Raw genomic sequence first — 243,793 nt, forward strand, 5'->3', positions numbered from 1 at the left:
TATATATATATATATATATATATATATATATTTTTTTTTTTTTTTTTTAAGTCTTTCCAGAAAAAATGTGTAGTGAGCAGGTACTCTCAAGGCATTGGGGATATGAAGATGGATAGGATACAGACCCTGTTCTCAGAACTGTCTGGCACAATAGAACCTTAACACGAAGAATGCAATGAGATCAGGTCAAGATAGGGGAGCAGTGGCATTTTAGGATCACCTAAACCAGGCCTAATCTCTGTTGGACTTTTGCCACCAACCACCTAGAACTCAGGATAAACCATGTAGCTGGGACCTAGGCCTGTACCCCGAGCAGCCCAGGAGCAGCAACGGTGGACAACTTATTTTGTAGAGTGAGTGTTCAGATGGGTACCTGGAACCATTACCCTTTCCAGTGAGGGAGGGCTTGCCAGATTCACAGGTGCAGTGGATGGCCAGCCCCATACCTTCTAGCCTAGCCTCTCATCTTTTGCCTGGTCCTCTGCCTCAGAAGAGAACCTTGTGCAGCATTAAGGAAGGTAACACCTGCCAACCCCTCGGGATTAGTGGGGCGATGGACATCCTAGCCCAGTAGCCTTCCTATACAGAGGACAAGGTGGATTGTCCCACATGGCTCTGAGAAAGCTTGTGCCTCAGAGAGCAAGTAGCTGACCTGCCTTCCTGTTCTAGACTATAAAAGGAACCCAGTAGGAGGAGGAGGAAGGTTGAGAATCCCCCTCCTAGTAGAGTCCACAGCCCCTGCTGGCTCTCCCAGGAGGACAAGCTCACCCCTAAATCCAATCTTCTCCCTACAGAGCTGCTGTTGTTGCTGCTTCTCAAAGCTCAGGAGGAAGAAGCCTTTTCTTTCCTCTTCTCCCCCTCCCACATTCGTCCCTCCTCCCTCCAGGGCCCAGAAGAGTAGGCTCTGGTTCCCAGCAGCCTGAACCTTCCCTCCAGATGAGAGGCTTCACAGCTAAACACTGAGCTTACCAAAAGCCTACACACCCTGCTTCCAGGGTTGGCCTGTCAGGAGTCAGCCAGAGTCCCTCGGAGTTTCTCCTGATCATTCACTACCTGCAGCCAGGCTGACCATGCTTCTGCCCACGTTTTTTAATCCATCAAGGAATAATCGAAATGACTCATTAACACCTCCTGAGGATTCACAGAGCACCTTTAGTTCTGATTCTCCATTCTTCCTCCCATGGTTGCCTGGGTTGGGAATTATCTCCAACTTTGCTCAGAGAGGTTAAGTAACTTGCCCAAGGTCACACAGTGGCAAAACAACAACAACAACAACAACAAACTTGTGTCTCCTGCCCAGCAGTTTGGCAGGTGCTCCCATAATCTTTATGGAAGGGCGAAATGTGCCATTTCCTCACTTCACTGGCCTGGGGGTGTGGGGATTGTGTTAGGGAGAGGAAAGCGGTTTCCCTTCCTTAAGGAACCTTTGACCTCCTTAGTTCACTCTCACTTCCGAAGAAGTTAACAAATTTAACTCTAATCGCTCCGATTAGACCCTATGCTCAGTGTATCCATTATCAGAGCAAGGCTACCGCTCCCAAGAGCCACGACGAGTCAGTCTAGTATTTTCCTTCTCAAGAGGGCAAAGACCAAAACCCAAACCCAAACCCAAATAAATCGCTTCCCTTTGCCCCGAACCATGCAGCCCCCACGCAAGCCGCCACGAGTCCCCGAGCCCTTGCGCGGCCGCAGGCGCCCCCGACACACGCCACGCCACGCCACACTGCGTTAGGGAGGCGTCGGGGAGGGGGCGCGGAGCGCGCGGGCCGGGCGCGGCGGGGAGCCGGGAGGGGGGGAGCCGGGAGGGGGGGCGCCGGGCGCGCTGCCAGGCCGCGCCGCACCGCGGGGGCCGGCCGCCCCTCACCACGTGGTGGTGGCGGCGGCCGCGGGGTCCCGGGCGCCTTCCCAGCTGGAGAAACCCGGAGCAGCCGGGGAGGAGGAGGAGGCAGCGGCGGCGGCGGAGGAGGAGCGGGGCGGGCGGGAGGGAGGGGGGCTGGGGGGAGGGGTGGGGGGTGGGGAGAGACCCGGCGGCGGCGACAGGGCGAGAGCGGAGCGCGGTGCCAGGGGGGTGGGGGCACCGGTGCCCGTCTGGGGAGGGAGCAGGCGGAGGGGGTAAGCTGCGATTACAAGCAGGAACCGGCAGCAGCTGTGAGTCCCCCGCGGGGCTGGGGCGGGGGGAGGGCAGCGTCGCCCCGGCCGGCCCCGGGGTCGCAGGGTGGGCCGCAGGAAGGGGGCGGGCGCTCGGCCGCGAGTTGGCCCCGGCGGGCCCAGGAGGGGAAGGGTCCGGCGCCGGCCGCCCGCGTCCCCCTCGCCGCCCCCCCTCTCCCCCTCCGCCGCCGCCGCTCCTCAGGCCGCACCGCCTCGGGAGCCCCCTTCCCCGGCCCGGGGACGGCCGCCGGGGGGCCGGGGCTCGGCCGGCAGTGGGGGAGGGGGCTGCGTGGTCTCGGCCCCCGAGAGGGGAGGGGCGACAATTTCTGTCGGCCGAGCTAAAGGGGTTTAAAGGGCGGCCCTTAAAGGGGCCGCAGGAGGGGCCCGGGGCCGAGCGGGCACTCCCTCCCCAGCCGCCCTCCGCGGCTCCCCGCCGGCGCCGCCGGGCCGGGGGGCAATGCGGAGGAGGGCAGCGCCTGTGGGGCGGCCCAGGGCACGGAGCCCTCGCCGGTGGGGCTGGGCCCGAGGTGGCGGGCTGGGGGGCTAGGGGGTGTGGTGAGCGCTGGCGGGCGGAGTTGGGGGAGGGGATTTGCCCGGGCAGCAAGGGGTTAAAGGTGGGGCCAGCCCTACAAACACGCGCACACACTCCTTACTCAGACCCGGTCACACGCGTTTGCCTGGTACTTAGTGGGGGGTGGGGGGTGGGGGCCCAGGCCTGAGCCCTCCTCACTCCAGGCTCCTGCCGCCGGGCCGTGGGAGGTCGCGGGCCCCACTGTCTCAACTCGCACCCCACGCCGAGCCGAGCCCCCTTTCCTACGCGCACACACGCTCCGGCGCGCGCGCACACACACACCTCGGACATTCCCATAGTGCCTCACGTGACACACGGCCCCGAACGTGCCCACCCTTCACACACGCTCACGCACGCGTGCACACACACACACACACACACACACACACACACACACACACACACACACGGCCTCCGGGCCACTTCCCAACTCCACTCCCGACCCCCAGCCGCAGCCCTGCGAAGGCTCTCATTGACTGTGACACACCTACACTCATTCACAGACACACACACTCCCCCCCACACATGCCAACCACAGACACACATTCATAAACAGGGCCGGGAGAAGTACACACGCACCCCCTCGCCTACTCTCTCTGAGCCCTGAGTCATTCCTGCCCCCTCTCAGGGCTCCCCGGTCCCCTATGTTGGAACACATTGGCGGGCTAGGGAATTCTTGGGCAGCCCCTTCGCAGGGCTCCCCTCTCCTCTCCACGGTGTTGTTCCCTCTGACACTCTGGGAGGACTTCCTGTGGGTCCCAGGTCAGAGGCGAGGAAGGCCTGGAGGGTTGCCACTGCTCTGGTGTGAGTGGGGGAGGCACTTCCTTTTCCTGAACTCGGATCCTGCAGGAAGAAGCTGGGAAGTTGGGTGGGGTCCCCACAGAGGCCGGCCCTGGCTGTGGTGGGGTTGACCTTCCCAGAAGCACTGGGGCTTAGGGAGGAGGGGGGGGTGTGCCAGAGGCTGGGAATGAACTTGGCCTGGAGGTACTTGGGGGAGGTGCTTGGGGAATTGAGGCCTGGGGGGGTGAAGGGGAGCTGAGGAGTACATCAGGGCAGTCCCTGGCAGGGTCCTGACCAGAAGGCAGTCGTTTCCTGTCCACAGGTCTCCCTGAGTTCTGGGAGGAACTCTTCCCTGCTGCTGGCAGCCTAGCTTACTTGTCCCTCTTGGCCTTCCTCTAACCCCCAAGTCTTTGGCTGGTTGTAGCCCCTTCCCCTAAAGGCAGCAGAAAAGACAGGGCTTAGTAGTTTGGGGAGGAGATGGGATGGGAGCTCCCCAGCTGCCTCTCTCAGCGGGCCACAGCATTCCCGGCCACAGCGTTCCTCGGCCCAGGTCGTGGGGGTATCAGGGACAATCTCCAGGCTGCCCTCTCCACCGTTGCTCCTGCTCTCCCAGGAGGCCCAGTGGGGGCCGAGGCGTAGGCCCTTGCCATGGAGTCCATGTTTGAAGATGACATCAGCATCCTGACCCAGGAGACACTGGGGCCCAGTGAGGTGTGGCTGGATGCCCCAGGAGACCCCTCGCTGGGGGGGGACATGTGCTCCGCCTCCCACTTTGCCCTCATCACAGCCTATGGGGACATCAAGGAGCGACTGGGAGGCCTGGAAAGGGAGAATGCCACCCTCCGACGCCGTCTCAAAGTCTACGAGATCAAGGTCAGAACTTGGAGAAGATGGGGGGGGGGGCTGGCTGTGTGTGTGTTGGGATGGGGGCCGCCAAGGGCCAGGAATCCCAAAGAGAGTCCAGGATCCACACTCTCAGGAACTTGAGGGTCTCCCATGAGGGATGGGAAGGGTCAGGAAAGCATCCTGATGGCCGGAGGGGTGGGACCTTGGATCTCAAGATGTGGTCGGTGGGAGATGCCTCCAGGCTGTGTGGAACCCGCGTGAGCAGGGGATGGAGAGACCAGGACTTCAAGGCAGGTTGTGGGGTGGGGGCCCGCCGTAGGCTGAAGCCCGGCCAGGGAGCTGGGTGCCAGCTCTCCTGAGGGCCTGCCTGCCCACAGTACCCGCTGATCAACGACTTTGGAGAGGAGCACGGCTTCTCCCTGTATGAAATCAAGGATGGCTCCCTGCTGGAGATGGAGAAGGTCAGCCTGCAGCAACGGCTCAACCAGTTCCAGCATGAGGTAAGCCCAGGCTGGGCTCCCTGAGCTCCTTGCTTCACGGTGTTTCTAACACCTCCCCCACACCCCAGCCCCTGTCTCCTTGATCAGAGGTGGCCGCAGTCTCCCCTAGAATGGGCTGGGCGTCTCCCACCCCTCCACTGGGTGCTGGCCGTGTGGGCGGGAGGCTCGGGGAGCTCTTGGGCTCCCACATCAAGGATGGCCTGACGGTGGCATGCCCTCCCCTCCTTCCGGGCCCCATCCAGTTGCAGAAGAATAAGGAACAGGAGGAACAGCTTGGGGAGATGATCCAGGCTTATGAGAAACTTTGCGTGGAGAAGAGCGACCTGGAGACCGAGCTGGGGGAGATGGTGAGGCCCAGGGAGCTGGGGGTGCTTGAGGGTGTGACCTTTGTCGTGTGACGGTGTACAGCCCTACGTGTGTGTGTCTGTGGGTTCCTGTGTGTCTCTGAGTGCCCATCCCCCTGGTGAGTGGGGCTGAGCGTGTCACACAAATTGCGAGTGACTCCCAGCACACCCTGGCCACGCAGCCTAGCAGACTGGGCCTTCGCGTATGTTTGGGTCTTGTGCTGGGCCAACTCTGTGCCTGGGGCACTGTGCCTGGAAGGCTGTGTGAGTGAGGGCAGAGGTCATCGGGTTTCCGTGACTGCTGGGATGGGTCTCCGCGTCTGTGCGATTCTGAGTAGGGGGATGGCCACGTGTGTGAGCAGGTGGGCAGGCGTCAGAGTCAGAGCGCACGGTCTCTGCCAACTCCTGCCTGTGACCTGGATCCAGTCGCTTAGCCTCTGTCCCTCCTCTGAAAAGGGCACATGGTAACAGCATTGCTGAGTTGTTCCAGGGCATCTGTGTAAAAATGCTCTGCCTTAAGAATCATAAACACTCAACATGGCCTTTAGTGTGTGCCAAACACTGATGTGATCACTTTAGATGCATTTACTCATTTTAATGCTTATAACAAAATTACGAGGTAAGTGTGGTTATCCCCGTGTTATAGATGAGACAGATAAAGTCCAGAATGGTTGTCACATCTGGAAATAGAAGTCGTTACGCTTCTGAGGGGGTGGCTCTGTTTGGACCGAGGGGTTCTGTGGTCTTCTGAGTGTCTTGTGTGTTCATGACGGGGAAGAGGCATTAACTCTGACCTTGCAAAGGGGCAACAGCCAGAAACATCTGCATTGCAGTTGTTGGGAGACAAGACCTCACACTCGTGGCCACTTAGAGTGCAGTGGGGATGTGTGACTTGGGGCCTCAGCTCAGTTTAGGAGGGATGGCTTCCCAGAAGTGGGGGAATCCTGGGTTTGTGAAGCCCTCAGGGGTTCCCTGGTCCTGCACAGACCCCACCCCTTTGTCTCTCCCTGCAGCGGGCCCTGGTGGAGACCCACCTGCGGCAGATCTGTGGCCTTGAACAGCAGCTACGACAGCAGCAAAGTCTCCGGGACGCCGCCTTCCCCAGCCCCAGCCCCCCGCCCACCCCTGGCCCACCGTGTGCTGATCTGGACCTGCACTACTTGGCATTGAGAGGAGGATCTGGCTTGAGTCATGGTGAGATCTCTACGACCCCCGATGTTCTTGCCCTAGAGTCCCCAAGCCTACCCCCCCGTTTCAGCATCATTGGACACCTCTCCCTTCTGGGATTGATAGTTGACACCCCACTATAATGTCTTAAATTTCTCCCGTAATTACCGTATCCCTCTTTCCCACCTGTTTCCTTACCCAGTGTCTCCCATCAACACCCCCTCCCTTACCACCGGCTTTCCCTGGCTACCCCCGTGCAGTTCTCGTGTGTGTCAGCAGAGGGCACCTGTACTCAGAATCCCCATCCTGTCCTAGGTGTTGATTAGCAGAGGCCAGAGGATGCTTGGAGATTTGAATGTGGCCAGGGAAGCCCTATATGAGGCCACAGTATTATTTTGTCCCTGGCCTCCAGGAAGATTAGAAGAAGCAGCTCAGGCCCTCCTTCTTTATGGCCCTCAGCAGAGGCATCTTGGGGTACCTGGCCTCTGGCTGGCCCCTTTGGATCTCTCATGCTGCCACGCTCACCTGTTTCAATCTCTTCTGCTCTGGGAGTCAGTGGAGGGTCTCAGCAGCCAGACCTAGCCTGACTTTATCCTCCCTCCTGGTAGCAGGCTGGCCAGGCCCCACAGCCAGTGTGAGTGACCTGGAGCGACAGCGGCTGGAAGAGGCCCTGGAGGCTGCCCAGGGCGAGGCCCGGGGGGCTCAGCTTCGGGAGGAACAGCTCCAGGCTGAGTGCGAGCGGCTGCAGGGGGAGCTGAAGCAGTTGCAAGAGAGCCGGGCCCAGGTAAAAGGCAGGGACACTGGCACCCAGGACCCTGCCCAGAGCTCCATAGAGGCCTGGGGGCTGCAGCAAATAGCCTTTAGAGGCCCAGGACTTCCTCACTTGGTATAGACTGGCCCTGGGAATGGTAAACGGCAGTGTGGGGGGGGGGCTGGGCAAGGTTATGTTGGCATCTGGCATCTGACCTCAGTCTTCCTTCCTAGGATCTCGCCTCCAATCAGTCAGAGCGGGACATGGCATGGGTGAAAAGAGTCGGGGATGATCAGTAAGTCCCATCTGAAATCCTCTCTCTCTTAATAATCTCTGTGCCCTGGGGGCGGCATTTCCCAGGTCCCCCTTTTGGTTCACTTCTCCTGTTCTGTGTTGCTCAGAGGCCCTGTTTTCTAGCATCAGGGCAGTGGGGTTTGGCTGTCTTGTGTGGCTTTGCATCCTTTACAGGAAGGAGGTGGAGTTCTGGGATGTTGCCTTTGCTTTCTTCTGGCACCCAAACTTACGTCTCCGTGAGGTATCAGGGGCTGAGAGATTTCTTCAGCAGCTTTACTGCTGTGTTCTGTGTCCCCTGGTGAGTTTTTAGGCCTCTCTGGGGCCCCATTTTCTCTCCCAGTAACAAGGCTAGTTCGTTGGGTTAACTGTTCCCTCCCTGGTGAGGAGGAAGAAGGTGGTCTCTTTCAGGATCTGTGGTGCCTTGTTTCCTGTTTCAGGAGAGAGCTGAGGCTGAGAAGAGGGGCTTACTGTGTTCTGTAGCTGCAGGGAGGGGAATGAGAGCCTGTTCTGCTGGGGTGTCCCTTGGAAATCCAGCTGGGAGGGAAGGGCAGCAGGGAGTAGGGATGGAGCTCCGTCAGTGGGGAGTCGAATGGTGGGGGCCTCTAGGGCAGCACTGGGTAGCAAGGGAGAGGGCGATGGCAGCCTGATAGCAGTGAACCTGATGCTTTTCACATCCGCACCCTGAACTCATCCTCTCCCGCTTTCTGAGAAGTAGAGCACAAACCTTCTTCCGCCTAAGCCTTCTCCCCTGAAACCAGTCCTGTGGCACAGGCTCCATACTTTCATTGGAGGGGAGGGCCAGGGCCCAGAGAGGGATGGGAATGAAGTCTCCATCCCACAGTATCCCCAGCTACAGGACCCCAGGGGTCCTCCTTCCAGCAGGCTTCCTTCTCACCTTCCTCCCAGCTTCTGGCCACCTGGGGGTACCCCTCACTCTTCTCTGCACCCTGGGGTAAGGGCCTGGGTGGAGCTGTGATAGTAGTGGGGTGTGAGAACCTAATTTGTGGGACTGGTAGGTGGGATCCCTCAGCTAGGCTGCTAGGCGGTGTTGGGGTGCCTGTGCAGTGGGTGCACCCTAGCTTGTGGCTGAGGCTCAGCCCATCCTAGCCCATGTGCCCAAACTCAGAACACACACACACACACACACACACACACACACACACACATTCTAGAAGCCTAGTTTGCTTCAAAAGTTATAGCACGGAGCCTTTTATGGCTCAGTGAGTCCAACCCCCTCTTAGCAGACCAGCAGTGAAGGCTCCTCTAGCTGGTGGAATCCAGAGAGAGGACTTTTTTGGCAGGGCTGGAATCTGAACAGCCAGGCTCTGAATCCTCCCAGGGATGCTGAGTGGCTTTGCTTTACTGACTTCAGCTTTGTGACCCCAGGTTTCCCTTGTAGACTCAGAGGTCAGTCATTACTGAGAGATGTGAGAGGAAGGTGATAAGGGTGGGAGGCCAAAGAAGGAATGGTGGATTCCAAGGGCTGTAAGTGAGCGAGAGAAAGAACTCCTCCCATAAGGTGCTGGTAGAGATCAGAGCGTCCATGCTGCCTGCCCCTGTGGCCAGCACAGCCCCTTCCCTTCCCTTCCCACCCCATCCCTTTGGCTTGAGGAAGCTGCGCTTTGGCTTTGCCCAGGGGCTGGCTGGAGCCACTCTTACCAGAGGTGACCTCCGGCTCCTCCCCTCCATCCCGACAGTTGGGACTCTGCATTGGTGCCTTCTGGACCTCTCACCCCAGAGCCAGCCAGGCTCTGCTTGCCAAGCTTCACACTTTTTTGCAAGCAGAGCGTTTCTGGACAGCCCCAGCTTGGCAAGAGTTAATTCTCAGAGGAAGTCCTCACTCCCCCGGCAGTTTTATTTTCTTATAAACTCAGCTCCTTTTGGTAATTGCTTCCCGAGTGCTCCCTCCCCTGTCCTCCCACCTGAAGCCTCAGTCACCTGCTCTCAGCTCACTTTCCCCCAGCAGCCCCTCCTCTTCCTTCCACTTCGTCCAGACCGTCCAGGCTAGTGGGAGCTGTCCCTGTGGACTTTCCTAGGAGAGGACTGCAGGGCTAGGTTATGCACAGGGGGGCGAGGGAAATCCCTGGATCCAGGCTGCCCATCGGTGGGAGCCTTGTGTGTTCCTGCAACATGCTTACCTGTCTCAGTTTGGATACCTCTAGGGCAGCCAGTTTTACTCTGGGAGTCCTGTTAAAATATCCTCCCTTATACTGCCACTGCGACTAATTCCCTCTACTCTCCCTGCAGTGGTCCTACCTATGCTGAAGGGACAGGCTTGTGAGGCAATCTGGGCCCCAAGGATTCCCAGTCCTTCCCATCCCAGTCCCCAGTCCCCAGTCCGCCAGCTCTGGTCATTAGTGTACCTCTGAAAGTGGCTGTCCAGACCAGACCAAGCCACTCTGCCACCCTCCGGGTCTGACCTCTGGTCACGGTTGCCCTGCTATTTGGTCAGCCCAGCACCTAGTGGCTGGTGCCCAAGGGACAGAGTGTCCCAGAAGAAGAGCTGTTGGAGGTCAGTCAGGGACCAAAGGCAATGACGAGGGAGGGTGAGAGTGAAGACCAGCCTACTCCTTAGGATGCACAGGGAGGTAAAGACCCTAGGAGGAGGGGGGGTCTCAGTCAAGGTGGGTGCGCAGAACCCACAGCTGCCTCCCCTCTGAGCCCAGCTCAGAGTCATAGGTCCTGGTGTGGCCCTTCTGAGGGCGTGGCTAGTGCTGAGGGCGGAGGGGAAATTGTGGAGTTGGGGTTTGTTGAGGGGGCTGGGGGCTCAAGTAGGCAGGCCCGTGAAGACAGTGAGGGCCCAGTGATGGAGGGGGACTCCCAGAGAGAAGATGGGGGCTCACTGTGAGCAATGAGGGAGAGAACCATAGGGCTTGCTTTCCCCCCCGATGTGGGGGGCTCAGTGCTGCAGCCCTGGCTCTTTTCCGCCACCCCCCCCCACAGCCCTCTCTCCGCCCACAAGCCTCTGCGTGGGCTGCGGTTAGTGGTGGGGGAGAAGTGTGAACTCGGAGAGAGAGGATGGAAACTCTGCACAGAGGTCAAGGGCAGTGTGGGGTGGGTCAGGACGGAAGTCGGAGACCCCCGTCCCCATGTACCCTGAACTTAGTTTCATGCCCCAGAACCAGCAGGCCCAGGGCCTCCCCCTTCACGCTTCTCACCCTCCCTACTTCCTTTCTTTCAAATCTCCTTCAGCCAGGGCAAGGGTGCTCACAGGAATTAACCCCTGAGCACTTGCAGCCCTGGGACTCCCCAAGGGTGGGGAGCAGCTCTCATTGTGGTCTGAGGGATTGGTGGGCTTTGAATCTGCCTCTGACTCTTTCCTTCCCAGGAAGGCAGAGAGCAGCTCTTCCCCACAGTCTCCTGGATGGGAAGTGATGTACACTCCCTTCATTCTTAAGCCAGAGTCATTGAGTTGATTGGTATCTCCAAAAAAGAATCAAAATGAATTTCTGTCTTCATCTACCTGTGTCCTGGGCACTCCTGATTCTTCGTCCATGTCCATGTCCATGCAGGACCTTAGGTGAGGCAGTTTACCTACAAACTCATCCTCTCCCAGAGGATGTGGCGGGGGCATTGTCCCCTTCTACTGCTGGGCAAACTGAGGTTCAAGGAAGTTAAGTGTGAAAATACAAAGTGGGTCCTGAGCAGATGGGCCGATAGTACCTCTGTGGTATCTTTCTGGTTCAGGTTCTTCCTCAGGTAGGAGGCTCTCGGACGAGGGATGATCAGATGATTTTTTTGACCAAACCTGATCAGTTCTGAAAGTGAAATTTTCAACATGTAAACATTTCAAAACCTTGGTAATTACACTGGGGCAAGTGGTGTGAACCAGGATGGTCCTGAGTCCTGGGCAAATTGGGATGCATGTGCCCCACCCCTCCCCACACCGGCCCTCTGGTTCCCAGCCCAGTGCGAGTTGCTGGGCTGAGTGGTAGCTGGGGAGGCTTTCCAGACGCAGCGAACATCGAGCTGTGCTGGGAAGGTGGCAGGGCTGCCACGAAGAGCCAGGGGCTCTGTGGACCTCGAGTCATAGCTGGTTGAGGAGAGTGGAGGGGCTCAAGGCGCCTAAAAGGAAGTGGTAGAGCACTGGGTTGTTGCAGAGCGACTTCCTCCTCCCCGTGGCCCGCAACCTCAAGTCCGCTCCACGGCCGGGTGCCTGTGGTTCCCTCCCCGAGGGTCGGGCGGGAAGACTGATGCTGGGTGTGCCCGTGGGTGGTGGAAAGTTTGGTCCCTAAAGTCCCCCATGAGGCTGAGCTGGCTGGGAACAGCTGGCAGGGGTGGGGGGCAGCTCTGGACAAAGCTGGAAGGGCTGGGAATGCTGGATGTCTGTTGGCCTCCCGAGCCTGAGTCAGCTGCTTATTCTAACCCCAGGACCAGCTCTGGTCTGATCTTGACCCCAGTCCTACCTCGACACTGATCCCAGCCCTGCCTTTAACCCTGCCCCTCGTCCTGACCCCAGCTGTGTCCACAGTCCTGATCTGATGGAAAATGGAACTGTCAGCCCCAGCCCTCATCTGAGCCTGACCCCAGCCTTGCTTGTGGCTTCGTGTCCATCCCTAGTTCCAATCCCATGGCCCCGCACTGGCCCTCATGGTGGCCCACCCAGCACAGGCACTCAGCGAACTTCCCTGGAAGGCACCACCAAGTCCATGTGCCTCACAGTTGGTTTGGGGTAGAAAGAGCCTCTCAGCAGAGAAGGATGTTCTGGTTCCTGACTGTCCTCATCTCAATTGCTTTATCAATCACCGTAAAGATCATTATTTCTAGATGAAATTTTGAGATCCCTGAATTATTTGTGGAAAGAATGAATGAAAGGATAAATCAATGAAGGATGGAAAGATCTGCAGCGGAGGGAGTCCTCATTCCTGCCAGCTCTGTCATTTGCACTCTGGCTCCTTTGAGGTGCCAGCTCAGCAGGCTGAGGTGCCAAGAGCAGGTTTGAATCCCTGTTTTGTGCCACCACGGTTCTGTGACCTTGAGCCAGCTTCTTAATAGCCCTGATCTTCCCATAACGTCTATCACCTTCCTCTTCTCTCTGGGGGCAGGGGTGGTGATGCTCAGGCTATTGTGGAACTCCCCAGCTGCTGCCTCCTCATCTTTCCCTTCTGCCACCTTCCTGTCCCCCACCCCTTCCTGATCCTCTTGGAAGGCAGTACGTTGCTTAGCGGTCAGTGGCCTGGGGGCCATAGCTCTGTTTCAGTACCTCCACTGCTCCTCAGCTTGATGACTCTGAAAGCTTCACTTTTGTCATCTGTAACATGAGAGAGGAGTGGCAACACTGTGGGGTTGTTGGCAAGATTCAGGAATGTTGTTTAGCATGATGCCAGGCCCGTGTCAAGCACTCATAAAGATCATCTATTATTCTTTTCTCCCTAGGTCCCTCCCAGGTTCTGAGAGATGTAGATAGAACTTTCCCCCATACTTTAAGCGATAAAAAGGTGCTCCAGAGCAGCCATCGGCTGCCATTCACCTGACCCATGCTTCCCAAACAGTCGTGATGGTGGGAACTAGCATTCAGGTGTGGGCCGGGAAGCCAGGAAATGGAATGTGTATTCAGGTGCATGTGCGCAAGCCTTGGTTGTGTTGTGAAGTTGAGATCTTTTTCCACTGAATTGGCAGTGTTTTCTAATGTGAGTCATTCAGGTCATTAGCGAATTTAGCAGCCTGGGCCTGTGTATCTTGAGGTGGGAAGAGATGCTTGAAGATAGGGGAGGTCCTGAAGCTCCTAAGGGCCAGGGGATGTCAGGAGGTCAGGCCCCACCACCTTGCTCAGGGGAGTCTTAGACATCTTTGTGAGGCTGCCCATGAGGCTGCCCGGTGCTCCACGAGGAAGATCCTCACCTGCCCTCACCAGCCCCCTCTCCCAGTACCTGGGCAGAGCTTGGGGAGGGGCTGGGCATTCTGGGCTCTGGGCTTCTTCCCTCTACTTCCTGCTGGCCTGTCTGTTTTTCTGTGAGGAGGGTGTCAGGAGCAGGGCAGTAGGAACTGGGGTAGCTCCTGACAAGGGGAGGAAGGCAAGTGGAGAGATAGGAGCCCGGGAACTGAGTGTGGCAGGTGAGATCTCCAAAGCAGGGTGTGAAGGCAACGACCTGTATCTGTCACCGAGATACAGCAGTATAGGCGGATGGGGAGAGAAACTAGCGGCTGCTAGTCAGAGGGGAGATGCTCCCATCAGTGCCCTGCTCAGAGCCTCCTCCTGCTCCCACCACCGAGGGGTCAGCATGGTGCTCCAAAGCCCCCAGTCTGATGGGGAGACAGAGCTCCTTGCCCAGTCTGCAGAGGGGAGCCTGTCTTTGGGGAGTCCCCAGTTTAACGTGGGACATGCAGGCTGGACCTTCTGGTCTGATGGGGGAGATGCCATTTCTTCCCAAAGACCCATGAGATTAAGGTCAGGGAACACAGGACACATCACATGAGGGCTGAGACGTGATGGGATTGAGCCTCCAGCACCTTGGCCAGGGTTCCCCAAAGGACTTCCTCCTCTCTGCTCCCTTTCATCCCTGTGCATCCCCACATGGGTAGGTGAGCCCTCTCCCTAGGAAGTGGGCTTGTCCCCCAGAATCCCAGCCTCTTTGCAATAATTTGGCTTTGGCCCAAATGGGTTAAAAATAGTTTTGTTGTGGGAGGGGCTTTTGCCTCCCCCATCACCCAGCTTGCCCTGGGGACTAGCAAGAGAGAACCAGCCAGTGAGCAGAGAGCGCAGAGTGAAGGAGCTCAGTCATTATCTACCCTCTGCACCTCAGCTTTTCCTGCCCTCTGAAGCCCTAACCTCAAGACTTCCCCTTCTCTCCTCCAGGGTCACACACACACACACACACACCGTTCCTCACACTCAACTGGCCTCACTCCAGCCTTCACTCCCTCCCTTGCACATGCATCCTCTCTCCCATGACCATTACATCAGAATAGGGAAAGGCTCCTCAGGGTTTGGAGATACCTCCCCCAGCACCATTCATGCCCAGCTCCCTACAGCTCCTGGAGTAAGAGGGCATCCCCTGGGAGAAGATCCGCTGGAGTGGCTGAGCCTCTCCCTGCCACTTCCCTCCAGCCCTACCTTCCACAAAGTTCAGGAGTCCCTTCTGGACTTGGTGAGGGAGCGGGGAGATCTGAGGAAACCAAGCCCCCGCCTCGCAGGCTGTGTGTCCAAGCCCCAAACAGAGATGAAAGCAGTGACCCAAGGCGACCACAGAGAGGCATGTGAGGTCAGGAAGGGCTCCCTGGTGGTGCACAGCCCAGGCTGGGAGAGGGGAGGGTCAGTGCTGAGAGAGAGAACCTTCTGTAGTCCTGGGTCAGAGTGACCCAAAGAGAAAGGAAGAGAAAAGGAAATGGGTGAAGTCTTTGCTAAGTTCAGAGCCTGTTCCAGGTCCACACAGGTGGGTGCCCAGGAGGCAGTGGGAGGAAGAAAGGGAAGAAGAAAGGCAAACTGATAGGGAGGCTTAACTCATTCTTTATTTCCCAACCATCTTCTGGGTGCCAGGCCTGGGCAAGGTACTGGGAATATAAATACAGTGATATAATGCTCCCTTTTGAAGAACTGCCAATGCAGTTCCAGAACAGGGCAATTTCTGATAAGTGCTTATTGTGAGCACCGCACCTCTGGAGGTGTGCGGTATGTAGCTGCTGCTCACAAAGACCTCCATGTAAAGGACTCCCTGGAGATCCCGGGAGGTGCACCACTCTAGGGGCAGCTCTGACGTGGATGCGAGGCAGTGGACTGAGAACTTGGTGGACTTGGGTTTAAGCTTATCACTTGGCTCCTCTGCTGAGCCAGAAGGCCATGTCTTTACTTACGAAAGGGGGTCTTCTTAGGCGGTACAACACTGGGGTCCCTGGCCTTTCAATGGTGAGGACTCCTCATGGACCCCTGCCCCCAACACACAGTTTGTACTCACACTTTTAGTATTCGCTCTCTGAGAAAATTCACAGTCAACTAAAAGCCACTCTAAATACAGTGCCGTTTTTTGGTGAATCTGTCACCACAGCTTCTGCATAGATTAGAAAAACATTCGCACACACCTGTATCAGATGTGCTCAGGCTACAGGCAGTGCTTGAACACACGGATTCAGGGACCCCTTGGAATCACTGAGCTCCCCAGCCTGTGATCTGGGAGCTCCAGCCCTAGCCTAAGGTAAGGTTCACTGGGAAGAGAGGGAGGCTCCCTGGAAGAGGCAGTGTTTGAGCTAGACGGTAAAGCCCAAGAGGATTTCTCCCTTGGGGTAGGAGGGCCCCCAGGAGAGCCAGAGGTTGGGGCACAGCCAGTTCTCCCTCCACAGCAGTGACAGTAAAGCCACCTCCCTTCCCTTCCTCAACTCCCTGCCCTCTGACCTCAGGGTCAGGGCAGGCTGGAGTCAAGCCTTGCGTGGGGATGTCTTTTAGGGTGAATTTGGCGCTGGCTTACACGGAGCTGACCGAGGAGCTGGGCCGGCTTCGGGAGCTGAGTTCCTTGCAGGGGAGGATCTTGAGGACTCTGCTGCAGGAGCAGGCCCGGAGTGGCGGTGAGATGGGGCTGAGGTGGGGCTGAGGTGGGGCGGGGCAGGGGAGGCCCGGAGCTGGGTCCGAAGGGGGCAGCGGGGCGCTGGCGGGCCGCGGCTCCCCGCCTCTGACGCCCTCTCTCCCCGCCACCGTCCGTCCACCCACCCGCCCCGTCCCGCTTCTCTTCCAGGCCAGAGGCACTCGCCGCTGTCGCAGCGCCACTCCCCGGGCCCCCAGTGCCCCTCGCCCTCCCCGCCCGCGCGCGCCGCGCCCCCCTGCCCCCCGTGCCAGTCCCCCGCCCCCCAGCGCCGCTCCCCCGGGCCGCCGTGCCCCTCACCCCAGCAGCGCCGCTCGCCCGCCTCGCCCTCCTGCCCGTCGCCCGTCCCGCAGCGCCGCTCGCCGGTGCCGCCGCCCTGCCAGCCCCCCAGCCCGCAGCGCCGCTCCCCGGGGCCCCCCGCCTGCCCGGCCCCGCAGCCGCGGCCCCCGCCGCCCCCGCCGCCGGGCGACCGGACGCCGGCCGAGCGCGCCTACGCCAAGCCGCCCAGCCACCACGTGAAGGCGGGCTTCCAGGGCCGGCGCAGCTACTCGGAGCTGGCGGAGGGCGCGGCCTACGCGGGCGCCCCCCCGCCCTGGCTGCAGGCCGAGGCCGCCACGCTGCCCAAGCCGCGGGCCTACGGCGAGCTCTACGGGCCCGGCCGGCCGCTCAGCCCGCGGCGCGCCTTCGAGGGCATCCGGCTGCGCTTCGAGAAGCAGCCGTCGGAGGAGGAGGAGTGGGCCGTGCCCGCCAGCCCGCCCAGCCCCGAGGCGGGCGCCATCCGCTGCGCCTCCTTCTGCGCGGGCTTCCCCATCCCCGAGGCGCCGGCCGCCGCCTACGCCCACGCCGAGCACGCGCAGTCCTGGCCGTCCATCAACGTGAGTGGGGCGCCCGCGAGGGGCTCCCTCCCCGGGGCCCGCACTGGTCTCTGCCCGCGCGGCGCTCGCATGGGTGGGGCCTGGGCCTCAGAGCGGTGGGCCTGGATTCCATTCCCGGCCTCACCCCTTAGAAGCCGCGAGACCGCGCACAAGTTACTGACCCTCTCTGATCCTCGGTTTTCTTATCTGCCAAATGAGGGCAGTGATTATATGCCCTAAATCCGTTAGAGGGTTCCTGAGGGCCTTCTGCTGGTACACTAGGGATGGAGGACGTGATGACTGCCACAGGTCTTGGGCCCACGCGAGGACAGGCCTGCTCATCCAGTTCCCTCCATCTGGCCTCAGAGCCGCTGCTCTTTCCCGGCTGTCCTAGAAGACAGTCTGTCTCAGGGCTCTATCATTTCACTGAAATAATGAGTTTCCTGAATGTCAGAGCCAACCCTTGCCACCTGGAAGGCCCAAAATATATTCTAAAGCCAGATAGAAAATTATTTTTGGGTTATGCATTGTTTGGGATTATCCATTGCTTTGAGTTATCTGGGAGCCGTGTCTTAGTCATTCTGGGGGCATGTCTGGGTCTTGGCTTCCCTCATTATTGCAGATGCCCTGGCAGGCTGAGCATACACACCTCCTGGGGTCCTGTGCCCTGGGTTGGGGGAGTGGATGCTGAACTGGTGGAAGGTGGCAGGGAGGGGGGTGGAGGAGGGATGGTGCCCAACAAAGGGTAAGCAGACCTTTTCTGCATGTGACAGCCCTGCCTTCCCTGGGTCTCAGGAAAGGGCAGGCTGGGCTGTGGGGACCATGAGGGAGGATTGGGGACCATAAGTGACTCCCCTTTCTCTCCACAGCTGCTGATGGAGACAGTGGGCTCTGATATCCGCAGCTGCCCCCTCTGCCAGCTAGGTTTCCCCGTCGGGTACCCAGATGATGCCCTCATCAAACACATTGACTCCCACCTGGAGAACAGCAAGATCTAGGGTGCCTCGCCCACCCACTGGCTGTTTCTTCATCTTCTCTCATCACCCCCAAACACTCACTTTGAATGCTGCATGAATCTCGTGGGGGGCCCCTGCCCCTTGCGACCCCCAGATACCTCCACTAGCTACTGAGTCCATGTGTGTGCCGTCTTCCCTGGTCTAGGCACCACTCAGCCCTGGCTCTTCCTGGAAGGCCAGCCGAGGCTCTCCCCAGCTCCCTACCTTCTGCTGGGGAGGTAGGGATCTGGGCTGGGATGGGGAGGGGCCTACCCCACCCAGCCTCTCCCTCTGCCTTTCTGTTCTCAAGACAGGGTTGGATCCAAGAAGATGTCTAGTGCTTGGGCCCAGGGGAGGGGGAGGGTGTCAGAGGACTCTGGGCGCTCCCCCAGCCTCTCCCCAGATGTCCATCTTCCTCAGGCTGTGCTCTGTCCAGGGAGTGCCTCCCTGTGGGGGCCCGGAGCCTGCCTTGTACACTGATACCGGTTCCTCCATCCCATGGCCAGCTTGGGGCTCTTGGCACAGGGCCCCTTTCGGGGAAGGAGGCATCTTGTTTCTGGCCATTGCCTGCAGGCCTGTCCTGTTCTCCTCATGCTCTGCTCCTCTGGGGAATAGGGAGGGTGGGAGTGGAGAGGGAGGACCCTGCAGGACTGGGAGGATTCAGCCTGCAGAGGCTGCCCTGAGGGCAGGGGGCACGGGGGACACCCTGCACCATGACCCCCAGGCCAGGGCAGTATCTGTGCCAGCCTCCCAGGTCCCCACATCCCCCTAGCACCAGGACACAGATTGTTAAGACAGATGCCCCCCTCCACCCTTACCCTAGTCGGGTCCCTGATACCACAGGTGACACCACGGGTGCCCTGGAGCCCGTGTGTGACTCGGCCTCTGTTATTTGGGTGGGTGTCATCAGCCCTGCCTCCCAGGCCAGAACCTGCTGATGGACCCAGGGTGCTGTTGGAGATCAACTTCAAAAGAGCTAACCCCTTTTCCATCCCCTAGTGACCCACATTCCCTCTGTGAAATCTACCTCAGAGTTGTACCCTCAGAAGGATGGGTAAGCAGGAGGCCAGGGGGTCCCCAGGGCTGAGGTGGGGAGCTTCCTGCGGCAAGAGCCTGCTGCCCCACGATGAATCCAACCTCCCCCCCACCACTACCACCACTGCGAGCATCTCCCAGGTCTCAGCCCCGGGCCGGTGGCAGTGGGCGCTACTGTCAGTGCATGTCCCATTCTGATCCAACACTTCCAGGCCCCCCTCCCCCACCTCCTCACACCCCTCCCTTCCTCCTCAGCGCAGGGGAGTGAAGAGGTGTGTCAGGCAGGAAGGGGCCAAGGGACTCCAGAGACACATGGCATTGTACCTTGAGTGTCCCCCTAGGGTGGGGGAAGGGGCCTGGAGAGGGAGGTGGGGGCCCCTGAGCTCTCTGAACAAGTTGAAATCCAAATAAAACTTACCTGTTCCATCTGCTCTTGGTCTGTGCCCTCCATGGCTGAGGTGGGGGGTGGGGGTGGGGAGAGAAAACCCTTAGTAGCAGGAGGTTTTGCAAACTCTCAAGGAACCACAACCATAGCAAAGTGGGCACTGAACAAGGAGGAGATGCATGGGCCATCCATCCATATTTTAGGGTGATTGTGGAGACATGGGTATGCAAGTGGCCACAAATGACTTGTGACATGGAGTTTATTTAAAACAGGTATAGAGGGATCCCTGGGTGGCTCATCGGTTTGGCGCCTGCCTTTGGCCCGGGGAGTGACCCTGGAGTCTGGGGATTGAATCCCACATCGGGCCCCCTGCATGGAGCCTGCTTCTCCCTCTGCCTGTGTCTCTGCCTCTCTCTGTGTCTCTCATGAATAACTAAATAAAAATATTTAAAAATAAATAAATAAATAAAAAATAAAATAAAACAGGTATAGAGCAGTAGATGGTGTCTTTGTGACAGAGCACCAACCAGCCCTGAGCAAGTGTCAGGGACTCTTGAATTTTCCCTCCCAGCAGGTCTGGTAGATAGGTAGAGGTTCTGAAGCCTTGGGGATTCAGTAGCAGCTAGGTCTTCATCCAGTGATTTCTGCATGGCAGGAACCAGGCTGGGCCTCAGAGAGGAAGAATCCGGGTTCCACGTCCTTATGGCTCTGAGAGCAGTGGTGCGGCTGGGCTCCAGGCTCAGCAGCTGCCTTGAAAGCCCCACAACCTGGGAAGTCAAAGCCAGGTTATAAGCCTGTGACTTCTGCCCCAGTCAGGGCTGTGCCCTCTGTCTGCAGAAAAGGCCTGAGCTCTGTTCACCAACTCTGGGTGCCTCTCATTTCCATGTGACCCCTTCAGGCCAAGGATTCACTTAAAACGGGGCAATTGCTCATCGAAGGCCAAGGTTCAGCTCCAGATCCAGGGCAAACATTCCTCCCCATTCAGTGCCAAGTCCAAACCCCAACAGGGAGATGTTCCAGCTTCCCCTGCTCCTTTTTTTTTTTTTTTTTTTGCAGTTAACAACTACAATTGGCTTCTAAAAGTTTTTCCAACCTTGATTCCATCTGCAGCCAAATCCTGAGTGCCAAGGAAGGTGAGAAAAGCCATCCCTATGGGACATGGCTTCATAAACCATGCGAAAGAACGTTCTGGAACGTTCTGGAACATGGCACTCAGTGCATCTTGGCGCTCTTCCATCTCAGTCAACTCATGGGGAAGAAGGCAGCACCCAGGTTTCTGTGTTTGGGTCATCTTTGGATCTCGGGACGCATTTGCTAGCATTCACGTGAATTAGGGGTGGTACAGGGACATGAAGCAAAGAGAAATCCCAGTCATTAAGAAAAGGGCACGGGATGACCTAGGAATGAACTACAAGCAGGGACATGACCTGGGTAGCCACTTCTGGTCCTCTGCATGTCTGAAGGTAGGGAGAATCCAGGTATCCCATAGCCTGGACACTTTCCGGTCACCAGGGTGAGAGGTGTGTGGGGACATAGGGTGCATATCGTGGTAGTTTGTCTCCTTGATTTCTGGGGACTTGGGAAGAGGCTTGGGTGCAGGGTGGGAAGTTGCTGGGGGCTGGGAGGGAAGTGGGGGTAAGGGAGAGAATTTGTGCATGCCCAGCCCATGTCCTCCAGAACCGCAGCCTCTCATTTAATGCCCCCATACACACAAAGGAGAGGACAAGAGAGATGGGTAAGCTGGAGGAGGGCTGGGGAGCACTGGCAACACTCCTGTCCTCCGGCCAAGGAAGATGGTGATCAGACAAGGTGGTGGCTACTCGGGCTACAACTTATCTGTGGGAGTAATGGGAGTGTGGGGCACTAGGGCCTGAGAGAGTGTGGGGAGCAAAGGGATCCAGATCACTAGGCTTCTGGAAAGATGAGGCTGGGACAACTTGCACAGGAGCAAAGTGGAGGGAAGACCTCTGTGGAGGCTGGAGAAGACGCCCAAGGGACCCACTGGCTCCTGCCAGCACAGGCCCAGGGGCAGATGAGGTAGGTGTCAGGAGATTCACAGGAACCAAGCCGTCATGGTTCCATCTCCAAGTGTCCAGTGAAGGGTCAACACCAGTCACATTCTCTCCAGCTCTGGCTCCTCTGCCATCAGTCTCTCCCTCACCCACGAGCTGCCTCAGCCCTGGGGACCCTGCATTCCTGCCCCTCTCCTGCCAGCATCTCCAGCCAGGTCTTCCAGGCCATGGAGACCTCTGCCCCTCTCCTGGGTCCCTGTGTAGACCATCATGTCCGCTGAGGAGCAAAACAGCTCCTTTCAGAAGTTGGGGGGGGGGTGCTCACGCATGTGAGCGCACGCGCCCGTGTGTGTATGTGTGTGTGTGTATGTGTCAGGGGAGAAGCTGATCGCTAACAAAGAGGAGGGGTGTGTGGGTGAGTCAGCCGTGTTAATGAGAAACAACTCACCCTGCTGATGAGGACTAATGAAGAAAAACAGAGGGGGTGACATCTTTATATAGGGTAGGGGGGAGCAGGACAACTCCCTCAGGCCCACCTCTCCCTCAGCAAGGACAAGAACAGAGCAACTTTGGCTTCCCCAGGAAGAATTGAGGTCAGACGCAAATATGAAGCGTTGAGAACCAGGAGGGTCCTAATGGGGAAGAGGGGGCACAAGGTGTCTGGGGGCAGAAGCCAGCTCCTGTCGGGGAACCGTGATAGATCCTCTGGTGCCCTGCTCCTGTTCCTGCCCTTCCTCCGATCTCTCTGTATTGATTCCAGAGAAATTCTAGGCTCTCGAGACTGTGCCCCTGGATTGCCCAAGTGCCTTTAAGGTCTAACCACACCTTCAGGGCTGGGAGGGTGCTGGTGAGGATGCACCAGTGTGCCAGTGTGTGCGCTGCGCTGCTGCAGCGTAGACTGTCTGTGGCAGCCCCAGAGATGCCTTTGGTTGGGGGCATTGACTGTCTATAGAGATGGTAATGACCCAGGGAGGCCTGGCCAAGTCCAGGGCTGGAAGGGGCTGGCACAGGGAGGTGGGGGTGACTCTGGTATCTGCTGGCTGCCCTGTCCTTGTGGCAGAGGCAGAAACCCCTGAGAACCCACAGCTCCACCCACCCTCTGTGCCAGTTCAGCCAAGGGCAAGGGCACCAGGCGTGCCTTGCAGATGTTCCAGTTGGCTGTGTGAGTGTGGGTATGGGGGGAGGGAGGGGAGAGGCTGGGAGTGGGGACAGGATGGGTGTTGGCCAACACCTCCTAATTTGCATTACCACTGACACCCTTCTTGACCAAGAAAATGGAGCCAGAAATAACAAGGGGGAAGGTGTTTCCCTGGGGGGCTCTTGGAGGTTCTTTCCTTGCCTCCAACACTCCCACAATGCGAGGAGGGACGCAGGAGTTCAGGTCTCTGCCAGCCGCACAGCTGGCCCCTCAACAGGGGCAATGCACCCAAGGTCGCTCTTCCTTCCTCAGATTGGAGTCGACACCCCTTCCCGACGGCCCACATCCTTTGGCTCAGACACCTCAGATGCCGGGTGCTACTTCAATCATTCTTCGGAGCTGAGTCCCCTCACCCTTCCATCCTCTGGGAAACCCTCTCCCTGGGGGCCCTCTCACAGCTCTCATGACCCCAGCTCTGGCCAACATTGTTCTCTGCAGGCTGTGTCCTGCTGCTCTGTCAGACTGGCCATTTCCCAACCTGGGAGCTGCTCAAGGGAATGTTCTGCGTGAGAAATAGTCCAAACCATAGCAGGGGAGGTTGCGAGTGGATTCTAGAAGTGGCATGAGGTGGACCAGGGTCCAGTGTGAGACTCTGGCCCTTGGTCGATGGGAGGGTCAGGTTGAGGGAGGGGACCTCCAGCTCTCTGAAAGGCCTGTGGTCCGCCTTCACTTGGAGGTGGTTCCCATGCCAGACCTCTCCTTTGTGAGCTCCTTGGAGAAGAGGACCAGGACTGTGCCATTTAGGCCTATTTCTTCCAGGCCCCGGTGACTACCACACAGACTCCTGCAAATGCATGTGGTGCTCATCTAAGTGCATGGAATTCACTTCGGTCTCAGATGAGATAAGGAATGCCATGCAGCCATAGCCTGCTGGCAGGAGATGGGCTGAGTTAGGAGAGGCGGCTCCCTCTGGGCCAGAGGGGTCCTGGGACCTGGAGGAGCCAAGTGGTGAGGGTGGAGCAGAGCAGAAGGGCCTGGCAGGGAAACCAGGTCGCGAGAGACAGCCCAGAGAGCTGTGAACACAATGTGGGAAGGAGTGAACAGTGAACTGAGAACTCCCCCCCACTTCCCCCCTCCAGAGATGCTATTTTGGAGGGAGAGAATATATGCAGTGCAGGGGGCAGGGTAGGGGGGGAACGCCAGCTCCCACAGGGGTCAGCCGGACTGCCTGCTGCCTCCACTACTGCCAGCCATCCCCACAGGCCCTGGAGCCTCTACCTCGCTCCAAGCACTTCCCTCCCTGTTGGAAAAAATCTTCTTGCTCTCTTGAGCACAAGGGGAGAAAGAAAGAGCTAGGAGATTTGCAGCTGGCCTCTTAGCACCCCTTTGAGTCCTCTGAGGCCTCAGAGGGAGAAGCTTCTATTTCCTTTGCTTCCTTGGAAAGAAGATGTGGAGGGTACAGTGGGACATGCGGTGAGGCAGGTGCCAAGTACAGCTCAGAGGGCCCCAGCGCTTCTTGCACTGGCGCCCCCCCCGCCCCTCCCCCCCCCCCCCCCGCGCCCCATACTTACGATCCTCTCCTCCTGCCTTAACACCAAACTTAGGGAGTAAATCTGGTGTTCACAGAGGCCAGGGTGGAAGGTGTTTCCAGGACTAGCCAGGTTTGCCTGCGGGAGATCTGACCCCTCCAGGTGGAGAAGCCAACCTTGGCCCCACAAGCCAAGAAGGCTGGACAGAGGTTGGTGTTAAGTAGAGCCCTCGCTTGACATGAAGGGAAATTCCTGTGCCCCACTTCAACCCCTCTGAGGGTCCTTGACTCATTTTGGGATGAAGGCTCCAATGCCCTGTGGGTTTCTGTGGTGGCTGGGGGCAGGGGGCCAATGGAGTGTATAGAGAAGGTAAGCACCAGGGATGAGCTACACTTTTGTTTTCGTTTTTGGAGTCTTGATCCTTTTTTTTTTTTTTAATTTTTATTTTTTTTTTATTTATTTATGATAGTCACACAGAGAGAGAAAGAGAGAGAGGGAGAGACACAGGCAGAGGGAGAGGGAGAGGCAGGCTCCATGCACCGGGAGCCCGATGTGGGACTCGATCCTGGGTCTCCAGGATCGCGCCCTGGGCCAAAGGCAGGCACCTAAACCGCTGCGCCACCCAGGGACCCCTGGAGTCTTGATCCTTTTCTGGCTGACAGTCCAGCTTCACCTGAAAGAGCAGGGCTGGCTGGGACGGAAAGAAGTCCCCATTTCCTGCCAGTACAGTGCAGGGCACATAGAGGGCATGTGAGGGTAGACTTTAGGAAGAACTTCCAGTGAAGACACTGGGGCACAGTTCCCAGGTGAACAGAGGGACCTGGTTCCTTGGATGCTTTCCATGGTAGATGCCTCCCTCCCTTGGAAGGCTTGGGGGTTTGGGCCACATGGGGCAGTACAGGTGGTCTCCAATTGCTGCTGCAGGAGGTGGGGGGTCTGAAGACTCCAGGGAGGAGGGGGAGGGAGAAGGGTAGGCTCAGGGGCAGGAGACATATGTCCCCAAGCCTTGCAATGGGTATGGGAATTGAGTTAGAAAGCCACAGGTGAGAACAGGGTCTCTCCTCTCAGCCCTCCTCCCACTGTCTTGTCTTGCTTTCCTTCTTCCGACCTCAGACCTGGGAGGGATGGGAGGAGGGGGAGCAGCTGTGGTGACCCGGACCCACCCAAGGGGGGTGGGAACCCACCCACATTCCCTGGAGCAGAGGGGCTGAGTGGAGATGCTCCGCAGAGGGCCTGAGGGATGCAGGGAGCCCGTGTCATTCCAGCCAGAGCCCCTGCTCCAGGACACCTAGCCCTGTCTTTCAGCCCAAAGAGAGGTAGGTTGGATGGGGCTGATTGTGCCTGCCCCCACCCCATCTCGCCCCACCCCCTTCCAGGGACCCTTAGCCTTGGGGATGCTGCAGGCCCTGACCCCTCCTGCTCCCCAAACGGCAGAAGCAAACTGTGACTGGGAGGTGACAGAAAAGATCAGGGGACGGTGTGAGGGGGATAGTTCACCCAGAAACACAGGTGAGGGGCAGGGAAGGGGACAGTTCCCTCCTGGGCTCAGAGAGTTCCTCGCCTGCCTTGCATCGCACTCTCTCCAGGACTGGTAGCGACAGAGGACCCAGGGGGACCTGGCAGAGGGGCTCTCAGCCACCACTCACCATGAATCGTCAGAACTCTGAGATTTATGCATCTCTGGTCTCAGGCACTGTCCTAGTCCCCCACAGCAGGCACATGTGGGTCTCTTCCCCACCGTCCAGCAGACTCATTCTGTCACACTCAGTCCCAGACGCACAAGGCACATGACAGGCCTAGTTACACACACACACCGCACACCCTTCCTCACTTACCAGGCTCCCAGTGGTACCCACCTGCAGAGACACCCTCCTCCCGACACACACGGCATACACATACAGAATCTCACAGAACTGGGAACACAGTGACACACGAGTATGTCCCAGGTGCCACGGGGATAGAGTCACGCTCTGCATCCCATTCACATATGACCCCACGTGGACCTTGGGAACGGTGTGTACCTACACAGGCACGAAGTCCAACATGCACACACAGGCGTATGCTCCTGGTTTGGAAGTCAACCCCATTATCCGGTGGTGTGCCAGTAAATGTCTAACAACCGGCCCTCCAGTTTGAGCTGCCATCACGGTGGTACTGAGCCCTGGAAAGAGGGGAGTATGATCTGCTCTTTCAAACCGGTGTGAGATGGCTCTGGCCCACCACTCCATGATCCTTTGTAGAAATCACATGATAAAGTTTAAACGCAAATGGACACCCCCAGGAGGGCTGCACCTGAGCAGCTGTGACTCATTTGAGCAGCTTCTTTCCCCATGGGGTGCCTCCTTTCCCTACCTTCTCTCACTACCCCACCTCGCCTCCCGTCCAGATCCACTTCCTCCCCTCTCACTTCTCCTCCTTCCCCGTCACTCAGAGCTTAGAGCTGGTTTTGGTACACAGACCCATCTTTTTTTCACCCTTGCAGCTCTACTGTGGCAGTGGCCACCAGGTGTGGAGGGTGACAGGCCCATAGCTAATCTAGGCAGGCTTCCAGGAGGAAGAGGACAAAGAGAGGAAGCCCGTGTATTTCCAGAAAAAAACATACACCTCTGCCGCCTCCTTGTGCCTTGCCTGGCCCTGCTTAGCTCATTCTTTCTCCCTGGTCACCAGGACAGAGTCTGATCCACACTGTGGACTGCAGGCAAGAGAAGCTACGGCTTGCAGGGCGGTGAGGGGAGACAGTTAGAGCACGTTCTGAGAGTGAGGACCTCCGGTTCTAACCATGCTCTGGGAACGTTGCATCACTTCTCAGAGCTTCTGCTTCTCAATCTAAAGAAAAAAGAAAAAAAAAAAAAGAAGGGTCTGGACCAGGTGGTTTTAATTTCTTTCTTGGCTCTGACATTTTGGCATTCTCTATTTCTGAGAGTCTTCGAAAATCTATTCTGTGGGAAGTATCCCTTGTTGCTAAAGCTGATCTTTCCCCAGCACTTGAGGGAGGCGAACAGATGTTGCTCAGGACTGGGGGGCAGTGGGTACCACAGCTGCAGGAGCTGGAGGCTGGGCCTGGGTGTCTGTAGGTTTGGTTTGGGGGCCTGGCAGGCCATGTACGTTTGGGGTACCTTCTAGCAGCCTCCGCTCTGTTCGCTATGGCTCCTTAATAATTCCTGCCACACACATATAAGAGGAAACAGGGGGAGGAAGGGGGGAGGGAGGGAAGAAAGGAAAAGGATAAGGGAAGGAAAGAAAGGGAGAACACCCTGAAGTGAAAGGAAATGAAAAGGGAAGAGAAGTGTTCATCCTAGATGCAGGGAGCAGTCAACCGAACCAGTCAAGTTCCAGTCAAGGTGCCAGGCGGGCATGGGGGGGAATGAGAGAGCGAGATGTTCCTGGTGGCTACAAAGCCTTCCTCAAGCATCTGTGGGGTGGGGGCAGGGCCCTCAGGAGGTGGGGGTCCAGGAGTCACCCCCTTCCCTCTTCCCGGGGCCTCCCGCTGCTGCATTGCTGCTCCTCTGAAAACAACTCAAACCACAAAATTGGCTTGTGGTTGGGTGAGTATCAGTCACTGCTATTCAGCTTGGCCTCTTAGGATGACTAAAGGGGTTGGGAGCCCCTCATAGTAGCCCCAAAAATTTTCAGAGAAGTCGGAGGCAGAGATGGAAAAGTGGTTTGTTTCGGATGGGATCTGAGATCCCACATGGTGTGGGCTGCAGGCACTGTGTCTCAGCCTGTCCCTGGGCCCCGGGCTTTGGGGGATCACCAAGGTGAGGGGTAATGCCCTTCCTGGATTGCCTTGTCCAACCCCTTAGGGCGGGTGGCAAGGATGAGGACTCCCAGGTGCCCCAGAGGGTTTCCTCTCAATCTGCTCTTCCAGCTCCAATTCTCAAGGGAGCCAGGAAGGAGCCCAGGGGCTGCTGTGGGTGGGACTGGGCACCACGGGTCCCCTGGGCAGGGCCTGTCAGCTGGGCAGCCCAGCTGGTGCCTGGATAAGAGCATCCCGTCTTTTTTTCTTTTCGATAATAAAACATTCCTGGCCCCCTCTCCTCCTTCCTCCTTCCTGTGCATCCACAAGGGAGGAGGTCACATCCCTTCATCTCAATATTATATAAAGTGGGCTAAAAGCATCCTTTAGAAAGTTTAGCTATTTTTATTGATCTGTAACATCTCAAAGGAAGAAGAGCACTTGCCATGCAAGTACATGTCATGACAAGTCTCCAGTCCCCTCCCTCCAGCCTCACTCATCGAGAAGGCTGAGACTGAGCACCCTCCCTGCCCGGTCTCCCCCTCCCCACATTTGATTCCCTGATTCCTGGGCTTAGAAAAGGAGCTGGCTCTGGGAGGAAAGAGGGTGGGTCCTACTCCTGCTTGGCTTACCTTTTGGGTGACTTTATCATTAAGCCTCCTTTCCCCTTCTTGAGATTCTTTAAGTGCTGACCTTTGGCGCCTCTGTGCTGCTAGTGAAGAAAGAGAAAGGGCATCCGCACCCTTGACCCTCTGCCCGCACCCCCATCACCTGGGTTTTCGCAGCACCCCCCTCCCACCCCCCACCCCACATGCCCAGCCTCGTCCTTATTCTGCCCCTCACTCTCCTTCTGACTGGCCATTGTCTCAGTTTCTCTCTCTCCTGCTCTCATTCTGTCTCTCCATCTTTCTTTCTGTTTCGGTGCCCGCATTACCCCCTCCTGCCCCGGGCTGGGGGTGGGCACACGTGAGTTCTAGATTGCTGACTCAGGCCATCTAACCACACTGTCCCCGGGATTCGCTTTCCCCAAACTCCCCTGCCTTCCCCTAGGGTCTGGGAACAGGTGTCAGGACTGGCATCTGTTTAAGCCTTTGTGCAGGTGGGAAGGTGGAGGCTCTCCAGAAGCTGCCCACCTGTCCGTGAAGCGAACTGCCCCAGTGGCTGAAGGCTGAGGGCTGGGGGTGCCCCCCCCACACCATGGGTAGCGGAAGAGTCAGGTTTCTGAGATGGGAAGTGCCTACCTCTTCACTGACTCCTGAATCCCCCAACCTTCTGGGTGGCCCAAGGCAGGGGGCTTCTTCTCTCTTAAGGAGGGGAAGTGAATTGTTTACTGAGCCAGGCTGCAAGGTGGGGAGGTGGGTACCCACCAGACTTGTGATCCTGGGAGGGATGCAGAGCACATGTGGACAAGGACCATAGAAAGAACACACATGTGGAAAAAATATGTGCCACTCATACACACACCAGAAGTGTGACACATCCCCTCCTCCACCCCATCCTCACCGTTGGGGGCTTGGGGGGCCAACCCCCAATACCAACCATACATGTGTGTTAAGTGTGTGAATACACACACACACACATACACCAAGCTCTGCACTCTGGTGCACACACATCCTGAGCTAGAAGAGCAGGACTGGGGAGTTGGGCTGAATGGGGGAGGGGGAGGGCAGGGAAGCAGGGGAGCCCCACCCCTGCCCCCTGCCCACTGTCCTCCACCCCGCCTCCCCATCTCCCCCCCGGATCCGGGTGAGTTCTCTGCCCCCTTGACTTTTCCCAGCTTCGAGGAAATACCTCCCTTTAGGGGAAAGCGAGATCGTGAGGGGAAGCAGGGGAAGCACTGACTCGGGCAGAGGCATGAGCCTGATTTTCCAGTCTGGGGCGGGGCGGAGGGAGATGGCACTGGGGACGCCCAGGCGCTGGGGCCTGACTCAGAGCCAGAACCACAGAGCTCCTCCGCTATATTGTCATCGGGGAACAAGAAGCCACCACGTTTATAAGAAACTGCGATTCATCTCTGCCCCCTTCCACCCCTCTGCAAAGGGACCAAGGTTAGACTCCAAGAAGAACTTATAGCCCCGGCAAAGAAGGGACTCTGCCTCAGATGACCTTTTTGGAAATTGTCCCTGGATTTGTCGGAGAAGGATGGCAGGTTCAGGGGGCTTTAGATCTTTTTTTTTTAATTTTAAGATTTATTTATTGATTCATGAGAGACACCCAGAGAGAGAGGCAGAGACACAAGCAGAGAGAGAGGCAGGCTCCCTGCAGGGACCCCGATGCGGTACTTGATCCCAGGTCCCCTGGATCACACCCTGAGCCAAAGGCAGATGCTCAACCACTGAGCCACTCAGGTGCCCCAAGGGGCTTTAGATCTTGAGAAGATCTGGGGTCAGAGGATGGGAGCCTCAATTCCCCCATATAGGTTGTCAAAGAAAGCCCTCTCCTCACGTTCAGCCTAGAACAGGAGTTGTTAAGTCCCACACCGGCTGTCTTCAGAGCTATGGCTGAGGCTGTGGCAGGGGCATGGAGAGCTCTCTAGAACCATCGACAGTTGACGTTTGGTTTGGCATTCGAGGGTGGGGCAGCTGGCAGCTCCAGCTGGCTCTGCTGCCCCCTTCTTGGCCACTGGGTCACAGGTGCCAGGGTGAGAGCAGGAGGGAGAGTGAGTGCAGGTTCGGTTAGCAGAAGGGCAGAGCTGAAGGTGTGACGAACCTGGCGTGGAGAGAAAGCCAAAAAGTGGGAGACCGCATGGCCTGGTGGGGAGCATGGCCTGTGGCGTCCTCCTCCCATTCCTAAGAGCTGCCCAGGTCCCCTCCCGACTCTGGCAGAAATGTCGAACAGCTTGGATGTCTGGCAGCAAGCCCAGTGGCCAGGGGTAGGGAGTCCAGGGAAGTGAGGAGTGCTCCGGCCCCCCACCCCTGCACCTGCCCACCAGGACTTCTGGATTCTTCCCATCTGGACCTGTTTTCCTCCACTGCTACCATGCTCAGTCTGGCCTTGGCTGGGCCTCTGAGCCAGTCCCTGCCCCTTCCAGTTCCTAAGCCCTACCTCCCACCTCTCTTGACCATAAGTGGGATGGGATGTGCTGAGTAATGGGGTTCAATTCTGCAGGGTCATCAGACAGAAAAAGATACAAGCAATGACTTCCCGAAGTATAAGGGAGCACTCAGCAGGTACCCGGGGAGGCCTGAGGGTCTTGCCCTCCTCCAGAGGAAGGTGAGGGACTCGGTCACAATCAGGTTGGGTAGGATACCCTAGGAGCAGAGAAGGAGGGGGGAATCAAAACAACTGAGAGCCTGGGAAAACCTAGGCATCAGTTTCCTCATCTGTAAAATGGGAAGAACAACAGGATCCTCCTTGCAGCTGCCGTTACAGGAGAGGCACGGTGCAAGCATAGGGCTTAGCCTTGGGTCACTAGCTCTGTGACCTTAACCAGTGACTTAAATTCTACCTCAGTTTCCTTGTCTGCAGACTGGGGACAATGATCCCTTCCCAGGTGACCTCATAGCATTGTGACTTCTAGTGAAGTCAGGGGTATGAATTGCTCGGGGTGATCTCTTTTTCATCCTTCCCACCCCAAACAGCAGTGTGGGGAGCAGGATAATCAGGGAGCACTCCAGTTTTTCCAACTTCCAAACTCACTGGAAATCCAGGGATGAGACAGTATACAAGCTGGACTCAGCACTACATCTAGGATAGTGGGAGCCTGGGAACCCTGGTGCATAACCCACCCATTCCTGGGGCCCTGAGACTTGGGTAGTGGTGGCCTCAGGTTGGCGTGTGTGTGTGTGTGTGTGTGTGTGTGTGTGTGTGTGTGAGAGAGAGAGAGAGAGAGAGAGAGAGAGAGAGAGAGAGGTGTGAAGATTGTGGGCTCAGCATCTCCATTTGTAGCCACTCTCCTGTTGCTAAGGACTTGCCCGACCATAGCCATCCCTCCCCAACCCACCCAACACGTCAGGTTCTGGTCCAGTAATTGGAATGAAGTGGAAGCAGGCACGGTGGGGGGCAGGGGGGCGGGTAGTGATGGGCAGCCACACCAGCTTCATGCCCCCTGTGGCTGGAGACATGGGTCCAGGGGCTGTCTCAGGGCCCTGCACAGAGTGCCAGCTGCCCGTGGCTCCGGTGGAAGGAAGCTGGCAGGACTCCCTGTGACACTTCCTGGGTAACTGAGTGGGGGGTGGGCAGCAGGCGACAGGCTCCTGGGGAAATCTCAGACTCTCGTGTCACAGCAGATCTGTGTCTGGGACGGTAAGTGGGGTTAAACTCAAGGTCAGACCCAGCCAAATCCACTTTCATGTCAACATGGCCTTGGGTGTCCTCCATGGCCACGAGAGAAACCCAGGTGTCCACTTAGCTGAAGATGGCCTTGCTAACGCCTGGTGGGTCCCTCTGCTTGGACACTGGTTGCCTGACTTCCGCCTGGGATTCACAAGGAACAGAGCACCGCCTGTAGAGCTGCCTTGCCATTCCCATGACACAGGTGCTACCATCTTCACGGGCTCCGGGGACCTCAGAAAACGAAATAGGACTGAGCTGTTGGATGAGGGGCTATGGGAAGACAACGGAAAGAATTTCCCAACCTCAGGTAGATGAAGTGAGAGGTGGCTCCACGCTGCTCCCAGGGAGAGAACACTGCCAGGTGCGTCTGAGTTCTGTGCCACCCAGGCAGTCACTCCTCTTCTCTGAAGTGTGTGGCTCCTGGGTCTCCTACCTTGCTCCTCCTTGCCCTGTCTTTGTCTTAGACTTTCCCCGGGTCCCTGTTGTGTTTCATGGCAGGAGTTGAGAAGGAGAAAAAGGAGGGAAAAAGAGAAATGGAAGCTCTGCGAACAGGCTGGCGGGCCAAGTGGACCGCACGCAGGATGCAGAGGCGTCAAGGTGATGAGGAGGAGGATGCAGTGGCAGGTGAGCTTGTTCAGCGGGTCAGGGAAACGTAGGGTAAGTCTGCAGTTGGCTGCCTTGGCAGCAGGAGGGCTTGAGGCAAGAAGGTCCGAAGGACTTCCAGAGGGGGCCACAGTCTCAGTTTCTGGAATAGAATTTGTGCCTCTATCATGGGCGGGGTAAAGGTCCACAGAGCAGGAAGGCCAGACCGTGGACTGCAGGTAGGATTCCCCAGCGTCCCCGCGAGACAGGGCTGGAGACAGAGGCTGCCTGCCTTGTCCACACTCCTCGCTCACCCGCCCCTACAAATGCTATCCAGCTCCCCCACCCCATTTTGGCCCAAGCCCCCCGGGGAAGCTACATGGCGTTCTCACCACGGACCCAGTGCCGGCTGCGCTTCTTCCCTCTGACCTATTTTTTAATCATCTGATGGGATTTCACCTCCCCCCCAACCCAAAGCCCTGGCCCCCTGGGCCCGTCAGCTCCTCGGCGGCATGTCAAAACTGCCCCTGTCACTTTGCGTTGGTTTCTCAGTCCAGCCGGCCCCTCCCCCAGGACCTGAGAGCCAGGGCTAATTACCCAGCTGCTGAGCCCCAGCCCCCTTCCCCTCCGTCCCCAGCCCCAACAGAGGGGCCCAGGATCACCCAGAGTGGGGAGGGGGAGCTGGGCCTCCTCACCCTCCTGCTGCCTGGCAGGAAGTCCTTCCTGCTGTCTAACCTCCATCCACCCCCCCCACCCCCCCCACCCCCGCTCTGACCTGCCCCTAGCCCAATCACAGACACAGAGGATGTCGGTACTGGATGGGACTTTGGGATCCCCCTTCAGGGACAGAAAGAGGACAAGCAGCTTCCGGTGTCGGGTTTAGGGGAGTCTTTTGTCCCCTCGCCCCCACTCTCTGCACAGAGAGGGTCACCAGGGACTAATGGTGGAGCCAGGATCAGAATCCAGAGCTCCCCCGCTGTTCTGGGTCCTTCCCCACTGACGTCTGTTTCAGTTTCTATGCAACTCTGCTCCCAGCCCTGGTGTGTTCCCTGCCATGTCCCTCTTTCCCTTGTCCATTCTCTTGGCCTGTGGAGCTTCATCTGGCATTCCAGGGCTCTCCTGGCTTGCTTTAGGCACCGTTTAGGAATGGGATTTGTCCCTTCATCCCTTCTGCCCACCACGCCCACGTCCCCCTCTTCTCTACCTCTTTAATCCATCCCTGGTCCAGCCCATAAGCCTGTCCCATCTCGTCTCCACCCAACGATGTTAACGTGGGGGACAAGCCAAAGGGCCTCAGGCCAGAGACAACATGCCCGGTGCAGACTCACAGACAGAGGCCTAGGCCCAGACAGATAGACAGACAGACAGCATGTCCACCAAGCTGGAGATAGATCTCAAGGTGCTGATAAAGAGAGCTGAGGAGATGTAGAGACAAGCAGACTCAGAGGCCCAGAGAGAGGAGATGCAGTAGGTACGGAGCCTGCCCTCGGCCAAGCACACAGAGCTTTTACAGATCCCAGAGACAGCTGGATGTACAGAAGATACGCCACGCACGGGCAGAGACACAGAGACCCCGAGAGGCCAAGAATCAGACAAACATAGCAGAGCAACAGAGACTCAGAAGCTCTAGAGACTAATAGACTCTCAGGACAAACAGGGATGCATGTGGCTCCCAGGAAGCCAGAAGAGGGCCTTGGAGAGAGGGCGGCTGAGCAGTGGCCAGAGGCCCTGGGGTTGGCCTTCTAAGAGAGGCCCCCTGGCCTGGCAGGCCTGACTCTGACCAGGAGCTGCACTGTCTCCAAGAGCACAGGAGCCTGGCTGTGGAGGGGTTAACTCGATTAGCCCCCCACTCACCCTTCTTTTCATCCCTCATCTCCCTACACTGCCCCCCCACCCCAAGCTCCCTTTACCCAAAGCCCAGGGTGTTCCCCCCCCCTCCTGGTAACCGGACCCTGCTTCCTGCCTGAGATTAAGGGCCTGTCTGCTGAGATTCCCCCGAAGGGGGGGGAGGGAACACAGCCTCTTCCCAGGGCCTCCCTAAAGCTGGGGTTCGCCCATCTATAACCTGGGGCATGCCCCCATGATTACAGACATGCTCAAGTACCCAGTATCTTAGTGTCCCTTCAGGAGGACACAGGAGACCTGGTCTGGGAGCACAGCTGGGGTGGGGTGCTGTGTGGATGCATGCGGGGCGTGTGGGGTGTGGGTCTTGTGTGAAGAGCTGGGGCGGGGGTGAGAACAGTCAGAGACCAAGAGAAGAGATGGTCCCTGATAGGTGCCCACAGAGGGTGAAGGAAGGACTGAAATGCAGGAAGACCCAGGCATGGCCTGGAGCCAAAGGGTAAGGGCTGTCCAGCCTTGAGGGGTGTGGGGCGGGAAGGGTGAGCCAGCCTGGGGGTGAGAACCCAGAGCCTTTGACCTTGAGATGAGCCCACGCTGACCACCGGGTGCTGGGTGCTGGGGACACAGAACTCCTGCAGCTGTCATGGGGGGAGGGGATCCTACAGGTGCATGTCACCCTCCCTTCTGCCCTCCCTGGCTGTTAATCCGATGGTTCCGGCCATGCTCTCTGAAGGACTGGCAATCTGGGCCCCAAGGGAGAGGGCATTTAGGGCGGGTGAGGGGTGAGCAGAGGCAGGGAGGCTGGATGTAGGACAAGAGAAGGGGTGCGCCTGTGGGCACTGGCTCACAGGTTTGTCTAGCGTAGCTGTGTGTGTGCACACACGTGGGTCATGTATATGCACAGGCTGGTGGGCTGCCAGGGGCAGTTGGGCTGAAGGGCTCCAGAACTCTGGCTCTGGCATCATGTTGCTAGGAGCTCTTTGGGGGCAGGGGCTGAGCCTAATTGATCTCTGTGATCCCAGAGTTCCGGGCCCCCCCCCCCCCCCAGAGACATGAGTCTCTGGGAATGGGGGATGGGCATTTCGGGGAGGAGGGGGGAGGCCTGTACTTTTTGAGGTGGAGTCTTACACAGAAGTTCTCATGAGGCCCAGGGCCCTTCGTGGAAGGCTGGAGGCTGGCTTGAAGAACCCTTTGTGAGGGCCCCGTGGGCCTTGGAGGGAGGAGAGTAGGACATAGACAGCTTGGAAGAGAGAGAAGAGGCAGTTTAGCCCAGCCTATGCCTCTGATTCAGGCCTGTCTTGGGGCCAAACCCCTCACCTTTACGACCTCACAGCTCCCTGAGATCCAGTTCACCCAGTTTGTCCTTGCGGCAGGTCTATTGGCTTTTCTTGCTGGCAAGGAAACCAGAGAGGTTAAGCTGCTGGAATAGGCCACACAGCCGGTGAAGGTTGGAATTGGGGTTCCAAGCCCGCCCTCCTTTCCCTGTGCCCTACCCTCAACACTCACAGGCAGCCTTGCCTCAGTAGGCCTCCCTCTCACTCAGGCTCCCTCTCTTCTATCTTGCACCCCCTCCTGCCCCACCTGAGACTTCCTCACTAAGGCCCTCGCCCCCCCGCCCCCCTCCACCTCTAAATGCCTCCTTCAGTAGGGCCCAGGCCTCACACTGGCTCTCTTTCCCTTCTTGCCTCATCCCCAACGTGCTGTCCCTCTCTCTTGCCCAGCTACCCTCTCAGGCTGGGCCCACCAGGGTGGAGGGGAAACAGCCTGGGTCCTGGGGCCTCTGAGTCTCCACAGCCCCCAGCTTTGGTTCCCCCGGCCCCCAGCTGGCTGCTCAGCACTGTGCAGTGTGAGTGAGCCCATTCAGGAGCCTTCTGGATCCTGAGGGAGTTCAACACTCCATATATAAAAATTTATTTGAGAGAGAGAGAGGTAGCAAGAGAGAGCACGGCAGGGGAAGCAGGGGCAGAGGGAGAAGCTGACTCTCCGCTGAGCAGGGAGACTGATCCCAGGACCTTAGGATCACGACCTGAGCTGAAGACAGATGTTTAATCCACTGAGCCACCCAGGTGCCCCGACACTTCATACATTTTAAGAAGACCCAGACCCGGGTAGCTGTTTGATTCTGGGGGAAGGAAGGAATTATCTGGTCCTGAAGCTTCGATAAGAAAATCTTCCCCATGCGGGTGGCAGCCGTCCTCAAGCCTTGAAACCTGTCCATCCACTGCACTGAGGCACACAGCAAGCAAGGTCAGGGACACTGAAGGTCCCTCTATGGCCCAGGGCTCGGGGGTGGAGGAGTGAAATGGGAGGGGAGCCAAGAGTGGGATGTGTGTACTCCCTGGAGCCCATGTCACCTGGAGTCTTTCTTGAACACACAGATTCTAGGGACCAGCCATAGACCTAGGAATCCAAATCCCTCAAGGCAGGTTGCAGGAATCCACATTGCAAGAGCCTTCTGGCACAGTCTGTGACCTACAGCTGTGGCAGGTGCTGTGTGACATCAAGGGGGCCTCACTCATTTTGAGTCTTTTTTTTTAAGATTCTATTATTTTTTATTTATTTATTTATTTATTTATTTATTTATTTATTATTTATTATTTATTTTTATAGGCATTTTTTAAAGATTTTTTTTATTTATTCATGATAGTTACAGAGTGAGAGAGAGAGAGAGAGAGAGAGAGAGAGAGAGAGAGGCAGAGACACAGGCAGAGGGAGAAGCAGGCTCCATGCAGGAAGCCCGACATGGGACTCGATCCCGGGTCTCCAGGATCGCACCCCGGGCCAAAGGCAGGCGCCAAACCTCTGTGCCACCCAGGGATCCCTTATTTATTTATTTTAAAGATTTTTATTTATTTATTCATAAGAGACACAGAGAGAGGCAGAGACATAGGCAGAAGGAGAAGCAGGCTCCATTCAGGGAGTCTGATGCGGGACTTGATCCCAGAACTCCAGGATCACGTCCCAAGCCAAAGGCAGACACTCAACCGCTGAGCCACCCAGGCAACCCCCCTCTTTTTTTTTTAAGATTTTATTTATTTATTCATGAGAGACACACAGAGAGAGGCAGAGACATAGGCAGAGGGAAAAGCAGGCTCCCTGTGGGGAGACCAATGCAGGACTCATCCCCAAGACCCCAGGATCATGCCCTGAGCCAAAGGCAGACGCTGAACCACTGAGCCACTCAGGTGCCTCTCATTTTGAGTCTTAAATCAGCTTGAAAAGGAACCTTGAAAACATACATAGGACAACAGGGTGAAGAAAACTAGCGTCCAAGCTGGTGGTTAGGGACAATTTTCTTTTCTGTTTTCCAAACCATTTGCAACGGGATAGCATGACTTTTCATTAATTATTATTACTCTGACTCAAAATGGAAGGCAGACATTCTTGTGGGAAGAACACTTAGATCAAGAGTCAAGAGGCCAGGGTTCCAGCCCTGCTGGGCTTGGCCATGAATGGTGGCCATGAATTGGTTGGTCGTTCAGTTTCCCATATTCACTATCCAGCTTGTGTCATAACGTGTGATATTTATTGGAGACCATGACTCTCAAATCCTGGACACACACCTTGTGTTGCTTATCCTGGTGGACCAGCCTTCTGGAAGCTCACCAGGTGGATGGGATGGGAGAGGGGCCGGGAGGGACAGTGATGGGGAAGTGAAGGGATCCCAGGGGGCCTGGCCTCCTGCTCCTCCTTTCCCACCTCTCCAGCCCTGGGGCCTGGGAAGAGGATGAGGTGGCAACAGGAGGAGGAGGTGTCACTGCCAGGGTTCTTCTTCTCACCCAAGCTGGCAGAGGGGCGGGACTGGCAGTGGTGACTAGGGCCACTCAGCCCCCGCTTTTCACAAGCACTTTCTTTTTTGGGTGGAAGAAATTGGAGTAAGGGGGTGAGGAATCTGGGATTGACGATCCCGTAACAGCCCATCAGGTTAAAGAGAGACTGCCCCTAACCACTGTCTTCCTCCAGGGACGTGTTCCCAGGCCCATCTGATCCTGAGATTCGTAATCCCCCCTGCCCTAGATACCTGCGTGGGAGCTTGGGGCATCCTGTTCCGGGGCAGGGGGATAGATAGATCTCTTGATCTGAGGATTAATGTGGAAAAGAGGAGGGGGAGAGAGGGAGGAACAAGACTCTTTTTGGCCTTCCATAGCCAAGTACTTAGCAAAAATGTCCCCCCAAAGAGATGTCAGCATTCAAGTCTCCTGGGGAAATTAGTCATTCAGGGAAGTCATACTGAAATCTCTCATGTTTCTCAAAAAGTAGCCAACGGTCCCAAGGTCGCCATCTCTTTCAGGCAATGCTGCCTCACTTGGAACAGCAGGCAGAAACTTCCTGCCTCCCTAAGGCATGGGGGAAATGGTGGGTAAAGGGGTAGGAGGTGCCAGTCCCTGGTGTTCGCGCTGTCGTGTACCTCGTGTACCTCGTCTCCATCCTTAGAGGATGGGCTGCTTCTCTCTTCCCCCACCCTCCCTGGGTCATGCCCGCCTCCTGGGATCTCCAGCTTTGCCTTCACCTGCCAGCCTGCCTCTTGGTTCAGCTCTAGTTGGGAGCAGAGAGTCCCCGTGGACCCCTACGGGTGAAGCCCTGTTGGGCTGGGACAGAGATGTAGAGATGGGGCAGCCCCCAGGGGAGAAGCCAGGAGGTCTGGGAGGGAGTGGGGAAAGGAGAGGTTAACCTTTAACATGATGAAAATGTGAAAGTATTTTTCAAAACACTCTTAAAAATGTAAATCTTTATCTATATGTAAAAAATTCCATGACACCTTGTTGAGTGAAAAAAAAATACACATTACAAAGCAGCACATGTGGTATTTATATAAAATTGTGTGTGTGTATGTGTGTGTGCACGTACACAAAAGACAGAAGGGCTGTGTGCAGGGAGTGATGTCTGGAGGGGTGTTCACCAAAATCGTAATTCTGTTTGCCTCTTGCGGGGGGGATTCGGGGTGGTTTATACAGTCCTATTTTTACTTTTACTGCTTAAATTTGCTATGAGTATGTTTTATCTTATATGCAGGAAAACTCTCAAAGATGCTATTTTCAACTGGAGGGGGGATTGTTTTCTTCATAAAAAGACTCTGTGTTAGTCAACAGAAAAGGAAGAGCAAGAAAAGCTCTGGTCTGGTGGTCCTATCACTCAGGACAAGTGGGTGTCCTTCCTGTGAGCCAGCTCTGAAACTGATCCAAGTAGCTTTCCAGATGGCTCGAGGCGCTGCCCAGGCCCAGCCTCTCAGGTAAGGCTCACAGCCCCTCGGAAAAGTAGATCAGTGTGTTTCCCCCATTCTACAGATGAGGTAGGTGAGGCTGCCTTTCAGGCAGGGGAAGTGACTTGCCCAGGTCACACATACCTGAGTGACAGGCAGAGCCAGGGCCAAGGCTCTGAGCAGGGGCAGGTCACTGCACTCTTGGTGCTTTTGCTGCCCTCCCAGGCCCAGGGCCCTGCAAACCTGCGGTTGCAGCCATGCAGTCGCCTTCAAGGATCTGTGCCTGCTGCGGGCCAGCTTCCAGGGCCGCCTGGGGGCTGGAGGAACAAGCTGCATAGGACAGAGCCCACCTGGGTCTCTGGGCTGGAGGAAGAACACGATCACTGCGGGGGGAGCCACTTAGCACAGGGCCTGGGGGCACGGAGCGCTTCAGGAGATCCGTTGAACGTTCGGGGCCTAAGCGGCTGGGACTTGAGCGCAGACCCTGCTGGTTGCTCTGAGCTGCCTGCCAGCGCTGCCAGACGCCCTGTGAGTCCCATCCGGGCCATCGCCATCACCGAAGGCTTCCTGTAGGAGGGGACCTTTGAGCTGAGCCTTGAAGGATGGGTGGAATGTCCACGAGGGTCCAGAGGAGAGGAACGGGCTGGCGTATCAGGTGGACGGGTGGACTCTTCCAGAAGGCGGTCTTTAAGGGCGAGCTGCGCGGACTCGCCACACCGTGGGGGCCTCCAGGCCTCCGCTACTGCATAGAATTTGCCGACTATTAGCCACGAGGGGGCGGGGTGAGGCGGGGCTGCGCCGAGGTGGTGGGGTGGGGGGAGCCCAGGGAGCTTCATAAAGCCACAGCAAAGGCGCCGCGACGCTAGTGACAGCGGCCCGCTGGAGAGGGAGCCCGGGAGCTGCCGCGCGCCCGCCAGACGCGGGCGCAGGACCCAGGCGTCCGAGGCCGGGCTCCGCTGGGGGCCTCTGCCCCGCCCCCGCCCCCGCGCCCGGGCCCCGCCCCCCGCGCCCCCGCGCCCGCCCCCGCGCGGAGAGCGGCCGGTCCCCGACGGCTGCGGGAAGGTGCCAGCCCGCCCCGGATGGGCATCGTGGCGCGGGGCTGCGGAGACATGCTGACGGGCACCGAGCCGATGCCGGCGAGCGACGAGGGCCGGGCGCCCGGCGCCGACCCGCAGAACCGCTACTTCTACCCGGAGCCCGGCGCCCAGGACGCGGCCGACCGTCGCGGGGGCGCCAGCCTGGGGGCGCCCTACGCCGGGGGCGCCCTGGTGCCCGCCCCGCCGGGCCGCTTCCTCGGAGCCTACGCCTACCCGCCCCGGCCCCAGGCGGCCGGCTTCCCCGGGGTGGGCGAGCCCTTCCCGCCGGCGGCGAGCGCCGAGGGCTACCAGCCCGGGGACGGCTACGCGGCCCCCGACCCGCGCTCCGGGCTCTACCCGGGGCCGCGCGAGGACTACGCGCTGCCGGCGGGGCTGGAGGTGTCGGGGAAGCTGAGAGTCGCGCTCAACAACCACCTGTTGTGGTCCAAGTTCAATCAGCACCAGACGGAGATGATCATCACCAAGCAGGGGCGGTGAGTGAGACGCGCGGCCGCCGGCGCCGGCGCCTGGGAGCCTCGGACCCGCGCGCCCGCCGGACGGGGGCGGGGGTCGTCCCTCTCCCTCTCCCTCTCCCTCTCCCTCTCCCTCTCCCTCTCTCCCTCCTCCCTCTCCCTCTCCCTCTCCCTCCTCCCTCTCTCCCTCCTCCCTCTCCCTCTCCCTCTCCCTCTCCCTCTCTCCCTCTCCCTCTCCCTCTCTCCCTCTCCTCTCCCCTCTCCTCTCCCTCTCTCCTGTCTAGACTTTGCTAGTGTCTCCTTGCGGCTCACAGTGGGGCTTAGGCTTTGGGGGAAGCGGGGAGGGAGTTGTAGCGCGGACACGAAAGTTCTGGGGGCTGTTTTCTCCCAGAAAGTTACACCAACAGGCAGAACTCAGGAGGGAGATGGAGAGAGTGGGTGCAATGCGAAGTTACCTGCTTGAGGGAGAAGGTACCTCTGGTTTCACCCAGAATTGGGGTGTGCCCTTGCCCCACTTTCTACCTCGATGGGGGGGTCCCCGTGAGCAGAGGGGGGCTGCGTTTTGGATTTGATGGGGCAGGACCCCTCTTTGCCCCTATGTGTGGGGAGATGGAGGAGAGGGCAGGGTCCTGTGCTGTGGCCAGTAACCCAGCGCCATCCCCCCACCTCTCATACCCCCACCCCCACCTTTCTTACCCCCCCACCTCTCTTATCCCCACTCTACCCCCACCTCTCTTACTCCCACCCTCCCACAGCACACCTCTCCCAGGCTTTTTGCTGCTGTTGGGCACAGGTCAGTTTTGGGAGGTGGGTAAGCACTAGGATTTGGTGACATGGAGGAGCAGTTGCCAAGTTTCCTTTCCGGTAGTACTTTGAGAGCTCATATGTCTGGTGTGAGTGTGTTTGGGGGGGATGGTAAAGTGTGTGGGGGGCACAGATCCCTTCTAGGCACAGGCCCCAACGGAGAGCACACATACCCAAGGGCCTGAGCAGGTGAAGCTAACCCACCCGCCCCAGCTGGCAGCCAGTCTCACTCTGCTCCCTCCCAGGTCTGTCCCCTAAAAGTCTTGCCTCACCCCTGGCCAGATACTTTCCAGGGTAGGATCCAGCATTGGGAACCCATGGGTCCATGGCTCAGGGTCCCCTGAGCCCAGTGCAAGAGGGGTAGGGTTTGGGGCCAAGGGTACTGCTTCCGGGGAAAGAAAGAGAAACTTGCCACCGGTGCGGTATTTGTTTAGTAAGCAATGCCGAGTGGGCCCTGCCTGGGTCTGGCATGTGAAAGCCTGCACCCATCCCTCCCAGTAAGGGCCTGCTCAGGCAGAGGACCAGGGAGGACCTCTGCGTGGAGGACCTGTGTCATCAGTGCGGCCAGGAGGAGTTGAAGGGCAGATACCCAGTGTGGGGCTTAGGAAAAGGGTGGGGAAGCCATGCAGGCCCAGGGGATTGGCATTCCATCTAGGCATTGCTGGGACGTTCTTCCTTTCCAGGGATTTCTGTGGGGTGGCCTGGGATGGAGGGATGGGTCCACCAACCACAAATAGCTCCAAGGCGCTGAGCTGTTCCTCTTTCTCTGGGATGAACCCAGGAAAGTTGGCCTTTTCTTTTCTGGTGTGGCCTTTATGCCCTCAGCCTTCTGATAATTCCTCTCTGCGTCCCCCCAGCCCTAGCCCCCTCTGAGTGCTCCCAGGCACAGCCCAGGCTTCTTAGTCCTCTCAAGTCTGAATTGGAGGGGACCCAAGAGATCCTCTCCAGTCCCCTTCCTTCACAGACAGGGAAATGGGCTCAGAGACAGGAAGAGACTCTTCCGAGGTTACACAGCACACCTGTCGCTGGCAGAACGGACACCCGAACCCAGCCTCTTGAGGCCAGGAGTAAAAACAGCCGCCTCTGCTGTCCAACGGCTTTGATGCATTCAGAGTGCTTTCATTTCCATTCTTTCACCGTGTGCTCCGTACCTAGAGAGGTCTCCCCATTCACAGCTAGGGACACTGAGACATGGGGACAGCTGGTGGCTTGTCCTCAGTCACACAGCAGACCTGAACTCAGGCCTCTACTCTTGGGTACTCAGGAAGCCCTCCCACCCTGGAGCCTGGCCGAGGTCTCCCTACAACCTGCTGCCAGGGCCCTGCCCTTCAAGTCTTGAGGGGTGGGCTGGGCAGACCACTGGCCAGAACTTCAGGGATCCGGTGGGTGTGGGGCCGGCTGTGGGCTGCCCGCAGCCTGGTTAGGGGATGTCTCACGGGGATGTGTCTCTGCAAGGTCACCGCCACTACCCCTGTGGCTTCCTTCTTTCCTTTATGTTCTTGCTGAATAATTCTCTCTTGACAAGTTTTGTTGTCTCCCTTTTAGATCCATACACCTATTTTCTTTTATTATGAAAAATTCCAATATGTACAAAAGTACAGAGAAAAACCTCACAGGCCCCCATGTACCCATCACCCAGCTTCAACAGTTGTTACCACTGGGCCAATCTTGTTTCTTCATCCTTGCTTCTGCCTCCCACCGCCTAGTCTGCAATTGCATTGTGATGGTGTTAAGTATTTAGTAAGTAGATCCTAGGCATTATATTCCTTCATTCTTTTTTTTTTTAGATTTTATTCATTTATTCATGAGAGACACAGAGAGAGAGGCAGAGACACAGGCGGAGGGAGAAGCAGGCTCCATGCAGGGAGCCTGATGAGGGACTTGATCCCAGGACCCCAGGACCACACCCTGGGCAGAAGGCAGGTGCTAAACCGCTGAGCCACCCAGGGATCCCCTATTCCTTCATTCTTAAAATTTCTCTATGTAGATCTAAACATAGTTTTTTACAATTCTATTAATTTTATTTATTTATTTATTTATTTATTTATTTATTTATTTATTTATTGGGGGGTGAGGGAGAGAGAGAATCCTAAGCAGGCTTCACACCCAGCATGGGGCCCGACATGGAGCTCCATCTTATGACCCTGAGATCAAGACCTGAACCGAAATCAAGAGTTGGACACCCAACTGAGTCACCCAGGTCCCCTAAAAATGGCTTTTTAAAAGTAAACACAATATTGTTAGCAATACTGCGAAGAATTTCATAAATATCAAATTTCCCTGATCATTTCATAATTGTGTGTGTGTGTGTATGTGTGTTTCACAATCCTTATGCTTTCCATCTATCTGAGGGATGGCTTCCGAAACCATGGGGTCCCCGTTGGAAGAGGGCAGTGGCCCCTCACCATTTTCTTTGGTCCCTCCCCTCAAATCAGACCTCAGAGGCCCTGTGGTGGGGTGGAGGGGACAGAGAACACAGAGGCCCCAGTTCAGCCCCACCAGCCCACATCACCCAGGTACCTAAACCTGGGCTCCAGAGATCTGGGAACTCGGCGGCCATTTCCTTCTGCTACTGGCTTCTGAAGATCAAGGACTCAGAGAACAGCACCCTTTCTCTCCCATTTGGAGGGCTGACTGTCCCTCTGTGGGTTCCAGTGACCTGCCAGTCACTACCACATCACCCACGGCCTTCTTCCTTTCTGAAAAATCCTCCTAGCCCAGGCCCACCCACAGCCCCACGGCCTTTTTGCCTTGGGCTGACTCACTCCCTCCCAAATCCTTCCTCTCCCACCCACCCAAGACCCCTCCTTCAGTATGGACAAGTGACATAGTCTGTCCTCCATGGGCAGCAACGGGATTGGGCATTGGGGGTTGGCACTTCCCAGCACCAGAGCCTGACCCAGTCTCTGAGGTGGGGAGGAGAAAGTGAGACTCAGTGTTGGACTGGCCAGTTGGAAATGTTGGAGTTCCACTCTGCGTGTTTGTGGAGATTTAGGGTGTCTACCCCAGACTTGTGCTGTGTTTTGGTGTGGTGCTGGGTGTGTGTGTGTGTGCTGTGAATGTGTCAGCGTGCATCGAAGAGTTGATGGTAGACGTTCTCAGTAGAGGAAGAGAGAGGCAGGCGTCTGTGTGTGTGGGTGTGTGGGTGTGCATTCGTTGCTGGCAATCCCCACTTTTCTGGGTGTGATTAGTTGATTGTTATAATTAAGATAACTTTGGGTAGCTCTGTTGTTAAGAATCTCAATTTGCATTTATGTGTGCGTGTGTGAATTTAGCGGTCGAGAAAACTATACAGTGCCACCCTGTCCTCCATCATTGATCACTGGCCTCATAGCCATGGTGGCCTCCCCTTGCCTACATTCCTGACCTTGAGAACTTTTTAGATCTTTAAAACAATTTGTTTGTCTGTTTGTTTATTGAAGCTTTAAGCCTGCTTTAATTTGGACTAACTGGCTTCATTTCTCTTGGGGCAGATGAATACAGCTTTACTTTCTGTTGGCTGTTTGCTAGTGGCTGTCCGATTTCTACTAAGTTGGGTCTGAGGTTGATGGAAGGAGGAGATCCTTTGATGCCTGAGCAGTTTACAGTTCGATAGGTCCAAGGCACTGCCGGAGTATCCTTCTGAAAGATGCTGCTAATTTACACCCCCAGGAAGAGTGTGTGAGAGCACCCATTTCCCCACAGACTCATTGGCATTAGATAATCAGTTTTAAAACATCTTGCCAACATGACTTAGAAAAAACTGCCTCCTTGTGATTTGTACGTGATGATGGTGAATTGGAGAGTATCAGAGGTGTTCAGGATAGGGCGGGGGTGTAGTATGATGACCCTGCGAGTCATTTCAAGATGGGACTATCTCATTTCAAGATGGGATAGTCCTGAGCAGCAGTGGAGGAATTTAGAGTCCTGGGCTCTGTCCTCTCAGGGCAGAATGATAAGTGGTCTTTCTGGAGAGCTTAGTTTGGCACCAGACCCTGTTCCTTCCCAGCAAAGTGTCATGTAAAGCAGGGGCTATTTTGGGATTCCAGCTGGCAGTGATTCTAGACTTTTAGGGTGAAACGAGACCTTCCTTCTCCTCTTTCTTTCCTCCATCCTCTTCCTTCACAGTGAAGTGTCTCCTTCACTTCCCTTCACCAGAGATAAGCAGGGTAGAGAGATGAACACCACAGCATGGTTGCCGATGTCAGGAGACACACACTCTGTTTCCCACCAAGGAGCGTCACCTCGGCTCTCCGATCTTTGGTTTCTTTGAGTATAAAATTGGAAATAACATTTTACATCTCAGGTGAACTGGCTGCTGCTAAGGAGAGGCACAATGAATATATCCTTTTCTTCCTTTTTTTTTAATTTTTTTATTTATTTATGATAGTCACACACAGAGAGAGAGAGAGAGAGGCAGAGACACAGGCAGAGGGAGAAGCAGGCTCCATGCACCGGGAGCCCGACGTGGGATTCGATCCCGGGTCTCCAGGATCACGCCCTGGACCAAAGGCAGGCGCCAAACCTCTGCGCCACCCAGGGATCCCTCCTTTTCTTCCTTTATTCATACAAGTTTGGATAGGAACTGGTTATAATACAAAAAACCCGAGCAACCTGACCACTGTCATAGAATGAGTTGGTAGTAGAGATGTGTTGAAAATACTGTCCCAGCAGCCTTAATTGCTCCAGGTCCCATCCCTGACCTTTGATTTCTCAAGCCAACTGGCCCACTGAGCCCCTGAAACCCAGAGCCTGGAGCTAGAGCCTGGACTTTTGCTCGGGGTCCTTCCGCCAGGTGAGAGGGCCTTGATAGCTCTGGGCCTGCAAGAGGGTTGGGTGGAGGAGGGACCGGATGAGCTGAGTTTCACATCTTTCAAACTGCTTCACAGTTCTCAGAGGAAAAATGGATGAGTTCTTGTCTCCATTTTTGGGTGAAGAAGCAGGTTTGGTTTGGGAATTAACTTACTCCAGGGGATGGGGCTAGTAAGTCTCTCTCTCTTTTTTTTTTCTCAGCATAGGAGAGTCTGGAGAAGACAGGACTGTGGGGAGACCTTCCCAAGGTTATTAATGGTGTTGCTCGGGGAGCTTCTGAGGACTAGGGTGCACCCCAAAGTATTCCTAGGCCTCTGGAACTCTCCCTCCTCCAGTGGACTGGTGTCTTTCTTCCCATGACTTCTCGTAGGAGGAGGGGAGAGGTGTGTGGGAATGAAAAGTAGTTCTGATGAGGATTTGTTTCTGCCATCCTGAAAATTCTGTTCTTCCTCTTTGGGTTTGAAAAGAAAAGCTATCCCATTAGAATTAGCGATAGTATTGGTGTTGGTACTGGTGGTGGAAAGGATAATTGTAGTGATGGTGATAATGGAAGTGATGGTTTGGTGACGGGGGCAGTGATGGTAGAGGTGGTGGTTGTAGTGATGGTGATGGAGGGTGTTGATGGTGGTGATAGGTGTAGTGATAGTGGTGATGGGGGTGGTGGTGGAGGTGATGGTTGTAGTGATAGTGGTGATGGAGGGTATCCATGGAGGTGGTGGTTGTAGTGATGGTGCAGGTGGGGGTGGTGATGGTGGTTGTAGTAACAGTGGTGATGGGGGTGGTGATGGTGGTTGTAGTGACAGTGGTGATGAGGGGTGTTGGTGGAGGTGGTGGTTGTAGTGATGGTGAAGGTGGGGATGGTGATGTTGGTTGTAGTGATAGTGGTGATGGGGGGTGTTGGTGAAGGTGGGATTGTAGTGATGGTGCAGGTGGGGGTGAAGATGGTGGAAGTGACAGAGATGGTTGTGGTATGGAAGTGCTTCCTTCTCAGAATCTATTACACTGGCACAATGGAGGTTAGGGCAGCATCCCAACCTCAACTTCCTCCACTTTTCCTGGGAAGCAGGACTTTGAGTGTGAGGATTGTGCTTAACAGAACTCTTTCAGGTGGATGGGAAGTTCCATCTAGGATTTTGGGTACTTCTCTGAAGGCTCAGGCCTGGGGCAGGCCATACTACAGACACCAGGCCCGGGAGGATGGGGCAGGGAAAGCGTGGGTGCCACAGGGCTGGAAGTGTTAGCACGGTGATGGCCAGCCGCTGTGGAAAGATGGGTCGGGGACCAAGACCACACCAGAGCTTGGAGGACTGAGGCATGAGGGCCTACAGGGAAGTGCCTGAGGGGGCTGGCTTGTGGCTTTGCTCCTCACCAGGAAGCAGACTAAGGTTAGCAACAGTGGCATGCAGCTAATATCTAGCAACTGACCCTGTGAGAGAAAAACATTGAGGGTTGCCTAGGTGGCTCAGTCAGTTAGGCATCTGCCTTTGGCTTGGGTCATGATCCTAGGGTCCTAGGATCGAGCCCCCCCCCCCCCCCCGCATTGGGCTCCCAACAGGGAGTCTGCTTCTCTTTCTGTCTGTGTCTCTGCCTCTTTCTCTGTGTCTCTTTTGAATAAATAAAATCTTTTTTTTAAGATTTTATTTATTTATTCATGAGAGACACACACAGGGAGAGAAGCAGAGACACAGGCAGAGGGAGAAGCAGGCTCCATGCAGGGAGCCCGACATCAGACTCGATCCCCGGACCCCAGGGTCATGCCCTGGGCCGAAGGCGGTGCTAAACTGCTGAGCCACCCTGGCTGCCCGAATAAATAAAATCTTAAAAAGAAAAGAAAAGAAAAAGAACTGCCAATTTCCTTGGTGAGGTAAAACTATCCCTCATGTTAGCTCACCCCACCAAAAAAAAAAAGGAAAGAAAAGAAAAAAGAGAAACATTTAAAAGAGAAACACCCTGATTCACAGCATTTGCTGATTTCCGTGGTGTAAATACTCCCGTGATGGCTGATTTCGAGCTTCGCACGTGGTATCACCGAATGCAGAGTCGGGAAGAGCCAGGCAGTGGCTGTCTGGTATTTCTGTCATACAGGAACAAGAGGTGTAAGTCACCTCTAGAGCAGAGATGAGGGACGCCTGGGTGGCTCAGTGGTTGAGAGTCTACCTTTGGGTCAGGGTGTGATCCCAGGGTTCTGAGATCGAGTCCCACATTGGGCTCTCCACAGGGAGCCTGCTTCTCCCTCTGCCTGTGTCTCTGCCTTTCTGTATCTCTCATGAATGGATAAATAAAATCTTAAAAAAAAAAGAGCAGAGATGATAGTGAACTGTAGCAAATGAACTGAGAAGTGATGATTTTTGATGATTTAGTACCTTGGCTTATAATGTAATATACTTAATTGTAAGTTTATATAATTAAATTTTTATTTTTTTAAACGATTTTATTTATTTATTCATGAGAGACACGCACACATACACACACACACAGTGGGGCAGAGACACAGGCAGAGGGAGAAGCAGGCTCCATGCAGGGAGCCTGGACGTGAGACTCGATCCTGGGTCTCCAGGATCAGACCCTGGGCTGAAGGCAGCCCAAACCGCTGCGCCACCGGGGCTGCCCTAATTTAATTTTTAAAATATGGTGGTGTTTAAGAACTGGTTGGCACACTCCATGATCATTTCCAGTAGGTTCTTTCACCAGATGGAAGTGCCTCTAGGACACCACCAAAAGCCTTTGCGCAGGGTCAGCTGGCTGTGAGGTCAGGGGGCTGACAGATGCTGGGGGGGTCTCTCTCTTTTCAGGAGGATGTTCCCGTTCTTGTCATTTACTGTGGCGGGGCTGGAGCCCACCAGCCATTACCGGATGTTCGTGGATGTGGTCTTGGTGGACCAGCACCACTGGCGGTATCAGAGCGGCAAGTGGGTGCAGTGTGGAAAGGCTGAGGGCAGCATGCCAGGTAGGAGTGCCCTGGGGAGCGGTGGGCACTCTTTCTCTCCGAGACTGGGCGCCCCCTGGTGGATCCAGGAGGAACCCCCAAGCCCCTGCCCCACCAGACCTAAGATTTAATTCCTGGTCTCACCCTTATCCCCTCCCGCTTCTCACTCCCATTCTGTTTGTCCTGTCTACTCTAGTCTGCTTTAACCTGTCTTCTACTCAGTTCTCTGCCCTATCCAGTCCTCCCCCTGCCACCCTAGAGTGGGCGAAGAAGCCGCCCATCACCAGGGGCCTGGTCCCCAGGGGCTGCGTGCCAAAGAGGTTCACTGTCCACAGGAAACCGCCTGTACGTCCACCCAGATTCCCCGAACACTGGAGCGCACTGGATGCGCCAGGAAGTCTCGTTCGGGAAACTGAAGCTCACCAACAACAAAGGGGCCTCTAATAATGTGACCCAGGTGGGACTCCTTGCACCCTCCACCTCCCCTGACTGATTCTGTTCTGTAAAAGTCACTTTTCTTCTTCTCTGACCTTGGTTCTTTTTCCACCCACCTTGGAGGGGGGGGGCGTGTTGTGGAGATGAGGTGGGAGGGAGTGGACTCTCACGGGGTTGCATTCAGGATGGCATGGGCCAAGCCAGCCCTGGGGGTTTCTTCACTGAGCCCCAGGCCACTGTCACTGGTGCAGTGCACCATGCTGGGCATAGAGTTGGTGCCAGTGGGCCCTCCCTGCCCAGAGAATGGATACCAAGTCTTTCCTAGTTGAGCAATACTGTTAACAGAGCCCCACCCCTGAAAAGCCCTGCTTGTGCTAATACCTTGGTCACAGTAGACATCCCGGGGTGGGAAACAGGCAAAGAGGGCAGAACTGGTGCCCTGGAGAGGCTGGGGACCAGAGCTGGAGGGCCTGGGGGAAGTTACCCCGTAGCAGGGCAGGGGAATGGATGCGATGACCTCAGGGTCCCCTCTAGCCTGGCCAGAGGGCTACAAGCATGCGGCTCTCTCTTAGATGATCGTCCTCCAGTCTCTCCATAAGTACCAGCCTCGGCTGCACATCGTTGAGGTGAACGACGGGGAGCCGGAGGCGGCCTGCAACGCTTCCAACACACACATCTTCACCTTCCAAGAGACCCAGTTCATTGCCGTGACCGCCTACCAGAATGCGGAGGTAAGGGCAGCTGGCGGGCCTGAGCTGCGAGGGGCAGGAACGGGACAGTGGGGCCCGCAGTCTTCCCTGGTGGGGAATTTGGAAGTTGCCTAGCCCCAGACTCAGGACTCAGGTGCCTCTGTTTCCCCTCTCTCTAGATCACTCAGCTGAAAATTGATAATAACCCTTTTGCCAAAGGATTCCGGGAGAACTTTGAGTCGTAAGTGCCACTCGTTCTAGCTCACCAAGGGCCTATGGAGGTTTGACTCCAAACACGGGAGCATGTCTCGTCTTTGCCCCTAGGGGGTGGGAGGAGGTGGGATGGATGCTGGAGGGCCGGCGGGCCAGGCACAGAGGGTCCAGGGAGGGACATGCAATAATAGGCAGGCTCACAGGTGACTGGTTCTCTTCGTGACCACTGTTTGTTTTGCCTTCTTTTTCTTCTTCTTTTTATTTTTTAGCATGTATGCATCTGTTGACACCAGCGTGCCCTCCCCGCCTGGACCCAACTGTCAATTGCTTGCGGGAGACCACTACTCTCCTCTCCTACCCAACCAGTATCCTGTTCCTAGCCGCTTCTACCCAGACCTTCCAGGGCAGGCCAAGGACGTGGCTTCCCAGCCCTATTGGTTAGGGGGCCCCCGGGACCACAGCTACGAGGCTGAGTTTCGGGCAGTGAGCATGAAGCCTGCCTTCCTGCCCTCCGCCCCTGGACCCACCATGTCCTACTACCGAGGCCAGGACGTCCTGGCGCCTGGAGCTGGCTGGCCAATGGCCCCCCAGTACCCTCCCAAGATGGGCCCAAGCGGCTGGTTCCGCACCATGCGGACTCTCCCCATGGAACCTGGTCCTGGAGCTTCAGAGGGACGGGGGCCAGAGGACCAGGGCTCCCCTTCGGTGTGGACTGAGATCACCCCCATCCGGCCAGAGTCCAGTGACTCGGGACTGGGTGAAGGAGACTCTAAGAGGAGGCGCGTCTCCCCCTATCCTTCCAGTGGCGACAGCTCCTCCCCTGCTGGGGCCCCTTCTCCTTTTGATAAGGAAACTGAAGGCCAGTTTTATAGCTATTTTCCCAATTGAGCCGATGACATGACAGAAACCGTGTCATCGGGCTGGAGGACACCAGCTAATGCAGACAGCTGACTCCGGGCTGGGAGGCCCCAGCTCCCTTCGTCCCTTCTCCTTTTGTAGTTGGTTGAGGAAGAGGGGGGCTGAGAAGGCTTCTGGGGTTCCCTCGCTGCTTCGGGCCCACTGCGAAACCTGAGAGGCGTGTCCCCTGCCCCTTCCTCTGCCCTAACTACAGTCATTTACCTGGTGCTGCTTCTGGCTGTGGGTTCCCAGCTGGAGAACAGAAAACAGAACAAGAAGGTCTTGGACACAAAGGAGCTTCCCCTCGTCCGTGGGGTGGGGTGGGGGCCAGGTGGGGCAGGCTGGGAACTGGAGACTTGGCTGTCTTCCTTTGTAGAATGAACTTTGGGCAATTCTGTTTGTGTGTGTGTGAAAATAAAAATACCGTGGATTTTACACCAGCCAGCCAGCCAGCCAGCCAGGGTCGGCAACAGGACTCCGAGGACTTTGGGGCAGCTGGCCTGGGCCCCACCTGCTCAGAGACAGGGAGTCTCGAGGAAGGGGTTAGGAAGGGGGGGATGGTGCACACCTCAAGAAGCAATGTCTTGTGGGGGGTTGGTTGTGTGTATGTGTGCGCGCTTTTTTTCCTTTTCCTTTTTTATTTTTTTTGGAACAGGGAGGCTATTTATTGTACAGAGAGTGGTGTCTGGATATATTTCTTTTGTCTTCATCACTTTCTGAAAATAAACATGAAACTGTAGAATGTGTCTGCTTCAGTGCCCTGGAAGGGGACATGGATGGGGGACTCCACTGGGAAGTGCAAAGTGCACCATGGCTCTCCAGCAGCAGCTGAAGGCCCCAAGAACCTGAGCCTCCTAGGAATCCAGATTGGCCTCGTTTAGGGGATAAATGGAGTGAAAGGCCACGTCAATTCTACTTTGTAAGACATCTTGGGACAGAGAATGGCCCCTTCGTCTGTGTGGCACCCTGACCTGTGGAGGAGGGTAGGAGGGCAAGACCAAGGAACCGGGCTGGGAGGAGGTTGCGGGCTCTGCGGGGAAGAACAGCTTTGACTTCGCTTTGCATTTCTAGCTACTGTGGCTCTTTATATTCATCTCAGGATTGTTCAAAGGTTAAAGGAGTAAATGTAAATTGGATAATATGAAATGATGGTTGGTTTCATAGGTCAAGAACAGCCAAACGGGGCACCTGAGTGGCTCAGTGGTTGAACATCTGCCCTTGGCTCAGGGCATGATCCCCCCGGGGTCCTGGGATGAGTCCCACATCAGGCTCCCGGTAGAGAACATCTCCCTCTGCCTATGTCTCTGCCTCTCTCTGTATGTCTCTCATAAATAAATGAATAAAATCTCTTTTTTTTAAAAAAACTAGTGAACATTGGCAATTTCATAAGATTCAAACTAGCACCTGTAAAGAGTTTAGAACAGGGCCAGAAAAACAGTAAGCACTGTCTGTAAATGACTATTGTCATAATTCTCTAGTTCTGTTTTTCTCTTTCTCTTTATACACATACTGAATTGTGTTTGTAAAATGACACTGGCTTCTTTTAAAGAGTGTAAGCAATGCAGAAAAGTAAAAAGACAGCAATAAATTCTCCCAAATCTTACCACCCATCAAAAATTATCATTAAATGTTGAATGGGTTAGATAGACAGAAATATATTTTTTATAACATTGGAATTATATGGGAAATGCTTTTTTTTTTAAATTATTTGTAAGTCATCTCTACACCCAACATGGGGCCCAAACTTATAACCCTGAAATCAAGAGTTGCATGCTCCACTGAATGAGCTGGCCAGGCTCCCCTGAAAATACTTTTTCTTAATGAAAACTAGTCTATTGAATTTTAGTTTACAGAATTTAATAATACAAAAATAACTTCATCAAGCAAACTGTCAAAAACTGAAAAACTCTCAAGCAAGCCAAGGGATCGCAGAACTCGAGGTAAAGTTTTGTTTTTGTTTTTTGTTTTTCACAATTAAAAGCTAGTTTCTGAAAGAGCTCCCTAAGGGTAAGAAAGGAGTTTATGGGAAAGGTTCAGAAGTTGGGATTACTCTGTTTGGGATTACACCCTAGTGTGGGGCATACCCAATTCCTTTTTTTTTTTAATATTTTATTTACTTATTCATAAGAGAGAGAGAGAGAGGCAGAGACACAGGCGGATGGAGAAGCAGGCTCCATGCAGGGAGCCCGATGTGGGACTTGATCCCAGGACTCCAGGATCACGCCCTGGGCCAAAGGCAGATGCTAAACCGCTGAGCCACCCGGGCTGCCCAAAAGTGAGTTTTTTTTTTTAATATTTTTATTTATTTATTCATGAGAGAAAGAGAGGCAGAGACACAGGCAGAGGGAGAAGCCCCTGCTGGGAGCCCAATGCAGGACTGGATTCCAGGACCCCAGGAGCCAAAGGCAGACACTCACCCACTAAGCCACCCAGGTGCCCAGCATACCCCATTCTAATGCAGGGGGTGTCATCATGGGCCATGAGGTGTTCCCTTCTGTTGTAGGTTGCAAAACTTCATGTCTCACACTTCACATCCCCTTCTCTCCTGGTCTCTATCTATAGGCCATTTTTCATCACTTTCTGGTCAGAACAAGGAAAACATAAGAAGACATATTTGGTTCCATCCTCCTTAGATATAGGAGCTCATACTTTTGTAAATGACATTAGGAGTTCTGTCATACCATGCTCTGCATGCAGATTGCTCCTCCGCTGGCCCGGCTCTTTAGCTGTCACTCTCTGGAGTGCTTAAGTATTGGTATTAAATCAGACCTAGGGGCAGCCCGGGCGGCTCAGCGGTTTAGCGCCGCCTTCAGCCCAGGATCTGATCCTGGAGACCTCAGATTGAGTCCCACGTCGGGCTCCCTGCCTGAAGCCTGCTTCTCCCTCTGCCTGTGTCTCTGCCTCTCTCTCTGTATCTCTCGTGGATAAATAAATAAAATCTTTTCTAATAAAAAAATAAATTATACCTATCTCCCTTTTTGGCCACTGTTTTTATTTTTATTTTTTTAGGGCTTTTTTTTTTTTTCCCCATAATCTCTACACCTAACACCCAACGTGGGGCTCAAACTCATGAACCTGAGATCAAGAGCTGCATGCTTTTCCGAATGAACCAGCAAGGCACCCATCCTCCACTGTTTTTAAATGGTTTTTGTTCACTTCACTAGATATAAGTGAAGGGAGTTGTATTTTATACACTTTACTTTTCCCAGAAGTGTGGGGGCATATGTTTTGATGCTTTGTTATTTGACTCATAAAGATTCACTACTATTTTCTGTTCACTATTAAATGTACCACTTACTGAAAAGGTACTGAAAATACCAAAATATATCTTTTTTTGAAAATATTTTATTTATTTATTCATTATATATATGTAAGCTCTTTATATATATAAATTCTTTACCCCAGTGTGGGACTCAAACTCACAACCCTAAGGTCAACAGTTGCATACTCAATTGACTGAGCCTGCCAGGCACCCCTTCAGTTCTTTTTTAATCCCCACAGATTATACTCCTGTATCACTTGGTTGAGATAGTAGTTGCTTGGGTTTAACTTTATGTCACCATTCTATTTGTTCACTATTCCTTTTTGCATTTCTGCCTCTTTTTTCCTGGAATCACTTTCCTACTTTTTAAACTAAATCCTTTATAACTTCCTATTGGGCGGTTTCTTTGTAAATTCCGCATAAACGTGTTTGTTACAAAGATTATTATTTCCCCATCTTTATTGGGTGGTATTTTGCTGAGTAAACAATTTTAAATGGATAATAATTTTTTCTTATTTTACAGAAGCTATTCCACTGTCTTCTGTTGTGAAATCTGCTGCTACCCTAATTATCATTCTTTTGTAGATTATCTTTTTCTTTCTGCTTTCCAGATCTTCTAGTTATATATGATGTGCAACAGATTTGCTATGATGTGACAAGGTATGCCTTTATTTTTCTTGATCATATTTGGGATACGTTTTACTTCCTGAATCCGTATATTCATGGTTTTCACTAATTCTTAAATTTCCCAATCATTATCTCTTTAAACCTTACTTCTTTGTATTCCCTCCAATTTCACCCTTTGGAACTCCATTCAGATGGATGCTAGACATTCTCATTCTATTATTATTCATGACTCACAACTCTCTATTATGTTTTTCCTCCTCATCTTCCTATGCTGCATGTATAAATTCTCAAGATCTCTTTTAGTTCAATTCTACTTTCAACAATATCTAATGTGCTAATTAGCCCACTCATTGAAATTTATTTTCACAGTTTATAAGGTACTTTTCATAGTTCTTTTGTACATCTCCGTTAAGTTTTTTTAATGTTATGCTTTGCATTTTTTAATTCTTAATTTTTTATTATTTTTAAGTAATCTCTACACCTAACATGGGGTTCAAACTCATAACCCCAAGGTCAAGAGTTGTAAGCTCTTCTGACTGAGCCAGCCAGGCACCCCATGCTTTGCATTTCTATGAGTTCTATTTTCTCCCCAAATTGTATAGTCCTGATGATTTCCTGTTGCATGTTTTCCCTTATACCTGCATTCTTTATTTCTGTAAACATTCTACACACAACCATTCTGTCTTTGTATTTGACAATTCCAGATAGTACTTAGAGGGTGTTTATGGAGGGTTTGGCAGGAGTGTTCTCTAAATAAATTGATTCTTCTGATTATCACTCATAATGGATTTGCCTTTTTGTACACTTGGTGGTCTTTGTAAGGTCACGTTTGATTTTTAAGCCATAGGTTTTGGAAGACTAACTTGGGGAAGCTTTCTTACACAGATGCTGTCTCTAATTCAACAGATGGAGAACATCAAATTATGGCTGGACTTTGCCCTCCAGCAATGTAGTCAAACTTCTTGGCTCAGGGCTCCAAAAGAGTGAGACAGGAGCTTCCATGCCTCCAGAGGGCAGGTCTGGAACTGAAACAGCATCACTCCCATGACATTCTATTAGTCAAGGCCAGCACACATACAAGGAGAGGGGAAATAATTTTCATGCTGTATGATAGCAGTGGAATGTACTGCCTAGCCATTATCCTAGGATTTTTCCTTCACCATCAGTCTGAGGATTTCCTTTCATGTCTCTCTCTCTTTTTAAAAAATTATTCATGAGAGACACAGAGAGAGGCAGAGACATAGGCAGAGGGAGAAGCAGGCTCCCCATGTGGATCTCGATGTGGGACTCCATCCCAGGATTCTGGGATCACGCCCTGAGCCAAAGGCAGATGCTCAACCACTGAGCCATCCAAGTGTCTCTCTTGTGTTGGATCTCCTATATCTTGGACCACATGTCCTTTTGTTTGTTTATTTGCTCTTTTATTTTTCTGAGGAGCTTTTTGGTACACAGGAGATAAAACTTCTGAGTTTTTAACATGTCCAAAAATGCCTGTATTTCACTTGCACATCTGAGTGATAGCTTATTGGGTATAAAAGCTTTGGTTGGAAATAATTTCTTCTTGGAATTTTCAAGGCATTTCTCCTTTGTCCATTTCTCCATTTTAATTTTCACTATTGCCCTTAAAAAGTCTGGTGTCATTTTGATTAGTGATTCTTTGTGTTATGTTTTTGGATCTTCTCCTTAATTCCAGTGCTTTGGATATTCCAGATTATATGATTTATTTTTTTTAATTTTTTTAAAAGATTTTATTTTTATTTATTTATTCATGATAGACATAGAGAAAGAAAGAGGCAGAGACACAGGCAGAGGGAGAAGCAGGCTCCATGCCGGGAGCCCAATGTGGGACTCAATCCCGGGACCCCAGGATCGCGCCCTGGGCCAAAGGCAGGCACTAAACCGGTGAGCCATCCAGGGATCCCCATGGTTATATGATTTAGTCTAAAGTATTTTCCCCCCATGCATTATTCTGGGGCACTGAATAAGATCTATCAATTCAGAGACTTTGTTCTTCATTCATAGAAAGTTTCCCTTTTATCCATTCCTTTTTCCTTGATTCCTTTTTTTTTTTTTTAAGCAATCTATGCCCAATGTGGGGCTTGAACTCATGACACGGGGATCAAGAGTAGCATGCTCTATCAACTGAGCTAGTCAGATGCCCTTTTCCTCGACTCTCTTTAATCACATGGTAGATATCTTTACCTGATTCTTTAATTTTATTTCCTAACTTTAATTTTTCTCTTTTATTATTTTTTAGAGAGTTTCTACTCTTTGTCTTCTGATTCTGTTATTGACTTTTAAATTCTCTTATCTTTTTTTTTTAAGATTTTATTTATTTATCCATGGGAGACAAAGAGAGAGGCAGAGACATAGGAAGAGGGAGAAGTAGGCTCCCTAAAGGAACCCAATGTGGGGCTCAATCCCAGCACCCCAGGATCACGACCTGAGTCAAAGGCAGATGCTCAACCACCGAGCCACCCAGGTGCTCCTCTTATCATGTTTCTAATTCTGAAAATTCTTTCTTCTTCTCCAAATATTTTTATACTTGTTTTATGGATGAAAGATCTTCTCATATCTCTAAATATATTAACTGGAGAGGGAGTTTTTTTGTTTGTTTGTTTGTTTGTTTGTTTGTTTTTTGCTTCCAGTATCTCTGTTTTTCCAATTCTATTTATCTGCTTGTTTAGACTCTTTCATATTGGAGGTTTTGCTCAAATATTTGATGATCCTTGACTGTTCATGTTTCAAAACAAAACAATAATAATAACAGTAACAATAATAACAATTTTTAAAAAGAACAAGGCACTAGAGCTTGCACAAAAGCTATTTTGTGTGTATGGGGGGAGGGACTAATCAACCCTTGAGCTTCACTGCAGGTGACACAAAAGGATGATCGGATGGGGGAACTGTTAATGATGTGCTGCAAACAGCTTGCAAAAAAGCTAAATGTGCACCTATTTCCCAATTCTGCATTCAGTGACATCACGTTGGGAGGTTGAAATTGTCCAAGGACATTTCAAGGGACATCAGCAAATGCTATAAGTGAGGGCACACTTCCTCCCAGATTGCTGGTTGTTAAATATTTATTGCCACACCACCAGGAACTGATTTATTAGGTTGGGGCCTTCACAATGAAACTGAGAGGACTACAGAGAGGTCTTTTCTTCTAAGATATTATTTAGTTCTCCTTTCAAATTTTTCCCTGGCTGACAGCACTCTAAGAATGAGATATGAAAAGAGAAATTAGAGGTCCAATTTTTTCTTTTACAAATATTTTGCTCAACTTTGACTCACCTTTCTCAGCCACTGTCTTTGGCATGCCCAAGTCCCATGTATGCTCTCATTTTCTTTAGACAATACCTGTTCTTCTATGACATATATGCCTGCTCAGGGTAGGAAGCAGTCATGGACACCTCAATACCCATAATTTTAGACTTTTAGCCAACCTACCAATTTTCAGCACCATGCCTCAACTCCACTTGCCACTGTGCCTGATACTCCCAAGTCCTGAGCCTCTTATGAAATATTTAGTGGTAAATCAGCTCACCTATTGCTAATCCTATTTGTAGGCATTTCAGAGTGTAGCTACATTTTAGGTTGTTGTTCATCTTGCTTAATCAGATGCTAATCCTCCATCTGCTACCTATATTCCTAAAATTCATTGAAATTTGTTGTCTGCTTCTCTTTCCTCTGGTATCCTCTTTGTTTCTGTGGTTCCATACGTTAAGAACATTCCTATATTATTGTGTTTGTAACCAATATACAAAATTTATTTATTTATTTATTTTCAAAATTTAAACTAAATACTCTTCATTGATCTTGAATGAAAACTTGTAAATCTTTCAGCCTTCATAAGTTGGCCTCCCTCCTCCCCTATTTTTGGAAAATTTTATTTAATTTTGTCTCTGATTACCTCTTATCCAGTTAGTATTTATTTTTCAGGGACATGTGTAATTCTTTGGCTTGCTCTCAACCATTTGTTCTCTTCCTATTCCTTTATTTTCATCTTTTAAAACTTATATTCTGTGCTCTAGGAAAGAATTTCAAATTTATCTTAGTAATTGAATATTAACTTGGGGATGATTGAAGACTAATTTCTGGGATCCCTGGGTGGCACAGCAGTTTAGCGCCTGCCTTTGGCCCAGGGCACGATCCTGGAGACCCTGGATCGAATCCCACATCGGGCTCCCGGTGCATGGAGCCTGCTTCTCCCTTTGCCTGTGTCTCTGCCTCTCTCTCTCTCTCTCTCTCTCTCTCTGACTATCATAAATAAAGAAAAATTTAAAAAAAAGAAAAGAATTGGTATTAAAAAAAAAGAAGACTAATTTCTAAGGAGACAATGATCCAGAAGTTTAAATGCCTGTATTTATGATTTACACAAATGCCTTGTGAGTGTCTATGGTTATAGCTATTTCTTAGTTTATTGTTTTATAAGAGCTAATAATAGAGTTATAAATAGCTGGGTTTAAAAGTAACTGTTGGAATTAAGAGGTGAAACCAGATTAAGCACTAGTTTAGTCTTTTCTCAGACTCAGCCAAACCCAGTTTATATGAATTACTTATATTTAAGTTACCAATGGTTTCTTCAAGTAGGAAAATGGGATACAGGAATTATTGCAGGAAATATTTAAGAAAACACAACTGCCTATGCTCATATCATTATAAGACAAGTATCCTTTTTTTAAAAAAAGAAAGTTTTATTTATTTAAGTTATCTCTACACCCAATGTGGGACTTGAAGTCTACGCTGAGATCAAGAGTCACATACTCTTCTGACTGAGCCAGCCAGGTACTCCTTATGACAAGTATACTTATCTGATGAAAGAGAAATTGTGGCATAGATACGTGGCTGAATCATATCCAAACACACCAAATCAGAATGGTCTTTCACTACAGTTACTTAGTTTTCCTTCAATTCAGTTGTGCTCTTTAGAGCCTTCACTGAGAGTTTAAATTCTGTGACTGAATTTTAGTTTTCTTTTCAATTTTGTGTTATGTCATCTCTCTCTCCTTTATCCCGGCGTATATTTTTGTATCTCAATTCCATCCTAAAGAATTCTTTTATTTCTTTGAAAATGCTGAATAGTTCCCTTGGAATGTTCTTTTGGATCTTGAAATGGCAAGGTAATTGAGTGAAGCAACTTACTAATTGGTATTATTAACCAAATCAGGGACGCCTGGGTGGCTCAGAGGTTGAGGTCTGCCTTCAGCTCAGAATGTGATCCCGGGGTTCCCACAACAGGCTCCTCACAGGGAGCCTGCTTCTCCCTCTGCCTGTGTGTCTCTCCCTCTCTCTCTGTGCCCCTCGTGAATAAGTAAAAATAAAATCTTTAAAAAAATAAAATAAACTCTTTAAAAAAAACTATAAGTCAGTCAAATGGGTAGTTGAACTTTGGGGGCAGAATAATAGATATTGTATCTTTAGATTATACTCCTCCTTTATGAAAACTCTACCCGCACTCCCTTCTTTCCAGTGATCAGCCCCTGAAGACCATGTTTATATGGTGTGACCCTGCTCTACCTCAGACCTCATCACAGATATTTGGAAGAAGGTTGACACATGAAGGAATTGAGGGTAAGGGTCATTAGTTTGGGATATCACTTCAGTTTGGGTTGTATAAATTCTGGTGCAATAGGGAAGCTCAGTATATGAAGATATACTGAGAATGCAGAGAATGCAGTTTGAGGGGACAGGAGCAGGTGATGTGTGAAGAGATAAAGTAATAAAATATGAGAGAGGAAGTGAGTGATTGTTAGAGTGAGAGTAAGGAAGAACTTCCTGGTTCCAGTTCCTCTGAAGGTCCTACGTTTAGGACCTCCTAAACCTCCTCTCTTCCTCTGAGCCATACCCACGTGTTAACTATTTCCTTTTAGTTCGGAGTGGGAGTCTGGGACTACTAAGGGAACTCTGATTAAGACATCCATTCCAAGTCATAACAAGCAAATCACATCATTGTGAGTAAGAGGATGAAGAAAATGCTGCACATTCAGTTCCTATAGTGGGAGGTTATATATCCAGCTCATCCCGATGATTAGGAAACAAGGTGAAAAGGTGTGGGAGTGGGTTAGGGTGGGGGGACAGAGACCATATCCTCATTTTGCCCCTGTGGAAATCATTTTTTGATCAGTGAGAAGGTTGATCCTGTCATTCCTAGGTTTTAGTGAAGTATTAAAGTGCAAGTTCTGTATGAGTAGCAAAAGCTTGTAAAGCTTAGCTATGGCCAATTCTTGTTCATGGAGTTAAAGATGAGAGAAAGCAAAACTTCTAGCTTGGTGGTGAGGACCACAACCATAGTCTGAAGTGGAGGGTACTATTAGAGCCTGCTGCCTACCTGTTCCTCATGTTCAATCCCAGCCAGAGAAACCTAGGGTTGCAGGTCATTGAAAAAGCAGTGGGTGTACATTTGGATGGATGCTGTGGCTTTGAGGAACAATAGATTGACTACCTTGTAAAAACAGAGAAGACTGAGTGAGATTCCCTTGGATGGAAATCAAGCCTTGGCTGACAGCAGGTTGGTAGGGACCAGAGGGCACTTGAACATCACCAGGGCCAGGAAAGTTTCTTGGATGCTGTACTATAGCATCTTTGACAGCTTTGTCCTTTTGAAATTTGAAATTATGAAAAATTTCAAACATACAAAAAACTCTCAAATTTAATAATTATTAACATTTTCCCATGTTGCTTCATCTATTTTTTCAGATGCATTTTAAAATTTATTATGAACCTCATGATAGTTCACCTCCAAAAATTGTGGTTTGCATCTCTTAAAAATAAGGATATTTGGGGGACACCTGTCTGGCTCAGTCGGTAGAGCATGCAACTCAGTCTCAGGGTTTTAAGTTTGAGCCCCATATTGGGTGTATAGATTACTTAATAACAAAATCTTTTTGATATTTATTAATTAATATTTTATTTATTTATTCATGAAAAACACACACAGAGAGAGAGAGAGAGGCAGAGACACAGGCAGAGGGAGAAGCAGGCTCCATGCAGGAAGCCCAATGTGGGACTCGATCCCTGGACCTCAGGATCACTACCTGAGCCAAAGCCAGCCTCTCAACCACTGAGCCACCCAGACATCCCCAAATTTTGTTACATATTCAGGAGAGACACACAGAGAGATGCAGAAACATAGGCAGAGGGAGAAACATGCTTCTTGTGGGGAGCCTGATGTGGGACTCAATTCCAGGACCCTGGGATCGCTACCTGAGCCAAAGCCAACCTCTCAACATTGAGCCACCCAGGCATCCCTTAAAAATAAAATATTTAATGGGATGCCTGGGTGGCTCAGCAGTTGAGCATTCTGCCTTTGGTTCAGGGCTTGATCTTGGGGTCCCAGGATTGAGTCCCATATCAGGCTCCTCGCAGAGAGCTTGCTTCTCCCTCTGCTATGTTTCTACCTCTCTCTGCATCTCTCATGAATAAAATAATATAAATATATAAATAAAATCTTTTTAAAAATAAAATAAAATCTTTAAAAAACATAATATTTTCTTACACAGCCACAAGGTCATTATTACACCTTACAAAATCAACGATAATTCCTAATATGCCCCCATATTAAGTCCCTACTCACATTTACCTAACTAGTCCATTAGTTCCTCACTTGCAATGCCATCATTATCATATGTCAAATTCCAAAGTATATGTGGGTATCTTTCTAGATATTTTTCCTTTTATTCATCTATTTGTCTATTGCTATGCCAATAACACATTTTTTAAATAAAATATTTTACTTTGAAATAATTGTAGATTTACATGCCGTTGTAAGAAATCATAGGGAGATTTCATATACCCTTTACCCAGTTTTTTCCAATGGCAAAACTGGCAAGACTATAATACAGAATTACAACTTGAATATCAGCATTAGTACAGTCAAAAGACAGAACGTTTCCAAGACCACAAGGATCCCTCATGATCCCCTTTTATATATAATTCTCACTTTTCTCCAGACCCAACTGACTCCTTAAACCCAGAGGGTTAGTCACTGATTAGTTTGCTGTCAATTTTTCCTTGGTATGTTTGAGGGGCTCTCTTATTAGGTGTTTATATGTTTATTATTGTTATTGAAAATTTTATCAGTATATAATGTTCTTCTTTGTCACTTATAACATTTAAAAACAATTTAAAATCTCCTGACAATGATATAGACACATCAGCTCTCTTTTGGTTACTATTTGCATGGAATATTTGTTAGATATAAGGATATTATTATGCCCTTATATCTAACACGAATCTCTTGGAGACAGCATATATATATGGATATTTTTTTCAAACCCTATTGTAAACTCTGTCTTCTAATTGATGAATTTGGGCAATTTAAATTTAATGTAATTATTGATATATTATTGCTTAAAATTAATTGAAAAGTGTTTCCTCCTTTTCTGTTTTCTGGGAGAGATTGTATGAAATTGATTTTTTAAAAAGATTTTATTTATTTATTCATGAGAGACACAGAGAGAGAGAGAGAGGCTGGGACATAGCAGAGAGAGAACCAGGACCCCCTCAGGGAGCTCTATGTGGACACAATCACCAGACCCCAGGACCATGCCCTGAGCCGAAGGCAGATGCCCAACCACTGAACCATCCAGGCGTCCCCGAAATTGATATTAATTCTTCTTTGAATTTTGGTAGAATTCTCCAGTGAAATGATCTGGGCCTGAAGATTTCTTTTTTAGAAGTTTTAATATTATGAATTTAACTTAATAGTATTAAGTCAAATTAGATTTCCTCTTTTATATTGGGTGAGTTGTAGATTTTTTTGAGAAATCAGCCCGGTTTATCTATATTATCAAACTTATGCGTGTAGAGTTATTCATAGTATTTTTTATTATCCTTTCAATGTCTGCAATGTCTATAGTTATATACTCTGTTTTGTTCCTGATATTAGTAATTTGAGTTTTCTTTTTTTCTTGCTGGAGTTTTTAAAATTTTATTTATCTTTTTAAAGAGTCAGTTCTTTGTTTCTTTTTCGTAAATTTTTATTTATTTACTTTAGTCACACACACACACAGAGAGAGAGAAGAGGCAGAGACAGAGGCAGAGGAAGAAGCAGGCTCCATGCACCGGGAGCCCAACGTGGGATTCGATCCCGGGTCTCCAGGATCGCATCCTGAGCCAAAGGCAGGCGCTAAACCGCTGCGCCACCCAGGGATCCCCAGTTCTTCGTTTCATTGATTTTTCTCTATTGTTTTTCTGTGTTAAATTTCATATATGTCTCCTCTTTATTACTTCCTTCCTTTTGCTTTCTTCAGATTTATTTTGCTCTTCTTTTTTTAAATTCTTGAGGTATGGATTTTGAGACTTTTCTTCTTAAAAAAAAAAAGATTTTATTTATTTATTAGAGAAAGAGAGAGACAGCAAGTAAGAGAGCACAAGCAGGGAGAGCTCCAGAGCCAGAGGGAGAAGTAGGCTCCCCGCTGAGCAGGGAGCCCAATGCAGGGCTTGATCTTAGGACCCTGGAATCATGACCTGGGTTGAAGGCAGACACTAAACCAACTGAGCCACCCAGGCACCCCTCCTCTTTTCTAATGTATACTATGTGTTATAAATTTCTCTCCCTCTCTCTTTTTTTAAAAGATTTTATTTATTTATTTATTTTATTTATTTATTTATTTATGTGAGAGAGAGAGAGAGAGAGAGACGTGGCAGAGGGAGAAGCAGGCTCCCTGTGGGGAGCCATATGTGGGACTTGATTCTAGGACTCTAGGATCATGGCCTGGGCCAAAGGCAGACACATAACCACTAAGGCACCCAGGCGGCCCTAAATTTCTCTTTCAGCACTACTTCATTCCATATGTTTTATGTTTTTTTTCCATTTTCATTTAGTTCAATTAAAATTTAAAATTTCCTTTGAGACTTCTTTGACCCATGGATTATTTAGACATTTGTTGTTTACTTTTCAAGTGTTTGGAGATCTTCCTATTATCTTTCTGTGATTGATTTCTAGTTTGATTCTAGTTTGATTCTCCAGGTGGCTGAAGAACACATTTTATATTATTTCAATTCTTTTTAAATTGTTGCGTTTGTTTTATAGTCCAAGATATGATCTATCTTAGTACACATTTTGTGGACACTTGAATGTATATTCTGCTGTTGTCTAGTGGCGTGTTCTATAAATATCAATTATATTCTGATAGTTGATGGTATTAAGTTCTGTATACTTGCTGATTTTCTGCCTACTTATCCTATCAATGGTTGAACACACTGAAGTCTCCAGCATAATCATGAATTTGTCTATTTTTTCCTTTCAGTTATATCAGTTTTTGATTCACATATTTTGTAATTCTGTTGTTTGGTGCATACACAATTAGTATTGTTACATCTTCTTGGTTGATTGCTCCTTTCATCATCTTTGTTCCAGTCACTTTCATTGCTTTGAAGTCTACTTTATGATATTAATATAGCCACTTCTGGGATCTCTGGGTGGCGCAGCGGTTTAGCGCCTGCCTTTGGCCCAGGGCGTGATCCTGGAGAACCTGGATCGAGTCCCACGTCGGGCTCCCGGTGCATGGAGCCTGCTTCTCCCTCTGCCTATGTCTCTGCCTCTCTCTCTCTCTGTGTGTGTGTGACTATCATAAATAAAATAAATAAAAAAATTAATATAGCCACTTCTGATTTCTTTTCATCTCCTCATGACTTATATTTTTCCATCCTTTTATTTTCAACCTGACAATAATATTATATTTGAAGTGAATTTCTTGTAGACAGTGTATAGTTATGTCATAGTTTTTCATCCACTGTGCCAATCTCTGTCTTTTAATAGGTTTATTTATTTATTCCACTTGTATTTAATGTAATTACTGATATATTGCGGATTAAATCTGCCATTTTATTTTTTGATGTAAGATTGTTCAATTTTTCATTTTGGTTTTGTTTTTTCTGCTTTCCTGTAGGTTACTTGAATATATTTTTAGAATTACCATTTGATTTATCTATCTATATGTCTAAAAAATCAATTAATTTTAAATTAAAAATTTAAATGTTATTTATTTGACACAGAGAGAGAGAGCACAATCGGGGAAAGTGGCAGGCAGAGGGAGAGAGAGAAGCAGGCTCCTCAATGAGCAAGGAGCCCAAAGTGGGGCTTGATCACAGAACCCTGGGATCATGACCTGAGCCAAAATCAAGAGCTGACCACTTAACCAACTGAGTCACCCAGGCACCCTGCATTCATTGAGTTTTTAAAATTTCTGCTACTACATTTCCATCTGGTTCTTTTTAATGTCCTCCATTTCTTGGTAAAATTTTCTATTTCTTGGGGTGCCTGGGTGTCTCAGTTGGTTAAGTGTCTGACTCTTGATTTCAGCTCAGGTCATAATCTCAGGGTCATGCAATTGATCCCCACATTGGGCTCAGTGCTGAAGATGGAGCCTGCTTAAAATTCTCTCCCTCAAAAAAAAAATTCTCTCCCTCTGCTCCTCTCTCACTTTCTCTTTCTCTTTCTCAAAAATAAAAAACTAAAAATAAACATTTCTATTTCTTTAATGAAGGTTTCTGTATTTTAATTCATTTCATTTGAACTATTTTTATCATGGTTGCTTAATTTTTTAAAATATTTTAAATATTTAAAATATTTTTAAAAATATTTTTTAAATATTTTATTTATTTATGAGAGAGAGAGAGAGAGGCAGAAACATAGGCAGAGGGAGAGGGAGAAGCAGGCTCCATGCAAGGAGCCCAGCGCAGGACTTGATCCTGGGACTCCAGGATCACGCACTGAGCCAAAGGCAGATGCTCAACCGCTAAACCACCCAGGCATCCCTATCATGGTTACTTTAAAATCTTTGTCAGATGACGTTAACATGTCTGTCATCTGTGTTGGCATCTGTTGACTTTCTCTTCTACTCAGTTTGACAGCTTCCTTGTTCTTGATATGACAAGTGACTTTCTACTGAAATTTCTACATTTGGGTATTATGTTATGATACCCTGGATCTTATTTAAACTTTCTGTTTTATGTGGCTTCTTCTGACACTGCTCAGGTAAGGAAAGAGGTGGTATCCCTTTCTTACTTCTAGGTGAAGGTGAATGTCCAGATTCTGTACATCATTTCCTCTGACATTGTGTATCTTGGGGGTGGGGATTGCCTTCAGCGGGGATGAAATTTCCTTTTTTTTGGGGGGGGGATGAAATTTCTGACTCTAGATTTAGCCTTGCCTTGACACCAATCCAATGGGTTGGAGAAAGGGAAAGTCAATCACCTCTTTACAGCCTGGCAAGGTTAGAAGTCTAGACTCCCCACTTGGTCTTTGCTACATGCATGGGAATTAGACCATAGTTTTTACTGTACCACTTAGCTCTAGTAACATGGATATTGCCCAAAATTATCTGTATTGCTAAGTTGATATCCTTTAGCTCAAGAGAGCAAGCTTTCATAGGGCTTGTTGTTTGTTTGTTTGTGTCTGTTGGTGTTTCCGGGTTGCTGGCTTCTTTAGGGATATATGGAGCAAAAAGAAAACCCAGAGATCTCACCACCGTATCATTTTTCAGGTCACTATCTCCGTACGCCAGTCTGCCTTCTTTCCATCTTTCAGAGCCTTATAATGTTTGTTTTATATATAATGGGTTTTTATATATATATATGAGATCCAAGGTTTTGTTTTGTTTTGGTTTGGGTTTTTTTTTTCTGTATTTATTAGGAGACTAAAGAAAAATATGTCGGGGTGCCTGGGTGGCTCAGTTGGTTAAGTGTCTGCTTTTGGCTGCTCTGCAGGGAGCCTGCTTCTCTCTCTCCCTCTGCCTGCCACTAACCCTGCTTGTATACACACACTCTCTCTGTGTCAAATAAATAAAATCTTTAAAAGAAAATAAAAGAAAAATATGCCTCCTCCATCTACCTGGAAACTGAACCATCCCCAATAACATACTTTTAATTATTGATTATGTTGGGACCCCTGCGTGGCTCAGCGGTTGAGCATCTGCCTTCTGCCTAGGGCGTGATCCTGGGGTCCCGGGATCAAGTCCCGCATTGGGCCGCATGGAGCCTCCCTCTCCCTCTGCCTGTGTCTCTGCCTCTCTCTCTGTGTCTCTTATGAATAAATGAATAAAATCTTAAAAAATAATATTATATTTTGACGTTTGGTAGCAATTCCTCTCATTTCTTTTTTCTTTTTTTTCTAATTGTCTTGGTTGTATGCATGCACTTATCTTATAGATTAACTTTAGACTCAGTACTTCACATTCCCTTTTAAAAATCCCATTTTTAAAAGAGATTTTGATTGAGATTATGTCAAATTTATAGATTATTGGAGGGAGGAATGTACTGCATTGGAATATCGAATCATTCCATCTAAGGTCTCTACTTTTATTCATACTGTATTTTATGCCCCTCATTGAAGATTCATAGTTTTCTTGTACAATTCCTTTTTTTTTTTTTAAGATTTTATTTATTTGTTTGAGGGCAGCCCGGATGGCTCAGCGGTTTAGTGCCGCCTTCAGCCCAGAGCATGATCCTGGAGACCCGGGATCGAGTCCCACGTTGGGCTCCCTGTGTGGAGCCTGCTTCTCCCTCTGCCTGTGTCTCTGCCTCTCTCTCTCTCTCTCTCTCTCTCTCTCTCTCTCATGAGTAAATAAATAAAATCTTTACAAAAAATATTTTATTTATTTGTTCGAGAGAGAGTATGAGTGGGGGAAAGGAGCAGAGGGAGAAGCAAGCTCCCCACTGAGCAGGAAGCCTGATGTAGGGTTCAATCTCAGGACCCCAAGATCATGACCTGAGGTGAAGGCGGATGCTTAACCGACTGAGCCACCCAGATGTAGCTGTACCATTTTTTTAAAGATTTTATTTATTTATTCATGAGAAACAGAGAGAGAGAGAGGCAGAGGGAGAGGTAGGCTCCCCACTGGGAGCCCAAAATGGCACTTGATCCTGGAACTCCAGGATCATGACTTGAGCCAAAGGCAGATGCTCAACCACTGCGCCACCTAGGCGCCCCCGCTGTGCCATTCTTATTAGATTTGTTCTTACAGGAATCCCTGGGTGGCGCAGCGGTTTGGCGCCTGCCTTTGGCCCAGGGCGCGATCCTGGAGACCCGGGATCGAATCCCATGTCGGGCTCCCGGTGCATGAAGCCTGCTTCTCTCTCTGCCTGTGTCTCTGCCTCTCTCTCTCTCTCTGTGTGTGACTATCATAAAAAAAAAAAAAAGATTTGTTCTTACATAGTTACAGGGTTTTTGAAAATTATAAATGGCAATATTAACTAGCACTTTGTAATTGGTATTAATGTATATAGAGTCATCAGTTTCTATATATTTATATTTCGATATATTTATATTTCGATATTATAACTCGCCACTGTACTCAATCTTTTCTTTCACTTTCCTCAGTGGCTGTTTTTTTTCCTCTACGAAACGTCCCCTTCCCCCACATTTCTTCAGGTAACAGTCCTTCAGGTAACTCCCACCTCATTTTTTCAGGTAACTTCTGAAGAGCATGTGTAATTTGTTACAAGTCACAGCATCTCATGCTCCTGGATGAAAGGTGGGCATACAACCCAAGACAAACCAATCAAGACCCTTTCTGGAATTTTTATGGCTATGGTTGACAGGGAAGAGGTTTGTTTCTTCTCTGGTCAGAGTTATCAGATACAATTGTGGATGCCAGCAGTATCCAATGTTCTCTAATTGCATAGAGAAAACCATTCTAATTTGGAAGACAATGAAACTGATACAGAGTGTGAAACCAAGACAATGAGAGAAAGAGAGAGAGAGCAGTATTTATCCTCGTTTCCAGTATACCCCTGCCATTCCTATTCCATGAGTCAATAAGCCACCTCTTCTTTAAATTACTTTGACTGTGGTTGCTTTATTTGCAACTAAAAGAATCTTGACCATACACCACTGATACCAGAAGGGGTGTTGTAAGCAACAGGATTTTTTTTTTAAGATTTTATTTATTTATTTATTCATGAAAGACACAGAGAGAGAGAGGCAGAGACACAGGCAGAGGGAGAAGCAGGCTCCATGCAGGGAGACCGATGTGGGACTCGATTCCGGGACTCCAGGATCACACCCCGGCCAAAGGCAGGCCCTAAACTGCTGAGCCACCCAGGGACTCCCAGCAACAGGATTTAAAAGGTGGACCTGGATAAGTGGTGTGGAAAGTAATGAGAAATCATTTCTTAACCAATCTGGGAAGATTATTATCCTCATGGAAATGGACCATCTAGCTTATTTCGTTTTTAAGATTTTTTTTTTTTTTTTTTTTTTTTTTTTTTACTTTTAAGTAATCTCTACACCCAGTATGGGGCTCTAACTCACAACTCTGAGATCAAGAGTTTCACGCTGTACTGACTGAGCCAGCCAGGCAACCCTGGATCACGTAGTTTAATCTCTTCCTGTACTTTAGGGCTCAGACTATGTGCCAAATGGTATTGAAATCCCTGGGTATTTGATAGAAAAATATGATATTTAAGGTGATATACTATTGGGGGTCTTCAGCATGGTGCTACAAAATAATAAAAATCTATCTTTTAAACTAGACCACCAGAGGAGGTTGGAAAATTAGCTTTGTTAAGAAAGATCTATTCTTGGGACGCCCGTGTGGCTCAGCGGTTGAGCGTCTGCCTGTGACTCAGGGCGTGATCCCAGTCTGGAGATCCATACCCACATTGGGTTCCCTGTGAGGAGCCTGCTTCTCTCTCTGCCATGTGTGTGTGTGTCTGATAAATAAATAAATAAAATCTTTAAAAAAGATGCCTCTCTCTCTGTGTCTCTCATGAATAAATAATAAAATCTTTAAAAAAAAGAAAGAAAGTTCTAGTCTCTTTGTGACCAATGATCTAAGACCACTTAGAAACAATTCTGTGCTACATGTAATTGCAAAAGCTAAATTTTATTTTCTATGCTGAAGTTAGGAGGAGCCAGAGAAAACAATCCATAGTAATCATAATCTGTTTATTATCCCCTCTCTTTTCCATCTTTCTCTTATCCTACCTCAGTGTTGGGTAACTTGCCTCATAGTCTCTATAGCCCTCTTGGCTGACAGCAGCTTCTGTGGCTACAAGCTTTCTTATTCAATATCATGAAGAAAGAGCAAGATAATGTCCTAGCATTTTCAGCAAAAGTCCTGTGATTCACTCTGATTGGACTGCTATAGATCAAGTGTCCACTCCTGAACAATCATTGGCTGGGTAGATGGGAAGAGACCGACTGGCGTACCCCTAGATTTGGAGGTAGAAAGCAATCCCAGATTAAAATCCCAAGATTCTCTTGGCAAAGAATGGAGGTGGGGGGAATGGCTCCCAAAGTAAATTCAAGGTCTCAGTCCAGAATGGATGCTGGACAGTGTACCCCAGAAGTCCATATACCAAGAGAGAATCTTAACTTAAGGCCTAGATGGATACTCAGAGCCTGTTGCTAAGAGACAAACCACAAGAGGCCGGCTCAGAATCAAGTTTCATGACTGGGCAAGATTTCTGGCATTGGTTACTTGCACATGGCATCCCTAGGAATTGAAATGGCAGACAGCCAACTAGGATTTAAGGGAGTTGTATCACTAGAGAAATCCCAAGCCTGGCAAACAGGGGCCTCTGATTGCTCAGTCCTGAGATCATTCCAACTCTAACTATGCCAGAGGAAGTGGGGCACTTGAGCAGGACACCTCCCAAGAGGGGAATTCTCTTTAAACTCCTCTCAGGTCTGGCCATGGAGGACAACAGATGAGATAAATCCAGGCAGCAACCAAAATCAGGGGCAATCAGACTTGCTAAGAGACACCTTATTTCACTGCTAAGGAAGTGAGTTCTTGTAGGTCCTGTCCTTCTGCTTGTTGTATTTTCTAGACTACAGATCTCTATTATTTTCCCTTCTTCATTCTCTTTAAAAAATATATGTTTAGGGCACCTGGGTAACTCAGTGGTTGAGGGTCTGCCTTCCGCTCAGGTCATGATCCTGCGGTCCTGGGATTGAGTCCGGCATCAGGTTCCCCACAGGGAGCCTGCTTCTCTCTCTGCCTATGTCTCTGCCTCTCTGTGTCTCTCATGAATAAATAAATAAAAGCTTATTTAAAAATTTTAAAAACACATATTTTTTATGTTTTATGCATCCCTAAAATATATATGTTCACTTTTTTCCAAAAATTTTAAGTGCTCATTTTTATAACACCAAATTTAAAAGAGAGAGATTATTAAGCGAGGTCTTTATCTGTTTTCCAGACCTTCTTCCATTGGTCCCCTCCTGTCCACTGAAGGGTTACACCATTAAGAGTTAGGTATGTGTCCTTCAGAGGTTCTCCTACATACATGCAAATACCAACACACATCTAAACTGTGCAAGAGAGTAAAATTGAAAAATTAAAGTTTCTCTCTATCAATTCCAAGGCCCGTTTCCTAGAAGTAATCATTTTCAAGCATTTCTCTTTTTAGCCTTCTGAAAGTACTTCCATAATGCCAGAATATATGTTAATATCTCTGGGCTTAATTCACCAAATTTAAACAGTATCTCCTGACCCCCCTGCAGTGAAAGGTGATGTATTTAGCTTTCTTCCACTGCTTCTCTTCTTTTCCTAATCCCTGCCAGTCACATACTTATTTACTTCTTCTATCACTTGCTTTTAGGGATTTAAACAATATATTTAAACCTCTATGTCCTAACTTCTCTTTGGATTGTTACCGGTATAAAAATGACTTTATTTTATTCTCATACTTGATTGATATTTTGACTGGGTGTAATTTCTCTCTAATATCAGTTAGGGTTAAGTTTAGCTATCTATGGGACGCCTGGGTTGCTCAGTGGTTGAGCGTCTGCTTTTGGCTCTGATTGTGATCCCGGGATCCTGGGATTCAGTCCTATATCGGGGTCCCCTCAGGAGGCCTGCTTCTCCTTCTGCCTGTATCTCTGCCTCTCTCTCTCTTTGTCTCTCATGAATAAATAAATAAAATCTTTTTAAAAAAAATTTAGCTATAAATAAGAGACCCAAAATAGCAGTGGCTCAGACAAGTTGAAGTTTATTTTATTCTCATGTAAAAGACTTCTGGGGACTAGGCTCCTCACAGTTTTCTACTCTGACACATGTAAGATGTGGTTCTTGTCCTCATGGTCCAAGACGATGGCCTTATATTGGCTTTCCAGGAGGCAGGATGGATGAAATAAGGTGCAAAGAAGGAAAGGGACAGCTGGAACTTAGGTCACATGGACACACTTAGCTTCAAGGGAGGCTGGAAATGAAACCTTGATTATGGATGGCCATGTGCCCAGCTAAAAACCCAAGGTTGTATTACTAAGGAAGAATTACTTGCATGCTGCAGCAACTGTCCATTTGCTGGCCATCCTCTGGGGGAACAGATGCTAAGGATAACAAGTAGTCTTGCCATTTTCTTTGCCATCGGCAGGTTTTGCTCCACCCTTTTCTTGTATCAGGGTTGCCAATGAGATGTCTGATGACAATCTGATTTTCGTTCCTTTGAAGGTTAATTTGTTCTTTCTCCTGGATGCTTTCTTTAAAAAAAAAAAAGATTTTATTTATTTATTCATGAGAGACACAGAGAGAGAAAGAGATAGAGAGAGGCAGAGACACAGGCAGAGGGAGAAGAAGGCTCCATGCAGGGAGCCCGATGTGGGACCCGATCCCGGGAATCCAGGATCATGCCCTGGGCCAAAGGCAGGTGCTAAACCACTGAGCCACCCAGGTGTCCCTCTCCTGGATGCTTTCAAATGAAAGAGAATTGCACATGCAGAGGACAAATCGGGTGCTCACAATTTGCTACTAACCTGCACTTGTTCTTCTCTCAGATGACTTCCTTCCTGTGCCCTCTGCGTTCACCCCTCAGCTCCTGTGGGTATTCCCCAGCTCTGCAGCTTTCCGCACTCTCCCTGAGTGAAAGCATCCTCCTGTGGCTCTAGCGGCCACCCAATGGGATGAATCCCAACGATCTCCATAGCTTAATCTTTTTCTTCCACCTCTAGATTCAAAACAATCCACTCATCCACTGACATGACTGACCTACAGCCAACCTCCTCCCCCCCCACCCCACCGCTGCCACCACCAAATGTGCCATCTGAACTCACCACTTCCTCTCCCTGCACAGAATGTCCTTCTTTCAAGGAACCGCCAAACACTGTACCCTTTTGCCCACGATAGAATCCTGCCGTTTCTGTGTGGTCTAGGACTCTGTATGTTCCTCCTTCTGGAGCTTTGTTCTTCCTTTTTTCCCTTGGCTTTTTTTTTTTTAATTTGAGAGGAAAGAGAGAGAGTGGAGTGGGGGAAGAGAGGGAGAGGGACAAGCAGACTTCCTGCTGAACCCAAAGCCCAATGCGGGGCTAGATCTCATGACCTGAGTTGAAACCAAGAGTTGGATGCTTAACCCACTGAGCCACAGGGCGACGCATTCCCTTGGCTCATTCTCATTCATCTTACATAAGTAGGTCGGGGATACGGGATACATTTGGGGGAAGTGTTTCCCTGGGTTCTTTTTGCCTTAGTCTCAGTGGGGTGCCTCTTTCTTGGGTTCCCAGGGTATCTGGAGAGTCCCCGTATGCCATCGTCATCATGATACTTTCTAATTCTCCAAACCCTCATCTGGATTGGGAGCTATCCGACGGTAGAAAAAGGATCTTGTCTCTGAATCCCCAACATCTAGTAGAACACTCGGCACACAGAAGTGGTAGCTTCTACATTTTGCAATCTGGCTCATTTCCCACATACCTCCTACTAACAGCACCCCCTTTTCTTTGGGGGGGAACTCCTTCATCCACTTCACATGTTCCTGAGGAGCTGGACTGCTGCCTCTGCTCCTGCCCACTCTATGGTGGTAGACGTGTGGTCCAGGCTGGATTAATCACAGTCTCCCACATCCCGGCCACACATATCAAGGACCCGAGCAGGACCAATCGGACTCCTCCTTGGGGTCAGACAGGGGAAGGAGGTCCTCTTCATGCTGAGATCACTGGTTGAGGTTTTACAGGCATGGGGCCATGGGTGGCATCTTCCTTCCACGGGAGAGGAGTCTGCAGAACAGAGCCAGGCGGAGATGAGTGGAAGAAAGTCATGGGCAGGGATGGAGGCCTGGTGGTGGCCTTGAGTCTCAGCTTCCAGTGAGGTCAGTTCCTGTGCTCCCTCCCTCCCTCTTTCTCTCACAGTACCTTCCCCAGTTATGCAAACCGACAAATTCCTTCTCAGTTTAAATTGCTTTGAGTGGGTTTCTAACACTTGAAAGTGAAAGAGTTCTGACTAATAAGGAACTCCCTAACAGTTTAATGAAAACTTTAATAGATGAAGTGAGCCGTCCCCAGTGCTTCTCTCCCTGACCCTCGCTCCCCCTGAGTATGGCCAGATCCCTCCTCATCTATGCTAGTTGGAGAGGGTGACACCACTTATGGCACCAAGTCGGAAGTCCTCAGCCTGGCAAGTGAGAACTTTGCGAGCTGACCCCCAACAGCCAGCCGATGTCCTCTCCTCTCCCCAGACAGCCTCTGTTCCCGCCAGATAAATGCTTGCCACCATGTGCACTTGCCCTGTTCTTTCAGACTGCCACATGTATGCATGAGCTTCAACCAAGAGTACTTTTCTGCCCCTCCATGAATCCCAATCCACCATCCAAGACCAATCCCAAGGGGTATCGTCTTCACAGCCTCCCTGTCCCAGCCTCAGCAGAGTCCAATCTCCTTTGCTGTAGCAGTCACCCCCTTGTACCCACCACACTGACTGCAATTATGGTTTCTTCATCTGTCCCTCCCTCGTGAGACAGAGTTCCTTTAAGGGCAGAGAGCTGCTCTTTGCCCACCTCTGTGTCCCTGTTTCCCAACACCCACAGTGGACTGTCCGCTAACATGTGGTGAGTGAGTGGAGGTCTTAGGAAGAAGCTTCATTTCCTTATCTGTATTTCGTAGGAAAGGGGTTCGTTCTTCTGACCACACACACCCATGTTTCAGGTTTCAGAAGAGAGGCAAGTCCTACGGTCACGCACCAGGACTTGCTCCATGCCACGAGGATAGAGAGCGGGAAGGCAGTGTGATGCCACCTGACTGGCCTGCATCTACACTGGCTTCTGCTTCAGTTAGTGATGGCACCATACTGTCTTAGAGAGCCCTGATGTTCCCTGAGATTCTGAGTTTTAAGCAACCCTGACTCCTTCCTCCCTTTCCACTTCCCAGCAGCATTAGAAAAAACCAATAAGGTCAAAAAAGAGGGGTTCCTGTAAATCCCTCAACCCATTCACATGGTAGGACAGACTCATCCCAGGGGGGCATGAGGTAGGCTTTGAGGGTCAGAGGAGAAGACTTGGGAGAGTCTTCCTGTCACATGCACACCCGTCCTTTGAGTGTGCCTCTGTGTTGCTGTATGAGGCTTCCCACACCAGTGAGAGGCAGCGTGGTGACGGTCTAGAATCGAGTGGCTGTGTGACCTTAGGTAACTCACTTAACTTCTCTGGGCCACAACTTCCTCATCTGTAAAGTAAGATTGATAACAGTACTTACCTCACAGGGTAGCTGTGAAGAATAAATAAGCTGATATTTGTGAAGTGCATAACAAGTCCTATGTAAATGCTTGTTTAAACTATATTAGGATTTCATGCATTGAAATCCAATTTTGGGATCCCAGAAGACTTTTTGCCCTTAATAAAGAGACCCCCTCCATAGGCCTGTGGGTGGAGTGGAGGTGGTGGTGGAAATGGTCATAGAACAAACTCTGGGGGATGGAAAAGAGAGAGTGAAATTTCCCAAGTGTCCACAAGAGGGCACCCAATTGCGCAAAGAAACCCTTCGTAATGGAGCGCCCAGGAGCCTATTGCCTTCATTTACTTCTACTTCAGTATCTGTTCCAAATCAGGTCAGTCAGACCCAGACCCTAAATGTGTGATAAAGGCTGACAGTGATGCCTAGTCATGATAAATGACTCCTATGGAAACATCTCAATTCAGGCTCTATTTACCCCCAAACACACCACTCTTGGTCCTCAGAGATCCAGATGTCCCAACCCTTAGCGCTGTCCTTGAACCTGCTATCCTGAGGACTGTCTGGATATTTAGGAAAAGGAGTGTCAGGTGCTTCCATGGCCAGATATGCTGGTCCTCTCACCTCGGCCCTCACCCCTGGGAGTCAGACCGACCCACTAGCCTCACCCATTGGATCCTCAAATGGTCCTTACACACCATCATGGAGTCTGCTCCTACCCATCCCCTAGCTACCTGAGCCTGGGAGCTACCAGAGCCTGGGATGGGTCACTTGGATCCAGTTCTGGTTCTCATCTATGGTTTTTCAGAGAGAGAGAGCTGTAAGGGGGGAATGGGGGAGGTGGTGGGCCCAAGAGGCCTCCATCTGCCCACTGACAGGAGGATGGCTGAGGTAGAGGAGAACAAGCCCAGTGCCCGATTCTGTAGAGAACTCCTGAATGACAGGAGACATCACTGCCCTTGGGTCACAAGAGGTAGGGAAGGTGGAGGATTAGGGAAGGGAGGTCGCACAAACTCTTTCTCCTCCTCTCCCTCCCCACAGTCCAGGCCCAAGGCCACCTTCCCTGCAGCCAGGAACTCCAGGAGGAAGCCCTCCAGCCCAGAGACGACAGGGTCCCTCCTGACCTCTGCCCACCGTGACTCCCCCACACCAAGGGAGTCGGGGGCAGAGGAAAAAGCGCCGGACTCTAGAAGAGATGGGCTTCCACCCCTGGCACCGTCATCTAGGGCTGTGGCCGCCCTGAGCCCGGCTCCTCATCTGTAAGGGGGAGGCGTATGTGCGAATAAGGATGCCACCAGCTCAGGCAGAGCAGCGGCAGACTGGTTCCTTCAGGGGATGGAGTCGCCCTTGGAAGGTTGGGAGGATCAGGGATCCTGCCAGCCACAGGTGCAAGACAAACGCAGTTCCTAAAACCTGCCTGACAGTTTAGTTGGGGCGGGAACAGAGGAGACAGGTCCCTCATCTCCGCGGTGCGCTCACCAGCAGCGTCCTGTCGGGGAGCTGTCTGCCCCCCCCCCCCAGTTAGGGAGGCTCGGGCCGCGGACCTCGTGGCCCAGCCGCCTCCCACGCCCCGGGACACCCGGCCACCAGGGGCCAGAGAGCCCCCAGGCCCGCCGCCCGGCCTGACCGCGGAAACGCGCGCGCGCTCCCGGGCAGCACCTCGGGCGCGCGCTCTGGGGCCCGCAGCCCCTGGCCTGGGCGCGCGCGGGGCCGGGGCGCGTGCGGACGGCGGGCGCGGCGGGAGCCCGGGGCGGAGGCGCGCAGCCCAGCCCGCCAGCCGCTGCAGCCCGCCCGGCGGCCGCGGGGCGGAGCCCGAGGACCGGAGACGCCCGAGCGCCCGGGCCTCCCTGGGCCGCGCGGACGGAGCGGGCGCGCCGCGGCCTCGGGCGCCTCTGCCCCGGACGGCGCGGACGCGGGGGTTGTCCCGGTCGCCCCGGATCCGGGCTGCGGGGCTGCGGGGCTGCGGGGCTGCGGCGCTCGGGCCGCGCGGGGGGAGGCGGGGCGGCCGTGCTCGGACCCGGGGCCCGCGGCGGGGAAGCCCGGCTCGGACGCCGCGGGAGGGAGGCCGCGGGGAGCCCCGGCTCCGGGCGGGACGGAGGGGGCCCGAGTCTCCGCGCCCGCGAAGGCGGGTCCGCTCCCAACACCGGCACACGGGGCCGCGCCCCCAGCCTGCACCCCTGCACACAGAGCAGGCCCGCCGCACCCCTACCACTGACAGCCACTAAGGGGAGGGGGGAGGCTACGCGACCAGACGGACGAAAAAGGCACCTCGGGTCCCACAAATTAAACGACGGAGGGTCCAGAGGTGGTGGGATTGGGGGCGCGGGCACTTTGGAAGAAAAGGGGTGTGTGTGTGTGTGTGTGTGTGTGTGTGTGTGTGTGTGTGTGTGGCGGCGTGGGGGGTGTGGGAGGTGTGGGAGGCACGAGCCTCTGCGAACAGCATTTTATGCAGGGTCTGTGGACCCCTTCCAGGCTGAAATTCTCTTTGCATGTTTCTAATTAAGTCGCTGTTGGTTTTTCTCTTGCAGAGAAGAGCGATGCAAATCGATTGCAGAAAATTTGAAAATCTGCAACAGAATTCAGAAAATTCTGAACTGCTCCTAATCTTATCACCCAGAGACGGCCATTTGTAACCAAACTGTATTTAAATCCCTATCCTGCTTTGAGCTGTAACGTGCTATCAGGATCATTTCCCCATCTCATCAAATACTTTGTGAAAGCATGCTTTTTGAAGTTGTATCATATTTAAGTGGACCACTTGTTTAGCCGATTCTTTATTTGCTGGAAGGTTAGGCTGTCAATCTCTAAATAGTCTCCCTAGAGCTGCAGCCAACATCCTCTCACAGGAATCTGTGCCAACGTGTAAGCTTAGTCTGTTAGCATAAGAACTAAGAGGAGGATCATTGAGTGAATATACAAATTCTCTTCCTCAAATTTATCTGAATTCTAAAAGAAGTACCAGCTCCTTGTGAAATAGAAAAACAATTCTAAGGGTTCAAAAGAGAGCACGGACACCCTACCGCCCACTCTTTGTCTAACTGCCTGGGGGGTGATGCTCACTGTAGGTTTGTAGTGAAGGTTCAAGATTTTCCCATATGCACCGAGAGAGAGACATACCCTATGGTGTGTATGTGTATATGATAGGGCAACACAGATCACACAGCCAAAAGTCAGATTTACTTGAAATTAAATACATCATTGTAAGAAAAATACTTTTTTTTTTAAGATTCTATTTATTTATACATAAGAGACACACAGAGAGAGAGAGGCAGAGACACAGGCGGAGGGAGAGGCAGGCTCCATGCAGGGAGCCCCATGTGGGACTCCATCCTGGGACTCCAGGATCATGCCCTGAGTCAAAGGCAGATGCTCAACTGCTGAGCCACTCAGATGTCCCCCCCAAAATAGTATTCCCTGGAGACAGAAACAACTAATCCAATAACATTAGGAAGGAACATAATTGTTATGGTAATGATGAATACCTGAGAACTTAATTAGGTGCAAGCTGAGTTGAGACTTGCAGTCATTTGCCCTTTCACCCGCCTAGCTGGGAGGGGGGAACCCCACCCTGGGGGCTCACTGGAGGATGTCAATTCTGCCTTCAGAACTAGGGAGCAGGAGGGAGCCCACCTCATCAGACCCACCACTGTCAACAGGCAGTGTGAAAAACTCACATCTCTGCAAGCACTGTCATAAGCATCATCTAAAAGTCCCTTAAGTAGGAGGTGGAAAGACATTCCAGAAAAGGAAGGAACACACTGAGGAGGAGCTGAAGTACCTCATATGCCTTTTTGTTTCTAATCCTTGTAACAGTCTGTTTGGTGAACATCATTTCCCCATTTTACGAAGAAAAAGTACTAAATCAAGGCCAATGTCCTCCCTACACCCAGGACCTCTTCATCTTTTTGTATCTTTATCTATATCTATATTGGCACCTCACCAGAACACAAGCCCTGGGTGGTAGGGCCCTGCCATCCCTGAGACCACAGATGATGTCCCAGCTGTGATTCCAAGTGATGGAATCTAACTGAAGCTCTCTTATCAGGCCCAGGCAGGGGCACCTGGAACATGCTGAGCAAGGGGATACATATAGGCTTCTAAGAAGTCTGGCCTGAAGGGCACGTTAGGGTGTGGCCAGGGCCCGGGTGAGAGAGCTTCACAAGACACTGCCCTCAGTACTGACATAGGGAGTGAGGCTCAGGGCGCCCTCCTAGGCTCAGCTCTCCACCAGTCTGGAGCCAGGTCCTGGGAAAGGAGCGTGCTGGAGGGTGCTGTCCTATATGCAGTGAAGGTTGGCAGAGGACAGGCATTCCTTACACAGACGGGGACACAGACACCCCCTACCCCAGCACATTAGAAGCCCAGATGTGCCCGCTGAAAACGGCCCTCTGCCTTGATACTCAAAGCACAGAGTGCTGGGCAGCCCTGGCCAACCTGCTGGTCATCTGCTTCCATCCTGGGGCCATGGCGCATTTTCTGAGGGTAGTTCAGGGTTTGGTAGCCTGGGGACCCCCTTCATTGGTGACCCACTGCTCCAGCCTTCCCCAGGACCCTGCTACATGATCCCTCAAACTACTGTGTCATCTTAAATGATCTGTAACCTTTCTTTCCCCACATACACTAAACCCTGTGACCACAAGGCTCAGGTTGCTGGTCCAGTTGCTGGAATTTTCTCAGCTCTGAGGTTAACATAAAGATAGATGTCTTTCTGCCTGAGGAAAGTAGAGGAAGACTTTGGGCTTTCATGCTGCTATGGGAGTGTGGGAGGGGAGGCACTTATTCCCCAGCCACCTGGAAGAGAGCAGTTTAGTCCAGCAGGGCTGTGTGGGTCAGGGGCAGCCATATCTAGACAGGGAAAACAACTCTCGGCTTGGAAGGCCAGGCTCCCAAGTGGGCCAAGAACCTGCAAGTCTTTGCTCCAGGTCCCACAAAAAGGCCAGTCCTTCCCCCGAACCTTGGGGCCCCTGTCCTCTAGAATCATGAGCCATAAATGGCACTGGCATCATAGCTTACATCCAACCTACACCAACCCACTCTGGGGTCTCCCCTCTGGCACCCCAGCTTCAGGAGTCCAAGGGCCTCTCTGCTAGAGCCTCACAGAGTGGATAGGGCTTTTACCACTATGCCCACCAAAGCAGACATGGGGACAGTGGGAGTCAGAAACAGACTCTCAGTCCTGACTCTGCTTTCTTTCCTAATGTTACTGGATTAGCTGTTTCTGTCTATAGGGAATATGTATTTTTCTTACAATGATGTATTTAATTTCAAGTAAATCTGACTTTTGGCTGTGTGATCTGTGTTGCCCTATCATATACACATACACACCATAGGGTATGTCTCTCTCTCGGTGCATATGGGAAAATCTTGAACCTTCACTACAAACCTACAGTGAGCATCACCCCCCAGGCAGTTAGACAAAGAGTGGGCGGTAGGGTGTCCGTGCTCTCTTTTGAACCCTTAGAATTGTTTTTCTATTTCACAAGGAGCTGGTACTTCTTTTAGAATTCAGATAAATTTGAGGAAGAGAATTTGTATATTCACTCAATGATCCTCCTCTTAGTTCTTATGCTAACAGACTAAGCTTACACGTTGGCACAGATTCCTGTGAGAGGATGTTGGCTGCAGCTCTAGGGAGACTATTTAGAGATTGACAGCCTAACCTTCCAGCAAATAAAGAATCGGCTAAACAAGTGGTCCACTTAAATATGATACAACTTCAAAAAGCATGCTTTCACAAAGTATTTGATGAGATGGGGAAATGATCCTGATAGCACGTTACAGCTCAAAGCAGGATAGGGATTTAAATACAGTTTGGTTACAAATGGCCGTCTCTGGGTGATAAGATTAGGAGCAGTTCAGAATTTTCTGAATTCTGTTGCAGATTTTCAAATTTTCTGCAATCGATTTGCATCGCTCTTCTCTGCAAGAGAAAAACCAACAGCGACTTAATTAGAAACATGCAAAGAGAATTTCAGCCTGGAAGGGGTCCACAGACCCTGCATAAAATGCTGTTCGCAGAGGCTCGTGCCTCCCACACCTCCCACACCCCCCACGCCGCCACACACACACACACACACACACACACACACACACACACACACACACCCCTTTTCTTCCAAAGTGCCCGCGCCCCCAATCCCACCACCTCTGGACCCTCCGTCGTTTAATTTGTGGGACCCGAGGTGCCTTTTTCGTCCGTCTGGTCGCGTAGCCTCCCCCCTCCCCTTAGTGGCTGTCAGTGGTAGGGGTGCGGCGGGCCTGCTCTGTGTGCAGGGGTGCAGGCTGGGGGCGCGGCCCCGTGTGCCGGTGTTGGGAGCGGACCCGCCTTCGCGGGCGCGGAGACTCGGGCCCCCTCCGTCCCGCCCGGAGCCGGGGCTCCCCGCGGCCTCCCTCCCGCGGCGTCCGAGCCGGGCTTCCCCGCCGCGGGCCCCGGGTCCGAGCACGGCCGCCCCGCCTCCCCCCGCGCGGCCCGAGCGCCGCAGCCCCGCAGCCCCGCAGCCCCGCAGCCCGGATCCGGGGCGACCGGGACAACCCCCGCGTCCGCGCCGTCCGGGGCAGAGGCGCCCGAGGCCGCGGCGCGCCCGCTCCGTCCGCGCGGCCCAGGGAGGCCCGGGCGCTCGGGCGTCTCCGGTCCTCGGGCTCCGCCCCGCGGCCGCCGGGCGGGCTGCAGCGGCTGGCGGGCTGGGCTGCGCGCCTCCGCCCCGGGCTCCCGCCGCGCCCGCCGTCCGCACGCGCCCCGGCCCCGCGCGCGCCCAGGCCAGGGGCTGCGGGCCCCAGAGCGCGCGCCCGAGGTGCTGCCCGGGAGCGCGCGCGCGTTTCCGCGGTCAGGCCGGGCGGCGGGCCTGGGGGCTCTCTGGCCCCTGGTGGCCGGGTGTCCCGGGGCGTGGGAGGCGGCTGGGCCACGAGGTCCGCGGCCCGAGTCTCCCTAAATGGGGAGCGGATAAGACTTAGAATATTAGATGTAAAATTTTGCTTTCTTAGTGGAACGCACTGTATTCAAGCCGGGGGTTGGTATTCCTGCCTGATTACCAGAGTGAATGGGAACCTGACCAGGAGGCATGGTGGGCGCAGAAGGGATGACTGTCCAGGCTAATAGGATCTCTAGTCTAGTGTCTCTTTCTTTCTTTCTCTTCTCTTCTCTTCTCTTCTCTTCTCTTCTCTTCTCTTCTCTTCTCTTCTCTTCTCTTCTCTTCTCTTCTTTCTTTCTTTCTTTCTTTCTTTTTCTTCTTTCTTTCTTCTTTCTCTTTCTTTCTCTTTTCATTTCTCTTTCTTTCTTTCTTTCTTTCTTTCTTTCTTTCTTTCTTTCTTTCTTTCTTTCTTTCCTTCTTCTTTCTAGATTTTGTTTATTCATGAGAGTCACAGAGAGGCAGAAACACAGAGAGAGAAGCGGGCTCCGTGCAGGAGTCCCAGGCATGAGTCCATCCTAGGACCCCCCGGGATCAAGGCCTGAGCCAAAGGCAGAGGCTCAACCACTGAGTCACCCAGGCATCTCATAGTCTAGTGTCTTCTGAAGCACACTTACTGCTTGTCTGGCAGTCCAGCGTTTATATTCTGCTCCGTATCACCACCGCCTTAGACATCTCTGTCAGCTCCTGGGAGGGCAGTGGGAGGAGAGGTCAGGATTCAAGGCTGAGCCAGACAGGACGGAGAAACAGATTGTCCTAGGAGTACCTTTTGCCTGGGCGTTGTGGAGGAAACTGATCGCACAGGTTATGGCAAATCTGTGCCCTGGATTTGCATTGGCATGGCAGATTAAGCACACCTCTGCTCCTTCTTTCACACCAGTCCCACAGAAGGACAGGAAAGATTGGGTCCTGGGAAAGTATGTGCAAACTGGAAATGCTGAAGAATGTCTATACTATGCAAATCAGTCAAGATCAACTTTCCTAAGGAAGAAAATGACAACACACGTTTATGTAGGAGGCTGCTCCAGAGCATGAGTCAGGGTAGCTGGTAGGTGCTGCATCTGGAGCAGTGAGCAGCACCGCGCTCCCCCTTAGTCACTGCTGCTGAGCAGCAGGCGTGAGTGACACTTTGCAGAAATGTTGAAACAGAGTGTGGGCCCCATGATTGAAAAGGCAGGATCTAGATGTTCTCGCACACAGAAGGCAAACTCCCAGCGCGTCCCTCCTGGCAGCACGTTGTGCTGCCAATGGGAGGTCCAACATCTTAAGAGTTAATTGAGCAAACGTGAGACATATAAAGAAGTATACTTAGTACTTCCAGAAGGGTGAGTGGCAGTGAGACACATGAGCAATCCCCAGTGAACCATAACTCCCGATGTCTGTGTCCTTGGTAGTGACCTCTCTCTCACATTGGCCCTGGGCTAGCCCATGACCTGCTTGAGTTGGTACACGATGGCAGAAGTGTGCCAGTTCCGGGTTTATATCTTATGTTCCATGTTTGTGCTCTTGGCAGCCCTGAGTCACCATTTAAGAAGTCCAGATACCCCACTGGCAAGATGAAGTAGAGACGGAACAGAAAGGCCCTTAGGGCTACATGGAGACAGAGGCGCCTGGCTGTCCCCGCTGACCCCGCCTCAGCTGACCTGCCAGCTGAATGCAGCTATATGGGCCACCAGCAAGACCCAGAGAACTGCCCACTGAGTCTGCCAAGAGTACAGAACCACGAGCAAATAGTTGTCTGAAGCAATTTGATTTCGGGTAGCTTGTTAAACAGCGAGTAGCTGAAACAGGATGCAAGGTACATTACACACACACACACACACACACACACACACACACACACACACAGAAGTCCTGGAAATTAAACAGTTGATTGTTGAGGGGGTGAACGATGTTTCAATTTTTTTTTTCTTAACAGTCTCCTGTGTTTATTCTTCTAGAATACCAATAACATTTAGAATCCCACTGACAAGTTGCAAAGAAGATGCCATTAAAATTTTTTATTACAAAGGTAATATATAGGGACGCTTGGGTGGCTCGGTGGTTGAACGTCTGCCTTTGGCTCAGGGCGTGATCTCAGGGTCCTGGGGATTGAGTCTCAAATCGGACTCCCTGCAGGGCGTCTGCTTCTCCCTCTGCCTGTGTCTCTGCCTCTCTCTCTTTATGTCTCTCATGAATAAATAAATGAAATCTTAAAAAAGTAATATATATATTCATAATAACAAATCAAACAATGCAAGAACCATAAAGATGATTGTAGTAATTTCTCTCTTCCTGCCCTATTCCATCCCCCTGACACAACCATTATGTAGAGTTTAGTGTGTGTCCCTACCTACCATTCTTTATGCTTCTAAAAACATGAAAATATATACATGCAGTCATGATTTTTTCTTTTCACTTTAAAATAATGAATATTGGATCATATAGTTGACATTACTATGAAATTTGCTTTTCTTATTCAAGAGTAAATCATAGAAATATTTCCTGGTCAATAAATATAAATCTTCTTCATCATTTAATTTTTAAAATATAGCTTTCCTTTCTAACTTTTATCATAGAGTAGTTTAAAGAGCTCAATTATTCTGGAAGGCTCGTTGTGAAAAGCTTTGGCCTCTCAGACCCCCATTATTTGTTCTCTGAGGCAACCTCCCTCAATTCTTTAGTTCAAAATAACATGTTGTTATAGCTACTTATTCGTTTTTCAATTTGGAGACATTATCTATTTACTTCCTAATATGGAAGATTAGGATTTACCTTCCTCATCTCCAATCCTTATATCATGAACACGCGTACTTCCCCACACATTCTCAATATAATTGTATCCTAAATACAGCTGGAAATGTAATACATAAGATCAATATCCCGTGTTTACGTTATTGGGACCATGTAAAACCCTACTCATAACTGAAACTCATAGAATTCCTTTCCTGAACAATTATTTACGAGTAATCTCTATGCCTAATGTGGAGCTTGACCTCACAACCCCTAGATCCAGAATTACGAGCTCCACCAACTGAACCAGCCAGGTGCCCCTGAACAACTTTTTTTCCCTTTGAAGTTAGTAATTGTTTTTGCTTACCTGTTCTTCTATATCATTACTCCAATCCCAAACTCTTTGCCAATTATCTAAATCACGTCTCAATACTCTTGACACATCAGGTATTTTCATTCATTTCATCTTATGGAAGAATCTTTCCCAAACCGAATCTTCCCTCCTGCTCTGATCTGAGCTGACTGCTTTCCATGCTGCAGCCCATTGTCACCCTGGGGAGTCCTTTTGCTTCTCTCTTGAGTTAGATTCCTGATTCCCATGTCCTGTGTCTTTTCTTTTGTGGCTTCTGCTCTCATTTCAGTACAGTATACACTGCAGTAGCTTCCTGGGAAGGCCTACGTGGCAGGTAAGTATTTTCAGAATTTGCACATCTTGAACTTTTTCGTTCACTTCACACGAAATGATGAGTTTTCCTGGGTACAAAATTCTAAGGAATAACTTTCCCTCAGAAAAGTTATGGTTCATGGCCTTCTAACTTCCAGTGTTACTCTTGAGGGGTCTAAAGCCTTTCTGATTTTTTTGATCTTTCACATGTGGGCTCTTTTATTCTCTCTCTCAGGAAGCTTGTAGGGTCTTTTCAGGATCACTAGCACTTGTGTTTTGTGATGATGTGCTTTGATATGAATCTATTTTATCTTTGCTGAAGAAATCTCTTCTGAAAGCTTTTGACCTGCTCCAACTTGAAATGGTCAAAATCCACATTTGGTGATGGGCTAAAGCTTGAGAAAGCCTTGCCCCGAGGCTTGCAGAGACCCTTTTGTCTGCATATGTTTGAGAATGGTGCTAAAAACGTATTGGAATAGCTGAGTTCATGAGCGGGTTTATGTACAGTGGATTCATGTAGAGGTCAGGCTGGACCTTTTGTGGAGAACACTTGTGCGTCTTTCCTCATGAGCTAGTCGGACTCTCTCTAAGAAGGATCCTTTGACCTCTTGTTCATGGGACTTAAGCCTCATGGCCAGAGTCTGTACACTAAGTGGAAAATGGAGTTTGGGAAGGCTGTCTCAAAATTTCACACATAAACATCACTTTTTCCTCCTGATTCTTTTGTTTTGTTTTGAGCAAGAGAGAGAGAGGGAGGTTGAGAGAGAGGGAGTGAGAGCATAGACGGTAAGAGAGGCAGAGGAAGAGGCAGAAGCAGACTCCCCACTGAGCAGGGAGCCCAACGTGGGGTTCAATCCCAGAACCCTGGGATCATGACCTGAGCCGAAGGCAGACACTTAACCGACTGAGTCACCCAGGTGCCTCTCTTCCTGGTTCTTGAACTGTGGTCCTGCCCTCAGCTACATCTGGTATCTTGCAGTTCAGAGACCATTTATTCTAATCTCTCCACAGAATAAGCCCCCAGTTTCTTTGGGGAACTGGAAGGGAAGTTTGCTCAGCTGTTTTGAGTGTGAAGAGAATCTGAGGATGTACCTGTTTTTTAAACAGGCTCTTAAATCATCCTCTCATTCCCTTTTTTCCAACCTTACCTTCTCCTTCATTTCCAGAAGTACCTGGTACCTTCCATGCCAGCCTTTGGGGAACCATGTAAAAATCAGGGTCACCCTAGGCTTTTTCCACTGCCAGGTCTACGGGCAGCTTTCTCAGATCAGTTACCACTCACTGTTAGTTTTCAGCTTCCAAAGTGTCAGGGCTCAAAGACAAACAAATGGCCAACAGACACATGAAAAAAATGCTCAACATCACTTGGCATCAGGGAAATACGAATCAAAACCACAATGAGATACCGCCTCACACTAGTCCAATGGCTAAAATTAACAAGTCAGGAAACGACAGATGTTGACAAAGATGCAGAGAAAGGGGAATCCTCTTACACTGTTGGTGGGAATGAAAGCTGGTGCAGCCACCCTGGAAAACAGTATAGAAGTTCCTCAAAAAGTTGAAAATGGCGATGGCACTACTGGGTTTTTACCCCAAAGATACAAACTTAGTTATCCGAAGGAGCACCTGAACCCCAAAGTTTATAGCAGCAATATCCACAATAGCCAAACCATGGAAAGAGTCCAGGTGTCCATTTACAGTTGAATGGATAAAGAAGATGTGGTATATATATATATATATATATATATATATATATATATATACAGATACTCAGCCATAAAAAAAAAATCTGCCATTTGCAATGATGTGGATGAAACTAAAGGGTATTATGCTAAGCGAAATGAGTCAATCAAAGAAAGACTATTATATGATTTCACTCATATGTGGAATTTAAGAAACAAAACAATGGGGTGCCTGGGTGACATATATAATGGACTACCACTCAGTCATCCAAAAAAAAAAAAAAAAAGAAAGAAAGAAAGAAAGAAATCCTGGCATTTGCAATGACACGAATGGAACTAGAGGATATTATGCTAAGTAAAATAAGTCAATCAGAGAAAGAATTATCACATGATCTCACTCACATGTGGAAATTAAGAAACAAAACAGAGGGCCCCGGATCCTGAGCCGGTTCCGAGCGGAGTAGATCCGAGGTCGGACCCGGAGCGGAGCCGGCTGAGCGGGCGCCGAGTCCCCGCCATGGCCAGGAACACGCTGTCCTCGCGCTTCCGTCGGGTGGACATCGACGACTTTGACGAGAACAAATTCGTGGACGAACAGGAGGAGGCGGCGGCGGCGGCGGCCGAGCCAGGCCCGGACCCTAGCGAGGTGGATGGCCTGCGGCAAGGGGACATGCTTCGGGCATTCCATGCAGCCTTGCGGAACTCTCCCGTCCACACCAAGAATCAAGCTGTGAAGGAACGAGCCCAGGGCGTGGTGCTGAAGGTGCTTACCAACTTCAGGAGCAGTGAGATTGAGCAGGCTGTGCAGTCGCTGGACAGAAACGACATTGACTTGCTAATGAAGTACATTTATAAAGGGTTTGAGAAGCCCACAGAAAACAGCAGCGCTGTGCTACTCCAGTGGCACGAAAAGGCATTAGCAGTAGGAGGACTAGGCTCCATTATAAGAGTTCTTACAGCAAGAAAGACTGTTTAAAAAAAAAAAAAAAAGGACTCATGTTCCCTTGAGAAGAATTTTGGGTGCACAGGCTGACGAAGAAGGGATTGACAATGGACCATCTTCCTAGGAACTCCCAACTAAACTATTTCAGGGCATGCATCCGCTGAAGTGTATTTTATTTTCCAGGTGGAGGGAGAAATTGTTTCCTAAATCCTTTGCAGGATCTGATAGTCTATGCCTTTGTCCATGAGTAACACAGAACTGACATTGTAACTGTCTACTGGAGTGGCTGGCCAGCGTTGGTCGGGTGTACCTGTGTGCTCTGCCTATTTCAAATGGGGGAGGGATGATTGGGCACATACAGATCCAAGGGTTGTGGTAAAAGGGAGAGCTTGTTTTTTTTTTTTTTTTTTTTGAAGTAGTAAAACGGAGGGTTTGTACAGACATCCCATTTTCCCAGAGAAGACGGGCTCTCTTGGGTTCATTGTAAAGTGCCTGCTGCATCAATAAAGCTCTTGGCTTATTAGTATGTAAAAAAAGAAAAAAGAAAAAAGAAAGAAACAAAACAGAGGATCATAGGGGAAGATTAGAAAAAATAAAACAAGATGAAATCAGAAAGGAGACAAACCATAAGAGCCTCATAATCAAAGGAAACAAACTGAGGGTTGCTGGAGGGAGGGATGGGGTAACTGGGTGATGGACATTAAGGAAGGCATGTGATGTGATACGCACTGGGTATTATATAAGACTGATAGGGACGCCTGGGTGGCTCAGCGGTTGAGCGTCTGCCTTCAGTGCAGGGTGTGATCCTGCAGTCCTGGGATCAAGTCTCACATCGGGCTCCCTGCATGGAGCCTGCTTCTCCCTCTCTCCATGTATGAGAGCCTATGTCTCTGCCTCTGTGTGTGTGTGTGTGTGTGTCTCTCATGAATAAATAAATAAAATATTTAAAAAAAGACTGATAAATCACTGACCTCTACCTCTGAAACCAATAATACATTATATGTTAATGAATTGAATAAAAACATCACAAAATGTCATGGATCCTGTCTCCTATCTCAATCACTATGCTCATCTTTTAACGTCTGTAAATGTCTTTTAAAAACAACTCTTGGGATCCCTGGGTGGCGCAGCGGTTTAGTGCCTGCCTTTGGCCCAGGGCGTGATCCTGGAGACCCAGGATCGAATCCCACGTCGGGCTCCCGGTGCATGGAGCCTGCTTCTCCCTCTGCCTGTGTCTCTGCCTCTCTCTCTCTCTGTGTGACTATCATAAATAAATAAAAATTTAAAAAAAAACTTTAAAAAAATAAAATAAAAACAACTCTTTAGGAGCACTTGGGGGGCTCAGTCGGTTAAGCGGTTAAGGGTCTGCCTTCAGCTTAGGTCATGATCCCAGAACCCTGGGATCCAGGACTTCCTGCTCAGCAGGGAGTCTTCTTCTTCTTCTCCCTCTGGCTCTCCCCTGGGCTTGTGTACTCTCTCTCTCAATCACTCTCTATCTGAAATAAATAAAATATTTAAAAAAAAACACAAAAATCTCAACCCCTTGGATGTGATAAACAGGCAGAAACTTGGCTCAACCTAAAGAAGTGTGGTGGAAATGGTAAAAAGGGGGATTCCTAGGTGGCGCAGCGGTTTGGCGCCTGCCTTTGGCCCAGGGCACGATCCTGGAGACCCGGGATTGAATCCCACATCGGGCTCCCGGTGCGTGGAGCCTGCTTCTCTCTCTGCCTCTCTCTCTTTCTCTCTCTGTGACTATCATAAATAAATAGAAATTTAAAAAAAAAAGGAAATGGTAAAAAGCCCAGTGGCAGTAAGATATTTTTCCCTTATTTTTATTCCTCTAAAGAGAATTTACCATAAAGATTAGCTCAAAACAGACCTCAGACCTAATGTAAAATTATAAAATGTCTAGAAGAGAAGAGACAATATTTTTTATTTTAGGTTAGGCAGGTATCCACTAAACACACCATGAGCATGATCCATCAGAGAAAAAAATTGATAAAGCTAGATTTCATCAAAATTTAAAACTTTAACTATTCAGATGACACTATTAAGAGAATAAAAGGACAAGCTGTAGGCTGGGAGACAATAGTTACAAAACATATATCCGATAAAAGATTTGGACCTAGAATATATTGGCAAGTCTTTTTAAAACCCTATAATAAGGGACACCTGGGTGGCTCAGTGATTGAGCATCTGCCTTCAGCTCAGGATGTGATCCTAGAATCCCAGTTCGAGTTCCACATTGGGCTCTCTGCATGGAGCCCGCTTCTCCTCCCTCTGCCTATGTCTCTGGCTCTCTCTCTCTCTGTCTTTCATGAATAAATAAATACAAAATCTAAAAAAAAAAAAAGAAAAGAAAGTTACAGCCTTTTTAAAAAAATTAAAAAAATTGGGCAGTCCTGGTGGCTCAGCGGTTTAGCGCTGCCTTCAGCCCAGGCATGATCCTGGAGACCCGGGATCGAGTCCCACATCAGGCTCCCTGCATGGAGCCTGCTTCTCCCTCCTCCTGTGTCTCTGCCTCTCTCTCTGTCTCTCATGAACAAATAAATAAAATCTTTTTAAAAATTAAAAAATAAAACCCAATAATAAGAAAACGAATGGCCCAATAACAAATGGGCAAAAGATTCGAACAGGTGCTTTCGTAAAGGAGGTATATTCCTGATAAACAAGCACATAAAAAAACTAAGATATTACTCTTTAGTGAAAAGCAAATTAAAGCCATGATGAGATACCACTACACATCTACTGAAATAGCTAAAAACAAAAACCAAATTCTTGACAATAACAACTGCTGATGAAGATGTGAAACAGTTAGAGATCTCACACATTCTTAGTGGGAATGCAAAATGGTGCAGCCACTCTGGGAAACGGTTTGGCAATTTCCAATAAAGTTAAACATACGCTTAATTTTTGTAAAGTTAAGCATATACCTAATGTAAGGTTCAGCAATTTCACTTTTCTTTTTTTTTTTTCACTTTTCAATACACACACACACGTTTCTTTTTTAAAAAACAGAGGTGTGGGGAGCAGCAGAGGGAGAGGGGAAAAAGAGAACCCCAAGCAGGCTCCATGCCCAGAGCGGAGCAGACATGGGGCTCAATCTCATGACCCCAAGATGACGATCCCAGCCGAAATTAAGAGTCAGATGCTTGGGACGCCTGGGTGGCTCAGTGGTTGAGCATCTGCCTTTGGCTCAGGGCATGATCCTGAGATCTTGGATTAAGTCCCACATTAGGCTGCTCCTGGGGAGCTTGCTTCTCTGTCTGCCTGTGTCTCTGCCTCTCTCCCTCTGTCTCTCATGAATAAATAAAATCTTTTTTAAAAAAGAGTTAGATGCTCAACTGACTGAGCCACCCAGGTGTCCCTCCACTCTTCAATATTTACCTAAGTGAAGAGAAAACTCAGGTTCATACAAAAATCTGTACAAGGATGTCTATCATGGGATGCCTGGGTGGCTCAGTGCTTTAGCGCCTGCCTTTGGCTCGGGGTGTGATCCCGGGATCTGGGATTGAGTCCCACATCGGGCTCCCTGCGAGGAGCCTGCTTCTCCCTCTGCTGTGTTTCTGCCTCTCTCTCTCTCTCTCTCTCTCTCTCTCTCTCTGTGTGTGTGTGTGTCTCTCATGAATAAATAAATAATCTTTATTTATATATATATAAAGGATATCTTATATATAAATGATATTATATATATATGATATCTATCGTGGCTTCATTCATAATTGCCAAGAACTGGAAATAACCTCAATGTCCTTAAACTGGTAAATAGATAAATTATGATACATCTATGCAAAGAAAAACTCAGTAACAAAAAGAAGTGAACTATGGATGTGTACAACCACATGAATCTCAAATGCATTATGGTTAAGTGAAAGAAGCCAGGCTCCAGAGGCTATGTGTTGCATTATTCCAAGTATATGCTATTCAGGAATAGGCAAAACTATAAGGTCATAAAATAGATTGGTAGTTGTTGTGGGTTGGGGGTGGGAGAAGGAGTTGACAACACAAGGACACAGAGAATTCTGGGGGGTGATTGTGGTGGTGGTTTCACAGTTGTATGCATTTGTCAAAAATAATAGAACTGTATTCTAAAAAGGGTTAATTTTACTGTATGATAATTATACTTCAATTAAATGCATTTCATTTCATTTTAGTGGTGCTTTGACAGGGAAAGAAGCATGTACCCACGCTCAATCTGTAGTCTTTACCTGAAAACCATTCCATGTGCATTTTTAAAGTATGGGGAGTCTGCTTCTCCCTCTCCTCACCTCCTGCTGGTGCTCTCTCTAGCTCTCTCTTGCTCTTTCTCAAATAAATAAATAAAATCTTTTTTTAAAAAGTAGCTTCAGGGATCCCTCGGTGGCTCAGCGGTTTAGCGCCTGCCTTCAGCCCAGGGCGCGATCCTGGAGTCCCGGGATGGAGTCCCGCGTCGGGCTCCGGCATGGAGCCTGCTTCTCCCTCCTCCTGTGTCTCTGCCTCTCTCTCTCTCTCTCTCTCTCTCTCTCTCTCTCTCTCATAAATAAATGAATGAATAAATAAATAAATAAATAAATAAATAAATAAATAAATCTTTAAAAAAAATAATAAAAAAATAAAAAGTAGCTTCAGGGGATCCCTGGGTGGCTCAGCAGATTAGTGCCTGCCTTTGGCCCAGGGCGTGATCCTGAAGTCCTGGGATTGAGTCCCGTATCAGGCTTCCTGCGTGGAGCCTGCTTCTCCTTCTGCCTGTGTCTCTGCCTCTCTTTCTCTCTGTCTCTCATGAATAAATAAATAAAATCTTAAAAAAATTAAAAATAAAAAAATAGAAAGTAGCTTCATAATTTATATTGTTAGTTTTACTACACTTTTATATTGAAAGCCATTATATGGAATAATACAATATATCATAGATATTTAGAAATACTGCTTTGCCACTCTCTTGTTTTATGAAACTATTTTTATGTATTTTTTTATAAATTTATTTTTTATTGGTGTTCAATTTGCCAACATATAGACTAACACCCAGTGCTCATCCCGTCAAGTGCCCCCCTCAGTGCCCATCACCCAGTCACCCCCACCCCCCGCTCACCTCCCCTTCCACCACCCCTAGTTCGTTTCCCAGAGTTAGGAGTCTCTCATGTTCTGTCTCCCTTTCTGATATTTCCCACTCATTTTTTCTCCTTTCCCCTTTATTCCCTTTCACTATTATTTATATTTCCCAAATGAATGAGAACATATAATGTTTGTCCTTCTCCAATTGACTTACTTCACTCAGCATAATACCCTCCAGTTCCAACCGCGTAGAAGCAAATGGTGGGTATTTGTCATTTCTAATGGCTGAGGAATATTCCATTGTATACATAAACCACCTCTTCTTTATCCATTCATCTTTCAATGGACACCAAGGCTCCTTCCACAGTTTGGCTATTGTGGACATTGCTGCTATAAACATCGGGGTGCAGGTGTCCCGGCATTTCACTGCATCTGTATCTTTGGGGTAAATCCCCAGCAGCAGTGCCATTGCTGGGTCATAGGGCAGGTCCATTTTTAACTCCGAGGAACCTCCACACAGTTTTCCAGAGTGGCTGCACCAGTTCACATTCCCACCAACAGTGCAAGAAGGTTATGAAACAAATTGATTCAAATTGCTCCTTTGGTATCATTATTCTTGTTTTCACTACTAGGACTGCTTGAGCAATTTCATTGGAGCTACTTCAAAATAAGCCATTTTGCATCATGCAGGATGCTGCCCCTGGAAATTTTATTCCAAGATGCCCACCAATTATTTGTGATCTTCACCTGTTCCATAAATTTTTAATTTTTTGAAAAGATTTATTCATGAAAGACACACAGAGAGAGAGGCAGAGACACAGGCAGAGGGAGAAGAAGGCTCTACGAGGGGAACCTGATGTGGGACTCGATCCTGGGACTTTGGGATCATGCCCTCAGCCAAAGGCAGACGCTCAACCACTGAGCCACCCAGGCATCCCCATGAATTTTTAATTTTTATGATGAAAATATAAAACAGACAATGTAGAGGGGACAATGAAACCCCATATTCTTGTCCCTCAAAGTTAGCAATTATCAAGCTTTTGGCACACTTGCCTAACCTATTCTTTCTGTTATTATTGTTTTAAACTCCAGAACTCCTATCTCTTCAACCCTACATTTCTAACATATGGATTTTTTTAAACCAAAGGGTCATTATGATGCATAATAATAATAATAATAATAATTCTCTGGTGTCATCTAACACTTAGTCCATTTCTTTCCAGATTTTCCAAGTGTTCCAAGAATGTCTTTTTACAGTTGGCTTATTTGAATTTAGATCTGGTCAAGTCCACACACATTTTTTTTCTTTTCCAAGAGAGAGAGTGAGCAAGAGAGAGAGAAAGGACAAAATGGGAGGCTGCGGCAGGAATAGCAGAGGAAGAAGGAGAAGCAGACTCCCTGCTGAGCAGGGATTGATTCCAGAACCCTGGGACCAGACCTGAGCCGAAGACAGAAGCTTAACCAATCAGCCACGTAAGCACCCCAAGTCCACATGCTTTTATTTTATTTTTTAAGAATTTATTTGGAGGTAATGGATATTCTTTTTTTTAAGTTTGCTTATTTATATGTTTACTTATTTAAGCATCTCTACCCAACATGGGGTTCAAACTCACAACCCCGAGATCAAGAGTCTTATGCCCTTCTAGTGAGCCAGCCAGGTGCCACATGTCCACAAACTTTTAATCTTCCTTCCTCTCAACCTTCATTTTATTATCTTGTTGAAGAAACTAGGCCAGTTATCCTGTACAATGTCCCGTATTCCAGATTTGTCTGTTTTGTACCTTTGTCCTCTGTATTTCCTGTTAGCATGAAGTTAGGTCTAAAGCCTTGATTAGATTCAAGTTTAACTCTTTTATTGGAAAAAGAAGACACATGTCAGGTTGTCCCATTCTTAGTGATGCCAATATTGATCTGTAATCAGCTGGTAATCACTCGAAGCCTTTGTTATAAAGTTGCCTGTCAACTTTTCATTTATGCCATGATTTAAAAAAAATAACTCAATCCTCTTAATGCATAGAAAAATGTGGAAATGCCAAAAGGAGAAAATAATCATTCATGTTCCTGTCGCCAAAGACCACGATAAATGCTGCCTTTTAGATCATTTCTTTCCATTTAGTGCATTCATTTTTCCTTGCTGTGGTCATACTGATGTAAAATTTTCTATTCCACAGGAGCACTTTCAGGTGTTACTAAAGCTTTATGGATGTTGCTTTTTTTAAAAAAAAATTATTTATTCATGAGAGACACAGAAAGAAAGGCAGAGATGGAGGCAGAGGGAGAAGCAGGCCCCCAGGACTCAGGGATCACAACCTGAGCCAAAGGCAGATGTTCCACCACTGAGTCACCCAGGTGCCCCTGAATGTTGCTTTAATTGCAGCAATGTACTGATTGTCAGCGCAGCTAAAACCTCTGGGTGTGAGTAGGGTAAGGCTGGCAGGCAACAAGGAAGAGGTTTGATTTTTCCAAGGTTGGAGGTTGGGGGCTGGGGGAGTGAGGGGCGACAATGGAGAGTTTTCCTCTTGTCCTGAGCAGCACTCACTCCTGCCAAGTCCCTGAAGCTTTGAAGTGTCACTGCCTGCTTTCACTCACTTGTGGAGAGAAGTACCCTTTGACTCTGGCACCCTAATCTTGAAACTTCCCATACATAAGCACACACGAAAGACGGATATTTATGACAGCATTGGTTTTAATAGCAACAACTCTAATGTCCTCCCCCACCAAACAAATGAATGAATAAATAACAATAGAAATTCTAAAGTTACTTTAAAAATATGTGTAATAGAGTGGTTTTCAGGTACAGATCACAAATTGAATATATACACATACTTTTTTCCTCTCAAATTTACTTCAATAATATTAATTGAAGTATCATGATCATAAAGTATTATTCCACATGTAGGAGCAGACTGTGGGAAGATCTGAGGTTGGAGACCAGCAGGAAAGAGGGGGACTAGAAGCAGAGAGGTCCATTGGGAGGCTGGTCCAATTGGTGAATGTGGAGTCTAGAGGCCGAGAGAGAAGCAAAGTGTGGATAGGGTTCGTTGGTGAACATGGACACCAGTGTCACCACCCCGGCTCATTCCTTCAGATGCCATAGTACCATATGGGTGGTTTATCAACCACAGAAATTTAATTCTCACAGTTCTGGATTCTGGGAAGTCCAAGATCAAGGTAGCAGCAGATCTGGTGTCCAGTGACAGTCCACTTCCTGGTTCATAGATGACCATCTTCTTGCCGTGTCCTCACCAATGTGAGGGGAAGGGGCAAACCAACTCTCTGGGATTTCTTTATAAGGGCACTAATCCCATTTATGAGGACCTCACCCTCATGACCTAATTACCTCTCAAAGGTCCCATTTCCTTTTTCTTTTTTTTTTTAAGATTTTATTTATTTATTCATGAGGGACACACACACACACACACACACAGGCAGAGGCAGAGGCAGAGGCAGAGGGAGAAGCAGGCTCCATGCAGGAAGCCCAATGTGGGACTTGATCCAGAGACTCTGGGATCACACCCTGAGCCATAGGCAGACGCTCAACCACTGAGCCACCCAGGCGTCCCTCCTTTTTCTTTTTAAAGTAATCTCTACACCCAACATGGAACTCAAACTCAGTACCCCAAGTCCAGAGTTGCATGCTCTACTACTGAGCCTGCAAGGCATCCCCCCACTTCCTAATCCCATCACATTGAGGATTGAGTATTTGTTTGTTTGTTTGTTTGTTTGTTTGACAGAGAGGAGAGAGAGCACAAGCAGGGATGATCTGCTGGCAGAGGGAGACAGAGAAGCAGGCTCCCTGCTCTGTGGGGCACGATCCCAGGACCCTGAGGTAGAGACACAGGCAGAGGGAGAAGCAGGCTCTCTGCATGGGCCCAATGTGGGATTCGATCCCAGGACCCCAGGGTCACAACCTGAGCCAAAGACAGATGCTTAACTGAGCCACCCAGGCGCCCTGAGGGGATTGGGTTTCAACATATGAATTTTGATGAGAGGGGACATGAACATTCAATTTATAGCAATAGCTAAGTGAGTGCTAGCTTTTGCCGGAAGTAGTGCAGTTTGCTCTTTGCTGGTGTCCCCTTCATTCCATCTTCTCACAAAACCCAGTGTTCAAAATGCAATTCTGATAATGGTTGGGTTGGAATTGTGGTTTATTTTCAATGGTACTAGGTTCAGATTGCCAGCTGCCTGATTTTATTTCATTTGGGGTACACTATTATTTTATACTAGTATATTGTTTGATTTGTTTTTATGATGAGTATGTATTATTTCATTTGTTTATTTGTGTGAGGCAAACAACAGTGGGGGACCACTGTTGTTTGCCTCACATGCCATGTCCTTATCATATATGTATTTGTTTTTGAACATACACGTGTATTTATATACACACATAAAAAGGCAGGGCCACCAGCACCAAACAACTCATGGGGAACCCAGGAGTAAGAGAGAATGTGGGGGCAGGATGTTTATTATGTCTCAGGTCATTTATACCTTCCTTTTGGTTTGAATATTTTTCCTAGGAGTATATATTACTTTCAGAATAAAAATAAACTAAGATGAAATATTCTTACCCTTAAACCAGTGGTTGCAAACCCCGGCTATACATGAGAATCACCTGAAGAACATTTTCAAAATAGCAAGACCCAGGGGCACCTGGCTGGCTGTCAGCAGAGCATGTGACTCTTGATCTCCCTGTGGTGAGCTCAAGCCCCACCTTCAGTGATGAGCTTACTTAAAAATTTGAAAGAAAAAAAAAAAAGGCCCTGGCCCCACCCAGGGCCTTTTGTAAAAATTCTCAGAGCAATGGAATATGCGGCCAGGCTTGAAACCACTACATTAGATCTAATAATTCCAGTTTTAATAATTTAGCTTAAAAGAGCAGATTAGGACAAAGATTCAGGGACTTTCATTACTATATTATTATGATATATTTTAAAGATTAGAAATCTAAGCCTCTTATTCTCCAATGGAATATTCCATATACTTTTTAAAAATCATGGTCTTGAAGACTATGACATGGGAACATAATCTTGATGTAGGATGCAAAGCTATGTATGGCATGGTCATGTAACATATATAGAAGAAAATGTTAATTATTGAAAGTCCCTGGGGGCACCTGGCTGGCTCAGTTGGTGGAGCCTGTCACTCTTGATCTCGGGGTTGTGGGTTTGAGCCCCTCTTGGGTATAGAGATAACTTAAAAATACAATCTTTTAAAAGGAAAAGAAAAAAAGAAAAAGATAGTCCCTGGGATATGAGATAGTGAGCTCTTTGTATTTTTTCTTTCTCCTTTCTTGTTATTTTCTAATTGTCCAACAATGAACATGCATTTTTTTATTTTTAAAGATTGTATGTATTTATTTATTCATGAGAGACACAGAGAGAGGCAGAGACACAGGCAGAGGGAGAAGCAGGCTCCCTGCGTGGAGCCCAGTGTGGGACCCAATCCAGGACCCCAGGATCAGCCCTGAGCTAAAGGCAGGCACTCAACTGCTGAGCCACCCGGGGGCCCCCGAACATGCATTATTTTTAACAGAGGTGAGGAGGGGTAAAACAAAAGACTTGTGCTATGTCATCATTGTGGGTTTTTTTTTAAGATTTTATTTATTTACTTATTTAGAGAGAGAGGGCGCAGGGAGAGGGGCAGAGAGAGAATCTCAAGCAGACTCCCTGCAGAGGACTGAGCCCAACACAGGGATCCATCATGAGCTGAGCTGAAATAGTCAGATGCTCAACCCACCGAGCCACCCAGTCACTGCCAGGTTGTCCTTTTAAAGAAATAGAAGGAGAGCGTGCAGCTAGTGGGCAACAGAACAATATTGGAATTGCAGTAATATGAGGAAATAGTCTTATCACGTTAGAAGTTTTGGACCAAGTATAAACGGTGGGTGTGTTCACCGAAAAAATTGACTGCTTCCGCATGTCACCTCTCCATAACACCTGTTTTATTACAATATAAAAATCAGGTCATGGGCAGCCCGCGTGGCTCAGCGGTTTAGCGCCGCCTTCAGCCCAGGGCGTGATCCCGGAGACACTGGATCGAGTCCCACGTCGGGCTCCCTGCATGGAGCCTGCTTCTCCCTCTGCCTGTGTCTCTGCCTCTCGCTCTCTCTCTCTCTCTCTCTCTCTCTCTCTGTGTGTGTGTGTGTCTCTATGAATAAATAAAATCTTTTTCAAAAAATCAGGCCATGTGCATTTTCTATTGAACTTTTTTGTTAAATAAACATTTGTAATAGAAAAAAGAGAGAGAAAGAAAGAAAAGAAAGAAAAAAGAAAAGAAAAGAAAAAAAGAAAAGAAATACAAAGAGAAATTGACAACCTAGAAAGAGAATTTGGTCACCGCCTCCTCTCCAGACACGGGGCCCTAAATCTTTCTGCCTTCAGACAATCTGCTTCCACGCCTCTTTTTTCTCACCGTCTGTGGCTCTTCGGAGCCATGCTACCCCCTCAGCCAGGACCCCTCTTGTCAGGTAGTCATGCCCTGACACATCCCAAATCCATCGAGATCAAAGGGGCGAGGGTGTAGAGGGTGCTGTGCTGGAAGAGGCTGTCCAGGATAGGGGTGCCCCGCTCTGTGTGCAGGGGTGCAGGCTGGGGGCGCGGCCCCGTGTGCCGGTGTTGGGAGCGGACCCGCCTTCGCGGGCGCGGAGACTCGGGCCCCCTCCGTCCCGCCCGGAGCCGGGGCTCCCCGCGGCCTCCCTCCCGCGTCCGAGCCGGGCTTCCCCGCCGCGGGCCCCGGGTCCGAGCACGGCCGCCCCGCCTCCCCCCGCGCGGCCCGAGCGCCGCAGCCCCGCAGCCCCGCAGCCCGGATCCGGGGCGACCGGGACAACCCCCGCGTCCGCGCCGTCCGGGGCAGAGGCGCCCGAGGCCGCGGCGCGCCCGCTCCGTCCGCGCGGCCCAGGGAGGCCCGGGCGCTCGGGCGTCTCCGGTCCTCGGGCTCCGCCCCGCGGCCGCCGGGCGGGCTGCAGCGGCTGGCGGGCTGGGCTGCAGCGGCTGGCGGGCTGGGCTGCGCGCCTCCGCCCCGGGCTCCCGCCGCGCCCGCCGTCCGCACGCGCCCCGGCCCCGCGCGCGCCCAGGCCAGGGGCTGCAGGCCCCAGAGCGCGCGCCCGAGGTGCTGCCCGGGAGCGCGCGCGCGTTTCCGCGGTCAGGCCGGGCGGCGGGCCTGGGGGCTCTCTGGCCCCTGGTGGCCGGGTGTCCCGGGGCGTGGGGGGGGCAGACAGCTCCCCGACAGGACGCTGCTGGTGAGCGCACCGCGGAGATGAGGGTGCTACCCCCTCTCCCTTGACCGACCGGTGTGTGAACCTCCTCACCGTTTGGGGGTGTATCCTTCTCTTGGCAAAAGTGTTGGGAACCAGGGCAGCGACTGGCGTCTGCACACCCACACTCCGTCCGAACTCTGCTTTCCTCTCTCAGGGAGGACTTGCCGCTGCAATGGGGGGGCTCCGGGTGTGGGGGCAGCAGAGCCAGCGGTGACACTGGCCATCATTGCCTGTGCTCCACTGCTTAGAGAATGCGGAGTCCCGCGCTCTCCTTTGACAAAGGAGAGAAATCCAAGAAGGAGCTGGACTATTAGGATTGTGGCCACAATGTGAAGGGGAAACTACAGAGCCAGGCCCTGAACTCAGTAGATCCACTGGCTCTTAGTCCAGTGCTCCTCCCAGCCCATGCTGCCTGGCAGGTGGCAGAAGGGAAGTGTGGTGGCCCCTGGTGGCGCAGCTAGGAGGAGAGAGGCTACCCTGTGCCTGAATGCTTTGCTAAATGACAGAGAAGGGAGAGAGGGCCAGCATGACCTGTCTTCCCCACCTCCCACCTTCACTGGTTCTCTCCAGGGGTCCAGGTGAGATGACTTCCCACACCAGCCAAGACTTCTTGGCCACACTGGCAGTGGCCTAGCTTCCTTCTTGTCTTCAAACTCATCCCTAATCTCATCCCTCCCAGGAGGCCACAAGGGGACCCTCCCTGCTGCCGCATACCCTTCAGGAGCACAATGCAAGGAATCTTCTCAGGCCTGCAAACATTTGGAGGGCCGTATATCATTTGGTTAAATACTTAAAGATTACAAGCCAAGCTAATGGCTTAAAATATGTTTTATTTTCCAGGCTTCACAAAATATAACTTCATTATGATCTGAAAAGGCTGGTTGGAATGTACAATTCTCACACTCCCCTGAGCTCCTCACCAGTGTAGGGAGACCCAGCCGTAGGCCAATGGCAGACCCCCCCATGTCTGTCATGCATCGGAAGGGGGTAAACACAGTGGCAGGCACAGTCAATCCTTGACAGAGTGTACCTGGGAAAGATACCTGCACTGTGATCTAGAAGTTGATCAGGAATTCCAGGGTCCCAGGGACCCAGAATGTTATCTATGAGGGCTTGGTCGGTAGAACATTCTCTCAGCCCCATAGATCCTAGCCCCCTGAGGCACTGTCATGATTCCTGATCCTATGTGTGATAGCTCTTGGGGCTGCAGAAGCAGGAGTGTTAGTGGAAGCCCAGGGGAAAGTTCTCGGATGAAGGCAATGTGTGTGTATGAGGGGTCCTGGACTAGCTGTCCTCGCAGGCAGTGACCTGCAGGGAGGAGGCAAAGGGGGCCTGACCGCTCTCCCCCAGCCCACCTGGGCAGTTTCTAGCAGAGGTTGGGCACACCCGGGTCTCCCAGAGAAGGGGTTTCCTGACTCAATGTTCTCTGCGAAGTGTAGGTGGGCAGTGGTTGAGCGCCCTGGCAATCTGCAGGACTGTGGGCCGGACAGTGTCTGCACTGTCATTCATCACTGGTGAGTTGCGCCCCGACCACTGCCAGATTCTCGGGGACCTATACTCTGAGCAGACAGAGGGTGCAGCCGTCTGCCAGGTGGGCTCGGGATGTGCTTGAATTGATCCTTTCAAGAGACCCAGGCGCCCTCTTGAGGACGCTTGGAGAATTTCACCACCTTGGTCCTTTGAAGCCAGCTCTCCTCCCCGATTTCCTCTCTTGCTCCTGCCCGACCTTCCAATTTCTTCTTCCACCCATACCTTTCTCACCCAACCCACCCATCATTTTGAGAGGCCCCTCATATTAGGAACCAGGAGGACCTAGAATCCTCAGGGTCCTGGCATCATGGGGCCAAGTGACTAGGTTTTGGACTTACCTGAGGTTGCTGAAGATGCTTCCAGCACCCTAGTGTGCAGGGAAGGAATCCTTTCTGCAAACTGAGGATTTTGTACCATGGCGTCAGTCAGGATCTGGGGGCACCCACCACTGCTCCCACTGCTCCCACTCTGCTGCAGAGTGAGGGGAGCCCCTACACCATCCACCTCGGTACATGCCATCAGGTGAAGCAGGGAGGCAGGTGTGGGCCTGTTGGCCTCCTTCTGCTGTGAACATCCACTCCAGCCTCAGGGGGATCAGGTCCTCACTCTGATCTCAAGGAGGGGACGTGAAGTGCCCATGAGAACTGCAGAACCCAGCGTATGACAAATCCATTCAACCACCTGCACCAAACTCTAGCACAGGGTACAAAAGCATAAGGCCATATCCCTAGAATGTCCCTAGGATGACCCCAAACCTTCTCTAAAGTGCCTGAGAGAACTCAATACTGCCGGAAGAATTTAGTGTTTGTTCTAGCAAACACCTGCTGATAGGCCCCTGACTTACCTTTCTTAGAGCATTTGCCTAAAAGGGCTTATAATTATGACTCCTTCCTCTGTCCCTTTGAGGTTTGCTTGTATCGCCTACAACTCAGGAGTGTCTTTCTCAAGGACCTAAAAGCCATTCCTTTGAAATGTGGCCATCAAGAAGAATATGGCCTGTCTCCCAGTCTCTGTGGGAGGAGAGAATCTGGACTTTGATCGTTGCCAGCTAGTAGGCACCCCTTGCCTAATTGCATTTACACTGGCCAATCCTTTGTCATATTTTACTTCTCTGACTACTGGAGCCGCTGCTCACCCCTCCCTCCTCTCTTCTCCTTCATCCCTCATCCCTCCTCCCTTGAAATGCCCAGTCACCTCTGCACAGATTGAAGGAAGCTCAGCTCTTCCCCCCACTGTCAGCAGTTACTGAATAAAATCTGTTTTCACCCCTTTAATGTCTGCCTGTGTTTATCTTTGACACCTAGTTCCTTGGCTGGCTCAGCAGTGTTTCCTGTCTCTGGTTTCTTACAGACACATATGCACACACACCCTAAACCACCTGTTTTTTCAGAAAATTCAGGGAACTTGAGAGGTATACATATTCTTGGCCTTTTTGCCCCTGGTGACCCAGGCGTCCCCATCAGCTATGCAAGAGCTAAATTTTATTTTATTTTTTTTAATTTTTTTAATTTTTATTTATTTATGATAGTCACAAAGAGAGGGAGAGAGGCAGAGACATAGGCAGAGGGAGAAGCAGGCTCCATGCACCGGGAGCCCGATGTGGGATTCGATCCCAGGTCTCCAGGATCGCGCCCTGGGCCTAAGGCAGGCGCCAATCCGCTGCGCCACCCAGGGATCCCAAGAGCTAAATTTTAAAAGGCCATTTTTGGGCACCTGGGTGACTCAATGGTTAAGTTCTGCCTTCAGCTCAGGTCATGATCCCAGGGTCCTGGGATCGAGTCCCGCATCGGGCTCCCCACAGGGAGCCTGCTTCTCCCTCTGCCTGTGTCTCTACCTCTTTCTCCGTGTCTCTCATGATTAAATAAAATCTCTAAAAATTTTTTTTAAAATTAAAAGGCAGTTTTTAACTCCCTCTGGATGGAGAGGTTGGGGCTGGAGGGCCCAGAGTGGGTGAGATAAGGACTCATACCTCTTGTGCGCCTCCTCCTCTCCCTCTGCCACTTTTTTGGGCTACAATGTTTCCCTGCTTCTCAAGTTCTGACCTTTACTCATCCAGGGAAGTAGGTCCCCAGCTTTACAAACTGGGTGTGTTCTGCTTTGCACCTTTCCCAAGTTGAAAAGTGGGGCCATTAAACCCATATTCCTCCCCTTTGCCCCAGGCCCACCATATCCTCCAACCAAGACTGGGAGGTCCAGGTCTGTGGTGGGCTTCCCCAAGCCCAATGGTGAGCAGCGCTCCTGGATGTCACCGGATTAGACTGAGATAGGCTTGAGAATGGGACCCACCATTCCTTCCTCAGACCAGACTTGAGCACCCCCCACACCTGTCTTCCCAGAAGCTGAAAGGCTACCACTGTCTTCTGTACCCATGGTTGCTTTGGGACCTGCACGTACTGTCCACAGAGCATGGCCCCGGGCCAAAGCTCCAGACCCCCCTCAGCCTGGCCTGAGCACCCTGTCAGGGATGACCCACCGTACCTTGGCCAGAGGGAGAGAGTTTCTAAGAAGACAACAGCTCTCTGGCAGGGAGTGCCACCACAGGAGTAAAACCAATGTGCCCATTCTCCTGCCAGTGAGCTGGCAGCTGGGGCTGGGGGAGGATGCTGGTCGGGCCACAGAGGACCTGGTTCCCAGGGGCAAAGAAGTTCCTAGTCTCTTATCTCCATTTGAAAAATAACTTTGAAGGTGCCTGGGTGGCTCAGTGGTTGAGCATCTGCCTTTGACTCAGGTCATGATCCCGGGGTCTCGGGATCGAATCCCGCATCGGGTTCCCTTCATGGAGCCTGCTTTTCCCTCTACTTGTGTCTCTGCCTCTCTGTGTGTCTCTCATGAATAAATAAAAAAAAAATTTAATCTTAAAAAAAAAAGAAAACTAACTTTGGAATTCAGTCTATTTGGAACTCCAGTTCTTAAAATATGTGCAAGTGGAATGTAAGCTGGCCAGCCGGAGGCTGTGTTGCTCTAAGTGGAAAGGGTTGGGGAGGAGGGCAGTGGACCCTGTATTTAAAAAACCAGAATATGTGCAAGCTTTGGCTTTTTTTGGAATGGGTTGAGGTTCTCTGGTACATGGTGTCAGGATGAGTGTATTTGTTTTAACTTTCACACCCTCTGGAAATAAACTGTGGAAATGTGGGGAGGGAGGGGAGAAGAAAAGGAGCAGGATTGGAAGGGCTGCCATAGTTTAGGGGTCCTCTGTTTTTGCCACGCACACTCCCACCCAGGAAAAGTGGGGCTCACTCTTGACACATCCATCAAACCAGAGCAGGGCTTGGGGGGCCTATTGTTGCAGTGGGACAGGGTGAGGGGCTAAGAGACAGCTAATGAGATCAGGAGACTGGGCCACTTCCCATGTATTCTCCTCTGACATAAAAGAAGCCGGAAGAAGGGAATGAAGTCTCCAAATTGAAAGGGAAGGCACTTGACCAAGAAAACCACACAGCTTTGGTAGCAGAGCTGGGATTTGAACTGTTTTGGGTTGGGTGGGGAGAGCAAAACTTGTTCTTTGGTCCCTTCCAACCCCCCCCAACTCCCACCTCTCCTTGAACACTCATCAATCTGGAGTGGGAAGAGACCTGACCACAGATGCTGGGGGTGGGGGTCAGCACTCTGTACCAGAGGGAGACAGTGCCACACAGTTTTTGGTCTGGTTGAAGAGTATGGGTTTCTCCTCTAGGTACTTAGAAGCAATGGATGTATTTGAAGCAGGCATGAGGCACCCTATCTCCTCTTATAAAACAGCACCCTAAAAGTCAGCATTAGGGGCACCTGGGTGGCTCAGTTGGTTGAACGTCTGCCTTCAGCCCCAGATCATGATCTTAAGGTCCTGGGATCAAGCCTCACGTCGGACAATCTGCTCTGTGGGGAGCCTGCTTCTCCCTCTCCCTCTGTGCTCTCCCTCTCTACCTCAAATAAATAAAATCTTAAAAAAAAAAAACAAACAGTCAGCATTAGAATGGAAGTTCCCTGAGGGGCTTCAAGGGGATAGTCCAGGCAGGGGCTGCAAAGGGCCCAGCCTAAGCCAGGGGCAATCCAGAGAAGGGGCCAGAGCCGAGGCATCGGAGACAACGGACAGGATGTGAGGATTAAGGGAAAGAGGACATAGGATTTTTAGCCCAGGTGAGTGGGTAGCTGTGGGTCTTCACTGAACTTGTGCATATGTGTTTTTATTTTTATTTCTTTCTTTTACAGGGGGGAGTAGGGGGGGGCAGGAGAAGAGGGAGAGGGAGAGAGAATCCTAAGGAGGCTCTACACCCAGGGTGGGGCTCTATCTCCCGACTCTGAGATCATGACCTGAGGGGAAACCAAGAGTCAGATGCTTAACCCACTGAGCCCCCCAGGTGCCCCGTGCATATGTGCTTTGAAATGAATGGTCTCAGGCCAAAGTTTGGGACAGTCTTTATTGGAGCTTGGAATGTCACTGCGATTCACCTTCATCAGAGGCAGACCGTGCGGAAATGAGCAGCAACCGCGGCGGACGCCCAGCACGGGGTCCGGGCTACATGGGGAACCCTGCTCGCCTGCAAGCAGTACGCGGGCACACGCACACATGCACACACTCCTACACAAACTCGCACTCTCACACGTGCACACTCACTCCCAGTGGGTCTGAGGCCAGGCACCCTGTCCGCTCAGTTGGCTCCCTGCCTCTTGGACAGGCCTCATCCACTCGGGGGGGAACTGCTGAGCCGCGACTGAAGGGAACCATTTGAAGACGAGGCCAAAGGAGCTGGAAGCCGCAGGCATTTAGCAGTTTGGGAGAAGGGGATCCAGGGGGATAGGAGAGATTGCCAAGGACCAAGCAAAGAGAGCCCTGCTGGACCAGGGCATGGGGGAGAAGATGCTGGAGGGGGGCATGGGAGGGACGGGGATGGAAGAAAAGGCTCTCTTCTCCTTCACTCCTTCACTCCAACAGCACAGCTGGGGCCAGCCCTGGGCATAGGAAGCCTGGGAGCATTAAGGGATCCCCTGTGTCCTAGGAAGGCACTGTATGGGGAATAGATCCTGGAGAGCTGGGAGTCTCCCCCCAAGTACCCCAAGGGGGTGAGAAGGGGAAATGACAGAGCAAGAAGGGGCGCACATGCTGGTTGTCCAGGGAAACGAGACTGGGGAAGCACAGATGCTGCTTCCCACCCCAAACCTGGAGTGGGCAACAGGCTGAGATGCAGCCCCTCTGGCCGGCAGAGGGGACAGAGTCAGGGCCAGGGCTGCCCCTTTGGTCTCCAGGGCAGTGACGGAGAGAGCCTGGCCTCACCCGTGTGTCCATGGGGGGCAGAGGCAGGAAGAAGGAGTGTGAGCCTCCTGCCCCCAAAGGCCAGGGCTACCAGAGCACGGCCCCATCCAGGTTCCCGTAGCCTGGCTCAGCCCGCAGCCTCCAGTACGTGTTGTTAGTCACCCACCACTCCTTCCCACTGCTGTCTGTCTGCCGCCTGGAGGAAGGAGAGGGGTGAACATCCAGAATAAAGGCCAAGATTCCCGGGTGCTGCCTTCCACAGCCAGCCCCAAGCAAAACAAGAAGGTGCCAGGGGGAGGCAGAGAGGAGCCTGGATTGCAGACACCCAGGAAGAGGGCAGAGTTACCTGAAGAAGCGAGCCTGGTGAACGATGTTGTTTTCTTCCATCACTCTGCGCCTGTCCCGCTGAAGCTGCTCGATCCTTCTCTTCTGGGCCTCAGCGGCCTGGATGTTCCCCTCCTCCAGGTACCTGAGCTTCCAGATGGCAGTCAGTGGACTGGTCCCCTCAGACCCCAGGCCTCGATCCCCCGCCCAGCTGTGCCCCCTGAGCGGCTCCAAGAGGAAGGCCAGGCACAGCTCTGTGGAAACCCATGCGGGGTAAGGGGGAGCCCAGTGGTTTTAGGGTGGGTCCCACGTGCCACTGACCTCTGGTCTGGCCGGAGCCGTGTGTCCGTGGAAGGCAGGGACCGTTTCAGCTCTGCAGTCAGCTCGTTCAGCTCCAAGGCAAACTGAGTGAAGCCGAAGTTTCGCTCATGGTCTGGGGGCATTGAGTCTGGTGGGAAGGCATGGGGCTGGGGCAGGTGGACTGTGTCGTAGCTGCCTTCAGCCCTGCCTGGCCTTCCCTGACCACCATACTTACTGGGTTTCCAGATGCACTGACCGCCAGGCAGGGTCCCCCGGTAGAGCCCTTCATGCCACTTCCCAGAGAGGCGGTGAAGGACACGGCCACTCCGGCTGAACACGGCACCCTGCACCTCATGGACGTTGGAGCTCCAGTACTTGGCCTAGAGTGGGGGTGGGGGCAAGGGACTTAGGGGCATGTCCCTGCCCCTTCCCCTGGGGTGAGCCACTGGGGGCAGACAGGCAGGGTTGGGGTGCTATGCCCACCTTGCAGAAGGTGATCTTGCAGTGGCAGGAGCTGTCTTGTGTGTTCCGGATGAGCACCTCCCCATAATGCTCGATCCAGCGCTGGCCGCTCAGGATGTTGTGAATGCAGGACGTCACCTTGTTCCACTCAAAGTGGTCCCCAAACCTGAGAGAGATGGAGCGGGGGAGGGCAGCTGACCGGCCCCAGGGAACAAGTGCCACCCCGAGCCAGGGAGCGGGTCATGTGGGTCTGTGGAAAGAACACTGGGGTCCCAGTTCTGCCTCTGTCATGAAGGATCACATATCCATAAAGCAGAGAAGCTGTCACAGCTGTTTGAGCCGACACGTCTCCACTCACTTGATAAAGCTTCTGAGAGCCAAAGTAATGGGGATAAATACATAGACAAGAGTCCCTGCCCTTAGGTGCCAGGGACCAGGGTAGGTCTGGTCACATGTATTGTCCTCCTTACTCCCGACTTCTACTGGGTACTACTCACTAGTCTTTTTTTTTTTTTTAAGATTATTTATTTATTCATGAGAGACACAGAGAGAGAGAGGGAGAGAGAGGCAGAGACACAGGCAGAGGGAGAAGCAGCCTCCATGCAGGGAGCCCAATGTGGTACTCGATCCCGGGACTCCAGGATCACGCCCTGGACTGAAGGCGGCACTAAACCGCTGAGCCACCCAGGCTGCCCTCACTATTCTTATTTTATAGAAGAGCAGATTCGAGAGGCTGGGGGGTATCAAGTCTCTTTGTTGCTCACGTAATTATGAAGTGATAGAATCAAGACTCCCGGCCAGGACTTCTGACTCGGAAGCCGGGGGATCCTCCTGCCTGTGGACCGGCCTCTGCCGGGCAAGCCCCCTTCTCACTCTGGCTGCGGTCCCCACTTATAAAATGACATGAGCTAATGAGGGTATTTCAGTCCTGAGATCCACTTAGTTTCTGTGGAGATGTGTGTGTGTATGGGTGTGCCTGTGCATTGGCGTGAAGTCTCAACTGCATTTCTTACTGTGAGTCACGGTCAAAAGAGTGTGAAAGCCACTGCATCAGATGACCTCGATGGGCCCTCCCAGCTCTACTGTGCTAAGATTTTTCACCTTTCTTCATGCACAACACTGTAAATACAGGTGTAAAATGTATAGACACTGACCCACCTCAAGCAGCTTCTGGCCAGCCCTTTCTATCCTGTCCCTCCCACCTCACCACCCCAGCCTGGAGGGTGGCCTGTGGGCTGAGCCCAGATGCTGAGCACCTAGGAACCTAGGAACACACCTGGGCAGGCTGACATTGACCGTCCCCACAGGCACGATCTCCAAGGATTTGCCCCAGAACTTGTTCTTCCACTTCATGTCTGGAGGTGGGTTGGGAGAGGGAGGGGGAGAAATTAGACCAGACAATGTTCTGGCCCTCACCACGTGCCCTGCACCCCCACACCCGCCCCCCTTCAAGCTCCCCACTCCTTACCTTGCCAGAAGATGAAGTTCTCTGACTCCGCATGGCACGCCGAGATGGGGGGGTGGTGGGAGACCTTGGTGAGCAGAGGAGGCCTCTTGAATCTGCCCCTGAGGACCGTGGGGTCTGCTCCTGACTCCACAGCTTCCCAAAGTCTCCGACCCCCATCCCCAGATCCCCTTCAACCCAGAAGACTAGTTAGTTCCAGGGCTCTTGTCTCTGTTAGCCTTGGTCACCACCCCAAATTCTGTGGTTCTCTCTCTTCTCATGAGGCCTCATGATCCCCCTTCTCATTCACTCCTCCCAAAGCCCTAGAACCCATGTTCCGGCCTATCAAGTCCTCCAGCAGTGACAGGTGGGTCCTCCCCTGTGCCCTGCCTGAAAGCCAGCCCTCCCGAGGACCCTCTCCCTCAACATCTTCTCCTTCACTACTGTCACAGCCTCCACACCACAGCCTTGGAAAAGCCTGGCCTTGTCCTCCTTGGAACGGTTCTGCATCTGGAACTTGAACTCGGGTATCCCACAGCCCGCAGCCTTGCCCCCTCCCCTTTCCTTGTGGCCCATGGCTCCTCCCAAGACTTCCTACTGCTCTGCTTTGTCGTGGCCCATCGCCCCAGCTTCACCTTCTTACCACCTGGCTGGGATCGCTCCATCACCTCCACCCTCTCACCCAGTACCCTCGACAATCCGCAGCCCCAACTTGCCACAACCCCTAGCATGGCCTCTTCTGGTTCCCTGTTGTTCCCTCCTCTGGTCCCTGGTTCCCTGACCTTTAGACACTGCCACTGGGCCACAGAACACACAGAGCACACAGTGGGAACTTCTAATTCTACACTGTGTCCGCACCTGCGCCTAATCCTCCTCTGAGGACTGACACCCAATATTTCCCCTTCAAACCACATTAACGCCCCCACAATCAGAGGGAGAGCAGAGCTGGCAACTCCTTCTACCAACTTACGGCTCCCACGCTGACCCCAGCCCCCTGAACCCACTGCCAGGCCCAGGCCCCCTCCTCCTCCTGCTGCCTCTCACCCCTTCCTGCAGGTTCCTCCCTCCTCCCTCCCCTCTGTCCTGCAGCCCTTCCCTCTGTATTTCTCTTTCTCTATATGTAGAAATAACTCCTGTTCTTCCATCTTAAAAAAGAGTAAACCTTGGGGTGCTTGGGTGGTTCAGTTGGTTAAGTGACCGACTCTTAGTTTCGGCTCAGGTCATGGTCTCAGGATCCTGAGATGGAGCCCTGCTTCCGGCTCCTCACTCAGCGCGGAGTCAGCTTGTCCCTCTGTTCCTCCCAACACCTGCCCTATTTCTGTGTCTCTAAATAAATAAATAAAATATTTTTTGAAAAAAGAGTAAACCTTTCCTTTCCATACACACACCCCTTTGATCACAGATGCACAAAACCAACAGTGGCAGCGGCAGTCCTCTCAGAAGGGTGAGTTGGGAGTCATTTTCTACCGTACTATTGGACTGTGTGAACTTTTCAGTAAAAAAATTTAAAATCTAGAGTGCCTGGGTAGGTCAGTCGGTGAAGCATCTGACTTCAGCTCAGTCATGATCTTGGGGTCCTGGGATCAGGTCCAATGTCAGGCTCTCCTCTCAGAGGGAATCTGCTTCTCCCTCTCCCTCCTCCCCCTACTTGTCTTCTCTGTCCGTTTCTCTCTCTAATGAATAAACAAAATCTTACAAAACTAACAACACTTAAAATCTAAACAAACCGGGCAGCCCCGGTGGCTCAGTGGTTTAGCACTGCCTTCAGCCCGGGTGTGATCCTGGAGACCCAGGATCGAGTCCCATGTCAGGCTCCCTGCATGGAGCCTGCTTCTCCCTCTGCCTGTGTCTCTGCCTCTCTCTCTCTCTCTGTGTGTGTCTCTCATTAATAAAATACATAAAATCTTAAAAAAAGTTAAAAAAAAAAAAGAACTTCAACAAAATCTAAACAAACCAAAAAACAAAACAAAACAAAACAAACAAACAAACAAAAAACACTTCAACTCTTTATCCCTGCCTCTGGCTGAAATCCTTTTTCCTTCCTGGTAAAATCTTTTGGAAATAATCTGCATTTTTCTCTATTTTAATTTAATCTAGTTTTATTTATTTATTTACTTATTTACTTAGAGAGCTCACACATGAGCTGGTGGGAGGCAGAGGGAGAGAGAGAATACCAAGCAGGCTCCCCACTGAGCACAGAGCCCCACACTGGGCTCAATCTCACGATCCCGAGATCATAACCTGAGCCAAAACCAAGAGTCAGACACTTAATTGACTAAGCCTCCCGGGTATCCCTAATTTTATTTTTATAAGTAATCCCTTTGCCCAACATGGGGCTTGAACTCACAACCCTGAGATTGAGGGTTGCATGCTCTACCAGCTGAGCGAGCCAGGTGCCTCATTTACCTTAATTTTTTTTTAAGTAGCATTCTTCTCTATTTTACTTCTTAGTACACACCCACTGTAACCCAGCCTTGGCCCCCAGGCTTTCCCTGAAGTCTCCCTCAGTCAGTAAACCAATGATACCTCCTTAAAGTCCTGTGGACCATCCGCCCACTCCCTTGGCCTCAGAGCTCCTCTGCCTTCCCTGCCCCCTCCCCGCCACACCCTGTCCCTGGAGCCACCCATGATGTCACCCAACCTCTAAGCTGGTGACTCTGGGGCTGCCAGCTCCCTGAGGAGCTCCAAGCTCATGTGGCCCAGGGCCTACTGGACATCTCCTCCTGGAAGTCAAGCCCACACAGACAAGGAGCCTCCCTAATTCTGTTACCTTCCTCATGTCCTTTCCATCTTGCTCATTGGCTCTGCCACATACCTGCCAAATCCCCCAAACCATAAATTCAAGGCCAAGCCCGACTTTTCCCTATCATTGACCATCTCCCCTCTTTCTTATGTGTAACAACATTCTGCTGACCACCAAGTCCCATCAAGATCAATGCAAAACAGCTCCTGAATCTAATGTCCACGCAACCCGGTTGCCAAGGCTAAGTACAGGTCCTCAGCAGCTCTTAAAGGGGTGACCACAATGGCCTCCTAGTGGCCTTCTCTGACCCATCCGCACACTACGGCCTGAGTGCTCTTTATACAGTGCAACTCGGAGCGTGTCACTCCACTGCCTAAAACCCTCCAATGACTCCCCATTGCCTTCAGCATTTGAAAACAAGCACTTCACCTACAGGGATCCTCAGAATTTGGACCCGTCTTGTCTTCCAGCTGAGTCTCTTACTCTTCCTAAACATGCTCCATCTGTCCCTTTACACTGCCTGGAGCATCCCATTCTCCACCCCCACCTTCCTCATGGTACTCCCAGCCGCACTTCACTTCCTCCCCCCTCAAGACTTAGCTCAAGATCGGCCTCTAGAGCCTGCCTTCCCAGGTGGGGTTGAATAGCAGCCTGTGAGCTTCTGGGTCCTGGCCACCCTCAGCAGGGAGCTTCCGGAGCAGGGAGTCCTCCGCCCCCGCCGCCCCCCCCCCCCCCCCCCCCGCCATGTGGCACAGTGCCCAGCACAGAGCCAGCACCCCTCTCCAAGCCCTGGCCCCTCTGAAGCCTGGGTGCTTCCCTGCCCCAGGGCCCCATGAGGCCACCCTCTTCTTCAGGGGCCCACACCTGCTCACTGATGAAGCGGAAGCCCCGGTCAGGCCGCTCGCACTCATAGGTCTCCCCCAGGACGGGGTTGAAGGGCTTGCAGCCTGCTCGGTGGTACGTGGACGAGTAGGCAGAGACGGCGAAGGCCGCGATGTACACCTGCGGGGGGAAGGGCAGGGAGGTGCCGCTGGGTGCCGGAGTGGGGGTGGGGTCAGAGGAGGCAGGGTGCCACCCCACCTCCTGCAGGGACTGGATCCTGGGCTGAAGTCAGGAGTAGCCCAGCTGGGAGGTGCGAGGTACCATGCGCTCGCAGGGGTCGGCAGTGCGGCTGGCCTGGTCCAGGAGGCTGCTGTACTCCAGCTCCTCGCAGAGCCGCTGCAGGGTGTTGAGCGGCTCATTCAGCTGCACAGGCATGGACACCTTGGACAGGTCCTTGCCGATGTTGTTCCGCAGGATGTTCCATAGGCTCACGTCGGCTCCTGGCCCGCTGGCCGCTGGCAGGCAGCGGCGTCGTGGGGGTCCTGCAGCTCGCCCTGGAACACATGCCCCTGGGGCCCACCCAACAGGTCACTCTCGCTCCCTGGGGCACAGGTCAGCCCCGAGGCATGCCCCGCCCCCACTCACAGAGGGGCTCCTAGATAGAGTCACTCCCAAGCCCCCCTCTGGACTCAGTGCAGGCCGGGGCAGCTGGGAAGCCAATGGTAGCTGAATGGGGGAATTAGGGGGGCAGCTGGACCAAGAACCACTCAGAGAGGGAGGTCCCCACTGTTGGAACCCTGCACCCCAGAAGCCCCTCCTGAGTCCCTGCCCTAACCTTCCGCTCCCCTACATAAACACAGAAATTGAAGCCACCAGAGAGATTATTCAGCCCATTTTACAGGTGTGGAAACAGGTTCCAAAAAGTAAAATGACATGTCCAAAGCCACGCTGCTACAGAGTGGCAAGGTGGGGGCTTCTGCCCTATGTGAAACTTCTCAGAAGACTGCCCTGGAGGCTAGCCCCCAGGCCTGAGCCAGACCCACCCACGGAGCCACTCCTGGAACATTCTGTAGCTCACAGCTTAGCCTTCCTCCTCTCCTGAGATCACTTCTGGAGTTGGCATCCAAAGCTGTCAGCCCACCCGTCACCACAAGAGACTGCCTCCCAAGGGGCCTGGGTGGTAGACAAATACCCTTTCTACCCCTCCTCAGCCCCTCCACAGCTGCACACCCAGCAGCACCTTTTTGATAGTGGTCAGCTCCCCTGAGGTCCAGCACTTCCTCGGACAGACTGGTGGTGATTTCACTCGTGCACGACTCCTCCTCCTCTGAGCCCTGGGCCAGGACAGATGACAGGCCGGGCAGACCAGGCCTCTCCAGGCAGCTGGGCAATGCCCAGGGCCTGACAAGACTCTGCCCAGCTAGTCCTTTAATGGGAAGGGGGAAGACATGTATTTGGGGTGGGGGAGGGTCTGAGCCGCAAGACCGGCATCACAGAGTGTGCACTGCCACTTTGGGAGGGGAACACCTGGCCCTCCCACTGTGGGGAGAAAGCTCAGGGACTTGGTGGTACACAAGGAAAAGGCAACAGGACATCACTGAGATCCAGGGTCTGAGGGGCAGGGATCAGGGGAGTGCGGGGGCTGATGGGCTCACAGGAGGATGGCTGGGATGGGGCTGAGGCAGCAGTCTCCGGAGAACCCAATGTGGATAAAGCACACCAAACTGGAGGAAGGGTCACCAGCAGAGATTTCTGAGCAGGGCCACATAAACCCAGTGGGTCTGGACATGTTACCAGAGATAGCAGCCAGGGCGTTAGGAAAGTATTTGGGAATCTACAAATACTAGTCTCTCTGGACCCCATCCAATTTTCCCAGCGTCCTGCCCTCCCCCTGCAACTCACCTCATTCTCAGAAGAGCTGGCCGAGAGGAGAACCTCACAGGCATCGAAAAATTCTGTGTGGGAATCAGCAAGGGACAGGATGCTGCTCTGGGACAGCTGGGGGGTCAGCTCCCGCCCCTTCATGTACAAAGCTTCTTGCTGTGGGAAGGACAGGTGTCAGGCAGGGCTCCCCAGCCTGACAGTTCCCTTGAGAGGGAAGCACCTTGGGGCTCACTGCCTGAGTCTGAAAGCCTGCTGAGCAGGAGAAGACGGGAATATGAAGGTATGATGGAATGAACTGGAAGCATAGACACACGGGTTCCATTACAGCTGCTCTTCCTGCCCGGGCACAGACTCTGAGCCTGGGTCCAAGGCTTCCGTGTATAGGAACGCAATCCATCCTGACCCTCATCCGATGCAGTGGGTGTAATTATGATCCCCCCCTCCCAATTTGCAGATTGGGACACCGAGGCTCAGGCTCACAAAGCCGGCATGCGACAAAACCAAACTGAAACCCGTGGAGCCTGGCCCCCAAGTCTGCTCAGAACACGTAAGTCCCAGTTTTTTTGGTTTTTGTTTTTAGTTCTTTTTTTCTTCTAGCAGTCACTGATCTATTTTATTGCATGCTCATCAAGATTCCAAATTATCACTGAAGAAACATCTGTTACCTTGATAAAAGAAAAATGAAAATTTGCATTTCTACAATTACTAACATAGTAATTTTTATCACACGTTATATGGGTCTCTTTTTTTCTTGGTACGTGAATTAATTACATGGGTCCTTTTATATTTTCAATGAACTTGCTAAAAAGAGTCTCAAAGAACCTGTGAGTTGCCACATGTAGCCACTATGTGAGTGGTAGCTTCTAGCTCCATGAAGAAGTTCCAATTGTGAGAAACTCCTACAGCAAGTCTTTTATATCATTGTCCTTGCTCTAAGCACACTTCCTTGTCTCTGATCATCCCAAGTCCTACTGCTCTGACTGGCGAGCCTGCCTCATGTCAATTTGATTCTTAGTCCCCCCAGTCTGCAACTGTGGGAGCCTGGGCCCCCATTGGTCAGATTCTATGAGTCTCTGTTTCCTCCACCACGAATTTGAGGATCATGGCCTCAGGGGACCCCAAATTAACAGTAAAAGCGCTCTGTACACTGGCAGGGCAGGAATGACCACAATGAGGCTGCTGCCAATGTTATAGGAAAGGGGATGGAGCTAGGATTTCTGGGCATTGTTTTGGGGCTGAAGACCAGCTGGGCCTTCACTTCTGCTATGGAAGAAGGTACAGGAGAAATGGTCCCCACAGCCCAGCCTGGCTCCTACCTCCTCAGGGTTGAGGGAGCTGAAGGAGTCGGCAGTGGTGTCTGAGGACACGGAGAGGGAGTGGAGGCGCCTTGGGCCACCTGAGGCCTCAGAGACCTGCAGGGAGAGGGTAAGGGGCCAGGGGCCAGGAGGACAAAACCCTCCCCACCCTACCACACCAATCTCTGCACCCACTGCCTCTGCCAACCACGCTCTCCCCAGGCCCAGCTCTGCTCTCACCCCCAGGCCTATGCGCCACTCTCAGACTCAAGCGCTCTCCTCCCACAGCTCCCCGGTCCCTGAGTCTCACCCCTGTCCGCGACAGCTCTGAGCCCTGGTGCAGGTCCTTGAGTCGGTCCCATTCGGTGGTGAGGGCAGCCAAGACACTGCTGAGGGAGTTGTGCACTGTGGGGCAGGGCACGCATCAGACTCCTCTCCCTCTCCCCATCCCTGCCTGCTCCCAGCTGCCCCTCCTGCACGCACTCACCCTTCTGGGCCAGGGCCCAGAAAGTCCGCTGCAGGTGGGCATAGTCTGGAGGCGGCAGCCCACGAGGGCCTGAGGAGTCCCGGGACTCCAGGTAGCGGGACAGGTTGGGAACAGAGCCGTGGAGACGACCGACCTGTAGGTGAAGGGCAGGGGTCGGAGGTGACAGCCTCCTTCTTCAGGACATCCCACCGAGTGACCTTGTGTCCACACCCCGCCTCACCCGTCCAATGGTGTCGTCCTTGGCAAAGCTCTGTGTGCACCACATGCGGCTGGTGCGCTTCCCTTTCCTGGGTCTCTCGGTTGTCACTGAGGCCTGGCAAGGTGGGGGGGCAGGGGGTGAGTCTCAGTCAGGGTGAGGAGATGGGCAGCAACCACAAAAGCCAGGAGGGAGACAGATGGCCATGGAGGGGGCCTCAGAGACATCTGACATCCCAGAGGAAGAAGACAGACACCCCGGAAATGTGTGTGTGTCACAGGTAGGGGTCACCCCAAAGAGGCAGACAACCCCAAGACAGTCTGGACATGGGAGGTGGGTCCACTAGGCAGATACATGGCTCTCCAGGGAACTTCACATACAAGGGGACTGGGGATCTGTCCCAGGGCAGTGGTGTACATGAGGGCATCAAGCAGAAGAGTCCCCTGAACTAGACCCTGCCTCCTCCCATGGCTCTCACCTGGTGCGTGGGGATTACAGGGGCCGAGGGGATTCGGTGCAGGGACTCCAGGCTCTGGAGGAGTCTGTGTAGTTCCTGGAGCTTCCCCTGACACTCAGAGAGCTCTGCAGGGAAAAATAAATTATGAAGTCCCTTTCCCAACATTGACCAGGTACCTGTCCCTCAGCTTCCCTTCCTCCTCCAAACACTCTACCCGGCAGCCATAGAAACTCTGACACTCTATCCCCCTCCTCAGCCCACGAGCCCAAAGCAGTTCCCACTTCTCACCCCTGGTTTGGCTTCACACTGGTTTCCTGAGGGCTGGCACCCCCAACCCCCACTGTCTCCACAACACACCTTAACTCTGCTGCCTCCGCACAGACTGACTCCTTCTGTCCCCACTGGCTGGCACTTCACCATCCCAGGCCGACATCATAGCTGCTCACTCCAGGAACCAGCTTCTGCAGCATGCCCCGTCCATGGCGCTACTCCTCAGGACCCCTCCCCGTACTGGTTTTCTGTATCTTCTTGTTCAGAAGTCCGGGCCCTGAGTCCTGTCTGTGTGCCTAGGGCACAAGCCCTGCCCTCCTCTCTAAGACTGGCGCTCCCCAGGGCAGGCCCGACTAGACCCAGTTGACTTGGAGGCCATGGCTATCTCCTCCATCAGTCAGGTTCCCAGAGGCAGGGATGGAGCTAACAGTCCTCCTCCTTGTGGCTGCTGATGTCACCTGGACCCAAGAGCATGGGCCCTGCCTGCAGAGGTGCAGTGCTACAGGCCTCTCACCATGAGAGCAGCGGTCAAGCCCATCACTGTCCCTCAGCCAGGAAGACACCTTCTCCCGAGGTCCAACCCCGGGTAGAGCCGAGGCGCTGCCTGCTGCTGGAAGCTGGGCACCAGGAACCTGTGCAGTGAGTCAAGGATAAGGCAGGGCAGTGCCCACCTCCCCAAGGCTCATGGTTCCCTGAAGCCACCACCCCTGAGTCCCCATGGCAACTGCCCCTGCGCAGGGTCCTTCTTACCTTCCGGTGAGTGGTGCCGGGCAGCGAACCTCGGGGCATGTCTAGGCGCTGGGCCAGGCGGTGGGCACGAAGCTGGGCCACCCATCTCTGGAACAGGTCCTGGGATTTGATCTGCAGAGGTGATGGAGATGGGCAGGGAAGCATGAAAGGAAGGACAGCTTCACAGGGCAGGAAGTCAGGGCTCTGATCCCCAGGCAGGGAGGGTATCTCCCTGTAGTCCCCAGCTTGTATAAAGGCTCCTTGCAGGAGGCAGAGCCTAGCTTCCCCAGGTGTCTCATTTACATGACAACCAAGAAAGGCAGTTTGCCATTGGCCACTGTATAGTCCTCAACCTCAAGGACAGACCCTCCTGTGTGCCTTGGTGTTTCTGCTAGGCTGGCGCCCAAGCCACCACTTGGCTCCCAGGAATGTCACCTTGAGGTGGTAGATGTTGTCTTCGGTGTCAAGGTCAATGCGCTGGGCCTTTTTGTTGATGGACATGACAGAGAGTCGGACATCAATGGAGCCATGAAGCTTCCCCTTGGTGATCTGGAGTGGAGGGTTGGCAGGGGGTAAATGGGACTGTTTTTAGGTCCCCAGGACCACAGAGCCACCATCTTCCAGAGATGACTCTAGGCTCCAGGGCTGGGCAACTGACTCACCCTGAGGCCCAAGTCGCAGTATCAGCAGGGACTTGTTGGTCGGCCTCCTGTACACAGAACACCCTGCTACATCAAGTCACATTCTGACCTCAAGGGAGTCACAGAGCCAGGAAAACTACTCCTGGGACCCCCAAGGCCCAGAAGGCAAACACCCCATCTAAGCAACAGCCTGAGCGCAAAGGCCTTCAGCTCCTATTCCCAGCACGGGAATGGGATGAAGGCACAGATGATAAAGCTCCTGTTTCCTGGGCACTTATTTTTGTGCCAAGCACCGTCCCAAAGGCCCTCACCAAGATGACAACCCTACAGACGGGAGAGCGTACTCTCTCCATCTTAAGAGACAAGTTTGTTGAGGGCCCCGAGAAGGAACGTGCCCAAGACCCCTCACCCAGCAATGTGTGAGAACCTGAGTGAGAACCTGTGTGAGACCCTGCCCTGGTGGATTCCAGAAGTCCTCTGCCTACTGGGAGCATTCTGGGGCCACACTCATCCCACAACCCCCAGCAGGGTCCCTGACTTACATCTTGCCGAGTGGTCGCATAATGAAGGATTCCGTCCTCCAGCACAAAGTATCTCTGTGACATTGCCCAGAAGGAACAAGAACCCAGGAGGCAGAGAGGAAAGGGCATGAGGAGAGAGCAAGCAAACACATGGACTGTTTTTCTGTACACACACGTGCACTCCCTAGGTTGCCCACACCCTCCCCCGCCTCCTGCCTGGCCAGCCCCAGCATCTGGCCCCTCCCCTTGCCCTGCCCACTCTACCTTGTGCCAGCCCTTCAGAGGCCACTTCCTTTTCTTGAGCAGGTGGCCTTCCTGCCTCTCTGGCATGGTACCCTCTGCTCCCAGCCTTCCCCGAGGGTCCTCTAGAACCTCCCACAGCTCTGAGGCCTGCAGTCCAGGACAGAGAGTCAGGAAAGCTGCTGGGAAGGTGATCATGTGGGAAGCCCCCCCCACCCAACTTTAGGGCCAAGCTCTAGCCACCCACTGCCTGCCTCCCACCCCGTCCCTTCCCCCAGACCTGCTGGGCACTGCTCAGCTTCGCAGACTGAATGTTCTCGGCCGAGGAGTTAGGGACCCTCTCTTGGAAGTCCATGGAGAAGGGAGCAGCCACTCCCTGACGAGAAGGTAGAACAGGGTGGAAGGAGAAGGATGTCACCTTGTCCTGAGGGGACCCTGGAAGCAAGAGGGAGACCCCATTAGCACAGACCCTGCTATCACCTTCCCCAGCCCAACCCCTACTGCACTGTCTGAGCTAAGAGCTCATCTGGCAGGCCTCTCCGAGTTTGTGCCTTCCCCACACCCTGGGCCAGTCTCTCTGCCCACACCCTCCGGTTGCGGCCACTGCTCACAGAGGTGAACTAGCTGAACGAGCACACAGCCCACAGGCTGGTGCCAAGAGAAAACCACAGAAGTCCACCCAGCCCCACATCGGGCCCACATCTCAGGCTCTAGGAAACACTCAGTGCTTTCTCTGGAGGATTCCCTGGGAGTGAAAAAAGCAGCTCTAAACAAGGACAGAGGAATTCAAAAACTGGACAAACAAGATCTCAATCAGGCTTCTCCTTCAGGACCCCCAGACATCCCTTCAACCTGCTGTCATGGGCTGGAGACGCTTCTGCTACAATCCCTCCGTAGAGCACCCCTAACCCCTTCATCCCAACTCCCCACCAACGGTCTCAAGATCCTCTATTTCTGCATGGGAAAACTGAGGCCTGAGACAGCCCCCCTCCCCTTCACTCCCCATGCCTCCACCCTAGGATGCTTGCCTGAGACCCTCAGTTCCTCAACCAAAGCCTCCCTTCTATCATCCCAGTCCCCGGGGCTCCTGAGAAGCACCATCCACCCAGAGAGAGCAGGGCACCAGGCCCATGGAGACACTGTGTGCAAGAGAAAAGGTGGCCAAGAACATGCCAAGGTCCACACAGGTCCCACAGCAGTGCCCACAGACGCCCTTGGCACCAGCCCCGGCCATCCTGGCTCCACGGGGAGATCAATAATGCATGAGGCTCCGTGTGTGTGGGACAGGGAGGGGACCAGAGGGGCGAGGCTGGCCCGAGGCTGGGCAAACAGCTCAGATCTACCAATGGAGGCAGCAAGCACCTGAGGAGCTGAGGCCAGGAAGGGACAGGACACGGTGGGGCCGTGGCGGCCAGGAGGTCAGGACGGAGGGGCACCGAATGCAAGAGGCTGACTGAGGGAAGGGGGGGTGAAACTCTTGCATCTGGCCATTGAAAGTTCCCAAACTCTTCTGGTGTTTGGGTACCCTGTGCCCTTTTCCTGGCCCCGGAGGATCCTGGCCCCTCACCGCCAGCGGGAGGAGGGGGACACTCTGTCAGTAGAGGGTGCGGGGTTGAGGTGAGCCAGGTCGGTGCCCCATCTCCACTTCCATTCCCACCCGCAGTCTCCGGAGGGGCAGACCCACCAGCTTCAGGTGGGAGGAAGCTTGTCCAGGGAATGTCAGCCGATGCCCGCGCAGCCCCCTTACCCCAGGGTCCATGGACGCCAGTGCTCCGTGGCCCGCGCGCTGCTCTGCCTCTGAGTCACCGTCTCCGAGTGGCCCGCTCCCTCCTCACGGAGCCGAGCAGTGGCAGCAGCTGCTGCAGGAACCAGGAAGGAAGGAGACGTTGGAGCCTCCCCTCCAGCCGGATCTCCCCACCTCCCCCTCCCCGGCCCCTCCTCCCGCCAAGCTCCGGGCGGCCGCTCAGCTCTGCCCCCTGCTCCCGGGAGGACTCAGGGCTGAGCGGACTCCCCAGCACCGCGGTAGCTTGGGAGTGGGGGCAGAGTCCCCACTGGGCTCAGTTCCAGACAGATTGCGGGGGACTGGGGAGCTGCTGGCCTCAAGCCAGTGGTGGGAAAGGGTTCACTCAGACAGCATGGCTTGACCCCAGTTAGTACCCAAGGCCATTTCCTTATTAACCGCCCCCCTCTCGTTTTACATCTGAAAATAGATTGCAAAATTTGGAGCTAGCAGAGGTATCGGGTTGACGGGAAGAGATGTACGCCCCTGGGGAACCACAGTAGACTGTGTCAACAGCACGGTCAGCAGGGCAGCCACGGCTGGGGAGGGCCAGGCAGCGGCCCCACAGACGCTGCCATTGCAGGTGATGCCTCACCAGGGCGGGACCCACTGGGGCTGGAGGCGTAACCCACAACCCCCAGCTCGCAGAGTCTCTGGATCAGGAGTGGGTCTGCAGCAGTGACCAGCTCGTTGTTAGAAAGGGCTAGCTGGAGCCAACTCAGGTACCCCAGGCCTCTCCTTCTGAGCATCTGCTCTTCTACTGGAGTACTGTGTTCAGTACTAATTAAATCAGCTCTTAAGAAAGGTCCAAACCTGAGGCACCTGGATGGCTCAGTTGGTTAAATGTCTGACTCTTGATTTTCGGCTCAAGTCATGATCTCAGGGTCTTGAGGATGAGCCCTATGTAGCGCTCCGTACTCAGCACAGCATCTGCTTAAGATTCTCTCCCTCTGCTCTTCACCCACCCACCCCCACTCATGTGAGCTCTTTTAATAAATAACAAAATCTTGAAACAAAGGCCTAAACCTCATTAAAATGAATGTGAAATGGACTGATAGTCTTAAGGACAGTGAAGCTGCCTTCTGGAAAGAAGGGAGTTTTTAATGGCGAGGCCTCAGGCATCACCAGCAGGTGAAGGATGCAATGTAGGATTCTTTGATCCAGGAACGATGTGGGCCACACACATCCCCCTGCCCACCTCAGCCCCATCCAGGCCTTGGTTTACCCTACAGGATCTTACACATCTCTCAGGAGATGCCTGTTTTCTACATCATTCAGAACCTCAGCACTGCTCCTGCTGTCCCAGGAGGGTGTTGTTGCCACATGGCAGGGTTCTGGGAGTCAGGGAGAGGACTGGGCAGCACTAGCCAGACCAGCTCTGACATCCAGGAGCCTCAAGGGCCTTTTAATTCACTTCATATTGATCGAGCATCTCTTAGGCATATAGCACTGTGCTGGGCACTGTGGGAAATTGTCCTGGACCACACCACAGAAAAGTTGCTGCAGATCTTCACCGCCAGATTGGTGTCTGTCCAGTGCTAAGGAAGCTGTGGCACTGCCCCAAGTCTGGGAGGAAAGTTCAACAGCCATCTTCCCTACTCCAATCAAGGACAAGGACTGGCTTCTAGTTAAACATTCTCTCCCCCTTCATTAGGGACTTCTGGTTCTCCAAGATTTGGATGACGCCTCTCATTTGAGAGCCTCCAGACCCCCTCATTAATACAGAATTCTGGTTTACCCCAGCTCTTGCTCAGAATCACCTGGGACGTGTTAGTGACTGAGCAAAGCTGGTAGCTGCCTTGAAAAGGACAAACATGTAAGAGATGCCATTTGTGGGATTGGCCCAGAGAGGTAAGAGACCTCGGACACAGAAAGAGGAAGGATTTTCTAGGAGGGGAAGTGAGAATCAGAGGGGGCCCTGAGAATAAGTCTACAGGGAGGATAAGCTTGCAAACAGCAGAACAGACTAAGTAAAATGCATTCCATTTTATCAGAAAGCAGTACTCCCAACCTTTCCATAACATGACACACCCCAAGGGCGGAGAATTAACATTCAAGCACACACAGAACCCTAATGAGGAAGTTCTAGGGCAGAAATCCAGGGCCTGGTCTTCAGAGCAGAGAGCCTGGCTCAAGTCCCTGTTCAGCCTCTTATTAGCTGCAGGACCTTGGGCAGACTATTGAACTTCTCCACCCTTTAGCCTTCTGTAAAATGGGGGTGATATGGTTACATGGTGAGAAGTAGAACTGATGTGCGTAAAGTGGTAAGCACGCAGCCCGGCACAGCAGGCTCTCAACAGATACCACTCTTAGCACAATGACTTGGGTGAGCTATTCCAGCACATCAGATCCACAAGGGGATAGGCTGGGAGACACATGTGACAAAGGACTGTGGGCCTGGAGGCAGAAGACAATCTCTGTTCAGCTTCTCTGCCCTGGGCCTGGAGAGCCAAAACCCCACTCCTGTTAGGTCTCAGGGTGGGAAAACTAGGGACAAAGACAGTGATTAAGAGCCTCCATTTGGAAATGGAGTGTCTCTGCAACCCCAGGTGGCCCTGCATCTGAGGAAGTTGTGGTCAGTGAAGTCAGGTAACAAGTGCCACTCCCCACACTTCCCTCTGTATCTCTGCCAGATGTTGGCACAGCCAACAGGAGTACAGCATGTTTATGGGCAGGCAGGCTGGGTGCAACAGGCTGGCTAGGAGTTCGGAACAGGGTCAGGAGAGGCAAGTTGCTCGCTGGCTGGCGTGACGGAGTCCCCCTCCTGTTGCTGTCTGATGTACTGATCCAGCAGGGCAGTCAGTTGGAAGGGCTGGTGCTGAAGCAAGAGGTGGGTCTGGGCCATACGGAAGGTGAGTCCTCCTACCAGTTCCCCTGCGCCAGGGCCAGGCTGGGAAGCTGGGAATAGTTGATGAAGCCCTGCCTGCTAACGATGGTGTCATCGATGCAGCCACCTGGAAGAACACAGGGTCAGCTGGAGCCTTTCTCCTCTGAAGACAACATCCCAACCCAATGTTCCAATGCATGTTCTGTTGCTCTTCTGCACCCCTCAGCCTTCCCCAAATCTGGTTCCCACTCCTGCCCCGCCCAACTGTCTTCCTTCCTAACTCTTCCCCAGAAAACTCTCACATAAGACATTCAGCTGGCCCAAACCCCACTAAGTCGGGGTTTCCTAAACTTTCCTAAAGAACCGCAGAGCATAAAAAAAAAAAAAAAAAAAAAAAGAACCGCAGAGCATGTGTGTAGTGGGGTGTGGCGGGCCCACGGAGACTCCCTATGAAACCAGTCTTCTCTATAGAAGAATCATCCCTGGGGATTCCTAGCATCAGGGGAGTCTGGAAAACGTTGTTCACCCATCAGTGCCCTTTATCTGGGCTATTTAAGTATCTTCATCTGTGCGGTGTTCCATACCCCATTGCTAGACTTAAGGTGTCTGAACTTCCTCTCCCTCCAGAGCCCTCTCTCTGCCTTCCCTTTTCTTCCCCCTACTGCAGAAATGGACCAGAGTGCCTGGGTGGCTCAGTCAGTTAAGTGTCCCAACTCTTGGTTTGGGCTCAGGTGATGGCTTCAGGATGGTGAGACTGAGCCCCTCACAGGGCTCCCTGTTCAGCACAGAGTCTGCTTCTCTCCTCCTACTCCCTCTCCCTCCCTGCCTGGATACTCTCTCTCCCTAAAATAAATGAAAGGAAAGGAAGGAAGGAGGGAGAAAGGAAGGAAAGACAGATGCAGGGTAGTGAGCCAACACAGGTTCCAGAGTGACACCGGCAGCCCTTGACAAATGGTGCTAGTAACTCAGGCCCTATCCATTAGAGGATGCCCCCCGAAGAATGTCCAGTTTTACCCACATGTACCTAGCAGATGGCATGAGGCTGCTGTGGCACCCACTCCCTTTCACCCCCATCCTCAACCCGCAGGGGTGCTTGCTCACCTAGCAGTGGCAGGAAAGGGACACTCTTCAAGATTCGCACCATCTCCTTGACCTTGGGCTCCTCACTGACCAGCAGCAAGTTGTGCCCCACAAACAGGGGCAGCAGGTTTTGGTACTTGGAATCCTCTAGGAAGGGCTTCAGAACCTGAAACAGCAGAAAAGAGGGCTTCCTGTGGATGAGTGGGAGGAAGGGCTGCCAACCCCAATCACAGGCCACATCAGGTTGAGGGTGCAAACCGACAAGTCTCCTCGGGCCCCAACCACAGTTTAGGCACCAGACTATAGGGTTGCTTGTGGTGGGGTAGGGGTGGGAAAGGTCAAATGCTTCCTCTTTGGGGAGGGACCCTGGGGTCTGAGTTGGTGGGGGCGGGGGAATAGGGCACCTGCATCAGAGGGCTGCTCCCTACCTGGTTGGGGAAGATCTTCATCAAGATCTTGTGTTTCCGCAGCTGGTGCCGGATGAGAAGCTTGTCCTCTGCACTCAGGGCCACATTCTGACACACAGCTATCATTCGGTTCTCTCGGAAAACCTCATCTATCTCCCGACGGAGGAGCCGGATGAGGCCTGTCTCCTGAGACCGGGAAGGGAGGGATGATTAAGGGGACAGATACCGCCCTTCTCCTTGTCCTTCTGTCCCCCTGGGGCACGGGTGCTGGGGCTCCCTGCAGTGCCCAAATGTGGGAAAGATTGGTGTGCTGGAGGAGAGAGGGGGCCCTGCCTTTCAAGAAAGGCTACAAACTCCACTCCACCCTTCGTTTTTACCAGATGACCACGGTCTTTAGAGCAGTGGTGTCAGACCTGACAAGGCTCGTCCCCTTGACCAGGTCACCAGTCTGACCCAGTCAACATTATGTGACAATAATGATGTAAATATCACTTTATCCCTCTAACACTATACTCATGTTGAATAATTTTACCAATTATAAATACAAGATAACTCTTTCACAGTTATAATTCAGAACCGAGGACAAGACTTCATTTTCTGAAGACAGTGTTTCTCAAAGTTCATAGCTTGTGGGCCTGACCATGAGCATAAAGGTACAAATTCTTTCTGTTATTTCTTAGGACAAAAAACCTCACACCATTCCTCTAGGAAAACATACAAGCTTCAAGTCCTTTCAAGACAGGAGAGATACTCTCCCCTATCCCCACCTGCTTGGAGAGCTTTTACACAATTTTTGGAGACAAGTAAAGAATAATGGAAATCCAGGAGGTCCATCCGATCCACAGAACCCAAAATGCCAAGCAGAATCAAGTACACATTTCATTTTAATGCATCTGGCACACAGGGTAAAGAGGGGAAGTAATGATGTGGAGGGCTGTGTCCTGGAGAGCCACTTCATTATGGCTACAGAGACCAGATCACTAAAATCCACCATCCAGGCACCAAGGACAGGCAGTCTCCTCCTTACCTCCTGTGGGGGACTGGGAGGACTCGGTAAGCATCTTGGGTTAACAGCAGGTTTTGGGGGGATATACTCAGTCAGAGCCATCAGCTTCTGCCGTTCAAAGTGCATCACACGACGATGGCGGGTAACAGCCTTGGAGCCATAGCGGACAGTCTGGAGGGTGGGCAGCCGGCCTGGGAGAGGAAATGGCAACATTGTGACGTGCAGCCTCTGGGAGTCCTCAGGCGGCTTCAGGTAGAGAAAAAGCCCACCTCTGGGCAAGACAACTATGGCTCATAGAGCTAGATGCAACAAGAGAGTGGAACAAGAAACTATCTACCAGGAATCCTAAATTCCCCAAACTTGTCTTCTCTTTAATGGGTGACCTTAGGTCAATTGCTTGCTCCTTTGAGGCTTCCATTTCTCCAGCTCTTCTTTATGCACAGAGACGTGGAAAAAAGATGAGAATGAAGAAGAAAGTACTTTTGAATACATTAAAAAGGGGGGGGGGAGCATATTTTTTCTTAAATGGCCAAATAGTAAATATTTTAATTTGAGAACCATACAGTCTGTCACTACTCACCTGTGCCATTGTATCATGAAAGCAAACACAGACAATATGAACCAAGTAAATGTGGCTGTATTCCAATAAAATTTTTTTAATTTAATTTTTTTTAAATTTATGATAGTCACACACACACAGAGAGAGAGAGAGAGAGAGAGAGAGAGAGAGAGAGACATAGGCAGAGGGAGAAGCAGGCTCCATGCACCGGGAGCCCGACGTGGGATTCGATCCTGGGTCTCCAAGATTGCGCCCTGGGCCAAAGGCAGGCGCCAAACCGCTGCGCCACAGGGATCCCTCCAATAAAATTTTATTTATAAAACACAGTGACCAGTCCTGCCACAGTATGCCAACCCCTGGTCTAAGCCAGTGGTTTTCAAGATGTGCTGCTGCCACCCAGCCAGCAACATCAGCATCATCAGGGAACTTGTTAGAAATACAAGTTCTCAGGATGCCTGGGGGGCTCAGTGGTTGGGCATCTGCCTTCAGCCCAGGGTGTGATCCTGGGTCTAGGGATTGAGTTCCACATCAGGTTCATTGTGAGGTGCCTGCTTCTCCCTCTGCCTCTCTGTGTGTGTATCTCTCATGAATAAATAAATAAAATCTTTTTTTTTAATAAATAAAATCTTTAAAAAAAAAAAAAGGAGCTACAAGTTCTCAGGGCCTGTCCCAGACGTACTGAATCAGAAGCACTGGGGGGGAGAGGAGGGACGACCAACAAAGAGCGGTTCTAATAAGCCCTCCAGGTGTTCCAGATGCATGCTGAAGTCTGAAAACCACTGCTCTAAAGCCGTCTCCTATGATTTGAAGCCCTCACAACCCCCCCAAACAAGCCTCTTTTCCCTCAGTTCTTGTTTACAGGCATTGGTGGAGAGCACCCCTCAGAAGACAAGGGAGCCACTTGAAAGCTGTAAGCCTAAGTGACCCCTACATCTTCAACAAAAAGACCCACACTAGCATTTCCCACTTCCGGCCCTTCCCAAGATTGGGATGGGATCTCAGGGAAAAGTGCAGCTAGAAGGTGGCTTTAATAGAGAGCACGGAGGTTTGCTGGGGGGAAAGGTTTTACTGCCAGCAGCCACAACACCTAAGTTAAGAACACAGGCTTTGGATCGGATGGAACCAGATTTTTTTTTTTTTTAATGAGAGAGAGAGAGAGAGAGAGAGAAAGCAGGGTAGAGAAAGAGGGAGAGGGAGAGAATGCCAAGCAGGCTCCAAGCTCAACAGCAAAGAGCCCTATGCAGGGCTCAATCTCACAACCCTGATCTCATGACCTGAGCTGAAACCAAGAGCCCGATGCTTAACCGAATGAACCACCCAGGCACCCCACAGATGGAACAAGAGTGTAATCTCTCTTCAGTCACTTACTAGCTGTGACCTTGACCGGTCACTCATTGAAAATTGAGTTTCTTCGACTCTAAAGAGGAGATAATGACTTCTTCTCGAGGTGCTTTAAGATTTAAATGAGATAATACTAAATCATCTGTCACTGTGCCTGGCCTGTATTCTGTGCTCAAAATTATTCATTAAACAAATGTCTATTGCATGCCTAAGGCCAAGCACCACGCCACCTGCTGGCTATGCTGAATGAACATGGTTCTGTCCTTTCCGAGTTTGAAGTCTAATAGAGGAGACCATACATAAACAAATGCAAAATTACCGATTGTGAAAGATGAAGAGGGGTCCATAAACAGGATGCAAAATACAGATTTAACAGGGGAAAGCTGCTTTGCAGAATGTGGCCAGGGCAGGCCTGAGCGGGGACTTTGGGGCTGAGACCGTAAAAAGGTGGCAGAGCGCCAAGATCGCGGCGGGCAGTGGTTCAAAGCAAAGGGAACCGGAGGTGAGCAAGAGCTGGGTGGTGGATTATAAAAGCCCAGAGAAGGAATGGGGACTCGGGCGGAGGGAAGAAATACTGCGGTCGTCGCAGACGTTGTTGCTGCGCTGCTCTTACTACTAGCGTCTGCAGCCACAGGGAATGAGACGGAGGGAGGAGGCCAGCAGTCTGGCGGGGCCAGGAGTCACCGGGAGCAGTCTGGAGTACGAGATTACGGGAGGGGATCAGTAGTGGAGGACGGGGGAGAACCAAAGAGCACTGGCCGGAACGCGCCGTGAGGACCTGGGCCGCTCCTTACCCGCCTGGGGCAGGAGACCCCCTCGCAGGATCCCAGCCACGGCCGCAGCCATCGCCACCGGAAGAACAGACGGGAGCCGGGAGAGACAGAAGGAGCTAAGGATTGTGGGAAGTCCCGGGGCCGGAAGCGGCCGGCCGGAGCAGTAATCCGCATGCGCTGAGCCCGCCGGCCCCGACGCCCAACCTGGCGTCCAGTCTCCTAGCAACGACGCTCTGCCGGTTGAGCTCGGCTCTTTTCTCTCGATCCGCACCCGCCACTCTCTCTACCCACAATCCGCCAGGTTTGCAAACCCCTTCGCACCCCTCAAAAAACTCTAGAGCTCCCGCCTCGATTTACTTTTGTCTTCTACCCCACCTCATTAATTGGCTCTGAATTAGCCACCTGCCCTCGTCCCTCGAGTCTCCGAGCTTCTCTCGCCTGCTACCATCCTGCGTTCCGCCATCCCCGAGGTGGTCCAAGTTGGTTGGCTTCCCTTAGTTCTCTTCCTGTGCCAGGCCAGTAGCCTTTAGATCATGCCCGGAGGTGAGTAGGGGACTGGGTGACGGGTAGAACAGTTGGATAACGGTAGGGTCAGGCTTCCAAGAGTAAGGAAATGGAACAATCGGACCAATCTGTTCACAGCTAAGCTTGCCCAGAGTCCAGAGGAAGAGAGCGTGTGCATTACCGAAGCCCTTATCACTAAGCGGAACTTGGCCTTCCCTGAGGATGAGTATCTGTCGGAGAAGATGTGAGTGCCGGGGGGTAAGAAAGGGGTGCTGGACGATTGAAACAGGATGACCAGTCCCCTGAGCTGTACTGGTTGTCAACTCATCTTCGTCCCTCTCTTTACTTACTCCACGCATCCAATCAGTGGTAATATCCAATTGATTTTGCCTCCTTAAACATTATTTTTACCGTGCCCACTCAACTGCCTTAAATAAAGCCCTTAAGCCATCACCTTTCAACAAACTTTTATTCTCCCTGCCCTCAGTGGAGGCTCACCATACAATTGCCAAAGTAATCCTTTTAAATGACAAATCTGATTGGGCACTCCCTGAGAGAGCCTTCCTTGGCTCTCTAGTACTTCCAGAATAAAATCCAAATGCCTTAGCATGAGTTGACGTCTGCTCCCTTTTCATCCTTATTTCCTTCTGCTTGAAATGCCTTCTCCTCTTCCCCTTCTCCCCTTCCTGGCTAACTCCTACTTATATGTCATCTCCTCCTGGAAGCATTGCCTGTTCCCCTATTCAGGACTCACTGCACAGTCCATGTACTCCCTTAGTGCCTTGTATTTGTGTCTGTCATCCACTTGTTTTAAATGTTTGGCCTGATATATTATAATGAATGCCTTACTGATGAGTAAGATTGAACCATATGGCTATACCATAGTGTTGATGAATATTTGGATTGTTTCTAGTTTTACACTGTTGGAAGTAAAGCTCCTAGGGACATTATTAGAAAAGTCTAATGCTTTGTATGAACATGTGCTTTTATTTTTCTTGGTTTTATATCTAAGCAATAATATGAATATATCATTTGTGTATTATTTGCAATGGTATTACTGAATTTTGAATCACTTGTATGCTATGGTACAGTATTTTTATCAGATATGTTATTTGCAAATATATTGACTCACTCTTTAAAAAAATAAAATTAGGGCAGCCCGGGTGGCTCAGCAGTTTAGTGCCGCCTTCGGCCCAGGGCGTGATCCTGGAGACCTGGGATCGAGTCCCACATGGGGCTCCCTGCATGGAGCCTGCTTCTCCCTCTGCCTGTGTCTCTGCCTCTGTGTGTGTGTGTGTGTGTGTGTGTGTGTGTGTCTCACGAATAAATAAAATCTTTTAAAAAATAAAAATAAAAAAATAAAATTAGGGGTGCCTGGGTGGCTCAGTTAGTTGAGCGTCTGTCTTTGGCACAGGGCACGACTCCAGGGTCCTGGGATTGAACCCTGCATCGGGATCCCTGTTCAGTGAGGAGCCTGCTTCTTCCTTTCCTTCTGCCTCTTCCCTCTGCTCGTCCTTTCTCTCTCTCTCTCTCTCTCTCTCTCTCTCTCTCTCTCTCAAATAAATAAATAAAAACATAAATGAATGAATGAATTTATGTATGTTTTGCCTGCTTCCCTAACACTGATGGGCAGGGACATTCATTTGTCTCTAGTGGGCACTTATTAAATGTTGTGGAATTAATGAATGAGTGAATGGAACAAGTGCTTTTCCTTCCATGGGCCACTCAAAGGGAAATGAGGAAGGATCCTCCTGCAGAGATTGTCTTATCTTCCCTGGCCCCTGCTTCCACCATCTGCGCTGGCCCAACGAAGGCTTTCCTTGCCTCTGAGTCTCTCCAGGAACCCATAAGCTGCTTATCACCCATTTCCCTGAAGGGCCCTACTCCTCTCACCCTCTGATCCATCTCAGTGCTACTTACCAAGATCCAGGTCTCCAGGTCAACCCACTTCATGAGCTGGACACTGCCACATGAGCCAAGAAATTGTTCCTGACATCCCATCAAAGCCACTTAGCTTGAAACACCTCCCCCCACCCCATCTTCCCTGCAGAGATGCCACAGAAGTGGCGCTGTGTTAAAACATCTGCTGACCATTCTTCCAGGTTTCACACTCTTGCTGAACTGCAGACTGTCCGCCTGGACCGGGAGGGGATTACCACTATTGGGAACCTCGAGGGCCTACAGAAACTTCACAGCCTTTATCTGCAAGCGGTAACTTCTTGCCTCCTGCCCTTCCCCCCCCTTCACCCTCTGTGAACCAAGTCTGTTTAATTCTGAAAGCAACCAATCAGGTCATCTTGCCCATTCCCAGGCGTTCAGGTAGGCAGACATTCATTGAAACTGTTCCCAGATAGGGCACCCAGCTGGCTCATCTGTGGAGCATGTGACTCTTGATCTTGGGTTTGTAAATTCAAGCTCCATGTTGGGTGTAGAGATTACTTAAAAATAAAGTCTTGGGATCCCTGGGTGGCGCAGCGGTTTAGCATCTGTCTTTGGCCCAGGGCACGATCCTGGAGACCCGGGGTCGAATCCCACGTCAGGCTCCCGGTGCATGGAGCCTGCTTCTCCCTCTGCCTATGTCTCTGCCTCTCTCTCTCATTCTGTGTGACTATCATAAATAAATAAAAAAAATTATTAAAAAAAATAAAGTCTTAAAAAAAGAAAGAAACTGTTCCCAGATGAATCAGGAATTCTCTTGAATTGAAAAACCTATCTTCCCAAAAGAGATTCTGAGAATGCTCTTGAATCACTGTCAGACACTTCTCTTGCTCTCGAAGTTCTTTTTGGGGTCTACCCTAAATCTCTTGCATTTATATAGCTGGAGCCCATTTCCTGTTTTGAAGAAGTGGAAGAGGGAACCAGAAGATTCCTCTGCATCCTTCATAATCTTGAAGATTGTTTGTGGTGCTGGTTGACTGGCTGATTTTCAGTCTCCTCCACATTGAATATACCCAGCTCCTTTAACTTTTCCCCACAGAAACTTCGCAAATCAAAATAATATATATTCATTACTCCCCGTGTGTGCATAAGCCACCACCAAGGCCTTTTGTATTTCCCCATGGCCCCTTGGCTTCTTTCTTGATTTCTAGGTCCTTCTTCAGCTGTGGGGTGAGCACGGTATACTTAAATGAAGTTTAGGTAACCCCCAAGTTTATACCCTTCATCATCCACGAGAAAAAGCAGATCATCCCCAGGTGGTGAGAACTGGTTCAGGGAGCAGGATGGTCATTTCCAAAGTGCCAGCTCTCCAGCTGCGCAAGTAGACATGGTCTACTCAGTTTCCCTAACTCTTTTGCTTTCTGCAGAATAAGATCCAGCGAATTGAGAACCTGGCCTGCATCCCCTCCTTGCGGTATGTGGTGTCAGGGCTCAGGCCTGGGGTAGGGGGTAGGGAGGGAAACCTGGTAACGCCCCCAGAGAACTGGTTCAGACCTCTCCTAACCTAATGTCTTATCCGCTGAGGATGCAGCAAGCCTCACTCTGCTTCCCTCACCTGGGAGGCTATGTGTCCCCACTTGTCATCAGGCTGCTTAAACAGGGTTGCCGGGTACCTGGTGCCCTCCTCCCTTCCTCTGGTAGTTCTGTGATTCAGCTCTGTCTCTGTGCCCCTCCCTCCCCCTGCAGCTTCCTGTCTCTGGCAGGAAACCAAATCAAGCAGGTGGAAAACCTCCGTGACCTCCCATATCTCCAGTTTCTGGACCTTTCTGAGAACCTGATAGAAACACTGAAGCTGGGTAAGAATGCCCTGGCCCTGGCTCACGGGATAAGCCTCCCCCCTCTCTGCCACCATATCCCTATGCTTGCATTGGCAGCACAGCCTCTGGGGGTCTGGAGAGACTGTACAAAGAGGCAGTGGCTTTGGGCCAGAAGGTGGATATGGTACTTTCCTCCCCCTCTCTGGTGCATGCAGATGAGTTCCCCCAGAGCCTTCTCATCCTCAACCTGACTGGAAACAGCTGCACCAACCAGGATGGGTACAGGTGAGGAGGACCTAAGGGTGAGAAGAAAAGGGGTGATGGCTGAGCTCCCCCTTTTAACTCCACATGGGTCCCTCTCGGCCTGCACACCTGGGATCACCATCCACGGCACCTCCTCCTCCACCACCCCAGCTCACATCACCCCCAGGGGTCCACATGAAGCCAACACTTAGCTCTCTGGGGCTGACTGCAGCCCCATCTCCCAGCTCATGAACACCACCCCTCCCAATGTGGTTACTGTGGCTTGTGTCTGCACATCCTCCCAGGCTCCCCACTCATGGGTGCTCTCCTGGGTGGCCTCTGCTCTTTCCACACTGCAGGGAGCTGGTGACAGAAGCCCTGCCATTGCTCCTGGACCTGGACAAGCAGCCTGTGGTAGAGCACTGGACCTTGGATGAGGAAGATGAAGCCTCAGGCGATGAGGATGAGGAGTTCCCAGAGCTAAGCAGCCCATTCTGCACAGAGCGAGGTGGCCCTGCTTTCCCAGACTTGCACGCTCCCTAGAACTCAGCTCTGGCCTGTGTGCCACTGGGGAAGCTAAGATGGCTGTGGCAGCTAGGGAGGCAGCCCCAAGCCCAGATCATCATCTGGGCCAGAAAAGGACAGTGCAGCCAGGACAAGCTGGCATGCGAGTGACTTGTCCTTCCCCACCTCCAGCCCTCAGCCCCCAACCCCGAACCCCTCCCCATGAGGGACAGCAGAGGGTTAGTTTGCCCAGGGGACCAGAGACCTCCCTTCCAGGGGCCTTCCTGCCAAGCCTGGGCCTCCATTACTATCCACTGCCTTGGTCCCTCACAGGCTTCCTCAAGGAGCTAGAGCAGGAGATGAGCAGACACAAGGAGCGCAGGCAGCAGGCAGCCCTGACCGAGCACCTTCTGAGGATGGAGACAAAGCCCGCCCTCACTGACCTCCCCCAGCTGCCTGGGGAGCCCATGGCAAGGGACAGCAGTCCTTCTGTCACTCCCAGGCAAAGGAAGGAGACATCCCCCAAGCCCACTTCCTTGTCACAAGCTACCTCTGCCACCAGGAAACTCTGCCCGCTGGTTTCCAGCCAGCAAAGCATCACTCAGGCAAAGAAGGGAACCAGAGCAGCCCTAGTCCCTAAGGCCTCTCTGGCTGGGGCCCCCGGCACAAACAAAACTGTGACCAAGAGAATCAAGAAATGAAGTACATACAGCCTAGCCTTATCAGCAGTACCAGGGGAACAAGGGATGGGGAAGAACAGGGCATGAAGTGGGGCCTCCCCTCCTTCTCTGACCCCTCACCTGTGGCAGAAACCTATCTCAGTAAAACGTTTCCAGGCCCCAAATATGTCTTTTATGTCATTGGAAGCATCTCAAGGGAAGCAAGCAGTCAAGGCAGGGGGAAAGAGTCACAGAAATACAGGACCTGATTCTAAAGAACAAGTTTCTGACCTTTTGGGAACGACCCCAAGAATTGGCGCACCTCGGGTCCCCACCTGGCTTCCTGGGTACTGAGTGGGCATCACCTTGTGGAAGATGCCATCTTACGGAGGCCACATCTCACTGCCACCCTTAGGGAGCCCTTCCAAGGTTCAAGCCAGGGACCAAAAATCCGTGGTTCTAATTCTCCCTAAAGAGTAGCCCCATATTATGCCAGGCATGAACTCTTGTGCACACCCACTCACACACCTGGGGAGGCCACCTCTCCTCAAGGGCTCCTTCCACAACTTTCTCCATCTGTTCCCGATCACCCAAGTGAGAAGACTGTGCTGCCCAGCAAGACAACCAGAGGCCTTGTAGTCAGCTCAGGGCTGCCCTTCACCCTCATTTGACTCTCCCACCACCGCTACACCTGGGATCAAGTTCACTGACCAGGAAAATAACGTACTTTATTTGGGCAAAGGCCGAGCTGGCTGCCCAGAACGAGGCTGAGGGAAGTGAAGGGCTTGTGCTGATCCTACTACCCTACCCCAGGGGTCCTGTGCACACCCCAGCCCAGGAGGAGCCGTGGCGCTCAGGCATATACCTGGCTCTCCCTCTCCACAAAGGCCTGGAAGAGGGCGCCCAGCTTCTCTGCAGGTGGAGCCTGCTCCCCGGACAGCAGCCCCCGTGCAGCCTCCAGGCCTTCTTGCTCCAGATCCCGCTGCTTCTGCCGGAGCTGCTGCCCCCGATCCTGCCCAGGAAAGGTGGACATGAGTCCCCGGGACAAGCTTCCCTCCAGATAGAGGGAAGATACCTGCCTCCCCCCACAAGCGGGAGAAAGGACAGGGTACCAGACATTCTCCTGGGCAGCTAGCTCTGAAGGCAGAGACTCCTCTCCCCAACTCTAGAGTCTCTCCCCAACTGCCAGGTCCCCTCATATTTCCAGAGTCCCAATTGGGGGTGTGAGAAGTGCATCATGCCCCCAGAGTAGCCCGTTCCCTGGGGGTTACCTGGTCACTCTCCATCAGCCCCAGGGCCACCTGGTGTCCACGGTAGAGGGTGTGCCGGCGATCCACTTGAGTCTGGAATCGGGGCTGGGTCCGAACAGGGTCCTGTGCTCCAAAAGTGGGGGACAGCACCTGGGGGACTTGGGCCGCCCCCGCCCCAAAGATGAACGGTTTGAACACTGACCTGATGGGACAGAGATGGAACGAGCAGAGGCTGTCACATCCCCGCAGGTCCCCTGGCTGGCCCTCTGCCTTCCCCAGCCTCATTTGTGTTACCGGGATGGGTCCGGTGTGGCAGTGAGGAAGTGGACGCAGGGCTGTGTGCGATCCTGGGGCAGGATGGACACCATGCTGGCCGTGGTGCGAAAGCCTCCAGAGTCCATGCAGATGCCGCTCTCCTTGTTCCTGAGGATGTTCATCATCCCCTCCGCCGTGAGGCCCCCTGCGAAGGAGCACAGGCTGAGGGGCCGCCGCGGCAGAAGGGGGGACCCTGGCCTTGGGCCAGAGCCATGGGGGAGGAGAGAAGGCGGCCCCGCTGCGGCCCTCCCTGCCACCTCCCCTCACTGACCTTGCTCCTGCCGCAGCAGCTCCCGCCCGGCCTGGAAGCGGGCTTTGGCCGCCTCCATGCGCACAGGCTGCCGGGTCAGGGAGAAGACCTGAGCGAAGTCAAAAGGGCGCTGCCCACCCCACCAGCCCTGGGCCAGGGCATGGGTCCGCAGCTCCGGGTGTTCGGCCGAGATGTCGGTGCCGATGCTCAGCTGGTTGGAGATGTTGCGGGCCCCCTCTGTGGAGGAGGTGGGGGGGGTGGCTCATTGATCACTAAGCACCTATGCTGTGCCAGGTGCCGAGACCATGGTGGGGAAGAGATCAGCCCTGCCCTCACGGGGAGGCAGACAGACAAAAGGATCACAGAAATAAATGTGAGCTCACAGCTGTGATGAGTGCAATGAGGAGGCACCTGCTTGCCTAGAAGGGGGAAACCTGACTGCCAGGGAGTCCAGGAAGGCACCCCAGAGGAAGCAGCACAAGAGGACCTAAGCAAGTGAAGGGCGGGGGGAGAAAAGTCCCCCAGTGGGCTTATCTCCCACCTCCTTGGGTGTGCCTCCTATCCAAGAGGCTTGCACCTGGATCCACCCTGCCCTGCATCCATCCCACCTGCTCCCAAGGCTGACCAAAAGGGACACCTCAAGGAGGCAAGCCCCAGGGCCAGGCTCTCACCCTGGATCCTCTGTGCAGCCCACAGCCTGCCTGCTGTCTCCAGCACCCATGCCTCAGTCCGATCAGCCAGCAGGAAAGTGTTGTGGTAGCAGAACGGCGTGGGGTCCTCCCGGCAGCTGCCCCCTTGCCCGTAGCTCTCCAGCAAGCCCGTGATCACACGCAAGGCCTCCAGGGCAGAGCTGCTCCGTTCTAAAGCCAGCCTGGTGTGAAGAGAGGTGCAGGGAACAGAAGGGCAATAAGGTGTCAGCGGCTGGAGACAGAAGTTCCAGTGGACAGAAGGAGCCCGGAGAGGCCCAAGTCGCATAAACAATCTGCCAACGGTAGTTGTATTAAGCACAGTTAGGCCAGTGGTTTTCAAGCTCTGCTCTGAGGGTCCCATGAAGAGGCCTGAAACAGTCTCAGAGAAGAAGTTCACTGAGTCGCCCAGCCTCTCTTCAACCAGAGCTGCTCTGCCTTTATTGGTTTTTTAAAATGGAACTCATATGAAATTTCATTTGGGGGGTGGTGGTGGAGGGAAAGCACTTCTATTGAAAAAAGAAATTTGAAACCACTGCCCTGTTTTGGGACCAGGAGAGGCACAGAAATGGCCACATTTGGGAGCTCCTTACCAGACTGGAGGTGGGACCAGGAGAAGGGAGAAGCAAGGGCAGCCTCTCTGGTGATGGCAATGGGGACAAAAAGCTGGAGGCCCTTGGGAACCTGGCTTGGAGGAGGGGAGGATGGCCTGGGTCAGTACTCAGCTCTCAGACTCCAGATGAGGGAGGGCAGGGTCCCCACCTGAGCAGATCCATGCCCAGCAGCGCTTCCCCCTCTCCAACCGGCTCCTTGGTCCACACTGCCTCATTGCCAATACAGACACCATGCTCATTGGCGCCCATCTCCGCCCCCCACAGCCAAGAAGGGCGGCTCAGGATGACAGCGTGAGTCTTTGGCACCTGCTCCACCTCAATGTAGGTGCACTGCAGGTAAGGAAGGAGAAAGGGAGAGTCCACTCAGAAAGGGTTTTATTCTTCCCACTTTACAGACGAGGAGGTTCAACAATAGGCTAAGTCCAGCTCGGGAGACTAGAAAGTCATGCTCTTTCCACCACCTGTGGCAGTTTTCTGGGTGTGAGCAGCAGAGGAGCAAGGTCTTAGCAGAATGTCTGGATCTGCTACACCTCTCGCCACTCCCATAAGGCCTAACCCACCTGGAGGCGGCTCCCAGGGGCGTGAGTGCTTGCTGGTACAAACACCACCTCCTGCACCTCGTCCCGGGGCCGGTCAGAGTTCTTGGCAAAGATCACCGCTGGGATGGCCGAGGCCGGGGGTACAGAGACAAAACAATCGCAGGAACACGGGGTGTCCGGGGCACACGAAGCCATCTGGGGAGATGGTAGAGATGAGCTTGTCCCTCTGGTGCTACCTCTCCACCACCCTGGCCAGGGCTCAGCCCTGGGAGCCCCCTCTCCCACCACGTGTAAACAGACACGTGTGGGGTTCCGGACGCTCAGCACCGCACACACACTGCACGTACGGTGTGCGCGGCAGAGGCACCGCTCTCGCCCCAGGCTGCAGCCTCGGGGGTCGGGGCACTCCGAGCGCACGCTCCCAGGGCCCAGCCCTACCCAGAGCCCAGCCCCCCGAGGCAGTGGCGGGACCCCCTGCCTCGTACCCCGCCTCCCCAAGAGTCCCACGCCCCTCTTCTGCCCACCCTTTCTCGCTTCCCCAGTACGGCGTGCCCCTCACCCTCCCTCCCTGCAAGATCCCCAGATCAGTCCCGAGCGCCACCGCCTCCGCTCCAGGTCATTGGGCGGAGGCTCGCAGGTGACCTGGAAGGCTTTGGCCCGGGGGGCGGAACCGGAACCAGCGGCCGCAGTTCCCCGGTTATCCACCAGGGCGCGCGCCGGCACCGCTTCTTGGAGCCGAGCGGCCTTGGAAACCGCGCTAGGCCGCCGGCCCTTCGCGGCGCCCCTTCAGGCGGGACGGAGCCTGCGATGAAGGGGGGGGGGGGGCTTCCAATGGGGCCACTGTGGGGAGCGGACGCTGGGGGTGAAAAGGAGCCCACATGAAAAGAAAGGAAAGAGGGATCCCTGGGTGGCTCGGCGGTTAAGCGCCTGCCTTCAGCCCAGGGCCTGATCCTGGAGTCCTGGGATCGAGTCCACGTGGGGCTCCCTGCATGGAGCCTGCTTCTCCCTCTGCCTGTGTCTCGGCCTCTCTCTCTCTCTCTCTCTCTCTCTCTCTGTGTCTCTCATGAATAAATAAGTAAAATCTTTAAAAAAGAAAAGAGAGGAAAGAAGAACTGGGTAGATTTGTTAGCGCGGATTGCTAGGGGCATCTGGAGGAAAAAACTCAGGACTCGCGTCCTGGTTTTGTTTTGTTTTTAAAGATTTTATTTATTTACTCATTAGAGACACAGAGAGAGAGCCAGAGACACAGGCAGAGGGAGAAGCAGGCTCCAAGCAGGGAGCCCGATGGGGGACTCCATCCTGGGTCTCCAGGATCAGGCCCTGGGCCAAAGGCAGGCGCTAGGCCACCCAGGCGTCCCACACTCCCGGTTTGAATTACAAAGGTACCGCCAACCCCCAACCCCAACCCCCAGCACCTACCAGGACAGAAGATCTGTCAGATTGTCTGTCCGAGGGCAGGAGGTGTAGGGATAACTTAAGTTAATGTATTTTTTTAAGTACACTCCAAACCCACCCGACTCCCAAAAGTTGGATTTTGCCCCACAGTGCTCAAACTCATAGGAAGATATCTTTGAAAGGAAATTTGAAAATTTCAAGTCCAAAGATTTGGTGCCTTTACACGTAGTGAAATTGTAACAGCAAAGAAGTCTTAGCCACGGGTGCACATGTTAGTGTGTGAATGGACTCTGATCCCAAATGTTCTGCTTTCTGGGTCATTTTCCTCTATAAACTATCTCCATAACCAGCATTTAAGCAAATGCATTTCACCTTTTTGCTCTGTGGAACCCTACAGGAATGGGGATGGGAGAGATATTGCAGATTATCTACTTCTCCCACACATCCATCCTGCCAACCCATCAGGGCTGCTGCTTGGGGGGTGGGGGGGCGCTGTGCACTGCATCCCAGCATGGGGTCACTCCTGGGATGAGAATGAGAGCCAAGGCTTTCCCAGGAGGCAGACTGTGGGCAGATGTACCAGATAAGGCTGTTGGGGGATCTGAAATCTGAGATGTTTCCTAATTGCCTATAGGTATCCAAGGCTGATTCTGAAGAGGAAACCGTCCCTGAGGAGGGAGCTGTCTCTGGGCTTTACTTTCAAAAGGGGGACTGCCCCTAACAGAGAAGAATTGACTTAGAAGCTGGGCTGGAGGCACAAAGAGCATCACCTGGAACTCAGAACATTGGCATCTCATCTTGCTTCTGCTATGGATCTCTTTGGGCAGGTCATTTTACTCTTTGAGGGCCTCAGTTTCCCCAATGGCAAAATGACAGCATTGAGCTAGATCTGTGGTTCTCAATCACGGGTGGGGAGTCGAGGGGAGGGATGAGTTTTCAACAACAACCCCCACTGCACAACATCATACTTTCATACTCTGCTACTCAGCGTCCATGGCCTGCCAGCATCAGCATCACCTGGAAGCTTGTTCAAAATGCAGAATCTTAGGGCACCTGGGTGGCTCAGTAGTTAAGCATCTGACTCTGGATTTTGGCTCTGGTCATGATGTCAGTGTCCTGAGATTGAGCCCCCAGTGGGGTCCCCGCACTTAGCAGGGAATCTGCTTCTCTCTCCCTCGGCCCACACCCCCACCCCTCTCTCTCTCTCAAATAAATAAATCTTTTAAAAAAGATGCGGAATCTTGGGCCACACCTCAGACCTACTGAATCAGAAGTTGCATGTTAACACCCCCAGTGTAAAGTTTGAGAAGTGCTGCTCTAATGTGCCACCAAGGACATAACTTGGTGGGGTGTTGGAGAGTTAGTGGGGATGTCTTGAGAAACTCCATGGGTGACTCTAAGATGCCCTCTACCAGGTGAAAACAGCTAGACTGGTTCCTGAGATGTTTTTCAAACCCATACTGCTAAGATGCTGAGCTGTCGAGGTCACCAGAATTTTTCTTTTAAGATTTTATTTAAATAAATAAAGAGACACACAGAGAGAGGCAGAGACATAGGCAGAGGGAGAAGTAGGCTCCCTGCAGGGAGCCCGATGTGGGACTGGATCCCAGAACCCCGGTATCATGACCTGAGCCAAAGGCAGACACTCAACCACTGAGCCACCCAGGTGCCCGAGATCACCAGAATTAATGGAAAGTGAAGACTGGTTCAGGTGTGCTGTTGGGGAAGTGTCATGTGGTTGCTGTTGGAGGTCATTCCAGAAGCAAATGTCAAGGCTGCGTGCTGACAGACATAAGAGCCTAAAGCGGCCTGCAGCCAACCCGGCCTCCCTCCTGCACTTCCCTAGCTGCCCGCTGTGGGGCAGGAACGGGCAGCAGGAGAAGCATGTGTCTGTGGGCCACAGCGCAGCCCCAGGCGGCAGTTCCCAGGCTGCCTGCTCCTGGGGCACTTTCTCATTTCTGATTTCACTCACCCGTCCTAGTGAGCCTATACTCCCACCTCCCAAGAGAAGAGGTGGCCACTCAGAGAGGTTGCCCAAAGGGTCAGCCACGTGGCCTGAGTTCCCTAATTCCTTCCTGGTCCCTCTAGGATCGTCCCACTGGGGGTGCCAGATCTGAGGGGTCAGTGGTGGCCTTGGGTTCCCTGGGGGGGGGGGGGGGGTAGGCCAGCCAAGCAGCATTACTGCCAATGCGAGCCAGTGAGCAAACATCAGAGCCCCACCAAAGGCCCCCGCTAAGAATGCAGGTCAGCAGGAGGAGCTGCAAGGGGAGGAGGGGTGGCCCCAGCCCTGCCCAGACAGGCCCAGCCGGCCCCACAGCTGCCCTCTTGTCCCTGGGGGCAGCGATGGGCTAAAGGAAGAAAGGGCTCATCGGGTTCCTGGGGGTCTAACTCCCCCAGAAGTAGGAACACAAAAGAGGCGCCCCACAGAGTGGGGCGGGCACCAGGTCACTGGAGTATATGCCTGCCCCTCCTCCTCTCAGGTTTCTAACTCTGGGAGCAAGAGAAAGCAAATAGCTACTCCCCGTAAAATCAGTCTGCGTCTATCTGTAAGCCCTAAATCATTGATACTCCCCATCCCCAAAAGGCCTTAACTTTTGTGACCCCAGATTCTCCCAAGCATGTGATGGGATGAGCCAATTGGGTACCAGATTTGGCTCCAGGAAATTGGGTTAGGGGTGGAGTGGGGGAAACAGGAATCCCACTAGTGAAGATAAGAATTGTGGTCAAAATGTAGGCTGGGACGGTGAAAGGACGCAATACTCAACCTGCCCCTTTCGAGCCAAATAGCTCCTCTGTCGACCTTCCTAGCTTCACCCTCTGGTCTCCTGAGGTCTTTTATTCATTTCACCCGAATTAGGCCCCAGCCGCATAGCAGGCATTGGGCAGCCCAGGAAAGTGCGTACACATGGGCGTTTCTGCACATCCCTGGCCACCCGGTGGGTCCAGTGCGGGTGCATTCGTTCGTGAGCACTGTTTGTGTAACTGTGGCAGGCCCTCTAGCTGGGAGTTGCAGGAGGATCCTTCCCTCATACTTTCCAGCTGGGCGGGAGCCCATCAGATATCTTGGCTGCCTTTCATCGCCTTGTCCCTGATAGGGATCATCCTGGGTGAAGAAATCACTGCCAGTCACCCCCGCCTCACAGCCAAAGAGACCCATCACACCCCCACGGGGGTGGGGTGACTGTGACTGAGTAGGGAGGTTGGCTCTCTCCCGGAGAGGCAGGGAACCAGCGTTCTTGACAGGGAAGGGGAAAGAGGGGGCTTATGTGTGGAGGAGGAAGGAAATATCTAGAACCTTCTCATCTCCAGGGAGGGACAGTCAGCCCAGTGATCAACCCTGAGGGAGCTCCTCCCTCCCCCGGGCACCAGCCACCTCCCGGTAAGGATCTGTCCCTTCAATCAGCTCCGCTTTGCCCCAAACAAAGGGAGGAGAGGCTGCAGCAGAGCTGCGGCATCAAAGGGAAGTGTCCACCCCACCCTGCAGCCCGGCCTGGTCCTCACCACTGAGGGACACTGAGTCAAAAAGGAAACCAGAGCTGAAGACAAATGAAGCAATGATGTGGTTGATGACTTTATTATGGCATAAAAAACAGGCTGTTTCTTCCTCCTCCTCACCCCCCAAAGTGGGTTCACAGCAGTTAAAGGAAAAAATCCTACATTTCTCCTCTAGGGGGCTGCCTAGAAGGGGGCAGACAGCCAAGCAACCTAGATCTATAAAGGAGGGGAGCAGAAGAAAACCCATCCAAAGCCCTCACCCGCATCCTGAGAGCTCAAGTCCTCCACAGGGGCAACACCAGTACCCCCCCAGCCCCAACACCCATTCTGGAGTTCCCTTTAGAATGGTCACTGGGGAGGGCTGTCCTGGTGGCACAGGGAGGGGGTGGCTGGTTTCGATGGGTGGAGAAAGGCATCCCACACTCATAGTGTCCTCCCTCTCCCCCCCCCCCCCCGCCAGCCTGGCAACCTGCAGGCAATGCCAACTCTCTCCTGCCCCCAACCCTCTCAGCGAGGAAAGGGACCTCTGGTTGGGGTAGCAAGAGGTAGGGTAAAGAGGGAGCAAAAAGAAAGAACATAATTTCTTAAACTACCCCAGGCCCATGAGTCTCTCAGGGAGAGTCACCCTGTCCCTTTTAAGAAGGGCTCCCTTCTACACAAATGCATATTCCTACCCAGACCCCAAACCTACTTCCCTTTTAGCTCCCAGTCCTGGGACTGGGCTCCAGCATCCCAAGAGAGGAAGAGACACTGTGGGCCTAAGTCCTAGGACCTTGGACAGGTGAACAAGGTGGGGTCTCTCCAGCTGGAGACCCCAGGCTCAGTAGAGAAACACACATACACACACACATACACACATACAGGTACAAACAGCATGCACACACACATGCCCTAATATTAAATAAAATACCTTTTGCTTATAACTTAAAAATCAATACACAACTAATCCTCACATAGGGCTCTGGGTGGAGAAAGAGGGGCAAGGGATCAGGGGAGGTCAGAGACAATCTTACAGCCTCTACCTCTAGCCTGGAAAAGGCTACCAGTTCCAGATCCTTACCCCTATCTGCTTCCTTCCCTTTGCCTGGCCCCACCCCTGCTAGGCTTTCCCCTCCCCAGCCCCCACTCCAAGATCACAACCAGGATGTATTTCTAGCATCTAAAGGAGGGGACAGGGATAGCTTTCTGGACATCACCTCAGAAGGCAGACCCCTTCCAGTAGGAGAACACCTCCTTCATATGAAAGGGGAGTCCCCCTGGCCGGAATTGAGATGGAGAGAAAGGAGCCCCCTAACACACACCCTACAGGAGGGGCAAGGCTTGCAGGGCAACAGAGAAAGGAGAAGGTAGAGAAAAGGAAGGGTGAGCCTTAGCTTCTCAGTGAACAGAAGATGGCTGGGCAGGGGCAGAGTCCTCCACTCTGAGTGGGGACCACTGGATGTCTCTCCACTGGGACACCCCATCTACTCCCCAGACAACCAAGGTAACCCTTTTCCTTCTGTCCCTAAGGGAACGATAAATGATTGAGGGGACCCAGGACCAGGAACTACATCAATGCTAGAGTGGGGGCTGGGGTTTCTGGTTGCCTTGAAAACCTAGATCAAGTAGCAGGTGGGGAGTGGGAACTATACTGAACTTTATTTTTTTTATTTATTTTTCAAAAAAAAAAAAAAACAAACCCATGAGTTATTAAGGACTGAATCCGAGTTAGAGAGGTAAGGGGTTAGTTCCTTCCATTAGTTAGTTCCCACCAAATCCATTTCTCTCATTTTAGAAGGGGCCTTTTTGTGCTCCTCCCCCCAGTCTAGCTCTCTCCACCCCACCGCTCTGGCTGGGAAGCTGTCTGCGGTTCTGGCCTCTTCCCCTTCTTCCTTCATGGCTCCATCAGAGTGGGTTTGGAAGGGTTAATCAGGAGGCACATCAAAGGAGTTATTTCTACAGCAACAACCCTCCCAACCAGATAGAGACCCCTCCCGAAGGGGGACCCCTGTCTCCCCCACTCCACCTTGGCTTTCCCTGGGGAAACCATGGGGATAGAAGCACTATAAGGGGGGATGAAAGGGACCTGGGCCGCAGGGCGGGTCCAGAGGCGCTTTTATGTCCCGGTTCCCAGGCGCTGAGGACGTGTCCAGGCAGCTACCCGCAGCGCCCGCGGCGGCCCCACTCCTCTCTGCTCCGGGGACGCGCCGTCTCTTCCAGCAGGTCCCCTCCGCCCTCCAGCCGCGGCAGGGGGACCCCACCCCAAACCCCCAGCAGAGGCACAGGAGTGAAGTAGTGAGGAAGGGGAGGACAGAGAGGCTTTTGCTCCGCTCCTCCCAGCCCAGCCAGTCAAACACGTCTGGTCCAGCCCCAGAGACTAAAAGAACCCCTAGCGCCCCGTCTCCCTGACCCCGCACCCCTTCTTCTCCCCCTCAATAAATAACCACCTCCTCCCCGTACACAAGGCGCCCCCCACGGGCGTCGATCAGCCCAGCGGGACATCTCCTCTCGCGCCGCCAAGGGACACCAGCTGGGGGGAGCGGTACCGGAGGAGCTCAGTTGGAGGGAGCCGCGCTGCCCTCCGCCTCCCGCTTGCCTTTGCCCCCGGGGGGTTCCACCGCTCCGCCGGCCTTGCCCTCGCCCGGGGCCGCCCCTGCCGCCTCCTCTTTGGCGCCCTCGTGGGTTTTCATGTGCTTGGCCAGGTGGTCGCTGCGCATGAAGACGCGGCTGCAGACCGCACAGGGGAACTTCTTGGTGCCCGTGTGGGTCTGGAGGTGGCGCTGCAGCTCGTCGGAGCGCGTGAAGCGCTTGCCGCAGAAGAGCCAGTTGCACACGAAGGGACGGTCGCCGCTGTGCCAGCGCAGGTGCGCCTTCAGGTGCGACGTCTTGGCGTAGGCCTTCCCGCAGCCCGGGATGTGGCAGTTGTGCAAATGCTTCTTCTTGCCCCCGTCGGGCCCGCACGGAGCCCCCAGTCGCTCCGCCTCCAGGCAGTTGGGGCAGCGGCACACGGTCTGGCCCGAGCTGCGCGGCACTGACCGCCGGGAGCCTTTGGGCCGGGCGGCTCCGTCCAGACTGGAATCTAGCCCCTGGGACTCCGGGGCGGCCGCTTCCAAGGCCTTGGCCCCGTCGGGAGGCCCCAGGAGGTGCTGCCCTCCGGCGGCCGGGAGGAGGTGGTGCGGGTGTGGGTGGGGCGGCGGCGCGCAGAGCTGGTGGTCTCCGACATAGCCCCCCAAGCCGGCCTGAAGCGCCCCGGGGTGGCCGGGTGAGGTCAGCGCGCCCTGAGTGTGGGGGAGGTCCATCCAGCTGGTGCTCGGATGCAGGTCCCACCACGAGCCATCCTCGGCGCCGGGGTGAGTTGGCCGGAACCACGATTCGTAATGGTGTGACATGTCCGGCTGCAGGAGCTTGGAAAAGGGTCCCGGGGCCAAGGGACTGTCGCTTTCCAGGTCCTCGCAGGTCACCCGAGAGGAGGCCCCCGGCAGCTCATAGCCCTGCGAGAAGTCCACCTCAGGGCCCAGCGGGAGGCTCTGCAGCTCTCCAGGCTGCAGCGGGGAGGGGTAGTCCCCGGCCTCGGGGCTCGTGTGGCCCTGGTATGTTTGGAGAGGCTGCAGGTCCAGGCGCGGTGGGGAGGCGTGAGGCGCGTCCGTGTGCTGGCTGCCCAGAGAGCCGCAGACAGCGGTTAGCATTGCCGGGATCCTGGGTGGGGTGGGGAGCAGGGATGGTCAGGAGCACCTCAAGTGGAACCTAAGGGAGGCAAAGAAGAGGTGAAGTGAGCAAAGTCGCCAACTCACTTCTAGTCCTAACCCAGATACCCTCCCTGCACAGTGCTCCTCTCCCGCTGGGCTGGGCTGGCAGCTGGCCGGCAAGTGAAAAAGAGGAAGGCACCTCTGAGTGGGGACTAAAGACTCATAAACAGAATTTGAGAGTCATAGGAAGGGTTGAGGGTATGAGGTTCCCAGCCAAGGATGGGGGGGGGTGAGTCTACCTTCATCTAGCTGATCCCTCCTGTGGGGACTCCAAGAATCCTGAGAGTTGGGCTGGTCCCAGGCTGGTAGGTCAGATACACCTACAGTACAGCGCTCAAACCATCCCCACCCCAGGTGCCCAGGCTGGTGCAAAGGGCAGTGGCATTTACCCCCTGCAGACGGGCTGCCACCCCACTGGAGGACCGAGACTCATCTCTGCTTCCCTAGTTTAACTAGGGAACCAGAGGACCCAGATGAGGAGAGGGTGGTGGTCTCTTTCTGAAACTCAAAGCTTGAGGTGATCTGACTTTCCAAAGCCCAAAGCAGGTTCTGAGATATTAGAGAAAGAGACCTCATTCCATTCCCCTCAGCTCTCTGCCTGACTGGGTTGCCATGGCCCCAGCAAATCCCCTTCCACACTGGCCCCCACCCCTTTCCCTCAGGCAAGGACTTCACCCCGCCGCCACCCCCCACCCCACCCCCTATAGCCACAGTGCCCATTCCCAGGGGACATCTCCCTACCAGAGAAAGTTAAGCCTCCTCTGCTGTCCTGACCCACACTGGCGCCAGCCAGCTCTGTCTGGCTGCTACCCATCCCTTCCTTCAATTGAGGGGAGACCCAGATGTGAAGCTGGGAGGGGTCAGCTTTCCCAGGGAAGGGGGTCAGCCAGAGAAGAGCTTACTAACAAGCTCAGGAAGGTAAAACTGTCACCCCGGTAAAGGATGTCAAAGTAGGGACAGCAAGGGGGAACAAGAAAAACCAGAATCACAGAAATTAAGAATTACCCCCAAGAGATTATATAAGGGAGTGCATTCTAGGCATGGATCATTTTTAGGAGTTCTGCAGATGGTTCCCAGATGCTGCAAAGTGTTGAGAACCACTCTTCAAGCAACCCTCTTATTAAAAAAAAAAAAAAAAAAAAAGAGGAAACTGAGGCAGTATTTGGAGAGGTAACTGGAACAGACATTCATTTACTTGTTCCATCAACAAATATGTACTCTGTGAACCAGATCCCTGGACTCCTGGTCTGTTACCCTTTCCCTAAATTGTGGGGAGCCTAAAGACGTCCACCTCATTCTTAACCACGTATCTGTGATTTGAAGGTCCTCTTTCTCACCACCTCTCCCTAAGGCCTGGGAGCCCTGGTGCTTCAGGTGTGAGTCCGTGCGCCTGGACTTCTCTGATGGTGGGGGAGGAGGTTCAGTGGTTTAGGGCCGGGACTTCGTTCCAAAGCACCGCTCCGCTGACCCTACCACCTTTGGCCTCTGCGACCAAAGAAGTGGCCCAGGTAGTTTGGGAGAGGGGGGGAGAGGGGGACTGGGGCGCCTACTCAGGCTCCGGCTGCCTTACCACAAGAAAGGAACTGGGTGAAGCAGCAGGAATGGAGCCTCGGGCCCAGGCGCGGCAGCCCAGGAGGGGCCGGTCGGGAGCCGCGAGGCCTAGGACCCTAATAGCTTTTGGCGTCTGGGAACTGCCCCAGGGACTGGCGTGGGGGGTAACGACCCAGGCTCCAGAGTGGCCTCTCCCGACGCAGAGCCAGGGAGCCCGGTCTCGGGATGCCAGGGTTCAGGAAGGGAGGCAGCAGGGCGCGCACTCTCGGCTTCCCGCGCCCCGACGCAGGAAGCCGGGTAGAGACACCCTTCCTCCCCCTTCCGCCGTCTCCCTCTCCCGATCACCGGCGCTCAGGTGGCCAGGGCTTCCGTGCTCCCAGTCCCCAAGGGCCCAGGCCTCCGGTTGTCCCAGTCGCTCCAGTTTCTCCGGTCCCCCGTCTCGCCCTTCCGCCCAGTTGTCGTTCGGCCGGGGCCCTAAGCTCCTCGGATTCTTTAGGACCACCTCCCCCGAGGCCACCGCGGGCTGCGGCGAGTTCGGGGCGCTGCTTTTCGAGAGGATCCCCGGGGCGCGCGCCCCTCGCCGCCCCGACCCTGGCTCCTACCTCGAGGCTGTGCTCGGGCTCCGGGCTCGGCAGGCTGGCGCGCTACCGACGGTTGCTCATGGGCCCTGCGCGCCGAAGGGCTCTCCAGCGGCGAGGGGCCGGAGCCGAGGACAAGCGGGGGCCGCGACCAGACCCGGCGGCGGGCGGCGGAGGAGCGGCGGGCGGGCGGGAGGGCGGCGGGCGGGCGGGAGCCTGGGAGCGAGCGAGCGAGCGAGCGAGGCCAGCTCCGCCCGTGACTCACCCGCGCTCTCTGCCTTCATCCTCTGCCCTGCGCTCCTTTTTCCCCCGAGTCCGCGGCCCCGCCCACCTCACCTGCCGCCGCCTTTAACCCTTGCGGGCTCGGCCGGACCCGAGGCTGGGGCGGCCGGGCCGGCGGAGAGGGGGCGGGCTCGCTAACTGGGTCGCCTCCGCCCCTCCCTCGCTCCTCCCCGGCCCCTCGGCTCCCGGGCCGGGGTCCTGGGCGGAGAGATTCCCAGGCTCGGAGACCCGCCCCTCGCGCGCAGAACTGCCGCGGAGCCGGCCGGGTCTGGCGGGGGACGCGGGACTCAGACCCCGGGGGCCCGGAGAAGGGGGCGGGGGCCCGGGGTGATTAGGGGCGTCCCTCAGGGCGCCGCTTGCTGCCTCGGCGCTCGACCCACCCTCCCGGGTGGGCAGCGCTGCCGGGGTCCTGAGAGCAAAAGGAAACAGGACTGAGCGCCAAGGATGTGTCGGGTGCACCCCAGGCCTAGGCCGTGAGAACCTCCCCCCGCCGCTTCGCTCCAGCACCACACCCCTCCCCCGGCCTTTCGTCCCGGCTTTCTGCCTCTCCCTCTCCGGTCACTCGCCCTTTTGGGGGGCCTCCTCTTCTCTGCCCGCTCCCCTGCTCTCCCACTTGCCCTTGTCTGCCTACCCCTATTCGTCTCCCAGGCGCCCCCAGCCCTCACTCCCCATGTCCCCTTGGGCAACAACCCCAGCGCCCCCTAAGTCCACCTCTCAAATAGGCGACCCCTGCGTCCGGGAGCCGCGCGGTCTGCGTCCGCCCTGCCACCCCTTGAGACCCCCCCCCCCCGCTCCCTTCTCTGAAAGTTGGGGCTAGGCGCCTGCCTGAATGACCCTGGGTAGGAACTCTTCTGGAAAGAATCGATCCACCCCTTGCACAATTCTCACCTGAATCTCTAAAGCGAAGTTTCTTAAGATTCCGGGATTCCTTTGATGAAAACAAATACACACACACAATGCAACATCCTGGCAAAATTTCGGGGCGTTCAGGGCGCCCACCGAAAAAATTCTCTCAAGGTCTCAGTTGGTCGAGATTATCGAGCGCCAGTGGCTAGGAGAGTCCCTCCCTCCTCCTCGCCCGACTGGCCTGTGCGCCCGGGTAGCCGAGGCTCCCCTTCCGATCGGTGCCTCCTCCACCCGCCGCGCTGACCTCCCGAAGGGACTCCTTTCTTGCAGGGGAATTCGGATCGATTTCCGTATTTTTTTTTCGTTGCGCCGTTTGACTTTACTTGTGCGCTTTGCCATCGGCTTTTTAAATTTCGTTTTTTGTCTTTGCAGTCTATTACGCACAGCAGGACCAGAATTTAGGATGATTCAATCTCACCTCTACAGCCTCGATTCCACTATTGCTTGATCCTGCTCGAATTTCCGTTGGGGACCTACTCGAAGTGCACTATAAACGACTAAACTGAATCCACGAACCACCTGAAAATCAGCCTTTGCATGTGTGGTTTTCCCCCTAAACCCACAGTCTTATATCCATTTGGGGTCAATGTCTGATTCTTCTGTTTATCCCTCTTTCCTAAAACAATCTAGGCAACCTGAGCTCAAATTGGGAGACTTTCCTGGAGCATAAAAGAATTGATGTACCTAAAATACTTAGCCCCTGGGTCCCCTGGTAAGCTTAAAAAAGCAACGGAAAAATGCTGTTATAATTATTAAATAAGTGGGTTCCCAGCAAATATTTGTTGGATTAAGGTAATAGTCACAAGATCTTTGGACAAGAAGTTGGTAGACCTAAATTCTAGCCCCAGCCCTGGACTTGCTAAGCTGACCTGGTGGGTCAGGTTGCTTGGAGCCTCAGTTTCTTCCTGGGTTAAAATGCAGTTAGAGCAGTTGCCCTGCAGGATAAAAAAGACAGGCGCTTGGGAAGCCTGGAGGCAATCCAGGGATGTCAGGGATTGTACTTTATGATCAGTCGAGAATTTCCTTCTTCTGGACCCTCAGACCTCTGTGATGTAGATTCTCAAGAACTGCTCTGGATTTTTCTGGCTCCTGCTACATCCACAGCTCTCTAGCAACATGGTTTTCTCTCTGCTCACTGTGTTCACTCACAGCCATGTCCAGAATGGAGCCTGTAACTTGGACTCCCGTGTTAAGTGTGATTTAACCCATAGGCTAATTAATTCTCTGCCTCCTTCCTCCCTGCCGCCCACTGGCCTTCTGACTATCTCTGAAGCTACTGCTCTTTGTTTTTATTTATTTATTTATTTTTTTTTTTTTGAGAGAGAGAAAGGGAAAAAAGGGAGAGTGAGAGAGCACAAGCAGGGGGAAGGGCAGAGGGAGAGGAAGAAGCAAACTCCCCAGTGGGGGGGGGGGCTCAGGTTGAGGCCCCTCCTGGGATGATGACCTGAGCCAAAAGCAGACACTTAATGGACTGAGCCACCAAGACACTCCAAAGCTATTGCTCTTAAGGTGCTAACACTTGTGCAGTGATAAGTTCCCCCACCTCCCATTTTTTTCTAGGCACCAGATTATTTTATCTTCCTGGCTCCTTCCGTCCTTCCCTGGAAAACAACAGGGAAAGGGATCTAACCCCTGGATGATAGACTTCCCACCCCACTTTCACCCCAGGAGCAAAGACCCTCCAATCTGCCTGTGGCTCATACTAGAGTTGTCTCAGAAAACCCAGCCATCTGGCTTTCCTGCCCTGCTTAGCTTTCTGCCTCTGATTTAAGGTACTGTCTTCCAGTGCCACCCCCACCCTTGTATTCTTCTGATTCCAGTCCCTTCCATTTCCCACTTGCCAGATCTTTTCCTATTAAACAGTGCCCATGGTCTGATATTGACACAACTGCCAACATCACCGCTGCCCAGTACTCTTATGTCTTCTCAAAACTGAATAATGCTGCCCACCACGTCTTGCACACAAACTATTTACCCAAAACTTGGGCCATTCCTGGACTTTCTCCTTATTCCCCAAAAGGGGTAAATAGATTTTGCCATAAGTGTCCAATCCTACCACCCCTCTTCTCACACCTCATTTATACTCAGCTATCATTTTGTACCCAGAGCAGCCTCATTAGTCTCCATGGTCATCATGACCACCATTTATTTATTGAGCATCTACTTTGTTCCTGGTGCTTTACACAAATACCTCTAATTCTCATGGGCATGCAGAAAAGTTGTTCTTATTATTCCCATCATACAGATGAAGAGTTCTGCCAAGGATCAAAGAAGTTCAATGACCTGCCCATGATTTCTGAGCTATTGAATGAGACAGAGAAGGAAACTGAGTCCAGATCTGTCAGGCTCCAAAGCCCTGTTCTACCTGCTATTCCATCTGGCCTCACTAGAGCAACAGCACTGGACCCAGGAGTCCGGCTCCCTTAGATGCTGAAGGTGAAGGGGATACCATTCTCAAACTGATCCCCAGACCAAAGCCATCTAGGATCTTGACTTTAATAGGACAAACTGGTCCCATCTTGGATTGCTGGGACAAGTCACATTCTATCCGTGGTTCCTTCTAAATGTTAGTTGTCCTTCTGTGGAGGCTGCACTATGAACATATCAAAACTCGTCTGCCCATAAAAATTGTCTAGTATAAGTCTTCACTTTACTGGTAGGGAAACTGAACCCCAGAACAGGGAGGCAAGTATCTCAACGTCATACAGAAAGTTAGAAGCAGACTAAGGACCCGAACCCCAGTCTCCTAATTCCTGGTCGTCCACTCTTCTTCCCACTTCCACTTCCCACCCCCTCCTTCAGGCTGTACTTGGAAACCTGCAAAGTAATGATCCTGGATACCAACACATTCCCCCTTTCCTTCCCTCATCCCACCCTGCCCAACCATGTTCCTAGGAACCTGGACAGAATCCAGAGCTGGGACCAAACGGTTCTCTTTCATTCGTCTGTATTCATTCAGCAAACACTTGCTGAGGGTTGACCCAGGGCCAGGCACTACGCTGGACACTAATTCTATTACAGATCCAAATATCACTAGCATCCATATCTGTTTAATCTAAAAGATGAACCCAGCTGAGGATAATGCATCTGTATACGTGTGTGTGTGTGTGTGTCTACACTTGTGTGTGCATACCCATCATGCCCTATATGTGTACCTTTGGGCTTGGATATGGGGTGTCTGTCCCCTCTCCTCCATCATAAAGGGAATTACCCACGGGATATGTACAGAGGTTTCTCCTTTCTTCTCCTGCAGGTGTTCTATCATGCATGAACTTCTGCGTGATGAAGTGTGTGCCTTGTATGTCTATCAACATCTGCCCATCTTTTCTCTCAGAATGAAGCCCCTGGATGACCACTCCACTTCTCCCCCAGATCTCAGCCCAGTCCAGTCCAAAGACTTCCAAAGGAATCCTCTTTGGTTCTCCATACAGAGCCCCCCAGGACCTCCCTCTTATCTCCTCCTCCCAGATTCAGAGAGAATCAAGCCTTCCAAACCCTTCTCAATGATCCCTTTAGAGTGGAGACTTGGTCCTCTTGCTTCCTGAACTGGACAGGGTATAGCTAGCCCCTCTTACCAGTCCATGGAGCCCAGAGCTGGCAGCAGCAGTGAGGGGCAAGTGGGGGTGATGGGAGAGCCAGGCTTTATAAAGGAGGCGACAGCCAGAGCCAGAGGGGGGAGGTGAGAGTCGCAGGCAGGGCTGCTGCCAAGTCCTCACGGCCTCTCGGAAGCTTTTAGGATAATCCAGGAAACAGTGGCCCCCAGCTCTCCTGGGGGAGTGGTAGGGGGTGAGATCTGAGTCTCTGAGGTCTGCCAGGAAAGGAGGATTTCAGCTGGAAGAGGCAGCTGGGGGTGGGGGATGGAGGAAAGGACTTCCTTCCCTCCCCAGAGGTTGGACAGGCAGCCAGAGAGGGACAGAGTGGTTCTCACAGGATCCAGTGGAGAGATCTCAGGTGGCTACAACTCTCCATGTTACATCTCCCTGCTGCTGGGATTTTCTCCATGGATTTGGTGGGAAAGAAAGAAGTACCACTTTTAAGACTTCACACACACACACACACACACACACACACACACACACACACACACACATATACTCTCTCCCTTCAAGCTTCTCCCTCCCTGCAGAGCTCCCCTCTATCAATGATGGCTGTTCAGGAGGGTGGCTCCTGCCTCTGTGGGAGCCTGTCTTCCCATTTCTTTCACCCCCTTTCCAGATATTTCCCAACTCAGAACCCCCAGGATCCATCCACTTTATGGGGTTGGGGACTCTCGTGAAATGAGGTGGAAAGACTATCTTCCGGACTTCAGATGGGGTGAGGACAGCTTGGGTTGGACAAGAAGAGTCACCTAAGACCAGAGGCGGAGCCTGGCCAAGAACTTTTATAGACTGTGGTACAGGAATCCCAGGACTGCAGGAGCCCACAGAGGCTGGGAATATGGCCTAGAAAGGGAGATGAGGCCTGGAGGGGAATTGAGTTGGTGGCCCCACATCTCCAACTATTTACATGAACTTAATTTTAGGGTGGTGGTAAGTTTAGGCATGTTGGCTAACAGGAACATGTCCTGGAGCAGAGGGGGACAAAAGACCAGGAAGGAGAAGGGAGATGAAACAGAATAAGACAGTTTCCCAGAGCTCTCTGAAGCTAGGAATTCTGACCTACATTGGAGAGTAGCCTGGAGACTTTACAAGGCAGTAGCCGTACAGTCCTCAGCCATAGCCAGGACCCTTGGCACTGAAGACTGGTGCTGCTGTGCACCCCTCAGCACATGTACAGTGACCAAGCTTTGCATGCCACCTCCCCCATTGAGCCTAGCACAGGGTGAGCCAGGGAGCCTTCATCCTGAACTCCTATCCGGCCCCTCCCCCTGCACCCCCAGAAATCTCTAGACTGGGGATTCCCAGTCCCTTCATTAGCTTTTCAGTAATTATCTTGTAAAGGCCCTGACAGGTCCTTCCTCTCCCCCATTTCAGAGATAGGAACACTGAGGCCTATAACAGCTAAAAGGCTCAGCAGACAGCTACCCAGCAGGCAGGAGAGAGTAGAGCGGCAGGGGACTTGGGAGGCAGAGCTGCACCCCTTCCTTCAATCCTAGGCCAAGTTGGGAGGACAGGGCCAACACAAATCCCCAGGAGAACCCAGGCGTCAGGACTGTGGCCGGCTCCAGGGAGGGGCTTCCCTGTCCCTCCCCACCTTCCAGCCCAGAAAATCAGAGTGAGGGGGAAACAAGCTGAGGAGACCACACAGGTGGAGTAAATAATGTTAATACGGGAGCATTATCACTAGGGCATTTCCTCATGGATAAATGTCTCAAATACCAAAGGATGCCTCCAAATTATAGTTAATTACAGAGTTGATTTGCATAAATTATAAGGTGAGCATACAAATTCTTTCAATCGGTTCCATATGCTTAGGTAGCAGGTCCAGTCCAAAAGATGGGAGAATCTTGGGGTGGGGGGAGTTTGGGGGGAAGAAAAAGACAGCCCTTGGCCTGGACGTGCTGGCCCACACCCCTTCCCCCAGACTTTGGATCAGTAAAGGGTAGTATGGAGACCCTGACTGGTTTTGAGAGAGAGAAACTATTAACACGACCCAGACCCCACTTGGCAGGGGACCACCTTTCCTCTTCTATTCACACCTCCGGAACAACAAAATGACAACAGCGTGCTTTCCCACCACCGATGAGGGAGGGAAAGATGAGGTAGGATTGCCAGTGGTGGGCACAACGGGGCCTGGGGCCTCCAGCTCAAGCTCCGTGCTAGGGGGTGGGACTCTGGAGTAGCCTCTGGTCTGCGGAGGGAAGGGGAGGAGTGCTGGAGGGAGCCGAAGACCAGCAGGGTGAGTGGCGCATCCAGGCCTCTTTCCTGCTCTTGGCTCCCCCAGAGCCACCCCCTCCCCCAACTGCAGTCCTTCCCAGAGCCAACCCAGATCCCAAGTTTGATGTTGCCGCAGCCTGCACCTTCCAGGTGGCTCCTCAGAGGCTCAGACTCCCAGACTTTTGTCTCCAGTGCCTGGGCCCATTTCCTCTGCCCTCGCCTCCTCCCTCACCCACTTCTAGTGACTAAGACTCTACTTCCTCCTCCAGCTCTCAGGGTTCGCCCCTTTCTCCCTCCCAGCCCCCATCCTCACCCAGAGGCCTGCATCCCTCTGGTCCTCCATCTTTCTCCTGCTTGGCCAGCCCCCCTCCCCCAGGCACCCTGTCTCCTCCATATCCCGTGGTCAACTTTGCTCTTCCCATCCACCAACAACTTTCTGCTGCCCCAGCTGCTCACCCTCCTGCTGTCAAACTTTCCTACCTCACACCACCCCACAAATCCTTACTGCACATAGTTCTCTCATTTTTTCCCCATATGCCTGTTCCAGAGACCGAAGCTACTGGGTCTCTGAGTTTACCCTTGCCTTCTCGTCCAAAAGTCAGCAAGACAGAGGGATGCATAAAGAGCCTAACACAGCTCCTGGTACTTAGTAAGTGCTTAATAAATAGGTGTTGAGTGAAGGAAGGAATTGGAAGTGGGAATGGGTCTGTGAAAATTCTAGGGAAGCGTCAACTGGGTTACAGGCATTACTTCTCTTCTGGATTATTTTTCAGGTCTCCTATGGGCTTTCTACCACTTCTTGCCCAACCACCTAAGTTGTCCTTGAAAACGAAAACAGATTAATTAGGACGCCGGGGTGGCATAGTGGTTGAGCATCTGCTCTGGGCTCAGATTGTGATCCCAGGGTCCTGGGATCGAGTCCCATATCAGGATCCCCACAGGGAGACTGCTTCTCCCTCTACCTATGTCTCTGCCTCTCTCTGTGTGTCTCTCATAAACAAATAAAATCTTTAAAAAATAATAACAGATTGATCATGCTGAAATGCCACTCCAGCTTGGCCCTCTCCATCTCAAACACCTCCAGTGGCTTCCCAGTGCTACCTGTGACATACAAAACCCCCTTTTCGGCCTCTATCGCCTTTGTAATCTCTACTTTCATTGGTCTTGTACAAACCCTCCAGCCCAGCCCAGCATGTCCAGCCACCAAACATGTCCAGCCTTCCTACTTTTTGTTCCAACTCTTTTCACCCCTGCTGCCCTACCTCTGCCTCAAGAAAATATATCAGCCTCTAGCTCCTGGCACAAAGCCTGCTTTCTCTATGAGGTCTTCTTTTATTATCACATCACTGGCTCACTCCTCTGAACTTCCCTAGTACTAATTGCCACATGCCCTGTTTCCATGGAGTTGTTTTCTTATTTTTCCTACTGGTCACTAGGCTCCTGGAGGGCAGGGACTGTCATATTCATGCCACACACTCCACCTGACTCCACCTGGCACGTTTCTCTGGGAAAAGCGAATAAGCCCCTGCTGAGTGACTTAGAAAAATATTTCCCTGGAATCAAGGGCTCCAGAAGCTCCTCAGTTGGAGAGGACAGCAGTGAGTGTGGAAGCCTGGGTCAGGTGCAAAGACACAACAGAGGCATTGAAACCCAAAGGTCGGGATCCCTGGGTGGCGCAGCGGTTTGGCGCCTGCCTTTGGCCCAGGGCGCGATCCTGGAGACCCGGGATCGAATCCCACATGGGGCCCCCGGTGCATGGAGCCTGCTTCTCCCTCTGCCTGTGTCTCTGCCTCTCTCTCTCTGTGACTATCATAAATAAATAAAAAAAAATTAAAAAAAAAAGAAACCCAAAGGTCCATGAAGGAAGTGAACCCAGCTTCCCTCTATTCACATCACCACCCACCCCCTGCCGTCCTCCCCCACCCCAGACCCTGGTTGTGTGCTTGAGATGGAGGGATCCAGCAGGATGTCTGGGACATGCAGAGCTTGAGTGAAAGCTGAAGGATGGTGAAGGGCTTGGCCTGTGAGCCTGCTTGGAACGAGCTGGAGTTTTGGGGCAAAGGGAGCAAGGACAGTGAGCAGGAGCTGGGACATTGAACTGGCTGGCCAGCAGCCATGGAGAAAAGCAGAGGCAGAAAACAACAGAATTCCCTTTGACCCTCTATGGGCAGTTAAAATCCTTACCTGGGTGGCAGGATCATGATCATGTCATGTCTCAGCTCAAAAACATTCACTAGCTCCCTATTACCTACAGGAGAAAGTCCATACCCTTCAGCCTGGAATGTAAGCCCCATCCTCCATCTGATCTCAGCCTACCTTTCCAGGCTCACCCCTCTCCCTCCCTAGGTCCCGGCCACAGGGGGCTTCTACTCCATCCTTATTGTCCACATATTTTTTTAAAAAGATGCATTTATTTATTTTAGTGGGAGAAGAAGGACAGAAGGAGAGAGAGAAATTCAAGCAGACTCCCCAATGAGTGCAGAGCCCTACTCAGGGCTGGATCTCATGACCCTGAGATCACGACCCAAGTTGAAATCAAGAGTCGGTCGCTTAACCCACTGATCCAGCCAGGTGCCCCTGTCCACATATTTTTATGACACATCCTGCTCCTTGTCTGAAATGCTCTTCTTCATTTCTCTGCCTGGGAGCTCCTATTGATCCCTTGAAGCCCAACTCGTATGTCCTCTTCCTCTATGAAGCCTCCTCCAGTTCTCCAAGTTCCCCTTTCCTATGTCCCAGAGTCCTAAAATACAGACAGCTTAATACTGATGGGTGATAGAATTAGTGGTATGTGTGTCAGACTGCGAGCCCTTTAAGAGATTGGAATTTCCTCTGGTCTTTTTCTGGTCGTCTTTGTAAACCACCACCACCCCTGCCAGCATCTCATACAGTGACTAGTACTGAGTATACAGTAAATATATGTTGCACTGGATTTATTTGCATCTTTTGCAGAGGATAAGGGGCTGCTGGCCAGTGGTTGGTGGGTTCTCTATAAATCCCTTTGTCACAGCCACCCATAGTTTGCCTGGTGGGCATCAAGATGCTGCACCAAAAGCATGCCTTGACCCTTCCTCTTTCACCCTTCCCCCACTGTGCCCAGTGCTCTTTCAGGACTCCAAGATCAGGCCGGCAGACAAGGCTCACTGAGAGGCCCCGCATCCCATGTCCTGGGCCATCAGGCACTGCCACCAACGTGCAACCAGGGTCGTCCAGAAAACCTCCAGTGGGATCCCATGAGAGAGGAATTAGAGGGGAGGGCTTGGTATCAGGACCTGGCAGGCAAAATCAGGCGGGTAGTAGGGAGGGCGGGCAGTGCCCTGGAAAGGGGGCCGGTCTCATTGTTGTGGTCTGTCTGGGAGATTCCTCCCCTTTTTAATTTGCTTCCTGATTGAGGGGTTGGCTCTGCCTGCCCAGCTCCCCCATCATTATCTGCTGCCGGTGGCTCAGGTGCTGGCGAGCCTGGCGTGGCCCCTAGGTTATTACCTGGAGCTCTGGGGGTGGCAGAGGCTGCCCCTCTGGCCGGGGTGGGGGCCTGTCTGGAATCTGCCCTGATCCTACCACCCACAGGACAGCCATCCTGATGCCTAGCATAGTGGACACCCTCAGGGGGAGGGGCTGTTTTTATGGGAGACAGCTGGTTTCGGGGAGACTTCAAAATCTGGAAGAAGGTGGGTGCCTGGGTGGCTCAGTGGTTGAGCATCTGCCTTTGGCTCAGGGCCTGATCCTGGAGTCCCGGGATCGGGTCCCACATCGGGATCCCCACAGGGAGCCTGCTTCTCCCTCTGCCTATGTCTCTGCCTCTCTGTGTGTGTCTCTCATGAGTAAATAAATAAATAATCGTTTAAAAAACTCTAGAAGAAGGTCCATCTGTAGAGCACCTACAGTATTGGTTCAGAACCTGAGACAGTTCACTCCAAATCAGAACTATTCCCCAGGCTTGAAGTTAGACATCTAGAAGGACTCTCCAGCCATGTTGAAAATGAAAGAGACGGCAGTGAAGCTTGGTGTTTTCCACTCTGAACTCTCCCTCTTCTGCGGTGTTCAGAAAGCCAAGAGTCAGAGAGGAGCTGGAGGGCCATTGAGCCAAGAGTCCATGACCAGAACCCAGAATCTAGGAACTTCCTGTGATGGGTCGCACCTCACTGGGTGCCCTGGGGCATTAGACCTCAGACCTCTGGCCAGTTGCCCTGGGGCACAGCCTAGAGACCTCCATACAGGGGAGAAGCCCTGGAAGGCTTCTCCCTCTCCCTGAGTCCCCAAAGCTCCTGCCCTTTGCCCCGTGTCTGATTGGGCCCTATGGGCTTCAAGGACAGGAGATAATATCAAGACAAACAGGAAGTGCTGAATTAGAGACATGAAGTTTGTTGTTTTAGAGGGCGCCCAGCGCCAAGCAGCGGTGCCAGGTTGGCAGCCCCGGAGCCTGGCGTCTGCTCTCCATGCAGCCAGTTGCCCCTTCACACCCTCACTCAGGACCATGGCAGGAGGGCTCCCACAGGAGGAAGGGGGCGGGGAGGCAGGGCATGCAGGGTAGGGGTTCAACAAGCGAATGTTTTCCCCTCACCAGCTGAACATCCGTAGTGTCACCTCTGATTCATACTGGACATTTAGTCACTCATTCAGCAAAAACTTTGAAGTGCCTACCCTATTCCAGGCACGTGCTGGGCACAGCCCCTTCCCTCTGTCTCTAACACACCGTACACACCGTTCACTCAAATGGAAGCTTCACAGAGGCAGGAGCTCCTGTTCACTCCACTCCTAGGACTGGAATGGTGCCTGGGACTCTAGGAGGGCTTTAGAAGTCTGTTGAGTGGATGAACAGGAGCAAGGATGGATAGGTGGAAGGAGGAAGGCAGGAAGGCAGGAACCCTTAGAATGGGTATAGCAGGGTCCCATGATTTTTCAGTCCACTGGACTTGTTAATGAGGGCATCGATGATCCACAGAGGCTCTTCTCCCCATCCTGGCTGACCCGAATGAATCTTTGAGTTTTGTTGTTTTTTAAGGTTATTTATTTATTTATTCATGAGAGGCAGAGACATAGGCAGAGGAAGAAGCAGGCTCCCTGCGGGGGGGGGGGGCGATGTGGGACTCGATCCCAGGACCCCAGGATCACACCCTGAGCCAAAGGCAGATGCTCAGCCACTGAGCCACCCAGGCGCCCCTGAATCTTTGAGTCTTGACACTTGTAGGTGGCCTTGGTCCACTTTCTTACTTGGACGCCAGCAGTGAGTTCTGCCTCTAGACTGCCATCAGAAGATGAGGAAGGAGGGCTGGTGGGGCAATGGGGGGCAGTGCATGCTGGAAAGCCCACCAGGCCCCCCCTGGGGATCGAGGTGCTCCTGGTCGCCCCAGGCCTGGGGGCTGACAGCTCTCCTGGGCCCTGGCGAGCCGCACTCTGCCCCAGCCCCCCTCTGCCCTCGGTAATGGTGCCAGGCGAGGCTTCGGGCAAGGCAGAGGCTGAACCGAGAGCCACCCCACCTGGTTCCTGTGGCTCCATCCCCCCCATCCACACCCAAGAGGTGAGATCCTGGGGCAGTTGGCATCTGATAGCCTGGCATCGACTCATGCCAACAGCTTGGAAGCTGCAGTAATTAGAAGGGAAGGGGGGGGGGAGAGGAGAGCTCGGAAAGAAACCTTCTCCTGCCTGCCGCAGGGCAAACTACTTCAAACGAATTCGTTTCGCTCTTGTGAAACTGAAGACAATTTCCTTTTCTGTCATAAAACAAATTATTGCTCATCAGGAGTGCTGGGCTAGTCTCTCTCCCCAGGGTTTGCTCCTGCTCCCAGGCAGGGCCCCCAGGTAGGCAGGAAGATGGGGAAGGTCCAGGGAGGGGGCCCAGAGTGCAGGAGAGGATTCAGTGGGGGGCACTCTGACGAGGGGTAGGAAAGAAGGTGTGGCAAGATTAATGTTCCCATCAGGAGTGAGACAGCCCTGTATCCCCCTCATCAACCTCCTCCACGGACCAGGAAAAGGCTCCCAGGACCATCTCACTGGCCCTCACCACCAGCACCGAAAGGGGTGGGGGAGATCATCCCATCCATCCTCCTGCCTCAGAGCCAGCCTGGAGGAGGCTCCACCTCCTCCCTCAGGCACCTGTTCTGTGGGGTGGAGGAGCGGGAACAGGAAAGGGGGGCCCAGAGAAGCTGAGGAACTTGCCAGAGATCACTCAGCAAATTAATTAATGGCAGATCCAGGATTAGAATCCAGTAGGTTCTCTTGCAGGCCAAGATTGCAGGATGCCTGGGGACTTGGTTAGCACTTTTTATGACTCTAGATTGCTCCAGCCAGCCCATGGCATGGCATCTGAATACTAATGTTAGACGAGTAGGGCTCAAGAAAGAGGGGACAGATGGATGGGAAGGTTCCTTCACCCTCAGCAACTGGCTTCCAAAGCAAGCCTAGGCTCTGGTGAACTCTTCCAGGGAACCTCTGCTCAGACACCCCAGAGGAGCCATCAGACTTTTTCTCTTCCCGCTCCACCCCTCCCCACAAAGTTTTGATAACTCTTCCTTTCTCTTTGCTGCCCTGCAGCATGGGCCAGACCTCAGGGGAGAGACACTTCTTATTTCTGCTTGCCCATTCTTTCTCATCACCTCCCCTGACAATCGCCCTCATCCCCTCCCTCACCTCTTCAAGCCCTGCTGTCACAGACTGTTCTCGGCGGGGGGAGCGTTTCTAATTGGGGTGGGAGGAGAGCCAAGCCCCATCCTCTGAGAACTCCTGGCTTACCTAAGCAAGACCCAGCGCACATGCCCGGAGAGATGCTGGCAGACTCTGGCTGAGAGAGTGGGGGGCGTCAGGACTGGGGAGATGGGCCAGGGCAGGAAGGAGGAGGCAAGGCCAGGGAGGGCTTCCTGGAGCAGGATTGTAGCAGGATGTGAGGACGTGTCTGGAGTAGACCATCCAAGCCGCAGAGCTCTTGGAGATGAGGAGGAAGATGGGCCCAGCTTGGGGAGGCATCATGGTGCCTGGGGAGGGACTGGGAGCCAGGACACAGGGTCAGGCAGGAAGCTGGGAGGGTCCAACAGCAGCAGCCACTTCCAGTGATGTGGAAACCAGAGTTTAAGCCAGGGTGGATGGAGAAATGTTTGGGACTGGCTGCCAGACCGGAGCAGCCAGACATCTGTAGGGAGCAAAGCGTTGGGGATGGCGTCTGAGGGCGGAAGGGAGACTGGAGAAGTCACCCTGCCCGCCTCTCTGCCCCCGGGCACACCGTTCCTTTCCCTCCCAACCCGTTGGCCAGCACTCTGTCGCTCCCAGGGAAAGTGGGGCCTACCACCTGCCCAAGAGTTTTCTTCTCTTGATAGCACCCCTAGAATTTCTCCTTGTGTCTAACCACAATTCCCCTGGTGGCCAGCGGGGGCTTGGAAAGGAGAGGGGCAGGAGGGAGACTGCAAGCAATGTGATCCGCACCCCCCCCCCCAGTGGTTTCCCCTTGGCCAGGAGAGAGACAGGGAGGAGGTGAGCAGAGGGCAGGGCTGGGAGAGGATCGTGTCAGGGCGAAGACTCTGGCTCATCGGACACGCCACGCTGGGAATCCGAGAATCCGCGGTGGGAATGGGCCGGGCTGGTAGGAACAAAGGATGAAAGGGAGGTTGTGCGGCCAGCTGGGACACCCACACCCACTGCTGACGTTCGTCAGCGCCAGTGACCTCAGCTGGCCGTCAGACCCCATCTCATTCCACGATTCCAGCAGGGTTCTCCTGCACCCAGCCCCTTAACAGGGCCTGAGAACTTAAGGCAAGTGGGTCTGCTGTCAGGACAAGCTTGGGGAGTGACCTTTCCTGAGATGGACAGGGTTAGAGGAGGGGATGCAGGAAGGTGAAGAGAAATGACAGGGCTGAGAAGGAGATGGCGGGGGGGCATGTGATGGCAGGGCCCCTTGGCTTGAGGATCAGACTACCCATGATCAAAGGTTCATGTCTAGGTAAGGATTCTGACGATGAGAGGGCAGGGCCCAGGTTAGCCTGGAAGATGGAGGATTTGGGTTAGATACTCAGAACTTCCTTGCTTTAGGGTAATAGGACCCCCGAGAGCCTGAGTGCAGGACTCCACAGACAACACGGGAAGTGTACCATTATGCATCTCCGTGCAAGGGCAGATGGCCACTTGCCCAGATAGCCAGTCAGGGAGCTCTGACTCCCCCCACTCCCCCCAGGTCCCCGGGCCCACACAGCTTCCTAGGCTTCCCAGAGAAACCTGTCACCAGCACCTCACCTGGTCCCTTGGACCAGGAGGATGTGAAAGACTGTGATGTTAGGGTGGTGGCTGCCTCCTACTTACCCCAATCTGGGGAGGGGACGGGCTCTTCGCATTTTCCTCTCCCAGCCTTGATACAAGGGGCCTGGGAAGAGAGAAGCCCTCTGACTGGGGCCCTCATCTGCTTCTAAAGAGCTCATCACCACTGGAAGCCGGAATCAGACCCTCAGGTACAGCCACACCTGCATGCTCCTCCCCTCCACCCCTCACACTTGTAGACACAGATGAATATGGCTCCTCCTGCACAGAATTTCACACAGAATCACACAGGTAAGTCCTCTGCCATCACACACACACGCATGTGTGCACACACCCCGCTTACCCACATATCTTCCTTGGTCATCACTCACTGAGGGGCTCATTCAGATCCCAGTGCAGATAGGTGCTGCAGAATCATCCACTCATACAACCACAGCAACCACTTATGCACACACAGGCACATGTACATACCCCCTCTCCTTATTTTACTGGGACATACGGTGGTCACACATACTCGCATGCTGGCACAAGACCCTCCCTCATTCCAGAGGATCCCTTTGCTCATGTGTTTCTATCACACTCTCTACTCCCACACTGTGGTCCTTGTAGTGTGCACCTGCTATGTACATTCCAGGCATGTGGCTGAAGACAGTTACAATACGGCACTTCAAGGGATTCACTTGCATGGTGAAGGGAGACTGGGACTAATTTTTTTAAAGATTTGTTTATTTTAGAGAGACAGACAAAGAGAGAGTATGAGGGGGAGGAGGGGAAGAGGGAAAGGGAGAGAGAGTCCCAAGCGGACTGTGAGGGACCATCTAGGGACTGGATCTCATGGCCTGGAGATCACGACCTGAGCTGAAACCAAGAATCAGATGTTCAACCGACTGTGCCACCCAGGCACCCCGGGAGACCGGGACTAATTTAACAGATGGTTGCAAAGCAGCGCATGAAGTGCTGAAGAGGAGTAAGCATAGAGGACTGGGGAGACCAACTCATTCTTGGGGGTCCAAAGAGCCTTCCCTCATGAAGTGACAACTTTCCCATCCTCAAATAACCCACTGCTAGAGGCTAAGTGTTGTACATACATTGTCTTATCTATTCTTCACAACCACCCCTAGAGGTAGGTATGCATATCCCCATTTTACAGGAGAGAAAACTAAGGCTTTAAAAAGTGAGCAGCAAAGTCATGCAGCTAATAAAGTAGTGCAATACAGATTCCAACTCAGAGCTGCCTGAATCAGAGCCCACGTGCTCATGGCCACCATTAAACCACCTCCGACATAGATTGGAACTTTCACACTCATGAGGCCCTCACCTGCTCCCTGGTGCCTCTCAGCATCCCTCCTAATGCTACTCAGACTCTCTAATTCCCATCCCTAGGTCAGGTACACACGCAGGCCCACCCTCTGGCCTCTGCTCTCGGGCACCCTCCTTCCCAGAAGACAGGGCCACTTGTCACAGAGGAGCCATAATTGGCAGGTGCTGAGGCTGCCGCCAGAGCTTTAGAACTTTTAGAACGAGCAGAAGGGAGGGAGGAGAAGGGTTCCTGAGGCAGGGGGCTTGGGAGCTGGGACGGGGGAAGAGGGAGGGGCTGGCTCCAGTGCCCTCTCCTCTGCTCTGCAGGTGTAATTAGCCCTGGCAGATGAAAGGGCGTCTTTGAAAGCGGGTGAGATCCTTGTCTGTCAGCAGGGCGCTCTGGGTGGCATCGGCAGCTTATCCTGAAACCACACACGGCACCAGAGCCGGGCTGTCTGGGTGCTGCCCGGGAGGCGGAGAGGCGGACACCAGAGGTGTGGGCCCTGGACTCCCCACTCCCCAATATCTCAGCCCTGAGCACCCTGTCTCTTGGGGCAGGAGCCTCTCAGAACAGAGAATCCTTCAGAGTCTGATGATGCCAATCCTGTCGGCTGCTGCCCCATCTCTGGGGCCCGAGGGGATGGGTACTCCCTCCCCTCCCCCACCAAGCTGGACAGGAGGCCAAGGACAATGGCTCTAGGCAGTCCTTTCATCCTGAGATCTCAAAGCGCCATCTAATTAACCCCGCCCAGGTCGGGGACTTCCTCTGGAGTCCCTTTGGAGGGGTGTGGCTCTGGGACTGGCAGTTCCCAGATCCCAGCTTGGATAGGAGCCCCAAGAGGACAAGGTCTTCCAGAATGCTCATCCTATTTGGGACCTGGAAAACTAGAGGACCGGCAAAATGGGGGTGCTGATACCAAATTCTGAAAGAGGGGTGACAGAGGATTTCAAGGGAGCCTAAGTTTGAGACCCAAAGGGGATAGTCTCTGCTACATCCCATTTTTCCCCTCCTAGATGGGTTCAAACTCAAGCAAAGGGTGAACCCTACAACCATGCGGGGTGAAAGAGGCCAGACACAAGACTATGCAGTACATGTCTCCACTTAGATGAAGGTCAAAAATAGGCAAAAAACAAACAAACCAACAAAACCAAAAAAACCTAATCTATGTTCTTTGAAGACAGAGATTCCATTACCCTTGGGGGGCGGGGTTTAGTTCAGAAGGGGGCACAGTCCGGGCTTTGGGACAGCAGTAATGTTCTCTTCCTTGAGCTGAGTGCTGGTTACCCAGGTATGTTCACTTAGTGAAAGTTCACTCCATATCTGGCTTAGACTATTTTTGTAGGTCATGTACTTATGACACTTTTCTGTTTGCATGTCACGGTTCATTAAATGTTCACATTAAATTTTTTACACATCAAACCAAAATTTTATTTTATGATTCCTTTAAGGGGCTTTCACAACTGTCTCCTTCCTCAGCTGGAAGATCATAGGGGTCACTCCAGAAGGAAGACCTGGGGAGGCCAGATTCCTGGAAAATTTCTTGACTACGTGTGTGCAGGTAAGAAGGGGGGCATGCAAAGCTGTACAGAGTCAACACATTGGCATAGGATCCTGCACCCCATTCCCTACTACCCCTCCCCAACACTCACACAAACACGCTAATCAGCTCTACTTTGCTGAAAGCCAATGGATGCTTTGATGCCAAAGGAGCCAATGAGATTGCCGGAATCCCTGCTGGCCTCTGCCCCACCCCCTCTATCTGCTCCTGAAATCCGTTCCCAGTCAGGTCCCACCCTCTCCACCCCCCACCCATGGTCAGCTCTGTCCCTTTCATCTCCCTCCTTGGCTTCAGGGCCTAAAAGAGTTAGCTGGGGAGAGGTGGAGGGGTGTTTGTGAAGGAGCCTTTGGTCCCCACCTCATCAAATGACATCCTTGCTTCTTTGTCCTTCTTAGACCCTGGAGGAGGGCAAGAAGCATATGGCATTCCTCCACTGCCACTTCGGGAGAGGGCTTTGAGCTGGACCTTTGGGACTGCTTCCCGATAACAGAGATGTTAAGAAATCCTTGGAGAGAGTGAGAATAGAACCAGGAGAGAGATGAAGGTTGCTTTGAATGCTGACCTGCCTAGAGATGAGATCTCCTTCCAGGGTCCTAGGCTTGCTGATGGTCCACTGCAACGAACCCCTCAACCAAGCAGGAACACAACGAAAGTGCTTGCTCTTGAATTGCATCTCCAGCTGGAAGGGATCCTAAATGTCTGGGTTTCCTAGCTGGTGCCCCACAACCCCCAGCCATACCAGATACTGAAACTCTGCCTATGTTATGTGATCTCAGGAGGGATTCACCCTTTCCTGTTTTGAACTCAGTGGCTGTTCCACTGGCGACCTGATCTCCACCGGTTTGCCTGGGTCTCCGTAATCCAGCCTTAGAGCTCACCTTCTCTAGCTTTCTGGCAGATTCCAGCACTCCCAACTCATCTTTTCTAAGTAGCTCCCCTACAACGTGCTGAGAAGAGAGGCTTGTCCTCTTCCTACCTTTCTTCTACTGGGCAGAGTCCAGAACCTTCTCAAGTATTCCCAAGAATCTGTGTTTGTTTTGTTTACTAATTGCATCAGAAGCACCCAGGACAATGTCTGGCACATAGTAGGAGCTCTAAAAACACTTATTGTTTGATGAATGTCTTTTATGTTTGGGAAGTCCCTCCAGAGGTCCATCCTACATCCCTAACGCCTCCACTTATTTATTTATTTTTTTAAAACTTTATTTATTTGAGTCATCTCCACCAAAGTGGGGCTTGGACTCCCGTCTGGGGAGATCAAGAATTGCTTGCTCTTCCAACTGAGTCAGCCAGGTGCCCCAACACCCACTTCCCCCAGTTGCTGCCATTTACATTTTCAATTGTCCTGTCCCTGGAGGGGTCCCCTGCCATCAATATGACTGAGCACCTACTGTGTACAAACCTTTGTGATATGCGACTCTCTTCATAATTTGTCTTGGCTTCTCACTGTCCTCCTGCCTCCCCTCCAGCCTTTATGCAACTTCGGTGGATCTATTCTCTAAAAGTTACCCAAGATTTAATAAACTGTAACAAGAAAAAAAAGGTTTGCTAGATCTGTTTGTCCATTCTATTTCTTTTTTTGTCTCCATTTAAGAGAAACGAAAACCTCTCCATTCCTCTGTCCCTTTGTCTCTGTGTGCCTCTGGGTCTCTGGGCAGCCTTCTCTATGGCCCCCGGTCTCTGCTTCTTTGCTGAAAGTCTCCACCTTTATCTCTGGGAGTGTCTCTCTGTTTCTTCCTTGGTGCGTGGGTGTGTCTCAGGCTCCCTGGCTAGCTCTCTCTTCTCCATCTCCCTTACAACAAATAGGTAAACAGGTGGCTGAGAAATAGGCATAGGGAAAAAAGGAAGAAGAAGAAGAAGAAGAAGAAGAAGAAGAAGAAGAAGAAGAAGAAGAAAGAAGAAGAAGAAGAAGAAGAAGAAGAAGAAGAAGAAGAAGAAGAAGAAGAAGAAGAAGACAGTGTTTTCTCCCAGGTATCAGGGTCGCAGGTAGCTCCAACCCTAACTGGGGACAAGTCCCGACAGGTGCAACTCCTGTCCAGATGTTGCGCAACGCGAGGCGCGTGCCCGGAGCCCAATCCTGAGTCTGGTTCCCCGGGCTGAGGATGGGGGGTGGAGGGGTGGGGGGTCTTCAGATCAGAAATATTCTTTCAGGTCCCCAGCCTGTCCGGGAAACAGATACCCCCACCCCCACCCCCACCGCCACTGGCTCTGCTCCTGCCCACCTCGGCTTGGCTTGGCTCGCGGGGGGCCGTAGGGGACGGCCAAGCGGTGGCTTGCCGGAAGAGGACAGTTTGGGACCCGGGAGGGGAGTTCCCAGCGTCTGGGCCGTGGGGGGGAGCTGCAGGCCGGCGGGGTGAGTAAGGCCCAGCGGACGCAGGAGGCTCAGTGGCGGCGGCGGCGGCGATGGGGAGGAGGGTAATTATGCAGGGAGGCTCTCGCCACAGCACGTCCCCACAAATGAGAGGCCCCGGGCCCCAGACACCACACAACAAAGCAGGAGGCAATTATTTGGCTCCAGTGGGAGGGGACAGCCCTTCGCCGGCCCACTGCCGCTGAGCCCCCGGCCTCCGCTGAGGGCGCTGGGGTGGGGGTGACGGCCGATCTCCCCAGCCCCCTGTGAGCCTGAGCCGGGGAGGGCCCGGGGGACTCCCGCTGGGTCACCCTCAGAGGGGGTCCAGGTTGAGGAAGGCAGAGCGGTAGGAGGCCCGGGGCATGATTAGAGCCATCCCTCAGCCCGCCAGGAGCCTCCCACCAGGCCTCAGGGAGGCCTCGTGGACACCCCACAGGAGCGAAGCCAGGAGGGCCCCGGGCGCCTGGGGAGTGGGGAAGGCGCTTTGTTGGTCCTGGGGAAGCCAGTGGCCAACATCTGAACCCCCTCCCGCCTCCCTTCCTTGGCTGTGGCCACACAACTGGCAACCAGGATGCTCAGGCAGGTGGGGAAACCACAGAGGAGGGAGCAGGAGCCAGGGAGATTCCAGAGCACGTGGCCAGTCCTGGAATTCACACAATTGATATGCAAATAAGCCCAAATTTTGTCCTCTTTCCCGCCCACCCACCCCAAAATCTTCAGATGGGCCCCTGTGGAAGTAGAGCAAGCCTGATCAGCTGGAGGGGACCCCCCCAAGCCTCTGCTGGCCTCCCTCATCCTCTCCCTCTCCAGCCACCCAGGTTTGCTTCAGGAAAACTACTAGCAAGTCCTACCCAAAATGTTGGATTCATGTGGGACCTTCCTGCAAAGGACTTTCCCTCCTTGATGAAAGAGCCCAAGGTACAGATGGAGAAAAAGAGGCCTGAAGAGATTCAGGTACTTTCCCCTGTTCTGACAAAACACCTGGAGGATGGCAAGGCTCCTGGAACCTTCTGACAACAGCCCTAGGTTATCAGCATGCCAGCTGGGGGAGGAGAATAGAGCTGCTGGCCCAGTAGCCCTAAAATCTGCTCTCTGGTCTCAGTTCTGCCCCTAACTCACTGGGTCACCTCAACCCGGTCACTTCTCTTCTCCAAGCTTCAGTGTCCCTGAATGTTAAGTGGCCATGTCTGGAAAAGAAGGTTCTTCCAGATGTGGAGTCCTCTTTTTGCTCCGCAGCCATCCAGTGTTGCTGCCCAGAGGCTTCTGAGCCAACTGTCTCCTTTGTCCTTACCAGCTCTACCCTTGCTGTTGCAGACCAACCCAGGATGAACCCCTGACTCCTGTCTTTCTCCATTTTCAAAATCTCACTTGAAATCCACCTGAGGGAGCCTCCTCTGATTAATTCTGCTCAACTAATTGCTCCTTTCTGTTGGGGCCCCCTCCATCTATGAAAGGCTCAGCATTCATAACTGTCTCTTATGTTTGCCCTTGCTGGGATGTTGCTGAAAGAGCTTCTAAGTAATTTTGAGAACATATATAGTGTCCCATTGTGCCCCCACCCAACCCCAGGATGGAGACAGGGATTGTGTCTCTTCCATAAGACTGAGGGCTTCCCCAGCACCTGGGTTGTATCACTGGGACAGAGAGCCCCCATTAGGGTGGGACCGAGTCTCTGCCTCAGATTAGGGTGGGACTGTGTCTCTGCCATCAGATTAGGACTTTTCCCCAGGTTGAGGACTCGGTCTCCTCTATCTGCCACCCCTGGATTTGGCAGGAGCCATCTGACAGTGGGCTGGCCACTGGGGACCAGACAGGCCCTTCCCCAGGTCTTCCCTGGCTGGTCTCTCATTTCTTAGCTTCCCCTTCAGCCCCGGACCACAGCCAGGGTAGTTGCATTTGTCATCACCCTCCTGCCAGGGGTGGTTCTGCCTCTTTCTTCCTCAGGAAACTCTGTTCCCAGTCGGCCTCATCCTCCTCTCTCGGCCTCCTGCCTCCTTCATCCCTCTCCATCCCTCTCCAGGGCCCCAGGGCAAGTATTAAGTATTTGCCATATGCCTACTGGCACATTCCTGGGGCTGGCTCCAGGCTCTGGGGGAGGCCTGGGAGCCCTGCTCAGCTGCCCATCACCACCAGGGCTGCCTCACTATCCCTGGAATGCCCGGGTCCCTCCCTCTCTCCTTTCCCAGGGGCCCTGGAATCTGCAATGCTGGGGTCCTGGGAGTTCTAGACTGCTCTCTCCACTCTAGAGCTGGAAAGGCTATCAGAATAAGCCTGAGCATCCTCTTGGAGCCACAGGCAGCTTCCTGTGTGTCCCTCCCCCACACCTCTGTCACCACCCCTGGGAGCTCCTCACTTGGGAACCCTAAGGGTTTATATGGATTTGCGTTCTATATGGATTGGCCCAGCCCCAGCAAATGAATGCAAATGCGATGCAGGCCAGCTGCAAAGAGGCAGCAGCACTGGAGGGGCCCTGACGCAAGGAGAGGACTCCTCATCTGGAAGAGATTCTCCTTTCTTTTCAGAGATGCTAATTTGATGCTCAGGGAAACTGAGGCTGAGAGAGAAGAAATGACTTATTCATGCATTCCTGTCTGGGATGCCTAGTCCTTTGGGAAACCCTAGGAGCCACTGACCTAAGTTGTGCAATAGGTGTGCTCTCTTCTTCCCCCAGATCTCATGTACCTGTGGCTCTTCTTCCACAGTTCCATTACTTTCCTCCTCGATGCTTTTCACGATGCTTTTCACGCTCCCTGCCCCCTGCCACTTCTTTTCCTCACTCCCTTGCTCCCTGAGTGTGGGTGATAGAGGTTATGGCTCCTGTGGCCTCTGAGGAGAGCTGAGAGCCCTCACCTGCCCTAGTGAGAGCTCCTCACCAACTTAAAGTCCCTAGCATTCCAGTATTTGCAGGAGTGCCAGTGATAAGACAGATGTGTTCAGCTTAAAGACCTGTGACACTGGGGGGTCTGGCTGACAGATTCTGGCATTACCACCTCCTCTGAGAGCAGGAACTTGGGACCCCTCCCCCACTCCAGTAGGTAGATTTGGGGTTGCTGGAGAGGCCAGGAAAGAAGGCCTGGTGCAAAAGGAGGGGTAGTCAACCATCTAGAAATACATTCAATCAATGCATTTTTTTAAAAGAGTTTATTTATTTATTCATAGAGACAGAGAGAGAGAGAGGGGCAGAGACACAGGCAGAGGGAGAAGCAGGCTCCATGCAGGGAGCCTGACGTGGGACTTGATCCAGAGTCTCCAGGATTGCGCCCTGGGCTGCAGGCGGCCCTAAACCGCTGAGTCACTGGGGCTGCCCAATGGATGTTTATGGAACACTTACTATGTTCCAGGCACTAACTGGGTGCTGGGGTCGGGGAAGAGAACGAGAGAGCCTGCCCTCAGACAGCGCAAGGGGGCAGTTCTCAAGCATGGACTGTACCAGCATCACCTGGGATACTCATGGCAATGAGAGGTCCCTCTTCATTCAGTAAGTCTGTGGGGCCCAGGAATGTGCGTTTAGATGAGCATTTCTCTTTCTCTTTACCTGTGATGTTGATGCAGGTGGTCTGGGGAACCATACTTTTAAAAGTGCTGGTGGCTTGTCCTGCATTGTAAGAACAGCCTGGAGCACTCACAGAGCTCTGGGGAGGATCGGGGAGGAGGATGCTGAGAGGAGAGTGAGCTGGGATAGCAGGAGAGAGGCAGGGTCTCCCCTCATCACTGTGGAGCAGGCCTGCCTCCCTCTTCTGATGCCTCCTCTCACAGACTAGGAGTCCACACACTCAGGCCCCCCAGCACCTCCTTGATTCCTACCCCTCACCTCCCAGTCCATAAAGGGTGAGCACTGGTGGGGAGGGGAGGCAGAGACCCCTTCGGCCACGCTCCCCACACTGTCTACCTGGTCTCAGAGGGGCTCCTGGACTCAGTGTCCAGGCTACAGAGTGAGGGGCCAAGAGGTAGGGATTGGAGGAAGGGAAACACAGGGTGAGACCAAGGCGAAGAAGGAGGTTGTCCCACCCCCTCCCCCCCAGCGCCTGCGTTTGATGCCGGGGGTGCTGAGACATCTCCTCTCCCGGAAACCGAGGCCAGACAGATAAACACAGATGGAGGGAGAGACTCAGCTGCTTTATTTATGGGCCTGGTGACAGGCCCTCTCCTGTCTCAGAGTCCCTAATCTACCAGGCGGAAGAGGCATCCCACCCCCTCACTACCCTCTTCCCTCCCTCCTGAGACTGGGGCTCAGCCAGGCTCCGAGCCTTCCCCCGCCAGTCAGGCACAGGCCTGTGTGCCAGCTCCTGGGGGCTGGGAGAGGGTATCCAGGGGCTCGCCCTCAACAAAACAGAACACACATCCTACTCCTTGCCCTCCCCACCACGTCCCACTGTGTCTACACGGGCCATCAGGAGCCCTTGGCTCTGCAAGGAGACCCACCCCCATGAAGGTGCCTGGGGACAGTAGGATGGGCTAGATGCCACCTCAGAGGGTCCTTCCCACCAAGAGGTTGGACAGTTCAAGTGTCTTGACTTGGGAAGTGCCTGAGGAGAACCTCTGGGCTGGCTCCACATGGGCCTATCCAGAGCAGGGGTTGTTGGGCGTTCCCTGAGGTCCCTGTAGGGTCAGACCCAGAGCTGAAGGCTCCTTGCCCCTGCAGTGCTTCCCTCTAAGGAATTCCCGCTCATGGCAGTTAGCACCCACACAGAGGGGGCTCTGGGGACCCATGTTAATTCCTCCTTCTAGCCACTTTTGCCTTCTCCCCACCCACCCTGACGCACACACCCTGGCATCCTCTTACGAAGAGTTCATTCCACTGTGGCTATCAGAGTGGGATCCAACAGTGGCCAGGCCTCCCATCAGCTGAGAAACCTGGATTTCTCCAACTCCCTGCCCTGTGCCCAGCTACACAGCCCCTTCGTTCTGTCCCTTTTATCTAGGTGTACCCCAAATCTGGGTAGGGGGGAGAAGTAACCCAGCCTTCCAGGGAGGCTCCCAGGTCAGAGGTCAGAGAGCAGCGAAAGGGCAGGAAAAGAGGGAGGTCAGGGAGGGGTCAAATCCCTACCTGGCGATGGCTTTGAGGTTGGACACAAGGAGACTTTAAAGCCCCAGAAGTTCAGGGATTTGGCTCATGGCATCAGAGGGCTGGCTCCCTGACTCACAGAGGCCAGACATGGACTTGTTCAACTTGCCTCTCTCTCTCTTTTTCATTTAAGTGACTTTGGTTCATCCGTGGGCCAGGGAGGAATTTCACCAAAATGACACGTTTCCCCTCCCCCTTCCATTTCAGCTGGTTCCCTGGTTTCCTGCCTGTCCTCCAGCCCTCCCCTTGTCCTGCTAGCATCCTCCTCCCCCTGGGGAAAAAGGGCGACTTGGGATCCTACCTCAGAGGTACTTATTTACTGTGAAGTCCCAGGCAGTTTCTTTTTTGGATAAATAGGCATGGCTTAAGGATAAATGGCATTCACTGGACTCTTCCCCCTAAATCTACTTCATGTTCTCTTCTGGGAGCTTCTCCCCACTGACTGCACTCAGTCTGCACCCTAGAGGGCCCTCCCAGTCTCTGAGCCCCACCTCAAGCATTCGATCCATTTGCTGTTGTCTGCTCTTGTTTCTGGACTCTTGATGAACCAGGGACCTGCTCTTTCTCCCCTGTTGGTCTGGGAGATCTTTGTGCTCAAGAACCGTGTCTCCCCTATCTAACCAACAGCTCCTTGAAGGGGTCGCCTTCTGGATCTACTTCCAGCACAGGGCAGAGGCCCCTGCCTGCTGGTGGGGGGTCGTGGTGGAGAGGAAGGAAGGCACATTCAGTTCTCCACTCCTTAAACAGGTCACTGCAAAGGTGAGTCCAGGGAGCAAAGGGAGCAACAGGGGAAATCTTCCTACTTTGGCAACTTGTAAGTTGAAACTGAAAAGAAGAGAGGAAGAAGAGAGTGTTTTTCCCCAAGGTTCTCCCAAGAGCTTCAGAGCCTTCCTCCAGCCTCACCCCCCTAGTCCACTTGCTTCCCCCCTTGAGGACCAAGACAGAGGACAGTAGGGTCTGTCCCATCGCTTCCGTAATTGCATGGCGCTCCCTCCTCCTCCCACTGGCCTGACGGAGGGCCCTGGCTACCTGTCAAATGTCAGTCTGCTCAGCCCCACCCAGGGTCCTTACTCAGGGCAGAACCAGCTGAGGAGGCAGTGCCTCCTCTTTCTCAAAGCAGCTGCCAATCCCGAGACCCCCTTCTCCCTGAGGACAGGTGGTGTCGATATGCAAAGTGGCTTGCGGACCACTCTGAATTCAGGAGTGTGTCTCTACCCGTGACAGGAAAGATGAATGTGTGCTCAGCCTGGGTATGTTTTCACCTTCTCCTGTCCTATCCCCTCCCTCAGGTGATTTGGGGACCCAGGGTCCGGGAGAGATGCTGGAATTCCATTCTGATTTCTGATGGGTGGAAAGCTGCTGTCTTCCCTCGTGCCAGCTGCCCCCAAAGCTAAGAAGAGCTCTCGTCTAGTATGGGCCAGGCTTGCACATCTTCCTTCCTTCCTTTCTTCTTTTCTTCCTTTCTTCCTCCCTCCCTCCCTCCCTCCCTTCCTTCCTTTCTTCTTTCTTTAAGGTTCTATTTATTTACCTGACAGAGAAAAAGAGAGAGCACAAGCAGGTGGAGCAGAAGGCAGAGGGGGGAGAAGCAAAGCAGACTCCCCACTGAGCAGAGACCCCGATGTGGGGCTCAATCCTAGGGACCCTGAGATTATGACCTGAGCCAAAGACAGATGCTTAACTGACTGGGCCACCCAGGTGCCCCCATTTTCTTTTTAATCTTCACAATAACCGCTGAGGTGGGTCCTATTATTACCCCCACTTTACAGATGGGAAAATGAAGGCCATGACAGAGTGCTGTGCTTCCTGCCCCGAAGGCAGCCTACTTTGGCTTAGAGCCAGTCTCTGTTGTCTGGACAGCAGCAGTGACCTACTGTGGATAAAGCTCTGCTCTGGGCAACTGAGGGAAAGAGCCAGAGCACAAATGAGGTGTGTCTTTCTCTTGAAAAGACAGCTTCTGGAGGAGTTTTCAGTCTGATGGAAGAGGCAAGACCACTGTCCCCACCTCTGGAGCTGCCTGCCAGGCTGAGAGAGGTGTCTGATTGGTACTAAGTAAAAATCAGCAATTCCCCTGACCCTCCATGCCAACATCCTGGGTGGCACCACCAGAGGTCTCCACGACCACATCTGTATCCTAAGTAGGAGCCTATCTCCTGCTGACCCTGTCCTGGGAAGAAACAGGGATGGGATTCCTCTTCTCTGAGTTGCTGGAGCAAAGGACAAGAGAAAAACCCTTTGCCAGGACACCTGGTGGATCAGTCGGTTAAGCATCTGCCTTTGGCTCAGGTCTCCATCCCGGGGTCCTGGGATCAAGCCCTGTGTCAGGCTCCCTGCATGTCCCTCTGCCTGCTGCTCCCCCTGCTTGTGATCTCTCTCTCTCGCAAATAAATAAATAAAATCTTTAAAAAAAGAAAAAAAAAAGAAGACCCCTTTCTGAGGCTGAAGGACTCTTGTTGAACCTAAAGGCCTGCTGACTTCCAGGGCTGAGGACCTCCCTGGGAGGGAAATTCTCCTGATGGCATTGGGGCTCCCCCAGCCAGAAGTAGGGGGATGGCTGGCATGAACTCTGACAGCATCTTGGAATTCCTTGCTATCCCATTTCCTCTTTATCCCGGCCAAGCTCCGAGGATTATGGCAGTGTGGGCAATAAAAAGTGCCTAATTGGTTGTTGTCCAGCCGAGGCTGCTCCCGCGGGGGCGGGAAACCGGCCGAGTCAGTTTCACTTTTGCTAGTGCCCAGCTTCCTGATGGTTGCTGGGTGCTAGCGGAAGCAGGGCACCCAGTGGTTGCCAGTAGCTAGTCCCTGATGCTGCTTCCAGGTGGGTGTGCCCCAGGAGGCAGAGGGCCCCCAGAGAGGACCAGGGCTGCTCTTGCCCCGAGCAAAGTGGACACACTCCTATGGGCCTCCGTGGGAGTCTGGAGGAGGTGCAGAGGATGCCCTCTGTGCTCTACTCTACTTCTGCATGAGAGGCCATTAGATGCAGAGCACTGGCGCTGGAGCCAGCCGACTTAGGTTGGGATCCTGACTGGGCCCCATTATCCAGTCGGATGATCCTGGGCAAATTCCTTAAACTGGCTATGCCTCAGCTTTCTCATCTGTAAAGTGGGGCTAAGTACACAGGGAGTGCTTAGAGAAGTGCCTGGCATGTAGTGAGTGCTCAATGAAAAGGGCAGCCAGGAGCTCGATCTTGGCCTGGCGATGGACGTGGGGAGATGGTAGACAAGTCAGACTGAATCTGGACATGGTGGGAATCGGGGAAGAGGGTGGTGAGATGACTTCCGGGGCCAAGAATCTGGTCTCCTGATGTCTTCTCTTCTGGCAGTGAGAATCCCTGCAAGCCAGCCAGGAGGGCCCGTGAGACCTTGGAGTGGAAAGTTCTCTGCCCCTAGCAGAGCCCTCTCTCTACCTCCCACCTTGCCTCTCCCGATCTTCAGCAGGAGGGAGAGCCACTCTTCCCTTTCCAGCTCTGAGTCTAGGAATGGCAGAGCCAATCACAGGGTCCTCACCTTCCTGGCCAACCTGCTCTGTCCCCTGCATCCTTTTCCCCAGGGAGCCTTCCACCAGATTGTCCCTTCCGCTGGAACCAGCCACCCTACTTCCTCTGTAGCTCTCACCTTGTCCTCTTTCCCCAGCCACCAATTCCCAGGCTCCAGCCCATCCTTCCTCTAGTTGCCCCAGCCCTGGGACACCCTGGAACCCTGCAACCTGAGGCCCTTTTCTCTGCCCCGTCTAGCTGAGTGTCCAGGGTCCCCCATTAGACTGGGAAGTTAAGAACTGTGTTTTACCACTGAATCTACTGGATCATGCAAGTCATGTGTGGCCCTCCACGTCTCAGGCACTATTACTCCCTTGCCCATTCCTCCGGCTCCCCATTTTGATCCAGGAAAGTGGCACAGTCACTGGGCTGCCTGCCACTCTGACTGTACCCGGGGGCTTGGCAGACAGACAGCCACCTGTCTTAGGAGGCTCAGGTGAATGCCAGCAGGCAGTGGAGGCCGAGGCCTCCCCACCAGAGACCCATAGAAACCCCTCCAGGGCTGGATGCTGTCAGAACAGACCATTTGGTTACCAGGTCCAAACCCAGCCAGGCAGTGGCTGATGCTGAGGAGCAAAGTGGGACACTCCAGAAACCCCTTCATCCAACTGCTGCCCTCAGAACTCCTTTAGCCTTTTTCCTGCCCCTGTTCTGCTGTCTGCCATCCCTTAAGTGTGTGTGTGTGTGTGTGTGTGTGTGAGTTGCTTATGGGTGGGGGGTGGGGGGAGGAGCGCTGCTTGGCCCCTAGGGGGGGCAGCTGAGATTTATGGGACTGGATTTTTACAGGCTGGGGAGAGGCCCCAGGCAGGAGCTGTGGAGCCCAACAGAGGAGCAAACGAATAAAAACCTCCCGACTTGAAAGCTGAGCAGCAGGCACCCCCAGGCCTGTGGGTGGTGAGAGATTTACAGCTCTTGCACAAGGCCTGGAGGGGGCCTGGGGAGCTGCTAGGACACTTCAGAGCCAGAATAATTCCCCACCAAGGCCTTCACCTTTCTCCTCTAGGAAAAAAAATTACTCACCAATAGAACAGGTTGGAGCTGCCAGAACGATGGTTATCGCTGTGGGGACCCCGCCCCACCTGGAGACTAGGTGACTCCCAGCTTCCTCCCCCACCCCGACTCTCCTTTCTGCCCCCAGGTCAGGGAGAGGTGCCTGGGGCCAGGTGGGGGGAGCAAGGGGGGTGACTTCCAGAAGATGCCTCCTCCTGCAGGTAGGGACGCTAGCGTTCCCATGGCCCCTTGTCCCAGGAAGTGGGGGCAGGAGGGGATGGCAGGTTCCAGCCCATTCTGGAAGAGCCCCAAGATTTAAGGAACACTTTCAGAGTATGTATGAGGGGTAGCAGCCTTCCCTGAAGGCAGAAAAAGAATGGCACAATAAGGACACAAAAACACAGAAAGCTCAGTGGCCCTGTGCTTGGTGGCCATCTTTCCTTTAAGCCAATGAACCAGAGGCTGAGTGGGGGCTCTCATGAGCAGAAGGTGCCCAGGCCAACCCTACCCTCAGTTCTTGCCCACCAGACTCAGCTGCCAATTTTCCCTCAGGCCTGACACCGGGGCTCCTTTCCTGGCCCAGGAGAGAATTGTCTCATAATCAATGGCCCTGTGTCTCGGGCTTGACATCACTGGGGGGCAGCTCAACTGGTTTAAGGGTGTGTTTCTGCTTCCTTACAGGCTCTGGACCCGACACCCCATCACCCTAGCGACCCCCCACATCCCCTGCACCTTCATGGAGAAGCCCTGAAACTCAGCTGGGTGGAGGAGGAGTGCCCTGCTAACCACTTAAAAGGGCCCGGGGTAAGCATCCTGGGACAGGTGAGGAGCTAGAGTCTGAGCTGGGCGGGAGGGTGGGGGCTGCCCGAAGCTGGAAGCTCTGGGCCTGGGGCCTGCAGTACCATAGGCAGAACGGGGAGGCAGCTCCGGGGAAGGCTGACCCACCCTCTCTGCAGTCTGGCCTTCCCCTCCCTACTCCTAAGTCCAGCCTCCCAAGACTAGAGCTGGCGCTGAGACAGCCAACTGAGTAATGTCTCTGGTGCCCAGCCAGGTGGGCACAGACTTGCCCAGTGCCAGGCCCCACCCTGAGTGGTCGGCCTGCCAGTACTCCCCAGGAACAGGCCCGAGGCACCAGCGGGGAAGTGGTTGGGGTAGAAGGTGGGTAGGAAGAGTAGTTACTAGCCTCTCCTTCTGTCCTTTCTCCCGCTGATTGGCAAGCAGGGAAGGGAAGGAAGACCAACTTGAGGTCAGCCTTCCTGGGGCTGAGAGGCAGTCAGAGAAAAGTGGCTTTGCTCCCTCGGTCCTCAACCCCCCACCGCCACCCCCACTCCCCTGGCCACCAGCTTCAGACTATAGGCTCAAGGAGGAGTGGGCCGGGCTGGTCAGGACCTGCCTCCAGCCTGCCTTCCTCCCCAGCAGGTCGGGGGAAATTACTCTCCTGGTACTGCTTTTTATTTTTTGAAGCCAGATCAAAGGTGGGACCCAGCTGGGAGCCCTAGTAAAATCTCAGCAATGTGGAGCCTTCAGAGTTTCAGCCTAGGGAACCTGGAGCTGTGGGAGGGATGGGCCCTGGCGGCAGGGGGCAGGGGCGAGACAGGAGTCAGGAGTGGAGCTGGGAGGTCGAAGCCTGTCAAGGACCAGTGACTTGAAGAACCCCGCCGAGGCTGTGGCTGCGGTCAGCTTGGTTTCCACAGCCACTCTCTCCAACCGGGGACCCACCCACGTATGTATAGCTCCCAATCCCAGCGTCCAAGCCAACTGGAACGGTGTTCAGATTAGCCAAATGTCATCCCACATTTACTTCACTGCACTTTTCCATCACCTGCTCCGGGGCATTATTTTGTGTAGTCAGGAAGCTTTGAGATTAGATAACCATGTTCCCTCCTGCTGAAAAAAAAAAAAAAAAAAAAAAAAAAAAAAAAAGCACATTCCCCCTTTCCATGCCTGACTTGAGACAAGAAGAAAAGCATCTTCATATTTCTTTTATACTTTCTTGGTGAGAACTTGAAACTCATTCAGTCCCGTGTGCCCAGCACTGTCTCTCTCTGCGTCCCCTTGCTCCTGTCTGCAGTGTCTTCTTTGTGCAGGTCAAATTGCCATTCTGGTTCGGGGAGGCCTTCCTCCTCTCTTCTTTCTGGAATCACAGTGCCATCCCCCTTATCCTAGCTGGAAGGGGTGAGTAGGATTCCTCACCCAAACTGGTTCTCAGGGTGAATGTGTGTCTGGCACCATCGCTGGGGACATGTTGTGTGGGCACCCGGACACCCCCTCATCTCTTCCCCCCTGAGTCCTGAATCTGAAGAGTCTTGGTCCTGACTGGCACCCAAGGTGTATCCAACAGAACAGACAGACATTTCCCCGGAGCCTTGGCTGGCCCTGAGAAGCCCTCCAAGGTTACATGGATGCCCTCCTCGTCACCCCAGGCAACAATCCTTTGCCCCAGTTTCAGTTGCTCCCAGATGTTGAGGTCCGTGACAAGGCGGAAGGATGGACAGTGTGTGTGCACATGTGGGTGTGTGCACAAGTGCGTACACGGGCACACACACCTAGATGGGCCTGGATATAGAGCAGAAACAAGGAGAGTGCCCCTCTACAAATTCTGCTCCCGCTGATGCACTGTGTGACCTCACCCAACTCCATCACCTTCTTGGAGCCTCGGTTTCCCCTGGCCATAAAATATGGGGTTAATTGTCCCTCCCAGGGAAGCTAGGAGGGTTAATTGGGCAATGGCTCTGAAGTGTCTAGGAAGGGAAGAAGATCTATAAATACAAGTGATCATTAGAGGGTATTTCGCAGCCATTTTGTGGGCTCCAATGTATTATTACCATTATCATTGTTACTGTCATTGCCACCATCATCCACTTCCTGAGTCTCTGCCAGCTGGGTCGGCACTGTCAGGTGAAGAAGTGATGCTCCTGAGCCCAGTAACCCAGCCAATGGCCTCACTGAATCCACATCCTCCTCACAGGGTATCTGGGGAACCCGCAGGAAGGTAATGATGGTCCCCAAGATGGGGCAATGACAGGAGAGGTTCAGGGACCCAGAAGAAAGAGGGAGACAATGCCCACCCGGGGAAATCCACTTTGTCCCTAGGAACATTTCCAGCCTGCCATGGGAAGCCTCGAGGTCGGATGGAGAGAGGCTGAGTGCAGGTGTGAGGCTGAAGCAGAGAGAATGCTACCAGACATGAGATGAGCTGGTTGGGAGGCAAACGGTTCTTCAAGGAGTCTTTGTAGCAGCTAGGACATACCCTGTTTCCAGGTGAAGCAGGGCATGGGCCTGGCAAACAGTAGTCACTCAATGCATGCTTGCTCAACTCAATTTCTATGCTTGCCTTTCCCTTCCAATAAGGTTAAAAGCCCATGTACTTTTCGAAATGCCTTGGATGCCCCCTAGTGGGCATCCACAAAGGCTGAGAGGGCACAGGTGCCTTCTACCCTAAAGGGCTTCTCCCTGGGAAGGGAGAGGGGAGGGGACTGCCCTTTCTCCCTGAGGCTCCACAGACCTCATCCCAAGAGGACAAGGGGGTAGAAGAAACCAGGTAAGAAGGAAGAACCCGGGCAGCCCAGGTGACACAGCGGTTTAGCGCCGCCTGCAGCCTGGGGTGTGATCCTGGACACCTGGGATCGAGTCCCACGTCGGGCTCCCTGCATGGAGCCTGCTTCTCCCTCTGCCTGTGTCTCTGCCTCCCTCTCTCTGTCTCTCATGAATAAATAAAATCTTAAAAAAAAAAAAAAAAGGGAAGAACCCTGTGGGGAAGGATGGATGGAATGTTCTTGCTGGAAGATTCCATGGCAGTTGGTGACAGCCATAGGTCTTGCAGGGGAACTAGTAGGGGACAGAGGGAGTTGACAAGTCAGGGCATGGGTCAGGAGTGGCATCCCTGGGCAGTGGAAAAAGGGGGGTGGCCAAGCGTGTGCACCTGGGGGAGGCAGGGTGGGGTAGTTGCCAAAGCATAATAGGGGGGATACACTTCATAGCCTCTGTCAATGTTTTGTGCTCATAAAAGACTAAGGAAACTTAGATCATTGAAATCATAGATGGGCCAGGGAGAAAAAAGAGGAATCAATATCATTTAAACTAGGTGTTTGTCCCACATTTCTCTAGGGATGTAAGGGTATTGGGGGCGATTCAACAAGTCTTCAACTTTGATTTCTCTGTAGGTGGAAAGAAAAGGGATGAGAATGTGGAAAACCAGAGGAGGGAAATGGGAGAAGCAGAGTTACTGGGAAGATCCTTAAGGGAGAATGAGCAGGCTTTCAGAGGCTCAGTTGGTTGTAACTCTTAAAATTTAAAATAAACAACAACAAAACTTGGGTTGTAGTAATGAGTGAGGACCAACAGATAGTTATGGGCAGGACACTGACGGTCTTCTAGCTTCTGGACAGCCTACACCCACTGTGCCATCTCTTTCATAGAAGGCCCCAGAAGGAATCTGGAGCTTCCCAAGGACAGAAAAAACTGCAATTCTGCCTCCCTCCCTCCCTCTGGTGTTCTTGCCCATCCCTGGGGACAGAGGTACTAATGAATTAGATGGGGGCAGCTACATGCAAAAGAGAAGGCCAACAAGGATGTTAGGAAGCAGGAAAAGCAGGGGAGAATCAAGAAGGAAGATGAAGAGGGTGACAGGGAGAAGAGGTGAAATGGAGGTGGAGGAAGCCTGGCATGGAAGGGAAGTCCAAGAAAAGTGCTAAAAGGATGCACTCATTTAGTCAGTCAACAAACATCAACTGTGCACCTACCATATAGCAAGCAGTGTGCTGTGAGGGGAAGGTGCAGGGGTGAACAAGACAAACACAGGGCTTTCAGAGGTGGCACAAATGAGAAATGGGGAGAAATGGACCACTTAGAACAAGAAGAGGGTGAGAGTAGTTGGAAATGAGAAGGGAAATATGAGAGCGAGAACCTGCCCCCAGGCCCACCTGCGGGTGAGACACAGCCGGAACCACCTGTCAGCCCTGGCTCCCTGAAGACAGAGGGCAGAGACAGGCAGGGCAGGGGGAGGGGGGGGGTGTTCAGGGGAGAAATTCAGGAAGGAGAGGGACAGGAGTGGGGGAGGCGGAGGAAGGAGGGGTAGATTGTTCACAGTTTTCCACTTGGGCACCCGCAGTGGGAAAATGTCTTTGGGCTGCTGAGTGGTTGTTGACATTTGGCTGCCTATTGGAGTCACCTGAGGAACTCCTCCGTCCCATCACGGGGGTCCCATCCCCTGAGATTCTAATGTTCTCCACCTGGGATGGGACCCGGACTTCTGAATTTACTATTAGCTCTCTAGTGAGTCTAAAGTGCAGCCAGGGAGGAAGCAGACATTAGAGGCTGCCTGCCTGGTCTCCTTCCACTCTGGTGACAATAGAGGGCCATCTTGAAAGCAGCAACACATGGGAAGAGAAGTTGTATGGTGGTCTTAGGGGGTTGTAAATGAGGCTCAAAGGCTCCAAAGTCCTGACAAAAGTCTAAGAGATTTCTATCCTTAGAAAGTGCCCCCTTGGGCAGCCCTGATGGCTCGGTGGTTTAGCGCCACCTTCAGCCCAGGGTGTGATCCTGGAGACCTGGAATTGAGTCCTGCGTGGGACTCCCTGCGTGGAGCCTGCTTCTCCCTCTGCCTGTGTCTCTGCCTCTCTCTCTCTCTCGCTGCATCTCTCATGAATAAATAAATAATATCTTTTAAAAAAAGTGCCTTCTTCCTCCACTGTGCCTCTGGTAAGACAGGAGCAAGAGAGCCTAGAAAGAAAGAAAAAAAACGAGGCAGTGGCGGTCTTTAAAAGGGAAGAACAATTCAAGTAACTCAAAACTGTTGCCAAGTTCTCTGCACCCTGTTCCCCCACCCACACACATGCACACTCCCTCCCCCCAACTTCTGCTGCCTTCATGATGGGGCCTCTGGGGTGAGAGAAGCACAGCTGCCCCAGCTTTCGGCCCACAAAAGATTTGGCAGTGGCCCAGCAGGATATTCAACCTCACCTCCCCCCCAAAAAAACCTCCCTGCACCCTAATATAGCTGAGTCACTGAACCCGGGTGGAGTCCTTAGCTTGACAGTGAAGCAATCTTAACTTGAAAAATGGCATGGGAACAGAATGTATGGTCTACATAAACAAGTCCTATATAGATAATAATTGTATGCAAATATTCATTCTTTAACTCAGCATACATTTCCTGCCAGTCCTCTTGGACCGCCCCGCCAACCTTCCATCGCAGCTCAGAGCACGTAGCAGGGGAGTCAGACAGGCATATAAAAATGCAGTGGTAGGGGATCCCTGGGTGGCGCAGTGGTTTAGCGCCTGCCTTTAGCCCAGGGCGCGATCCTGGAGACCCGGGATGGAATCCCACGTCGGGCTCCCGAGCCCGGTGCATGGAGCCTGCTTCTCCCTCTGCCTGTGTCTCTGCCTCTCTCTCTCTCTCTCTGTGTGACTATCATAAATAAATAAAAAAAATTTAAAAAAAATGCAGTGGTAGCGAATGAAGCGCTCTGCAGTCTAGAGGAGGAAAAAGCTATGGCTCAGGCCAAGTTACGTGTTCAGGCTTTGAGCAGGGTCTTGAAGGATGTATAGGAGTTTACCAGGATAAAGTAGGACAGTTAATAAAAGAATAAGTTTTTAAGAAATGTGGAAACTTGAGGCAAAAGGGTAGGATTTGTAGGAAGAGAATAGGGTGGGGGAGGAAAGATAACACAAGTGGCTGTGAAGGATATTGTTCGCCTCCTAGAAGGGAGTTTGGGGCTTTATAGCCAGCATAGTGAGCCAATGCAGGATCTTAACGAGAGGAGTGACAGCTTCTAAAGTCTTGTTTAAAAATAAAAGTCTTGTTTTTCAAAGGCTAAGGCCAGGAGGGTAGACAGCAAGAGAATATTAGCATTTATTCATCAATTCCTATGTACGGGGCATTGGCTCTGTATTGTATTTTATGCCTCCAATCCTTTATGATAGCGTTTTTCAAAATGCCAGTCATGGGATCCCTGGGTGGCGCAGCGGTTTGGCGCCTGCCTTTAGCCCAGGGCGTGATCCTGGAGACTCAGGATCGAGTCCCACGTCGGGCTCCCGGTGCACGGAGCCTGCTTCTCCCTCTGCCTATGTCTCTGCCTCTCTCTCTATCATAAATAAATAAAAATTAAAAAAAAACAACAAACAAAATGCCAGTCATGATCAAGAAAAGGAAGGCAGGCAGAAAGGAAGGTGGGGGGAGGGGAGGTGGAGGGAGGAAGGAGAACAGGATAGAAAAATACCACCGTGTCACGGGTAGGAAGGTCTAGTATTGTTTGCGGAAACTTTGTTAGACATTCTCGTGGGAGGGTAAGTGTACTGTATCAGGATTCAAATGTACTTCTCATTGTGATTTATGGTTTAAAACAAGAAAGAAAGAGGGCAGCCCTGGTGGCCCAGCGGTTTAGCGCTGCCTTGGGCCCAGGGCGTGATCCTGGAGTCCCGGGTTCAAGTCCCACGTCGGGCTCCCTGCATGGAGCCTGCTTCTCTCTCTGTGTCTCTCATGAATGAATTAAAAAAAAAAAATTTTTTTTTTTAAACAAAAAAAAAGAAAGAGAAGCCGCTGCCCTGGAGCACAGTCGCCTGGCGGTCGGTAAGCGGAAGGCGTGGACTGCGGAACCTGAGCCGCCTCCTTCCCGCCGAGGGCGGTGCGGACTCCCACGCACGTCACCCACCGAGGGAGGTGGGGCCGGGCCGATTCCGTCCACCCGAGGCGCTGGTCGGAGCGCGTATGCCAGGGGTGCCCTCCAGACGCACAGCATCCGAGGACGAGCGGCGGTCCCGGGAACCTCCCTCTAGAGCGCTTCGGGTGATGGGGGGAGGGGAACCGCCCGGGGATGGGGGCGTCGCCGCAACAACCAGGCGAGGCCCGACGCCTTCTCGCAGGAGTGTCGCGTCGCCGCAGCTCGCCGCTATTGTGCGGGGGCTCCCGTGCCTGGCGGCACAAAGTCGTCCGGGGGCTCACTTCCCACCCCGGAGGCGCTGCAGGGCGCGGGACTCCATGAGGCGGGTGGCTTTCCACTCACCGGGCACGGGGCTCGCGTAGCCGCAGAGCAGGAGGCCCTACCGCACCAGGGCGACACCGGATTGAGGTGTAATGTATGTACTATTTATAGGGCATTTCTGGGCCTCACCCTAAGGACTTCTGATTGGCTTTAGGGTAGATCTATCACTCATCTTTTGGGTTCGAGGTGGGTGGAAGGTCAACCACAACCAATACAAAACCACTCCTCAGCTAAGCCCCTCCTTATCTAGCTTCCTGTTGCTGTCCATCAACCACCTCGTGGGCGGGACTTTGCCTCCCGCCAACTGGCTGGCGAACACGTCGATCACTCTTTAGTAGGTTTCCGGTTGGTGGCCTCTACCGTCCATCAGTGACATTTCACAGGCCTATTGGCCAAACCAACGTCGCTCTAGATGTCTCTCTTTGATTGGTTGTTAGTGCTGTCGGTCCCCAATGTTCTGGGCTCTTATTGGTGAACGCTGCCGTCGCTCGGGCGGTGGCGGGCTCCGGGATTGGCGGGTGCTGGGCGGGCGGTGTCAGGCTCTCGGTGGCGGCGGAGGCGGCGGAGGCCAGGGAGGAAGATGTCGTAATGAGCGGTGGGTCCTGGCCGCTGCCGGCGGGGTCTTCCCGGCCCCCAAGGGTCGGGAAGACGGGCAGAGGCCGCAGGGACGGGGAGCCGGGGCCGGGGGTTCCCCCCTGGGGCCGGGCCTGGCGCCGGGGCCCGGCTCCGGGAGGGGCGGGGGAGGGAGGATTCCCGCCCGGAGGAGGAGCGGGGCTGGCCAGCCGGGCGGAGGCACCCGGAAGGGGGCGTTCGACTCCCCGCCCCCTCGGAGCCCGCTGGGCGGGAGGGTGGCGCTTCCGGGGGCTGGCGAGAGGTGCGGGCACCCGGGCGGGCCTGGCACCCCCTCTGCCCGGTTGCCGACCCGCCCCAGTGCTGTCCGGCCCGTGGACGTAGCCTGGGTCTGCTCCGAGGAGGCGGCCGACGCCCCTCGCGCTTGCCCTGTGTTCGGGGGACCCTCCTGCACTGATCTAGGTGCCCCCCGGCGATTCAGGGCCCTCCCGAGTGCAGAGAGGGGCAAGGGAATGCTTGAAGTGCAGGCGGCGCCAACCACATGGGCACTGCTGGGCATAGAACCCAACCTGGTTCCCGATATATCCCAGTGGAGAGATGGTGTCAGGACACGAGGGCACCTCGTAGGGCAGGTGACTTCTCGCCTTAGACTGCAAAGTGGGCAAAAACCTCCGTTTAATGTTTTCACTTGGGTCCTTGAGCACCAGCTAGGTACATGCAAGTTCTTCCCAGAATTGTGAGCCATTTAAGAACTTGTTGACAAGAATTCCCAAACTGTTTGCTGATGCTCTGTGGGGGGGGGGGGGGACTGCTGAATCCCAAAAGCCAGGCGCAAACCTAAGGAGTGACAGAGGAAATAAAACAAAACGGATACTTACTTTCTTCCTCCGCCCCACTTCCATTCCCATTGCTGACTTAGGGTTTTCAGCCTCCTACCCGTGCTTCTTGGCTTATGTTCCCAGTGGCTTTCTAATTTTAGTTGAAAAGGAACTGTGTCTTCTCTGGGCAATTGAAAAACCTGTCTTCACTGCATTCCTTGGTTTTGATTCTTAATTAACTTGATTCAGTGGGACTTCCTCTGGCTTTTCTCAAGGCACATTCTCCCAAAGTTTTTCTTGAGGTTACTTCTTGCTCACTTGTTTCCTAGAGAAAGGGAGGGAGGAGCTAGTAGATCTGCTTTAAGCAATGAATTGGTTCATGGTCCCCCATGACACTGATTTTAAGGGATGCTTTATGGGTGAGGATTGTTTCAAGGCACACTAGACTGCATTATCTAAAACTGATATGCTCTAACCCAGAAGGCATTAAGTATCATAATGGAGGACTAGGTGTTGAGTTGGTATTTTGGATAAGATTTTTTAGGGCTAGAACGTTTAGGGTGTTGATCAGTTCACAGAGGGGCTGTTAAAGGAAGAGTGGTGGAGTCCACACCATAGAAGTCATTTTGACTAATAACACAAACCTGTTGTCTGCAATAATGAGTGTAATTGCAGTGTCTTGTTTTGTCTTAAATTCTTGTGTGCCATGAAGGGGGTGAATCTGTCAGACAACCTAGCATTGGGCTGGTGATGTCATTATTCTAGTGGCTTCTAACAGGCATTAATACCTTTTGGAAATGGATTCTCATTGGCTGGGGCCATTGGTAAGTTTTCTAATTCTGGTTCTTCCACTTGGTTGTGTAGAGGCTTAACCTCTTCATTTGAAAGCAGCAGCAACAAGAAGAAAAAAAAGCTGGTCTGACTTGATTGTGACCCCCCCTGAGCTGAAGACACAGTGTCTTGCCAAGGAGACCCAAGTAGAGTCAGTTCATAATCCGATCCTCACCTGACTGCTGTGCAAGGAGACCTGACTCTAGGAGGAAGAGTTTAGCATTAGTGTTGACAGCACATAGACTGGCCAGTTTTGTTTTTTTTTTGGGGGGGTGTTTTGTTTTGTTTTTCTTATATTAAAGTTTGGGCCTCTGGAGGCCTGAGAAGAAGCTGTAAGATTTTGGCAAATGTCTGGGTAAAGGAGCTTTAGGGCGTAACAGCAGATAGGGTAGTTCATTTGGATATCTTGGCCTTGAGCTTCCTCATTCTTCTGTTGATTAATAGCAGCCCTCTGGAGAATTTGCAGGGTCCCTGTAGCCTGACAGTCCTTTGCCACAGGCATGTGATAATTCCTGAGTCTGCTTTAAGCAACTATTGCCCAACCAGGGCCCTTCTGAAGACATTCTAAACTTGGTGCTGTCATCTAGTAGACCCTGGTATTGGTTCGAGTTCAGCAATCTCTAAACCTTTGTCACTTCATTTCTATGATGTGAGTGTAGCCCATTCTTTTATGACTTGTCTTCACCTCCTTCATTCTGTTTACACACAAACTGGAAGCTTTGCCTCCAAGGATTGAAAAATAGAGTGATTCTTTTGGAGCGGGGGTGGGCAATGACCACAGAATGAAATATGCAGAGGAACACTGCTTTAAAGTACGTATGTAGTATAAGAAGGTGTAGAGATGTGAACACTTCTGAGTTTAAGTGATTTTGTGGTCCAGTTGAAACCTTGTGGGCTGAAGACTTGAAGTAAAATCTATTTGGAGAAGCTCCAGGACTTTCTTAGTAGTTTATTGGGTGATGCATCTGGATGAAGCTATCCTTTGGGTAGCTTAACTGGATTAAGGGACTTCTAGTGAGTTCATAAACTAGGAAAACTTGGCCTACATGCTGGACCAAGTCAGTACAAACCAGACTAGGAAATGGACATCATTACAGAATGCATTTGCTGACGTTTTTGCTTATTTGCTTTTTGCTGTAATTAAGAGGGTAATAACATGGGGCATTACCAACTCAAGGGCACTGTCAGCCTAAGTAGAGAAGGAATTAGAGGGGTAGCCCTGGTGGCGCAGCGGTTTAGCGCTGTCTCCAGCCCAGGGCGTGATCCTGGAGACCTGGGATCAAGTCCCGCATTGGGCTCCCTGCGTGGAGCCTGCTTCTCCCTCTGCCTGTGTCTCTGCCTCTCTCTCTCTCTCTCTGTCTCTCATGAATAAATAAATAAAATATTAAAAAAAAAGAGAGAGAAGGAATTAGAGATCACCCAGGAAGAGATGCTCTCAGGTGGCACTGGTAGATTTGTTCTAGTTGACAGGATTCCAAAATGGAAAACGGATTTTTCTGCTGCCTCATGGGCTCCTGGAAAAGAGAACCCAGGAGTAAAGCTCAGTCAGCCCTCAGTGCTTGGGGGAAGCCATGGCTTCCACTTTGTGTCTAGGAAGTGCTCTTTCTGAGTGGGTTACCATGCTTCTCATCAGGTGGCTCTGGGCTGGTGTGCTTTGGCGAGATGAGCTCTGCTCAGGACCAAGGGAGTGTGAAAAGGCTGAGTGTCCAGTTGGGGTGCTGCTCATTCTGTCCCCATGAGCTGCTCTGAGCAGTGTTGAGATGTCAAGGCTGCTTTTGTCCCAGGAAGAGCACGTGTGCAGGCCCAGCTGTTTGAATGCTTCCTTTGGACACCTCGTTCCCTTAGCTACAGTTTATTTCAGCTTCAGAATGGCATGCTGTACCTGGCCAGAAGCCTCACCACGTCACAGCGCTGAGGTTTAGCTTGGGTGACTTGTTTTTGCTGCTAAGGGCTCTGAGATGCCAGTTTGTCCTTATGCCATGACTTCGGCTGTTAGATGGCTTCTTTCATCTCAGCCGTGGGGTGGAAATGGCCCAGGAGCCAGCAGCAGGCACTGGCCTGCACACTGCCAAATGTCCTCTTTCTAGAGCTTCCTCTTTGGGGTATTTGTTACTTCTCCTGTGGCTCAGTGGAATCACAAAGCAGCTTCTCAGAGAGTGTGACCAGCAGGAAGGGCCGTGTGATTGGAAGTGGAATATTTCTGCCCCTGGTCAGTGTCTAACTGAAGTCTTCTCAGATTAGCCTAAAAATGGCCAAAACATTTCCCAGCTTTCAGAACAGTAAATGGTAAGGCTGCCCTCTCTTCCCCCGGAAAAATGAAGTCAGCACTCATTTCAGAACCAGTCCACAGCTGGGGTGACTCAAATAACTGTGCCAAAGCAGAGAAAACACTTGTTTGTACAGAATGCCTTTCTAGGGGGGGAAAACTATATCTTGCTTTCTTATTTTCTTCTGTTCTCCAAGACAGCTCTGAGGCCAGGTATTCTTTATACCATTTCCTGGGACTGCTCTGTCAACGTGCAGCTTTCACCACCACCACTGCTGCCCTGGGTTGCCACTCACTTCTCCAGAGTCCTTTCTGGGACTACTAGGTGTGACCCAGGCAGGATGAAACTAGCAAATGACAGTAACATTTTGAGGAGAGGTATTCACATAGCAGGTGCCCTCTTTATCTGAACTCATTCAGAAAAGAAGTCCTCCCCCATCCCAATATATATTAATTGAAAGAAGCATTGAAATGTGGTGCCTGGCATGTGGTTATGAGGTATGGGCTTGGAGATACTTGCCCAGGAGCAGGACTGGACTGTGCTGGTCAGCACACAGGCACTTGTCCCCTCATGAGGTGATGGGTAGGCTTGAGAGTTCCATCTGGGACTGCATCAGCTGAGCTGACCTGACAAGTGGATCCCAGCCTCATGCCAGGACATGCACATCTGTGGGTTTTCTTAAACTCCATTTAGGCTATTCTGCTCTGCAGTCTCCAGGATTCATTGATTCATCCATTCAAAAATATATATACTAACCACCTACTATGTGCCAGGTAGGAAGGATGTAGCTGTAGGTAAGGCAAGGGGAAGTCCCTGCTTTAGGAAGCCTATGGCTTAGTGGGTGATGATAAATAAGTAACTACTAAGTATTAGATAATGGGAAATGCTAAGGAGAAAAACAAAACAGAAGATAGAAGAATGTGAAAGGGTGCAATATATCGGGTGGTCAGGGAAGGTTTCAGTGAGAAGGTGAGTGAAACCAGCTGGAGGGGAGAGTCAGCCACTCAGTCTAGGGTGGGAGGCAGAGGGTGAGAACTCAAGCAAGGACAACAGAAAGTGCAGAGGCCCTGAGAAGGGGCCAAACCTGGCATGTTGGAAAACAGCAGGGAGGCGATTGTGGCTGAAGCAATGAAGGGGAGTAACAAGATAGGTAAGAGGGGTCACAAAAGACAGGTCACATAGAGCCCTTATGTGTCGTGCTGGGGACTTTGGTTCTAACTTTGATGGGAGAGGGGATGCTGCTTTAGGGCTCTGAGCAGAGTAATACCATGATCTCACTTAAGTGTGATGGGTCTCATTCTGGATGCATGTCAAGAATAGACTTGATGGGGAATAAGGTCAGAAGCCCAGCTAGGAGGTTTTTGCACTTAACCAGGGGAGATATGATGCAGATCTGAATCTGTTTGATAATAAGAGGTGGTGGTGAAAGCAATCAGGTTCTGAATATATTTGGAAAGTAGAACCAAAGTGTTTGCTGATTGTCAGATATTGTCAGATATAGAGTACGGAAAGAAAGAAGGGGCAAGGATGACTTGCAGAATTTTTAGCACCAAGCCACTAGAAGGACAGAATTCCAATGCCTTTGCCCAATGCCTCATTGTGCGGGGAAGCTTGAAGGGGACATGGAATTAGGACAACATCAGGGGTGAGTTAGACTTGAAACGCTCATTAACATACCCAAGTGGAGACGTCAGTAGGCAGCTGGATATTACAAGTCCGCAGATAGAAATTTGGAAGTCGTCATTATGTAGAACCTATATATTGTTGTTTTTTAAAGCTGTGAGGCAAGATGAAATCACCCAGGAAACAAGTGTAGACAGAGGAAAGGTAAATGCTGAGCCGGCACCCTGGGGCCTACCAACTAATTAGAATTTGAGAGGAGAGGAGGACCCAGCAAATGAATCTTCGAAGAAGGAGCTAGAGAGGTAAGCCAGCCTAGCAAGTGTGTCTGAGAAGCCAAGTGACAGAAACTGTTTCAAGGAGAAAGAGGGGTCTGCTGTCAAATCCACACATAGACCGAGGCCTTCGACTCAGCAACGCGAAGCACGAGCAGTTTTTGTGGCATGGGCAAAACCCTGGAGCAGTTCAAGAAGGGGTGGCAAGAGAGGAATCAGAGGCAGCAATTATGGGTCACTCTTGCTAGGGATTTTGCTTGAAAAGAAGATCTTAGCTGATGAACGGAATTTTAACTTCCTGATGGAATCGTGGGCCCACATAAGAGTCCTGGGCTGAGGTTGGGGTCAGAGTTGGGCACAGGGAAGATAGGATGGCTCCTGAGGTGCCTGGGTAAAGACAAGATCTTGTGCACCCCCCTCCTTTGGCCTGAGGCATTAGCAAGCCACCACCCACAGCTGTCTTCCTGTATTACAAATTGGTGAAGTTCTTTGCACCCTTCTCTTCTGTATGGTTATTATGGTGCTGGAGACTTGCTTCTCAGCGGTTTGGAGTCTTCTAACTACCAGTGTTGCTGCTGCTCCCTCCAAGCAAGCCAGTTCTCTTAGCTCATTCACGAACTCCTTTGAGGTCCAACTTTGTTCTCTTAAACCAGCCATGGCTTGCTTTTCCCTTACCAGCTCTAAATTCTTCCAGGCCAGGCAACTGGGAGAAACTGGGCTTAGAAACTGTTTTGTTGGCTTCCGGCCCAGCTGAGCTGACCAAAATAGCCAGCAAGACTGTTTGTGCAGAGTGAAATTCCTCCAGGGGAAATACCATAGTGTATTGCCAAGAAAGCCATGGTAGGAACCCAGGAGGCAAAAAAAAAAAAAAAAAAAGCCAAGTACCCTCAAGGTCTGGCTAAGGAGTTTGACCCAAGTTCTCTCCAGAGTGAAAAGAGCTTCTTAAAGCCTATTGTGGTATTTCTTAGGACCTCTTCTGTCATTCCTTGTGTCTCAAAGGCAGTGTTCTCAAGCAAAAGACCAGTGGAATGGCCCTCAGTCTGATGGCTAGGGCTTTGGGGTCCTGTTGAGGCCTCTTCCTGTTACCGGTGCTCCCTGAGCCAGCTGATGGAAGGACCCCTAGGACAGACACCCCTCCTTGCTCTGTGACAGGGCTAAGTGCTAGGAAGGGAGTGTGGGGCCTATGCACTGGCACATAGTAGGGACACTTGACCCAGACTTGGGGAGCTGGGAGGAAAGAGGTCAGGAAGGATTTGCCCTGAGTAAGTCATAAATCGAGCTTAAGAACCTCGGTTAGAGGGATCCCTGGGTGGCGCAGCGGTTTGGCGCCTGCCTTTGGCCCAGGGCGTGATCCTGGAGACCCGGGATCGAATCCCACATCGGGCTCCCGGTGCCTGGAGCCTGCTTCTCCCTCTGCCTGTGTCTCTGCCTCTCTCTCTCTCACTGTGTGCCTATCATAAATAAAAAAAAAAAAAAAAAAAAAAGAACCTCGGTTAGATAAATGAGAGAGAGAGCAGGCATATGTGCATGCACGAGTGTGTAAACTTAGGCTCCCAGTGAGAGAGAGCAAGTCAACGTTCCAGAAGTGGAAAACACTGAAATGGAAAACACTGACCTGCTTGTAGGAAAAGTTGGAAGAGAGATAAAGGAGAGGTAGAGAGGGGAGGGGCAAAGCATTTTGGCTTTTACAAGTTTATCTTAAGATCATCTGGAAGCTCTTGAAGGGTATAATCAGAGGAGTGGCTGGATGGGATTTGCATTTTAAAGATTCTTTTGACCCTGATAGTGGAGGCTGGAGAAGAGCTGGCAAGGCCAGAGGCCTGGAGAGCCATTTTGAAGGCTTTGGGCCATATTCCAGGCTGAGCGGAAGGTGATCAGTGCCAGGGTAGTGAATGGCGAAGGGAATGGAGAGCGGTGAGTGGATTGGAAAGAGGTTTATATTCAGGTGGTAGAATCATGAGGACTCCATGAGTCATTGGCGATAAGGATGACGTTCAGGTTTCCTTGTGATTAGAAATACCAGAGAGGCTGGTTGAACCCAAGACTCATTACCCATCAAACCTGCAGGCACTGAAGGGCCCCTGGCATTGCCCCATGCTGGGCATGGCAGTGCAGTACAGACTGACCCGACCCACCCTGGGAATCCTCCTGTGAATATCCACAGACATTAAGCCCATGATTATTTATTGGGTGGTGAGCATTACCAGAGGGGTTAACCTCCTTTCAGGGGTCTGAGTAACTAAAGGGCCGGATCCATAGTGGACTCTCAGTAAGTTTTGCTGGGAAAAAAACTGGGCTGAGACCTGAAGGGTAAGTGTTAGCTAGTGATGAGAGAAGAAAGAGCTCTGATCAAGGAAAGGGCAGTGGCAGAAATGAAAACTTCAAGGATCTGGAAGAGGCCCTGTAGAGGCGAGGCTGGGAGTGAGAAAGCTGGGGGAAGAATGGGCAAAGGTGACAACTCAGTGTGGGCAGTCCTGTGGCTCCCCAAGTGGAAGGCCTGGATGGACCCTTCTGCCACCCAGGAGACCAGGAATTGTCAGTCTGTGGAGATTACCTGAAGCTACGTGGGCGGGCATGGTCACTGGTGGAACCGGTGTGGGTGAGAAGGAGGGTGTTAAGGAACAGTAGGATTGAAGGGTGGCAAAAGGAAGAAGAGGCAGAGAAGTAGGAGAAGATCTGTGGGAATTTTGAAGAGGAGGGAAGAGTCAAAGGGTGAAGATCTGCTGAAGAGGGTCTGTTGGATCTAGCAATGAGGAGGTCCTTGGTGACCCTGGCAGGAGCAGTGTCAGCAGAGAGCTGCTGCTCAGGGAAATAAGCAAATGAGAAAAGAGGGGAGCAGTAAAGTGCTGGCAGCTTTTCCACCAAGTTTGGCCAGGGAAGGAAGACAAGAAAGGAAGACTGTAGCTGGAGGGGATGGCGGTGGAGATGGATGATCTGTTTGTAAAAAGCCAGAGACTCAGAGGATGCCCTTTCTGCGGGTGTTGGAACTAAACTGGCTTCCGGTATGGGGAAAGGAAAGTCCAGGTGGTGCCATCAGGCCCTAGACCCCCCCCCCAACCCCGCAGTCTGAAAGCCTTGCTTGAGGCAATTCGAAGTTTTCCATGGAGCCTAAGAGAGCTACTGTTGCTTGTGTAATAAATCACCATAAAACTTCATGAGCCAGGGGACTGCTGGGAAAGTTGTAGCCAATCTGAATTAATGAAAAGTCTGAATGACTAAACTCTGAAAGGAATGCAGCTTTTCTTTCTTTACTGAAAATACTCAGTAAATCCCACTTACCAGTGTTGCTAAATGTCAGTGACCGGATGTAAACTGTTAAAAGCAAATGGTACGATTAAAATGGTAGAAGTGGTATAAAACAATTACATGATTATGCCCAAGAGTCCCTTTGAGTCTTCTTACACTAGTTAGCCTCACTTTGAGTACCATGAAGACAAATTTAAGCACAATTTATGTCCAATTACACGTTTTTAAATTTAAGGTTCCAAATTAATGAGGTTCAAAGTACCTTTGATCAGAGTCTTGCAGCTATGTATCTACATTACTTCTGAACCACTTTTCATTTCCAAACACCCAACTGGCAATGCTTCTCTTTTCCCTTTCATGGTTAATCCCAGAATATAATGCTGCAATGGCAGGGAGATCAGTCCCTTTTCTGGTTGCCCAGGCCTGCAGCCCCAGGCCACAAAGCTCTGAGGACACTAGGAGATACACTAGGAGATACTTACGTTGATTTGAAGCCCAGAGGGTTATTTCAAGAGCCAGCTAGGTAGGAAAATGAAACCAACTGAAATGGTACAACGTCAGGCACCAGCAGTTGTGCAGCTTGCTTCAGTAAATCGTACTCTTAACTTCCCCACTGAAGAATCGCTCTGAACGTAGTCCGATCTCCATACCGTTTGAGTCCCGGGTAACAACGCTTGCAAAGGGAGAGAGGAAGATAGGAAAGGGAGATGAGTAAGGAACACAAGACCCGTTTTCATTTCGTTTACACTCTGTCCTGTTCTAGGGTCCTTCCATTTCCTTAGCAGAATATGTCTGCTGGAGAGTCAGTCACCAATTTTAGCTAAGTGAACTTGAGCCCAAGGGGAGCCTCCTGGGAGAACCCCTGCCTTCCCTTCCCAGCAGTGGCTGTAAGTAACTCAGCTTGTGTTCTTAATGGCAGCGTGGTCTGAGGATTTAAAAAAATCTTAAAGATTCAGTCCAGCTTCCTACACCATCTAGACATCTCATTTCCAACAGAGACACACATCCTGCCTCTGTCTAAATGATTCCAGAAAAGGGAGAACATTACCTCAAATGGCAACTGATCCCATTTTTTTAAAGTTCTCCCTTCTAGGGATCCCTGGGTGGCACAGTGGTTTGGCGCCTGTCTTTGGCCCAGGGCGCGATCCTGGAGACCCGGGATCGAATCCCACGTCGGGCTCCCGGTGCATGGAGCCTGCTTCTCCCTCTGCCTGTGTCTCTGCCTCTCTCTCTCTCTCTCTGTGACTGTCATAAATAAATTAAAAAAAAAAATTAAAAAAAAAAAGTTCTCCCTTCTATTAATCTGAAATCTGCCTTTTTTTTTTTTTTAAAGTAAGCTCTATACCCAACATAGGGCTCAGATTCATAGCCCTGAGATCAAGAGTTCACAGGCTCTGCCTACTGAGCCAGCCAGGCACCTCAAAGTCTGCTTTCTTGATGTTTCCACCCCGAAGTCTTTGAACCACATATGGGATAAATGTCCTGGTGGATATCACCAGTCCAGCATCCTGGCCACACCATCACTGCTGTCCTCTGAACAAGCTCCAATTGAAAATGCCCCTTGCAAAATATCCCTCAGAACAAAACGTGACACTCCAGATGTGGCTCAAATGTGCAGAACACACCAGGATGATTATTTTTATTCCTCTATGATTGAACTTTTGAAAATTCAGTCCTAGATTGCAGTAGATTTTTGGCAACCACATCTAGATTCTATTACCTCTCATTTAGCTTCAGTCAAACCCACTGGGGCTTTTTCACGGGAGGACTGCTATTAAATTCTATTGTTCCGTCCTGTATGCACATGTTTTTTTTTTTTTTTAACCCAAGTGCAGGATGTACTCAACCTCAAAGTTTAAACCACTATTTATTGATGATCCACTGTGCTCACGGCTCTCCATAGTAATTATTGACGCCTCCCAGAACCCCAGGAGGATGCTGTTCCCTCTGTCTTCCCCATGGCACAGTGAGCCTGAGAGGGAAGCTCCAGCCACCCCACTGATGATGGCATGACTCCAACCCTCATTTAAGTCTGGAGCCTTATGCTCTCAAGCACAGCACATGCTAGTTTTTAAAGATCTCTTTGAACCCTAATATCAACACCCATTTTATTTATAATCCTTCTCGGTTTGTGACAGCTGTAAGTTGAAACTGCCTGCTTGGTCTTTGCATGGTTTTCCAAACTTCGGTGGTGGATTGAGTACTCTATAGGCACATTTTCCAGCCTCTAGGGCACAGAACCAATTTTAGTGAGTCACAACCAGCATTGAAAAAAATGAAATAGAGTAGAAAAATACCCAAGTCCATCACACATAGTAAGAGCAGATTTTATTTCAGGAAACTCACTGCATGAGCATAGAACAGAGAAGTGTGTGGGTGCACGCATACTGGGTCTTGATGTAAATTGTTTTTATAACTGTGGTTCATGGTCTAAATAGTTTGAACACTACTGCTCTAAAGGAAAAATGTTTTTGAGTCATCTTAGATTGTTTTCATTATAATGCTGCAACTTAATTACGCACATAAATCTGTTTATCAACTCACTGATCTAGCTCCTATAAAATTAATTAACTACCAAAAAGCCAGTAAAAGTCACATCAGCAACCTCATTCTGGGAGATTGACACTTGATGGAACCCGTGTCACTACTGTCAGCATGAGGCATGGTAGACTTGACACCTCATGCTCCTTGAGTTTCCCATGCCTCTACCCTGCAGTGTCTAGTGCCAAGCAACACAGTCCTCCCACGCTTCTGAAGAGCTGTTCTCCTTCACTTTGCACAGATGTATCATGAATTAAATGTACAGAATTAAGTTGTCTTAATTAGCCCACGCAGTTAGATTGGTGCCACTTGGCAACAGTACAGCTGTAAACATACACACAGGCCCTGAAACAGGCAAAGCTTGGCAAAGCAACGGTCACCCAGTCAGTGTATGTTCATTTTGAAAGGATAACCATCACAATGTACATAAGAATAAAAACATGCTGGGCAGAAAAAGCATGAGCCTCCTTAGGAGAAGCTGCAGACCCTTGTCTTGGGAGCCACCCCTAGTTTGAGACAACCCTGATTGACCTTGCAGCAGCAAACCACTCAGGATGTGTGGATCTCCGCACTTTTAGGAGGAGGCACATTTGGCTTGGCCTCCAAACCATACTCTTCTGCCTGCATTTTTTTTCCCCTTCTTATTCATAAGGATATTATGAAAATTTCGGTCAGATGCCTTGTTGAAATAGAGTGTATACCCTTTCCTTGATATATCCATGCAAAACCTCATGAAAACAGCATGATTCAGTTTTTGCAACCCTGTGCCTTCTTCCTTAGGGTCATTGTTGTCTTCAGTAATTATAACGTGCCATTCAGTCTTGTTTCTAGGATTTTGCCAAGGATCAGTGTCTGTAATATTTCAAGATCTCCCTATACGATTTTGTCTAGAGCTGTGCTTTTGGCTTCTCACACAGTTTATTTCTCTGAAATAATAACCTTGTTTCTGTACTTCCCAAGAGCTACCTTCCAAAGGTTAAGGATGCGAGTCTCACTGCCTAGTGTCCTTTTCCTTAGTGATTTATGAACTACAAGATGGCATAGATTTCTTCCCCACCCGACCCCCAAATTCTCATGATTTCCATTTTACTTTAATTCTTTAAATCCGATTTAAGTTCAGAGTAGAGATTCCCTTCATTACTTCCTCAACGTTCCTTATTGTTCTTTCTTAAAAGGGGGGCGGGGCACAATAGGGTATATTCATTGTGGGAAAATGAGAAAATCCAGAAAAACAAGAAAAATTCTTGAAGTCAAGCAAAATTCTACTGCCAGGAGATAATAATGGGTCTTAACATTCCAGCATTTTCAAAGACATTTCCTGCTGTGTTCACATATAGAAATATATACACATTTAACAAAAATAGAATTTACTCTGTTTTCATTCTTCTCATTATATTCAGTCATTAGTTCTAGTCTTGGTGATGCCTTTGGGGCCATACCTGTTAGCCTATGTAAAGTCACTGAAAGTGGTTATCCACATGCTCAAGATCATTACCTGGGCTCTGGTACCTTTGTGGTGAAGGCTGAACATAAAGCACCTTAGATCTCCTTTCTCGTGGAGCAGGTGTGTCTTTGTCAGGGATCCTAGGAGAGAAGCGACTGTCAGCCTGGCATTTGGCTATAGAAGGAGTGAGCAAGGAGCTTGGGTTAGATCTAGAGGATTAACCAGAGGTGCAGGGCTGGGATGAGGGTGGCTCTCCTGCCCACCAAATAGGGATTCCATCAACCTAGTTAGAGTTAGCAGTACCCTGTAGAGATCCCTCCATTGGATGACTGAAGCTGGTCTCAGCAAAGTCTTGTGTCTTCCTGTTGTCCCAGGCTTTATGATGCCTGGAGACAAAACCAGCTGCCCTCCCAGCCCAGGATGGACAGATCGGAGGAGAGGAGAGAAGGCCACCCACCGAACAAGATGTAGGGTTGCTAACCTTGAGTGGGGAGGCATGAGGAAAGGTTAACCTCTTGGAGAAGCAAAGAGAGGCAAAAGGAGTACCTGAGGCCAATGGGCTTGGGTTCTGTTTGGGCCTCTTGTGACTTATTCAGTCTCTTTTCTTCCAGCAGATCCACAGACCAGCATGGCTGCCACTGCCGCTGTCAGCCCCAGCGACTACCTGCAGCCCGCCGCCCCCAGCACCCAGGTGAGTGGGCAGTGGGTTGGGGGGGGGGCAGTGCTGCATCAGCCTGGAGGCATTCTCTGAAACTGACATTAAACCACAGCAGAAAACTCTGTACCGGCTTCTCTGTAAACACCCTGGGACATGACCCCTGGGAAGATTCCGTGGTTCATTTTCTCTCAATGAAGAAGCCAGGGCCACTTACCTGAGGTGGCACAGTTGAGTTGGGGGAAAAGCAGGATTAAACTCCAGGTCCCTTCCACCAGACCCACTGACCATAAAAGGGAAATAGAGGCTGTGTCCCTACAGTCCAGAGGCTCTGTCCTTGTAGCCTCGAAAGAGCACCCTCCCCACTTTACCTGAGTGTTTATTCTTCCTCCCTCCCTTCCTTCCTCAGCTGAGGAATCAGGGGCCCCTCAGCCCTCGTGATGGGCCAATGGACTTCTGCCTAAAAGCTGAGAATGATTCTGTGACCCCCTGAGAAACATGGGTAGTGGGAAAGGTGTTTGTTCACCTTGTTATGGGGGCTTCTAGAGAGTTCCCCCCGAGAAAGGCACTGCCTACCCTTTCTCCCTCAGAGAAAGAGGAGACAGCAGGGAGAGGGAAGATGCTAGCACCCTGCCTACCACAGAGGTGCCAAAGAGCCTGCCAAGAGGAGGAGACCACGAAGGGCAGAGGGTGGCTGGGCAGCAGGTTCATGTCTCACTTTTCCTCCGCTCGTTCTCTCGCAGGATTCCCAGCCATCTCCTCTAGCCCTGCTTGCCGCAACATGTAGCAAAATTGGCCCTCCAGCTGTTGAAGCTGCGGTGACGCCGCCTGCTCCCCCCCAGCCCACACCACGGAAACTCGTCCCCATCAAACCTGCCCCTCTCCCTCTCAGTCCTGGCAAGAATAGCTTCGGAATCCTGTCCTCCAAAGGAAACATCCTTCAGATTCAGGGGTCACAACTGAGTGCATCCTATCCTGGGGGGCAGCTCGTGTTCGCTATTCAGAATCCCACTGTGATCAACAAAGGGACCCGATCAAATGCCAATATCCAGTACCAGGCGGTCCCTCAGATACAGGCGAGCAGTTCCCAGACCATCCAGGTACAGCCCAGTCTCACCAACCAGATCCAGATTATCCCTGGCACCAGCCAAGCCATCATCACCCCCTCACCATCCAGTCACAAGCCTGTCCCCATCAAGCCAGCCCCGGTCCAGAAGTCAAGTACGACTACCACCCCTGTGCAGAGTGGGGCCAACGTGGTGAAGCTGACGGGTGGGGGCGGCAATGTGACACTCACTCTGCCCGTCAACAACCTTGTGAACACCAGCGACTCTGGGGCCACCACTCAGCTCCTCACGGAGAGCCCCCCCACCCCTCTGTCTAAGACTAACAAGAAAGCCAGGAAGAAGAGTCTCCCTGCCTCCCAGCCCCCTGTGGCTGTGGCGGAGCAAGTGGAGACGGTGCTGATTGAGACCACCGCGGACAACATCATCCAGGCAGGAAACAACCTGCTCATTGTTCAGAGCCCTGGTGGGGGCCAGCCAGCTGTGGTCCAGCAGGTCCAGGTGGTGCCCCCTAAGGCCGAGCAGCAGCAGGTGGTACAGATCCCCCAGCAGGCTCTGCGGGTGGTGCAGGCGGCATCTGCTACCCTCCCCACCGTCCCCCAGAAGCCCTCCCAGAACTTTCAGATCCAGGCGGCTGAGCCGACGCCTACTCAGGTACCACACTCACCCTCTACACCCGCCTCCCTCTCCTTCGCACTGAATGGCTGACACTCTGTTCCCCCTGGCTTGCTTTAGAAGATGATACTGAGGCAGCTGCTGATTTGACCTGAGTGCTAGGAGTCAGCATCATCTGGGGTCAGTAGTAAGTGGCCATTTCTGCTGACATGTGGGCTCTCTTTGGTTCAGGTGGTTATGTACTGCTCATCCTTAGAAATCAGATAAGACATCCCTATATACCTATATTGTGGTCCACTTTTTCTTTTTGGAGAGTTTTTTGGAGGGTGGTTAGAGGACAGATACGTACTTTTTAATAATAAAGTTTATTTTTTACTATAGAATCACATACAGAAGCAAGAATGAAATCTCAGAACCATAGAATTTGATGTAAAGTGAGAAAATTCTGGTCATTGTTAATGGCAAGAAAAAAAGTAGGAAGACACAGCCCAGCTTGATGGCAGGAACACTTAGGCTAGATCCGTCTGGGATGTTAATAATTCAATAAGAATGTTATTTGGGGCTTATATTAAGGTGCCATACTACTCTGGAGTCTATTTGACTCTGTGAGGTGGTTTTATTCTTCGTGTATGCCTAGTAAATGCCAGAGATTATGCCAATGTTGCAGATGGAGAGCCTGGAACTCAGAGGAGTTAAGAAGTTTCCAAGAGCTCATGGGGCACAGGTGACATGGGGCAGGATTCAACCCAAATTTCTGACTTCAAACCCCATGCTCTTTTCTGCTTTTCACCTTGACTTGCTACGTCTTGGTATGGCAGGTGCTACAATTAAAATTGAGGACAAGGTGGTTGTTGTTTTTAAGGATCTTTTTTAATATAAGAAAGTAGTTCCTGCCATTGAGGAATTTATAATCCAGTTGTCTGGGGAGAGAGAACTGAGGCATCACAGTGAGTGACAGTAGGGAGTTGTGTTCTTTCCAGGTGGACAAGGAGTGCCTTTGAGATTGAGTTATGGACATGGAAGTCACACAGAAGGAAATCTGAAGCCTGCCCTGGAATCCTCCCTCCTTGGCATATCATGTATTGCCAAGTGATTTTCTTTAAGTTGTTTAATTTACTTACTAGAATACCTATCAGGTTCCATTACCAGACTTACCTTATAGATGAGGAACTGGGGGTGATAGCTGCTCAGGTGCACACATCCTTGGCAGAAACCTCCCCTCCCTTCCCTGAGGTCCCAATCTTGAGATTGATGGAGGCAGGGCTTAAACCCAGGTCTTCCTAAGGAAATAATCATACATATGCAGAAAGTTTTAGCTACAACATTATTTTTTAAAGGTGACATAGTTTTCCAATATCCTGAGGTGCTGTATATTACACAAATAATACTCTATTAACTGTAAATGTAGGCAGTTTACAATCTTATAGCTAAATAAATTCCTAAAAGTGGGGCAAAGGATATGCACATCCCTCCCCTCCCCACAAAGGTATTCTATTCACTGTCAGAGATGGGCAGTCCACAGCCTGAGGTCAAATCTCACCCGCCCTTCTGTTTTTGTAAATAAAGTTGAAGTTGAATTAGAATACAGACATTGGAATGCTCACGTGTGCTGCATTTGCACTACAAGGCAGAGACCTCATCAGTGACCTGCAGTTTAAAACATTTACTATCTGCCTTTACAGAAGAAGTTTGCTGACCCCTGCTCTATATTAGGAACACAAAATGTTCCAGTAACAGAAATTTCAGGTACACAGGAAATAGTAATATGCAAAAGGAGCATGGTGAGATTTGTTTCTTCATTAAGAGATGAAAGGAGGCTTATTTCTTTGCTTTTAACTGAGAAACACGGCCCCAAATAGCCCAGGAATTAAAAATAAACCTAATCAAAATCACAGGAGGATTTTTTTTTTTTTTTTACACAAATAACTTTTTGCTCCTGGATCATTTGAGTGTAAGCTGCCACCATAGTCCCTGCTTCCAAATGTTTTATAGAAAGTGTCTCATTATTACCTGCAAGGAAATTCTGCATAATAATATAACCATCAAGCCTAGGAAATTGGCAATGAAACATGCTAATATAATATCTTTCATTCCCCGATCTTTACTTGATGTTCATGACCTTGACACTTTCGAAGGCTTCAGGCCAATTATTTGGAGAATGTTCCTCACTTTAGGTTTGTGTGATGTTTCCTCATAATATGCGGATTGTGCTTTTCTTTTTTTCGTAGAAATATCACAGGTGTGATGCTGGGTTCATTCTCACTGTATCCTAAAAGGGGTGTGTCATTTCAATTTGTCTCAGTGTTGATGGTGATTAAAGTGATGTTCACCAGATTTCTGCACCTTGTTTTCTGTGTAACAAGTTAGTATTTTGTAGGGAGATACTTTGAGATTATGTAAATATCCCATTCCTCATCAGACTTTTCCCTCCACTTTTTTTACTAAAGAGATTTTCTTAAAGCTAATGTTTCATTCATTCGTTCATTCATTTATAGATTTTATTTATTCATGAGAGATACACAGAGAGAGAGAGAGAGAGGCAGAGACATAGGCACAGACAGAAAGAAGCAGGTTCTCCATAAGGAGCCCGAAGCGGGACTCAATCCCAGATCCCAAGATCACAGCCTAAACCGAAGGCAGATGCCCAACCACGGAGCCACCCAGGCGTTCCTAATGTTTCATTTTAAAAGAACTTTATATTCACAGAAAGGTTGCAAAGGTAGTACAGATGGTGTCTGTTTCCCTCCATCCTCTCCCTTGATTTTCCCCTTTGTGAAACATTGTACATTACTGGCTAAGTTTGTCAAAACAAAGAAACTGAAATTGGCACATTTGGAAGTCACCAGGTTTTCCATTTATGCCCTTTTTCTGTTCCAAGATCCAGTCCACATACTATGTTGCACTTAGTGGGCATGTCTCCCCAGGCCCGTCAGGGGACAGCTTCTTGGTCCTTGTTTTCCACGATCTTGGCAGTCATAAGGTATATTGGTCAAGTATCCTACAGGATGTCCCCAACTCTGGGGTTAAGGGCTTTTGGAAAGAATACAGAGGTCAAAATGGCCCTCTCGTGTTATATGAGGAATACGTGATGTCCATAGGACATTTTGGCGGTCATGATGTTAACCTATATCTCTGGTTAAGACCGTGTTTGCCAGGTCTCTTCATTGTAAGTTGCTACTCTTACCTTTCTCTGTTCTTTGGAAGGGAGCTGCTATATTTCTCATCTTCAGGGGTGGAAATTACGGTCTACATCTTGGATGAGAAAGTATCTACGTAATATTATTTGGAATTCTTTTTTTTTAATTTTTTATTTATTTATGACAGTCAGAGAGAGAGAGAGAGAGAGAGAGAGAGAGGCAGAGACACAGGCAGAGGGAGAAGCAGGCTCCATGCACCGGGAGCCTGACGTGGGATTCCATCCTGGGTCTCCAGGATTCCGCCCCGGGCCAAAGACAGGCGCCAAACCACTGCTCCACCCAGGGATCCCTATTTGGAATTCTTCTAGAAGGAAAACCTTTTTCTTCTTTGTTCAGTTTACTTATTCTATCATTTATCCCAATAAGGGCTGATGTATATTTATCTTATACTTTGGGTTATAATCCAGGATCATGTTACTTATTTTGTTGCTCACATTGTTCCAGCTTTGGCCGTTTGAAGCTCCATGAGTTCAAGGATACATACTTCCTTGAGTATATACCCCCTGGCATACTCCCACCTCCCCCACCCCCCAACTTTGAGATATTCACATACTGTGAAATTTACTCTCTTAAAGTGTACAACTCAGTGAGTTTTAGTATATTCACCGAGCTGTACACCCATCCCTATGGTCTAATTTGAGAACATTTCCATCACCCCGAAAGAGACCTTTAGTAGTCCCTCTTCATGTCCCCTTTCCCCCAACCTGCCCTGGCAGCCACAAATCCATTTTGTTTCTGTGGATTTGCCTGTTCTGGACATTTAATTTAAATGTAATCTTACAACAGGTGATCTTTTGCAGCTGACTTCTTTCACTTAGTAATAACGGTTTCAAAGTTCATCCATGTTGTAGCAGATGTCAATGCTTTTTTTCTGTGTATTTCTTAGCTACAGCCCTGGGATCGACCGTTCTTCTCATTGGAGAGTATGTAACAGGTGTTTAGTTCTGCCATTCTTTTCTCCATTTGTTTATTTATGTCAATAAGGACTATTAGGTTCCCATTTTCTTCAGTGGGTTATAATCCATTAGTATTAATGTTTTTTATGTTCAGGTTATCCCCCTTTGGACAGGGGGAGCTGCCCCACACACACACACACACAAACAGGCTCCTGTGCCCTTTTCCTACATTATCCGCGTTCCTTGCGTACCTTCTTACTTTCTGGTACCACAGGTGTTCCACGCTCTACTTGTACTTTCCCTGCCCCCAAACTTGGAATCAGCTCTTTTTCTCTAAGGAGCTCTGGTTCCTTTTAGTTGAGCATGATATTTAGAAGCAAAGACCAGGGTGCTAGGTAAGCTCAGTGGCCCGGGAGTGTTGCTCCCAGCGCTTCTCAGTAGACACAGCCAAGAACCATATATATATATACACACATACATATGTACACATACATAATGGCTGAATAGATAGAAATGGATATAGACACACACATACACCTACATATATATACACATTTATATCTATGTTCCTCTCTTTATAGCGAAACCCCAGAGTTTCCACCAATGTCTGATTCCTGTCCAGTGCCACGCACTTCATTCTAGCTTCTCCGTCTCTGTATTTGTAACTCTCTTGTGGGAATCCTCACTTCCTTTAGCCTTAACATTTTCCTTTCTGGATCTCAGTTCTCCCATGTGGACACACTCCTCAGCCTGCTGGGGTGGGGACAGCCGTGCCTAGCCACTGTCCTCACTGCTCCACAGATGCCCTCCTCATCCCACTCAGGCTCCAGCATGCATATCTTTAAGACTTTTTTTTTTTTTATCTTTAAGACTTCTGAGACACATTCCCAAATTTCCCTCCAAATTTCCCCCCAGACCACCTACACTCCTCTTAATGTGAGTGCCTGTTTCCCTGCTGTCTCACCAGCAGTGAGCATTATATTTTATTTTTCCATCTTTGCCAATCTGAGGCAGAGGACTCCTTGATCATGCCTCCTAAGAGCTGTTTTCATTTGTTTGGTGGTCATTCATGGTGCATCTTCTGTGACGTCACCATTTAGTTGCCTTCTAATTCTGAGGGCTGGTGTTATATTTTTCTGCATTAAGTAAATCCAGTGTTTGGTTTCCAGTCAACAATCAGCATTTGCCACCTTAGTACAGGAATGCCATTGGCAGTGTGTGAATATAGGTCTGGGCCAGTTGGAGAAGACGTGGTGGATCAGAAAGCATCCCCCCAAAAACTTCTCACTTGGGCAGTGAGGGTGGTGACACTACATTCAAACATGTGCAGGGGTGGGGGGTAGTAGTGAGTATCCCAGTCTCTCCTGGGACACTGACCTTTTTTCTCTGACCCTTCCCAGGTCTACATCCGTACGCCTTCAGGTGAGGTGCAGACGGTCCTCGTCCAGGACAGCCCCCCGACAACAGCTGCAGCCACCTCTACCACCACCTGTAGCAGCCCTGCGTCCCGTGTTCCCCATCTGAGCGGGACCAGCAAAAAACACTCGGCCGCAATTCTCCGGAAAGAGCGCCCCCTGCCAAAGATCGCCCCCGCTGGAAGCATCATCAGTCTGAATGCTGCCCAGCTGGCAGCAGCGGCCCAGGCCATGCAGACCATCAACATCAACGGTGTTCAGGTCCAGGGTGTGCCTGTCACCATCACCAACACCGGCGGTGAGGGAGGGCCCCTCGGCCAGGGTATGGGCAGCAAGCCTGTTTGCCCTACCCAAGGGAACTATGGGCCAGCCTGGGATTTCCAGTAACCACAGCGAGGATAACTGCTCATCATTTGCCTGATCCCTTCTAGCTTAAGAGTATGTCCACTTAGTCCTTACAGTCGCCCTACGAGATCGTTTAAGACCTATGTTGGCCCCACCTGACAGCCAAAGATCTTGAGTAAGTTGGAGAAGTAAGATGTACTCAGGAAAACTCTCCAACTAATATACACATGCAAATTAGTCTGGGACAGACCAAAGAGCTGTTCAAGGGAGGTTCCAGTAAAGGGACTTGAAAATAAGGCTTTTAGAAGGAGACAGCCTTGAGTTAAGGTGGGAAGGAGAGGAGGGGCCTGTGGCAGAAGGAATGGCTGGTCCTGCACTCAGTTCAGCGCTAATATTTGGTAGCATTTAGTGCACGAAAGTGCCTTGCACCAAATCAAAGGAATATTGTAGCCACCTAGCAAAAATGGTTCCTTGCGTTTCAGCTGGGTGTTCTTTAACTGGGTGAAGAGCACTTTTCAAGGTAGTGGGAGCCCTCTGAATCTCCTCTCTTCATTCTTAAATGAGTTTATGGCACTTATGCATCATGCATTTGGTTTAAGGGCATGGGATGAATCCATTCAGAGAGACAGTGTTGGGTCAGTGACACTGCCCCTGCTTCAGAATAGCTTTATGTAAGTCATAGAGGACTTGGTTTTGTCCTGTTTTCTCACTCTTAGTACCAAAAATCCCTGGAGACCTTCCTGATAGCAGAGTTGGTATCTCACGAGGGCCTCAGGTTGGAAGAGTTTCCAAAGAAATACTCCAAGACAAGCCAAGACAGGAGCCTTCCCCACTGAGGTCACATGGGCAGTGTCCTGACTCAGGACCCTGAGTGTGACATTGACTGCCTGGGTTCAAATCCAGGTCCTACCATCGATTAGCTGTGACCTTGACATACGTTGTTGGGCCTCAGGTTCCTCAAGGGTAAAAGTGGGAAAATAGTATCTGATTCACAGAGTTATGAAGGCTAAGCAAGTTAAGACATCTGAAGCCTCAGAAAGGGTATCCGGCTCCCACACCCTCAACTGTGCCCTCCTCTGGCCCACAGGGCAGCAGCAGCTGACAGTGCAGAATGTCTCGGGAAACAACCTGACCATCAGTGGGCTGAGCCCCACCCAGATCCAGCTGCAGATGGAGCAGGCCCTGGCTGGAGAGGCCCAGCCTGGGGAGAAGCGGCGCCGCATGGCCTGCACATGTCCCAACTGCAAGGATGGGGACAAGAGGTAATGGGGGGTGAGGGGGAGGGCCCAGCCCACCAGCCTGGCATGTGCCCTGTTGCCCCAGCCCTTCTCTGGAACACAGACAGGAAGGGGATGAGGTAGCAGCTCCCTACCACCTGTCCTCCTCACTTTTTCCTGTCCCCTCTGACCTGTCCTCGAGTCCTCTCTCCATCCTGCCCTGCCTCGCATTTTCTACCTCCTCCCTTTCTCGGCTTCCCATTCCCAGGTCTGGAGAGCAGGGCAAGAAGAAACACGTGTGCCACATTCCTGACTGCGGCAAGACTTTCCGGAAGACATCCTTGCTGCGGGCCCATGTGCGCCTGCACACCGGCGAGCGGCCCTTTGTCTGTAACTGGTTCTTCTGTGGAAAGAGGTTCACCCGGAGCGACGAGCTCCAGCGGCACGCCCGCACCCACACAGGTCTGTTGGCCTTCCCCCGCAGCATCCGCCTCCCCGGCCCTGCCATGACGGAGCTACCACACTGAGCGGGAGCTACACACCATTCTCAGGGGGTCCAGGACTACCCAGCAAATTCTTTCAAGCCAGCCCTTTAGTGCAGTGCTTTCTGAAGGGATGGCATTTACCTGCCATAGCCTTCATGACTTCTGCCCTAGCCAAAACCAAGTCCTCTATGACTTACATAAAGCTATTCTCCAAGAAGCCCTGACGTAGAGTGCCGGGCACTACACCATGTGTTCTAGCCATGAGCTAATTTAATCCTCGGAACGACATTGTGGGGAGGGCTCTTGGTGGTGCCCATTTTATCAAGGCATGGAGAGGGGGCTGGGTCACCCAGCTGGTGACTGGTGGAACTGGGTTCAACCCTGGGTCCTCTGGTTCCCAGGTCCACACTCTTAATCACACTTTCCCACATCGCCTTTCCTCCTAGTGTTTACCAACTGACTTTCCTCACATCATTTCACTCTTTTCACTCATTTGTGTCCAGTGCCATGTGTTTGATCCCGCAGGCATGATATCAGAGTTACAGGTTTTAATGCACTGGCAAATAAATACAGAACTCTAGATAGAAAAATGTTTGTCCATCTACCATCTAACACTGCTGCGGGTTTCTCCCTCGGGCCACAGCACACGCTTTGAGAACTGCTGCTAGAGCAAGAGGGCCTCTGTGAGCAGACCCTTATCCTGGGACAAGGATGGGGCTGGTGGGGGCCAGATTGCAACCTCCCCCTCAGGGGCTAAAGAGTAACTACTCAGAACGGCAGCTGGCAGGTCTGCCAGGAAGGGGCTTTCCTAGGATGGGGAAGACGTGGAGCCAGGGTTAGTAATAGGGACAGAGATAGGAAGGAAGCAGGTGACAGCCCTACATGGGAAGAGCCCTGGTTGCAGGTACTGGGCACGAGTAGGGCTTTTCAGGCAAGGGACAGGGTAGACTGGGAAGTGACGCCACATGGGGGTGTGGAGAAAGGAGAACCGCCAGAGGCTCTAGGTGAGACCACAGGGAGCAAATGCCTGATCAGATGGGCAGGACAGGATGACAATGATGTGCATCTTGTCTTTCAGGGGACAAACGCTTCGAATGTGCCCAGTGTCAGAAGCGCTTCATGAGGAGTGACCATCTCACCAAGCATTACAAGACCCACCTGGTCACGAAGAACTTGTAAGGCCAACTGAGGCGGGTGGCCCCGAAGATACAGTCCCCTGTCTGTGTCCTGCCTGGGCCCCTGGTGGAAAGGAGCCCCCTCTCCTTCCCCTGCCCGGACTGCCCTGGGCCACTCTCCGCCCCTCCCTTCTGTTCTGCGACTGTCCCCACAGGAAGGGGCTCTGCTGCCCCGCACTGGCCTCTTCCTCCAGCCCCTTGGCTCCACCCTGGCCCTTCCCTCTCACCTCGAGCTCCCGGCCTGCCCAGACCATGGACATTGGCCGCGCCCAATGAGACGTTCTAAACCAGGACGAGTGGGAACCCTTATTTCCAAAGGAAAAACATGAATTTCACTCCGTCGAGGAGCAAAGTGAGCCCCCCTCAGTCTTCTCCCCCCCAACACTGCCGGAGTTGCATCGTGCCATGTCTTTCTCTCCCCTGCCCCTCCCAGGCCCCGCCAGCCACCTCGGCCACCCTGGGCCCCTGCGCCCAGGGTGCCATTGGCATCCACTTCCGGAGAGGCTCACGGGGCTGCCTCCACTCCACATGCCCAGCCCTGCCACAGCTCTCCTCCAGCACATTCCAACTTTCTATTTAAAAAGTCAAGCTCCCCACTGATGCCCTCTTTTTCTATGGAGAACGTTGCCTTATATTCTACTTCAGATGATGAACACTGTGTATTGTGTGTGCTTTACGGTTTTATTTAATTGCTCCCTTCCTGTCCTCGTTACTCACCTCCCCCACACCTGCTTCAGTTTAGGGTTTGGGGGGCAGTGATGAGCATATGGATTTTTTTTTCTCACTCTAGCAATTCTCTTTTCTCAATGACACAGCATTTCACTCGAATCTGGATTCAGATAAAAACGCCTTCACCTCTTGATCCTCTTCCCTCTCCCCCTCATCCCACCCCAGCTGGCCCCAGCCCTACTTGTGTACAGTGTATATTGTATAATAGACGATTGTGTCTACTACATGTTTAAAAACATATTGCTTGTTATTTTTGAGGCTTTTAAATTAAACAAAAATCCAACTTTATTTTTAGTTGTAACTGCTTGAGGTATGTTTTATGAATTAAGTGACAGATTTGTTATCCTTTATTAACGATGTACTTTGTTGGTCAGCAGTGGGCTGACAAAAATTTTTTCTTGCTAATAAATTTAGTTGCCTGAGGCAAATCTGCAACCGGCAGTGCAGCTTTTATCTTTTACCTGGGAGAACTTGGAGAGGAGGACTCCGGAAGAGGGAGCCCTGGCCTCTCCCAGCAATCCACATGGGGACCAAGGCAGGACCTTGCCCTCCTGGCCTCAGCCCAAAAAGGGCAGCAGCCACACAGACCTCCTGGTGTTGGCACAAGCCCCCAGAGCACCAGGATGGGACCTCCGGCCAGGGCCTAGCATGGGTGTTCCTGCTTCTCTGAGCCAGTTTTGCTGGCGCACACTCTGCCTGCAGACTCAGGTCACAACGATGCCTTCCTTCCAAGCGAGTGAGTCCCTCTGCTCAACTCCCCAGTCCCTGGATGAAGGCTTTGGCCTGAGAACCTGTTTGTAAGAACTATAGGGAAGAGAGCCAGAGGGACCTTGGCTTAGTCACCTCCCAGAGGCTAGAGTCTGGAGAAAAAGTAGTTCCCTAAGGCCAATATACTTTCCCAGGGTAGAGGGCTGGGATCCCAGTCACAGATTTCTGTTTTCCTTTTGTCCCCCATCCCGACATTCCAGAGAGGGTAGCACAAGCTCTGAAACTTTGGTGGGTATCTTGGAGCAGCAGGCAGAGCTATGAGGAGGATGTCAGTGCATGTGTTCAAACCCAGCTGGGGGCCAGAAGAACATCTGCTGAAGGGAGAGGTGAGTCACACACAGAACAGTATGTGCCTCTTCACCTCAAGGGGCCACCGCCAGGGTTGCTCATCTGTGCAGGAGTGGCGAGGCCTGGTTTTGCACTCTATGCTCCCTCTGTTTCCTTTGTAACTGGCAGCCTGCATCTGCAAGCAAACAGCTTTTCCTCAGAGCCAGCCCACAACCTTGCATCTAAAGAAATAAAAAGGATATGATCTCAGACAGATCACAGGTCCTCTATCCCTGATCTCTACACATAAGCCCTTTGAGTGAAACCAGACCAACAGCTGCATCTACCCTGGCACAGAAGCCTCTTGACCAGCTTCCATCAATCCTCTATCTCATCGCTGCCCTAGCAGGGGGAAGATGAGAGGCGTGTTCCTCCTCCCTTCTTCCAATGTAGGTTACGAGACTGGAAAAATGTCTTCGCTGTGTTCTGAATGGAGATTGGTGGAGAGAAGGAGAATGTCAACACATTGAGCAATTTCTGCCACACACACACACCGCCTCCTCCCCCCTTAGCTTTGCTCTGCGGCACAAAGAATGATCCTTTCCTGAGAGCTGATTCCAAGTCATGTGATTTATGCTTCAGGTGTGGGAACTGACCCAACCTTTGGTAATGAGGGTGCCAGCCCCCAGCACGCAGGCTCAAAAGCCAGGGCTGACTAGCTCTGCCTCCCATGGGGTGCCTAAGTCAGGCAGCGGGAGAGGACATTCTGCCTGCTGTGGGTGATGGCATGGGCAAAGAATACAGAGGCTTGGTGGCAAGCTAGGCCCTCATCTGCCTTAATCCAGCCCTCGTTCACTGGAGAGTTGCTGGGGGTGGAGGCTGTTGATGGTGTCATGCGGCCCCAGATCACCCAAGGCCACAGGCCTCCTGGGGTACCTGGTAGGCCCTGGTTGAAAATCTGGGAGCAGCGCATCCCCTCACTGCACCCTCCTGTCTGCTCAGTGATGCTCAACACTGTAGCTCTTTGGCCCCAGACACTAGGATTACAACCCAGAAGGAAAGGGGCCTGGGTCCATCGTTTCTGAGATCCTCCCTTCTGAAGGCAAGTCCAGGCAAAATGCCTTTAAAAAAAAACAAGCAAAAACTAAGCCAGCAGATAGAGGTCAGAGTTCCTTCAAATTCCTTGGTCCATCTTTACAATCACCTCTGAGAGCCCTGTGAGGCCCCACACTTAAGTCTGACCATAGCCTCTCAGCTCCCTGGACCCATCAGGGGCTCATGGCTGATGGAAATTGGCTGAGCTTTACATGGTGATGGATTCCAGGGACCCTCACTTGGTGATTCACTGTTTTGGGAGACCTCTAGTGATCTGGCCAAGGTCTTTAGCGTTGGGAAAAAGTCACTAAAGGGATTGCAGTCTTATTGGGACTGGTGGCAGCTAGCTGGATTGCCTAGTCAAAGAGTGGAAGAGAAAGAGGAAGAGGCAAGAAGTGAGCCTGAAAAGATGGACTATAGGACGGGGGTGGGGGGAAAGAAAGCAAACCAGGGCGGGTTAGGGCAGAGAATCAAGGCTGGAGGAAGAGTCTAACACTTGCTCATCGCAGTCCCGGGTGAGAGGAAATGAGAAGTGGCCATGGGACAGGCCAAAACCAAGGACCAACCAGGATTTCTCAAAGAAAACTAAGAAGCCACCAGGTCATATTCCTAGGGTCCTGCCTGGGAACCCACCATCAGGCCCCCTCCCTCTGCCTGTGGCCCCAATTACCGAGGCAGCCAGGGCTGGGACTGAGACCGATGCCCTAATACCTCACTCACCCTGGAAAGCTTAACATCCCTCCAGGTTGCAGAAACACTCGGCCCTACCCCCACCAGGCCCCAAGGCCTACTCACCATGGCTGGCACCCAGGTACAAAGAAGCTTAATGAAGGCAGTTTATGCATAAACATTACAGAAGAGCATTCCCTGGCTGGGATTTTGAGAAGGAGCCAGAGACAGTAAGGGATGTGCCCCCTCCGTTGAAGGCACTTCTAATGAAGGCTGGGGCTGAAAACAAAAGGACACATTTGGGAAATGATCTGTGAGCACACACAAGGGTCATGAGAGGGATTAACAACAAAACCACAGGCAGGCCACCCAGGGAAGGGTCAGCCTCCTCCATATCCCACTGCAAGCCTTTGAGGACCGGCTCCCATCTGGGCCTCCCAATAACCATACTCTCAGGGCTCAGGTAGCTACTGGCAGAGCACCAAGTACCCACTCCTCTGTGTGTCCTGGGTGTACCCCAGGCTGGGCTCAAGAGTGCCTGAGCTTCAGGCCCCCAGCACACCTCCTCTGGCCTGCCACCGGCCTCCTGGGAGGCTGCATTTCACTAGCATCCTTACCATCTTCCTGGGCCTCTCCCCTCTCCCCATCCTCCTTAATTCTCCCAGGCCCTCTTCTCATTCTCATCCTCCCCCATGGCCTCAGGGGCTCGTGACCCTTAGCCCAGTCTCAACAGCCTAGACCTCTCCCCTAAGCCCCAGATGTGATTATCAAACCTGGCCAAACATGTGTGTCCTATAAACCCTCATACTGAACAGGTCTGATCGGCCTCATCTTCCCCCCAAACCTCCTCCTTCACCATGCCCCTCTTCAACAAACAGTGCCACCCACATCACCCAAAGTTATCCCGGTGAGTGGCTCCCTTCACCTCCAGCCCCATCCTAGACTCCGGCTCCAGGCTCCTGGCTCCCAGCTTCTGCCCTGACTCCCAACGTCTCCCTGCCCCTGCCTTGCCCTCCCTTACCCACCAGCCACTCGGTCACCAGATCTAAGTCCCCAAATACAGTCATTAAGATTCAAGTGAAATATAGAACACAACCAAACAATCAGACGAAAAGGTGACTTAAGAACATAAATGCAAAAACATGGGAAGAAGACAGGCAAGGCACAGTCCCTAAACCCACATGCAGCTCTTTTGCTTCATACTGAGAAACCGGTATGCCTCTTCTGTACAGTAAAGTATTACAACACATTTTCTATTCACTTAAGGCTCTCTTTCAAGAAGATTAATAATTTTACAAAGTTGGGGATGGGAGGAGGGTGGCAAAGTGTTTAAAAAAAAGCAGTTAACAATAAAACATTCATTTCTCCCACGCAGACAAAACCCCTGCTGGGATTTTAGCAGTAGCAGCAAGGCCGGCCCCTCTCTCCTTTGCGCTGCAGGGCTGCTTTGTGATCCAGACACCGAATCCCACTAGGCAGAAAAGCACAACACAAGCCTACTTATTATTTTCAAAGCAGAAGGGAAAATCTTAAAAGGCAACGAATTGCTTCCTTGCTAATCACCGAGGATGCGAGAGGCTGTTGGAATCTAGTGCCTTTTCTCTTCATCCAGTCTTAAAGAACAGCAAGGATTAAAAAAAAAAAAAAAGAAGGAAAAGAAAATGTTGTCTAAAAGCCTGGCCCTAAAAAAAAAAAAAGGATCCCTGGGTGGCTCAGCGGTTTGGTGCCTGCCTTCGGCCCAGGTGTGGTCCTGGAGTTCTAGGATCGAGTCCCACATCAGGCTCCCTGCATGGAGCCTGCTTCTCCCTCTGCCTGTGTCTCTACCTCTCTCTCTCTCTCTCTCTCTCTGTGTGTGTATGTGTCTCATGAATAAATAAATAAAATCTTTTTAAAAGATTTAAAAAATAAATAAATAAAAGCCCGGCCCTTTCCACCTGTCCGATCATCAGTCCTCCCTACTAGTCTGGCCTGCTCCTCACCGTCTTGCTCTGGGAGAATCACACTGTTTTCCCCAATTTCCCTAACACGCTCTGCCTTTCCGCACACTGTCCCCTCTTCCTGGCATGCCCGGTCCATTGTCTGTCTGGAGAACACTTAGTCAACAAGACAAATCAAATGCCTGCCCTTTACGAAGACTTTCGGACTGTCTGACCCCTGCAGACAAGTCTCTTTTCTGCTCCGCTTTTCCTCATGAAGTATCTGCTAAAGGACCTGTAACTCATTAGCCCTCAGATCTGTTTCTCCTATTGGGGAGACTACAAACCCCTTGTGGGCAGGAAGCATCTCACTCTCTTCATCTTAGTATTCTCAGACCTAGCTCAGCGCCTGGTCCAAAAGAAGCCTTTAACAAATGTCTATGGAATGAATAAATATCTATCCTGAGCTCTTGGCTTTTAAGCAAACCATTCAAATGATCCAGTCTTGATGCCCTAGTATCCCAGGTCCAGAGCAGCACAGCCCAGGAGTGCCAATAGTGTGGCCCCATGAACAAAATCATCTGTGTTAAATGGCATTAATTATGCATACACAGGTTCAAGTGCAGGGGCCTGGGAGGAGCTGAGAACAGCAGTGTTCACATGTGGAAAGACAACCTCAACAGGAAAGTATAGTTCAGTCAACTCTCAGTCATGTTGATGGAAGAAAACCATGTAGCAAAAAAAAAAAAAAAAGTCCAACCAGTGGAGAATCCACAGATCAACATCATTAAGCCTTGAGATATGTATTATTTCATTGCAGCAAATTGGGTCTTCCAGATTCCATTTGGCTCAAGCCACATCCATATAATAAAAGATGATAGGTTATTTAATGTAGGGCTTTATGAAGCTTAACACCTGGTAATGCAGACACCTGGATAGGGCAGGAAGTTCCCCTTACCTGGCACAGTCCTGGGGTGCCTGCCTAGATGGCTCCTGCAGCTCCCCTTCCTGATGTTGGTGGAAACCTGGACTACAGAGAGGACTTGACCCAAGGCTGCCCCAGCCAGGTCAAAGCCAGAATGGGCCCATGAGGTTTTCCATGTCTCAGCCCTTTTGGTCCACAGCCTGGAAATGGCTTTGCACAGTCACCTGCTCCCCCGTGCCCCAGCTATGGCTGGCATTCCCTAGGAACTAGACTCCAACTACCTAGGAAAGACAAAATGTGAAGAAGTGGAAAACCCTGCAAAGATGAGGAAGGTCCAGGAGCAGGAGGGGCAGCGGCAACGTTTCCATCTACCAGAACACTGCCTGGTGTGAACTCCCACTGCTCCAGTAAAGGAGAAATCATGAGCAAAGGGAGCAGCATGCTCTGACCTGGGATTAAAGAAATGAGGCAGAGAGAGAGTTCAGAGCTGGAAGGAAGATGGCTCTGGTCTGGGATGGCTTGATCCCAAGTTTCCCTTCCCCCGCTTTCCATTCAGCAATCTTCCTTCCCATCCCACAGTCTCTTCCTCACTCCACCGCGTTCTCCCCGCACTCCAGAGGACCCCACACCCCCCTCCACCCGCACCCTCATGCACCCTCCACAGGACCTATCCTGTGTGATCCACAACTCGCCTCAACCTCTCCCACTCTCCAGCCCCGATTTCTTCCCTCAACCAGAAACCGCCCCTCCTCTGTGTCTCCCATCACCTCGTCTGAGTCTGGCCCCTAATTCTGGTTTTCCATTTGTCCTTTCCCAGGCATCCCCCTCTCCCCGCGCCCGCCCCCAGCTTCCCCCGAGGGGGGGTCCTTCCTGCACTAGCCTCGCCTCTAGGCACCTGCTGGGGGCCAGCCACTCCCCACCGACCGCTCTCTGCCAGCTCCCGGGGACTCATTCCCCGCCCCCACCCCGGGCGGCTGCGTGCCCTATACCTTTAACAAACCTCCACGTGCGTGCTAACGGCGGTGACAGCATTTCCTTGTCTCTCTGCTCCCGCCCCCGGAGGCGCCGCCCATTGGCCGCTGGGTTCCTCTGTTCTCGCTCTTATTGGCCACGCTCCCGGACAGCGCCAACCAATGGCCTCTCCGCGCCTGTCTCCCTCCTCCGGCCCTGAGCTCCCATTGGCTCCGAGGACTTAGGACCTGTTAGCAGGGCCTGGCGACGGGCGAATTCTTCAGTCCCCCGGGTAAACTCCCGAGCTGAGAAATTGGTTCCGAACCCAACGGAACCCAGCGCTGGGCGACGCCGGGTCACGTGACTGGCAGCCTCATGACGTGCGGGCTGCGAGGCGTCACCGTGACGTTTGGGCGACCTACCGGGTGGCCCCGCTACCTCCACCACCTGTGCGGTGGCGGTGTCGTCATGGACCTGGGCCCGATGCGGAAGAGCTACCGCGGGGACCGAGAGGTGCGGCGGCCGCGGGGGCAGCCCCCCCGCAGGGAGGGGAGGAACCCCACGGGGTGGGTTTGAGGGTCACCCCCATAGGACGAGGAGGGTCACAGACAAGCAGCGGGGGGAAGCGGGTCTCTGGGGAAACGAGGATGCGAAGAGGCAGCGGGTCGCGGTGGGCGAGAGCGCGAGCGCTGGGCCGCGACCCTGCCACCCGCGGGGCGGGCGCATCACTTCGGGCAATCACTGAGCCTCCCTGGGCCTCAGTTTCCTCACCTGGGGAGTAAGTGCCTAACTCTCAGGGCCGTTTGGACTTTGATATTTGGAGAGCGCTTGCAGCAGTGACCATCAGCTTCTAAATATTTGATAAGTAACCCATGGGGGAGGGGTATGACTCACAGAGGGCGGGGAGGAGAAAGCTCCTAGGTCTCACTGCCTTCAGCCCCTTCCCTTCGCCTTTGGAGGAGTTCTTTCCCTTTTCCCTGCTCCGAGGAGGGCCCAACAGAACAGAGCCGCAGTTTCTAGATCTCGTTGTGTGTGAGCATTTCCAGAAGTCCTTGCTAAACATGCAGTTTTTCATTAAACCTCACACCTACTGAGAATTTGTGGGTGTTGAGCCCACAAATATGGATTTTATTTATTTATTTATTTATTTATTTATTTATTTATTTATTTATTTATTTATTTATAAATGCTCTCCAGGTGATAGGTTTGACACGCATGAGATGAAACCCTGATTCATCCGTCGCTACTGTGGGACTTGGCGAGTTATGCCACGTTTTTATGCCTCTGTCCTCACCTATAAAATACAGCTAGCAGAACCTACTTCCTGGGTACTGTTTTTTGTTAGGAAAAGTTCCTGGAACAATACCATGTGTGCAGTGAGAATTGTATGTATTTGTTAAATAAAACTCTCCTTCCCCAGGCGTTTGAGGAGACTCAGCTGACCTCCCTGGACCCCATGAAGCAGTTTGCTACCTGGTTTGAGGAGGCTGTTCAGTGTCCTGACATAGGGGAAGCCAATGCCATGTGTCTGGCTACCTGCACCAGGTGGGCATAGTGTGGGTGGGTACAGGTGAAGTAAGAAACTTAGGAAGCTCCCAACTTGGCGGAATGCAAATTTATGAGGATAGCTCTGTTATTAACATGCTTTGTGGCTTCTGGCAAGTAACTTGTCCTCTTTGGGCTTCGGTGTCCTTACCTGTAAACCAAAGATCACACTCTACTTAATTCCATTTCAGTAATAACAATGTAGTGCCTCCTTCATGTCTGTTCCTAAAGCGCCCACCCACACCACCCTTATCTCCCTCATCTCCCCATCTACCCAATTCCCATCTGCTCCTTAAGAGCTACATCTCCTGGAACCTCTCCTGAAATCTAGCACAGTGCTTCCTTGTATTATTTATTTGACAATCAATCGTATACTCCTTGAGACACCTCTGACATTAGCCTGTTATTCCACTCTTGTCCCTGCTCATTAAAGTGTAAGGCCTTGGGGATACCTGGGTGGCTCAGCACTTTAGCGCCTGCCTTAGGCCCAGGCGTGATCTTGGAGTCCCGGGATGGAGTCCCACATCGGGCTCCCTGTGTGGAGCCTGCTTCTCCCTCTGCCTGTGTCTGCCTCTCTCTTTCTCTCTGTCTCTCATGAATGAATAAGTAAATAAATAAATAAATAAATAAATAAATAAATGAATGAATGAATGAATGAATAAATAAATAAAATCAATAAATAAAGTGTAAGGCCTTGAAGGCAGGGCTCTGGTACTGTGCCCCTGGATATCCCCCAGAACTCTGAGCGGAGGACCTGAAGGAACCACCCTTTCTGTGATGGCTAAGCATTGGCTGATTGCATTATAATTGGTCACCACCCTTAAAACAATGTTCCATGGTGCATGCAGAGAGTGGGAAGAAGGAGAGAGAGAGATATCTTTCTGGACACCAGGCCTATTGGATTAGAGTCTCACTTTTATGACCTCATTTAACCTTAATTACCTCCCTAAAAGCCCTATCTCCATACACAGCCACATTGGCAGTTAGGGCTTCAACACTGAATTTTAGGGAGACAGGGCACCTGAGTGACTCAGTGATTGAGCATCTGCCTTTGGCTCAGGTTGTGATCCCAGGGTCCTGGGATCGAGTCCTGAATTGGGCTCCCTGCGGGAAGCCTGCTTCTCCCTCTGCCTATGTCTCTGCCTCTCTCTCTCTCTCTCTCTCTCTCTCTCTCTCTCTCTCTCTGTCTCTTAAATAAAATCTTAAAAAAAAAAAAAAAGAATTTTAGGGAGACACAGTTCAGTCTATAACAGGCACCAGGCAGTGATGTCATAGTTGCACCTCTAGGACAAGCCCCCAGGGGGAGGTGGGAATGGGGAGCCTGCATGCCCGGACAATACAGAATAAGGGGGTGCAGGTGCCAGGACTCAGGGGAGCACCCAGGTGAGGGGTGGCAGCAAGGACAGTGACATGGGCTCTGACCACTTGCTCTGGTCTTTGCCCCAGAGATGGAAAACCTTCTGCCCGCATGGTACTGCTGAAGGGCTTTGGCAAGGATGGCTTCCGCTTCTTCACTAACTTCGAGAGTCGGAAGGGAAGAGAGCTGGTGAGGGGCCTGCAGGGGCCTGTCCTTCCTTCCCTCTGGTGCCAGCCCCACCCCTGCCCACTTGCTGGCTGTGTTTGGGCACTGTCCTGCCTGCGGGCCTTGGCACTCTTCCTTTTCTTTGCCATGAATGAGTGCTCGCTCTGACCACCCCGCCTCTGCCATCCACTTACCTAAGTAACTCCCAACCCTTTGGCTTTCAGCCCCTGTGCTACCTTCTAGGGAAAGTCGTCCCTGATCCCTATGCTACCTCGGCTGCCATTCACCATCATCTTAACGTGTCACTTTACTTTCTACCTTCTTTTCAGTTTGTGACTGCATTTTTTGGTGTGTTTATGTGATTGATACTTGTCTCCCTTGCTAAACACCCAGTAAGCTCTGTGGAGGCAGGGGCTGCATCCGTTGTACCTCTCCCATTCCCCCAGCACCTCTCCTGGGGTCAAGCCCAAGTTGATACATTGTGTACATTCAGTCATGAACCCAAAGGACTCCCGGAATCCATACTGGCCACAGGTGCATTTCTGAGGACTTGCAAATCTATGGATGAGAGAAATGGCAAGCCTCACTTTGGAATCCATCTGGCTTAGGTTTTCAGCATGGGTCTAGCACTTACTGTGTGAACTTAGGCAGGTTCCTTAACCTCTCTGAGTCTGTCTCCTACACCCGTAAGAGTAGGCATACCTTTGAGGGTTTAAATGAGATGTTTTGTTATCCCTTGTACGCCTGCATGCTGCAGACTTCCTACCTCCTTTCTGCACGGTGGAGGTGTTCTCCCTGCTGTTTTGATGGCCGACGGCGAATCCTCTTTTATTTCCAGGATTCCAATCCCTTTGCCTCCCTTGTCTTCTACTGGGAGCCCCTCAACCGCCAGGTGAGTGAGCAGTTCCAGGACAACCAGGGGCTCATTATCGATGAACCCAGTGAAGGTCCTCAGGCTGGGAAAACGACCTGCCTCTCAGATAGCTCTTAATGAACTGGTCTAGTTGGAGCCAGCAGTTGTGGGGCAGTGGAGAGGGGTAGAAGAGAGGAAGGGGGCCTGTGTTGGTAGGGAGGGCAGGAGGCATTGCAGACCGTCTAGCCAGGGCCATCCTTGAGCAGGTCCGCGTGGAGGGCTCTGTGAAGAAGCTGCCTGAAGAGGAGGCTGAGTGTTACTTCCACTCCCGCCCCAAGAGCAGCCAAATTGGGGCTGTGGTCAGCCACCAGAGTTCTGTAATCCCCAATCGGGAGGTGAGTCGGGTTTCTTCTTAGTTCTCTGGGTGGCAGGGGCCTTAGCTCATCCCCAGCAGCTGTCCCCGGGGGATGCCAAGGCCCTCTCTCCAGCAAAATGAAAGGATAGTCTCCCTGGGGAAGTAAAGATGGGGAAATGGGCTTCCTTTATCTGACCCTCTGGTTGGACTGTGCTTCTGGAGGAGAGAAGCCAGCCTCCCTTGTTCACCTGTGTTCCAGTGGCTGGCAAACAGCACATGCTTAGTAAATGGTTATTAGGTGAATCACTGACTCAGTCTGGGCCTTCCTCAATCTCCTTCCCCTGGATAGTATCTGAGAAAGAAGAATGAGGAATTGGAACAGCTCTACCAAGAACAAGAGGTGCCAAAGCCAAAGTACTGGTGAGTGATGCTTGGTGGTTGTCCAGAAAGGGGCACCAGAACTTGAAACAACTCCCCCTGGAATTATAGATCTGCTCCCCCTGGTAATTCTCGTCAGAGTCATATTAGCAACTTCCCTCAAGGGGTCCTGAGGTGGAGACAGGGTGGGGGGTAACCTGTTGGAAAAATGCACAGAGCACCAAACCCACTGTTTCTCTTGAAGGGGTGGCTACATCCTGTACCCACAAGTGATGGAGTTCTGGCAAGGCCAAACCAACCGTCTGCATGACCGGATCATCTTTCGGAGGGGCCTGCCAACAGGAGACTCCCCTTTAGGGCCCATGACCCACCGTGGGGAGGAAGACTGGCTGTATGAGAGACTTGCACCCTGACTAACCTGCTGGCGCCAACTGGATCTGGGGCCAGGTGCTAAGAGAGGGTGTGGGATTGGGAGCTGGGCCCTTCTAAACTCAACCTATTTCCCTCCTCACCCCTTACATTTAAGGCTCTTCAGAGTTCAAACTCCAAATTCTGTATTTTCACTTGATTCTCAGTTAGGTAGTCTTGTGAAGCATAAGCAGTGGCATAGAGAATCACAAACGGAAAAAAAACAAACAAACCCATAATTATTTTCTTGACCTTGAATATGATTTATTGGACTAGCTCCTCTAGAGGTAATAGCTGGTGTGATTCCCTCTTCTGGTGACACTAGGTGGGCCGGGGGCTGCTCTGTTACCACCCTGTCACTGAGTCATACTACCCAAAGCTGACTGGTTCCAACATAAGCACCTGAGCCAATCTAGCCAATCTGTTTTTTCTTGTCAACAATTTTAAATTTGAAATGGAGAGACCCAGAGTATGAGAGGCACTGTAGCCAAGTCATTAATGGCAGCCAAGAAGCAACAGCCTCCAGCTGCTGCTCTTGTAATTCCCTTAGTGACCTTGGGTCCTTCTTTCCCACGTCTGGGCTGTGTATAACACCTCCTCCTGCCTCAAAACACCCATTATCCCTGTTAAAAAAAAAAAAAAAAAGTTTTTGGCTTAAACTAGGCAGGATCAATTTTCTGTTGCTTGCAACTAAAGGAAACGTATTTACTAATAGGATATTTTTATAGCATTATACCTTACTGATAACTGCCTCCTGTTATCTGAAGCACAACAATGTGGAAAAGAGATTAAATTTATTCTCTGGAGCTCCAAAGGACCCATAGGTGGAAGTTGCATGGAAGTAGATTTCCTCTTGGTATGAAGAGAGACTTGTAACAACCAGAACTACCTATGAGGGAGTGGGCTACCTGTTAGGTAGCGAGTCTCTAGAAGTATTCAATCTCAAGTAATCAGGAGTTTTACATATATATGTATATTTTTAAGATTTTGTTTACTTGAGAGTGAACCCAAGCAGGGGGAGTGAGAGAGAAAGAAGCGGGCTCCCCACTGAGCAGGGAGCCTGATGCAGGGCTTGATCCTAGGATCCTGGGATCATGACCCAAGCTGGAGGCAGATGCTTAACCAACTGAGCCACCCAGGTGCCCCTAGGAGTTTTATAGAAGGGATTCATGTGCTGATACCGTCAATCAAGCTTTACTTTTCCATGTTTGTTTCTGAGAACTGTGTGTGTGTGTGTGTGTGTGTGTGTGTGTGTGTACACATATATTGTTATAGAGATTACATCATTCTGACCACTCATACATCCTTCACCTACTCCCCACCTCTACTGATGACTCCTAGACCCTGGTTTTCATCCATGCTGGAATTACCCAGGGAGCTTTAATCATATGTGATTTAACTGGGCTGAGTGAGGTCTGAGCTTGGGGAAACTTAAGGCTCCCCAGGGAATTCTGTGCAGGCAAAAGAACCCCCTCCCCACCGCCCACCATTTGAGATCCTTGCTACTCAATGCAGTCCACAGACCAGCAGCAACACCACTTAAAAGCCCACCTCAGACCCACGCGTCCTGTTCTGCATTTAACAAGACTCCCCCTCACCTGGTGACCAGATGCCATGTCCCCAACGGTGTCACCAGCCTCCGTAAACGTATGACCATTCTTCCTCACCATTGGATTCTTTATGAAGCTGATGTTTGTGCTGGACTGTATTTGCTTTTCTTGAGTGCAAGTCTGGTGACCAAGGACAACTTGAGGGCAGCCCGGGTGGCTCAGCGGTTTAGTGCCACCTTCAGCTCAGGGCGTGATCTTGGAGACCCAGGATCGAGTCCCACGTCGGGCTCCCTGCATGGAGCCTGCTTCTCCCTCTGCCTGTGTCTCTGCCCTTCTCTCTCTCCCTGTGTGTCTCATGAATAAATAAAATCTTTAAAAAAAAAAAAAAAGGGACAACTTGAATGAATGGCCTCCAGCCTCCCTGGAGGGGAGCCAGGCTGGGTAAATGTTTACTGTGACTAAGCCAGAATCAGGGAACTCTTACTTGTGCACGCTTGCATGGAACTCACCAACTCTGTAAACTGTTCCATTCCACTGCGTGGGTGTGTGCTGTACTTCAGGGTCTGTCATTAACTGACTCCTGCAAGGGTGGCCCTGTAGGTGATGATCGCCCCCCTTTAAGCCTGAGGGTAGGAAGGTACGATGCTAACTAACCCTGTGGCCACCATAGGCAGGGTGCTGGGGTGCCCCTCTCTACCTTGTCTTGTTATTGGGAGCTATGTATCCCCCTTCACCCCCAGCTCTGAGCCTGGTTTCAGCTGTTCCTTTCCTGTTTTTGACAATCACTGTGCCAAGTCTGTAATAAAACCTCGTCAGCCGTGTGTAAGATTAATGTTCAACCTGGCCTGGTCGCATCCCCCCACCCACCCCCTCTCCCGCCCAGGAAGGAGAGGGGTTGGGGGATTTAAACGACCCCTGCAACCTCCCTCCTCCTCTCACTAGAGGTTGGGCGGCCAGCAGGGGGAGCCCTCCGCCCAGGGTAGGCCCCTCCTGGGCAGTGCAAGCCGGTTCCAGCTGGCCCCTCCTGCCTCCCCCACCTGGTTGGGTCCTGGCCCAGTGAAACTGTGGTTGATAACCCATAGCCTCTCACAGTTCCTGCGTATATTTGCACTCTTGGTTCCTCCTCCTCTGGCCTCATGAAAGCGTGCAGCTGCCTCTCTCCGACTCCCTGGCCAGACAGATTTCCCTTTGGCTTTTAGAACCCACCACCTTTCCCCAGCTTCAGGATATTTGTGGGGGTTCCCTGGAAGATTCCTGCAGACATCACTTTGAGGCTGGAGCAGGCTCTCCCTTACAAGGCAGAAGGGCCTTAGATCTTCTCGCCTAAGAGGAGTAATGGTGGCAATGTGGTGCCAGTATTGGGCAGAAGGAGGCCTTGGTGGCCCAGGTCCCAGCCCCAGCCCTGGCCTCCCTCAAGGGACCTCAGGATGCGCAGAAGTGGCAGGTCCCTATGGTCTGGTGCCTCGGAGTATTCCACCTCACGGCTGATTAGCTCTCCCCCAGCTGGTGCCAGAATCAGAATCCTAAGCTGCAGGCATTACCCTCTACCACCCTTCTGTGGAAGGTGACTGTACTCCTTTCTTTGCTCCCATCCCCCAGGCAGATGAAAATCAAGAGTGCAGGGGGCTGTGTGCAGCAGTCATGTGCACAAGCCAGCTCTGGCTTCAGTCCCAGCTCCACCATGGCAAGCAAGTGGCTTCACTTCTCTCAGCCTCAGCTAACTCGGCAGAAAACAGGGACAATGACCACACCTGTCTCGGGTGATGAGGGGATTGAGCAAGGAATCTCCTGGAGTACTTGCCACAGGGCCTGGTCCATTGTAAGCTCCCTATAAACATTGGCTATTCACAGTGGACAGGGCTAGAGTATGGGGGAAGTCAGCTCCTTCACGGGACACTTGATGGATTGGGTAATCAGACAGACTCTAGAAAGTCCCATGGGGTGGGAGGGATAGGGACAGAGTCCTCGGAGAAGGTAGCACACCTGAACCAGCCTTCCTTCCCTCCCTCCAGCTCCTCGTGTCCCTCACTCATCTTCAGAGTTCCCGCTTGCCTGGGTGAGGCCACCCAACAAAGGCCCCCTTGTATGGGTTTGTTTGTTTTGGTAATAAATTTGCCAAGCAACACTCCCTGGGGTGGAGTGGCCCAACAGCCACAAAGAACTGACCTGGAAGCTACAGGACCACATTGTTTAGTTGCCACCTTGCTTTCTCCCTGTTAGCACCAAGAACTCCAGAGATCTGTCCAGTTTTTCCTAGTTCCCAGGTCCTGGCTTGAGAAAAATCTGGACCTAGCAACACAGGGGAGCACACTCTTTGCTCTTCCTTAAGAGTAGAAGTTGTGGGCTACAGTGGAGTTCCTTAATAAGAGCAAGAGGAGGAAGGCCATACTAACCGAGCACCTACCATAGGACCACGTGTGGGGCACTTCATGCTGACCATTCCCACGAAATAGACCTTATTACAGCCATTTTACCAAAGAGGCACTCGAGGTTCAGAGAACGTTTAATAACATATATTCCCCAAATCACTCAGCTATGAAGCGGTGGAAAGAGAATTTGAATCCTGATTCCAAACCAAACCCCTGTGACTTTGGGGTTAGTCACCAAATGTCCCCTCCACTCTCTTAGAGTTCCTCAGGGTCTCTCCATTGACCAAAAGGAACTGACCACTGAACTGAAACCAGCCCCTTCCTTTGCTAGATTTGCATACTCAGGACTCTTTCTTTTTCTTTTTTTTTTTTTTTTTGACTCTTTCCTTTCTTTTCTTTCTCCTTTTTTTTTTTTTTTTAAATAAAAAAGACCTTATTTTTAAGTAATCTATAGACCCAACATGGGGCTTGAACTTAACCCCAGGCCTCCTAGATCAAGAGTCATGTGCTCTACTGACTGAGCCAGCCAGGCCCTCCCCACCCCCACCCTGTTTCCGCCCCTGGGGACCCTTCCTGATGTTCAAAAGAAACACCTGAGCACTCAGAGTTCCACTTTATTCCCATGCAGAGAGTAAAGACAGAAGAAACAGTCTTCAGTACATAGAAGACGAAAGCATAAATAGGTTCTCTGCTTTTGCAGCACTGTTTATTACAAAGAGAGAAACCTACATTTTTTTTTTTTTTTAAGCAAAATTCAAGGCTCCAGGACTCATCCCTGGGGCTTGTTCTTCTTAAATACCAGGAGGAGGGGAGAAGAATTTGGGCCCATGAGCCAGTGCAGTGTCCCTTTGAGGTTGTGTGCAGGGACCTGTGGGGTCCCTCGCCTGGTCCTTCTGCAGTACCCCACCCCCCCAGAGAGTGTCAGAGTGCCAGCGGGTCTCCTCTCCCCTGCAAAGTTCCAGAACGGTTCCCTCTTTGGCAGGAGGTGAGCTCAGGTTTGGGGTCTCTGACTCCTCCAGCTCCAGAAAACCACCCCATCAGGTGGCTTCTGGAAAATTCACTCTCAGAATCGGTCCAGGGAACAGTTCCAGGGAGAGCAAGTAGAAGGAGCAGCAATTGAAACTCACCCTTGAGCCTGTGCCCCTGGAGGAGGTGAAGTCTGCTCCCTCTATCCCTTGCCGTGCCCACTTCCCTGCTGGGCTGCCACTTGCTTCCAGGAGCACTGTCCTTCCTGTGGGACTTTGCAGCCTCTGTATGTGTTGGGGAACGTGGGGGGACCCGGGAATAACCCAGACCTTCCAGAAAGCTGGGGCACATAAATAAAAAGCTAAACCCACACGTTTCCTGCCAGCAGGCGTCAACGCCACCCCCCCATCCCCCCACCCCTGGTGTCAGCTGTGGCCAAGGAGGCCAGCGTGGCAGGCCCCTGTCTCAGATCCAGCTGATGGCAGGAGTAGGGAGGCAAGAGCATCCTACTTGGCCCCCTTCACTGTCCTTTGCCCTCCTTATCAGCAAAGAGGTTGGGGTTCTCTGCCAGTGTGGCTCGGACTTTCTTCTTCTCCTTGAAGCGACCCGAATTGGAGACTTTGACGTGCTTGCCCTTTGTGTTCTTGTCCACGATCTTCTCCAGGCGGGTGTTAAAATCGCTGTGGGGGTTCCCGCCCTCGGGCCGAGGGGACTCCGTGTTGCCCTCTGTTTGAGCATAGGTATCAGGGATCTCGTACAGCACCTTGGGAGTGGATTTCTTTTTCCGGAGGAAGGTCAGCTTCCACCAGCCCACTTCAGTCATGATGTTCCCTGGAGCTGAGGGTGGCACTTTCGGCAGGAGCTGGGTGGGACAGAGAAAGGGGTCAGTGGGGAGAAGTAAGGCATGAGGGGGGTGTTGCCTGGAGCAGCCCTCTCTAAACTCCTGATCATGGGCTATTTTAATAGTTGGGGCCTGAAAGAATTGCAGGTGGGGCCGAATGAACTGAGGATTCGGATAAAGCTCTACAATATGAGAAGAGAGGGAGTCTGAGGAATGGGCAGCTGAATGGACACCAACAGGAGAGCCACTGAGCCCAGGCCGAGGGGCAGCAGGACAACCACACACTCTTACCATGCAGGTGGTGGGGAGCTTTGAGATTCCAGGCCCTTCAGGGCTGCAGGGAGGTGACTGGCTTGCCCAGGTGGCCCAGCACCCAGACCATCAACATCCTTCCCAAGCTCTTCCCACTGGGGCGCCAGACCCTACCACCAGGAGCTGGGAGACAGTTGGCTGGTATCAGATGCACAGAAACACCCTGTGCATTTTGCTTAGAATTCATTACAAAATAAGTAGGATTTAGGATTTTGAGAGTAATTTGGGCTTCCCAGGGGGTACCAGCAGGAGTGAAGGAGATGAGGGTTTGTTTTTTTTTTTCCTATGGGAGGAACTGCAGGCTGGGAGTGGGAAATCCTGGGGACTGTACCAGCCTCGACCTCTAGGAAGTTACTTCTCTGGATCTCAGTGTCCTCACCTGTCCCTGCCAGCCTAACATTTAGCTCTAATGCTCATCCCCTGCCTTCAGAGGGAGGCATCCTTTGCAAAGTAAAACATGGTAACAGAAATAATTATTGAGGGATGGCTCCTTTCCCCATCTAGCTTCCATGAGGACAGGAGTTTGCAGGGGAACTGAACATTGTTTTTTTAATTTTATTTACTTATTCGAGAGAGAGAGACAGACAGAGGGAGAAGCAGGCTTCCTGCAAGGAGCCCAATGTGGGACTCGATCCCAGATCCCAGGATCATGCCCTGAGCCAAAGGCAGACACTCAACTGCTGAGCCACCCAGGCATCCCGGGAACTGAACATTTGGAAGGAGGTTTGGTGGGGCCACAAGGTCCACATGAGAAATGGTTATCACGGGCTTGGGGGCCAAAATCCAGGCTTTTCCACTGACAAGCCATGTGCCCTGCTGTGATGTGTCCTGACACAGATGTGGCCTCATCTTTAATTCATTTCCACAAAGGTGCTGTCTGAGCTAGTGGGAGTTCTGGCAAATGAGGTTGCCTGGACATCGTTGCCAGGTAGGATGTGTAAGATGGATGGACACAGCAGGCTGGCAGATTCTGAGCAACAGAAGGGCAGGACAAGGGATGAGAAATCCAGGCATCTCTGGGCCTGGAGAGGGTGGTGGTCTGGTTCTCAGGACTCTGTCTGTGGCTGGGAAGGGTCCTGCCGAACGGGTAGTAGCCATCATGCACCAGAAACCTAGGTGGTCAGGCCACCCCAGCACAAGCTAATAGATCACTTCCTTTAAAAACTGATGGCCTTAACTACATTTTCTTAAAAGACCAGAAAGCAATACGACAAATGATTAACAGTAGTTTTCTTTTTTTCTTTTTTTGAGAAAGCAGAAGAATTTTTTTTTAAGATTTTATCTATTTATTCATGAGAAACACAGAGAGAGGGAGAGAGGGAGAGAGAGGCAGAGATACAGGCAGAGGGAGAATCAGGCTCCATTCACTCCCAGGTCTCCAGGATCAGGCCCCTGGACTGAAGGTGGCGCTAAACTGCTGAGCCAGCCAGGCTGCCTAATAGTGGTTTTCTTTTTCTTTTTCTTGTTTAAAGATTTTATTTATTTATTTATTCATGAGAGACAGAGAGAGAGATGCAGAGACACAGGCAGAGGGAGAAGCAGGCTCCATGCAAGGAGCCTGATGTGGGACTCGAACCTTGGTCTCCAGGATCACACCTTGGGCTGCAGGCGGCGCTAAACCGCTGCGCCACCGGGGCTGCCCTCTTTTTCTTTTTTTAAAATTGGAGTTCAATTTGCAAACACATAGCATATCACTCAGTGTGCATCCCGCCAAGTGCACCCCTCAGTGCCCGTCACCCAGTCACCCCAACCCCCCAACTCACCTCCCCTTCTACTACCTCTTGTTCGTTTCCCAGAGTTAGGAGTCTCTCCTGCTCTGTTCTCTCTGATATTTCCCACTCATTTTCTCTCTCCTTTCCCCTTTATTCCCTTTCACTATTTATTCATATTCCCCAAATGAATGAGACCATATAATGTTTGTCCTTCTCTGTTTGACTTACTTCACTCAGCATAATACCCTCCAGTTCTATCCACACTGAAGCAAATGGTGGGTATTCCAACAGTGGTTTTCTTAATGGAGAAGGAAGAGGGGATGTTTTCTCCCGGTATTTCTGATTTCTGGATATTCCATAATGAGCATGGATTTTTTTTGTTTTTTGACAGGGAGCATATCAAATTTGGGGAAAGATGCAAGCAGGATGCTGACCTAGGCTTGGGAAGGATTGAGTGCCTGCCTCCATGGGCTCCTGGTTGCTGTTTCCCCTGTCCCTCCATCTACCCAGCCCCATGCCCAGAGTGCATTCCTGATGGATTCCTTCCTACCTCTTTGTCTGGGAAGCAGCTCCCACACTGGCAGCTCTGTCCCTTTAGCTGAGTTCAAGTAGCAGGAGAAGCCCAGGGGAGATCTTGTGCAGCTCCCACTTAGAAAGTGAAGGAGGGGGTGAGAGTGGCCAGATAAATACTTCCAGGGCACCCTGGAGAGGTGAGTGCACAAGGGGACAGCCTGAGAGGTTTGCATTGGCAGCTTGCCCCACCTGGGCTTAGCACAACCTTGCACAGAACTTGGTGTTCCAGAATGGGTTTTCTGGAAGTTGTGGGGAGGGCACTTGGTTGGCCTGTGGGTGCCCCAGTCGCCGCCTGGTCTGGGGCAGGGCCCGTGACCCCACCAACGCCCATCCGGGGTTGCCAAGGAACTCAGGGAGTGGACGATACAGCTCCTGAGCTGACAGTAACCACCTGACTGCCCACCTCCTTGAGAGGCAGTGCTTCTGTCTGCACCAGCTAAAACACACCTGCCTTAGAGGGTGCCGCAAATTGGCATCTGCAGGGGTTTACTCCCCTTGGAATGAAGGAAGTGATAGATCATAAGGAACTTATCGTAACACCATAGGGAAGTGGGAATAGCCCTCGGACCCTGCCCTGGGGCCTCCACCATGGCACAAAGGCATCGGCGCCCTTGTCTGTTGGCCTTGAACTCTGGTCTAAGATACCTTTTCCATCCTTTCTGTCTGAGAGGACATACAAGCACCAGGAAGAGGCGTTTGCCTCTTTCATCACGACTGACATATGGAAGTCAGAACAGAACAGATAAATTAGAGGACTGTTCTTTGTTTTACAAAATAACCAAACTTTAAGATTCTTTGAAGTAGTGAGCCACCCCAAGATAGTATAAAGCTGATTTGCTTTAAATCAAAAAAGTGGGGTAGCCCAGGTAGCTCAGTGGTTTAGCACCTGCCTTCGGCCCAGGGCGTGATCCTGGAGACCTTGGATCGAGTCCCACGTCGGGCTCGCTGCATGGAGCCTGCTTCTCCCTCTGCCTGTGTCTCTGCCTCTCTCTGCCTCTCTCTGTGTCTCTCATGAATAAATAAATAAAATCATAAATAAATAAATAAATAAATAAAGCGATGTGACATCAAAAGTTGGGCAGAGCAATATACCTTCAGCCACATGCCCATACCTGATCATAGAAGGCAGGAGGGAACTGCGGGCAGGAGGTGTAATTGGGACTGCAAGCAGATCCAGCATTTAGTGACAGGTGGCAGGCCACGCAGGCTGTTTGTGCAGGGCCCTTAGCTGGCCACGCTGAGGGCTGGGCCCTTGCCCTGGGGCCCTGCAATCCATGGGATGATAGAAATCAGCCCTGAGGATGCTAGCTACACCTCTGCGGTTTGCACAGCTTTAGAATCCACAAAAGGACCTCATGGGACAGCCTGCCACCCCTTGCCTATGACAGCCAGCTCTATGGCACCTATGTGGTCACCCCAGGACAGGTCCCACCGCCCCCACTGAGCCCTTTCTGAGCTGGGACAAGTTAACCATCAATTGCGTTGGAAATGGAGGGATAGAGGGGAGTAGAAGCAAGTCAGATTCTAGGCTTTAAGACAATATCCAGGACCCCCCCGCCCCGCCAGCCCATGTCCCTCTGCCAGGCCCCTGATGGCACTTCTCCATTCTGAATAAGACTGGGGTGCCCTGAATAGGAACAGGGAGATGTTCCCACCAGATAGCCAGAAACATCCTCCAGGTTGGGGGGGTCGGCTCCAGCTTAGCAAGTGTTAATAGAGAACTGCTCGGAGTGAAACTTTCCCAGAAAGAGCTCTGCTGGAGGCCTGGATTGACTCCAAGAGCCAGTGGGATGAGTCCGACTTCTCCCTGCCCAACCAAGGAGAGATGGGAACCGGCCTGCCTGGGTTCCCCTTCCCAGTTAGGCTTGCCAGCCATGGAGGCAGAACCAGGTGCCTTGACTGGGCTCTGTGCCTTGGTTTCCCCACCCACTCACCCTCTGCCTGTACCTGTAATCCTGACTGCTCCCGGCTGGAGGCGAGACCTTCCTTAGAGAAGGAGCTGAGTGTAGCAGCTGCCCGGGCAGGAGACTGGGAGAGGTAGGGGTGCCCCCAGGGTGCCACGCCAGGCAAGGCTCAGGCCAGGAGAGCTGGGTGGGAGCAGCTGCACAGCAGGTGCAAGAGAAACAGGTGCAGGAGCGGGTACCTGCTCCACTGCGGCTCCTGGAGTCAAGGTGAACCTGAAACCCAGCCCCTCCCGGCTAAGTAAACAGAAGCAGAGGCCGGATCGGGCTGATGAATATTCATTACCCCAGAAATCCAATCCCAGTGCCCCTGCACCCACCCAGAAGCCAGGGTCCTCCAGGGATCGCCTCAGCAGGAAGAGGAAACCCCAAGGGAAGTCTGGAGCAGGAGAAACAAGGGAGCCTCTCTCCTGTTTCCCCACTCTCATGGGCCTGGTTGCACCCCCCAGCTGTAGCCAAGGTCACCCTCACCCATTTCATGCTCAGAAGAGGCTCAGACCCTCTCCAGCACAGAACCTGCCTGGACTTTGCCCCTGGCACAGCCAGGAAAGGGTTAAGCACTGCTCCCGTTGGCCATGTGGGACGGGATGCACCCCAGCTCCTTTGAACTCCAAGTCGAAACCAGTCTCTGGTTAAACTGGTTGGCAGACCGGTTCGCTCCACCCCAAAGCTCAATAGTCTTCAGCTTAGGCTGGCACTGGGCTGGGGGGCTGAGGTTCCCTCGGGACCTGAAGGTCCACTGCACCCAACTTATTTGATGTTACAAAGGGGGCAAAACCTGGGGCCAGCTCTCAGGGAAGGAAGGGTGAGGGGGCTGTGGTGAAGTGGGAAGAGGGAAAGGCATGGAGACGGTGTGTACACACAGGGGATGGTGCCCTCACTGATCATCCATCAGAGAAGGTTATTCTGCAGCCACCCTTGGGTGGCCTGTTCTTGTTGGCATTCCCTCCCCTAGGACAGGCACCCCCAGAGTGAGAAATGTTTGCTGCAGGTCCACTGTCCCTGTAGCTGCCTGTCCCAGTGCTGCCCAGCTTTGATGCTCCATCCACCCACCCAGCCACCTTCCTCTGAGGACTGAGTGCATACAAGCCAGGCTCTGAGACAATGTCATGTCTTCCTTTGCTCTCCTACTCCCCTCAGCCAACTCCCAAAAAACTCTCAAACCTGTCCTACCATTTCCAACCCTGCTTCTACTCAGTTCAGCCTCTCACGGCCTTGTGGGTTCATATTGCCCTCCATCCTAAACAGCACCCCTGCCCCTAGGCCCACGGTCCTTCAAGTGTCCCCCCATGGCCTGCAGTGGAACCCACTGGGCCTGGCCTTCTAAGGATAGGCCTCTCCCAACCCGTCATGAATACTCTCACTAATCCCTTTCTCTGCCTACTTCCCTGGGTGCAGAAGCTGTCTAGGAAGGTGAGATTAGGAGTGCATGCTGTACTCTTGGTCAGGAACAGCCTCCTGGGTGAACCAAGACAAACTCCTATTCATCCCTCAAGACCCAAATTATTTATTATGCCTCCCATGCCACCAGAAACTGTGTTGTTCCTACAGAGTTTGCTCACATGCTTCTATTTAACATGATATATACCACAATTGATTATATACATGTATGTACACACATACATAGTATCATAATGATCTATTTATATATTTGGCTCCCTTAGAGAATTTTAGCTCCTTGAGTTGTAAATTATCTACCACTGATACAGCCTGACATACTAGAGACCTAATGCAAGCTTTATAACACAAATGAGAGTTAAGAAGTCCTGTCTTTGGCTCAGCGGTTTAGCACTGCCTTCAGCCCAGGGCCTGATCCTGGAGACCCGGGATCGAGTCCCACGTCGGGCTAACTGCATGGAGCCCGCTTCTCCCTCTGCCTGTGTCTCTGTCTCCTTCTCTTTCTCTGTTTCTCTCATGAATAAATAAATAAAATCTTAAAAAAAAAAACAAAAAAACAAAAACCAAAAAAAAAAAAAACAAATGAGAGTTAAGAGGTCCTATCTTTACCCTAAGAGATTCTTTTTTTTTTTTATACCACTGTTGTTTTTTTTTTTTTTTTTAATTGGTCAGCATTGGTAGGAGTTTGAGTTTGTTACAAAACCAGACCACTGGCCTATGGAATGTGAGGGGAGGAGTCCACTCTGTCAGATGCCAGCACCAGGACCCCGCAGCATGGTACCCTGTGGCGGGCCGTCCTCACCTGTGAGAAGGCGACAGGGCTGCACAGATGGTGGCTCACAGGGAAGCGGTCCCTGGGGCCCTATTCCTTGGCGATGGCGAAGGGCTTCTCCACCTCAATCTTGCCACCGTCTGCGATCCTCACATCCTTCAGGGGCTTGTCCTAACTGTTTTCGTGCTCTCCACCTTCCGTACTACCTCCATGCCTTCCAAAACTTTGCCAACACCACGTGCTTGCCATCTAGCCAGGCGGTCTTAACCGTGTGATAAAGAACTGGGAGCCGTTGGTGTCTTTGCCTGCATTGGCCATGCTCACCCAGCCAGGCCCATTGTGTTTCAGCTTGAAGCTCTCATCAGGGAAGCGTTCACCATAGATGCTCTTTCTTCCAGCGCCATCTCCCCGGGGAAAGTCTCCACTCTAGATCATGAAGTCCTTGATCACACGATGGAATTTGCTGTCTTTGTAGCCAAATCCTTTCTCCCCCATGGCTAAGGCCACAAAATTATCCACTGTTTTTGGAACAGTCTTTCCAAAGAGACCAATGACCACCCGGCCTATATCTTCATCTCCAATTCATTTTTTTTAAAGATTTTATTTATTTATTAGAGACACACACAGAGTGAGAGAGAGAGAGAGAGAGAGAGAGAGAGAGAGAGAGAGAGAGAGAGAAGCGAAACACAGGCAGAGGGAGAAGCAGGCTCCATGCAGGGAGCTCGACGTGGGACTCAATCCCAGGTCTCCAGGATCACACCCTGGGCTGAAGGCAGGCACTAAACCGCTGAGCCACCGGGGCTGCCCTTCATTTCCAATTCAAAGGTCGAAGTACACCTTGACGGTGACTTTGGGCCCCTTCTTCTTCTCACCGGCCGGCCGTGGAGGGACCTGGCAAGAGCAAGAAGAAGTCGGAGCCCACGACGAGGGTGGCGGTGAAGAGAACCATCATGTTCCACTCAGAGAGGTGCAGCATCCACCAGGCTTACCCTAAGAAATTCTTAATCTTTCCTATTGCCTTTGTCCCACTCTCAATGGGTCAGATAAATGTAAGAGAAAACCCATCTATTTTACCTGTTGTGATTTCAGCTATAGCAGGCCTCCTCTTAATTATAATCTTCCCAGGGGTTTATATGAACCAATTATTTCGCAAGGCCCTCCTGCCTCTGCAGGAAGTGTGCATAGTTGGAGTATCTGGCTGGCTCAGTTGGTGGAACATACAACTCTTGATCTCTGTGTTGTGGATTTGAGTCCCACACTGGGTGTAAAGATTATTTAAAAATAAAATCTTAAAGAAAAATAAAGAAGTATACATGGTTGTCCCAGGAAGGTGCCCACAGCTTTCTAGATCTGTCACTTTGTCTGAAAGCCAAAGTGTCCTCTTAGAGTGGAAAACCAGTCTAGAAGACACCAGAAGAGACTAAACACTCATCTCAGCCTAGGTATTCGGAAGAAACTGGAGGGATGGTGGGATGGGCCCTAACCTGGGCAGTAACCAAGGGTCGATGGCACCAATCCCATCTGTACTGGAAGGGCTCCTACTGGAGACACTCATCCCCCCACTCCTTGACTCCAAAATCTAAGCCTTTCTGATGCCTGGGACCTAGGGGGAGCGGGCATAAGGCTGTTCTCTGACACGCACACTGGAGAAGGAGCCCCAGTGAGAATTGTAGTGGGCAGGATTTGCTGAAAACCACCTGTGGCCTGCCACTGGAGAACGCTACCAGAATCAGGTGCTTTGGAGGCTCTGGCCCATCTTTCTGAGAGGGACCAACCTGGGAAGTAGGCCAAACCCTTGGCCTTCAGGAGATTCATTTCTGGGAAGAGCAGTATTGGGAGGGGAGTTTGAGATAAGGCTATAAACTATGAATATCTTTTAAACAGGCTGCTTTATTGCTTTATAATTTTTTAACTTTTAAATGCACCTCCTTAGGGGGTGCCCAGGTGGCTCAGTCAGTTGAACCAGCCACTTTAGATTTTGGCTTAGGTAGACATGTAAATAAATTTTACCTATTTGAAAAAGAGAGACAGCAAGTGCAAGCAAGGGGAGAGATCGTGGGATTGGGCCCCTGTGTCTGGCTCAAGGCTCTACTTGGGGTCAGCTTGAGATTCTTTCTCTCTCCCTCTCCCAAGGCCCTCCCCTTCCCCCGTTTGCACTTGCTCTCTCTCTAATAAATAGATAAAATCTTTAAAATAAATAAATTAAATAAACGCACCTCCCTAAAACTAGGTTCAAGAATGATATTCCAGAGACGCCTGGGTAGCTCAGTAGTTGAGCATCTGCCTTTGGTTCAGGTTGTGATCCCGACTGAGATTGGGCTCCCTGTGTCAGGCTCCCCACTGGGAGCCTGCTTCTCCCTCTGCCTATGTCTCTGCCCTTCTCTGCATCTCTCATGAATAAATAAATAAATAATCTTTAAAAAATGATATTCCACAGACAAACATACAACATGCCTATCCTCAGAAATTTATCTTTGTTGTCTGAGGCAAGTAAAATACACCCAGGGAGCCCCAAGGGTCTCAGTGCTCTATTGTGGCAGGAAGACCCAGCATCCTATTGGATTACAGTTTCAAGCAGTTCAGGGGCGCTGGTTCTAAGTCCTGGGCTGAGGAAGGAGGGATGCAAAAAAGAGCTGGGGAATGTGCAGCCCTCCTCTCAGACCAAGTGATCCTGGTCCCCACTCATTCCTTAATTCCCCCCTGTACATGCTACACTTTTTATTCTTTCCTTTTTTATTATTATTATTTTTATTTATTCATGACAGACACAGAGAGAGACATAAGCAGCGGGAGAAGCAGGCTCCCTGCAGGGAGCCTGATGTGGGACTTGATCTGAGAACCCCAGGATCATGACCTGAGCCAAAGGCAGACGCTCAACCACTGAGCCACCCAGGTGCCCCCTTATTCCTTCCTTTAAGAGCATCCATTAAGTGCCTGACATTCAACATCAGGTGTCATCCAGGCACTGGGGTCACAGAGATGGACAAGCTGGTACTCCCTGCCAACAAGATGCTCACAGACTAGGTACGGAGACAGACTGGGGAAAAGCTAAATAGAAACTACACTATAAACACCAAGATACCCCAGCTTCCAGGGCTTTCAGCCCAGTTGGCAAGTACACCACACACACACATGCACATGCATACACACATGTGCACACGCACACACACATATGTCCTGACAATCTGTATGGCTGTGAGCAAGTACACAGAAAACACAGACCATAAAGTAATAAACATATGGAAGATAAAAGTAATGGATTATTTGAATGTCAAGGGTAAGCCTTTTTTTTTTATGGCTATTGTAGAAAGATAAGTAATGGGTGTTCTTGCCCAGAATGAGGGTAGTAAGAAAGAACTTTGGAACAGGACAGGGACTGCAAAAGTAGGGGTTCCAGGTATCTGGTGCAGCAACTGGGGAGAAAGTGGGAATCAAGCTGAAGCCACCACGCTAAGTTGGCTGGGGCTGAGTGAATGGGGTAGGCAGGGTTATGGGAGAAGCCACATCCAACAGAGAACAAAGAATGCAGGCTGGAGAGCCAGACAGGCCTAGGTTTGAATCTCAGCCCCACCAACTACCAGCTGTGTGATTCTGGCCGCGTTACTTAACTTAGCTTTGGCTCCCTTACCTTTTAAAATCTGGCTAATAATAGTGCCCACATAATAAGGTTGTTGGAAGGATCAAATTAGATAAGGCTTGTAAAACATTTAGGTCTACACTGGCACGTGGCACATGGTTATCACTTAATAAGGAAGCTAACAACAACAGCACAGGATAGTCAAGCCGCCTGCCTGCATAGCCCCCTGGGGCTCTGTGCTTTCCTATCCAAAGCTGGCACAGGCCTGCTATGTCCTTCTCTACTTCCCTCCACATGCTGCCCTTTGCCCAAAGAATTGTGAGAATCACCGTCAGAAGCACCCCACCTGCCGCCTTCCGACGGCTGCTGGAAGCCCACACTCCTCTGCTGTCTGGGGCAGTCACCCTGAGCCGAGGCCAGCAGGTAGACAGAACTAGTCTCAAACATCTTTCTGCTACACATGAGTCACCCCGGGGAGCTGTGGGTGGAGTGAAGTGCTGGTGGTCTCTGCCTCCACCAACTCACCCTGCCCAGCTCTGCCCCACCTGTTGGTTCAAGGAGGAGGGATGTGCCTCGAGGGTGGGGCAGGGCCTTGCTTCTTGGGATGTCCTGGGGAGCCAGGAACACATAGTTGGAGCCCAGTAAGTGTTTGTTTAATCACAGGGGAGCCCCAGCAATTCTTACAGCCTGAGTCAGGACTCTGAGATGGGAGCCAAATTCCCACGAGAGAACGCTGAAGAGGCCTTTAGTTCTGCCCTAAGACCCATTTCAAGGGAAATCTTTCAACCTACTTTATAATAATGGCGATTAATGTTTCATGCACACACAGACACGCACAGAGTCTACAAAGCATGAGAGATATATTAAAGCATGTTGTAAACTGCAGAGTTGTACATCTAGTATGTTTATTTATTTAAGCCTATAAACAGAAATACCAAGACAATCAGGATAGGTGCTATCTCCACATTGAGGAAACTGGCTGGCAGGGGGGGTTATGGAAATAGTCCAAGGTCTCACTGGGCAGAAATCTAGGTCATCTCACTGCTCTATCACACCAGGCAG

The 243,793-nt window shown here is 51.8% G+C and overlaps 11 protein-coding genes, 2 long non-coding RNA genes and 1 pseudogene across 22 annotated transcripts; 7 read left to right on the forward strand and 7 right to left on the reverse strand.

Annotated features, from left to right (window-relative positions):
• Nucleotides 1–2,049: 2,049 nt before the first annotated feature.
• Nucleotides 2,050–19,226, forward strand: TBKBP1 (TBK1 binding protein 1). 3 transcript variants are annotated; one of them, XM_055336406.1, is made up of 10 exons: nucleotides 2,050–2,148; nucleotides 4,113–4,372; nucleotides 4,723–4,845; nucleotides 5,088–5,192; nucleotides 6,203–6,383; nucleotides 6,965–7,140; nucleotides 7,341–7,402; nucleotides 15,779–15,897; nucleotides 16,065–16,786; nucleotides 17,635–19,226. In XM_055336406.1, the coding sequence occupies exons 2-10, from the start codon at nucleotides 4,148–4,150 to the stop codon at nucleotides 17,761–17,763; spliced, it is 1,842 nt and encodes a 613-aa protein (XP_055192381.1). In that variant the 5' UTR covers nucleotides 2,050–2,148; nucleotides 4,113–4,147; the 3' UTR covers nucleotides 17,764–19,226. The 3 variants fall into 3 exon arrangements, with proteins under 3 accessions (XP_055192381.1, XP_055192386.1, XP_055192394.1); XM_055336411.1 differs by lacking the exon at nucleotides 2,050–2,148 and having other exon boundaries at nucleotides 3,736–4,372; nucleotides 6,968–7,140; XM_055336419.1 differs by lacking the exon at nucleotides 2,050–2,148 and having other exon boundaries at nucleotides 3,736–4,372; nucleotides 5,094–5,192.
• A 21,347-nt stretch (nucleotides 19,227–40,573) lies between these two features.
• TBX21 (T-box transcription factor 21) lies at nucleotides 40,574–52,077 on the forward strand. The gene is made up of 6 exons (XM_055333250.1): nucleotides 40,574–41,064; nucleotides 49,431–49,585; nucleotides 49,900–50,021; nucleotides 50,572–50,730; nucleotides 50,868–50,929; nucleotides 51,171–52,077. The coding sequence occupies exons 1-6, from the start codon at nucleotides 40,574–40,576 to the stop codon at nucleotides 51,787–51,789; spliced, it is 1,608 nt and encodes a 535-aa protein (XP_055189225.1). The 3' UTR covers nucleotides 51,790–52,077.
• Nucleotides 52,078–89,477: 37,400 nt separating this feature from the next.
• On the forward strand, nucleotides 89,478–90,362 carry LOC129513049 (actin-related protein 2/3 complex subunit 5-like protein). Its single transcript, XM_055330724.1, has one exon. The coding sequence runs from the start codon at nucleotides 89,559–89,561 to the stop codon at nucleotides 90,015–90,017; it is 459 nt and encodes a 152-aa protein (XP_055186699.1). The 5' UTR covers nucleotides 89,478–89,558; the 3' UTR covers nucleotides 90,018–90,362.
• A 17,819-nt stretch (nucleotides 90,363–108,181) lies between these two features.
• Nucleotides 108,182–123,757, reverse strand: OSBPL7 (oxysterol binding protein like 7). 2 transcript variants are annotated; one of them, XM_055324746.1, is made up of 23 exons: nucleotides 123,596–123,757; nucleotides 122,129–122,283; nucleotides 121,873–121,998; nucleotides 121,630–121,683; nucleotides 120,882–120,995; nucleotides 120,468–120,578; nucleotides 120,232–120,349; nucleotides 119,469–119,572; nucleotides 119,015–119,107; nucleotides 118,795–118,927; nucleotides 118,618–118,712; nucleotides 118,329–118,424; nucleotides 117,031–117,168; nucleotides 116,369–116,462; nucleotides 115,450–115,697; nucleotides 115,171–115,308; nucleotides 111,588–111,651; nucleotides 111,396–111,474; nucleotides 110,141–110,285; nucleotides 109,893–110,037; nucleotides 109,679–109,805; nucleotides 109,380–109,502; nucleotides 108,182–109,229 (listed from the first exon to the last, which is right to left on the reverse strand). In XM_055324746.1, exons 2-23 carry the CDS (start codon nucleotides 122,201–122,203, stop codon nucleotides 109,121–109,123), a joined length of 2,529 nt encoding a protein of 842 aa, XP_055180721.1. In that variant the 5' UTR covers nucleotides 122,204–122,283; nucleotides 123,596–123,757; the 3' UTR covers nucleotides 108,182–109,120. The 2 variants fall into 2 exon arrangements, with proteins under 2 accessions (XP_055180721.1, XP_055180724.1); XM_055324749.1 differs by lacking the exons at nucleotides 121,630–121,683; nucleotides 121,873–121,998; nucleotides 122,129–122,283; nucleotides 123,596–123,757 and adding an exon at nucleotides 121,109–121,155.
• Nucleotides 123,758–125,599: 1,842 nt separating this feature from the next.
• Nucleotides 125,600–131,722, reverse strand: MRPL10 (mitochondrial ribosomal protein L10). Its single transcript, XM_055324769.1, is given in 6 exon segments — nucleotides 125,600–126,505; nucleotides 126,508–126,582; nucleotides 127,557–127,701; nucleotides 127,964–128,128; nucleotides 128,970–129,139; nucleotides 131,643–131,722. Coding segments are annotated over 6 exon segments (786 nt in total). The 5' UTR covers nucleotides 131,695–131,722; the 3' UTR covers nucleotides 125,600–126,326.
• Nucleotides 131,723–131,827: 105 nt separating this feature from the next.
• On the forward strand, nucleotides 131,828–137,396 carry LRRC46 (leucine rich repeat containing 46). The gene is made up of 8 exons (XM_055324756.1): nucleotides 131,828–132,164; nucleotides 132,264–132,369; nucleotides 134,228–134,336; nucleotides 135,431–135,477; nucleotides 135,750–135,859; nucleotides 136,036–136,105; nucleotides 136,423–136,571; nucleotides 136,901–137,396. The coding sequence occupies exons 1-8, from the start codon at nucleotides 132,155–132,157 to the stop codon at nucleotides 137,266–137,268; spliced, it is 969 nt and encodes a 322-aa protein (XP_055180731.1). The 5' UTR covers nucleotides 131,828–132,154; the 3' UTR covers nucleotides 137,269–137,396.
• A 532-nt stretch (nucleotides 137,397–137,928) lies between these two features.
• SCRN2 (secernin 2) lies at nucleotides 137,929–141,514 on the reverse strand. Of its 2 annotated transcripts, none has more exons than XM_055326331.1 (8): nucleotides 141,440–141,514; nucleotides 140,902–141,075; nucleotides 140,490–140,671; nucleotides 139,713–139,912; nucleotides 139,063–139,278; nucleotides 138,771–138,936; nucleotides 138,498–138,678; nucleotides 137,929–138,238 (listed from the first exon to the last, which is right to left on the reverse strand). In XM_055326331.1, the coding sequence occupies exons 2-8, from the start codon at nucleotides 141,073–141,075 to the stop codon at nucleotides 138,080–138,082; spliced, it is 1,278 nt and encodes a 425-aa protein (XP_055182306.1). In that variant the 5' UTR covers nucleotides 141,440–141,514; the 3' UTR covers nucleotides 137,929–138,079. The 2 variants fall into 2 exon arrangements, with proteins under 2 accessions (XP_055182306.1, XP_055182312.1); XM_055326337.1 differs by having other exon boundaries at nucleotides 141,405–141,480.
• A 4,319-nt stretch (nucleotides 141,515–145,833) lies between these two features.
• On the reverse strand, nucleotides 145,834–151,828 carry SP6 (Sp6 transcription factor). Its single transcript, XM_055336815.1, has 2 exons — nucleotides 151,649–151,828; nucleotides 145,834–149,493 (listed from the first exon to the last, which is right to left on the reverse strand). Exon 2 carries the CDS (start codon nucleotides 149,433–149,435, stop codon nucleotides 148,305–148,307), a length of 1,131 nt encoding a protein of 376 aa, XP_055192790.1. The 5' UTR covers nucleotides 149,436–149,493; nucleotides 151,649–151,828; the 3' UTR covers nucleotides 145,834–148,304.
• A 19,807-nt stretch (nucleotides 151,829–171,635) lies between these two features.
• LOC129503869 (uncharacterized) lies at nucleotides 171,636–182,497 on the forward strand. The gene is made up of 3 exons (XR_008663254.1): nucleotides 171,636–171,695; nucleotides 172,885–172,992; nucleotides 182,343–182,497. It is a non-coding gene; the product is annotated as an uncharacterized LOC129503869 (long non-coding RNA).
• A 5,842-nt stretch (nucleotides 182,498–188,339) lies between these two features.
• SP2 (Sp2 transcription factor) lies at nucleotides 188,340–215,336 on the forward strand. 2 transcript variants are annotated; one of them, XM_055326473.1, is made up of 7 exons: nucleotides 188,340–190,238; nucleotides 203,867–203,946; nucleotides 204,654–205,628; nucleotides 211,083–211,395; nucleotides 212,530–212,704; nucleotides 212,928–213,121; nucleotides 214,223–215,336. In XM_055326473.1, the coding sequence occupies exons 1-7, from the start codon at nucleotides 190,232–190,234 to the stop codon at nucleotides 214,321–214,323; spliced, it is 1,845 nt and encodes a 614-aa protein (XP_055182448.1). In that variant the 5' UTR covers nucleotides 188,340–190,231; the 3' UTR covers nucleotides 214,324–215,336. The 2 variants fall into 2 exon arrangements, with proteins under 2 accessions (XP_055182448.1, XP_055182454.1); XM_055326479.1 differs by having other exon boundaries at nucleotides 203,870–203,946.
• LOC129510368 (uncharacterized) lies at nucleotides 190,350–203,930 on the reverse strand. 4 transcript variants are annotated; one of them, XR_008664581.1, is made up of 5 exons: nucleotides 203,307–203,854; nucleotides 200,319–200,515; nucleotides 199,753–199,943; nucleotides 191,150–191,356; nucleotides 190,350–191,050 (listed from the first exon to the last, which is right to left on the reverse strand). It is a non-coding gene; the product is annotated as an uncharacterized LOC129510368 (long non-coding RNA). The 4 variants fall into 4 exon arrangements; XR_008664583.1 differs by lacking the exon at nucleotides 190,350–191,050 and having other exon boundaries at nucleotides 191,079–191,356; nucleotides 203,307–203,395; nucleotides 203,802–203,930; XR_008664580.1 differs by lacking the exon at nucleotides 190,350–191,050 and having other exon boundaries at nucleotides 191,079–191,356.
• A 6,552-nt stretch (nucleotides 215,337–221,888) lies between the features above and the next one.
• Nucleotides 221,889–229,076, forward strand: PNPO (pyridoxamine 5'-phosphate oxidase). Its single transcript, XM_055336192.1, has 7 exons — nucleotides 221,889–222,152; nucleotides 223,060–223,184; nucleotides 224,631–224,730; nucleotides 225,545–225,598; nucleotides 225,826–225,954; nucleotides 226,264–226,334; nucleotides 226,537–229,076. The coding sequence occupies exons 1-7, from the start codon at nucleotides 222,015–222,017 to the stop codon at nucleotides 226,703–226,705; spliced, it is 786 nt and encodes a 261-aa protein (XP_055192167.1). The 5' UTR covers nucleotides 221,889–222,014; the 3' UTR covers nucleotides 226,706–229,076.
• A 2,151-nt stretch (nucleotides 229,077–231,227) lies between these two features.
• PRR15L (proline rich 15 like) lies at nucleotides 231,228–237,284 on the reverse strand. Of its 2 annotated transcripts, none has more exons than XM_055326797.1 (2): nucleotides 236,971–237,284; nucleotides 231,228–232,447 (listed from the first exon to the last, which is right to left on the reverse strand). In XM_055326797.1, exon 2 carries the CDS (start codon nucleotides 232,406–232,408, stop codon nucleotides 232,106–232,108), a length of 303 nt encoding a protein of 100 aa, XP_055182772.1. In that variant the 5' UTR covers nucleotides 232,409–232,447; nucleotides 236,971–237,284; the 3' UTR covers nucleotides 231,228–232,105. The 2 variants fall into 2 exon arrangements, with proteins under 2 accessions (XP_055182772.1, XP_055182777.1); XM_055326802.1 differs by lacking the exon at nucleotides 236,971–237,284 and adding an exon at nucleotides 235,001–236,021.
• Nucleotides 237,285–239,244: 1,960 nt separating this feature from the next.
• LOC129515798 (peptidyl-prolyl cis-trans isomerase B-like) lies at nucleotides 239,245–240,130 on the reverse strand (annotated as a pseudogene).
• Nucleotides 240,131–243,793: the final 3,663 nt, after the last annotated feature.

The sequence above is a fragment of the Nyctereutes procyonoides genome, unplaced genomic scaffold, assembly GCF_905146905.1.
Source record: "Nyctereutes procyonoides isolate TBG_1078 unplaced genomic scaffold, NYPRO_anot_genome, whole genome shotgun sequence".
In the NCBI taxonomy this organism is placed as follows: Eukaryota; Metazoa; Chordata; class Mammalia; order Carnivora; family Canidae; genus Nyctereutes; species Nyctereutes procyonoides.

Excerpts from the sequence above, each read along its gene's own strand:
- TBKBP1 (XM_055336406.1), top strand. The coding sequence starts at position 4,148 with ATGGAGTCCATGTTTGAAGATGACATCAGCATCCTGACCCAGGAGACA. Across the intron at positions 6,384-6,964 it reads AGGATCTGGCTTGAGTCATG|CAGGCTGGCCAGGCCCCACA; the intron begins GTGAGATCTCTA and ends CCCTCCTGGTAG. Across the intron at positions 7,141-7,340 it reads TGCAAGAGAGCCGGGCCCAG|GATCTCGCCTCCAATCAGTC; the intron begins GTAAAAGGCAGG and ends CTTCCTTCCTAG.
- TBX21 (XM_055333250.1), top strand. The coding sequence starts at position 40,574 with ATGGGCATCGTGGCGCGGGGCTGCGGAGACATGCTGACGGGCACCGAG. Across the intron at positions 41,065-49,430 it reads ATCATCACCAAGCAGGGGCG|GAGGATGTTCCCGTTCTTGT; the intron begins GTGAGTGAGACG and ends CTCTCTTTTCAG. Across the intron at positions 50,022-50,571 it reads CCTCTAATAATGTGACCCAG|ATGATCGTCCTCCAGTCTCT; the intron begins GTGGGACTCCTT and ends GCTCTCTCTTAG.
- LOC129513049 (XM_055330724.1), top strand. The coding sequence starts at position 89,559 with ATGGCCAGGAACACGCTGTCCTCGCGCTTCCGTCGGGTGGACATCGAC.
- OSBPL7 (XM_055324746.1), bottom strand. The coding sequence starts at position 122,203 with ATGGACTTCCAAGAGAGGGTCCCTAACTCCTCGGCCGAGAACATTCAG. Across the intron at positions 121,684-121,872 it reads CTCTGAAGGGCTGGCACAAG|AGATACTTTGTGCTGGAGGA; the intron begins GTAGAGTGGGCA and ends GCAATGTCACAG. Across the intron at positions 118,713-118,794 it reads CTGGGCCCTGGCCCAGAAGG|TGCACAACTCCCTCAGCAGT; the intron begins GTGAGTGCGTGC and ends CCTGCCCCACAG.
- LRRC46 (XM_055324756.1), top strand. Across the intron at positions 135,860-136,035 it reads GATAGAAACACTGAAGCTGG|ATGAGTTCCCCCAGAGCCTT; the intron begins GTAAGAATGCCC and ends TGGTGCATGCAG. Across the intron at positions 136,106-136,422 it reads ACCAACCAGGATGGGTACAG|GGAGCTGGTGACAGAAGCCC; the intron begins GTGAGGAGGACC and ends TCCACACTGCAG.
- SCRN2 (XM_055326331.1), bottom strand. The coding sequence starts at position 141,075 with ATGGCTTCGTGTGCCCCGGACACCCCGTGTTCCTGCGATTGTTTTGTC. Across the intron at positions 138,937-139,062 it reads GCTGCTGCGGCAGGAGCAAG|GGGGCCTCACGGCGGAGGGG; the intron begins GTCAGTGAGGGG and ends GCTCCTTCGCAG. Across the intron at positions 138,239-138,497 it reads GGCTGATGGAGAGTGACCAG|GATCGGGGGCAGCAGCTCCG; the intron begins GTAACCCCCAGG and ends TTTCCTGGGCAG.
- SP6 (XM_055336815.1), bottom strand. The coding sequence starts at position 149,435 with ATGCTAACCGCTGTCTGCGGCTCTCTGGGCAGCCAGCACACGGACGCG.
- SP2 (XM_055326473.1), top strand. Across the intron at positions 211,396-212,529 it reads CACCATCACCAACACCGGCG|GGCAGCAGCAGCTGACAGTG; the intron begins GTGAGGGAGGGC and ends TCTGGCCCACAG. Across the intron at positions 212,705-212,927 it reads TGCAAGGATGGGGACAAGAG|GTCTGGAGAGCAGGGCAAGA; the intron begins GTAATGGGGGGT and ends TCCCATTCCCAG.
- PNPO (XM_055336192.1), top strand. The coding sequence starts at position 222,015 with ATGACGTGCGGGCTGCGAGGCGTCACCGTGACGTTTGGGCGACCTACC. Across the intron at positions 223,185-224,630 it reads TGTCTGGCTACCTGCACCAG|AGATGGAAAACCTTCTGCCC; the intron begins GTGGGCATAGTG and ends TCTTTGCCCCAG. Across the intron at positions 224,731-225,544 it reads GTCGGAAGGGAAGAGAGCTG|GATTCCAATCCCTTTGCCTC; the intron begins GTGAGGGGCCTG and ends TTTTATTTCCAG.
- PRR15L (XM_055326797.1), bottom strand. The coding sequence starts at position 232,408 with ATGACTGAAGTGGGCTGGTGGAAGCTGACCTTCCTCCGGAAAAAGAAA.